Genomic DNA, 284,083 nt, shown 5'->3' with positions numbered 1-284,083 from the left:
CGCGGCTCCCCGAGCGCCCTCCTCGCCTCGCACCCGGGCGCGCCTGTTCGGCCGGGAGCTGCTCTCTGCTCCCCTCTGATCCTCCTCCAGCGGCAGGACCCGGTGCCGGGCGCCGACCACCGCCACCATGGGGAAGGGGGTGAGTGCGGGGCGGGAGGCGCAGCGGGAGGCGTGGAGGGGGAGACAGGAGGGCGCCCGCCCGCAGGCGGCCGGCGCGGAGCGGCGAGGCGAGGAGGAAGCGGCGCGGGCTGGCGGGCGGCGGGGCTGAAAAGACGACGCACTTGGGAAATGGAGGGCGCGCAGCCCTGGGACGCGGGCGGGCGGGGGAGGGGGGCAGCGCCGCGGGGACGGCGCGCGCGCCCCGGAGAGGGGCTGCGGACCCCCAGCCCGAGGGCGCCGCGGGGCCGGGAGGAGGAGGAGGAGGAGGAGGAGGAGCGGGGCGCACGGGGGCTGCGCCGCCGGGAAGGAGCCGGCCGCCGGCGGCACCCGCGCCCTCCCCGCGCCGCCCTCACCTCGCGCCACTCGCCTTCCTCTTCCCCCGGCCCTGGAGCCCGGCGCTCCTCCCCTTCCCCCGGCGCTGCGCCCGCCCAGCCTCCCTGCCTCCCTCCCAGCCGCCCTGCCCGCCGCGGGGGGCGCCGGGGGCGGCCGGGGTCCGCGCTCCCTGCCTCCCGGGGGGCGCCGGGCCCGCCGGCTCCCCGCGGCGGCGGCGCCCTTCCCCCGCGGACACGCTGCCTTCCTCCGCTGCGGGGCCGCCTGCGGGCCGGTGCCAGCAAGGGTGTGTCTGCGCCGCCCGGAGACGCCTTTAGGTACACTTCTGAGAGCCGCACTGGAGACTTTCCATAAACACAGGATGTGCCCGAAGCACCCACCTTGGGGAGGGGGTGTCAGGGTTTTTTATTATTATTTTTTTGAATATTGAACGTGGAAGGAAGACTGGCTGGCCCAGCAGGGCCTCTGGGTGCAGTAAACCCGAAAAGCGCTGGAGGCCGCTGTCAGGAGGAACCTGCAGAGCCGCTCCCCAGGGAAGGAGGGGGCTCCGGGCGGGGCTGGGGGAGCGGGCGCCTCTGGCACCCACCTGGCTGTCATCGGGGGCAGTGAAAAGGCCGGTCCCCGACCCCGGCGGCGCCACAGTCTGGTGGAGAGTTTATACAAAAGAACCCCCTCCCAAGTATCAATTCATGGGATACAAAATGGCCAGGTCATGACGGTGCCCCCTTCTCGCGGGGCTTGCCCTGCACCAGCGTTTAGCAGGTCTGTGAAGTCCTTGGGGCTCCTGCGCAGTGACGGGGTGGGGGAGGAGGGGGAGGGAGGCTGCACACTGACTCCATGGCTGATGGAGGAGGGAGATGGTACAGCCTGGGTGACCTGGTAGGGAGAAGTGGGAATGCCACCACTTGTATCTTTTAAAAAAGCACAGAACGTGGGGGTCTGGCCCAGGTCAAGTAGGTGAAGGCCAGGAACCTGTTGGTATTCCTCATTGGTATTCCTCACGGCGGGAACGGTTAGTGGCCTGTGTGTGTGTACCACGCCATCCAAACAAGCTCTTGAAAGCTTCAACCTGCTATCTCTTAAGCCATTCAAATTAAAAAAAGAAAAGAAAGAGAGAGAGTCTATTTCCTGAGCCAGATATAACTGATTTGTGAGGGTTAGAGGTCATAGCTATGTACCTGAGGCCTAGGAAGGTGAAATGACTCGCTCAAGGTCAAATGGTTCATTAGTGGCTCAGCAGATGTCCCTCATTCGCAAGCAGCCTGCGGCCTCCCCAGTCTGAACGCTCGCTCCCTTCTCCCCACTGCCGCATATGCAGAGCTCCGCAGTCATTCCTCACCCGAAACGGGAAGGGAAGCATTTGTGATGCCGAGTGGACCAGAGAAGATGTCTGATAGCATCTGTGCCTCTTTCGTAACCACACGTATGCACCGCAGTACGCCTGGGTTGCTGAGGGTTGATCCGGACGCCTTATGGATCTTAATAAAATGCCTAGCGGCTGGCAAACACGAAATTGAATTAAAACTGGCTAACGCAAGATAATCTTATTTTCTGGGCTGCATTGGCTATTTTAGATAGTCTCATCATTCGGCCAGTAAAGGGGTGGGTGTGTGTGGGGGGGTGCTGGTTTTTCTTGGATATAGTTACCCTTGTTGTCCCCAGTGACTGACTGACTGTGATAGTCCAAATGCTCAGAAGGATATTTTATGCTGAAACATTAGGATTTTTCCACACGAGGATTAAAATGTGGGTGGAGTGGTGACTAAAGCCCTGCTGATAATTGGTTAACCAGGAAGCCCAGTGCCGGCAGCTAATTTTTAAGGTCATTGTTAATGTCTTCCCCTCCTCTTCCCACTACCGGTGGGAGCCCAGGTTTTGATGGCATTTCAGGTGCTTTTTATTTCTCCTTAAAAAAAAAAAAAAAAAAAAATCCGGATCCCTAAGCTTTTGCTAGGAACGCGAGAGAACAGCTGAATCATTCCTGGATGAAATAGGATTGTGTCCCTTTTTTTTCAGTGGGTGTTTTTTTTGTTTGTTTGTTTGCTTTGCCATTGACTTGGCTTAAATCTGCAGCTAGGCCTGCCACCCACAACTGGTTAGCCACAAGGTACAAAAAACTGTCTCTTCTCAAGTTTGCAAAAGGTTGTGTGTGGGGGGGGGGCACAACCACCAGGCCCTTCACCATGGCAGCCCTCACTCCGTTGTTTGAATATTAACTCCTTCGCCTGGAGAAGGAACCCTCGCCCAGGAGCCGTGGTTTCCAGGGGTTCAGGTGAAGGTTGCCCAGGGGATACCCATGTCAGCAGAAATCCGGGTCCTCTGGTGGCATTATCAGCTGCCCTTTTGGAGCTGCACTGGAAAGTGTGACTACATCTCCTCCGGCTGCTATAAAGCTAGTACTTTAGACCGAAAACTGCCAGACAGAGCCCTCGACGACATGCACCGGGGCCCTGGGCCTGGCAGGTGCAGCCCTTGGCCGGGAGGGGCAGGAGGGGCAGAAGGGACGGGGGGCAGAGCGAAGGGGGCGGGTTGCGTCACACCCTTTGCCCGTGTGAAGTGTTTGGCCAGCAGGACAGCTCCCTGCTCTGTGTTCTCTCTGTACCCTGTTCCGAGGGTGTATCCTCTTTGGGCAACTTAATGTTTAATTTGTAGTGTTCTCTGCCAGTAAGTTTGTAACACGCCAGTGACTCACCTTCGGGTGGGAGGGCAGAAAGGGGGAGGGGAGGTCTGCATCGTAAATCTGAGAACTTGATTGAGAGGAGGCTAACCCTGACACACACACACACACACACACACCAAAAAAAGGGGGGAGGGTAAAAAAAATCCAGTAAGATGTTTATCCAGATGAGGGCTAAAGCTTAACATGTGCAGACCCCTGCAAGACTTATTCCTCAGTTGCCTTTAAAAACAAAAAGGGGGCTCAGCATTGTAAAGCGCAGAGGGCTTGGTAGGCACCCGTGCTCCGCCCCAGAACCCTTCTGAGGCCTGGTTTTCTGGCGATGGTTAGCCACACACTGACAGGTGAGTGAGGCTCTGTTCCAGGCCGGCTGTGTTTCTCAGCATGTCCCAACGTAAGAAAGAAAGAAAAAGAGGCTTTGACATGGAAAAGTGAGATTAGTAACCTGTTCCTTTTAAAAAAGAAAAAGAGAAGCCAGCTCTGTTCTGCTCAGCTGAGAGCAGGCGAGTGGGGCTGTGGCTGCTGTTGGGGCTTACAACGGGCACTGAGATCAGCTCGTTACAAACTGCGGGTTTTCGTGTCCCTCTTTCAGAACCAGAGGGCGGCTTTTCTTTCACCTGAAACGCCTGTTAAGGAATGACAAGCAGGGGAAGCACCATTGCCTCCGAAGGGGGGAGAGCTCCGTGGAGGTGTCCTCCGACCTGGCTGGCCTCCTGCTGTATAGCACCCTAGTGTTGTCGCCTGCTTTCACTTTAAAGGATTTGACGTTTTTAAACGTCTTTGTAAAAAGGTCTTGAAAAATGAAATGGGCTTTTCAGCCCCCCACCCCCCTCCTAGCCGTGATGAGGGCGAGGGAGAGGGAGGAGAACACGGAGGCAGCGCAGCACCATCGAGCTGCCCAGGGATCCGTGCCAGCCGGCAGGCCCAGGAGAAACATGAGTGTCAGATCAGATGGGCACACAGGAATCAGAGTGGCTGCGTCTGGGCAGCAGAGCACTGGGCACCGTGTGCCCTCGTCCCTGCCAGAGCTGTCCAGGCCTGCATGACGCCGAGGAGGCACGTCATGGGGAGCAGAGAGAATTTTAAAATCCTCTGGCTGCTGTGTTTTATTTTTTTTACTTTTATTTTTTAAACTGTCCTTCCTTTCTATCTACGCTTTTGGAAAAGGAGAGTAACCAGGCTAGGTTTTGGGCTTTCTCACGTTGCCATGAATTGAGTGGATGAGAGGAAATGTGTTCCTTGGCTGGGGCCAGAGAAAGACTGTTCTTTGCATATGACTCACCTCATTAGTTGTGCCGAAATCTGCTGTGAGGAATCCACAAGGCGCTCCTCACGTTTGTGTGACTGGTGTCTTCGGGGAGAGCAGATTCTTTCGGAATAGAGCTGTCCTCCCCTTTACTCCCCCCCACCCCACCCTGCAGTTTTTCTCTGGTTTCGTTTGGATCCCGGGCCAAGAGAATTATGGCCAATAGACCTCATTCCTTAGTTCCTTTGTGACTTGACAGTGAACTGTATCTGCACGTTCATTATCTCCGTGTCTGATTTTATTCGAACCCCCATTTAGTGACAGCTGTCCGATGCTCTCTGTCGGTCGGAAATGTTGGCCCTGGGCCGTGGGCTTTTGTCTTTCGGGGTCCGCTCCTCAGAACCGGAGGCTTCGGGCCTGTGAGTCTTGGCATTGGATGTGTCTGTCCGCTCTGTCATCTCGGTGAGGGCAGGGGGTCATGTTGTGTTTCTCTCTCATCCCCTGGATGCTTGCATGGCGCCATACTTGTTTCATTGTTTCCCTCACATGACATGTCCCCGGGGCCTGGCTGCCTTTTCTCCTCCGGAGCCTGGCAGCTCATGCACTTCCTGCCCCGCCTGCAGGCACCGTGAGGAGTGGTCAGGACGCCTTGGGAGCCATGGATTCAGGCCACCCGGAACCCTGGGGCCAGCTCTCTCTCAAACCCACACTGTTGGGGAGCCCTGGCCCAGGAGCCCCGTGGCTGAGGGAACAGCAGAGGGAAGGGGGGCAGGGGGAGCAGGCAGGAGGTTTGAAGTCCAGGAGCCCAGGTGCTTAAGGTAGAGGCAGAACGCCCCACGGAAAGGAAAGGGTTTGCTTTTTTAAATGGAAAATAAAAATAAAGCACATTTCCGGAAAGGGAATAGATCCGAAGTCTGCTGACACGTGAGCAGTTTTAGGATTCCTTTTGGTCCTGGAGGACGTACACTATGGCAGGCGGGGTGGGCTGGCAGCCGGGTAGGAAATGTATATGCAGGCATCCATGATTTGGGGCTGAGGGAACCCACAGGCCCGGGCCAGGCTGTTTTCTGTGCCCGCTGCTGGCTGGTGGGCTCTGCCCGGGGTTGGAGGTGCTGAACTGGGCCCCTCAGGGCACTGTGGGCCTACGTGGCCTCGATGATGGGCTCCAGCCGTGAGAGGAGGGCTGTGGAGGCAGTGGGGGGTCCGCTCGGAGCGTGTGGGGTAGTGTGGGTCCTCCCCAGTCCTCGGGGACCGGGCTAGAAGGTTCCTTAGACATAAACTAACTGTGGATCTAGTCATTTGGGCGTGAGCACTTCTCACTAAGTTATTTTCTTCCATTGAATTTATTGGGGTGACATTGTTTAATAAAATCATAGGCTTAAGGTGTACAGATCCATAATACATCATCCATATCTTGTATTGTGTTCCCCACCCCAAGTCATGTCTCTTTCCATCACCATGTATCTTCCCCCACACACACCTTTTTCTGTTTTAATTGATGAAATGAAATAAAAAATACTCAGTGAGGTGGTGGTCATTTTTTTTTCTTAAGATTAAAAGGAATTTTCATAGCAAGTGAGGAATAGCAGTAATCTATTGACTAAAACTAAGTTATAATAATCTTTTGTAGCTCTTTGCAGAGTACGTACGCTCACCTAGACAGTTGTGTTGGTATTGATTATCCGATTGATTAATATCGGATCCTAGGAAGAGTGGAGCCCCCAACCACCACCACCACCACTGTCACATAAAGGATGGAGGTACTCACACCACTGCCTCCTGGGGGCCAGCAGGGCCAGAGACCGACCCCCCAGCTTCCCTGCTAAGGTGGAGTTTGCCAGATTGGATTCAGAGGTGCCCATTCCGTGACTGACCCTCCTGGTCAGCTTTTGGGGGGCTGCGTTTGGGGCAGTCACCCTTCCTGCACTCTGGCCCATCCAGAGTATTGGTAGGTTTTGGAAACTGCGGATCCCAGGTCTTTTGTTTCAGATTTGATGGCAGCCTCTTGACTAGTCAGCCTTATCAGGATGCCTTCTCTAGATTCCTTAGGGGTTGCACCAAGTGTTGCTCCCATTTTAGAGGTGAGGAAACTGAGGCTGGCTGTTCAAGACCCTGTAGCTGGCGTAGGCAGAGCTAGAAGGACGTGGGGCTGAATTACAGCCTATCCAAGGGCGCGGACAGCTCAGCTTCCAAGAAGAGCCCTTGAGACTTTCTCAGCTGGCCTTTCGGAAGGCTGACCTCGGAGCTCCCGGCTGCCCCTGGGGGCGCCGTGCTGACAGGTGGGGACAGAGGCCAGGCCTCCGTGATGCATGGCGTTGAGAAAGCCCTAGAGGCCTCGCCCCAGCGGAGGCTGGTAGTGGAAACAGCGTGGAGGCTGGGTGGCAGCTTCAGCTTATGCAGAAGTGACTTCTGTCTGGGACGGAACGGTCTGCTGACCCTCCGCACTGTTTGTGTGTCTCTTTAAAACCCTGGGCTAGTCTTCTGGACCTGTCCCTCCTGTCCCCCACGCACCCCCTTTCAGCTCTTTATTGCCAAAGAGGAGGAAGGAGCCTCTCTTGGGTCTTGGGGTGTCTCCCTCCTTGTAAGGGGTACCTCCCGTTCATGTTTTTGAGTGAGTGGGTTCACCTTGGCTCCTCTGGCCACGAGTCTCCGCTTCCCACCTCCCGGCACCCCTCCCTCCACCCCAGTCGGACGGCAGCCACCTCGGGTGCTGCCTCGGAGGAGAAGATGGGATCCCTGGGACACAGTCATGACACGGTGGAGGCGGTGTCACAGTGGGCAAGCCCCTGCCCTTGTGGTGACCTCCCACTTCCTAAATTAGAACAGAACCAACTTCATTCTCACAAGTGGCCCTCCGGAGAAGGGCGTGACATTGAGCTTCCACGGTGCCCTTCCGGAGCCGGCGGGCCCCGGGGAGAGGGGGGGCCGGGCCCCGGGGCATGGCGGGCGGTGCCCGGTTCCTCAGGAAAACCGGAGCTCCGAGCCTAGCGGAGGGGAAGGCCGCTGTAGTCATCCTTCGGGGAAACCCTGCTCTCCGTCCCCTTGCCGTGACCTTGGTGCTTCCAGAACGCTTCTGACGGAGACAATGAAGTGTTGTCTGACCCGTTTTGAAGCCCTGCTCCCCAGACCCACAGGGTAGCCACGCCAATCCCCACCCCTCCAACACGCACACAGCACAATTGTTTCTGCTCTGTAACTGCAGCGATGGAGACTGATAGGGACTTCAGTCATGTGCTTCCCATCAAGATAAGCCGTTAACCTGTTGTGTTCCTTGTGGGGAAAGAACTGAATTATATACATTGTGTACACCGCCTGGAGGACACAACATTTCCTAACGGGAAAGATTAATGGTGTGAATGCTTCCTGTGTGTCTCACCGCCGTCCTTTAAAACAGCGCCTGGTTCCCAGCAGGACTGATGGGCAGGGGTGGGCTCCCAGGGGATCTCCATTCTCAGCCGCCTTAGCCATGGGCACCTGAGGCTGTGGGCAAGATCTTTATTTTGTTAAAAAAAAATGGGGATAAGACTATGGACCATACCCAAGGCCCAGCTAGCTGCTCCATCCTTCCCTCCCCCCTCTTTTAGGGTGGAAAATATTGGGAAATCTGCAAAGAACCCAAGCCTCCCTGGTGAGGAGAGCGATTTTAACTCCGATTTCCATACGTTTAAATTAAACGTTTTAACGAGGCCCCGCTTGCTTAAGGAGGCCCTGGGAGCCGCAGTGTAAAGATCCATACAAACTGGCCACACGAGGCTCCCAGTGCCCAGCTCAGGGGCTTGAAGATGCCTCTTCAGGGCTGTGTTTTCCCATCAAATCTGGGAGGGTGATGCCACTGCCGGCGGGCGGCTCCTCCTCCGGGAGCCTGTCCTTGGTGTCTGCCTGCCCGGCCGTCCGTCCCTCTGTCTGTCTGTCTGCTCTCTCGGTCAGCACCAGGGGCCATGTGCACGGGGGCTGGGCTGTGTGTCTGCTCCGCAGCCAGCGGAGGGAATGTCAGGAATGCCGGCTATCTTTAGACCTGCTCCCTGCTCCACAGATAAGGCGGAGACGAAAGAGCTGCTCTGTTGGAAGGAGCTGTGGGTCGAGGGGCACCATGGTGCCCGGGGAGGTGACCCGTGGGAACACAGCACATGTCCCCACATGTGGGCAGTGCCCACCGGCTGGGGGCGAGGCTTCTCTGTAGAGGATGAAGGGGGTAGTCCCTTCAAGTGAGTATTGTATTTTTAAAAATATATATTTTATTGGTTTTTTTACAGAGAGGAAGGGGGGGGATAGAGAGTTAGAAACATGGACCAGCAGCCTCCTGCACGCTCCCTACTGGGGATGTGCCCGCAACCAAGATACATGCCCTTGACCGGAATCGAATCTGGGACCCTTCCGTTCACAAGCCGACGCTCTATCCACTGAGCCAAACCGGTTAGGGCTGAGTATTGTATTTACTTGCGACCATACCAGCCATGACTGAAGCATACCTGTACCCCAGCGGTTGTTTTTTTGTTGTTGTTGTTTATTTAATTTTATTTTCAGCGAGATAGAATTTTAATCTGGACTCACGTCCCTCCTCCTTGCCTTAGTAGCTGGGCATGAGCCTCCGCACGTCCGAAATAACCGTACTGACACCAGGGAGCGTCTGATCTCAGAACAACGGGGCCGATCATCTCCTTTCTTTGCCCTTCCGGGTGGCAGGTGGGGGAGGGGCCTGTCTGGAGCAGGGGGCCGGGCAGCTGCAGGTCTGGGCCGTGGAGAGGAACGCGAGCATTGTGCACGGGTGGGCGTGTGCAACGAGCTAAATTTAAACCAGGGAATCGACATTTTTCTCTAGAAATTGTTCCACTTTTCAAGAGGCGTGGGAGGATCCTGTGAGCTCCCTGATGGAGCACATGCTTTCCCCACATCCTGCTCACGTCAAAACAAAACCAGCAACTTTCGTCTGGGGTTCTCTCTCCAGGCTGCGGGGTGGGGTGGGGGCCCCCTGATTTTGCTGTTTCACGTGGTGAGTGTTAAGGACTGAGGTTGACCTGCTCACGGAAAGAGGGGAAGGTCAGCATTCTTAGGTGAGCCCCCCAAATTAGGTATAGTTGATACGTAGTGACTTCTTCGCCAAGCCAGGAATTTAAATAAAACTAGTATCTAGATGTATTCTATCATTGAGTCCCTCCAAAACACTAACTGACTATTGTCGTCTCCACGCTATGGAGGAAAACACAGATGTAAGCGTTTGGGACACCCAGCTTGTGCCCCGCCCCGAAGTGGCTGCAGGGCCCACTGAGGCTGCATGGCCTCCCCGTGGCCCTCACGCCCGGGGCAGGTGGTGCGGCGTGAGCTCCTGTTTCCATGAGGATGGGCCCAGTGACTCGTCACCACGGTGGCTCTCTGAACCCTGCTCCGATCTTCCTAACGAACCATGTCTCCGCCTTCTCTGTAGGTTGGACGTGACAAATATGAGCCTGCGGCCGTCTCGGAGCATGGCAACAAGAAGAAGATAAAGAAGGAGAGGGACATGGATGAGCTGAAGAAAGAAGTGTCTATGGTGAGTGCCCGGGGAAACAAGGCTTTAATGGTCTCTTGAGAGTATGATTCCCCCACCCCCAACACACACACACACACACACACACACACACAGTCAGAGACTTGCTTTATTTTATTTTTTTAAATATATTTTTATTGATTTCAGAGAGGGAGGGACGGAGAGAGAGAGAGAAACAATGATGAGAGAGAATCACCAATCGGCTGCCTCCTGCATACCCCACACTGGAGAATTAAGACCGCCACCCTGGTGTGTGCCCTGACTGGGAATCGAGCCGTGACCTCCCGGTTCATAGGTGGACCTGTTATGAGCCATGTCAGCCAGGCGAGGCTTGCTTTATTTTAAAAGCAACGTGGTCGTTGCACTTGTGCAGATTTTATCGGGTTGGAAGGCAGTGAGAACATTTTTCGTTTTCACAGCTATCAGGGCCAGAGGGGTTCCCCAGTCCCAGCAGCATAGCCAGAGGGGCCGTGCTTCTCTGCGCTCTGGTTACCGGAGCTTCGGGCCGTGGGGCTCCCACAGGTGCAGCCTGTCTAGGGCCTCCTGGTCCTCGGGAGGCAGGGACGTTCTCCCCGCTCCAGGCCGAGGGACTCCCCAGCTCTGTGGTGGCTGAGCTCAGCCCTCCTGCAGGGGGGCCTCCGGGGGAAGTGGGGCTGCTGGGGCTGCGGCCGTGGGGAACAGACCAGCCTCTGCCCTGAAGGGCCCTGACGGGGATGATGCTCTCTGCAAAGCCTTTCTGACAGTCGTGCTCACCGTGTTTGTTTCTGCTTTTCCTTAGGATGACCATAAGCTGAGCCTTGACGAGCTTCATCGCAAATACGGAACGGACTTGAGCCGAGTATGTTCTCCTTTGAAACTCTTTGTTCAAAAATCCTAATTTCCTGTCTCACACACCTGACCTTGGGGGCTCCAGGGGGAACATGACGACAGCCACTGTCGGGGTATCTATTTGGTGACATGCATGGCCTGTGGTTTTTTTTTTTTCTGTTTGTTTGTTTTTTTTCATACGCTTTTTAAAAAGTATTCTTCCCCCTGAAACTTTGAAAGTGCACATTCATTTCCCTCGTTTTACAGTGGGTGAGATCCCGTAAAAGGGAGCACCGGGATTTGAAACTGAATAGCTCCAAAGCCGTGGTCATTCCAGCCTTCTGACTACAAATCTTCCCTTTACTCTTCTACATGTGTTAAATCCCAACAATTCAGATTTTTGCGCTTTACCCACTAGCGCATTACCGTATGCCAGACCTTGGTCATTTATTTGAAACACACACACACCCTTTTATTTAAAAACAAACAAACAACAACAACAAAAAAAACACACAATTCAGAGAAACCTTTAAATAAAGTAGGTGTTCATCTAGAAATTCTGGGGAATAACTTGCATCCCAGCCATTGTGTAGCCGTTGGCTCAGGAAATGATCCCGATGTTCTAAGACGGCGTGCTGGCCCCGGTACCCGGCCTTGACCCTGAGGCCCCGCTGTCTATCCCCATGGGGCAGGCCCTGACCACATCCCCTGGGTTATAACACTGAAGTTCATTCGGTTCCTATGAAGTCCGTTCTCTGACCCGAAGTCATTTTAATCCAACTCTGTGGACCTGGTACTCTTCCTGTAAAACGGGATCACTGACACCCAGCACGGTGATCGCGGGAACCACACGAGCTGGTTGGGTGCGGGGCCCGGCGTGCACCGTGCCCAGAGGCCCGCAGTGGGCTCCGTGCTGCCCCGAACATCACGCCGAGAACGCGAGGTGGAGGCGGAGGCGGGCGGGCCCTACACAGAAAGGGGGAGTTTTCATTTTCCCTTTCCCCACACGCCCGGGCTAGCTCAGATATCAGAGGTAACATGAACCCAGACTGCGTCTTCACACGCACGTTGGGCAGTCTGATGTCTTTTTCTCTGACTCAGTGTTTTGATGGTGAGAAAATCGCCATGTTTTCCCCCCGTAGTCGAGCCTGTGGCTGCTGTCTGCTGTCTGGGGAGCTTGGCTTTGAGGCCCCTTTAGAAAGTAGAATGGACTCGTCTGTGCAATCCTTCCCAGGTGGGGGGGTGGGGGGGTTGTAGCTAACACAGGCGTGTGGGGGGGGGACACTGTCAGACGGTGGTTTTAATGTCCTCCGGAGAGTAGAATTCTCTACTTAGCACAAGGCTGTTGACCTAATAGCAGGTGGGATTCCTACAGATTTTTTTTTGTTTATTGAGGGGTGTTTTCCTCCCTGACAAATTCAATAGAAGAAAATTCAAAGCTCTTAATTTGCAAAGCTAAACCAGTTACTGAATCAGTTACCTAAATACATTGTTGGTAAAAAGTGCAGGTTAGCAAAATCTCTTACATCTTAGAAAGAAAGCGTACTGGGCTTGGGTTTGTCCATAGGTCAGTTTTAAAAACCATTTCCGTCTGGACGCCGTGGCTTTCTGGGGAAACGTGGGCTGTTGAGGGGGACCCTCGCCAGGACCTGCCGGGGTCTGCCTTGGCGTGGGGAATGCTTCCGTCCGGACGCTCCATCACGGCGTTCCGGCTCCCGGGCGGGTGCTGTGCCTCATCCTGTCCCTCTGCTCCTCAGGGCCTGAGCACAGCTCGGGCTGCCGAGATCCTGGCTCGCGACGGCCCCAACGCCCTCACCCCCCCTCCCACCACCCCCGAGTGGGTCAAGTTCTGCCGCCAGCTGTTTGGGGGCTTCTCCATGCTGCTGTGGATCGGAGCGATTCTCTGTTTCCTGGCTTATGGCATCCAGGCTGCTACGGAAGAGGAGCCTCAGAATGACAATGTGAGTTCCGCGCTCCAGCACGCTGGGTCTTCACTGCCCGGTGGTGGTCGGCTGCCACTAGCATCTGGGTGGCCTTTAACGCCAGGGAAGAGCTGCCTTCAGGGGCCCACCCATCGCTCCTCCAACAGGGGTTTCTCTCTCCCTCCCCAGCCCTGGGGAGGCTCCCGCTAGCCACCTGCTGCCCTGCCTGGTGCTGCTGGGACGGGCGGCCTGTGCGGGTCCAGGTGCCGCTCGCTTAGATGACAGGCCACACTTTTGACCTTGATTGGCACATTACCACACGTGTCTGGAGAGGTTTGCTAGCTGTTTTTTCAAACGTCACAAGTTCCAAGAATATCCTTGGTTTGATAAAAGCAGGACAAACTGTATCAGCACGTTTCCGAAAGTCTATCTGGTTAGTGACCCAGTGACCATGGGCCTCCATTTGGGACTCTCCTGGCCATGGATTTATATATATATTATTGATTTTTTTAAAGAGAGGAAGGGAGAGGGAGAGGGATAGAAAGTCAGAAACATCAATGAGAGAGAAATATCAACCAGCTGCCTCCTGCATATCTCCTATTGGGGATGTGCTCACAACCAAGGTGCCTCCCCCTGACTAGAATCGAACCCAGGACCTTTCAGTCCCCAGGCCGACGCTCTATCCACTGAGCCAAACCGGTTTCGGCTGGACATGGACTTTAGAAATACAAATGAGAAAACCGAGTGCTCGGTTTCCAAAGCCTCAGTCCCTCTTAGGAATCTGGGTTTCCGTCCACGGGAAGTGTCTGGGTGCTCCCAGCCCTTGGCCCGGAGCCCTGGGCGCTAACCCGCCTGTCCCCTCGCAGCTGTACCTCGGCGTGGTGCTGTCGGCTGTCGTCATCATCACCGGCTGTTTCTCCTACTACCAAGAGGCCAAGAGCTCCAAGATCATGGAATCCTTCAAGAACATGGTCCCGCAGGTACCTGCTCTGTCCCATCCCCGGACTGACGGCCCAGGCGTGTGAGCTGGTGTGAGGTCGGGTTTCATAAGAATTCAGTGACTGTGGGGGCGAGGGATGCTTGCCCTCCCCCCGAGTCCGTGCCTGTCTCCCCTCTGGACTGGGAGGGAGAGGACCCGCTCTGAGCTGTGGAGCGACTTTTGTCACTTGGACAGATAAAAAGGTTACCATTGTCATTAGTGGGAATAAAAATAATACCCATTACACATTCGGGTGATTAGAATTACAGATCGTAGGGTAGCTCGATTTTTTTTTTCTTTTGACACTACCCTCCTTTCGGTGCCATTTTTGTCTGACTTAACGGTGTAAATGTTTTCCCCCCTCCAAAGCAAGCCCTGGTGATCCGCAACGGTGAGAAAATGAGCATCAATGCGGAGGAGGTGGTGGTCGGGGACCTGGTCGAAGTGAAGGGCGGCGACCGGATCCCGGCTGACCTCCGGATCATCTCTGCCAACGGCTGCAAGGTAGGTCGGCACAGACACACACACACACGCGCACACGCACACGCACGCACACACGTGCACGCACACGCGCACACGGTGTGGGCATCAGGGGCGCAGCAGCCCGTGGCGAGCCTGTGCCCTCCCAGCGTTGACCTCTTCCCTCGCTGGCAGGTGGATAACTCCTCGCTCACTGGCGAGTCGGAGCCCCAGACCCGGTCTCCCGACTTCACCCACGAGAACCCCCTGGAGACCAGGAACATCGCCTTCTTCTCCACCAACTGCGTGGAAGGTAGGCCTTGGGCCCTTGTCTCAGTTGCTAGCAACAGAAACAAAACAAAAAAAAGTCCCAGACACGCTTTCTGTGTCCACGTTCCTGGCTCCGTTTCTGGCCACTTCGGTCCAGCCCTGCCGAAGGGGCTCACCGGCTGGCAAGGAAGCCTGCGGCCGCTCCTGCCCTTCCCGCCCCCCTGCGGCTGCGCCTCCAGCTCGGCGTTCAGAGCTGCTCACCGCCCAGGGACGGAGAGCCCTTTGCCAGGGTCTCTGCGGTTCAAACCAACGGCGTAGAGCACCCAAGAGCTGGCCCTTAAAGATGTGTTTCTTTTAAATTAAAATAATAATAATTTCAGAGAGAAAGGGAGAGGGAGACAGAGAAACATGGGATCAAGCCCACAACCCTGGCCTGTGCCCCCACTGGGAATCGAACCCTGACCTCCGGGTTCGCAGGTCGGTGCTCAGCCGCTGAGCCACACCGGCTGGGCAGATGTGTGTGTTTCCGTCTTCTTGAACCATCCAGGCACCTGCCCTGTTCCGTGGCTGCTTTGGTAACCTCTGGGGCGACCCCCTCCCCTCCGCAGGCACTGCCCGCGGCATCGTCGTGTACACCGGCGACCGCACCGTCATGGGGCGGATCGCCACGCTGGCCTCGGGGCTGGAGGGCGGCCAGACGCCCATCGCCGCGGAGATCGAGCACTTCATCCAGCTCATCACGGGGGTGGCCGTGTTCCTGGGCGTGTCCTTCTTCATCCTCTCGCTCATCCTCGAGTACACCTGGCTGGAGGCCGTCATCTTCCTCATCGGCATCATCGTGGCCAACGTGCCCGAAGGTCTGCTGGCCACCGTCACGGTACGAGGCTGGCGCTCGGGGTCGGCTCGGCTCGGCTCGGATCCGCTCCCATGGGTGTGAGGCTCGGCCACACCCCTCCCGGGGGCCGGCCGCCCGCCCGCCTCGGTTTTATCGCCCCCGTGTTGTGTGGAGATTTTCTCCAGAGCCACATGATGGGCGTGTGCAGTGGGGGGACCGAGGCGTGTTCTGTGTGAATGATAGTGATCCAGAAGCATGAACTCTGTGCTTGTCACGTGTTCCAGAATAGTCTAGCAGCGAAAGGAAACATGGGGTTGAGAGGGGGACCCGAATGTGCCAAATCCCGGCTGTTTTCACTTTCCTTAATGTCTTGCTTATTTGGGGGAAAGGGGAATCCCCTATACATGGCTCAATTATTATTTTTTTAATATATTTTTAAAATATGTTTTTATGATTCCAGAGAGGAAAGGAGAGAGAGAGAGAAATATCAGTGATGAGAGAGAATCATTGATCAGCTGCCTCCTGCACGCCCCACACTTGGGAGTGGAGCCTGTGATTCTAGCATTTGCTCTGGACCAGAATTGAACCTGGGACCCTCCAGTCCTCAGGCCGATGCTCTCTCTGCTGAGCCAAACCACCGAGGGCTGGAACAAGTACTCTTTGTTCCGACTTCGGAGGGAGGTTGGAGAGCTAACGTTAGACACAGTTCCATGTTAGGGCGCAGCCACCATGTGAGAATTTCCACGCGGTGCAGACGGGAATGACCCGGTTCCTGATGCCCCGCAGGTGTGTCTGACCCTCACGGCCAAGCGCATGGCCCGGAAGAACTGCCTGGTGAAGAACCTGGAGGCCGTGGAGACGCTGGGCTCCACGTCCACCATCTGCTCCGACAAGACCGGCACGCTGACGCAGAACCGCATGACCGTGGCCCACATGTGGTTCGACAACCAGATCCACGAGGCCGACACCACAGAGAACCAGAGCGGTGAGGCCCAGGGGTCCACGCTGCTTTTTTTAAAAAAAATCACTTTGTCAGGAGTCCAAGGTGTAGACTTTTTTTTGTTTTTGCACGTCATTAGAAAAACTGAATTTGTCCTACGAATATGGTGGGGAAATTCCTAAAGCCCGATCTATCCCACTCTCACGGGATGTAAACACAACGTCAACCCACTGTCTGCCCGTCTTGACCCCGTCAGGTGTTTCCTTCGACAAGTCCTCAGCCACCTGGCTCGCCCTGTCCAGAATCGCCGGCCTGTGTAACCGCGCCGTGTTCCAGGCCAACCAGGAGAACCTGCCCATCCTGAAGGTACGCCCACAGCACCTTCGCCCTCTGGCGGGACGGCGGGGGGGTGATTGGGGGGGGGGGGGTGCCACATGGACCACCTGGGAGTGTTCTTCTGATTGATGTATTTCCCAGCATTCCAGAGCTCAGGGCCATGCTAACGGGATTGTAAGTGTGTGTGGGTTTAAGGCTGGGACGTTGGCTGATAGCAGGTGGCCTCCGGCCTGTAGGGACAGCTTGTGGGACGCAGGGATGGGCTGGCGATGCTTTGCCGTGTGGCGCCTTTGCTGCCTGTAGACCCTGAAGCACTCCCCGTGCCCCCCGTCCATTGGGAAGAAGCGAATCCACAGTAAAGACCGGCCGAGGGAGGGTGGGCGAGGAGAGAGGCCGTCTTCCGTGCGGGCCTCGGCGATAGAAAACCCAGGCGTGTTATTCTGGTGTCTGCGGCTGTCACCTCACCTGGCGGGCAGCGGGGGCTGCTGGGGCGGCTCTGTAATCGCATTTGCGTGTCCGGGTGCAGGAGGTTCCAGTAAATCCCTTAAGCCCTTTATTTTCTTAAAATAGCCCCGCCGTTTCTCTTATCTCCTTTGTCCTTAGCTGGCTGGCTCATGGCGCAGGAATAAGCTCTGCCTCCTGAGGTTTTGGGGGGATGTTTGGGGAAGACAGTGTCAGAAAGGAAGGGCTGCACACAGCCCCTGGGACATGGGGGCCCGGGCCAGCTCGTCCTGGCCACACTGCGCTGCCCACCACTCTGGGTGGAGACCCGGTGGTCAGAGAGGTGGCAGCCCAGATAGGACGGAGGTGGCTTCTGCTGGGCAGATAGAGGCTCTTTTATTTCTTAAAGGGGACTGTCCTCTGTGATGGGAGCAGGGTGTTTGTTCTCTTGGGGTAAAACTTCACACGTTTCCCCCTCCTGCTTCCAAGAAGGAATTCTCTGGGCTTCCAGCACAGGGGCTCGCCAGCAGCAAACCTTCCCTGGCTTAAAAGCCCCAGGAAGGGAGCTGGAGATGCATTTCCCAGCATTCCCGGGGTCAGGGCCAGGCTAACGGGATTGTGAGTGTGTGTTGGTTTCGGCTGGAACATTGGCCGGTTGTATCCCTGTCGGGGCTGGCAGCACCTCTCGGTTAGCATCCATCAGGCCCAGATTCCGTCCCACAGCCATATTCGGAATGCAGAGTCCCCTGCTTCACCCTTGGCATGGACTGTGTGTTCCCAGGGCCGGGACCAAAGCGTGTGCTTGCACACTTAGGGCTGTGGGAGCGCTGAGGGCTTGTGCTCTCTCACCAGGTATTTTTACACGCATGACCAGAAGTGTGTGTGTGTGTGTGTGTGTGTGTGTGTGTGTGTGTCTGCGGACGGCGGCTTTGAGGCTTCAGGGGAGGGAGGTAAAAATAGGCTCGAGTAGGTTGCAAAGGGTGTCGTGCTTTTGCCGAGGGCAGGGGACACCTTCAGACAGCCCTGTGGGCTGGGGATGGGCCTGGTGACCTGCGTCCGAGCTGCTGCTCCCTCCCTGCCCTCTCCCCCTCGGGCCCTGATGGGGGCACCTCCCCTCGCCCGAGGGTGCGCCTGGGTGCGGCGTTTTCGGGGAACCTGACACGTGCCGTCTGTGTCCGCAGCGGGCGGTGGCGGGTGACGCCTCCGAGTCGGCGCTCCTGAAGTGCATTGAGCTGTGCTGCGGGTCCGTGAAGGAGATGAGGGAGCGGTACCCCAAACTCGTCGAGATCCCCTTCAACTCCACCAACAAGTACCAGGTCTGAACCGGGGGATCGGGAGGTGGGCTCAGAGAGGGGAGTGAAGAGAACCGTGGGAGAACTTGTCTCCCGCGGGCGTTTGACGAGGTCAGTGCCTCCTGAAGGGGCGTCGCTCACACTGTATGGAAGCCTTTGCTTTGGATCTTACTTGGGACTCCACACAGAAAACCCTAACGGGTTTGGCTTCCGTAGGATGAGGGACGTGTTTCCTTCAGGGAAATGCTGCCGTCGGTGTGTGACTGTGTCACCGTGCTGCTGGCCTTTTCGGTAGAATTCAGAGTGTGTTCCAGGTGTGAGGCAGGCTAGACGTGAAGGTCTTGGTTTTGTTTTTTTATTTTTGCCGAAACAAAGACTGTAACGGGTCAGGGAGCTCTGTGCTCCCCCAGGGAGCGCCCCGCCCTCTCACCTGAGCAACAACCCTTTCTCTCCAGCTGTCCATCCACAAGAACCCCAACACAGCCGAGCCCCGACACGTGCTGGTGATGAAGGGGGCCCCGGAGCGGATCCTGGACCGCTGCAGCTCCATCCTGCTGCACGGCAAGGAGCAGCCGCTGGACGAGGAGCTGAAGGATGCCTTCCAGAACGCCTACCTGGAGCTGGGCGGCCTGGGCGAGCGCGTGCTGGGTATGTGCGGGGCAGTGAGGCACTCCCTGGCCTCCACACACACACACATACACACACACACACACACACACACACACACACATTGTCGTGGAGACGGGAAGAGCCGGGGGGGGGGGGGGGGGGGCTGTCTGACCTGGCTCTGTGTCTGTGGCCTGTGAAATCCATGGCATTGCAGTGAACTCCCGGGGCCTGTAGGTGAGCCAGCTCCCGGCGTCCGGGGTGGCTGCGAGGCCATAGAGGAACGTGGGCTCCAGCCCATAATGTGGGCGCACGGGGACCTGCTGGCGGGGAGCTGCCTGCTGCCTCCGTCAGCCGCTGCAGGGCGCGATGAAAAGGGCTTTTGCCCGCAGGGGAGTCTCCCTGCGAGAGCGGCTCCCGTAGGACCTCGGTCTGCAGAAATCGTTCGTGTCATCTCCCTGTTCCCTCAGCTTGGGGACCTTAGACCTGGTGGCCTGGCCCATCTGGCTCCCCTGCGCGCTCTGCAGCGGGAGGAGGCCTCTGTGTGTCTGTCCACCCGGAAGGTCCCTCTGCACTCCAGTGCTCTCCACCCGCCTCCCAAGTAGGAGGGTCTTTCCTGTGAGCCCACACGGCCCCGTAGACCCTTTTTGAGTTCACTGTCGCCCTCAGTCACACGGGAAGGAAGGGGACGTTGGGACTGGTGGTGTGAAGGACTCTGTAAACCCCGTGGGCAGGCCATCTGCGCTGCATTACCCCCAGCAGCCAGCAGGGCGGCCCGCCATGCGCTCGGTGTCCGGTTTGTGTGAACAAATGGTGAGTGGGGCTGTGGAAGCAGAGACACCGTTCCACGACGTGCAGGTCGGAGCCACAGAGCGGGCCGGTCGGGAACCCCGAACCCCGCGCCCAGCCCACACCATCAGCGCCCTCTCCACACCACATAGGGCCTCTGCCTCGGAAGCTGGGCTTTTCTTTCAGAGGCTGTCATTCGTGTGCATTTTGCCAACCCTTCGTGCCGTCCTAACACCGGGCTTTCACAAACAGCCCCAACTGGACACGCGGGGGAAGGTGGACGTGCAGGCGTCACTGCCCTGCCCCGGCCCCAGCCCTCACGGCTCCCTGCCCCTCCCGCAGGCTTCTGCCACCTCCTGCTGCCGGACGAGCAGTTCCCCGAAGGGTTCCAGTTCGACACGGACGAGGTGAACTTCCCCGTGGAAAACCTCTGCTTCGTGGGGCTCATCTCCATGATCGACCCTCCCCGGGCCGCCGTCCCCGACGCCGTGGGCAAGTGCCGGAGCGCTGGGATCAAGGTGGGCCACCCCGCCTCCCGGACACCCCCTCCCCGCACCCCCCGGGCCCGGGCACCCCCAGGGACGACGTGGCCCCTGGGAGCCACACGGCCAGCCGGTTCTCACCTCAGCTGTTCCCCCTCCAACGCGTCCGTTCCCCCATCGGAAGAAAACAAATCTGTTAGAGCACTGGTGTAGAGGGATGAGGGATTTTTTCCTTAGAAAATCTTTTTGGGGAAAGACACGAAAGCAAATTAAAAAGAGCAGAAGACTTGCTAAGGTTTTGAGTTTTTTTAATATTTGATTCTGAACATGCTTCGTCCAGGAAATGGCATGTTTTCTGTGCTTTTCACTAATAGGGTTTTAATGAATGTTTGGAGTCTTTTTCTTTTTCTTTTTTTTTAAATATATTTTATTGAGTTTTTACAGAGAGGAAGAGGGAAAGAGAGTTAGAAACATTGATGAGAGAGAAACATCGATCAGCTGCCCCCTGCACACTACCTACTGGGGGATGTGTCCACAACCAAGGTACCTGCCCTTGACCGGAATCGAACCTGGGACCCTCGGGTCTGCAGGCCGACACTGTCCACTGAGCCAAACCGGTGAGGACTGGAGTCTTCTTTCTCCACAGTCGGGGGTTTTTGCAAGGAAGCTTTTCATTCCCGTGATCCGAAAATACTTCCCTGAACCACCCTGAAAAGTGTTCCCTGTCGCTGATCACAGCCTCCTGCGTGCATTCCTCTCCGTGTCGCCCTTGGGTGGGGGAGAGGAGCAGCAGGTTGATGTTGTCCCGGCTCGCTCTCCCCCCAAGTTGGGTCCCTCTGAGGATGGCGGTGGCACCTCCCCCCTGCACCCGCACCGCAGTCTGGCATCCTTTTCCGGTTTGGGTAAATCTGAGAGTTCCATCTCACTGAGAAAACGGAAGAACAGACATTGTGTATCCTGGGCGATGGGCACCGAGATAAAACCTGGGTGTTGCCTCCTGTGTTTCCCTCAGTGAACACTCAAGAATCGCCAGCATTCCTCTCCTCGGGGCGTGCCAGGCTGATCGTCCCTCCGAGCGTGTCCTCCTGTGCTGGGAGGCCTTGGGGTGCTGCTTGCCTCGCCGAGGCACCCGCTGACCGCCCTGCCCTCCCTGTTCCTGTCACAGGTCATCATGGTCACCGGGGACCATCCCATCACCGCCAAAGCCATCGCCAAAGGCGTGGGCATTATCTCCGAGGGCAACGAGACCGTGGAGGACATTGCTGCCCGCCTCAACATCCCCGTGAGCCAGGTGAACCCCAGGTGAGCAGCGGGCGCCGAGCGGCGCCGGCCACGAGCGTGCGGGCGGCGGGGTTTCCTTCCGGGTCACCGCCGAGGAGGGAATGCCCCCCCCCCCCCGGGACCAAACAGTGACCCGCGCCGGCCATCATGGCCAGCTCGGGGGTGCTCCCTGTCCTGAGGGTAACGTGGCAGGGACGCAGGGTGTAGTCACACCACTGGGCAGTACTACCTAGCACCTCGTCAGTTTCCAGTGCCACAAAACAGGGAACACACACACACACACACAGTTGCCCAGGTAGCTCAGGGCAAAAGGGAAAATTTTGGCAAAAGGAAAAACAAATAGATTTATGTTTAATGTTTTAAGGTTTAGGGGTTCTCCCGTCTTTGGGGGTTCTCCCGTCTTTGGGGATTAGGGGAGGGAGGGGGTCCTCTCTCCTGGGCTCCTGTCTAAAACTCAGCATCCGATCTCGCTGTGTATCTCACGGGGAAAGGGAGGCGACAGGCCTGCCCTGGGGGAGTGACAGAGTGACGTATGAGGTGCTGTGCGGAGAGGAGCTCCCGTGGGGCCGGACGTTCCCCGGCTCTGCGCCGCTCAGAGCGGCCTGCCTGGGAAGGGGCGGTGACCGTTCCCCCGGTTCCGATCCCAGGGACGCCAAGGCCTGCGTGGTGCACGGCACCGACCTGAAGGACATGACCTCCGAGCAGCTGGATGACATCCTCAAGTACCACACGGAGATCGTGTTCGCCAGGACCTCCCCGCAGCAGAAGCTCATCATCGTGGAGGGCTGCCAGCGGCAGGTCAGTGAGCGGCCGGGACACGGACACACGCACAGAGACACGCACGGATGCACACACGCACAGAGACACGCACGGATGCACACACGCACAGACACACGCGCGTGCGCGTACACACACACACACACACACACACACACGGCCCCGCTCTCCTTGGACTCGGTGCCTGGTCCCAGGGCGAGGCTCAGGGCAAGGGCAGTGTGATAGCAGTTTAGTGGTGACACGCGCTTCCCTGCGGAGCGGCCAGGCTCCTGTCCACACCGGCCGGAGGGGCCAGGAGGCATGACCTTGAGAAGAGGGTGAAGGGGGGGATGTAAAAGAACGGGGGTTCCCCGAGTGCCACTCACCGAGTCCTGGCTGGTGGCCCTCGCTGAGGAGGGCGAGGGGTTGGCTGCCACTCCGGCTCGGTGGCCTGGCAGCAGGTGCGTGGGTCTGAGACTGCTCCTCCTCCTGCCAGGGCGCCATCGTGGCTGTGACCGGTGACGGTGTCAACGACTCCCCCGCCCTGAAGAAGGCGGATATCGGGGTTGCCATGGGGATCGCGGGCTCGGACGTGTCGAAGCAAGCCGCCGACATGATTCTCCTGGACGACAACTTTGCCTCCATCGTGACCGGAGTGGAGGAAGGTGAGGGCCACGTGCGGACGGGACGGCCCGCCACCCCCGAGGCCCCACACTCCCCGTCGGGGTCCGTGGCTGCACGTGGACGGCGTGGGGAGCGCGCAGCCCACGCTGTCAGCGAGACGGTGAAAACCCTGCCTTCCCAGGTCGCCTCATCTTTGACAACTTGAAGAAATCCATTGCCTACACCCTGACCAGTAACATTCCAGAGATCACGCCCTTCCTGATATTTATTATCGCCAACATTCCGCTGCCGCTGGGCACCGTCACCATCCTCTGCATCGACCTGGGCACGGACATGGTGAGTGTGCGGCCGCGTCCACACACGGCCTAGCCCAGGCACACTTACTAAGTCCACAGAGCCAAATTCCAACAATAGAACCATTGACATTTCTTTGGAGAGCCACATTTTTTAAACAACTTCTTCTAATGCTGCTTCTTCAAAACAGGCTCGCCCAGGCCGTGGTATTTTGTGGAAGAGCCACACTCAAGGGGCCAAAGAGCCGCATGTGGCTCGCTAGCCGCGGTTTGCCCACCGCGGGCCTAGGGTTAGGGGGGGCGGCAACTGTGCTTCCTGGGCCCATGTGACCACCATGAGGAAAAGAACTCGGGGAGCAGTTTCCAGCATCAGGGACTCCATGTTGGGCCTCAGGGCATAACTGTCAACGCCTACTGACCAGACAGGAGTCCTGCCTTTTGTAGAACTTCGCTGCTTTATTTGTACGGGGAGGGGGAGGTCCGGGGACTGTAATATCTCCTGGTGTGAAAAGTGATTTTTTAAAGCGGGGGTGAAGCAGGGATTTTATTAGAAAAGGTGTCTGATGCCTGGAACCCCTTCCTCCCCAGGTCCCTGCCATCTCCCTGGCCTACGAGCAGGCGGAGAGCGACATCATGAAGAGACAGCCCCGAAACCCCAAGACGGACAAGCTGGTGAACGAGCGGCTCATCAGCATGGCCTACGGGCAGATCGGTGAGCCCCCGGCCGGCAGGGAGCGGGCCAAGGGACCGAGGCTGCGGCGGTGCTGCCTCAGAGCCAGGATCGCCGTGCCCTTGGGGAGGGGCTGCCCCTTTGGTGTTGGACGAGGGCCCGGCCCGGGCACTGCCTGCATCACCTCCAGGGGGGCTTTGCCCGGGATACGCTGTGTCATCACTGACCTGGCCAGAGAGTGGGCTTTGCAGTTACCTGGTTTAAAGGCTTGGCTGGCAGGTCGCCACCCCATGGGCTTGGTTTCTGTTCCTCCTGCGGAGTGTGGCCGGCTCACAGGGCTCCCGGGGGGCGGGCAGTGATGTAAACCAGCGGTTCTCAGCCTGTGGGTCTAACGATCCTTTCACAGGGATCGCCTAAGACCATCGGACAATACAGATGTTTACGTTACAATGCGTTCACAGCAGCAAAATTACAGTTATGAAGTAGCAATGAACATAATGCTATGGTTGGGGGTCACCACCAAATGAGCTGTATTAAAGGGCCACGGCATTAGAGCGGCTGAGAACCACTGGTCTAAACACTCTGCCTCGTCATTACCAAGGGAAGCCGGTGGGGCCACCGTGAGCAGTGGGCTGACGCAGGGCTGCCTCGCGGCAGGCACGCGGGAGAAATGGGACAGATGAACGTAACAGCTGCTGACGGCAAAGGAACTGGCTGGTAGCCCGTCCGGCTCCGCCAGGAAGACCTAGTTCTGAGCAGCAGGAAGACTAGGTCCAGGTTGTGGGGTGACATTCTGTGCTGAGGAGCTTGGGGCGGGAAGAAGGACGGGGTCAGAAAGCGCCACGTGCATTACTTCCGAGGTGGCCTCAAAGGGCACCGGGCACGGATGCTGAGGGACGGGGGGGAAAGTCCGTTTCTCAGGCTGAAAAGTAGGGATGCCATTCTCAAGGTCACACCCTGCATGAGACTGATACCCGAGGAGCAGGGGTGTTGAGAGCAGGGCCCTCCTGTCTTACCCTTCTGAGTTCTAACGAGGTGATGAGAGGCGAGAGGGCATTGGGCGTGTGCCCCTGGGTCCGTCCCCTGGTCCTCGCTGGGGAGGGAGCAGGCAGCACTGTTGAGTCCCATCCACCAGAGCCTCTCCCTCCTCACCCCCCCCCCCAGTGCCCCCAGGCCTGCCACCCGGGGGAGGAAGCGGGTGCAGACGCCCTGTCCCAGACTCGGGCACGAAGGCCATCTTCCCTCCTCTCAGGTATGATCCAGGCCCTGGGCGGCTTCTTCACGTACTTTGTGATCCTGGCCGAGAACGGCTTCCTCCCCATCAACCTGCTGGGCATCCGCGTGGACTGGGACGACCGCTGGGTCAATGACGTGGAGGACAGCTACGGGCAGCAGTGGGTGAGTGCGTCTCCGGCCTGGGCCCAGGCCCCGGGGGACGGCGGCCTCGGCCCTCGCCATCGCCCTCGCCGTGCTGAGCCCCCGCCCTTGCCTTGCAGACCTACGAGCAGAGGAAGATCGTGGAGTTCACCTGCCACACGGCCTTCTTCGTCAGCATCGTGGTGGTGCAGTGGGCCGACCTGGTCATCTGCAAGACCCGGCGGAACTCGGTCTTCCAGCAGGGCATGAAGTGAGTGTGGTCCACGGCCCTCTCAGCACCGGGCGGGTCCCCGGGATCCAGCTTGGGGAGCAGAGTGGGCTGCCCTACACTTTTTTTTCCTCACGGACCTCCGGTTCCTACGTGCGACCCGTACCTGAAGGACTGGTCTGTCTTTTAACACTTCACGTTGGAGCAGTGGTTCTCAGCCTTCCTTAATGACACGGCCCTTTAATACAGCTTCTCCTGCTGTGGTGACCCCCAACCACGAAATCATTCTCGTTGCTACTTCATAACTAATTTTGCTACTGTTACGAATCGTCATGTAAATATCTGTGATTTCCGATGGTCTTGGGCGATCCTGCTAGCGGTTCTCAGCCTATGGGTCGTGACCCCTTTCGCAGGGGTCGCCCGAGATCATCAGAAAACACAGATACTTACATGACGGTTTATAATAGTAGCAATGGAAATACTTTTATGGCGCGGAGGTCACCACAGCGTGAGAAACTGTAGTAGAGGGCTGCGGCATTAGGAAGGTCGAGAACCGCTGCTCTGGAAGATAAACGAGTGTCTGCCTTGCTAAGCACTCTTCCCCCCTCCCCCTTGATTTTAGGAACAAGATCCTGATATTCGGCCTCTTTGAGGAGACGGCCCTCGCTGCTTTCCTTTCCTACTGCCCCGGGATGGGAGTCGCCCTGAGGATGTATCCCCTCAAGTAAGTCCCCGTCCGCCGCGCTCACAGAGGGAAGCAGTGCGCGTGGCTGTGCCCTCGGACACAGCCGTCGCTCTCACCCGAGGCCTGTGGGTGGTGAGCACAGGGACTCCTGGGAGGAGAACTGGGAAAGGCTGGCGGAGCAGCAGACCCAGAAGCTCCCTGGTCTCCCGGGTCAGGAGGGACCAAGCTCGGGGGGGCGGCTCTGGCTCCCGCTCCCTGCGTCAGGCACCCAGCCGGGCCCTCTCCTGCCAGCCACAGGGCAGCTGTCAGGAGGGCAGCTAGAGTATCCTGGAGTTTGGGGATCCAGATTCAGTGACTTGCTTACCTCGTCACTGTGTGTCCCATCGTGAGCCCTGCTTTTGTGGGCCCCTGAATCCCCTGCTCTGAGAGGAGAGAGGCTGGAGCTGCAGGGCAGAGGCCCCTCGCTCTAACGCCAGAATGGGGAGCGGTGAGCAGAGGAACTACCGCCAAACAGCCTGGCCTTGAAGCTGAGCGTTCACATCCGGGGCTCACCACACCCTCCTGTCGCTCTGGGAAGCAGAGTGTGCGGTGCTGCCTGCAAACCGATGGGGCTTACGCCGCTGCCCCTTGTTCAGTGCACGGAGCCACAGCATGGAGGGCCCTACAGTGCGATCTGGACTTCAGGCATCAGCCTCCCGCTCGGCTCGGCCAGCCCATGCCACCCCCTCCTCAGGGACGCCCGGGTGGGTGTGTGCGGGTGTCGGCTGGCACACGGGCAGCCAGGGCCTGGCTCATTGTGGTCCCAGCCTGTCTTCCTCCCCAACCTGGCTGATGGGTAAATCCACACTCTTCCTCTGCCTGTGGCTCCCGCCGGTCCCTCCCAGCTGGTCTCCCTCTTGTGTGTGCCCGTGGCACCTCGTCTGCGGCTCTTTGTCATTTCTGCTCTGCTAGGTTTTAATCTTCAGGCCTGGGCCATGCTGTACACAGTGGCCTCCGACAGGGGCAGGCATGTCCCCGTGGAAATAATAGCATCCCGGGCCGCTGTTTACCAAGGGGAGGTTAGGAGAGGGAGCTCCGAAAGGCTCCCTCTAAATGGGGTAGGCCCTCGAGACACCTCGCTTTGACTAGGGGTTTGTTCGTGACACTCTACCCAGTTTGGAAGGCGAATTAATCACCCTGGTGCCCGAGCCCGGTGAGGACCCCCACCCAGCGCAGCCTTGCCCACACACTGACTGTGGGAATCTGGTCGGGAAGATGGCGTGGCCTCCACGGGGGACCCCTCAGGGCTCCCCTCTCCGGCCCCTGACCTGTGAGGGCACAGCTCGTTCCTCCCCCAGGCCCGGCACTCGGAGCACCAGGCTCGGTGTCCCTCAGCTCCCCCTCAGACCAAACTCGGGGGGTGCGTGAGCCAGTGGTGACCCTCGCTGGCAGTTCTTTGTCTTCAAGGGACATCACTCCCTAAACACTTGGCAAAGGGAGGAGAATGTCCTGTCCACAAAGACATCCAAACCTGCCTTGTAACCCGATTCTCTCGAGAACTACGCCGAGGCTGGCTGGCTGGGGCTCCTCCCGCCTTCCCCGGGCGCAGGGCAGCCTGGCGTCTCAGGCTCGGGGTGTGTGCTGTGTCAGTGGTGTCAGGCTCGATGTGTGTTCTGCGTCAATGGTGTCCGCCTCTATTTCAGACCTACCTGGTGGTTCTGTGCCTTCCCGTACTCCCTCCTCATCTTCGTGTACGACGAAGTCCGAAAGCTCATCATCCGGCGAAGCCCTGGAGGTAAAGGAGCGGCATCGTTAGTGTTGGGGGCTAGGGGGGCGGGGCTGTGGTCAGCAAGCTTTTGTTCCGTTTCCTGTGCCGTGTCTGGGCCCGGCCTGCTTGGCCGGGGCCCTCAGACCAGCTGAAAACTGGTCCCGGGGACGGTCCCGTCCTCAGGATCGGACCTCGGGGTGTTAACCCACACGGTGCAGGGTGAGTGCTGTCCGGAGCCTAATGTGCCTTCTCCTCCTCCCTCTCCCGGCAGGCTGGGTGGAGAAGGAGAGCTACTACTAGCACCCGTCCTGCACGCCGTGAGCATCGTGCCACCCGCACCCTCACCCACCCTTTTGTGTACTTCAGTCTCGGAACTCAGAACTCCACCCTGGTAGGAAGCACTGAAGCATGGGGGAAGGAGCCGTCCCGGAATGAAGCATGTAGCTCTAGGGGGGGAGGGGGGGGGGCTGCCTGACAAACATCCGTCTGTGGGAATGACCGCGGGGAAGGTTTTTATGTGCCTTTTTGTTTTTGTAAAAAGGAAATCATGGAAAGACCGAAAGAATACATTTTATATCTGGATTTTTACAAATAAAGATGGCTATTATAATGGAACTGTGTCTCCTGCCCTCCTCACTTGTGCGGACCTGGTGTGTGTGTGTGTGTGTGTGTGTGTGTGTGTGTGTGTGTGTACCCGCACGCGTGCATCACTCTAATACTTAGCGCAGCAAACCCAGAGCCACGGGCCAGCAGCAATAAGCTCAGGAGGTGAAGTCACCCCCAGAGGGAACTTCGGGCTGCAGGACCTGAGCGCCCCACTCCACCCCATCGTGCTGGGGGCTCCCTCTGGTGCGACTGGAACTCCCCCGTGGCCCTCACAGCTGTGCACGTCTCGGGAGGGGTTTCCAGGTGCTCAGCGTGATCAGCAGCAGAGGAGGCCCTCCCCCCCCCCCACCCCCCTTTCCTCTCCCTCAGGTCCCTGCAGGGTCTGGACCAACGTTCTTACGAGGAGCAGAAACCTCCGGCTCCCAGCCCCGTGCTCCTCACACAGCCCGCCCCTTCCACCAGCTGTCCTCCTCCTTGGCTCAGAGGGCAGGTAAAAAGGTGAGAGCGCCGCTTATTTCAGGAGCGAGCTGAGAACACCTGCTCTCAGAGCACGGTGACAGCCCCTCTGCCTCTCCGCTGGGCACTCCGTCCCCGGCGCTGTGCCTGCCCACGCCCCCGCCCCCGCCCGCCCTGGCTCCTAGCAGGTCCACGTCCTCACCTCGCACCAAGGGGAAGGGGAGATACACGATCTGCCAGGTGATCTGAGAGGGTTCAGGTGTTTTGTTTTGTTTTTCTCCGAAAAGCTGTAATTCTTTGCTCATGGCTCTTGGGGGATCACCTGGCAGGTCTTGGGGGCTGGTCCTTCCCGGCTGACGGAGGGGAGGGGCACGGTAGTTCCCACATGCTGTCGACTACCGTCCCCCAGCCTGTTTCTCGGGTCCATGACTCCCAGCCTGACCCACCAGCTTCCCTCGTCTCCGGCACCTGCTTCCAGGATGATCTCCGCACGTGGAGGCGGATCCTCCTCAGAAACAGCTGCTTTGTTCAGCCCCACAGGAGGAAACTAGGCTGACGCACCGTGGAGACCTCAGGGTCAGAGGCGGAGGGACAGGCGTCACGGGTCCTCGCCGAGGACGGGGTGAGGCCAGACTGCGGGGCCTTGTCATGTTTGCTGCGTGTCCCTCACCACTGCTGCCCACGCATGCTCTCTGGCACCCATGTGGGCTGATGGGTGAACACACGCTCCTGAGACCAAGGCCCCAGGTGCTTCCTCGCTTAGGAGGGTGTGATGCAGCCTGAGGGCCCCCAAGACACCCCTCAGCAGCCCCAGATTCCCAGGAACACCCAGAGGGAGGGCAGAGGAAGGCTCGGAACTCCCACAAGGATCCCCTGAATAAACGCTCTCCAGCCAAACATTCCACCCGGAGAAAGCAGATAAGCCTTGGGTAAAACCGGCACCGAAACCAGGCCCCCCAACGGGCCTATCTCACAAGCTTCCCAAAGGCAGCAAGAGTGAGTCCTCTGCCCGTTTCTGCACGTCCGCACCCTCTCACTTGGGCCCCGTCTATAGCGGCGAGAGGTCACTCCAGCGCCACCAGCTCCTGAGGACTGGCCAGGCCACTGTCCACCCTGCAGAGGGGCTACTGGAGCCGCTGACTGCCCTCCAGTGCCCTGACACTGGCCACACGCCCCTCTGCCCCCCTCCACCACCGAGCTCGAGACAGGCCCCCGGCCTCTGTCCAGCTCCTTGCTCTCACGGACAAGCTCCTGACGACAGCCGCCATGGCTGCCCCCTGCGTGCCCCCCTCCCCGTGCACCGGCCTCTGAAGAGTACTGGGCGAGGACATGCTGACCGGCCAGCCCCCGCGGGGCCTGTGTGCCTCCTCTACATGCTTTCCGAAACCAGGCGCCTCATCACTGTCATCCGCTCTGCCTGCTCCTCCACCTTCCCCCACTCCTGCTCCGCAGAGCCGCCAGGTCCCTCAGGGAGGCCCCACCCCTCCCCTGCCCGTTTCCATGTCTCCCTGGGGCTTCCAGCACGTTTCCAACTCCAACCCTGTCACCTGAGCCCCGGGCCCGCACGTCCAGTGTCCGCTGGACCCTGGTGTTAGTACGGAAAGAGCATAGCCTCCTGGCAGACCTGAGCTGGAGGTCCCTCAGAGTGAACTTGCTCTAGGCCAGGGGTGGGGAACCCGTTTCCTGCCACTGGCCTTTTGGGTATTTATAACATCGTGCGTGCGTGCGAGGGCCATTTGAAATGATCAGCTTATGAATTAGCCTGCTGTGGGTGGTCAAGCATTTAACTCCCTCAGCCCAAAGGCCTGGGCTGATTCCGTGGGCCGTCTCTAGGGTCTCCAGCCCTGAGGATTGTATGTTCCCCACCCCTGCTCCAGGCAATGACCTCCATCACCTCCGTGTCAGAGACCTGGATGGAGGGCATGTGAGGCTTCTCTGGCCCAGGCCTGGCTGGGGCCCCTCTGGTCGGTGGCTGGTGATTCTAACGTGGTAGCCGAGCACACTGGCCTATGGCTAACGGCCTACACACAGACAGGCCCTAGCAGTGGACTCAGAGTGCAGCCTCTGCTTCCTTTTCTCTGGAATCTGAGTGACGGTCAGGGCTGTGAAAGGGTTGGGCGAGAGCGTATGTGAAGGGTGAGCAGTGGCCGGTGCTCCGTGAATCCTGAACGTGGCCGACCGGAAAGCATCCTTCCTGCCCTCTAAATCCAAGGGGTTCTCACAGCCCTTGCTCAGGACTAGCGTCGCCCGGGAGCCTGTTAGAAAGGCACATTCTGACTCAGACCAACCGAATCAGAAGCGGGTGGGACTCCGCAACCTGATAAGCCTGCCAGGTGATCAACACGTGCAAATCTGGGCACCACTGCTCTCTCCCAGCTCCCGAGCTCCAGCTGGCCACCTCCTCACCCTCCGTGCCTTCACCCCAGCCCCAGCCCCAGCCCATCTGCTCGGCATTCACTCACATAGCTGGGAGCCTCCTGTGTTCCCCTGGGATTCACCCTTCCTGCCTGCCACCGTGTGCCAGCTGCATTCTCCCAGCTGACCGCGGGTCCTTCCGGAGACTGGGCAGGCCGGCCCTCGGGCATGTCTGGGCTCGGGCTGACTGGCTGAGGCCAGGGGACCAACCGTAAACTGGCTCCAGTGACGGTCCCATCCTCAGAGGCGAACCTCAAGGTGTGAGGCTGTCACACACCTGACAGTAGCCCTTTGGCCTCTTGATCGGTGTGTCCCCTGGATTCCTGAACACAGAGACCAGGCCATGCCCTCCCCAACAGCTGGCACAGTCAGTGCTTCTGAATCAACAAAAGCTCATCACCACACTTTGCTGTTGCCCAAGCAGCCGTTTGCTAACATTGCCCCACCTGTGTCTGCTTTTTTTTTTTTTTTTAATATATTTTATTGATTTTTTTTTTTACAGAGAGGAAGAGAGAGGGATAGAGAATTAGAAACATCGATGAGAGAGAATCATCATCGATCAGCTGCCTCTTGCACGCCCCCTACTGGGGATGTGCCTGCATCCAAGGTACATGCCCTTGACCGGAATTGAACCTGGGACCTTTCAGTCCGCAGCCAAAAACCGGTTTCGGCTGTGTCTGCTTTTTGAATCAAGGAAATCTGTGCCCAGGCTAACAGTCTATAAGTTAGAGTCAGTCTCTCTCCCTTTTTCTCTCTCTCTCGACTTTGAAGTTGAAGTTGGAAATTAGCATGTATTGAGAAGGGTCACTCATGGCATTAGGATGGCAGGTGATGGTGGAAGGTAAAGAAGATGAGATCTACAAAGAGACAGACACCCCCAGAGACCTGGTCCCTGGACCTGCCTGGGTTCCAGAACCTTCGCACCCCTGTGCTGGGCCCCAGGTGGTCTCACGGGAAACCCTCCCCAGCTACCGCTTTGTCGGGACCATCAGCGGATTCGTGCTCTACTTCCTCGCAGAGCTCACAATTCTATTTGTTACTCAGTGATGTGATTAACGGAATACCCGCTTTCCCAGCTAACCTAAGCTCCATGAGGTCCGGCCGCCTGTCTGTCCTTTTCCGTTTTATCCCCGGCGCTCAGCTCACAACTTCAAAGAGAGAAGCCAGCAGTCAGCGGCCACCGCTTCCCATTTAAAGAGAAGGGTGGCGGTTCAGTTAGTTAAAGCTGGTGACGTGGGAGGATCAGAACTCACAGCCTCCCACGGACCCTGAATCTACAGCCACATCTGGAACAGTTTCACCTGGGAAAAACCTACAAGCTAGCTGAGCAACTCCTATACACACACCTGGCGAATGGGGGGTGGAGAGTGGGGGTAGGAAAGGCTAGGACACATTTTGTCATAGGCCCACCAGGCATGGTGACCCACATCTCTGAGCTCCTTAAGAAGCAAAGGGTTTGAGCCCCACATCGGTACCCCAACTTAAAACCTGCCCCAGAGAGATGAGCCCCCAAAACCTCTAGCTTTAGAAGTGGTGTTAGAAGAAGTTTAAGTTTAAAAAATTTGGCTCTCAAAAGAAATTTCAGTCGTTGTCCTGTTGATATTTGGCTCTGTTGACTAATAAGTTTGCCGACCGCTGTCTTAGCGCATCGGCCCATGGGGCAGGCACCTGGGGCTGCTGGGTGCTCTCCCGAGGGGGGCTTGCACACACACTTGTGCTTGGCTTTTGTCTGGGGTCCAGGGCATGCCCCTTGGCCAAGTGCACATGGGTCATTCTCCAGAACGAATCACATGTTAGCCCACAAAGCAGGCCTTAATTTAAGAAGATTTGATATCCTATCAAGCATTTTTCCTGACCACGATGATGTGAAACTGGAAATAAATCACAAGAAGAAAACTGGGAAATAAACAAATACATGCAGATTACACAGCATGCTACTGAGCAACCCATGGGACAAAGCAGAAACCAAAAGAGGGATTTAAAAAATACCTGAGACAGATGACAATGGACATACACATACCAAAACTAACAGATGCAGCAAAAGCAGCTCTAAAAGGGAAGTTAACAGCCACCACTACATCAGGAAACAAGAAAAATCTCAAATAAGCAACATAACTTTACACGTCAAGGAACTAGAAAAGGAATAAATGAAGCCCAAAGTTAGTAGAAGGAAGGGAATAACAAAGGTTAGAGCAGAAATAAACAGAGACTAAAGAGAAATAGAAAAGATCAGTGAAACGAAGAGCTGGTCCTTTGAAAAGATAAACAAAATTGGCCAAAGTGTGCCACGTCAGCACGGCCAAGGGTGAACCTGAGGAGGGGCAGTGAAGGATGAAGAAAAGGCAGACAAAGAGAATACAGCTGGGGTTGGGTGGATCTCCCGTGCCTGGATAAGGACACAAAAGACCCAGCCTGCAAGCCAATGCCTTATTTTATGGTCTGAGTAACAGGTACACAGATGTTCTTGTTTTGGCAACGGCTTGCTGTCCCTCCCACAGCCCATTAGCTACTTAGGAAGGAATTACGGAGAGCTACAAGGTCAGGCTTAACAATGCTAGGAGAGCTCTGCCCTCCAGGTGGGGACCTGTTTGTGGCCCAGCCACGGGTCAGCCCAAGGCTCTCGACCCCAGAGCCACTCACTACAGAAAGGGGAAGCATTACACCGAATACAAGAGAAATGCAAAGAAAGGACCATAGGAGATTAATATGAACTTATACACCAACATATTGGACAACTGAGAGCAAATGGACACATTTCTAAAAACACACAACCTACCAAGACTGAATCATGAAGAAATAGAAACTCTGAACAAACCAGATTACCAGAAAAGATACGGAATGAGTAATTCAAAACCTCCCAGCTACAGTCCAGGACCAGCCTGCTTCACTGGTGAATTCTACCAAACATTTAAAGAAGACTTAAAACCAACCCTTCTCAAATTCTTTCAAAAAAACAGAAGAGGAGGGAACACTTCCAAACTCATTTTATGAGGCCAGGATTCTCAAGATACCAAAAACCAAACAAGGGCAGCACAGGAAAATGAAATTACAGGTCAGTATCCCTGATGAATATAAATGCAAAAATCCTCAACAAAATATTAGCAAACCAAATTCAGCAGTACAATTAAAATATCATTCATCATGATCAAATGGGATTTATTTAGGGGGTTGGGGGGGGGGAGGAGACAACGACGATGGTTCGACTTCCAAAAATCAATCAACATGATACATACTAATCAATGATGACGTCCATAAATGCAGAAAAAGCATTTGGCAAAATTTAACATCCATCTATGGTTAAAAACTCCCAACCAAGTGGGTATAGAGTGACCATATCACTACATACTAATTGCCACCTATGATAAACCCACAGATAGCACCGGACACAATGGTGAAAAATGAAGAGCTTTTCCTCTGAGACCAAGAACAAGACAAGAATGTCCATACTTCAACTCTTTTATTCAACATAGTACTGGGAGCCCTAACCAGAGCAAGTAGGGAAGAAAAAAGAAATAAAAGGCACCCAAATTGAAAAGGAAGAAGTAAACTGGCACTATGACATGATAATATATATATTGTAGAAAAACCCTAAAGACTTCATAAAAAAAAACCAAAACAACAACACAAAACTGAGGGAACTAATACACAAATTCAGTAAAGTTATGATACAAAATCGATATGCAAAAAAATCTGTTGTTTCCACATACTCATAACAAACTATTAGCAAGAGAAATAAACAATCCATTTACAGTTGTATTCAAGAATAAAATACCTAAAAATAAATGTTACCAAGGAGGTAGAAGGCCTGTACCTGAAAACTGTACGACCCGGATGAAAGAAATGGAAGAAGACAAATAAATGGGAAGGTAGTCCATGCTCATGGATTGGAAAAATTAATATTGTTGAAAAAGGACATTCAATGGGACCCCTATTCAAATTCCAATAGCATTTTCCACAAAACTAGACACAAAATAAAATAAAAAATCTTAACATTTGTTTGGGGCACAAAACACCTTGAAATGTTAAAGCATTCTTGAGAAAACCAAAGCTGGAAGCATCAAGTATCCAGATTACAAACCACATTATGAAACTACCGTAATCAACATGGCATTGCATGGCATTGGCATAAGAACAGGACAGCCACATACAAAACAATGAGGCCAGACCCCACTTTTATATTCCAAGTCAAGTTCACTCAGAATGGAGGGAAGATTGGAACACAGGACCGAAACCCATCCAACTCCCACAAGGAAACATAGGAGACGGGAGGGTGTCTTGGTGATCATTTTGGTTTTGGATTCAGAAGCAAAGGCAACAAAAGTAAACAGAAACTTGAATGACGTCAGACGGAAATGCTTTTTGCACAGCACAGGCTCAGAGAAGTGGAGTAACTTGCCTGAAGCCACACAGCTGATAAGAGTCATAAGTAGGTGAGTGTGCCTCAACCCCAGACAGCTGAGCTCAGAATTCGAGGTGCCGCCACACAGCCAGGCCTGGCTCATCAATCCTCTCACACACAGGTCTCCCTCCGCAACCCCAGCTGGATGGGGGAAGAGGCAGCGAGGCCCGGAGCCTGGTCCTTGGCTGCACAACCAAGTCACCTGGGCAGCTTCCACTCTCTCATGCCCAGGCCGCCTCCCAGACCAACTGAAGCCGGGTCTCCGGAAGGGGGTCCAGCCCTGGGGAACTCTCCAGAGACACACAAGAGCCAGCCCCTGCCCTCCATGGCTGTCCCTGGGATGTGGCACGGAGCATCCTGCCTGGGGGAAGAAGCCCCGGGGAGGCCCGGCATCCTTGGCGGCATGATGGAGTCTGTATCTGTGACCTCGGGGGGCCTGCCCACCTCTGGACTTCCTTTTCAGTGAGATGATCAAGATCTCTCTGGTCTCAACGAGATTGGGCCAGGGTTTCTGCTGCTTGGAGGGGGAAGGCTTGGAAGGAGAGGTGTGCTTTCTTTCTTCTTTCTCTCTCTCTCTCTCTCTCTCTCCTCTCTCTCTCTCTTTCCTATTAAGAATTAATTTCTACCCTCACCGGTTTGGCTCAGTGGATAGAGCACTGGCCTACGGACTCAAAGGTCCCAGATTCAATTCCGGTCAAGGGCATATACCTTGGTTGCGGGCACACCCCCAGTAGGGAGTGTGCAAGACGCAGCTGATTGATGTTTCTAACTCTATTCCTCTCTGTAAAATAAATAAATAAATATATATATATATATATATATATATATATATTTTTTTTTTTTTTTTTTTTTTTTTAAGAATTAATTTCGTACTCCCAACTGAAACAGCATGGGCCTTTGCTATGTCTCTTGTACGTCGTAGTCTATTCTATTTTATTATTATTTTTTTTAATAGCTGGCATGACCTACTAAATGGATCACACAAGCTACCATTTAAAAATAAAAAAAAAGGCTGCCTCGGGTCTCAGCTCTCTGCACAGAGGCCTGGGAGAAAAACAAGCTGCGGTCACGTAAGATAGGGGGCAGGGAGGGGGTTTTGTCTGCAGGGCCCTCCGGGAAGGGACCAATCAGAGCTCTCCTCCCCCCAAGGATGACCAGAGCGAGCCGTGGATAAGCCGTGGGGATTGGCTGGGTCCCTGCCCACAGCTCTCCTTCCCCTGCAGCCTGGTTCCGTGCAGAGATGAGGCTGAGCTCTTATCTCCCCTCCGCCTGGCCCTGCTGCTGCTTGTGGGCCCGGCCGCTTACTAATGAGAGATGGCTGGGAGGATTACCGCCCTGCCTGGCAGCGGTGCGCGGCTCTCCATTCAATCCCCGGTGCCCCACAGCGGCAGGGCTCACCTTGATAAGCCCCCAGGACAAGGCCGGGAGACAGACCGGGCTTGTTCTCCAGGGAGCTCGCACCCTCTGAATGCGGTTTTTGTTCAGGCCCCAAGGCTGAGAACATTCCCTGGCCCGGTGAACTCCCTGACCCCTCAAGGTCCTTCCTCAGCATTCCTCTCTGGAAACATCTCCCACGGCTGGCCCTGCTCCTGCCCCCTGGCTGGCGGGCGGTTATGTAACTTTTGGGAAGCCCTAGAAACACAGGCAGACGGTGTCCTGATTCCTGCCAGACGGGCCGCCAAGAGACGGCTTCGCACACAGCCGTGCGCACACGGACACATCCCTGACTCATAACCACGTTTCTGCTGCAGGTGTTTTTGTTGTTTTTTAAATCCAACATCTGGAGCCAGGGAAAGGTGAAAGCATAGGGCACTGTGTCCCAACAACTTGTGGGGAAGAGGACGCGCAGTCACTAGAACAGGTGGATGGGAAGGACTGCCTGGCAAGGCACTGCCAAAACAGACCCCAAAACTTCCTTCTGAGGGTCTGGCAGGGCAGCAGGCAGCTGAAGCCCCTAAGCTGAGCCTGCTGAGGGGGGCGCTGAGCACACAGGCTCAGCTTGCATCTATGACAGACTTTCCACAAGTAGAAGGTTAGTGAAGGAAGCCTGGTTTGGGGAGTGGAGGAGAACCCAGAAAGTGTGTTCTGCGACATGTTTTACTGGAGGCCCCGAAAATTAAGCTACAGAAAGCATTTCACTTAAAGCAGAAAAAAGTGGGCGCACACGTAGGCTATCGTCGCGGTTAAGATCATACTGTGTAGCCGAAACCGGTTTGGCTCAGTGGATAGAGCACTGGTCTGCGGACTGGAGGGTCCCAGGTTCGATTCTGGTCAAGGGCATGTACCTTGCTTGGGGGCACGTCCCCAGTGGGGGGTGTGCAGGAGGTGGCTGATCAATGTTAACTCTCTCTCCCTTCCCTCTGTAAAAAATCAATGATATACATTTTTTTTTTAAAGGATGGCAGAGCCCACACTGTGCCCCGCCCGGGGCAGGTGAGGTGTGAGGTCCCTACCAGGCTCACTGGACACTCCCCTCCGGGCCACTGCCCACCTCGGGGCGGGCCCTGGGATAAGCCCTGTGTGACTGTGTGTGCAGCACCACCGGTGCATGCTTAGCCCCAGTCCTCACGCTCCAGGCCCGTGAGGGAGGAGCCCATTTTACGGGTGAGGAAGCCAAGCTCTCCAGGCTCAGAGGATGCTCGAGTCCTTCAGGCGGCTTCCAGTGCGCAGGCGCAGGACCGGGGATTCCGCGCTACGGTGGCCGCCGAGGGTCCTGCCACTGAGCCAGGCGCTTCGCGGCGGGTCCAAGGGCTGTGGTTGCAGAAAACCGAGCTCAGCCTCCAAACCCACTCGTGCCTCAGCCGCAGGGAGAGCAGAGGAGCTCCGGGCGAGAGCGCTCTCCCCGTCCCGCGTGAGCCTGTGCCGCAGCCGCCACCTGACCGTGGTCGCAGCTCCCGGAGAACCTCCCAGGGCGCCGGGGAGTTGTCCTGGGAACCGGCGGGTCCAGAATCTGTCCACTTCCCTGCAGCATGTTAACCCAGAGCATTCCTCCCAGAAGCATTACAGGCAAATCACAGCTTTAAAACACACACACACACATACATATATGTATATGTGTATATACGTGTATGTGTATATATGTGTGTATATGTATATGTGTATGTATATGTATACATGTATCGATATTTATATGTGTATATGTATATTTATATTTATTTCAGAGAGAAAGAGAGGGAGAGATAGAAATATCAATGATGAGGAAGAATCACGGATAGACTGCCTCCTGTACGCCCCCTACTGAGGATTGAGCCTGCAACCTGGGCATGTGCCCTAATGAAACCCGGGACTTTTTAGTCCACAGGCCAACGTTCAATCCACTGAGCCATACCAGCTAGGGCCCACTACAAGTGTTGAAAATACTGAGGACAATAACCCGATTTTTAAGAGCTCCTCGAATTCCCCCACCAGGCAAATCACAGTTGCCATTTGCATATTGCATTTCACGGCTATGGCTTTCTTTGTACTTAGCCATGGAATGCACATACCCACGTGAAGCAGGCTTGTTCTCTCTTTTATAGCGCCAGTATCTGTGCCAGGTTATTACAGACTCTTCCCAACTGTCATATTTAATGACAGGATTTTTTTTCAATTGGGTGGATAAGCTCCTATTTGCTGGTGCATTTTCCAAATGTTTCACATTCAAGTGGTTTCCAAAGCTACACCATCACAGATGATTCCCTGATAAACGTTCTTGTGTACAAAGTCCTCTCAGCGATTAGACCAATTGTCTCCCTGATGTGCACAGGAGTAGGATTGCGGGTCAAAGGATGGGAACATCCGTCAGGGCTCCGGGGTGAGTGCCAACTGGCTCCTGGGAAAGCCTCAGGCAGGGCTTTCAGACAGGGAACATTCCTCCTCCTACCCCAGGATTTCCTTTCAGGAGAATGTCTAACACGTCCTTTCACTGAGATCTAGTCCCCCTTTCTTTTCTTTTTCTATTTTAAAATATATTTTATTGATTTTTTACAGAGAGAAGGGAGAGGCAGAGAGAGTTAGAAACATTGATGAGTGAGAAATATTGATCAGCTGCCTCCTGCACACCCCCTACTAGGAATGTGCCCACAACCAAGGTACATGCCCTTGACCAGAATTGAACCTGGGATCCTTCAGTCCACAGGCCGACGCTCTATTCACTAAGCCAAACCGGTTTTGGCTCTAATCCCCTTTTCTGTGAGGGTCTACATTTAAATCGGGGTCAGAGCTTAAAATGGAAAGATTGTGGCCTCAGGGTGGGCCTCAGGCATCAGGAGAGAACCTGAGGGAAATCCTATTGAATGAGGAGGGGTTTCCAGGGACTCTGGGTGGGTGCTGTCCTGCTTAAGACCCATCTCGACTCCCAGGCCCCTCGGAGAGTTTGGGGAGAAGCCAAGGTCACGGTGCAGGTGAGGGAGACATGAAATAATGCAGGAACCCACAAATGGTCACTAATCAGATGACAGGTGACGAGGGAATCCACAGTAATGCCACGTGACCTGGGATAACGTTCTCCCAGCAGCCACCATGTACACCAGCCCTCGAGGCAACCCGATTTGCTGAATGAACGGCTGTCATGTTTGGGGTTCTGGGGGGAGAGACGAAGCATATGTCCAGGGTGGCTTCTGCTTTGTCATGGCAGCCTGCTTGTCTGGTGCTACTACCTCAGGAGAAATGTTCTCGACAATCTACCGTTTAGGAGTGAAATAATAAATCCGAGTTTCTACCTGTAGAAGTAAATTAAAGTCCTTGTTCTCAGAAGCAAAGGAGCGTCCGAATGGTTCACAGAGTTTCTGTGACGATGACATTTCTCATCTCAGAGGCTGACAGTAAGCACGTACGCATAAAATACAGAGTTTCAAGCATAAACGTAACTCCTTAATCCAACAAAGCGGTTAAATTTATTTCTGCGCACTGGCTAAAGATTAGATGACAGCTAATGTCAACAACATGGAAGCTCAATTACTCAACCAGGTTTCTATGGGCTCTTCCAATTCATGCGGTTAAATAAACCATTAATTCCTTCATCAGAGGCCCCAGCCCCTGCCCTGGCCAGGTGGCCCTGTTGGTTGGAGTGGCGTCCTGTACATCAAAAGGTGGTGGGTTAATCCCTAGTCCTGTGCTTTCTAACTGATGCTTCTCTCTCACATCAACGTCTCTCTCTCTCTCCCTCTCCCTCTCTCTCTCTCTCTCTCTCTCTCTCTCTCTCTCTCTCTCTCTCTCTCTCTCTTCCTCTCTCTCAAATCAATAAACATATCCCTGGGCGAGGATTTTTTTAAAAAGGTAGCAGCCCCCAAAGTATTTGCCAATCCCGGAATGACATTTAAGATCTACAAAAAACAAAAAAATATATCCTTGAAAATACAGACATGCTTTCATCAACTAATAATTATGGTTAAGACAGGAGTTTGGTATTTGAACAATGTTGTTTTGGAACAGAAGGGGAAACCAAAATTGCAAGCCGGGGACTTGTCATTCCATCTCCCTTGCTGCAAGAACTGAGCTCTCCCCGGGGGGCCCGCCGAGGCCGCCCAGTCCCCCCGCGCTCGCTTTCATGTTAAATTTAGAGATGTGCTTCTCTGGAAGACACTCTGGCACCGGCACGGAATAAAATTCTGTGCCAAAGGACAGCGGCCCTTTGAGGGTCACCCGGGAGACACCCGGGAGAAAAACAACAGTTTTCTGCTAGAAGCTTCATCCTGCTACTTACTCTCTGCAACTCCCCACTATGAATGTGAGTGGCTGGAGTCTTTTTTTTTTCTTTCTGTTTGGCAGAAAAGCATAAAAGTCTAGAGAAGAAACATCACCCATGGCGTAACGGAACAGAACAGAATGAACTGGAAAGCTCTCGGCTTTGGCAACACCCCCTCCCGTCCTCACTGTGCTCGGCGGTGCACAGACCCAGCTCCCAGGGAGCTCGGCGGAAGCTGCTGGCATTGACAACGAACCGGCTGACCCGAGGGAGGTACTGAGAGCCAGAGATGCAGAAGCGACCCCTGCACTCGGCCCTCCGTGAGCCAACGGGCCTGGGGAGCTGACGGTTCTGCAGCCTGGTCCCGCTGTGGCACCAGCTCCCTGCACGCAGCTCGCCCGGCTAGAAAAAGGCCAGACCATGGTTCAGCGGGCATTTCTCCAGGACATTCTAAGTGCAAGGCATGGCATCGGGCACCAGAGGGGGGGGGGTACTCATCGGCGTCATAGAAAAGCCCCGCCCTCAAGGAGATCCCCTTCCAGAAATGCCCACCAGTCATGTCAGTGGTGCTGTCACCCAGCCATAAACGCACAGGGGAGGTGTCGGGGGAGGGGGGCCCATGGGCAGGGGCAGGGGGCGGAGAGGTGCATGCTGGCCCTGGACAGAGGAAGGCAAGTACATGACGTGGGAACACATAGAGTGGAGTGGGGTAGGAGTGCATTTCGTCCAGAGGAGCAGGATTTTAACGGGGACGATGAAGACAGGACATGCATGGGGCAGAGGAAACGGGGAACCAAGGGATGAAGGCCAGAGGCCTGGGATGTTTGGAGAAAGGGGAGCTGCTTGGGATGACGGCGCTCGACACAGAAAGGCTGGGGCTGGATGGCGGTGGGCGGCCGGGGTCCTCCTGCAGGGCCCCAAATGCTCAGTAGCCATGGAGCAGAGGGCACACCCCTGCCTCTGCCGCCAGCCCCACACTTGCAGGCCCTGCCGAGGGAGGAGCAGATAAGCCTGCCGGATGACAAGAATCGTCACCCCGCCCGGGGTCTGACCTCACGCTGGTGCTCAGGCAGAGACCAGGCTTTGTGGTTGTGTAGTGGCCACTGCGACCAGCTGAGAGCCTGGCTGCTCCCGGGCCCTGAGGAGGATGGCAGGATCAGCTGTGTCACCTGCTTTGCAGACAGACCAGGGCCGGCCTCGGGGCTGAGACCGGACACTCGAAGGCAGAAGGGACGTTGCACCGAGTGGAAGGCACCCCTTCCCCGCAGGCGCCAGAGAGACAGGAGGCGGCCGCCGTCCCTCGGGCCCCACAGCCCCTGAGGACGCGGGAGCCCTGCGTTTGTCCACGCTTTCCACAAGGAGGCCGCCGCCTCAGGCTCATGTCCCTGGGCGACAGGAAGAGAAGGGGAAGGCCTTTTCCCGTGGAAGGTCCCGCCCACGAGTTTTCGCCGTGGACGCGGCCAGCTGGAGGCTTTTCTTGGTTCTCGGCGCCCTGGGATGTCACTGCTCCACATTCGCGCGAGCTTAATTGGCTGTTGCCAGAGCACCGGCTCCTGTGTTTTCCTACGCATCTGTGGCAGGCCTCGGGGGAGAGCTGGAGATAATCACGTCCCAAGGTGAACGGAGGGGACGTGCGAGAGACAGCGAGGAAGAGCGTGGAGTGCGGGGCGGGGTGTACACTGGGCAGGAGGGCTCGGACTGCAGCCAGGTTTCTCACCACACAGGCTGAGGGAATGATGGAGGGGAGATGCTGGCGTGAATGGATGGATGGATGGATGGATGGATGGATGGGTGAATGGATGGATGGATGGATGGGTGGGTGGGTGGGTGGGTGGGTGGATGGATGAATGAATGGATGGATGAATGGATGGATGGGTGAATGGATGGATGGATGGATGGATGGATGGATGGATGGATGGATGGATGGATAGGTGGATGGATGGACGGATGAATGGATGGATGGATGGATGGATGGATAGGTGGATGGATGGACGGATGAATGAATGGATCTGTAATGGATCTGTATGCCAAGAACTATGGGAGGCACCATCCCCAAAATCTCCGGTAGCTTCCCAACAAGGCCTGGATGTTGGAATGACCACTCTTATACAGGAATGGAAACAGAGGCAGTTTGCCAAGGAACCAACCCAGTACTCCCATCATGCTTTGGAGTGGATAGGTGGCTGATAAAAACTCAATCTGTGGCTGTATGTAGGAGGAGTTTACAAGTAACTAGAGGCCCAATGCATGACATTTTGTGCGCAGAGGGGGGGGGGGGGGGCTCAGCCTGGCCTGTGCCCTCTCGGAGTCCAGGACCCCTGAGGGGGTCCTTAGCTGGGCCAGAGGTGGGAGAGGCTCCCGCCACCCGCTGCGCTCGCCAGCCATGAGCCCGGCTTCTGACTGAGTGGTGCTCCCCTTGGGAGTGCACTGACCACCATAGGGCAGCTCCTGCATTGAGCGCCTGCCCCCTGGTGGTCAGCGTGCATCATAAAGACGAGTCGTTCTGCTATTGGGTCGATTTGCATGTTAAGGTTTTATTATATAGGACTTTAAGGTGGTAGTGGGTGAGTTTAGCATGCGTACCCTCACCGGGGGAGAGGCCCCGGTTGGCCCTGAGCGACCCAACAGCGGGTATGAAGACAGCGTGTGTGGTGAGGTGTATATAGTAAAAGACATTCTCGAGAGCTACCGTCCTAAATGAACGAAACCAGGATGCAGGAGGTCTTGAAGTTAATTGAGTTCCATTTAAAATGACGTGGCCCTCCCCCAACTTATTCCATTAAAAACTTAAGCCAATTCATTTAAAGTCCTATCAGACTCAGTACCACAGCCTGACGAGGAGGGAGCGGGAGAGCTTGCTTGGTGGCGGTGATTCATATAATTGAGCGGCCAGGCTATGCACACACCCTGCTATAGTCCAAGCCCCGAGTGGGGAAGGGGCAGGAACTGGTCGCATTCCCAGGTAAAGGGATGATGCTTGCTGCAGGGCAATCCCCAAGCCCGCAGTCCAAACCACTGGGCTTCCCTCCCACATATGAGTTACCTGCGGGAAGTCACCTATGGTATATGGAGGTCATGACAGTCCTCACCAGGTATTCGCTGCTTCCGTTATAGAGATGTGGGGAGGGTTCCACAAAAAGCAAAGGTAAAGAATTGAACGGTGCCTAGCACATAAGAAGCACCTAATGCACATTCATCACCAGTTCTTCCACATAAAAAAAAATGTCTGTGATGGACATTTTCATATATAGGAAGTGTTTCCCTATCCGGGCTTACGTTCTTTAGCTAGATTCCCAAATGTGAGATTCCCAGATCCACGGCTAGAAGCACACTTAGATCTCTTGATACCACGCCCATATCGCCATGTTACCTTTCTAAAGAGATCGAGGAATACCTTCTGTGACCAGCCACAAGGAGACCAGATGGTTCCATGCCATTACTAGCCCTGGGGGGTTATTGGGTTTTACAATTGAAGTGATTTTTTAGAGTTGGTCCTTCTATTGTACAAATACCCACCCAGAGAAAGAGCGAGCTGGGGTTAGCTGGGGCAGGGCAGGGCGGGGCCGAGCTGGACGGGACCCAAAGGCAGCAAAGGGCTTGAAGGGCAGAGGGCAGAAATAAGGGCACCGACAGAGGCCTGGACACTGCCAGGTGCGCGGCCTGGAGGAGCGGGCTGCGGGGAAGACAGATCCCTGAGGCCGGGGCGGGGTAGGGGGGAGGAGGAGCTGGTGCTAGTTACAGGGAAGGAGCGGAGGCCCAGCTCCTGGAGCCTGCCAGCCTCTGGGTGTGAGAGCGAGGAAAGGAAGGCCCCCTGAGCACCCCTTCCCGTAGAGCCATCAGGAGAAGAAACCCTCGTGGCCGTCTCACACACGGCAGGCTCTCCGGAGGGACCTGAGGCACCCGCCCCACATTCGAGAGAGAGAGAGAAATAGCCTCTGAGAGACCGAGCGTCCCTTTAACTGTAATCACAGCATGCCTGGCCTTCGTAGCTCAAGCCCCTCCGATGGCTCCGTGTCCCTCACAGAAAAAGCTCAGGTCTGTACAGGGGCCTGGGAGGCTGCTGTAGGTGAAACGGTGTCCCTCAGCCCAGCCGGTGTGGCTCAGTGGTTGAGCATCCGCTCATGGACCGAGAGGTCTCAGTGTGATCTCAGGTTGGGGCACATCGGACTCGATGCCTAGCAGAGGGCGTGGGAGAGGCAGCCAATGTTTCCCTCTCCCTCTCCCTCTCCCTTCTTTTCTCCGAATAATAATAATTTAAAAAGACCCTCAAGAAGCTGCGTTCCACCAGGGCCCATGGAAAGTTCACAACAACCCCACGTGGCGAGAACTATGATCCTCATTTCACATAAACAAGGAAACTAAGACGCAGGGGTTAGTTAAGAGCCTCAATTCTTGCGAGCAGAACGCCAAGGTCCACATTCACATCCCAGGCTTCCTGACACCGATGCCACGCTGGCTCCCACCGGGCCCTGGCAGGGACTCCCCCGGGGAGAGAACGTCCTGCCCGGCTTCCTGGGGACCCGCCGCCCGCCTGTCTGCCCGAGGACAGCGCCTCTTGAGTGGCCCTGCACCGCGGGCCGCCGCCCGCCCAGCTGGTCACCGCTCAGGCTTCCAGGCTTGGCTCCGGGGCCATCAGCCGGGGCCAGATCGCCCTGGATCTGCCGCTCACACGCGTGCGGGGCGGGCGAGAGAAAGGGAAGAGGAGAGAGGGCAGCAAATGAGGGCAGGGAGAGGCAGGCTGCCGAAACCCGAGCCTCTCCAGGAGCCAAGCGCCCGGCCGGGAGGCTGGCATCGCGGGCGGCGCTCAGCGGGTGCCCCGCGGGCACCGGGCCCACCGCTCGGCGCTCCGGGCGGGGGCACCAGGGCAGCCTGCGCGTCTGTAGTCGCATTGTGACGGCAGCGGAGGAAACAAGAGCGGCTGATGGGGCCGGGGTGGGGGTGCCACGTGCGCACAGACGGGCCTTTGTGTCCGGGCCCGGACAACGGGCCACATTCTTTCCCCTCCTCCTCCGTGACGTCCTTCACGGACGGGTCCCAGGAGAGCACGTCCAAAGGGGAATTAGCTACGGGTCAGATGGCCCAGCCTTCCCCCCACCGCCTCCTCCTCCGCCCGAGGTGTGCCTCCTCCTGGTTGTCCGGAGCACGGAGCTGGTGGCTGACCCCCACGCTGCCCCTGGGCTGTGTACAGCGGTCCCCACACCGGCCTCCCAATGGCCAGAGCTCCCAGAACGTAAGAGCTGGATGGGTCCAGGACTAGGTCCAGCCTCTGTGTGTCACTGAAGGGGCGAAGGCGGCTGGCCGGTGTGGCTCAGTGGCTGAGTGAGCATCGACCTAGGAACCAGGAGGTCAGGGTTCGATCCCCAGTCGGGGGTTGTGGGCTCCATCCCCAGGAGGAGGTGTGCAGGAGGCAGCCCATCAATGCTTCTTTCTCATCATGGATATTACTCTCTCTCTCTCTCTCTCTCTCTCTCTCTCTCTCTCTCTCTTCCTCTCTGAAATCAATGCAAACATAGTATTAAAGAAGAAGGAGAAAAGTTGTCCAGCTGATGCTGACGGCCAGCCAGGTTTGGGGATCACAGGTTTCTAGGCCGAAGCCCGAACCCCTTTGCATGGTATGGAACCGTGGTCGGAAAACTGTGACTCGCGAGTCACATGTGGCTCTTTGGACCCTTGAGTTTTTAGCAAAGGCCAGCTTAGGAGTACCCTAACTAAGTTAATAACAACGTACCTCCCTATATAGTTTAAGTTTAAAAAATCTGGTTCTCGAAAGAAATTACAATCGCTGTGCTGTTGACATCTGGCTCTGCTGACTAATGAGTTTGCCGACCACTGGGATAGAAGGTCTCCGTGACCTCTCTCCCCGGCCTTCCTCTCCAAAGCCATGTCATGCCTTCCCCCTGGAACGGATGCTCTAGCAGTGCCCGAAGCTGGCGGTTCCCACACATGGTGCTGGCTGTCTCTCTGCCTCCAGCTCACCACCCCTTCTCCCCTCAATGCCCCTCCCCGCCCCCCTCCCTGCCCCCCACCCCCAGTGAGCTCCTAGCTCCTAGCTCCCCTTTCAGCATCATCCCAGCCACCACGGAGCGTGTGGAGGATGCCTCCATGCACACAAACGTCAGAACACATAACACCAACCTATGCTTCCGGGAGGGGCTGTCCCTGGGGGACGGGGCATAGCAATGGGGCAGGGCTTCCTGGGTGCTTGGTGCACAGATTCACCCCACCTTGTGGGAACTCACCGCAGCGCTCACGCACGCCGCGGGCAGCTGTCTGCACGCTGCCCCAGCCCCGCTCCCATGAAGCTTCCTCAGAGTGATCCCCCCCTTCCCTGTCCACACTGCCCGGTTCCACCTGCGCTCTGGGGCTGACACTCCGAGGAGGACCCCTCACTGCCCTCCGCCTAGACAGTGAGCCTCTTGAGGACAAGATCCCTGAACCCCCAGAAAGACGGTCCCTGGATTCGGTGGACTCTGCCAAGGAGCTCCCGGCCCAGAAGAGGGGGTATCCTGCCAAAACCCATGACAGGACAGAGTCCATCGGTAATTACCAAGCACGTACCTCGTGCGCGGATTTATCAATTCATCCATCCAGCAAATGCACACTGAGCACTTATTTCTGCAAGGCTCAAAGGCCAGAGGTGCTTACGACACAGTCAGTCCCTCGTCTCCAGAAACTTAAAACCCGGTGGGAAATCATTTTTTAAAAAGCTACTATAACCCCAGGAAGAAGGAACAGGTGCTCTGGGTGAGGTGGTTTGGGAGCAGACGGGCAGGGCTTGGCCAGCACAGAGGAGTCTGGTAATAGTTGTACAATGGACCCTCAGGGAGCTGGTGGAGTCCTGGACCCCAGACACACCCCGCAGAGCGGCCTCCCCTTGACCCGCTCCACGTCCTGCACCTCCTCGCCCACCCCTCCCCTCCCCCGAGGCTCTGCTGCAGCCAGGCGGGCCCAGGAACGGGAGGCAGGCCCCTGCCCGCACCCTCGGCTCTGCCTCTCTCCTCCGAGCTCGGGCGGCCGGCGGGCTGAGCCAGCGTGGACTTTCCGCATCGCCACCACTTCACTCCACCCGGCCCCGTCAGCACAACGCCAGCTCAGCTATTAGCCCCCGAGGCTCGGTTCCCTCCTGCGCCCGCCCGGACCGTCTCCCTTTGTTTGGTGTTAGAGGGAGATCCATCCACTTGAGACGGGAAGTGCCCGCGGGGGACAGCCTGATGGCCGACTTCACCGGCCTCCGAGGGGGACGCGGATGTTTTTCATGATCATAACGTCTGTGCGTGTCACCGTTGAGGCTCCCAGCGTGTCCGTCTGCCTTTGGAAGGGCTGGTCTCATGGGCCTGGGGCAGGCTGCCTGGGGCAGGGGAGCGGGGAGCGGGGAGTGGCCAGGGGACAGGGAGGGGGTGGCCGTGTGGCACGGGCAGTGACAGAGGGGGCTCCTGGGCTGCAGAGAAGACCTGGACGTGGTCCCTGGTCTGCACCGCCTTAGGTAGGCCACTTCCCCCGGTGAGCCTCGGTTTCCTCATCTTTCAAATGGGCGGTGATTATACGTCAGAATCAGCATCTACTCTGGCCGAGAGGGTGGACGGCCAGGCTCGGCGATGGAGACCAGAAGCCATTCCAGAGGGCGCGTCCCACGTGGTCAGGAATGAAACGGGCAGGTGCCTGAGCTGGCTTGTGAGACTGCCCCCCTCCTTTTGCCCCCCGACCCAGCCTCATCCAAAGGGGCCCCCAGAGCCTCGCTGACATGGCCCCCAGCCACAGCCACGGAGACCCCAGAGCCAGTGCTTTATCTCGGGCCCCGCTGAACCCAGCAGCAGTGATGGGGAAATGAGCAGAACTGGAGAGCAGAGCCAGAGGTGGGCTATTTTAGTCAAAACAAACAGCCCTTGTTTACGGCTCCCACGACAGCCCGGTCTGGAGAGGAACAGCCAAGATCTTCGGCCTCATGACCTCCTGCCCGCTCTCCACACAGACACGCCCGGGGCGGCCCTCACGCCCTACCTTCCCGCTGGCCCGCGCCCAAAGCCAACAGGCCTCCACCCGGCACAGTGCCCCCTGCTCCAGATCTCCCCAACCCCTACCCACTGCCACCAGAATCACCCCACGCCTCCCCTCCCTCCCCACCCCCACTGCACACAGCCACACTGTGAGCCCTTCAGGAGGGAAAAAAATAAAAGAGTAACTAACTGAGCAGCTACTACATTCCAGCCATTACAGGGAGCATAGCACACACGTCCTATCATCCATCCTTACAACAGCCCTTTGGGGTAATCTCCACCATTTTTTTAAAAAAAATTTAAAACATATTTTATTGATTTTATACAGAGAGGAAGGGAGAAGGATAGAGAGTTAGAAACATCGATGAGAGAGAAACACCAATCAGCTGCCTCCTGCACACCCCCTACTGGGGATGGGCCCGCAACCAAGGTACATGCCCTTGACCGGAATCGAACCCGGTACCCTTCAGTCCGCAGGCCGGGGCTCTATCCACTGAGCCAAACTGGTTAGGGCAATCTCCACCATTCTGCCCATGAACACCTGAAGCTCAGAGAGGCTCAGTAAAGAGCCCAAGGACACACAGCAAGGAGTGCCCAGATCGCAACGCTTTCTTTCCCTCCGGCTGCTTCAGTGTTGAGCGGCGGTCACCAGCCTCTTGGGCCTCACGGACCCCCGGTTGGTGACGGCTGGTTTAATGGGTTTCTGAAGACCCCGCTGTTTTCCAGGCGTGCCTCACCTCTGCACGGCCGAGCACTGGCCTCGTGCCTGGCAGCAGCAGGTGCCGAATGGATGGTGTTGAATGGATGAGCAGATGGAGAAATGGGTAAGAGACAGGATCCCGCTAAACATTAAGGGCCAGTCTTCTAAGATTACACCCTCACGTCGTTGCTGGGAAAAGGCACCGCAAAGTCATATGGGATCCTGGCTGGGGTCCCGCTCAGCAAGGAAGAACCCACCCGTTTGGAGGGGGAGGGAGGCGAGCAGCCACGATGCAGACGGAAGGCAAAAGGGGGGCCTGGTGGAGGGAGACAGAGAAGCAAGGGTCAGGCAACCATGGCCAGAAGGGGAGATCGAGACTCAGAGTCGACGCCGCCCCAGGGGAGACACATTCCCATCAATCGTATCTGAAATACTTCCCCCTCCACCGGCTTGGTTTGTCATAAATGAAAAATAAATAATAAAATAAAATAAAATAAAATAAAATAAAATGTCAAACTGCAGAGGCGCAGGCTCAGAGACGGGGAAGTGTCTTCTGCGTGTGCTTTCCTGTTGACTTTCCCTTCAACTTCTTTTTTCTTTTTTTAAAAATATATTTTATTGATTTTGTACAGAGAGGAAGGGAGAGAGATAGAAAGTTAGAAACACCGATGAGAGAGAGTCATCGATCAGCTGCCTCTTGCACACCCGCTACTGGGGATGTGCCCGCAACCAAGGTACATGCCTTTGACTGGAATCGAACCCGGGACCTTTCAGTCCCCAAGCCAACGCTCTATCCACTGAGCCAAACCCGTTTCGGCTCAACTTCTTTCTCTTTTTTTTCTTTTATTGGTCAAAAAAAGCAAGGGGGGATTGCTCCCCAATTCCACCCACTCTCGTAGGGTAACGCTGGGCAGGCAGACGGAGGAGAACTCCACCCCCTACAATAAGCCCCTCGGAAGGCACCTGGCTGACTCGGCCCTTTCCTGAGCCTGGCCCGCTCCATCTTCTCTCCCCCTGCCCCTCCCCTCGCTCTCCCCCTGGGTCAGCCCGAGCTGTCTTCACCGGAGCCGCCCGGCCCTGACGCTGACTGCAGGTTCCTGTCCGAGTCCTGGCAGAGCCGGTTCCTCGCCCGCCTGCCAGGTGGACTCCCCTCTTCATGCCGCCGGTCCCGGGCCTGCTCCTCTCCCAGCCCCTCTCCGCACTCGATCGGAAGCCTGGTCCTGCGGAAGCTGCCTGTGCCCGAAGCCGGCAGGGAGCTGTTTACCGTCTGCGGACCCCGTGGGGCCTATTTGCACAAAGCTCTGACCTAAGCAGAGCTGCTCCACTCCCTGGGAGCCCCCCCACAAGGTTTCCTGACTGCTGTCCAAGCCGGCCAGCTCTAAAACAAGGCCCCTCCCGTGTTTGTGGCAGCGGGTTCCGAGCCTGAGATCTCCTGGAGGGGCCAGACCCTCCCTGCGGAACCTCCCCCTCACGTGTTTGTGCCCCGAGACCACGGCTCCGGGTTCCCGCTCGGGGCCACATATAAAGAGAGGCCGCGATGCCAGGGCTCACCAGACGCTGTTTTCCTATAACCCCTGGATGCCAGGGGAGAGCTGACCTCCCTTGGCAGCTGGTTTAGACCTGGCTTCATTGTAAAGGGGCTCTGACATCCTAACAGCCGGGTGGGCGGTTGAGTACCCCGTTGTCCTCTTGCAAGGATGGTACCTGCACTCAGTACCTGTCTGAGGGGGAAGGAAGCCTGGCCATTTTTGTTTTTATTTTTTTATTATTTATTTTATTTTTAATTAAATTATTATCTGTGTACATATTTTAACATTGCACCCCCATACATACCCTCCCTCCCCAGAGTTTTGTGTCCATTGGTTGTACTTATATGCATGTATACAAGTCCTTCGGTTGATCTATCTCACACAGATCTCCCTACCCTCCCCGCTTTAATTTGACAGTCTGCTTGTTGCTTTACTGTCTTTATATCTGTCTTTTGGTTCATCAATTTATAATGTTCTTTAATATCCATAAATGAGTGAGGTCATGTGGTATTTCTCTTTCATTGACTGGCTTATTTTTCACTCAGCATGATGTTCTCTAATTCTATCCAGGTTGCTGCAAATGATGAGAATTCCTTCTTTTTTTGTGGCAGCATAGTATTCCATTGTGTAGATTAGGGGTGTCGAACTCAATCAGAGAAGGGGCCAAAATCTAAAATCCAGCCTAAATCGCGGGCCGAATGGTTTACTGAACAGTCATAAACTGTCATTGTGATGGAAACGCAGCGGAGTGCAGTGATGACAGCGCGGTGCGGGCCACATTGCAAGGCCTGGCGGGACGGATTTGGCCCGCGGGCCTTGTGTTTGACACATGTGGTGTAGATGTACCATAGTTTTTTGATCCAATCATCTGCTGCTGATGGGCACCTAGGCAGTTTCCAGATTCTAGCTATTGTAGATTGTGCTGCTATGAACATAGAGGTGCATATATCCTTTCTGATTGGTGTTTCTTGGGATATATTTCTAGAAGTGGAATTACTGGGTCAAATGGGAGTTCCATTTTCAGTTTTTTGAGGAAACTCTATACTGTTCTCCACAGTGGTTGCACCAGTCTGCATCGTTTTTGTTTTTAGATGGCGGCCATTGGTCTACATCACATTCCCAAAGTGCGGCTGGTAGAAAAGGTAGAACATCTAGCACGGGACATGGCTGTGGGTTCTTTCTTTGGGTTGGGGGTGTTGGTGAGTGATGTTCATGAATATTAAATACATAATATTAAGTTTTTCTCATAAACAAGTGATGCTGGACGTCTGGATAAAGATGGTGATGATGGTGGTGATAGAGACGGTGGTGGTGGTGACAGAGATGGTGGTGGTGGTGACAGAGATGATGATGGTGGTGATAGAGATATTGGTGGTGGGCGTGGTGATAGAGATGGTGGTGATGGTAATGAGAGTGGAACTGGTGTGGTAGGGGTGGGGTGGTGATAGAGATGTTGGTGGTGGTAGTGAGAGTGGAACTGTGGTGTTGGTGGTGTTGATAGAGATGGTAAAGGTGATAGAGATGGTGGTAGGCATGGTGAGAGAGATGGTGGTGATGGCAGTGAGAGTGGAACTGTGGTGTTGGAAGTGGTGGTAGCATTCGCTCCCTTTCACATCTTCAGGTACAGAGAGAAGGACCAAAGAGCTCTATGCTCCAGGCCTGTCTGAGGAGGGAAAGCATGGACTCTGGGGTCCAATGAGGACTCAAACCCCAGGCTTTTCATTTCCCAGGAGTTTATATTCTTTAAGCCTGACTTTGCCCACCTCCCCAACAGGCTGTGCCGAGTGAGTGAGACAGGGCCTGTCACCTTCTTTGTGCAGACACCATTTCCAGGGCGGGGGAAGGATGCTCGAAGCCGTGTTAGGCTCACTCTCTGCTTCTCCACATCTCAGCTCGCGGCCAGAACAGTAGTTCCTTCCTGCCCTCCACGTCTGTCCTGAGCCCCATTTTCAGCTACTGAGAACCTCGATTCCTGTGACTTAGGATAACAAAGCTTCAGGCCGCAAAACAACGGCTTAAGAAAAAGAGAGAGAGAATTCTAACCACGCGATGGGTTTGTTTTTTCAAATGCTGCCCCCTGCTTTGCTTCCCACTGAACGGACTGACGTTCTGTTGACTGAACAATGTGAAATGATTCTGTAGCGCTTTTTCTTCGAGCTGTCAGGATGTTTTGCTTGATGTCTGGCCCACGTTCTCTTTGTTTAAGTCATTCCATTAGCTACGTATCCCGGCAGCTCACTACCTGAATAAAGCATCTGGATGCCACCACTTAAACATGTTCCTGAAATATTTACACTCCACAGTCATGACTTCATTTAGTCCGTCCTATACGTATTTCATTTTCCTTTAGAAACAAGTCCTCTTCTACCTAAATCAGTTATCTCCCCTCTGGGAAATGTTCCAGAGTTGCTTTCACCGTAAGATAATAAGATGCAGCCTGGCCGGTGTGGCTCAGTGGTTGAGCATCGACCTATGAATCAGGAGGCCACGGTTCGATGCCCAATCAGGGCACGTGCCTGGGTTGCAAGCTCGATCCCCCGGGTGGGGCATGCAGGAGGCAGCTGGTCAAGGATTCTCTCTTATCACGGATGTTTCAACCTCTCTCCTTCCTCTCTGAAATCAATAAAAAGTACCGTATTTTTCGGACCATAAGACGCTCCGGACCATAAGACGCACCAGTTTTTAGAGAAGGGAAATGAAGAAAAAAAGATTCTGAAACAAATAGTGTCCTAAAATATTTTATGTGCATTAAAACCCAACATCACAGTCATAAACACATATAATCAACCCTGTAAAGTAAACAGCAGCATTTAGAACCATTTTAGAGCCGGGCAAGCACACAGAGACCACACAGAGCCGGGCAAGTAAAAAAACTTTTTTTTTTAAAGTATATGTGTAGGCTATATTTGGACCATAAGATGCAGGGACTTTTCCCCCCCACTTCTGGGGGGAAAAAAGTGCGTCTTATGGTCCGAAAAATACGTATATATTTTTTAAAATCATATTAAAAAAAAAAGATAAGGAGAGGCCCCTACATGGACTGGTGTCAAACCGACTCTGCAGCGGAGCTGTTCTGGAACCAGGGTGAGTCTTTCACGTGCAGGTTCCCTGAGCTCATCCCCGAGTTGCTGACTCAGGGTTCGGGGATATGGAGCCCCAGAAAGTGCTTTCGTCACCCACGCCCCTCACACAGCGCCCGGGCGGCTTGGATGTGGCCTCGAGTCCACGGGGAAGCAGCGCCACAGCACGGACTGGAGGGTCGAGTGCAATACCAGCCGCGAGGCCCTGCTCTCACCCTCCCTTGCGGTCCCGTGCAGGCCCGTTTCCTGGGGTTCCAGCCGGGTCCCCCGGAGCCGGAGCCAGAGCCGGAGGGCTGTCAGGCCTCGGGCACGCCCACTCCGTCTTGCTTTGTGACAGCAGATGACTAAGCGCATCCAGGAGAGAGACTTTGCCAGGTGCATTTCTAGAAGGCTTTCACATCGATGTGTCTCCCCTTTCCCTTCTACTCTCTCTAAAAACCAATGGGAAAATACCCTCTGGTGGAGATCAGCACAAAAAATAAAAAAATTCTAGCACTCACATGTTCCAACCCTGCAGGCGCCGGAAGCATGTTACATGGTCCACCTCTGCCCTGCGGCATCCTGGGAAAATCCTCCAGCTCCATCCTCGCCACCCTCATCGCCCCTAGGCGTCTCCCCCGCGGGCTGTTAGCACCTCCAGGTCAGGGCCCCTGTGTCCGCCTCTGTGCTCCTCGCACCGGGGAAAGCTGCCGCACGACGGGAGCGTGAGAAGCGTGTGAATGCGCACAGGAACGGGTGCCTCTAACCTGCAGAAGCTGGTGGGCAGCAGGTGGGAAGTGGGACAGATACACAAAGGAACCCTTGGCAAACCATTAGGCACCAAGTATAACATCACAGCGCCCCTCCTTCCCCCCGCACACACGTTCTTGAGGGCTGCAGACTGCCCCCCCGCAGGCCTGCAGTGCAGGTCCAGGCTCCGTACCTTTACCTCCCTAAGGAGAAAAGGATGGAGAGTTACCGGGGATCGCTAATGGCGTTATCCCACCCCCATAAAGAGTAAATCCTCTGGGAACCACGGGGGGCGGCGTCTGCTGAAAAGGCAGAGTGGACTGAGTCTGTGAAGGAAACTTTCCATCCAAAAGCTGCTCAGGGGCAAGGGGAACGCCCAACAGGGCGGGGTGACGGGCGGCAGGCCGCGGCCCGAGAGCGCGGGGCAGGCTCTATCTTTAGCTGCTTTTCGGTTAGTGTGTGTGCAGGGTCAGAGTCTATCTTTAGCTGCATTTTTGTTAGTTTGTGGGGGCGGGGGTTAATTTTGATTTTTAAAAAAATACCGTATGAATGCAGCAATGGCTCTCCTCGGCATTCCCTGAAGGAGTTGAACACATGCCACACAAAGCCCTGGGCACAGGTGCTTGGGGTAGGTGTGTTCATAGCTGGCAAATGCTGGCTGCAGCCAGGATGCCCTGCGGTAGGCAGGTGGGCACGCAAACGGTGGCACCTCCCGACAGTGGGATATTATTCAGCACAAACAAGGAATGCGTTGCTGAGCCAGGAAAAGCTGTGGGCGAACCCCACATTCACGTGGGGACCAGGCCTTCTGTGGACGCACACTAGGGTCTCCCCTAAGGTCGAGCCTTGCACAAGGCTCCTGGCCAAGGGGTACCAGACCCAGCTCCATTCCTCTAAGTGCCCACGGGACGAGCTGGCGGGGAACGCCCACTCCCCTACGTGTTTCAAGCCAACGTCACTGGGAACGGTCTCCATGGCGCCCTATGGTGCCTGGGAATGCCCTCTGCTCCGGGGCAGACAGGTCGGCAGCCACAGGTCGGCAGCCACAGGTCGGCAGCCACAGGTCGGCAGCCAATCCCAGAGAGTGCAGCTGGCCCTCCTGAGCCCAGTCAGGGAAGCCCCCATCCGTTCAGGGAATCCGGGCCAACCAGCCGTGATTCCAAGTCATCCTCCCCAGAAAAGTGGGTGACTAAACCTCCCAGCAATTCCCACAGTGAGGACCCCCATCTCTGCAGCTGCCGGACCCCAGGGAAATGGAAGGAAGGCTTCCAGAGATGGAACTGACTGCAGAGAATAGGCGAGAAAAAACACCAAGGTGACATCAAGCCCAAAGCCCCGGAAATCGGGGGAGCGTGCCCCCCACACCTACCCCGTTAACAGAAAGAGGCTGAAGGAGGAAGTCTTGGGAGGAGGGGTCAGTTCTGTGCGCGCCCACTTGTAGCGTATAATGGCTTCTATTCCTGGAGACTTGGTGCTTGATGGCATGGGGTGTCATTCTTACAAAAGCCCAAATATAGACGAGGATGCGGATGCCCAAAGAAACCAAATAACTTGGCCAAGGTCGCATCGCACAGCTAGGAGGTGGCAGAGGTAGATGGTGGTGAAGACAGGTCCACTGGACTCAGAGGTGGGATGACAGATGGCGACAACAGCAGCATTGGGGGGTGAGGGGGAGCTGACAGCTGTGCGGGCGGCAGGTGGGTGTGTGGGGCAGCAGGACCACCCAGGAAAGTACATGACTGTTGGACCAGTGTGCTGCACATCTGAAACGGAGGCCGAAGAACCCTGAATGTCCACTCCATTGAAAACATTTAAAAAGATGTGATTGATTTGTGCTCTAGCTTCAGAGGAGCCCTCAGACCCAAGATAAAGGAAGTGAGATAAGGGGAGGGAGGCCTCGAAGCAGCAAGGCAGAAGGTGGGGAGGGGGGGAGAGGGGAGGAGAGAGGAAGGCAGCCAAGGGTGGGCCCCAATAGCTCCTCAAGGTGATAAAGAAGCCAGTGGAGTTTATTGGTCTTGCATTGCGCGCGCGTGCACACACATACACACACACACACACACACTGAGTGGCCAGATGATGATGATCTCTGAACACATAATAATCTGGCCACTCAGTGTATGTTCTATATAATAAAAGGCTAATATGCAAATTGTCCTGTAGACCAGGAGTTCTACCAGCAGGCAGGCCGGCCAACCGCCCATGTCCCCTTCCCCTAGCCAGGACGGCCAGACCCCACCCATGCATAAATTCATGCACCAGACCTCTAATACACACACACACACACACACACACACACACACAGAGGCCAGATTATTATGCAGAGATCATAATAATCTGGCCATTCTATGTATGTGTGAGTATATATATATATATATATATACCCTGTTTCCCAGAAAATAAGACAGTGTCTTATATTAATTTTTTCTCCCAAAGTTGTGCTAGGTCTTATTTTCAGGGGATGTCTTATCTTTCCATGCGCTAGGTCTTATTTTCGGAGGATGTCTTATTTTCGGGGAAACATGGTATATACACATATACACAGACACACACACACACATTTATTGATTTCAGAGAGGAGGAAGAGGGAAAGAGAGATAGAAACACCAATGATGAGAGAGAATCATTGATCTGTGCCTCTTGCACGACCCCCACTGGGAATCGAGCCCACAACCTGGGCATGTGCCCCAACCCGCAATCGAACCATGATCTCTCAGTTCATAGGTGGATGCTCAACCACTGAGGCACGCCAGCCCCCTTTTTTACAGGAAACCGTAGCCCGAGACACCTGCTGCAGGTCTGGCCCTGGACCGGCTCTCAGTCCTCACCCTCCCCACACGCTGCCTCGCGGAGGGCAGCGTCGCCACGGCCCACGGCGCTGGACACAGCTGTGGTCACCCCCATCCGGGGACTCGGCACCCCCCACCCTGCTGACCCGCTTCGTGGCGTGGCTCGGAGAAAGCGCTGCCGGGCCACGTGAGCCCCGGAGGAATGGAAAATTCCAGGTCGGCGAACAACACCCCAGGTGTCCGAGGCCGGGCCTCTCGTCCCACCACCGGTTAATGTTTCACTCCGGTGAGACTTAGGGAACAAAGACCACGAAGCTGGCCCCGAGGGGCCAAAGGTAGGCGGCCCTGGCGCCCAGCAGGGCTCGTAAAGAAGGACGAGTGCCCTTCGGGTGAGACCGGAGGCGGCTGTTCCTAGAAACGCGGGCTGTCGGGCCCGCCCCCCGCACGTGCGCCTCACGCTCTGTCCAGGAGCCGGGCGTGGCCGGGGCGCAGGCGGCCGCTGCCCTGGGCCCGTGGCGGGGACCGGGCCAGGAGGGCCATTCCCAAGGGTGTCTCCGGCCCTGGCACGGCGGGCCGAGGATCCAGAGGGCACGTCTGTAAAACCAGCCTCCTTCCCTGTCCCGCGGGACGAACAGTCCCTACTGTCCCGCTCCTGGGCGAACACGGGGGCACTCCACCACCCCTCCCCGCCCCCCAGGAACCAGCAGCTGGACGCCAAGACCCCCCTGCAGCCCAGGCTGCCCTCTGACATCTGGCGTGTCCCAGCTGAGAAAGCCAATGTGGGCACCGGGAGGGCAGCTCCCAGAGGTCACTGTGCCCAAGCTCCCTGCTCCCCGGCACCGTGCTCCCCGAGGAGGTGCTGTGGATTGAAGGGCTGTGGCTGTGTGAGAGCTGAGGGGTGCGGGGGGCTCTGCCCCCATCCCTCGGGAGATTCTCGCCCCCCAGTCCTCCTTCCCGCCATGCAGTTAGGCTCATGTCTGACCTGGTCCTGAGGGGAGCCTAGGCCGGATGCAGGGTCTGTGCTGGGCCCCCTCATCCGAGAAGCCCTGACGGGGGCTCCCGGGCCCCCCTGGAAAGCCAGCACCCCCCTCAGAGGCCACGAGAGCTCACGCCCACCCTCAGGCGGGGCAGGTGCTGAGTCCACGGTGTCGACGTGACATGTCCCATTGGAGGACCGAGTTTCGTATCTGAATCACCATGACGACACGAGGGACGTAGGCATGACCATCTGACGCGTTTGAAATGCACACGCAGGGACATACGACGGCCGAGGCCAGGGATGCTCCGGCTGCTGCCGGGTCCACCTTCGAGAAGCCGGTACCCAACCCGTTTGGAAATGGGGCTCCGTGAGCAGAGACGATGCCCTGGCAGAGGAGGCGGCACCCGAGCCGCCTTCCCAGGGGAAGGGGAGGCCTCCCGCTGAGGCAGAGCTCATTCAGCATCGACGGCACCTACTGTGCGCCCGCCGGGCCGAGGAGTCCTCACAGGACACAAGGCACAGGTGCGCCCTGCGTGGCCGGCCCCATCTCCTTTGCAGAGACCTGTCCCCGGGGGCGGGCCCTGCTCCAGAAGGACCCGAGCTCTGCAGGGAGGGAGCTGACGGGCCTGCCGGAGCCCAGAAAGGGAGGGCGAGGCCAGGGAAGGCCTCCCCAAGGGGGGTGTTTGCAGGACGGACGGACCAAGGTGGACGATAGAGTGATCCAGGCCAGAGGACACGGACGAAGGCACCGAAGCCACCGAGCTTAGGGACGGAGCCTTCCCCCCGGCTCTCAGGGGCGGCCTGGGCAGGCCAGGCCGGCGCCGCCTTCGGCTGGCAGACTGGGCGTTCGCTTCTCTCTAACAAGTCCGCTGGTCTCCAGGGCTCGTCCTGTCTGCACACGGCTTCCCCGGTTTAATTCCCGACAGCCCCAGGCCCCGACCTGGGTGAGCAGGCGCCCGGTGTGCCAGCAGGGGGGCCGCACGCTGGGCCCACAGCACGGCCAGGGACACCTTGGGAGCCTGGCGAGAGGCCAGGCCTGGCCAGACCCTGAGGTTCTGAGCAGCTCAGCGTGCACAGACCCTCCTCCCGCTCCTCCCCCCCCCCCCCGTCATGTGATTGTGAACCTTATCGTCATAAAAGCTGCAGAAATGCCAAACGTTAACCTTATTAAAGTCACACGGTTCTTCTGGTCTTGGCAGCCCTAATAGGACCTTCTTTATAGCTCAGTCTCCAGGGCGGGAGTCCTTGAACAGCCCAAGGTCTGTCAGGGTCCGGGAGGGTGACTAATGCCTTCAGGGACTGGAGCCAGCCCTCCCCCGGCTCCCCCCGCCCCATCCCCCCCTTCCCACCTCCCCCACAGCCCCCGCCGCCGGCTCTCGTGGCCTTCCATAAGGGCCTCCTGTTTCGTGACGGATGGGAACAGAAATTTCCACTCTCCCGAACGCTGGGAGGAACACGCGCGTGTACCCTACAGCCCCCGCCCGCCGCCACGGCCTTCTCCCCGGGATTAATGAAGCGCGGGGGAATTTTTAGCTGTTGTTGTAATGATTAAATGTCAAATCAATATTGCCGGCGAGGCCAGCAGGAAAGCGATCTGTGAGCCACACCGGGGGAGGGGGGAGGAAGGGGAGAGAGGACACGAAGCCAGACAAGGCGATGGGGAGAAAAGGAAACAGAGGAAGCGGGGGCAGCTCGGTGGAGCTTGTTCCCAGGAGGGTTATGGGCATCGGCTCAGCCAAGGTCATGCCTGGACCCTCCAGAAACGTATGCACAAGAGAGGCTGTTCCCAGTGTCTGCCCATCCACACAGCCCCCAGACCTGGTCAGAGCAAGCACCCAGCCGGTGCTCGGCGGACAGCGTCCCAGCAGCCAGCTCACGGTCCCCTCCGTCAGCACCCTCCGTCCGCCACGGAAGGCCTCCCAGACACAGGACTGAGACGGCGATGGTGGGATCAGCATCCCCTTGGCTGGGCCCCTGCCTTGTCCTACGGGAGCAGGACCCTCTCCTCCCACCCCGATTCTCCTCAGAGACCTCGTGGGTTCGGGTCCAGGGTGCCCCAATGACGCGCGTGGTGGCGGGCCCGGCCTCCGAGCTGTAAAAAGGGCAGCGTCTGTGACAGACAGGGTCAGACAAGGGATGCCTGTACGCTGAGATTGTTATAAAGTCACTGGGAGTTGCAAAACACATAGGACGAGATACACAATGTGTGTTACACACACGCAGAGAATGCCATTCAGCCTTCAAGACGAGGGGCACTCTGGTGCATGCTACAGCACGGATGAGCCAAGTGAAAAGCCAGACACAAAAGAAGCCATGTTTCCGAAACCAGTTTGGCTCAGTGGATAGAGCGTCGGTCTGTGGACTAAAAGGTCCCAGGATCGATTCCGGTCAAGGGCATGTACCTTGGTTGCGGGCACATCCCCAGTAGGGGATGTGCAAGAGGCAGCTGATTGTTGATTCTCTCTCATCACTGTTTCTAACTCTCTATCCCTCTCTCTTCCTCTCTGTAAAAAATCAAGAAAATATATTAAGAAGAAGAAGAAGAAGAAGAAGAAGAAGAAGAAGAAGAAGAAGCAATGCTTCGTGACTCCGCTGACAGGAGGCCCCCAGAGCAGGAAGCCCACAGACAGGCAAGTAGATGGGGGTGGCCGGGGGCTCGGGGAGTTAAGGGACACGGAGCCTGAGAGGAAAGATGAGAAGGTTCTGGAGGCGAATGGGGTGATGGCTGACAACAATGTGAATGTGCGTAATGCCACCAGATGATGGAATTAGGTCAACTCTGTAAAAATGGATTAAATTGTACATTTTGTTATGACATATTTTACACCCCCCCCCAAAAAAAAATGTGCACCCTTCACACCGCCATCCCTATGGTAACACCCTGCAGAGTTTTCAAACCCTGTCAAAACCAGGAGATGGCAACCTAGTGCCAAGTCAGACTCCACTGGTTTTACAAGCACGTGTGTGTGTGTGTGTGTGTGAGAGTGTGTGTGAGAGAGAGAGAGAGAGAGAGAGAGAGAGAGAGAGAGAGAGAGAGAGAGAGAGAGGAGGGATGATGGGTCATTCAGAAAACCTGAAACGTGAAACTCCGGAGAAGTCTGTACTTCTAAGCGCCAATAACTCCTCCTAACTGGGGGGCGGAAGAGCGGGTACCAGTCCCATCTAGAGCCCCCCCCCCCCAGAGCAACGCTGCGATCCCTCCTCACCCTCCAAGCCAGCGCTCCCACGTCCCCCCTGGACCACGCCATCCAGCCGGGCCCCGCCTGCCACGCCCATCCGAGGGCAGAGGGCAGCCGCGGGCAGATCCTGGGCAGGAAGGAAGGAGTGTGGCCCCTCCAGGGGCCGGGAGAAGGCGGGGTGGCCGCCACATGGGTGCTGGGGAATGCGGGACCATGGGGGCATCCACAGGGACCCGTCTGTGCAGAACTGGGGGGCCATGGCGAGAGGCTGCCCTCTCCCCCGGTGTCCAGGGGAGAAGCCGCCCGTGTCTGCCGTTGTGTTAAGCCGCGCTTTCTGCTCAGAGGCAGGTCCGCGTGCAGGTGTGTTGGTGGCCTCCCAGCTGGCAGGCACTCGGGGAAGAAGGGAGGCAGGCAGCAGATGAGCCCATCGGGACGGGCTCGGGTTACGGGTGAGGAACGAGGAACGCACCTGCCCCTGGTGGGGCTGAGGGGGCAGCTGAAGCCTCCAGGGACCTCGGGCTCCTCGGGGCAGCTGTCCTCCTGCTCCTCTGTGTCAAGGTGCTACCCTGGCCCTGCCCCACCCTCCTCCGGCCGCCCTCTTGGCCGTCCCACCCTTCCCTGGAACACGGAGTTCTCTGCCAAGGACTTGGGGAGGCCCGGCCCAGGTGCAGGGTGCGAGGCTGAAGGTGCGGTGTGAGAGGGAGGAGGGAGGGAGGTGGGAGGGAGGGAGGACACAGGGACAGGGAGAGGCAAGAAGAAGGGGAACCTGTGGGGTTCCCCCCTCACACCTTCTGCCCTCGATTCTGATAAGAAGCAAAGAGGAGCAGGTTTTACAAAGGGAAGGGAAGGCGACCCTGTCTGCGGGGTTGGCTCAGCCCTTGCCGTCCTGCCCGGCGCCCACGTGGCCCCTCTCTGGCAGCACCCCCACCCGCGGCAGCACGCACCCCAGAAAGCACCCACTGTGCGCCAGGCAGGCACTCCCTCTGCCAGGACTGGGACGCCAGGGGCCGAAGTGGCCCGCTGTCCTCCCTGCCGGGGACAGGGGTTCCCCAGGACACGGCCCTTCCAGGGCTCAGACCAGGGCAGTCCCGGGCCAGCGGAGACAGGTGGTCCCTCTAGCCGGGGTCGGCCGTCCGGGAGAGTCAACGGTCAAGGTCGTTCGCTCGGTGTGGCTGTGGGGAGCGGCTGGCAGGAACAGAGCGAACCCTTCGATCCGGAGGCACCCTTCTCGGCACATGGCTCCCTTTTTTTTGTTTTGTTTTTTGTTGTTTGTTTTTGTGTGTTTTTTTTTAAATTTCAATATTTTATTGATTTTTTACAGAGAGGAAGGGAGAGGGATAGAGAGTTAGAAACATCGATTCAGCTGCCTCTTGCACACTCCCTACTGGGCATGTGCCTGCAACCAAGGTACACGCCCTTGACCAGAATCAAACCTGGGACCCTTGAGTTCACAGGCCGATGCTCTATCCACTGAGCCCAACCAGTTAGGGCTGGCTCCCTTTTTTTGAAAGGACCCTGGTGTGTCCCCAGGATGCCTGAGCCCTGAGGATGGGCAGGGAGGCGGTGGAGACGGTGGCGCCTCCGGTGTTTGCTGAGGCTGCTCTCCTCTGTGGAGCTGCGGGAGCCTGTCCGTGGGTGCTGCCGCCGGCCAAGGTCAGCTAAGGACAGGCTGACGAGCTGGCCCCTCTGGGCCTTTCTCTCCGTGACACCGCCTCTGGCTGAACAAAGGCACCCCGTTTTGCTTCCACATCCAGTGTTGAGCATGAGCGTGCTGCCACCTGCTGGCCGCAGGGGCTGGTTGCAGGAGGGGAACCCACGCCCAGGTCACAGCTCTGCCTTGCACAGGCCCTGGGTCAGGCCTCTGGGAGGAGCCTCCAGGAGGCCCTCAAAGGTGCACCTGGACGCACACTGGGAGCTCCCAGGGCTTTCCCACGCTCATGCCAGCCCCGGGCTCCCAGAATTCCCAGCCAGCACGGGCCCCGGCGGAGTCTTGCAGCTGGCTGTGTCCGAGCTGATGATGACATGTTCAGGAATTTTACAAGCTACAATGGCAACTGGAAACTGGCCATGGTGGGAGCATTTACACCACCGACAGGGGCAGAAGCTCAAATCCGAGCCCTCCCTGTGCCCGCCCCGCTCAGCAAAGTTCCTATCGAACTCCACATACCGACCGCGGGAGAGGGGCCCCTCCCAGGAGCCGGGTTTTCTCAGGTCACCCAACTGTGGAAGTGATGTCATCAAGACCAGGCACGTTCTGCTGAGGGGGAGTCGGTGGGGAAGGGAAAAGTCCAAACTCCCGGAGAACAGCGGGCGAAGTCAGAGCAGAAACACCAAGCGGAGTGACAGCTCCGGGCCCGCTGTGACCATGAGCAAGCAGCCTCCCTCTCGGGCGCCCAGATTCCCTGCCAGCGAGGGTGGGGGGGGACACACACACACACTGTGGCGGCCCCCACGGTGACGGCGGCTGTGAAGTGATGTGTCTGAGTGCTGGGCACGGCGCCAGGCACAGAGTCAGCTAGCGCTCCAGGCCTGTTCAATAGTATCAGCTATTGATTAGAGCCAGGCACAGCGTCAGCAAGTGCCACCAGCCGGGTCGCTGTCAGAATCCCTCTTCTCTCCCGAACCCCTGCTCCAGGATCTGTGGCTTCTAGCTCCTCCCCCAAGTCCAAAGGCCTCAGAATCTGCAGATGCCTGGGACCAGGCCTCCGTCGTGCTGCTGAGCTCAGCTCCCTCGCAGGGGGAAGGGCTGTGCGCCCTGCGGTGCGGCCTGTGCTCCTGCCTCTGCGCTGTGCCCCTGTGCCCGTCTCAGCCTGCCTCCGTCCCACCCGCCTCCCGGCTAGAATGCTTCTCACGCTCTGCTTCCCTTAGGCTCAGACTGCACGTCATTCTGCGTTCCCTCCGAGACTACGAGCTTCCATGGGGCCGGGGCCAGGCTCGCTTGTTCATCTATTTCCTTTTTTTTTTTTTTTTATTAATTTCAGAGAGGAAGGGAGCGGGAAAGAGAGAGAGAAACATCAGTGATGTGAGAGAATCATTGATCGGCTGCCTCCTGCACGCCCCACACAGGGGATGGAGCCCGCAACCCAGGCACGTGCCCTGACGGGAATCGAACCGTGACCTCCTTCCTGGCTGGTTCGTAGGTCAACGCTCAACCACCGAGCCAGGCCAGCTCGGCCTCCCTCTTCTTTTTTAAAGCCAGGTGGGGTTGAGGGGCGGGGGGGGGGGGGATTGAAAGGGAGCTTTAAATTATGTAGACATACTATTCATTTTTCACTAAGGACCCTCCAACCCAGAGAGCCCGGGTGGCTGTCCACAGTCACCCAGCCCCAGTGCATGGTGGCACCCAGGCTGCCCCGCCTCCCAGCTGCCAAGTCAGACCCCTCAAGTCCCAAGGTCACGTCAGAGGTCGTGGAAGTCACACCGGGGTCTGTGCGTTTGCTCTGTCGCCGGCCGTCACGGAGTTAGGTTACACGTGCACAATTAAGGCCAGGATCAAAGGTAAAACCCCATCTGTCCTTCCCTCCGTTACTCAGAAGGGCCCTTCTCTGTGCACTGAGACCTTATGTCCCTGGGAAAGTGTCCAAGTGGCTTTTCCCACTTCCCGGGGGGTCTACGTGCCCCTGGGTCCCCCGGGGCCTCCTCTGGCTGCCACCGGCTAGCTTTGATTCCACAGATAAGACTGGGCCACCCCCATGGAAAGGCCCTTTGTGTGGATGGCCAGGGGGTCGCTCAGTGCATGGCATTCATCGGGCCACCCCCACCCTGAGTCGTGAGGTGAGGGCCTGGGGCGGATGCTCCCTCCAGCCCGCCCTCACCTCCCTGCGCGGGTGAAGGTCATGGCCGCAGCCTCGGCCTCCGGGGACTCTCGCCAGGACCCGGACATGTGACAAGAACCGGCTCGCCTGTGGGGCCGGCCGGGGGGCCGAGACAGGGGCGCCTTTGTCCAGGGGAGACGCAGGAAGTCACACGTCCGGAGGCCGCTGTGCGAGGTCAGGGCTGGAAGGGAACCAGCTCCCCCGCAGACCGGCCTGTGTGCGGACCAGCCAAGGGCGCTCGGAGGACTTCTGGAATATTCCTCTCCTCCCGGTCTCCCTGGGCCGCGCCGGGCAGGGACCCTATTTCCGGAGGCCTGCCAAATGCCGGGTGCGTTACCTGTGCCCACGTTTGGTCCCACCCTCCCTGAGCCCCTTCAGATCAACATTATCACTCCTTCCCCCTCCTCTCCCCTTACAGATGAGGACAGCGAGGCCCACGAATGCTGAGGAGGCTGCCAGCCCTGCAGCTCCTGAATGTCAGGCCCGAATGGAGCTCCAGTGTCCATGCTGGTGCCCAGGTTTCCTCCGAGACAGTGCTCCAGCCACGCATCGGAAGCTTCTGGAAGCTTCCTCTCACTGCCTGCAAGACCGCCTCGGTTCCTACCTCTCATCTCCATCGAGGTCCCTTTCGAGACCTTAGCAAATGCCACTGTCCCTGGGAGAGACGACCCCTCTCTCTGCCCCCCTCTCCTGGGCTTTGCAGCTGGTGTGGCCTGCACACACAGCCGGCTCAGCCCACGGGAGCCTGCATGCATGCGTGTGTGTTTGTGTGTCTCCGTATGGTGTGTGTGTGTGTGTGTGTGTGTGTGTGTGTGTGTACGCTGAGCACCACACAGCCCGGAGCAGCTGCGGGAACCTGTCTGCAGGCGCCTGTGATTGCTTTAAGCAGGAGGCACCGACGCCCAGCCAGGCGTTTGCTCTCTGCCCCAGGCCCAGCTTCACCGCCCACCGCAGTACAACCCCCTCCCCCCTCTCTGGGGTCTCCGAGGGACTGTCACAGCCTTCACCACGTCCCTGCCTCCACCACCTGCCAGTCTCCTTCCCTCAGGCCTTGCCCAGCCTGGGCGCTCACTCCAGCTCTGCCCACTCCGGCACCAGCACCATCGAGTCTCTTCCGAGGCTCACACGCCCACACGAACCCAGAGCTCCCTCCCTCCCGGACTCGGCCTGCTTCTCTCCCTTCTTATCTACAGCTCCTGCAGACCCACGACGCCCCACACCCGGGCTGGCGCGGCCTGTCTGCTCCCCCTCCCCTGCTCCCACCCCCAGGTCCCTGCAGCCTCTGGGGGCCTCCTCAGCACCCTCCACGGCGGCCTCCAGCCACGTTCTGGGCTCTACGGCCACGGCTACAGCCACGGCCGCCTTCCCCGGGCCCGGGCCCTCGGCCCACACAGTGCCGCCGGTGTGAGCGGGAGCCGGCCAGCGTCCCCATCACAGCTGTGAGGCCCGGTGCCACCACGTCTTACCTGGTGCCGCTGCCTGGCGCCGGGATGCTCACGCCCTCGGTGTCGGTCACGTTCGCTGAGGACAGAGACGAGTGGCAGTGAGTGGGTGGCCTCGGTCCTGCTCTCTGAACTCACTCCCTGCAGCTCACCGGTCTCTGGGCTCGGCGGCCACTCAGCGTGGCTCTGCCCAACCAGGACAGGACATGCAGGCCCTGCCCCAAGGTGGGTGAGCCCCACGGCCCCATCCACACTGAGTCCCAGGACCGGCGGGTGAGCCGGCCACGGTCACACCTGTGAGCGGCAGACACAGACCGGACCGGACCCGGATCCTCTGACCGGGCCACCGCCTCAGTCCGGCCTGCGCAGCCAGGATGCTCTCTGCTCTGAAAACACGGTGCCCGCCAGCTGTTCCCAGTCAGTCCCATCAGGGAGGCTGCCGGGCCCAGCCCCTCGCTCGCCCACATGAGAGCCGGCGAGCGGGATCCCAAAGGGCAGCTTCTCCAGGAAGAGCATGCAAGCCTGAGGGCCACATGGAGGGCATCCCCCCACCTGGCGCCCGGCACCCCATTCCCCCCACCACCACCTCCCCGCGCCCTCGGCTGGTCTGCAGACCGCCTGCCGTGGGCCGGCCCCGCCCGGTGGTTCTGGTTGAACCCCCATCAGATTGTTCTGCTCCCAGCACAGCTGATGCCGGGGAGACGGAGCTGAGGGGGCCCTGGGCCTTATCGCCCAGCCTGACATTGCTCTCCGGCCTCCACAGAGGCCCTCGCTGGGGACCCGGGCCTCTGTCGCTTAGTGATTTCACATGTCCCTCCTGTGCGCAGCCCACCTGGTCAGAATCCTGGCTCTGCCGCCGTGTGCTGGTTGCTATGGAAACTAGAATGCTGCACAAAGCACAGCGGGGTGCGGGGTGGGGAAGATGGGGCCGCAGAACCCTGCGAGTGGGTTTCTCCAGGCCGGCGCGGCCCCTCTGCCCGCCGGCCTTCCAGCACCAGGTGCCTGTGACCTCATTCACCTGCACCCCACACCCACCCCTACCAGCCCCCCCACATACAGAAACCTCCCCCTACCTCCTCTCTCGGCCTCCAGGTCCAGCCCAGAGCCCCCTCCTCCTCCGTCTGCAGTTGTAACCCCTTCTCCAGGCAAAATCCACCAACCCCAGGGCCGCGGCCCTAATGTGTGCAAGTGGAACCACGTGCTGCATCTCCTCGCACGCAGGCACGGGGCCCGGTGCTGACCGCAGGCCCCTGATGAGCGCTGCTCCCCGACTCTCAGACCACAGCTCAGGCCCCGCCCAACCCATTGCCCTCAGTCTGACTTCCGGAGATAATAAGCCCAGAGCGAGGGCAGGCCAGGCCTCACTGCTCTACCCAGCATGGGGGCAAATACACAGCCCAAGAAAAGGAAAACCTGAGCGAGAAACTCAGGAGGGGAGGATGAACAAGAGCGCTTTGTTATTCAGAAGGGTTTATTGTGGTGAACATTCACTCATTTTTTTAAAAGTATATATATTATTTTATTGATGTCAGAGAGGAAGGGAAAGGGAGAGAGAGAGAAACATCAATGAGAGAGAATCACTGGTGGGCTGCCTCTTGCACGCCCCCTACTGGGGATCGAGCCCGAATCCCAGGCATGTGCCCTTGACCAGACTCGAATCCGGGGGCCCTTCAGTCTGCAGGCCGAAGCTCTATCCACTGAGCCAAACCGGTCAGGGCCCACTCATGCATTGTTATGTTTCAAGTTTTCTTTCACTTCCTTTGCGTGTCACCTGGTGAAAAACCAGGAAGCTGTGCACCTCCAGGGCCCGGAACCCCCTCCCTGACCACAGCCTGAGACCCTTCTGCACCGACACGTGACTGCCAACCTCATGGCCGCAGCCCCAGGCTGGGAGAACCTGGGTCTCTTCCAGAATGTCCTTTGGGACAGGGTTGAGCTTACCAACCTGAGGTGTGGATTGGGGGCCTTCCGTTTGTCAAATGGGCAATGTCCCTCTAGGGGTGAAGGGGTGGGGGAGGGGGGCAGGGCTGGGAACACCCTGTTTTCTGTGTGGGTGGCGCCAGCAGCTGGGCTGAAGCGCCCGGAGAAGCCGGCTTTGGTCTGCGTGCCCCAGCCTCTTTTTTCCGGAATCCGTCTCCAGCCCCCTGAGGTGGGGGTCAGCAGAGAGAGGTCCTTACCCAGGTGAGAAAGGGACTCCACCTGGGAGCTGGACCCGCACCCCGACAATCTGGAGGACGCCTCCGGGGTGCCGGCCAGAGCTGCTCAGAGGTGATGTCACAGGCCGATCCCAGAGAGCACCCCACTCAGCCCAGAGCCTGCCACCCGGGAGAGGGGTGCTGGGCCTGGAAGCAGAGACACACTCTGAGGGGGCGGGGGCCATGTGTGCAGGTGCCCAGCTGAGAGGCTGGGGGAGACCTGCTCTGGCCCCACCCCCACCCCCCCCTGCCCAGGGCTGACCCACTGAAGGGGGCCCCTGAGCCTGAGGAGGTGCTGGTAGGGGAAACCCTAAAGCAAACCACAAACCCGGAGCCCCCCAGGCAGGCGGGCCACCAAAAAGCTGGCTCAGGAGCCACAGCTGGGAGAAGGCCCCGGACCAGGCAGAGCTTACGAGCTGCCCCAGCCCAGCGCCTGCCCGGAGCCGGAGCCGGAACCCTGTGACGCTGCCTCTGACCGTGAGGCCCCCTGCTCCCCGGAAATGAGGGTTTGGAGAGTGAATGCTGAGGCTCTTCCTCACTTCGCCCTGTTCCCTGCCTGATGCAACCACGGGACAAAAGACCTCCCTGCGGCCCGGCCCATGTTGCAGGCTCGATCCCCAGTAGGGGGCGTGCAAGAGGCAGCCCACCAGAGATTCTCTCTCATCGATGTTTCTCTCTCTCTCTCTCTCCCTTTTGCTGGCGAGGGCAGAACTTGCACTCGGACCTCATGCTGCCCCAGGGGGGGCACCTGAGCTGGCCGTTTTGGAGGCAAACCCACCAGTCCTCGCCCCTCAAGGCCGCGCCAAGAGCCCACGCCTGGCAGCCAGGCAGCCAGGCAGCCCCCAGGGGACGCTTGGCCATTTCCTAAAAACACTCTCCCTGAGCAGGAAGGCCACGCCCAGACACCGGGGCCGCAGCAACAGCCGAGGCTGAGCAGCCGCTGTGAAGGGCGGAGGGGGGGGGGGGCGGGGGGAGAGGGGTGTCAGGCCTGGCTGCCTCCTGGGAAAGATCAAAGGTTAAGAAGGAGCCGGCGATAGGGACAGAGCCCATTTGTGAAATTAAAGCTGCTGGGCCAGCTCCTCAGCTTCCAGGGAAGACCTGACTCAGGAATCTTTTCAGTCCGGCTGGCGGTGAGCACCGACCTCTGAACCAAGAGGTCAAAGTTCAATTCCCGCTCAGGGCACAAGCCCTGGCTGTGGGCTCAAGCCCCAGTGTGAGGCATGCAGGAGGCAGCCGATCAAGGATTTCCTCTCATCGTTGATGTTCCTATCTCTCCCACTCCCTCTCCTTTCCTCTCTGAAATCAATAGAAATTACTATTTTTTAAATATTTTCAATTGGTGGCTTTTGGTCTGGTGTGTTGAGATGTTTTTCTTCTCGGTAATGGAGAGAACATTACCGTCCATCGTCCCCTCACCTCTCTTCTCTTTCTGTTGGGGCACGTCTGCTTGTCTTCGGATTCTGGCATGAAGTCTGGGGTCCCCCTATTCAGCATGCCTCACCCCATACTCGCTTCCACCTGTACAGGGTCTTCCTCAGTGAAGTTTGTGGTGCACATAAAGATAGCTGCTCCAGCCCAGCTGGCGTGGCTCAGTGGTTGAGTATCAACACGGTTCGATTCCCACTCAGGGCACATGCCCAGGTTGCGGGCTCAGTCCCCACTGGGGGGTGTGCAGGAGGCAGCCGATCAATGATTCTCTCTCATCACTGATCTCTCTCTCTCTCTCTCTCTCTCCAACTCTGAAATCAATAAAAATGCATTTAAAAAAGTATCTGCATGAGTATGGGTTATGTTCTGGGGATATTTCAGGTCACTTTGTGGTTTCACAGACCAATAGCTCCACCTGGGAGAGACGCTCTGAGACAATGAGGTACCGAAGGGTGGGGGGTCAGGTGGCTGAGGAGCCTGGGAGGGGGTTCCCCAGCAGCTTGTCAGTTTCCCCCAGAAGATTCTGAGGCCCTACCTGGGCCACCTGACCTGGCATCTCCGAAGGAGCCGCCTGAGAGTCTACAACATCCAAGTTCCCCCAGTGACCTCATGACCCACCACGCAGGAGAAGGCAAGGCGAGGGCCCACAGACCCTCCCGCGCCCTCCGGTGGCTGGTGAGCCTTACCGGTGCCCACCCCAGCCGCTGAGCTTCTTGGGGTGGAGACTTGCTTTCTCTCCTCTGTCATCCCTGGCCTGCAGAACCCTCTCAGTCCACCAGGGGCGCCAGTCCCGGGCTGTCCCATGACTCCAGGTCCGGATGAAAGTAGAGCGAACATGTCACACTCTCAGTTGGAGTAAAGCCTCCCTCCAGAAACGTTTTGAGAAACGAAAGCCCTTTCACTGGGCTGTGGGCTCATCTTCTGGTAGAATCTTCTCTGATCCTCTTTCGTGAGGCCCATCCACACAGACGTCTGGAAAGAGAACTGGGAGGCCCAGGAAGGTGAAGGCTGGCCCAGGTCCACACTGCTAGAGAGCAGCAGGCCCAGAGCCCAAGCCCAGACCTCTGACCTCTAAGCGGGAACGTTCGACCCCATGAAGCTGCGCCCGAAAGGGGAGTCCCCGAGGCCTGGGATATTCCCGTGTGTGGCCCATCGGGGAAGGTGGCGGAGGTCCCTCGGCAGCAGAGTCTGGGAGTCCCTGAGGTTCGCAGAACCCTGGGGTGCGGAGAGGATCTCCAAGGACTTTCTGGAAAGATGGCAGGCTGGCTGGCAGGCAGGAGAGCTGCCCTTTAAGTCCAGGTTTGGCTTCTATGCACATTTAACAGGGAGTCTGCCCCTGGGAAGACCATCTGAGCTGTAGCAATCCTCCGAGGGAGGCCTGGCCTGGCCTTGCAGCCCACTGGGTCCCGGACCTGCCTTGCTGGTGGAATAGGGGACCCCAAGGCCATCGTTTAGATGAGAGCGACGCCCAGTGGACATCGGTGGTATCGCCGTCCCTACAAAGAGCTCCAGCCGAAACCGGTTTGGCTCAGTGGATAGAGCGTCAGCCTGTGGACTGAAAGGTCCCCAGGTTCGATTCCAGTCAAGAGCATGTACTTTGGTTTCGGGCACATCTCCGGTGGGGGGTGTGCAAGAGGCAGCTGATCAATGATTCTCATCGATGTTTCTAACTCTCTATCCCTCTCTCTTCCTCTGTGTAAAAAATCAATAAAAATATGTTTTAAAAAAAAAAAAGAAAAAAAAAAGAAGAAGAGCTCCAGAACCTCCCACCCAGCCCTCAGGTCCAGGCCTCCCGTCCTGGCTGGGAGTGCCCAGGCCGGGGCTGTGTTTGAGTCAAGGTCCCGGGACAATGCAACCGAATGAGCGCTGTCCCCCTCAGACTCCTGGCCGAGGGAGGCTGGTGTATGCGTGTTCCGGCAGCTGCCGATTCCGGTGGGAGTGCCCCCTCTGCACCTGCCTCTGCCTCTCGGGTCTTCCCTGCGGGGCAGCCCAACTCCTCAGAGCAGGGGGCCTCCTCGGGGCTCTGTGGTAGCTTCCTTGCGCCCAGCTTTGCTCCAGGACCTGCTGAGTGAGCCTCACAATGCTGCTGGCTTTTGGTTGTTGCTACTGTTTGTGGGTTTCTACTTGAATTGAAATGACAAATTAGGATTCCCAGCATTCCTGAAAAAGTCAGGCCATGCTTGCTCTGAATTCTCACCCAGCAGCAGTGGCCGAAGCTGAGGCGCTGCTGCCCCCTTTGGACTGGCGAGGACTTTCCAGTTTGCCACAGTCCCCACCATTCCCTATCTCTCCTGGTGCCTGCCCCGGTGCCCATTACACTGCCTTCCTGGCCCCTGTAGAAGCTTTACGGTCATGTCACACATGCAGAATAACTGCGTAACAATAGTTGCTGTCACACAGGAGCAGACTCTATGCCAAGCATGGCACATGCCTCCTCTCCTTTAACCCAGTGAGATGGGCATCATTTCTCCCAGCTCACAGACGGGGCTCACCATCCCTAGGAATCTTTCTGTGATCAGACAGCCAGCAGCTACTACGCCATGCAGTTGGCTGCCGTGGGCAGGCAGGCAGGCAGACCGGCATTGCATTCCATGAGAGGGTGGAAAGCCAGGTGACACTGACATAACATATTTCTATGAGCCACAAGGTGGAGAAGAATTTTAGGAATTTTAGAGGCCCGATGCATGAAATTCGTGCAAGAATAGGCCTTCCTTCTCCCGGCTGCCAGGCACCGGCTTCCGTCTGACACCCGGGACCCGGGCTTCCCTCTGGCCACGGGCAGGCACAGTGACGGCACCACGTTGAGGTGTGGGCAGTGCTATTCCCCTTCCTCTGCAGCTGGGAGGGGGCTCAGGGTGCTTCCTGGCTTTCATGACCTTCCCCCAGAGGTCTCACAGTGGGGCCCCCCGAGCTGCCCTGATGCACATCCTGTCTCAGCACCGGCTGACGGGTGGGGCTCCTCCAGCCCGCAGTCTCCGGTCCCCAACAATCTGTCTCCCAGGGGCCGGCGAGGGCCCAGCGGGGGCTGAGCCAGCAGCTCCTTCGAGGTGCACTTCCTGCAGCGCGCTGCTGCACGCTCACCACATGTGATGCAATCGCCAGGGCGGAGGGGTGGTGAGTCACCCCTTCCCCTGGGTGCTGGCTTCCAGGGCGTGTCTGGCTGCGCCCATCAGCTCCCCTGCCCCCCGGCCGCAGCTCAGGGCCCCCAGCTGTCTTACAGGGCTCAACCCTCTCCGGGAAGGCCCCTGTGACCGCACCAGTTCCTCAGAAAGCCCAGCCCTGCCTTGATTTAGCTTGATGGGTGTGGGGGGGGTCCCCTCAGCCCAGCTAAAGTTAGTGTCTGCCCCACTTGCTGTGTAAGCCTTTCTCAGGCCCAGCTGGGAAGCCCCGGCGAGGCCTGGGGCCCAGATCCCGGTCCTACCACTTACTAGCAGAGCAATCTCAACCGTGCTGCTGCACTTCTGTGTTTTCCTTCTGTATAACGTAAGGTGACCAGACGCCCCGCTTTTAACAATTTGTCCTGTGTCCCGCGGCGTTTTAAAAAAGTCCCGATTTTTGGAAAGAATGCACGACAAGCTAGGGAACGGCAGGAGAACGGGAAGGGAATATACAGTTTTCGGTGGCCATGTGGCTATTTAGGCAGGGTATGAGTTTTATATTATTTTTGTTAATTTTATAATGTTAAACTTTTTTTTTTTAAATATATTTTATTGATTTTTTTACAGAGAGGAAGGGAGAGAGATAGTTGGAAACTTCGATGAGAGTCATTGATCAATTGCCTCTTGTACACCTCCTACTGGGGATGTGCCCGCAACCAAGGTACATGTCCTTGACCAGAATCGAACCCGAGACCCTTCAGTCCGCAGGCCGACGCTCTATCCACTGAGCCAAACCGGTTTCGGCTATAATGTTAAACTTTAATAGTAACAAGTAATTGTTGAGAACTGATTATGGAGAACTTCTTATCAAAGTTCGCATTGTTGATCAGTTGTTAGGATTTGACCACCATTGTTTGGACTTAGTGAACAATGGCATTTTTGGGGATTGGCCCCTGCAAGCATGGCTCCTGTCCACGGCCATGGAGTCCACGAGTGGAAGGTCTGTCCCTCTCCGCCTTCGCTCTCCCGTGGCCCTGCAATGAGTTCTCTTCCCTCCACCGCGCAAAAGGCCTTCATCTCCCGTGGTCGCGGCCACTTTATTTTTTTAACTTAGGAGAGAGAGCCAGGCCGCCTGGCTCTTTCTGTCCATATTTACATTTATTTACAGTGTGCCAAGAGGGACAGTGAGATGACCAGCGGTCACTCCGTATTGGGGGAAGAGGAACCGCTTTTGTTCGTTTTTTCTTAAAAAGCAAAGCGTCAAAACACTGATGGAGGCCTGGGAAACAGCGTGAAAACAAGATGGCAGCACCGCGGGACGGCTCCTCGGCCCTGCCCGGGAGTTCCTGACAACTGAAATCTAGAAGAATTTTGAGCACACCTTTGTCCTCTCTTGGCAAGACCCGAAAAGTGCCCCTGCTGGCAGAGAATGTGAATTCAGGGAGGTGAGGGGTAAAGCTCTACAGAAATGAAGATTCAGTGAACGTGCCGAGTGGTGGACAAGGCTCGGAGGAAACTTCTCCATCCCTTCCTGCTATGATGGCATAGGAGCTCCTGTGGGTAGGCAAGCTGCCGGGTCCCTCAATGGGGAGCTGCTGACCATGGCAAGGAAGGTGCAGGACCTGGAGGAGCGGGTGAAGACCCAGGCTGACCAGATGCTGTCCAAGGATGAGAGAATACAGTCCCTTGAGCAGTTGGTGACGATCCTCGAGGAGCAGAAGGGCAAGATGTCCCTGCAGCGGCAGGAGGAGCTGGAGATGGCGTGGGCGCAGCGGCGGCGGCGGCAGGTCTGGGAGGTGGAGCACTTCCTTGGGGACTACGGTCTGCAGTGGGCGGGAGAGCCCAGGGAGCATGAGGACTCGAGCAGCTCGGAGGATGAGGAGTGGATGATAGCCGAGAAGTTCTGGAAGGCAGGGGACTCATTGGTGCCCCATGAAGTGGACTATGACAGGCTGCTGGCCAGCCTGAAGAATCTCAGTGAGCTGGTGGAAGACGGTGACTCCCAGGTGGAGCCAATGCCCAGAGGAGCACCGGCCCATGGTCTTGAGCCCATCCCACTGAAGCTGTACCGGAATGGCATAATGGTATTTGATGGGCCCTTCCGGCCATTCCATGATCCCTCCACACAGGGCTGCCTCGGAGACACATTGGACGGCTCCTTTCCTGCAGAGCTCCAGCGCCTGTACCCTGATGGTGTCCCCTTTAAGGTGAGTGACCTGCACAATCAGGTTTACCCAGAGGATGGGCTGGACCCATTCCCAGGAGAGGACCAAGTGACAGGCATGCAGAAGGTTCGAAAGGCCCTGCTCACGGAGCACACAGCTTCCAGGATGACCCCTGAGAAGTTTCTGAGCAGGCTCCCCAAACTTGTGATCCGTCAAGGCGAGGTGATTGACATCCGGGGCCCCATCCGGGATGCCCTGCAGAACTGCTGCCTGTGGCCTCTTCCGGTCCAGGAGATCGTGGTGGAGACGCCTGCCTTGGCTGCTGAGCGTGAGAGGAGCCAGGAGTACCCTGAGTCGCCTGTGCCCCAGCTCTCCATGCTGCGCATCAAGTCTGAGAACAGGCCTTCCTGCCAATGATGCAGCCAGAGGACACCATCGGGGGTGTGAGAGCCCTGCTAGCGGAGGCCAGGGGCAAGGACCCAAACGCCTTTGAGATCTTCAGTGCGTTCCCGTCCACAGTCTACGCTGCAGGAGGCCGGACTGGTGCCCAACGCAAATCTGCTACTGCGGCCGAGCCGGGCCCCGCCGCCACCGCCACCTGCCAATGGACCCCAACACAGCTCCCAACCCAAATAAAGCACCCCCCCCCCAAAAAAAAAAAAAAAAAAAAAAAAAAAACACTGATGGAGTGAAGGTAACGAAGGCTCTCAGAGACTGTAACACTGAAGAGGCAATCGGTGGCATCCAGGCTGCGTTGGGTGAGGACCGGATCTGGTTCCGTCATCTGGCGCTGCAAGAAAATGACTCATGTCAGACACCGGCCAGATGCAGTCCTCCCCCCTCCTCCCCTGCAGCCCACGCGTCACGGCCCTCCTGCTCGGGCCCTTTTGCAGTGACCCCAACGGCAGCGGGGACGCCTGGGCAGGATGGCGGGACCGGGCTCCAGGCCGACACAGCGGGGGTTCCACACGGGCACCGCCTTCAGTGTGCGGCCTGGGTGCACGGCCTGTCTCCCCAAACCCGTCCACTCCCCCCCTCCCGAACCCGCACGTCTTCCCAAACGCCCCGTCCCCCAAACCTGCCCACTCCCCAAACCCACCTGTTCCCCCAAACCTGCCCATCTACCCAAACCCGCCCGACCCCCCAAACCCGCCCATCTCCCCAAACCCGCCCGTCCCCCCAAACCCGCCCGTCTCCCCAAACCCGCCCGTCTCCCCAAGCCCCCCGTCCCCCAAACCTGCCCACTCCCCAAACCCACCTGTTCCCCCAAACCTGCCCATCTACCCAAACGCGCCCGACACCCCAAACCCGCCCATCTCCCCAAACCCGCCCATCTCCCCAAACCCGTCCGTCTCCCCAAGCCCCCAGTCCCCCAAACCCGCCCATCTCCCCAAACCCACCTGTTCCCCCAAACCCGCCCATCTCCCCAAACCCGCCCGTCCCCCCAAACCCGCCCGTCTCCCCAAGCCTCCCGTCCCCCAAACCTGCCCACTCCCCAAACCCACCTGTTCCCCCAAACCCGCCCATCTCCCCAAACCCGCCCGTCTCCCCAAGCCCCCAGTCCCCCAAACCGGCCCATCTCCCCAAACCCACCTGTTCCCCCAAACCCGCCCATCTACCCAAACCCGCCCGACCCCCCAAACCCGCCCATCTCCCCAAACCCGCCCGTCCCCCCAAACCCGCCCATCTCCCCAAGGCCCCAGTCCCCCACAACCGGCCCATCTCCCAAAACCCACCTGTCCCCCCAAACCTGCCCGACGCCCCCAACCCACCCGTCTCAGCATGCAGTGAAATGTCCCCCAGGGCAGCTGTCACCCCTTCAGCATTTATTTCCTTTTTGCCACATGACCTTGCTGCGTCAGCTTTCTTCCCACCACAACTTCCCTCTTGGGCACCTCCTGGCGCTGATACAATCGGTTCTCTTGGAGAAAGTGGCTAAAACCTGGGCACCGCCTCCCTGAGCGAGTTCCCTCACTCAGAGCCCACGCCCTCCCTGGCTGCTGTCTTCTCCACAGTCTGATTCCAGACCAGAGCGGATCAGCCAGGACCAGACCAGACCAAACCAGATCAGACTGGGACCAGACCAGAACAGAGTTCCCAAAATATCTCCTCCACACCCAGCCTTCCTAGGACTCCTGCTGAGGGAAATAACCAGGTGCTTTCCCCCATCCAGAGCCCACAGAACATGGAAGTGGGGCTGCGGGTATGTGAGGGGTGCGAGAGGCGGCCCTTCTGCACCGAGTCCGGGCCAGCACAGAGCTCCTCCCGAGGGCAGCCCCGGGCCCCAGCGCCCCACCATAGCCTGCTCCGCCCGCTCCGGAGGGCCAGCCCGCACCTCCCGCTCCCGCAGGCGGAGGGACCTGCAAACCTGTCCTCCGGGGAGGGGGGCTCTGCCTTGTGAAGGTGGGGACGTTGGGATCTGTGTCCAGGCCTTTACCAGCACTCCCCGAAACCGCCCCAAGGGACTGCGCGTTGGCCCGCAGACACCTGACACCCACAGGCCGAGCCCAGCTGGTTCTCGCTAACACTGTCCTCGGGAGACGAGGCGGTTCTGCATTTGCTGCCAGCTATGCTGGTACCCTCCTCAGCTCTCCCCCTAATTCCCACCCTCCGGCGAACATGTGACTCTATAACAATGGGGCCTCGGAAACTCCCCCTCAAGCCACGATGGGCTCTCTGCCTTTAAAAATCATCATCAAGTCAGTAGCTGAGCGGAAACAAAAGCATGCTGAGAAGAGGGAAGCTCCGCTCCCACACCCAGCCTGAGCGAGCCAGGTTCCTCCCGGGATGTCCCCCTCAGTGTCAGGTCTGCCTTCCCAGACCTGACCCCAGAGCAGTGTGCACATGCAGAGCCTCCGCTCAGGAAGCTTCTGACTCCCAGCTCCTGGCTCCCGGGCCATGACAGTCATTCAGCCTCCGCCTTCCAAAGACAGCCCTGCACACACGGACTCCTCTGCCGCCTCTTCAGCTTGGTGCGGCGTGGGCCGTGCCCTTTGCCAAACACCCAGTCCCATCCCCCACGTCTCTGCCTCCAGATTCACATCTGCGTGACCCCCACACCTGGGCCCTCTCCGCTGGGCCGGGTTATTCCATTCATTCACTCCCCCGTGGCCCATTCCCAGCCACCTGCGAGTTAACCCCCTGCCCTTCGCTAGCAGAGGGATCTTCCCAACGCCAAGCTCTGCCCAGACATCCCAGTGCTTCCGCTGGAGACAAGACCGAACCTCTTGGCAACTCTCCAAGTCTTGGTGTGGCCCAACCTGCCAGTCTGCTTGCCACTTCCTGTCCTGCCCGCTCTAGCCTGGGCCTCTCTGCCCCTCACCTCAAAGCCACTTCCTGTCCTGGGCCCCAGCCTCCTCCCGCCAGCAGGATCTGTCATGCGGGCCCTTCCGGAGTCTCCTTATGGCAGTTTACTGGGACCATGCCCCAGCACGTGGTACTGACCGTGCAAGCTCGGGGAGAGGTTCAATGGGAAGAGATATAGAGGGTGGCAGGGCCGTGCCGGGCACACGGCTGGTGTGAATGAACTGGTTCGTCTCCCTCTCTGCTGATGGCACTGGGTACTGTCCCAGGCACTGGAGATGCACAGAATCTGGCCCCCCGAGTGAGGGGCGCCCGATAGCCAGGCCGACCTGGTCTAGCCCACGACACACAGTGTCCCCCATGCACAGCCTAGCAGGGGTCTTCAAACTGCGGCCCGCAGAGGAGTCTGATCCGGCCCGCCAGGTTTTTTGGGCAGTGAGCGCAGCCGAGGTGTTACAGTAGGAATTAGTAGTTCATATAGTCCGGCCCTCCAGCTCTCTGAGGGACCGTGATCTGGCCCCCACTTTAAAAAGTTTGAGGACGCCTGGTACAGGGTACTTACGTGGTTTTTTCTGCCCGTCTGGCATAGCACAGAAATCCTACAAATGAAGACATTTCATCCCAATTAAAGAACTGGAAATGGAAGCTGAAACCTGAAGTTACTGCCTGCCTTTCAGAGACGTGGATGTGGAAACCTCAAAACCTGAGCCAGGGCAGCCGGCATGCCTCACTGTTTCCATGGCACTGGGGACTGAGTTGGTCCAATTAGTCATCACAGAGAAGCAGAAACTGCTGACAAAATGGTTATGCCTACAGCGGGGTGGGCACAGGGCTGACAATGAAGGCAAGGCCAGGATGGTTTGGACCAGTGGTCGGCAAACTCATTAGTCCAGAGAGCCAAATATCAACAGGACAACGATTGACATTTCTCTTGAGAGCCACATTTTTAAAACTTAAACTTCTTCTAACGCCACTTTCCCAAAATAGACTCGCCCAGGCCGTGGTGTTTTGTGGAAGAGCCACACTCAAGGGGCCAAAGAGCCACATGTGGCTCGCGAGCCGCAGTTTGCCAACCACTGGTTTGGACTAACGCTGCCCAACAGGAGCATAATGTGAGCCACACAAGTATTTAAAAAATGTCAGTAGCCACATAACAGGCTAGATGGAAAGGAATCGGTAAAATTACTTTTCATGGTATGTCTTACTTATTAGCCCAACATAGAAGAATGTTTTCATTTCAACATCTAATCAATGGGAACATTATTGACCCATTGCACATTCCTTTCTTTAATACTGTCTTATACACCTAGTGTGCATTTTATACTCACAGCCCAGTGAGTGCTTGGCTCCCACGTTTCAAGGGCTCAACAGCCACATGTGGCTCGTGGCAGTGCAGCTTGGGCGTGAAGGTACTGTTCCCACCGGTACGCATGTTTCTTTCCCACAAGGCACCAGCCTCAGCATCGAGCCACACTCCTGGTCCAGCAGCCTGGCCCCAGGCCCGCCTGGGCGCGCACAGGTGTCTGTCCACTACACCGCGGAGCTGGAGCTGTTTACATCCCCCTCACTCGCCTTCCCAAAGCTCCACGCCCAGCACCTCTCCATTTCCCAACTCATGGCCTGAGAGCCGAGATGGGTGCCAGGTTATTGTTTTAGAACAATTGTTTTTAGGTTATGTGGTGCTACCAATACTGATACTGGAGTGATTTCCTCTCAGCTGAAAGACCTTTAGCTTCCTCACTAGCACTCCCTGTGGGAGTCTCACAGGAGTCTTGTGAACACCCTTTTGGTGAAGGCAGATATGGAAACGGATAGGCCTTCAAGAACAGCTATCTGTTCACGTCGGGTCAATGTCCTTTGGGATTTGAGGAAGAGCTGCGTGTCAGGTCACCCATTCTCCAGGGCACACGGGTTGCTATCTACGTTGGCCCGAGATTGCTGGGGGACTAAGGAAGTCTCAGGAAATACCAGATCTTTATTACCCACTAGAGGCCCAGTGCATGAAGTTTGTGCACTTGGTGTGTGTGTGTGTGGGGGGGGGTGCATTCCCCTCAGCCCGGATTGTGAGAGGGCGCAGGCCAGGCTGAGGAACCCCACTGATGCATGATGGGGCCAGGGAGGGATGCAGGAGGTTGACCAGCCAGAGAGGGACCACGGGAGGGCTCCAAGGCATGTCCGGCCTTCTTGCTCGGTTCTGATTGGCCAGATCCCAGCAGCAAGCTAACCTACTGGTCAGAGCATCTGTCCCTGGTGGTCAATGCACGTCATAGTGACTGGTCGACTGTCTGCCTCCTGATGGTCAGTTACATCTTCATGGATTTATATCTGTTACGATGTCATAGTGAGCGGCTGAACAGCCTTAGCATATCATTAGCATATTATGCTTTGATTTGTTGAATGTCGGATGACCAGACACTTAGCATAATAAGCTTTTATTATATAGGACTCCATGTCACCCAAGTCAACAAAAGTTCCTTCCTACCTGGGACCTCCTCTGAGGCTGTAAGACATGGGCATTATGACCTAAGCAGCCAAGAGTAAGGAGTCTTCTGCAAAATCTGGCTTGGAGACCAGAAGTATAACTCTCTGTGGAAGTGGGCCATGGACAGGAGGCGGCTGCGGATTACATCCCAGGAATACTGGGCTGTGCCCCTGCCTGAGGACTCACCCCAAGTTAGCAGAATGCAGAATCTCTGGAGGGACCCGGCACACCAGCAACCAAACAAGTAAAACTGAAGATTCTGCTTCTTTCAAAATGCCTACAATTTCAAACTTTGTTTTTATCTCCAAATTTATTTTCCAGCCTTTGAAAAACCAACTCACATTTGAAAACTTATATTTTTAAGAGAAGTATACATACCTATTAAAAAGAAGATTCCTACGAATGTTATAGCTATGAGTAGATATCTATGCCTTGGATTATCTGTAAAACAAAATGAACGAACGAACGAACGAACGAACGAAAGAAAGAAAGAGAGAGAGAAAAAAGAAATGCAATTAGCTGACCTGGTCAAAATAAAGATACAGTTGATCCTCCTTCTTGCTGAAATTTATTTGTATTCCTCAAATCAACCCCCACAGCACCTTCACGATCATTCGTGGGCATGTGGGGCAGATGATGAAAAATGTTGAGTCACCCGATGCACGTGTCCCTGCTGAGTCTGAGCAAGGCAACACGCCGCCTTCCTGTTCCAGCTCTCACACTATCTGTAAGTGTTCTATACGTGGCCTCTTCAGTGCCAGTTGTTCACATTTTTTAATGTTTGTTTGTCTTTTGTTTAAAATGTTCTCCCAAGCAGAGTGCTGACATGTTGTCTAGCATCCCTAAGCACAAAAAGGCTGCTTTATGTCTTACAGAGAAAATGTATATGTTGGGTAAGCTTCCTTTAGGCCTGAGTTAGATAAGCACTACTGGCCGTGAGTTCAAGGTTAATGAATCAACCATATGTATAAGTAAGTTGTCTTTAAAAATAAAACAAGGTTATTTATGTTTTGATACTTTGCCCAATATGTTGTGACCGGACGCCGGCAGGTGCCTAGCCCATTTCCTGGTGTGACAATGAATTTGACCACAGCAATAGAATTTGAAGGCCTAGATTTTAATTCTATCTCCATTACTTAAGTGACCTTGGCAAAGTCACCCCACCTGTTGAATCAGTCTCCTCACTCTTAAAAAATAAATAACAATTCCTGTCCAGCCAGTCTACAATGGTGGTGGAGAGGAAACTGCTTTTGGAAGGGTTTGCAGTGAGTAGCAGGCTAGTCGATGAGTTACTGTGATTCACTTGATAAAGCATTAGAAACACAAGAAATTAGCACTTGAACAAGTAAGATCCAATATTTAAATGTTGTACCTTCCTGGATTTATATCTGTTATGATGTATGCAACTCGAGAAAAGTATTCAAATCCGCAGGTGGGAGGGGGAGAGGGAGAGAGACCCTGGGATTTTATTGTTGAAAAGAATCATTTAAGTCATTAAGCTCCGGCCCAGATTTTCAGAGAAGAAAACATTTGGTTAACTGGAGATCAAAACAGGTCCCCAGACATATATGTATCTCATATGTCAACACTACTCTGAGATTTAAAAGGCCAAAGAACTGTCTAGCAATGTCTCTCAAACTTTCAAAATCTAGAATGTCATGCGAACAATCAATTGGGGGGGGGTGGGGTTTTAAAAGATACGTCACAATTATTTAATAAAAAAGGGTTTGTTTTCAAATGCACAACTCGTATTTCACATTGGTGAGAGGGATGTTGTGGTAACAATCTTTTGCTTCAAGGTATCTACGAGGTGTAGCCTTCAATCCCAATGACAAATGTTAAATGAAAACTGGGCAAAGACAGAATGCTTGGAAACCTCGTGAAACATCTATACTAATAAAAGAGTAAGATGCAAATTGACCATACCTTTGCAACGCCCACAAGCCAATCAGGAGTGAGTATGCAAATTAACCCAACAAAGATGGTGGCTTACTTTGCATACACAGGCCATGCCAGGCCTCTGGGCAGCATGGGAAGGTGGAAAGGCAGCTCCCGCCCGAGTGAAGGTGGTGCCGGCAGCCAGGGGAAAGGAAGGCCCATTCTTACATGAATCTTTGTGCATCAGGCCTCTAGTTCCACATAATTCTACAGAGGATCTTGTCTAGGAATTGTGTCCTTCAAGGATGTTGCCTCCTGGAACACTGGAAGCTTTACCAGATTTCTACTTGCTGACTCACGCTGTACCCAGTCAGCCTCTTTCTCCTGGTTGGTGAGGCGCACAGCACATGAGCCAAAGCACATTGGCGTGGCTTTCTGTCACTCCCACGGGGAAACAGCTATCGCTTGCACATGGATGGTATTTTCACACAGTCTGCCTTGGGTAGTATGCAACACCCAAAGGTGGAATTCATAAATATGCTCCAAGCATAATAACTGTCACTAACTTTGCAGTGGGTTTTTTAAATGTTTTTACTGATCTCAGAGAGGAAGGGAGAGGGACAGAGAGAGATAGAAACATCAATGATGAGAGAGAATCATTGATTGGCTGCCTCCTTCATACCCCCTACTGGGGATCGAGCCCCAGGAATGTGCTCTTGAATCGAACCTGGGACCCTCTAGTCTGCAGATCAATGCTCTATCCACTGAGCTACATCAGCTGGAGCTGCAGTGGGTTTTTAAATCTTCTTGGCAGTTGTGTGGCTTGTGCAAATGGTGCCTCTATGAGTGACACCTCCATGAGTTTGGTCTTTTCTCTGTCTTTAGGGACCAAATCCATCAGCTGCAAATTGGAACCATTTTGTGCTTTTCCTGCAAATATTTGTTTTATCTGAGAAGTCACACTGCTTTGTCTGAAAATGAAACCATAACTTTAATGGCTTCATGTCATTATTTGAAGTTTCAAAAGGTATGACACACTGGAGAAGTAATGAGAATGGCTCACTCAGCAAATAAAATTCAAGGTTTTTACATCCGTTGTTTACTATTCATTATGTTAAAAAAAAGTTTCATTCACAGAATCGCCCTATCTCAGCCCAAAGAAACGCATCTTCTCTGTTTGCCCTGGAAATCCTGTTCATGACATAGAATTATGATATTCTGAATTATAATGAATACTATAAGTCATCTGTTCGCTTACGTTTCAATGAACCACTTTCAAATCACTAGTCCTTTTGTTTGTCAACTGAAGATATAAAGTAAAAATTAGATAATAAAAATGGCCAATTACAAATGCACTTAAGACTTAACATAAAAAAGACCATTAGTGAGACAGCTTGTCATGAGATTGGGTGTTAGACCAACGATTTTAGCCTTTTTCATCTCAGGTGGTGTGAAGCCCTTAAACCATAACTATTCCATTTTTTATTTGACAATCTAAAGGAAATGAGGCCGAAACTGGTTTGGCTCAGTGGATAGAGCGTCAGCCTGCGAACTGAAAGGTCCCAGGTTCGATTCTGGTCAAGGGCATGTATCTTGGTTGTGGGCACATCCCCAGTGTGCAGGAGGCAGCTGATCAATGGTTCTCTCTCATCGATGTTTCTAATTCTCCGTCCTTCTCTCTCTTCCTCTCTGTAAAAAAATCAATAAAAATATATATTTAAAAATAAATAAATAAATAAAAATAAAGGAAATGAGGTCAGTGCCCCCGACTAAACGGTCAGGTACTGCATGTTTTAAAAATCATTGCGGCACACCAGTTGAAAACAGGTCCCCAGACATATATGCATCTCATATGTTGAAAACTAGACAAATCTATCAAATGCAGAGTCTTGTAGCACATGTGAGAACATAATGGTAAGGAAGAATATGACAAAGCAACCAGTGGATGTGGCTCAGTGATTGAGTGTTGGCCCAGGAACCAAGAGGTCACCAGTTTAATTCCTGGTCAGGGCACATGCCTGGGTTGTAGGATCAACCCCCAGTGGTGGGTGTGCAGGAAGCAGCCGATCAATGATTCTCTCTCATCGAGGTTTCTCTCTCTCTATTCTTCTCCCTTCCTCTCTCTCTAAAAAGCAATAAAAACATTAAACAAGAAAGAAGAAGAAAAAAAAGAAAGAAAGAAAGAAACAGTATTATAAATAGTTAAGTGCAGGGCTTCTGGACCCAAGATGGCTTGATTTCAATTTACTAGCGGTTGACCTAAGGCAGGCACCTTACACTTCCTGAGTCTTGGTTTCTCCCCATAAAAAGGAATAATTACTGTGGCACCCAACCCATTGGGTCGTGTGCTAATTAACTGATAGATGTATTGGAGTGGTGTTAAAGAGGAAGTGCTAAAAATGTTAGCTTATAGCTCTACTGGGGTGTCCATGAACATTATAGCTCACTTGACATTTTGAATTTGTGAAATGGATGTTAGCCCCTATCCCTGTAGTTTGAAACCCACAAACCACCACTGGTCCATGAACCCCATTACTATATAGCATCTCTGCCACAGGATGAGTAGCTATGTACTCACCAGCTGGGACACAGGTTGACAAAACCTTCGATGATGTCCTGCTGGATACTGGATCTTTAACAAAGCAGTGTACTTCCTGTGAGAGATCGTCATCCTTCGTAAAACGTAGCTCAGGTGGCGAGTTGGCAACAAGGGCCATGAGTTGCGAGCTGTTCTCACACTGTTGGGAAGAGCAATTCCACGTGCAGCGTAACAGGTCCCGATGTCGCCTGTAACTCTGAGGCACCTCGCAGTGGACAGAAATGCTTTCATTCACCCAATAACAACCTAGTGTTGGAGACGGAAGAGGGTCTGGGAGGGGAAAAGGTGATGTTTAGTACAATAGTCATATGTAGACTCATCATCTGTGAACTGTCTTGTGTTTCAGAGATGGGCAGGCCACTTCCTTGGGCACCAACAGGAGAGTATTCGCTCCTCCTCAGAGGCCAATCTGCCTGCTCCAATTCAGACCACGGGGGGGGGGGGGGGGGGGGCTGACCCCTCGTCCTTGACTCTGAAAGCCCCAGGATAACAGGCAGGATGGTGGCAAACTCAGGTAGCTGCAGATCCTCACCTGAGCAGACATGAGGATTTCTAGTTTTTAATTTCCTCACTTATTATAAATATTCATTACTGCGTTTACTGAAAACAGTCACATGCTTGAGTGTAGGGTCCAGGCCAGGTGGGATAGGAAAGCGCTGTGCGGGGAGATCCGTGGCAGAACTGGTACCACGTTCTGCGCTGTCAGAGCCCACTTGGCGACACAGAAGCTCTTCCAGGCGGTCTCGTTACTGCACCACAGTCACATCCCGGCCTGGGAGGGCGAGCCCACCTGCTCACCAACAGGCACGCAGACCTTTCTGTGGCCTCGGGTGAACCTCTGCGCTCAGACCCCCCCCCCCCCCCCCCCCCATGGAGAACCTTTCCTAGCCTCTCGCTGCCCGGGGACTTACCACAGCGACTTTTAACAGATTAGTGACACCTTGTACCTTAAACAAGTTAAACAGGCCAGGAATGTGCCTCCTTCACCCCCTACAATAATGGAATTAGTCACTTTATAACTAATCAATTCTGCTAACCACCCAGTCAGAGATGAGGATTTCGCATACAGACCAGCTGGCATCTGTATATTTCTATTAACTTCAGTAAAAAGTTATACACCGGCCCTGACCGGTTTGGCTCAGTGGCTAGAGCGTCGGCCTGGGGACTGAAAGGTTCCAGGCTCAATTCCAGTCAGGGGCATGTACCTTGGTTGCAGGCACATCCCCAGTAGGGAGTGTGCAGGAGGTAGCTGATGGATGTTTCTCTCTCGATGTTTCTAACTCTCTATCCCTCTCCCTTCCTCTCAATAAAAACAAAACAAAACAAAACAAGAAAAACAATCAAGTATATTTTAAAAATAAAGTTATACCCCAGTCTGGACGGTTAAGGGAAGGACAGTCACTTCTATTACATGGACATTACATTACACCGAAGGCTGTGAAGGGGCTGAGAAAGAGCTAATAACCACCATTAGTGGAGATTGGTCGGGGGCTCTGCGGGAAAAGGGAAAGCAGCTAGCCCCTTCTACACAGAAGAAAGAGGCGCCAGGAAACCCCCCTTTGACCCCAAAAACTCCCTTTCTGAATGTCTGCCGTTAGGTCTGGTGTCTCAGGAAGAGTACTGCCAAGGCACACCCTCCCCAAAAGCATGACTTCCCCATTTCTAAGAAACAAGGATGAATTATTTGCAACCGGGGTGAAGCCATGAGTCAACCTTGGTATTTTTAGGGCTCGTTCTCCATACGGCTGAGCCTTCTGGGGCTCCTCTCCAGGCCCTCTCCTTTTCCAACATCTCCCACCACACTGTCTACCTGAGCGACCACGTGGCTTCTACCCGGCGCCTCTTCGCCCTATCCACCGAAAATACCTGCCGCCTGAGTCATCTTCCAAAAACAGATCTCACCGAGCCACACGGAGCTCCAGTGCTGGAGACAGAGGCTCCTCACAGCCCCAGGCTGCAGCCCCGGGCCCCCAAGCAGGGCCTGAAGCCCCCCGGCCGATACTGCGTTTGTCACTGATGGAGATGCACCTCCCTGTGTGTAGCTCCTCCAGCTGTCAGTCAGCACAGCCCAGGACGGGAGCCAGAAACAGAAGGAGTGGGACATCTGTCACGGGGAGATGAAGGGACCAGAGTGACTGGCAACGACAGGTTCTGGGCTACACCATGGAAGCGAGGACAGCAAGGCCTGAGGAACTGGGACGTTAAAAATAACCTTCATTTCAACATCACAGCTCCCGAGAACTATGACCCTGGCAGGAACCTCAGAAACAGTGAGAATGAACCAGGCACTAGAATGATCTAGAAAAATTGGGGGGGGGGGGGGGGGTAATGTTCAGGGCAGCATTGTGCACTGTAGCCAAGACACAGAAACAACCTAAGTGTCCATCGCAGAATAGACAGAGAGAAAAGCTGTGGTATCTGAACACACAACAGAATATTATTCAGCCACAAAAATACATTTTTATTGATTTCAGAGAAGAAGGAAAGAGAGAGGTAGAAACATCAATGATGACAGAGAATCATCGATTGGCTGCCTCCTGCATGCCCCACACTGGGGATCGAGCTTGCAACCTAGGCCTGTGCCCTGACCATGGATCAAATCGCGATCGTCCTGGTCAACAACGCTCAATCACCGAGCCATGCCAGCCAGGCAAAATTTGCCATTTTAAACAAACCAAGATATTAAATACTCACCGAGGACTGTAAGATTAAATTTCTGGCCATGTGTAAGATCCACGGATTCGATTTCATATTCATCTTCATCTGATGATGTTAAATTGAAGAGGACAAGGTCACCTGACTTAATGTCTAAATGAACCCTGTCATTAGGAACTGGGTAATGTGTAGGCTCCTTGTTTCCACTCCAGTCTATGATCTTATTAATTCCCTTTTTCCATGTGATTTCTGTAAAGCTTACAGTACTTGCTGGTGACAAAGTGACGTTCCCACCTACATATCCAAAACGCGGTAAGCTCTGGCAGCTGCTGAGATCTAGGAGAGAGAGAAAAAGAAAAAAAAAGTTAGGAAAAAATACGATTGTTGGAAGCAGAAAACCATCTTCCAAGATGTTCTATGGAGAAAAGAGTTGAATTTCATGGTAAAAGTTATTCACCAGCTATTGTGTGTGCTAAGCTGATAAACCGCCAGCAGAAAGTAGAAAAAAACAGATGCTTGACCAGGTAGAAACCACTTTTTTTTTTTTTTTTTTTTTTTTAATCCTCACCTGAGGATATTTTTGTATTGATTTTTAGAGAGAGTGGAAGGGAAGGGGAGAGGGAGTGCGGGAAACATTGATGTGAGAGACACATACGTACACGGATTGGTTGCCTCCGCACACGCTCCGACACGGCTGAGGATTGAGCCTGCACGTGCCCTTGACCGGAACTGAACCAGGGACCCTTTGGTCCGTGGGCTGATGCTCTATCTATCGAGCCAAACCGGAGAGGGCTAGAATCCACTCTTTAATTGGGGCCCACAAACCCCAAGAAGTGAAGTTAACATTGGTGGACACCACCCGCATGCCAGGCACGTGGGCAAAGCTGGGAATATGGCAGCAAACAGGACGGCGTCACTCCAGGCCCTGGAGGGGTCTCACTGTGAGGAGAGGACACGGGAGGAAGGACAGACACCAAGGCGGGGCCTTCCCCAGGAGGCCGTGCTGCAGGGACACAGGACAAGGATGAGGGGCGCAAGCATGGAGGCAGAGGCCGTGCAAGGAGTGGCGGGCGGACAGACCAGGCCAGGGACACCCCCACGAGTGGATGGACCTGAGAGGTTATCGCAGGAGTTGGTGACAGGATGTGGGCGACGAGGGGCAGAGAGGACGGACTGGTGGCTGTCGGGCAGGGGAGCTAGTGAGAGCAAACTCAGTGGCAGGAAGCAGGCCAGAGGCACGGTGAGGATTAAGGGACCCTGTGTGCTGGAGCTGATTCAAACTCTGTCACAGCCGGTGGTTAACCTCTCTGATTGAAGGGCTCAAATGAGAGGCTCCTGCTCCCCCTCCTCAATCCAGTCATTAAACATTTATTGCCACCACTAAGACCGGGATATTCCTGATACCCCCACATGGGTTTAAATGCATCTTGCTCCAGACTTAACTTTCTTGTTAAAGAGAGAAGAACAGCTGTTAAGGGGAAAGACATTAAAGAGAAACTAAAATGTGAAGTTTTTGCCGACCAGCAACCAGGGTAACTGATTGCAGGAGCGCAGGAAACATCGAGACGTTCAATAACCAATTGTGGGCAACTGTGCCCAGTAATTCCAAATGAGAAGCAAATATCCCCCATCTGTCTATCTGCCAGGATTTTCAGAACCATCCCCCTTGATTCAGGGAGACTGCCCTCAAAAGACACTGGCACCCTCCTGCTGCTTTGCTGAGTTTGCGCTATCCTCCGGACTCAACAGTACTGGGAAGGCAGATGAGAGAGGCAGGATTCCAAGCAGACTCTGCCCACCCACCATAGTGGGGCTTGAAATGCCTTTGAATGAATGAATGAATGAATGAATGAATGAGGGTGGAGGTGGGAGAGAAGAGGCATGGCTGAGCGGCTTCTGTCCTCCCTGGGGAGGAGCGATGTCCTCCGAACTGTGAAATCGGAAGAAGAAACAAGCCGGGATCGGCGTGGAGAGAAGCGAGGAGGGAGGGAAGGGAGACTTCTGAGCAGAAAGAATCGCCGTAATTCTGAGCTGGAAGGAACCCTAAAGGGTATTCCAATGGCCTCCATTTCACAGGCGACAGGACAGAGCACCAAGGAAAGTGAGACAGCAGGTGAGTGAGGCCTCCTCTCTTCCAGGTGTGTGCTCACGTCCTCCTGGTTCCCCCCGGAGCCCTCAGCATGCCCAGGGGCACTGGGGACGCTACGTCCATTTTACAGATGGGCAAATAGGCCCGAGGCGTACCCACTGCCCGTGTCTCAGCAAGTCTAGGGCAGCAGAGGGACCAGGACACAGTTTTTCTAATTCCTTGCTCAGCTCCCCTTTCACCACAGCCTGATCCCATCATTCATTCATTCATTCATTCATTCATTCAGAAAATACTCAATGGGCATCTATTCTGTGTGGGAGAACCAGACAAGCATGGTCCCTGCCCTCTTGGAGCTTCCGTTTTGTTGGAGACGCCAGACTTCATACAATTAGACAAACACCCAATTGCATCTGTGGGAGGGGCCGAGATCTGGAAACAGCCCCAGTGCCATCAGGGGGGTGGAGTAAGAAGCTGTGGTACGTTCACACAATGGAGAAGACTCGGCCACAGAAAAGAAGGCAATCTTACCCTTTGGGATGGCATGGAAGGACCTGGAGAAGGCTATGCGAAGTGAAATAGGTCAGAGAAGGACCATATGACATCACTCATATGGGGATCTAATGAATAAAATGGACTAACAAACAAAATAGAAACAGACTCATGGACAGAGAGCAGATGGACAGCTGTCAGGGGGAACGGGATTGGGGGCTGGGTGATGAAGGTGAAGGGACTAAGCAAAGAGAAAACCACCACAGACCCAGACCACAGTAGGGTGACTGTCAGAAGGAATGGGTTGGGGGGAGTTATAAGGGGTAAAGGGGAGATGAATGACAATGGAAGGAGACTTGACTCGGGGTGGTGAACACGCACTACAATATACAGATGATGCATTACAAAACTGTACACCTGAAACTATACACTTCTATTAACCAATGTCAACCCAATAAACTTTTTAAAGGTAAATAAAAATGAGAAATGTAAAAAAAGTGAGGGAGCGGAAAGGGGACAAGAGAGACAAGTGCGGGAAGGAAGAAAAACCAGAGCAAATCCGTCCGTCCATCCGTCCGTCCATCCATCCATCCATCCATCCATCCATCCAAGGAGCAATCAAAGAAGGCATAGGGAAACTCAATGAACAGTTAAGCGGATTAATTAAACTGATTAAAATACAACTTCAGTGCAATCCAAAAGGCAGCAAACAGGAGTCACCCAAACCCTGAGTGCCGGGAACCTGGCTGAAGATTCAAGACGCGACAAGGACAGGCTCAGACCTTTCCCTGGAGCCGGAGAGTTAGTGGCCCGGGACCACTCAGATGCGGTCAAAACAGCCCCTTCCTTTCCCCTGCCTGCCTCCGGCCAAAGCCAGTCGGGAGTGTCCGCTGGCTCCCCACTTCCCACCCTAGCCCCCCATCTTATCCCCAGCTCTTCCTTTTAATATATATATATATATATATATTTTAAATATATTTTATTGATTTTTTTACAGAGAGGAAGAGAGAGAGACAGAGAGCTAGAAATGTCGATGAGAGAGAAACACCAGCCAGCTGCCTCTTGCATACCCCCTACCGAAAATGTGCCTGCAACCAACGTATTATACATGCCCCTGACCGGAATCGAACCTGCGACCTCTCAGTCTGCAGACCAATGCTCTACCACTGAGCCAAACCAGTTTCGGCTCCGCTCTTCCTTTTAGATGTTCCCTTTGTCTACGCCACGGCTTCCCCTTCGAGGCGAAGGGGGCACACCGCTCAGGGCGTAAACCCAGTAAACCTGTACCCTTACCCATGCAGGGACACCAGCCCCAATGCAAGTCCCCACCCGTCTGAGGCCAGGAGAGGTGACCTGTCACCGGGCCATTTCTCAGGGCTCTTCAGGGCGAGGGAAAGGGCATTTCTTAGACAGTATGAGGCCTTCTGAAAGGCTGCTCTCTCTCCAAAGCACCCCTCCGGGCCAGCAGTTAACGTACAAATTGGAGGCGAAACGATAAAATCCCCTGACGGTTTCAGTACCCAGATGAGGCAGCATGGCATTTCCCATGTGTGACGCTGTGACGGGGACTGGCTGAGGCCTCCGCAGACCTGGGGACGGCAGAGCCCGGGGCGGCCCTGGCTGCTTTGACACAACCTTGACCCTCTCACTTCTCTGAAATCGCCTCTGGCTTTCAGCCCACACCCCCTCGGAGGACCTGCTCCCAGCCTGGGCAACGTCTCGGTTCGGACATTTGCATGCAGGAGAGGGGCTGCCCCCAGAATGACTGAGAGGGTGCTGGTACCAAGTCATATCTCGTTAATGCACGAATATTCTCAGCGCAGCGTGACGCGGGTTCCAGTGTTGGGGTGGGAACACGCTCAGCAGGCATGGAGATGGCTGCAGCTCCATTCTTTTTTTTTTTTTTTTTTTTTAATACTCATTGAGGATATTTTCCCTCATTGACTTTTATTTATTTTGTTTTATTTTTTAAATATATTTTATTGATTTTTCACAGAGAGGAAGAGAGAGGGATGGAGAGTTAGAAACATCGATGAGAGAGAATCATCGATCAGCTGCCTCCTGCACACCCCTTACGGGGGATGTGCCTGCAACCAAGGTACATGCCCTTGACCGGGATCGAACCTGGGACCTTCCAGCCCATAGGCCGATGCTCTATCCACTGAGACAGACCGGTTTTGGCTGCAGCTCCATTCTTTAACTTCGTTCCTAGTACATCCAATCCAATGAGCCCTGGGCCGGCTCAGCCTGGATAAGGTTTAACTACGGCAGCAGCACAAGCACTCGCTGCATTGGGGGCTCACTATGTGCCATGCATCTTCTGAAAAGCTAGATAGAGCCTGGCCGGTGTTGCTCACTGGTTAGAACACTGTCCTGGGCACCAAAAGGTCATGGGTTTGATTCCCGGTCAAGGCCATGTACCTGGGTTGCAGGTTCCATCCCAGGACACGCTGAGGGCATGTCCAGGAGGCAACCGATCAATGTGTCTCTCTCACATCATTCGATGTTTGTCTTTCTCTCTTCTCTCTTTCCTCTCTCCATCCCACTCTCTCTACAAGTCAATGGGAAAAAATATCCTCCAGTGAGGATTAACCCCCCAAAAAGCTAGATCCATCTAATTATCTACCCATCCATCTATCTTCCTTCATTTATTCCTCAAGTCAACTCCCCGAGAGCGGCCTTATTGTTCGCATTTTCACTCACCAGATACTGAGCCCTATGTCCCAGGCCCTGCCGTCCTGGAGTGCGTGTGAGAGTGACTGGGAGGAACGGGACACGTGGCAAAGAGAAGTCTCTCTCTCTCTGGGGTGTGGGGGGAGAGAGTCACTCATGAGGGCTGCCGCTGTGTGCAACGGGTCACAGCTGGCCTGCAGCAGGGCCAGACAAGGGGGGGGGGGGGGGGAGCCTGGGAACATGGGGAAGAGCATTCCCAAGACTGAGAACCACTGGTCACAGGTGAGGAACCTGGGGCTCCGCGGGGCTCAGGAGCTGGCCCAGGACAGAGCGGGTCAAGAAGCAGGCAGCCCGCCTCTGAGGCCTGCGCCATGAGCCACCACGTGGGGCGCCTCTGTCTTTCCTGGCTGATCCCCCCTGACCCAGGCCCAGGCCCAGGCCCAGGCAGTCATTTCTGTTTCCGTGGTCACTAAAGGCAGAAATCCACAATCTCAGTTGCTACAGCACCACTTGCCCGTCTCCATCTATTTCTGCCTGGAAACGCTCTCACCTGGCTGCCAGTTAGCGATACCCCCCTGGGCCCCCAGCCCCGACAACTGCCCAGAACCTGTCCGACACCTGCTCTCGGCTGGCAAGCTACTCCGTGCCTCCGGGAGGAACCGGTCCGGAATCCAGGTGCCGGCTCTCTGAATCCACCTTCTTTCCATCATTTCTGTCTTCCGTCCTCACAGACTCTCCTCCCTGCATTCCTGCACCTACAGCACTCTCCCGTCTCTCCTCTCCTCCTCCAGCCGCTGCCGTCCAGTCCACGTCAGTAGCCACTAACCACACGTGGCTTTTGAGCACACCACATGTGGTCAGTCCACAATGAGATGGAGATGGAGTGTGTGTGGGTAAAATGCTAACCAGACGCTGAAGATCTGATTTGAAAAGGGGAATGTAGAAATCTCTTATTTAACCTGGCCAGTGTGGTTTAGTGATCGAGTGTCAACCTATGAACCAGGAGGTCACGGTTTGATTCCGGTTGCCAGGGTTGCATGCTTGATCCCTGGTGTGGGGCACGCAGGAGGCAGCCAATCAATGTTTCTCTCTCATCATTGATGTTCCTTATCTCTCTCCCTCTTCCTTCCTCTCTGAAATCAATTAAAAAAAAATTTTTTTTAATCTCTTACATATACCAACTACATGTTGAAATGAAAATATTGTGCCGGCACCTACAGCACTCAGGGGCAGGAAGTTATGACTCAGGTGAGGGGTGGAGCTGATCAGAAATCTGGTGAACTGCACCTTAACCAAAATAAAAATCCCTGCCGGTTAGATAAAAATCTATTACAAACACGGGTTTCACCTATTTGTGTTCTATTCCTCTCTGACAGCACTACTTACTAGCAGCCCATGCTTTTAAGGTAACCACATGCTGCCGTGTTCAAAAGCCACATTCACCCTTGACTGTCCTCAGAACGTATTGAGGCCTACAGCTTGCTTCGGGGAAAAAGGTTCTTACTACAGTAATTTAAGATGCTGTCAGTCTTCGTACACCTGTTCTCCAAAGTCTGATGCAAGGTATTTCAACTATTGATCATTTCATTACAAAATGTCTTTGCAAACCCTTTTATTTTCCATTTTTTTTCAGTTCATAGTTGAGAAACTCCATGACAACTAACTTATGACACAGCCTTATTCATATCTCTTATAATTTGCTGGACCTTGGTCCTCTTCTCCCCACGTTTTAACTGGTCTATGGGGGAAATGTTCAAGAAACTACCAGGGAGCCCTGGCTGGTGTGGCTCAGTTGGTTGGGCATCATCCTGGGCACCAAAAGGTCACCAGTTCAATTCTGGGTCAGGGGACATGCCCAGGGTTTGGGTTCAATTCCTGGTAGGGGGCACATACAGGAGGCAGCTAGTCTATGTTTCACATTGATGTCTCTCTCTCTCTCTCCCTTCCTCTCCCCTCCTCTCTCTTTTTTTAAAAAACATTGATAAAAAAGCAAAAACATATGAAGTGAATAATTCAATGTAGAAGGAAAGGAGGGAGGAAGGGAGGAAGGGAGGAAGGGAGGAAGGGAGGAAGAGAGGGAGAAAGGGAAGAGGGAAGGGAGAGAGGGAGGAAGGGCAGGGGGAAGGGAGAGAGGGAGGGAGGGAAGGAGCTACCAGTGAGCCAGAGGGAGGTTGAGGCACTGATCTCACAGACAGGTGGAGGTGCCATGGAAAGGGATGAAGGTCACTAGGAACCGGAAGGGGTTCTTTTCTGCAGAACAAGCCACGGGAATAAACTGGCTTCCTCAGATGGAGGCCTGTTTGAAGGACAGATCAAGGTCACAAAGGTAGACCGGGGGATCTGCAGCTCCCGCCAGGGGAGAGAGCACAGCGGTTCCGGGCTGGGTTCCTTCCCTCCTGCTGGTCCCCAGGGAGCCTCCCAGGCCTCCAGGCTCCGCAGCAGCAGCAGCAGGAAGGAAAGGGTCCAGCCTATCTAGTAACTGTCAGGCATTTCCCTGGGGCCGCAGGTTGACAGCGAAGCCGCCCCAAAGAGGACCGGCTAGGACGGTGTCCGGCCTCTCCTGGGCCGGCTCAGGCTCGCTGTCACCCCCTCCACCGTCTGAGCAACGGCAATAGGAGGGCCCTGGCTGCGCGAGTGTCCGATGTGACCGCGCAGTCTCAGGAGGTGTGCCTGCAGGGGAAGCCGCACAGCTTTCCGCACCGGAGGAGAAAGGACAGGAGAAGATGGCAGAAGGCAGGACAGCTGGGCGTCAAGGCCGATGTGTGCGGCGAACTCTGCTCCGAAGCAGAGAAACCGCCTCCCCCAGAGCCGGTGCCTCCTGAGTCGCGGTGACAGCACGGTTCCCAGACAGACTCGTTCTTAGCGAGTGGCTTCGAGTCTCTTTCAGATTATAAAAGGTATCTGTTCAGACTAAGCCAAACACGGCAACAAATGCAACGTGCAAAATGTGACAAGATCCTGGTGTGTGTGTGTGTGTGTTTTTAAAAAAAGATGCTCTTCCTTGTTTACAGTCAGGAACTTCCTGCACCTGCAGACGCAGGCATCTGCTCCTGTGCAGGGACCCTGCCTGCCCTCGGCTATGCCTGCCGCACTGCCAGCCGGGCGGGCTCTTCCAGCGCCCCAGCACCGCCGGCGGGGTGCCGGGCAGGGTGCCGGGCGGGGTGCCGGGCAGGGTGCTGAGCTGGCGGCGTCTCCCCAGGGGCTCCGTGGAACCCGTTGCTTAGCCGCCTCTGACGCTGAAGGTGACCAGCCACAGGGTTAGGCCGTGCCCCTGGCCGCTGAGTCCCGTGTCAGACGGGGACCGGTGGGACCTAGGGGACCGTGTGCTGAGCTGCTGTCCTCCATCCACATGATGCGGCTGCGGCCACAGGAGGCCAGCTCGCTGGGGAAAGCTGACGGTGTAGCTGCTGACATACTTCACTGCAGACGGAGAAGGCGGAGCGGACCAGGGCTGAAGGCCCGGCCACACTGAGCAGGGAGAAGGAAGAGGAGCAGAAGCCAGAAGCGGCCGCCTGTGCCCGTGGCAGGGCAGGGCAGGGCAGTGTGGGAGTCGGGCCCAGAGCTCAGGCCGTGTTTTGTTGATGGAAAACAGCCAGCCTGAGCAAAGGGAATGTTCGCAATGTTTCAAATCTGCAGTCTCCAAAACCAAGTTCTCTGTTCTGTGATCGCTTTAACCTCAAGGACAGTTTTGTAAACTCTTTTAGTTGCCCTGTGTTTTAAGCACCTTGTTGCATTAAAGAAATCCTAATTGCTGACGTAAAGGTTTTAACAGGACTCTGGGGGGGGGGGGGGGGGTGGAGAGAATGTTCTAGACCCAGTGCAGGTTTGGCAGCTCTTGGGCTTGGCTCCACGTGCATCTGAGAAGCATGTTCTAGACTCGCCCACGAGGCTGATTTCACTGAAGCAGACCCTGCTTTGTTTTGCTGTTTTGTTTTAAATGCCACCATGTGGCTGCTGACAAATGGTCGCTGTAGTCAGTCACAGGAGGAGAGTACACTCCAAGAAAGTTCCACAGAAGTGGGCAAGCGCTGCCTCTAACCCAGAGGATTCAGGGGAAAGCCCTCCAGTGGGGCCTCCGTCCTCCTTCCGGGGGCTGTCACGGCCACACCGCTCAGGCGAGGCTCAGGGTGGCCCGTCTTTCCTTCCAGAAGTTACTGTGTACGTGCTATAAACTATGTATATGTTAAGAGTACTTTACGAAGAGATCTATACCTAAATTTGTTTTTGTATATTTAAATGCTTTATCTTTTTGTGGCATATTCTCATATTTGTGTATAATCTTATTGATCAGATGTTTGAAATTATTTCAAATACTCCATTAAGATAATTATTTTATTAGAAAAAAAAAAGATGCTCTTGTGACAAATGAGGACATTTGAATAAGGGCAGAAGTCAGGTGATAGTAGGGGATTACTGTTATTTTCATAAATAAGATGATGTTATTGGAATTATGTAAAAGTATGTGGGGGTGTAGAGCGAGTATAAATATGGCAAGATGTTAATAAATAAATATGTAGCCGAAACCGGTTTGGCTCAGATCATCGGCCTGCGGACTAAAAGGTCCTTCGGTTCGATTCTGGTCAAGGGCATGTACCTTGGTTGTGGGCACATCCCCAGGAGGAGGTATGCAGGGGGACAGCTGATCAATGTTTCTCTCTCATCAATGTTTCTCTCTCTCTCTCCCTTCCTCCCTGTAAAATATCAATAATATATATATATTTTTTAAAGAAATAAACCATGATTGTGAGGAGTCTTTTAAAAAATAAAATAAATAAATATGTAACTCACTAGCCTTCTGAATTCTAAGGCCCCAAGCTGTCCCCTCGCGCTGCCGTAGGTTATGGCGGGAACACAGCCCGATGGATGGTGGGAACATGCCGCCCTACGTAATTCACCCCGCCTTAAAAAAAAAAAAGGTGGGACAATGAAATGAAAACAAAAATCTAAACTGCTAACCAGGAGCTGTGAGATTCACAGCCAGGATAACGGGGTGGAGGGGGGGGGGCCTGGTTTCTGGGCAGGAACGCAGCACCCCGCCCTTGGACGTGGGAGCTCTCCTGAGGGACAGGACGGATACAGTGACCTCTTCCCTGAGCCCTGCCCTTCCAGCTGCCCAGGCCTCACCCCAGCTCAGGACGGTTGCAGGGATGGCGGCTGGGGTCTGCCTGCCCAGCCAGCCAGCCCAGATCGCACTCCTGCACTCGGTCAAGTCCAGTGAATACTGATGGGGTGGGGGCAGGGGACAGCCCCGCCCCGAGTGGTGACTAACAGGAAGCACGTGCATGGCTGCACGGGGTTCTGAAAGCCGCCTGGGTCCGAATTGCTCGTTCACAGGCTGAGGTGTATGGCTATGCTGCGAATCTCTGAGATTCTTTTTAAAAAATATATATTTTATTGATTTTTTACAGAGAGGAAGGGAGAGGGATAGAGAGTTAGAAACATCGATGAGAGAGAATCATCGATCAGCTGCCTCTTGCACACCCTCTACTGGGGATGTGCCTGCAACCAGGGTACATGCCCTTGACCGGAATCGAACCTGGGACCTTTCAGTCTGCTGGCCGACGCTCTATCCACTGAGCCAAACCGGTCTCGGCTCTCTGAGATTCTTATTTGCTTAAAGGTTCGTCTTATTGTGCAACCCTGGACGAGCCCCTGCAGTGGCTCGGTCTGGCAGGAGCGTGCGTTGGCAAAGCCCGGGCTGCCTCTCGCTCGCCCCAAGTCTGAGAAATAAATACATTCATTACTGCACAAACTTACTGATACAAAAATAACACTGTTCAGAGTGTTTGCACCGTGTGTGTTGGTAAGGACCAGTAAGCCCCTCCTGCCACTGGTGGTGGTGGTAGGGTGGGTCCCCAGGGACCGGGACCAGCCAAATCAATGGATGTGCAAAGGTCCTGGCTTTTTTCTCCCTTAGTCTTGATCCTTATCTGCAGTGATCCCGCAGCCTCGCCCGCCCTCTCCAGACTGCTCTCCAGAATGGTTCGTCATGACATCATTCCTGTTCAGCACCCTCCAAAACTTTCCATTCATTGGGAGTAAAATTGTCGGTCTTAAAGGGCCCACAGAACTTGATGTCTGAGTGCCAGCCCTGACTCCTTTGATAGCTTTCTTTCCTGCTACTTCCCAGTAGAATGAGCTCCTCCAAGTTCCTTAAATGCTTGAAGCCTATGGAAGGGCTTTGCTTCCATCCCCCATCAGCCCCCTGGCCTGCTCCCTCACTTTCTCATCTACACTTTCAGCCTTTTTTTTTTTTTTTAAAACTTCATTTGATTTTGATTTTTTTAAATATATTTTATTGATTTTTGTACAGAGAGGAAGGGAGAGAGATAGTCAGAAACATCAATGAGAGAGAGTCATCGATCAGCTGCTTCTTGCACACCCCTACTGAGGACGTGCCAGCACCCAAGGTACATGCCCTTGACGGGGAATCGAACTCGGGACCCTTCAGTCCCCAAGCCGACGCTCTATCCATTGAACCAAACCGGTTTCAGCCACTCTCAGCCTTTTAAAGAGACCCCCCTCTCCCCCCAGCACACTATATAAAACACTAACCACCAAATGAAACACCACACCACACCCCATGGAGCACTGCCCAGCTGTACAAAAGGGACGAGGATGGTGTCAATGATTTTCCAGACATGGCTAACTGACAAAAACAAGGTATAAAAGAGTACATGGTACGTGTGATCTGCCGTTTAAAAATGGAGTTAGAAACAACCACATGTATCTGTTTATAACAGCAAATAGAAAGAAGAAAGATAAAACAGAAACAAGTTATATGCTATGGGGAAGGAGGCAGCAGGATTTCTCTGAGCCTATCTTTATATAGTGATCTGAGTCATGTTACTATATTTACATGTTTAAAAATTAAAGGGGGAAACCCTTAAAACTGAATAAAACAGTAACAAATTAATGCAACTATATACAAGTCAATAACATAACCACACAGAAGAAACAGAGATTCAGGTAACTTTAAAATCTAATATTCTGTACATATCCGGAGGAACATGTACAAAAATAAAAAGTGGCAGAGTCCTGGCTAAGCATCAGAAGAGTCAAGAGTTTGGTTCCCGGTCAAGGGCACATACCTGGGTTGCAGGTTCCATCCCGGCCGGATCAGAGTGTGTGTGGGAGGCAACCAATTGAGTGTCTCTCTCACATTGTTTTTTTTGTTTTGTTTTTTTCTCTCTCTCTCCCTTTACATTCCTCCCACTCTCTCTAAAATAAAATCAATGAAAAAATTTCCTTGGGTAAAGATTAAACTACAACAACAAAGCAGGACAGCCCTAAACAGTTTGGCTCAGTGGATAGAGCATTGGCCTGTGGAATCAAGGGTTCCAGATTTGATTCTGGTCAAGAGCATGTATCTTGATTGCAGGCACATCCCCAGTAGGGAGTGTGCAGGAGGCAGCTGATCAATGTTTCTGGCTCTGTATCCTTCTCCTTTTCTCTCTGTAAGAAATTAGTAAAATATATATATTTTTAAAAAAAGGGCAAAGAAATTTTGAACTATACTTAATTGTCTGTGCTTGGCAGTGGTATTGGCATAGTGATTATCAAAGAATTTCGTGTTTAATATAGATTAGGAAAATATACTGATGCTACTAAGAATAGAGTTCTCACTGTGAGAAGCAAGATGCAAAGGTGGAAAAGGGGAAGAAGAATCTAATTATTGGGTCAGCCTTAGTGGCAACACGACAAGCCCACCACTTTGTGAAAACTGTTTCCTGGCTCTGACCCCAGGCAGGGCCTGGAAGCCAGGGGTCCAGCCCCTCGGGCGCCCCCAGCACTCAGAGCGTGATTTCTGAGTCCCCTCCCTGACGGAATGGGACGAGGGACTCTACGGATTCCGAGGCTGAGGCGGGAGAGGAGTCCAGAATCTTTCTGGGCCAGAAAGGAAGTAAGTACTCAAAAACTCTTGGAAACGTGGCAAATAGACACTAAAGTTTTTGTTGTTGTTGTTGTTGTTGTTTTGTTTTTAAGGACACTGAAGCTTGAGGGAGTCCCACTTGCAAATCTGAGGTCGCCGAGCCTACAGGAATGCCATGTAGCAAACATCCACGAAGAGACAAAGGGAAGAATGTCAATCGTGTATAAAGAGACTCGGGCACGGGGACTTGCCAGCTACAAAGAATCGCCACTGTTTGCTGAAACCGTGCGTGAAAGATTGTTGGGAAACGGGATAATCACACGATCTCAAAATGCCACTTAACAAGTCACGGACTATGTACAGAGGGGAGCGGTGCCTCTACCCGGGAGAAGCCTGGTGAACTCACCTTAACCAAATAGCCAAAGTTAACAGTCCCCAGAACGGGGCAACCGGACTGCACCTGCCACACAGATGAGATGCGCTGAGGGCCCAAGACACCCATAAGAATTCCCAGCCCCCTCCCCCGCTCCACACACACACATAAAAATCCCCGTCCGAGAAAGTATCTGATCACGAGGACAGAGACGATCCAAACCGAGGGACATTTTATGAAATAACCCCTTCGGACCCTTTGAAAACGGTGATGTCGGAAATAAGAAACAAAGGAACAGGTTGGCAACAGTTCCAGGTCAAAGGGGGTGGAAAGGGCATGCCTTCCCAATGCAGGGCGAGTCTCCTTGGGATTCTGGGCTCTCGGACAAAACAGGGAAGCTGTGTTTCCTGTCACCACGTGGTTCTGTGTCTTACCAAAGCCCCGGGCTTCTTAGAAGACAAGGAAATATATACCGTAGGTGTAAGGTGTCTTAAGAGCTGCAACTCTCAAATGGCCCAACGTAAAAATAAATTTTAGTACACGTGTGTATAAAGAGAGAGAGATGTAAACCAAATGTGACAAAATGTCACCAACTGGTGATTCCAGGAGAAAAGTGCACAGGTATTCACAGTACTATTTTTTAAGATATTTTTAATATATTTTATTGATTTTTTACAGAAAGCAAGGGAGAGGTAGAGAGAGTTAGAAACATTGATGAAAAGCATTGATCAGTCAAAACCGGTTTGGCTCAGTGGTAGAGCGTCCATCTGCGGACTGAAAGGTCCCAGGTTCAATTCCGGTCAAGGGCATGTACATTGATTGCGGGCACATCCCCAGTAGGGGGTGTGCAAGAGGCAGCTGGTCAGATGTTTCTCATCGACGTTTCTAGCTCTCCATCTCTCTCCCTTCCTCTCTGTAAAAAAATCAATAAAATATATTTAAAAAAAAAAAAAGAAAGAAAGAAAAGCATTGATCAGCTGCCTCCTGCACACCTCCTACCGGGGATGTGCCCACAACCAAGGTACACGCCCTTGACTGGACTCAAACCTGGGACTCTTGAGTCAGCAGGCCGACACTCTATCCACTGAGCCAAACCGGTTGTGGCCGGGTCCCAGACCTTTATGGGGAGGACCAGAAGGCCACCCAGGGGACCCAGACTGGAATGCTTTGCCTATCCCTTTACTGGAGTCTAAATATCCAGGCTAGTCCAGACCACCATTGCATCATCCCCAGGCCGTGCCCTTGACCCAAACCTGCCACCAAGGCCCCCTAGTGACCACAGCCCCCTAGTGACCACACCTCCCTCTAGCACCCAGACCTACCTCCCAGGCTCAGACCTACAACAAGGTACCAGACCATTACGGCGGGGCCGAGAATATTATCCCTGGGCCCTGGGACTCAAACACAAAATCCAGTCTTGTATCAGGGATATAGTTCTCCATCTGTAACCCAGACCACCATTCCATAACCAAGATGACCACGTGAAGTACCAGATTGCCCCAGGGCTCAGGCCTCCCTCTCTGGCCCTAACTGCCCTCCCAGGACTCAGGCCTCCATCTGGGGTGCAGACCTACATCCGGATCCCAGACCATTTTTATTTTTTATTTTATTGATTTTTCACAGAGAGGAAGAGTGGGATAGAGAGTTAGAAACATCCATGGGAAACATCCATCAGCTGCCTCCTGCACACCCCCAAGTGGGGATGTGCCCGAAACTAAGGTACCTGCCCAGGACTGGAGTCCAACCTGGGACCCTTCAGTCCGCAGGCCGACAATATCCACTGAGCAAAATCGGTTAGGGCTTCTCGGTACTATTGTGGCAACTCTTCTAAAGATTTTAAATGCGGCTGAGGTTTAATGACTCAAGAAGAAATGTTGACCACTTCCCCTCCCCTTTCCTAAATGTCAACTCTACCACCACCCCGTCTCTATTTACTTGGCTCCTTGTTAACTGCCCCTCCCCACCTCCGCCCCACTACCACATACGCCTCTCAAAACCAGGGGAGTCTTCCTGGCTGCGTCCACATCCCTGGGCCCTTGTACAAAGCGGTTCACAATTTTTCTATGAAGTTGATGCTGTCACTATTCTTTTAAGGAAGAAATTACTGAGGTACAGGGAAGGTAGGTAACTCAGAGAAGTTATGACTCAGGTGAGGGGTGGGGCGCACGTCTGAACCACGGTACCTGCAGTGCCTTTCTGGGACCAGGGAGAGATATCAGCTCTTCTGGAAGAATCACTCCAACCATGCAAGCTCTGTGTCTCCTCCCTCTCCCACAGCCACGGCCTCTGCAGCCCTCCCAGGTCTTTGGGGCCGTGTGATGGCCTCTGCCCTGGGCCCCCTGCCTCCAATTCCTCTGCAGTCCTTCCTCTTTCCTGCGGCCGGCCAGCTTACGCTTCCTAAGCACATGGCTCGGAGCCCGACAGGCCCAGAAAGAGTTCTCCTTTGTCTGAAGAAGGGAATCTAAACTCCCACGGGGACTCCCATTGCGGGCTCCCCATGGGGTCTCCAGCTGGAGTGGGCACGCGTGCCCAGGCTCACCTGTCCACTCCCCTCTGCCCGGGGCCCTGCCTTCCTCACCGGCTCTCTCAATCACAGCAGGTCCACAAGCCACCTGTCCCCAAAGGCCACATTTCAAATGCCATCCCTCTCACTGAGTCCTTGTTTCAAAAGATAAGTGATTTCAGCCCTGAACCGTCTTGGTTCAGTGGATAGAGCGTCATCCTGCGGACCGAGGGGTCCCAGGTTCGATTCCGGTCAAGGGCATGGACCTTGGTGGCGGGCACATCCCCAGGACGGGGAGGAGAGGCCCTACTTAGGAAACTTTAAGTGAGGCCAACGCTACCGATACTTCTCCCCCTGCCCCCCCTGCCCACCGCAGGGCCATTCAGAGTCGCCCCCTCCGGGTGTTTGGTGCTTCGGAGCCGGCCCGCCAAAGCCGGTGGGTGGGGCCCCGAGAGTGAGAAAGCCCGTTCAAGTTCGGCGCCACCCCTTCGATCCCCGCAGGCTCCGAAGTAACTTGTAACTTTCACTCGAGGCAGAGAAAGGGCCCCCTCCCTTCGGAGGAACACCGGGGGGAAAGGGGCGAGCGCCCCGGGCGGGGGCGGAGCTCCGGAAAGAGGGGCGAAGGAGGCCGGAGCGGGGCAGCGCGAGGAAGGCGGCCCTCTCCGCCCCAAAGCGATTCCGGGGGCCGCCGCCCAGCTCCTCCGGGCCCGGCCGAGGGAGCGCGCCGCCGGGCAGCACGGCTCTCGGGCCGGGCTCGGGGTCGCGGCGTCCCTCAGCACCCGCACCCGCACCCGCACCCGCACCCGCACCCGCACCCCGAGCCCCGCCCAGGAGGCCACCAGCAGTGGCCTCGCACCCCAACCTTCGACCCGGCCGGCCCCGGAGTCGTGGAACCCAAGGGCGCCCCGGCGCTGCCCAGGCCCGCGGGGCTCGGGGAGGACACACTCACCGAGCTGGAGCACCCAGATGGACAGGAGGAGGGCTCCCGCGGCGCTGCCTGCGGCCATGGTGTAAAAATGGTCCTCACGCTGCGAATCCGGCGCCGGGGCCGGCTGGACGGGGCTATCGGGGGCGGGGCTACAGGAGCGGGGCTACAGGGGCGGGGCTATAGGGGCGGGGCGAGAGGCATCGCTTCCGCCTTTTCCCCCTCCCACAGCCGTTCCCCGAGTGCTGGACAGGACTCCGCCCAAGGACCGGGAGGTGCGGGAGCCCGTGATTCCTCCGCGGGGAGCTTGCTTTCCCCGCCAAGGTATTCAGCTCATGGGACCCCGGACCAGACACAGCCTCTTGAAGCCGCTCTTTCTTCCGCGATTAAAACAAGGAAACGGGCCGAAACCGGTTTGGCTCGGTGGATAGAGCGTCGGCCTGCGGACTAGGGGGTCCCGGGTTTGATTCCGGTCAAGGGCATGTACCTTGGTTGCGGGCACATCCCCAGTGGGGGGTGTGCAGGAGGCAGCTGGTCGATGTTTCTCTCTCAGCGATGTTTCTAACTCTCTATCCCTCTCCCTTCCTCTCTGCAAAAAATAATAAAATAAAAAATAAAATAAAATAAAATAAAACAAGGAAACGGGAGATGTCGGACACCTGCTAGCTTGAGCGGGGGGTTACTGATGCAGCCCCTTAACCGCCAGTCTCCTCATCCTCCTCAAGCCTGACCCCCCAGCCCCAACACTCTCCACCCCCCCACCCCTGCCCCGGGGGCTGGCCGCCTCAGTTTCCCTCTTGGCGCTTCTTTTCCTCCATCTCAACTGTGGACCTTCCCGGCCCGAAGCGGAGGGTCAGCTCCCTTACTGTTGGGCCAATCAAAATCTCCTCTCCACGGAACTCTCCATCCTATCTTCTTGATTGGTGTGCCCTCTCCTCAAATCCACCCCATTCCAGACCAGGTTACCCCCAGAACCAGCTGCTGCCACCAGCCTCCCTCTCAGCTCCCTTTCTTTGGGAGAAAAGCACCCAGTCCGCCCGTGGGAGTTATAGGGGAACTCTTGCAGGGTCAGGGCCTGTCCGAAGGCAGTAAACACCAGCATGCTGCCGGTTGTGGAAGAGCGGAGGCGTGTGAGGAATGGTTCACTAAGTCTGCCTGGGTTGGACACGCCCCTGACCCAAGAGCAGTGCCCTAAGAGAGAGGCCGTGCTGCCCTGGCCAGTGTGCTCCTTGGCTAGAGCGTTGCCCCTGCACCCAGGTAGTGCCCTTGACTGGTTTGATTCCCAGTCAAGGGCACTACCTGGATTACAGATTGGATTCCCTCCCTGGGGTGCATGCACCAATCCATGTGTTTCTCTGACAGCATGTTTGTTTTTCCTCCCTTTCACTCTCTCTGGGGAAGAAAAAAAAAATCATCTGACGAGGAAGAGTGAGAGAGAAATATACTGAGCTCCCATCAAACCTTTCTAGGCCCAGCTGGCATGTCTCAGTGGTTGAGCATCTACCAGGAGGACACGGTTCGATTCCCAGTTAGGGCACATGCTGGGCTTGTAGGCTTGATCACCAGGGTAGAGTGTGCAGAAGGCAGCCAATTAATGATTCTCTCTCATCGTTGATGTTTCTATCAATACCTCTCTCTCCCTCTCTGAAGCCAATTAAAAAATACTTTTCTTAAAAAACCTTTCCAGAAGCAATTAAGTACCTGGTCCAGCTGACTTCACAAATCTGTAGTGGCTCAGAAAGACTGGATCTGAAATGCCTCAGGTAGATGGCCAAAAGGCCCTACGTTGCCACCGAAGGAGGGCTGGCTATAGCTCTCCTCCTGGGGCCAGTGAGCGGAGGCCTGCTGTCACTGTAGATGGCCCTGGACTAGAAGTCCAGAAAGGAGCTCCTTTGTCCGCTCTGGGAGCATGGGGTGGGTGCTGCTCTCTGGTTCCCTGGCTCTCGTTCTTGCCAGCCTTGGAACTTCTCCCAGGAAGCCTGCAAGTCCTAGAACACAGGAAATCGCTGCTCCTAGACCTACAGACAGGAGAGTCCTCTTGCCTCCTGCAGAACTGTCTATTCACTTCACTCATAAACAACGGGCGGATTGGCACTTACACACCCAACTTGGAAACAAGATCCCAGCGTGCTCTCCCTCCGGGAAGGAAGGGCCACTTCTTTCCCCCACAGGCACATCGCTCCTAAACTGCAACGGACCCCATGAGATTGCCACCAGGGTAGCTTGTCCTGAGCTAATACCCTCACCGGTCTCCCAGGCCTCCTTTTCTCTGACTTCTAAGTGAGCCACAGCAGCCCAGCCTAACCCCATTTCCCCACTATTCCCCCCTCCTGTTATCCCTAGGCCCTTCCTTGTTTCACTGTCCTGGGCTTTAATAAACATCCTCTAAAATTCACCTGGACCGTCAGCTGATTGCACAACAGAAACTTTATTGGGCCAGAAGGGAGTGGCAAGAAATAGTCAAAGTGATAAAAAAAACAAGTAGCTACAACCAAGATTAGTCCACTCTGCAAAGTTATCATTTAAAATGGAAACACGGCCCTAGTGGGTTTGGCTTAGTGCAGCGTTTTTCAACCGCTGTTCTGCGGCACACTAGTGTGCCGCGAGATGTTGCCTGGTGTGCCGTAGGTGCAGACAAGACAAGAATTTTATAATTTTTCACTATTTTGTTTACTTAATATTTCATAATAAAGTAATTATAAAATACTTTCTTTGTGTTTATTTGATTCCTATTCAAGAGAATTACTTTATATATAGTCAATATAGGCACAGAGTTAAATTTTTTAACATTTTCTAATGGTGGTGTGCCTCGTGATTTTTTTCATGAAACAAGTGTGCCTTTGCCCAAAAAAGGTTGAAAAACACTGGCTTAGTGGATAGAGTGTCGGCCTGCGGACCCAAAGGTCCAGGGTTCAACCTCAGTTGCAGGTTTCTCCCTGGTTCCAGCCCTAGTCGGGATGCATGCAGGAGGCAAAAAAATAAATAAATAAAATAAAATGATGTGTTTCTCTCACATCAATATTTCTGTCTTTCCCTCTCCCATTCTAAAAAAAAAAAAAAAAAAAAAAAAAAAAAAAAAAAATCAATGGAAAAATATCCTCAGGTAAGGATTTAAAAAGATAAAAATAAAATTGAAACACATAAAAAGAGCTTCCCAGGCAAGAAAAAGCTAAAGCAGTTCATCACCATCAAACCAGTATTGCATGAAATGTTAAAGGGTCTTCTTTAAGAAGATCAAAAATATAAATAACAAATAAATAATACATATCTATCAAAAATTGAGCCTAAAAAACAAAATAAAGGAACAAGCAGAACAGAAACAGGTTCATAGACAGAGGGTATTCTGACTGTTGGCCAGGTGAGAGGAGGGTTGGGAAATGGGTGAAAAGGGTGAAGGGATTAAGAAGTACAAATCAGTTGTTACAGAATAGTCACAGGATGTAAAGTACAGCATAAGGAATATAGTCAACATTATTCTAATAACTCTGAATGGTGTCAGATGGATATGAGATTTATCAGGACGATTGCTTAGTAAGTAATATAACGTCTAATCACTGGGTAGCACACCTGAAATTAATTATGTTGTATGTCAAGAGTAATCCTATATAATAATGTGCTAATTTGCTAATTAAACCGATGGCAGAATGACCTTCCAGAATAACCTTCCAGAGTGACCAGTGGGCGGCTGTGAGGGCCGAGCCCCTTGCACGAATTCCATGCATCAGGCCTCTAGTTGAAAAATGATTTAAAAAAAACTGAGGTGGTGGGGGTTGAGGGATAGGGGGAGAGCCCTTGGAGAAAAAAGCAGGAAAAATAATAAGACAACATGGAACCGCTCTGGGTACCCAAGGGATAAAGTCACATTTCAACTGCTGGCCAAGCCCACAGCTGCAGGAAGTTGATAAGGAGCTGAGGAAAGCACTGGAAGGGCTTGGGTTTTAAAAAGAAAAAGGAAAAACACCTCCCTCCGCTTCATACCCTCTATCTAGGTCCTTCTGGCATATTTTGGGGTGTGCTTTAAACACTGACAGCTGGGCTCTGACTAGTCATGTGCCACTGCTATGGCTTGCGTCACTCTGCCCTTCTCCTCCCTTTGCAGACAACGCCCCGGCACTCCAGTTGTGCGGGGGGCCTGAGACTGTGGTGCTGCGTGCTCTCACTGATCAGGAATGCATAGCTCCTGCCGTTCCTCCAGCCTGGAAAATGCTTGCCGAGTATCTCCCCAGCTTGAGAAAGATGGTGCGGTCTTGCTGCAGAGGCCCTCGACGGCCCTCCACGAAGTTTGTCTCATGTTCCTGCTCTTCTCCATCAGTTTCCTCTTACCCCACCCTGCCCGCTTCCTCATCCACCCCCTCAAAAGGAAGCTAGAGGTCACAAGCTCTGTGTTCTAAACCTGCCTCGCAGGCCTCTGGTGTGGTGTGTGCTGCACAGCGCAGCCTGCACAGTCAGGGTAGAGCTATATGTTTACGATGATCCATTTTCAGCTGGTGGCAATCAAGTGTTTTGAGAAAGGGTTTTGTCTTTTTTGGTATCGTGTGCACAAGGGCACCGCTTACGCTGGGGGCAGTACATGATAATGAAGGCCGAGATTCATGAACCTTGAGCCTAGCAGGACAATGTGGGGGCAGAGCTCACTGCTACCCCAGGGTGCGCTCCAGGAAAGGCAGCCAGCCATATTTTCAACATAATTTATTACAGGTGTCTGAAGTGTATATAAAACGTTTTAGTGCAACATCTTACAAATAGTTTTCCTTTAAAAAAAAACAAAACAAAATCAACAGCTCTCTACATCATGCATGGGCGGTTTTCTTACTCCGCCTCTTTTCTTCTTCTTTAACTACTAACGCAGAGAAACCATTGTTTGAAAAGAATATGAAAACCTGCTACAGAAAACACCCCGGCCAAAGAGGGTGTGGTCATATCCATGTCCTGGGAGGGGCCTCGCACAGTGTAGGGTTCATTGATGCAACATTGTAGATGGAGAGAAGTCATTTGGCGGTCTCTCCTGGTCTCAAAGCTCCGGTCGGCAATGTGCAATGAGGTCTCCCAGCCACTAGAGGGCACCAGTACCATTCATCTGACACCACATTTCCATAGAAATGGCCAAAAGAAGGGAGGTCCTGGGGATTGTCATAGAAAGCTGGAAAAGCTCCCCCCTTGGATGGTATCCCCAAGCCCGTAGAAAAGACACAGGAAATAAACAACAACAATTATTAAAATACTGGCTTCGGTTTCTTTGCTTTCAAAGTTCCCACGATGACTTCACCTATGTCATGACGTGGCAGCAGCTTTCTGCAGCTGTCAATCAATTCCAACTCAAGCCTCAGGTGCACATCCCGGTCCCAGACAGCCCTCTGGCATCTTTCCATTCAGACAGAGGACCCGTGAGTCTTCTTCCTTCATTGACTCAGTCTGTAAGTCAAAGGTCAGCAATTTCCCACTGAAAGCCCACAGCCTTGAAATGGGGCAAAAGCGTGCCTTCTTCCCTCACCACTGAGCAGCATGTGCGCCACATAACCTTCACGCAGCACGGGGGGGGGGGGGGGGGGGGGGGAGCCTGGGGCACCTGCAAGGCGCAGAGGGCAGGTGTGTGTGAGCCTGTCCGGAAATGCTTCCCTTCAGCCGGGACGCAGCAAAGCACCTGCTGAGCACCCCAGGGCACCTGCATGCCAGGCCCAGAGCAGGATCAGCACCCACAGGGCCTCTCAGAACAGGGTTTCCCGGCGATCTCTCTGGTCCGACCTAGCGCCCAAATCCGTGCTGGCTTTTTCCAAACTGGGAACCCCCTTGGGATTCGAGATGTATGCTCACCGAGAAAGGCCGATCCCCCCCCCACCCCCGGCCCACAAAACACGGGAAAGGCGGGGCGTGAAACACCTTGTGGAGGGGTGAACCTGGGGCCAGGCTTCTGGCCTGAGAGGCAGCAGGTGACACTGGCCTCTGTTGGATCCAAGGGGCATCTGAATAAAACACCGCCATCGCAACGGACCGCCAAGCCACCTAAACCGCGGACAAGACCTGGGGAAGGGAAGGGAAACAAAGGCAGTGGTGCTTCCTGCAGAGGGCGGAGGGTGACACAGGACGGAGCGGACCTCCCTGGGCGCGGCAGCGAGAAGCAGCGAGAGATCGATGGTGAGGAGGAAAGACATCCGCATCTAATGGAAAGGAAGGAGGAAAAAACCCAGCCTTCACACCTCCAGGGAGGCAGTCATTCCTGCCTGCTCCCCGAAATCAGCTCTGACAGCGGCTGCCCGCTGTGCAAGGGGCTGAGCAGGGCGGGGCCCAGTGCCCTCTGGGTATGTTTAGCTCAGCGCTGCTGTCCCCTTCCCCGACTCACTGGCCACTTTCCCTTCAGAGTTTGGCAAAGCACCTCAGCACGGAGGCCCCCTGCTCAGCTCCCAGCTGGAGACTGCCCTCCGCGGAGGCATCAGCCAACAGCTAGCCCTTGTCCTCCCGCCACTCACTGCCCACGGGCTCCGACCGGCCTGCGGGTCAGTCGCTGCTGAAAGCTCCCCCATCCCATGCTGCGAGCGGGCTTTTGACTTGTCCTCCAACAAAGGTTTCGGATTTTTTGGCAAGGCCGGGAGGACACCGGCTTTCGGCTTCCGCCTCCCTGGCGAACAGGCCGGCCGGCCGCCATCTCCTTCCTCCTAATGGGCTTATGCAGGGTTTGTCTCGCACAGACACAGTTCTTGGAGCAAAAAAACACACACAAAACAAACAAACAAAAAAACCCCACAACTCCAGCTGAGGGGAGAGTTAAGATACAAACGGGGCCCACGCTTCCCACGATTGTTCAAGTCAAGTGAAGAGAGCAAAAAAACGCTCGGTGGCATCTTTCAAGTGTGCAAAAGCAAAGGTCTCTCTCGGCAGGGATTCCTTCGCCCTATACGGTCCGCCTCTCCTTCTCTCGTCCGCAGGAGAAAGGCGTCCACAACATTACGAAAATCCAAAACGAATAAACCACGGGTTTTCGGAAAGCGTCCTACGGGAGGAGCGAGCCCCCTGCGACGTCTACCTATTTTCTACCGGTGAGCGGGCGTGGCACCGGGCGCCGCTCGCTACATCACCAAGAACGAAAACAAGAGACCTAATGCGCCAGGATGGCCACACCGGCCGGCCCGGACACCACTCACCCGCTGGGGCCGCCCCCCGGGCAGCAGGCTGCCTCCGGGGCTGGCCGGGGACCGGGAACACATCTGGCGTCGGACAGTTTTCTGGGAGGGCTGTCCGGGGTCTGGGGTGCCGTCTGCCGTCCCAGCACAGAGCGAGAGGCAGCGTGGGAGCCCTCGGCCCCTGGGGGCCGGCGTCCCCGGGGGGGGGCCCTCAGTCTATGGCGCCGGGGTGGATGCTGAGGACCGGCGGCTCCAGGCAGGTGGGGGAGTAGTTGAGGTGCGGCTCCTTGATCCACAGCAGGGGCACCCCGTTCTTCCCCTCCGAGTTCTTGCCGGAGCCCCGGCTCCTGAAGCGCACCAGCAGGATGGAGATGAGGAGGATGCCGAAGATGGGGAACGGGTAGAAGAAGACGAAGTAGAAGAGCGCGTCGTTGGAGCAGATGGCGGACTGCAGGGTGGAGCCTGGAAGGGCCGGGAGGGAGGCAGGACAGTGAGGGCCGAGGGCCCGGGCTGCCGGCTTCTGCTCCAGAAAACCTCGCCCGACCCCACGGGAGGTCCACTTGTCCCGCCCCTACCGCCGCTAAGAATGGGGACAGCCGAAACCGGTTTGGCTCAATGGACAGAGCGTCGGCTTGGGGACTGAAGGGTCCCGGGTTTGATTCCGGTCAGGGGCACGTACCTTGGTTGCGGGCACATCCCCAGTAGGGGGTGTGCAAGAGGCAGCCGATCGATGACTCTCTCTCATTGATGTTTCTAACTCTCTATCTCTCTCCCTTCCTCTCTGTACAAAAATCAATAAAATATATTTAAAAAAAAAAAAAGAAAGAAAAAAAAGAATGGGGACAGCCTTCATACCAGTGGTTCTCAACCTTCCTAATGCTGTGACCCTTTAATACAGCTCCTCATGCTGTGGTGACCCCCCAACCATAAAATTATTGTCGTTGCTACTTCATAACTGTAGTTTTGCTACTGTTATGAATCATAAAGTAAATATCTGTGTTTTCCGATGGTCACGATCCACAGGTTGAAAACCGCTGCTGCAGAGCCTAAGACCATCGGAAATGACAGTTATGAAGTAGCAACAAAAATAATTTTATGGTTGGGGGTCACTACAACATGAGGAACTGTATTAAAGGGTCGCAGCATTAAAAAAGTTGAGAACCACTGCAGTTCCATAAACTGGTATGCAGATCCTAAATGCCCAGGACAGGTGAGAATGCAGCTCATGAACCCATGACCAAGCTGTGATCTTTATCTTCCAGACGGTTATTACCTAATGAGACATCCTCTCCCCCCAGCCCCACCCCGCCCACTGCCCCCCTGTAAATCGGGAAAACTCACTCGTGTCCAGCACTTGGATGCTGATGGGGGCCGACTCCTCCTCCGTCAGCCGGTACCACTCCTTCTGGGGGCTGGGCAGCCACTCCTCCACACGGCAGGAGTAGTTGCCCGTGTCTCGGGGGCTTGCCTGCAGCACCGTGAGCCTGTAGAGCAGGGGGGACAGCCTCTGGAAGCGAAGCCTGCCCTCCCAGGGGCCGCCCTCGGGGCCAAACACAGCATCAGCGCCCACGCTCAGCAGGGCCGTCCGCTCCGCCGGGTCCTCTTCCTCGTCTTCGTCCTCCTCCTCTTCCTCCTCCTCATCCTCCCGTTCTTCCAGGCCAGGGCTGCCCGTGTTCCCCCCGGCTTTAGTCCTCAGGGAATACCAGGTCACCGCAAAGCGGGAGTCCTGGCTGGAGCGGGACACGATGCTACAGTCGAGCTGGAAAGCTGCCTTCTCGGTCACCGTGGCGTTGGGGACCACCGTGTCCACCTGCAGGGCGGCCTCTGGGGGGACGGGGACACAGGAGGGAGAAGAGCCCGTTTTAATGTCTTTGCTCGAGACAAGCTCAGTGTCCGCCACTAACCGCACTGTGGTCCATCCAGACAACAGCGCGCTGCGCACCTGCTGGGAGGAAGAGCGGCACAATGTGCGGAGATGGGAGAGGGTCCGGGAAAAGCGCTGGAGGGCAGCGCGCTGTGTTCCCTACGCACACGGGGAACAGACGGCATTTTATTCTGACGTGCATGTCTGTCTATGTTTGCCTGGGTGCCCGTGCAAGGATTCACAGACCTGGTACCGTGGCTGCGTATGGGAATCGGGTGAGGGGAGCAGTTACAGTCACTGTAAACCCTGGCAGTGGTTGAATAGTGTGTCCTCCGCCCACCCTCACAAATTCACGTCCCCCGGGCACCCCAGCATGGGGGCTCAACTGGAAACAGAGTCTGTGCCGATGCACTTCAGTTACGATGAACCCTAGATCCAGCCACTGGGGTCCTCCTAAGAAGGGGAGAGGCGCTGGCAAGTGTGGCACTGAAGTTCGCAGGTTCAATTCCCAGACAGGGCACAGGTCCAGGCTACGGGCTCAACCCCCAGTAGGGGGCATGCAGGAGGCAGCCAATCAATGTTTCTCACATCAATGTTTCCCTCTCTCTCCCTTTCCCTTCCTCTCTCTTTAAAATCAATAAAAACATATTTTTAAAAAGAAGAAGTCGCCGAAACCGGTTTGGCTCAGTGGATAGAGCGTCAGCCTGCGGACTGAAGGGTCCCAGGTTAGATTCCGGTCAAGGGCATGTACCTTGGTTGCAGGCACATCCCCAGTGGGGGGTGTGCAAGAGGCAGCTGATCGATGATTCTCTCTCATCGATGTTTCTGACTCTCTATCCCTCTCTATTCCTTTCTGTAAAAAGTCAATACAATATAAAGAAAGAGAAGAACAAGAACAAGAAGAAGAAGAAGAAGAAGAGGAGGAGGAGGAGGGAAGGACACACGGAGACACAAAGACAGGGAGAACGGAGGCAGGGGCTGGAGTGACACAGCTGCAGGCCAGGGACACCTGGGGCCCGGGGAGCTGGGGAGAGAGGGCAGGACGGATTCCTCAGGAGAAACATCCGAGGAGCACGGCCCTGGGGACACCCTGACCTCGGACTTCCAGCTTCCAGAACCGACAGAGAAGGGTTTCAGTGTTTTCAGCCATCAGGGCCGGGCTCGTTGGTCTTGGGGGCCCCGGGAGACGAATTCGCCCCCAGCAGCCTTTGCATCTGCACCGTGTGCGTGTAGATTGCTGCCTACCTTACCGTGACCCCGAGGAGGAGAACATTCTCCAAGGACAGAAGCCAAACCACAGACACCAAAGAGCAGGGACCCCCACCCTCGGAGGATGACACAGGCAGTGTCTCCCCGACTGAGACACCGCAGCTCGGGAGGCGCCCCACCAGGTGAGTCACGGCTCAGACACCGTCAGGCAGCCCCGATCTGTTTCGTTTTGCAGCTGTTTTTAAGGCTCACGGGGGTAGGTTCCACACAAACCATTCTCCCCAGCTCCTAAAAGGCTGTTTATGAAGCGCGTGAGAAAGATGCCAGCGCAGCATCAACAGAAGCAGCGGAGACCACGCCGGAGTCTCCTTGGACGAAGACCAAATCGGAGCATTGCCCAAGGACTGTCCCGGGCTTTCAATGAATTGGCTTAACGTCGCTCGCCGGCGAACACAAGGCTGGGGTTCCCACTGCTTCTGTGGGGCTCCGCCACGCCCCTGGGACGCGGGTGACTGGTGACATGATGGCAGCGGGCACAGGAACCGCTCCAAGTCCCCTTTCATTGCGTGTTTAAACGTGTCACCATCACCAGCCCCTGGAATGGTGTGTTTTCAGGTGCGTCAGAAACCAGCGAGACAGACAAGAGAAGCCCGAGGCCACAGGCCTGGTCACTCGCACCAGTGACGCTGCTCGGCAGCGAGAGGGCGCAGGCTGCATGGACCCCCTCTTTTTCTACCGGAAGCACCGGAGTCCATTTTCCCACCGAAACCCCGTCAACTTCCTTTCTGGAACCCCCTGGCTCCTGTTTCCCGATTCCTGTACATCCCCCACTTGCCCAAGCCCGAATGTGTTCTTTACAAGGAGACATTCCACGCGCTGGAATCGTTCATTGTCCAACGACAGCCTCGTGAAGAAACAGAGTCAGTCCCCTGAGGCCCAAGCCAGACGTGCCTTGCACGAGGGGGGGGGAAACGGAGGCAACACTGAACGCACACGCAAGCGGTGAACACGCACACGTGTGACTGCAGACAAGGGACGGACGGACTTGACATTACTCAGCGCGGGTGATCCGCACGCACAGGGGAGGGGGGAGTTGGGGAAGGCCCGGGGACGGGAACCCTCACCTGGCCGTGTGACCGTGACGGCCGTCTGCCCGGCCGTGCCCTCCGCCCGCTTGTACCACAGGCCGCGGGGGCTGGGCAGCCACTCCTCCACGTGGCAGCTGTAGGTGCCGCTGTCCTGCACGGCGGCGTTCTGCAGGAAGAGCCGGAACACGCCCGCGGCCGGGCTCTCCAGGTGCAGCCGCCCCTTCAGGTTGTTCTTGGCCGCCTGCTCCCCGTAGCGGAAGGTGGCGTCGCGGCTCAGGCGGGCCACGGCCTCCCGCTCCGGGTGGTTGGGCTTCCACACGAACCACTCCACCGCGAGCTGGGAGGCCGGGCTGGTGCGGTTCAGGACCACGCACTCCAGCTGCACCTGCTGCGTCTCCAGGACCGACAGGTTCCCCTGCGCCTGGCTGAGCCTCAGGCGGCTGTCTGCGGAGCGAGGGGAGAGAGAGGTCAGAAAGCAGCCGGCCGCCCGCAGGCGCCCCCTCCGGGCACGGGTGAGGGGCGCCCTCCGTTCGAGGAAGCCTGTCTCACGCGTGGCCCCCCCGTGTGTTGGAGTTCTGGAGCGTGCGCCCGAGTGTCCGAGTTTTACGGAGTCCAATGTGACCGTGGCCGCTCTCCCCACGTACAACCCTCATCAGCTCGGAGGCCGAGCAGGGGACGAGCACGCACGCCCTCTTGTCCGAGACGACGCGTGCGGGTGGCCGCACGTCCCAGGGACAGCGGGCCACGCGGCGTAGGGCTGAGGGCAGGTGGCTGGGAAAGGACGGGAGAGGGCCTGGTGAGACCCCTCCCCGGGCAAGAGGTTTTTATTTTACTTTTAAAGAAATACATATTTTGCCGAAACCGGTTTGGCTCAATGGATAGAGCGTCGGCTTGGGGACTGAAGGGACCCGGGTTCGATTCCGGTCAAGGGCATGTACCTTGGTTGCGGGCATATCCCCAGCAGGGGGTGTGCAAGAGGCAGCTGATCAATGACTCTCTCTCATCGATGTTTCTAACTCTCTATCTCTCTCCCTTCCTCTCTGTACAAAATCAATAAAATATATTTTTTTTAAATAAAAATACAAAAAAAAATACATATTTTTACTGGTTTCAGAGAGGAAGGGAGAGGGAGAGGGAGAGAGAAGCATCAACGATGAGGGAGAATCATTGATTGGCAGCCCCCTGTACACCTCCTCCTGGAGACTGAGCCCACCCCCCGCCATGTGCTCCGACTGGGAATCGAACTTTGACCCTTTGGTTCCTCGGCAGATGCTCAACCACTGAGCCACGGGCTGAGCAAGAGCTTTTGAAAACTGGCCCCACGGAGGGAGCATGCGGGGCTGTGGACCCTGGAAGAGGAAACACAGCTTATATGGTGTTGGGTTGGCCCTGAGCATCCCAGTTCTTACTCTCTCTGCAAAGACCCCACACGGTTTCCTCTCAAGGTGGGAACACAACAGACCGGATGGCAGGAAGCCGACACCGAGGGACCTGGGGTTGGAAGAGTCAGCCTGTGGGAACTGTCACTGACGACGCACAGCCCACAGCACCCGCATCCCTTCATCACAGGCCCGGGGGGCATCGCAAGGCCGTGAGCCTGTGCGTGCACCGAGGCCGGGGAGGGCCCTCCGGAGGGACCCGAGGGAGGGGAGGGCCGTGCGGCTTCACCTTTTACCTTTACACCTCAGAACTGTCAGGATATTTCACAACACACACCAGTACTTTTGTAATTGAAAGTTCAAAAAATTAAAAACAGAAAAAGACATTTTAAATGAGCAGTCTCTCCAAAACACATATCTACCTACCTACCTATCTATCTATCTATCTATCTATCTATAGATCTAGATAGATATCTATATTTATATAGATATAGATAGATCTATATATAGATAGATAGATAGATATAGATAGGTCGATATATAGATATCTTTTTCTCTCTCTCTCCCCCCACCCCCTTCTCTCTGGTGACTCTGGGTTGAAAGATTATTTTCTTCTTTGTGCTTCTGTATTCTTTCTCAACAGAAAATGAAAAGGGGGGGAGGGGAACTAGAACCAGGAAAAAAAAAATTCAAACCAAAAAAATCTCACTGGAAAAGGGGGAACGGGATGTGCTGTCCTCATCAGTTGTCCCGTGAGCTCTGTTCGGTGTTAACATTCCCTGTATATGAGATTTATCTGTGTTTGGACAAGAATCAGTACAGCCCTTCGCACTGCCCAGTTCGCCTGCTCTGAGTCTCGGCCTTAAGTGAAAAACTCCCAGATCCTAAATTTATCCCGGGAGTTCCCCGCCTGAGGCCGAGACTCAGAGTAGGTGAACTGGGGCAGTTCGAAAGGCCGTATGGATTCTTGTCGAACCCGAGACAGATTTAGGACCTGGCCCTGGCCATTTGGCTCAGTGGATGGAGCGTGGGCCTGCAGACTGAAGGGTCCCGGGCTCGATTCCGCTCAAGCGCACATGCCCGGGTTGCATGCTCAATCCCCAATAGGGGGTGTGCCGAGGCAGCCAATCAATGATTCTCTTATCACTGATGTTTCTCTCTGCCTCTTCCTTCCTCTCTGAAATCAGTAAAAATGTGTTTAAAAAAAGTTTAGGATCTGCAGGGAACCTCTTGGTTTCGGCACAGAGAAAAGGGAAAGGGCGGAGGGTGATGAAGAGAAGACTTCCGAGGCAGCCTGTGTGCTCTCAGCGGGGAGCCGGGTCAGAAAGTAAGAGGAACAGGAAGAACAGAAACCTGCAGGAGCCTCTGTGGGCCCAACGACCACTTCCAACTTCTGTTTTCAAAAGCCCCTGGGACTGGCCCGGGAGGCAGGACACAGGGCCCGGGAAGTACCCGGAGGCAACTGGCCCGGAGCTTCCTTCCTAGGGCAGCAGCAGAGGGTCAGCATAGCAAGTTCCTGTGGTTTGGGCCGTTTTAGAAACACAGCAGCCGAGGAACAGGAGGGTCAGCCACGCCTGGACTTGGAACCCTCTCCCTGTGCCTTCTGAACGGCAGGTGCCGAGCCTCGGGCTCCTGGGAGACAGGCCGTGGGACAGAGTGGGGCAGAAAACCAAGGACCTCCTGCCCAGCGGGAGACACAAGCATGTCAACGACGAGTATGTGACACGTAATAACTGACAATCCATGAATGTCCCTAAGTGTAACTAGGCCTACGTGCTCATCATTACCTGTCTACACACAGGTAAGTGAGCAGGGACGGGAAGGGGACACAGGGTGCCCAGAGTGCTGTTTCAGTTAAAAAGAGCCAACCTCTCTGAGGAAGAGTGAGATAAATGGACACCCACGGTCAATGTGTTCCAGGCTGCGAGGACAGTCAAAGGTCATTCATTCCTTGGTCAAACAATATTTACGAAGGGGGCCATGCCAACGGCTGAAGACACAAAGACACAGCCCTGACCTCAAAGTGCTTACCGTATAGTGTGTGTGTGTGTGTGTGTGTGTGTGCGCAAGCACACACTTGTTGTGCTATGTGTTTTGTAAGAAACCCCTGGTGATAGGGGAGGCATCAGGGAAGGCTTCCTGGAGGTGGTGCTGAGTGACGTGTTGGGAATGGGGTGATGACAGAGAACAGGACAGGGGCATGCCAGGGGAGAGGGCAGCAGAAGAAAAGGCAGGGAGATGGGACTCCGGCTGCCCACACAGCACCCTTTCCAGAAGGACAGTGACAACCAATTGTAGAGCCCGCAGGGAGGAGGGCTGGAGAGAGCGCTCGGGGCCACCTTACGTGAGAAGTCCTAGAACAAGCATGTCAAACTCGCGGACCACACGTGACCCACAATGAGTATTTTTGCAGCCCAGCCAATAGAAAGGTTTTAAGAAATGTTTCAATAAAATTTTCGTAACTTAATTTTTACAATATCCCATTATATATAATTATTAATAACGAACTACGACGTTCGCTGACTGATTACTATAATCATGTTGCATTCATTTCCCTGACCCACCGGCACACATTTCTCTCCACCGATACCGGCAGCAAATATTTTAGCAGCCGATGGCCACGGCATTAGTCTCGGACTGACTTGTTTGGTGTACACAACAGGAAATATTTTGCTTTTGGAGAGCAAGAAAAATTGGTTTATTTGCGTTATGCTTATTAGGTTGGGCAAGTTATTCAGTGTCTGGAAAGTTAATGTTAAAAAAAAAACATTCATTTTTATTAAAATGTTCTATTATTTTATGTTAACGATGACTCATTTATTTCAGTCCTTTGTATTCAGAATGTCTCTATCGAAATAAAGCTACGTCTCTGTGAAAACGGAAGCTTTTGTGTTCTTGCGGCCACATACACGTAGATCTTGTTTATGTGGCCCGTGTGAGCCTGTGAGTTGGACGTGCTTGTTCCAGAGCTGCTTTAACAAGAAGGGGAGATGGACGGGCCACGCGCGACTGAGCGACGTGGATACGCTCTGAGGAAGTGTCCTCAGGCGACCTTGTCACTGTGCGAACATCGGAGTGCGCTCACACACACCTCGTCAGTGTGGCCTCCTGCACACCTAGGCTCTGGGGTGTGGCCCGGGCTGCACGCCTGCTCAGCCTGCTCCTGTGCTCAATACTGTAGGCAGCTGTCAGGCAACGGGGAGTGCTGGTGCGCCCAAACACAGAAAAGGTGCAGTAGAAATAAAGCTGAGCAAGGATGCACCTATATGGGGTACATGCCCTAAATGGAGCCCCTACAGAGCCGGAAGCTGCTCTGGGTGGGTCAGTGAGGAGTGGGGAGGGACTGTGAAGCCCGCAGGCGTACGCCCTGCCCCACAAGCCCTCCCCCTGCTTCCTTCTAACAGGGTCAGAAAGAGAACCTCAAGGCGGCCAGTGCTGCTCCCGGAGCAGGGATGTGGGCTGGGAATATCGGGGAGAAACTGCTGGGTGAGGAGTGGGTCACCCTGACAGACTGTCAGGAGGCAGTGCAGGTGGTGTGAGGACCAGTGGGAATGAGAAACCGGCAGCACTGAGCTGACAGGCTCCCCTGTCTGAAACGGGTGATGGGTAACGGGCTGGGATGTCACTGTGCATCAGCATTGAGGTGCTGTGAGAGAGAGGGACTCTATTGCCCACTGCTCCCGTCAGAGAAAAATCCTCCAGAGCCACACAGCCCTCCGCTTCTCACAGGGATCCAGCTCCTTTATAATCTCACCAGAGGCCCGGTGCACAGGTCCCCTGCCTGGCCTGTGGGGATCAATGGACCTCTGCGCCCCCAGAGCCTGGCCTTTCCCGCCAGCTCATCTGACTCCAGCCCGCTGTCCACAGCACAGAGCAGTGTGCGAAGCGGCAGGCAGCTGAGAGGAGCCCGAGCCCAGGCTGGGTACCAGGCTGCTCCCGCTCATCCTGGCCCCACTACACCTGCTACCACCACAGCTCTGGCATGCAAGGTGAGTGTTTGCCAGCATCTGGTGGCCGTCTGTCAGCTGAGTGTCGTTCCCACTGTGGGAATGCACTGACCACCAGGGGGCAGCTCCTGCATTGTCTGTCCCCTGGTGGTCGTCATAGCGACCAACCCGTCTTCCAGTCATCCAGTCACTTATGCTTTTATATATATAGATTGGACCATCATATAAGCGGTCCATTGTCGGCTCACACGTCGCTTTGCGGTGCATGACTGTAACGGAAAGGGATGACCCAAACCTCTCTGGGAATGTTCTAGAGCAGAGGTGGTAACCTTTTTCCTGCCAAGGGCCATTTGGGTATTTATCACGTCATTCATGGGCCATACACAATTATCAACTTAAAAACCAGCCTGCTGTAACTGGCCAAACATTCACTGAACTCACTGCTAATGCTTTGGCAGGGCCAGACCCAGTGACTTCCAGGGCCTCCTCTGGCCTGTGGGCCGGATGTTCCCACCCCTGTTCTAGGCACATGTGTCAAACACAAGGCCCGCGGGCCAAATCCGTCCCGCCAGGCCTTGCAATGTGGCCCGCACCGCGCTGTCATCACTGCACTCAGCTGCGTTTCCATCACAATGACAGTTTATGACTGTTCAGTAAACCATTCGGCCCGCAATTTAGGCTGGATTTTAGATTTTGGCCCCTTCTCTGATTGAGTTCGACACCCCTATCTAGAATCTAGGGCATATCTGAAACCTGAGAGGGAGATGATGGGGATGGGACATTCAACAAGGAGGGCGCCCTAAGGCGGAGCTGAGGCCTGGGGGGTGGTGAGCGCTCCCTCCCTGGAGGCATTGGCATAGGTCAGAGGCCACGGGTCGGGCTGCCCCCACAGGTTTGGAGACTAGAAGCTCTCCTCTTGGGCTGGCACAGGAGGTAAGGCAGCAGGTGAGAGAGCCCGGAAAATGTCTCCTGGGCAGGATCCCAAGGATGAAAGCTGTCCCAGCCCAGGATCCAGGGTGCGAGCTGCAAACTTCGAAAGAGAGAGGGAGCTGCCAGAATCCTGCCTTGCCACGTCCTGCCAACCACAACCGCCCTTTGGGCCTCTCCCTGATGAGGATGCTGAGTTTGCCATTGGCGCTGGGAACCCCTTGCAGGCAAAGTGTGCGGCCCACCTTGTGCCAGGAAGATGGCCTGTATGCCTGCACCCATGGCCAGTGTGGACCCAGGGCCCTGTGCAGGCCTCTCCACGCTAAACCCCCTGGGCTGGGTGGTCGCACCCCCTCGGCTCACCTGGCTGCTTCACCGTGACCTCTGTGCGCCCCGAAACTTCCTCCGCCAGCTTGTACCAAGCGAAGTTGGGGCTCAGCAGCCACTCCTCCACATGGCAGTAGTAGCTGCCGCTGTCGCTGACCTCGGCCCTCTGGACGGTGAGGCTGAACAGGCCCCCGGACGCGTGCCTCTCGAACTGCAGCCTGGGCCTCAGGCCCTCCTCCTCGGCGTAGGTGCCATACTCGAAGGCGGAGGTGTGCGTGGTCTTGAGGATGAGCTTGCCGTCGGCGTCCGAGGGCTTGTGCACGTACCAGAGCACGGCGAAGTGGGAGTTCTGGCTGGTCTGGGACTTGACGGAGCAGTTCAGCTGGATGGGCCTGTTCTCCACCAGCGTCAGGGTCCTCTTGGACTTGCTCACCTGCAGCTTGGTCACTGCAGAGCAAAGCGGGAGGTCAGAAGAGGTGCCACACGGCCCTGGTCACGGCTGTTCAAGCCCCACCCCCAGGCTTCGCCACCAAAGCACGGCTCCGAGAGAGGGACCGGACTTCACCCCACAGCCCTCCCTCCATCTCCTCCCCACTCAGGCCCTCACCACCTCTCCCCGTCTCCTGCCTGCTCCCCCTGCCTCACGTGGCCTCCAGGGGGACCCAGCGACAGCACAGATCTGCCCACATCCTTTCCCTGCTTGAACAATCTAATGGCTCCCTTGCTTTTAGGTGACAGAGAAAAAACATTCCTTTTCACGGTACAATGTACCTCCAGGAGGTGTCTCACGCATCTCCCGGGACTCGCCCTGGAGTCCCCACGCCCCATGCAGCTTCCACAGAGGAAAGCTCGAGAGCCGCAGTTTGCCGACCACTGTCCTAGAACGCTAATAGGAAAGCCGTCACCCACTTCCATCCCTCTTCACACTTGGCCTTTGGAGACCTGCTGAGAAAGAGAGCCAGGGCCAGGCAGGGACCTTGGAGGGAAGGGAGGCCAGGCCAGGGGTGCCAAGGCTGTCCCCAGCAACCCCTGCCGGGCAGTGTCGGGCTCCAGACCAAGGCCTGTGCCCTCGGCTGGTCCCGGGCCTCCCCGGGTAGTGCTGGCCGCTGGCTCGCTTACCGCTGGGAGTGCACAGGCAGCATCCGGCCCGAGTCCCACGTGCCAAGGCACCTGCAGCCTCCGAAGGCCGCAGGCCGACACCGGGGCAGGCTGGCCACTCGGGGACCACCCTTCCGAATGGCCGAGAGGGTTCCGCCAGCGGAGGCGCCAGCAGGATCGGACACCCGGCGCCCTGACCGCGAGGGCAGCTCGAAGCGGAGGCTCAGCGGAGGGCACGCCTGGTGAATCAGGCGACACTCCGCAAGAGGGGCTGCTGAACGCTCACGCCTGCCGGCTGCTGCAGCCATCACGGCCATCCCTCGCAGGGACACGAAAGAAACCCCGGTGGGGTCCCACGCCCCACCGGTCGCTTCCTCTTTTCGAGGACCAAGCCCAGTCTCCTGCCTGATCCCTTCTTCAGACACAATCACCTCGGGGGCACACTGGACCTAGGGCGGGGCTTACCAGAAAGCCCCGCCCCCCCCCGCCATTGGCAAACTCATTCACATCAGCCTGCCAGCCAGTCGACTTTCCAGGTTGGGTTCCTACGATACTTAAGACGACTAGCCCTTTCCATTGCTTTCCAGCCCAGTTCACCCAACTGCATGCAACTCTCTCTGTGTGGGTGCACAGGACACTCCCTGCATCATCTGGTCCTTGGCCAAAAACTCTGGGCTGCTAGGTGTAGGGCAGAAGGAGCTTTAAAATGTATTACTAATTGGGGCCAGATTATTTTTGCAACGGCTAGTTACTAAGGAAACCTCAATTGCTATAGTAACTGCATACGTTAAACTGGAACCCTATGACTAAACTTCAGTTCGGTCACATGGTCTCTGAGGACAAGAATCCAAGGGACTGTTTCAAAGCATTTCCGTTCTTATTTTCCTTCTTGTGTCAAAATATTGTGACATGCCGGAAAGCCTGAGAGAGAGGCGTTTTGGAGACGCGGTGCGTGCCTGGCAGGTGGACGAGGAGTCAGCTCCCGCTCCACGCTCTGAGGTTCCTCCCTTCACATCCCAAGGTCAGGGAGGACCCTTCCGGAAGCACAGGCGAGCCTGCAGCCCCGAGACTAATGAGGCAGCATCCTGCCGGCGCTGCCCTGGGCGCCGTGCCACTGGTCTGTGCCACCTTCCTCCAGAGTCAGGGGAGCCCAGCCCCCGGGGTCTGTGGGTATTTCTTCCGAAAGATCAGAACCAGCCTAGTTCCTACCTCATGTCTCAGGAGTGTGTGCAGATCCATCAGCAGTGGTTTCTAGAAAGGGGTGAGCACAGAGCCTGGTATGGAACACATACGCCCTTCCACTTCACTATGCCTGTCTCTTGTTGGTCTCTGAGCTCAGTCCCATGCTCACAGCACAGCGTCCGACTGAGAACTGTCCATCGTAAGCGACAACCGTCCTACGAAAACTGCTGTCCGCGGACCAGCAGCGTCGGCGTCACCGGGCAGCTGGTTAGAAACGCAGGCTGGCAGCCTCCAGGTGAAGACCCCAGCTGGCTCAGACACCGTGAAGCCCGAGGAGCCATGGACGTGGCAGTGTGAGCGAGTGGGCTCGGAGAGGCGGAGGACTGAGCCCCACTGCGAGCCAGCGGCACAGGCAGAGGGGGGCCGGCGAGGCTCAGCGAGGCCCCTCCTGCGGGCTCACACTCCGCTCAGCACTGAGCACCAGGCCCTCAAGGCCCATCCATGTTGTCGCCAATGGCTGAGTCACATTCCACCATATACACGTACCACATCCTCTCTGACCCATTCACTGGCCAGTGACACCTAGGCTGCTTTCACATCTTGGCTATTGTAAGTGATGATGCAATGAACACAGGGGTAGGAAGCAGTGTTGTCGTTTCCTTTAGACACGTACCCAGAAATGGGATTGCTGGATCGAATGGCAGCTCTGTTTTTAAAAAATTTTTTTTTGCGGAATCACCACTGCGCTAACTTACAACCCCACCAAAAGTGTGCGAGGGCTCCCTTTTCTCCACGGCCTCCCCGACACTTGCGGATTTTCTGAAGGCCTTCTCCTTCCTTAAGGAATTATACGCATCTGAAGGACAAGGACTATGACCCAGTCATCTGCTACTCAACTTAATAAGTGGATGACTGAACAGATATGTGAGCAATCTCTTCCTGGAGGTATGGGAATGTAAAGGGAAGTGACGGGAGAGAGAGACCTTGTCAAAAAGTAAGTGACACCGGGGCTGGGCCCTGAGAAACACGTGAGTGGGTGGTCCCCGGGCAGAGGAGGAGTGCGCCAGGGCAGCCCCGGGAGAGCGTCAGGCGAGCCAAGGTGAGACCTCTGTCGCCGTATTCAGGGCACAGGATGTGGCCATGGGCCGAGGATGTTAGAAAGGAAGCCTGCGACGGCGAGGGGTGTGGAGGGTGTCCCGGACCCTGATCTCCTGGGGGGCTCTCAGGGTGCGGCCCCTGGACCCCCACTGTCCCCTGGGGATTGGCTGAGAGCACAGAATCACCCCACCACAGGTAGGGCCTGGCCCCGCGCTGTCACCGGGCCTCCGGGTGATGGTGAGAACCAGGGTGTGATGGTTTAAGAACCAGGGTGTGATGGTGAGGTGGCCACGGGGAACCCTGGACTGGGCAGTGTCCGAGCAGCGGTGGGAGCAGGAGCCGGAGGCAGCAGGGCGGCGAGGTGGGCAGTAAGGGAGTGAGGAGAGAAGGAAGACGCTGTGCTGTTACAGGTCTGTAACGTGGTCAGTGATGCTAGGGATGGAGGGGGCCGGCGGCTGGACAGCAGAGGTTGTTTCCAAATGAGGACAGTAAGTCCGCCAAGAGCTGGGAGACAATGAAGGGAGAGTGTGTGTGTGCCCCACCCCCGCGGGAAAGGCCTCTGCCAGTGGAGCAGGTCCCACACTTAAGAGTCCACATCCTGACCCTGCCCTCAGCCCCTGCTCTTCTTTTTTTAAATATATTTTATTGATTTTTTTACAGAGAGGAAGGGAGAGGGATAGAGAGTTAGAAACATCAATGAGAGAGAAACATCAATCAGCTGCCTCCTGCACACTCCCCACTGGGGATGTGCCCGAGACCAAGGTGCATGCCCTTGACCGGAGTCAAACCTGGGACCCTTCAGTCCGCAGGCCGATGCACTATCCACTGAGCCACACCGGACAGGGCAGCCCCTGTCTTCTTTCTCCCCGCGGACATGCGTAAGGCGCTCATCACCTCTTTTGCAGACCTTACACTTGCCCCGCATACCAGTGTCCCTGCCTCCAGCCCAGCCTCCGTGGGGAGAGCTTCCGAAGCTGCCAACTGCCAGCCGGGGCTGACCCTGCCAGCTGAGTCCGCCTGCCGCTCAGCACCAAAGGTCATCACGGACACCTGTGGGCAGCCTCCGGTCGGCAGGGATGCGATGGGCTGGAGCCAGCATAGATGCAAACCCATATCTGGATGACCCCATGCAACTTGTCTCGTCTTCCTGTCCTGCGTGACTTTCCAGTGACATCCGTGCGGATGAGGACAGTCTCTGAGCCCGGGGCCCGCTTCACTTTACCATCCACACGTGGTTCTGCGTAGTGTTAATGTCCGTCAGGCAGACGAAGGGGGGTTCCTCTCTGCCCTGTCCGGCACTGTAAGCTGCACAGGATTTCAGAACCCCCATCCGTGACGTGGGGACAGACTAGCAGCGCCTCTGCCCTGCTGCTGCTCCCCGAACCCCCGACCCCACCTTCCCCAGAGATGCTCCTCCTCAGGCGGCTGCCCCTGAACGAGGATAGGTTAAAACCATTGTTTTAACATTAACTGCTTTTTTAAAGACCCCTCCTTTATCCACAATGAGGGCGCTGTAACAACTCTTAAAGGTTATGTGAGTAGAAAGGTTACACCGTCCATGAATCCCATTGTACAGCAGTAGAGGGACCGTTACACGCTGTTCGTCAGAGAATATGTTCTGAGTATGATGTAAAGTCCTAATTGCTCGGTTTAGAACATTCGTGTTTAACGAACTTATGTAATTCTACATGGGCTGTATTATAAGCACTCTCTAAATATTCACGATTTGGTCTGCACCAGTCCTGTGAAGTAAATATTGTTATCCTCAGTTTTATAAAATCACTTGCCCACGGCCACACCACCGATTAGCGGTCGAGTGGGATTCAAGCCCAGGCTGGTCTGTCCTGGCTTTTTATTTTTTATTTTATTATTATTATTATTATTATTATTATTAATTATTAATTCTACAGAGAGGAAGGGAGAGGGATAGAGAGCTAGAAACATCGATGAGAGAGAAACACCGATCAGCCTCCTCCTGCACACACCCCACAGGGGATGTGCTCACAACCAGGGCACATGCCCCTGGCGGAATGGAACCTGGGACCCTTCGGTCCGCAGGCCGACGCTCTATCCACTGAGCCAAACCGGTTAGGGCCTGTCCTGGCTTTTAACCATCACATATGGTGACCTCTGTGCTTCCCGGTACAAAAGGAGCTCCCTGGCCCTTGTCGACTGCCTGGGATGAGCTCTCCCCCGACTCAGGCTTCAGTTATATCAAAACACGCATGCTGCGTGTCCTTTCTCCACACTCTGCGCTGAGGCCGAAAGGCCCCACGGCTCCTTCTGTGCGCCCACCCCCAGGGAAGCCCCTTTTCTCCTCGGGCCGACTGCCCACCCCTAGCCGGCTCCACGGTCACCCCCAAACTCCTCCTTTCCCAGGAGAGCCCACAAGGTGGGAACTGGGACACACCCATCTCTGCAGCCCCAGCTGGGAGATTGGCACACGGTAGATGCTCAAACATGCTTACAGAAGGCACTGAGAGGAGCAAGGAGGACACAACAAGCCCCGCCAATGTGGCTCAGGGATTGCATGTGGACCTATGAACCAGGAAGTCAAGGTTCAATTCCTGGTCAAGGACACATGACCAGGTTGCAGGCTCAATCCCCAATAGGGAGCATGCAGGAGGCAGCTGATCAATGGTTCTCTCTCATCATTGATGTTTCTATCTCTTTCTCTCCCTTTCCCTTCCTCTCTGAAATCAATAAAAATATATATATATACACACATATATATTTTTTTAAGAGAGAAAGTCTGGAAGTGGAAACAGCTAATTAGTAACCCAGACAGGCCCTATCTGTGGACAGAGCAGGACCTCAGCTCGGTGACTCGGTGACCCGGAGTCGCATGGCAATGAGGCCCGGGGCACCTCCAGGGCTCTCGCCCTCGTGGCTCACTCCACCTCTGAGCACCCAGCAGGCAGCAGCCACATGCACACGGGGGCTAATAAAGCAGGGGCTAATCCCTCTGAGGGATGAGGCAGCCTGCCGCCTACCAGACTGTGTGACAAGGAGAGCCACTGTCACGTGCCCTGGGCTCACAGACGTCGAAGAAAAAGCCCCCAGCGTTCCCAGTCTGCTGGGTCAGCAGGAAGAAACGCAGAAAACAGACTTGGCAGCATCCCGGAGGTATTAAATATTCATCCTGACCGCCCATCAGTGAAATCCCAGCAGAATGCGCCCTGACAAGTGGGCCTTCCAGACCGGAGGCTGTACTCCGGGAGGCCTGGTTATTGCCGTGTCGATTTTAATGTGCAGTACTTAATAGCCAGACTCAGGCACGGTCGTAAACATTTGGAAAATGAATGCTGACATTTCCCTTATTGCTTCTGTATTTAGGGATGTACACAATGGGGGGGGGGGGGGGGGAGAAGGCTGAGAGCTAAGAATCGAATATGTTGAACCGGCTTCAAGTCCTGCCTTTAAATGCCCCGTGGAGTGAAGCGAGCTAAACCCACGACAGACCAGGAGCGTGGCATTCCTGGAAGATTTCCTGGGCCGTGTGCATTTCGGATTAGAAGCACGCGTGCAGAATGGTCAATGACAGACCCACAACAAACGGACGGGGGTGCCAGCCAGCCAGACATTGTGGTGAATCAGGTCCCTGAGATGTGGCCAGCTCAGCAGGTGGCTCTGGCGAGGGCTGGCCTGGGCACAGACCACAGGGAGCCTTCGTGGGAGCGGATGATGTCGGCAGTAAGAAGGTGGATAAATGGACCAGTGAGCCAACGGTCCCTCGGTTTCTATTTGATTCTTTTGGAATGAGAATATGCAGCCAAATATTCTGAAAAGAGAGGGGTGGGCAGGCAGCGGGGGACCTTTCTATGGAAGACACTGGACTAGGGATAAGGATCCATGTGTTTTTTTTTTTATTGATTTTTTACAGAGAGGAAGAGAGAGGGATAGAGAGTTAGAAACATCGATGAGAGAGAATAATCGATTAGTTGCCTCTTGCACACCCCCTACTGGGGATGTACCCGCAACCAAGGTATGTGCCCTTGACCGGAATCGAACCCGGGACCCTTCAGTCCGCAGGCTGACGCTCTATCCACTGAGCCAAACCGGTTTCGGCAGGATCCATGTTTTGAGGGGGGAGAGCAGAACGAAGAGACACCAGCACGGGCTTTGAGCTCCCCAGGTCTTAGAGCTGACCTATGGGAAAAATTAGAAGAAGCAGAGGAGATGGAGGAGGTACAAATTAAACTCCTACACCGACACCATTGGCAAGCTGTGCCTCTAGGGGTACCCTGTGACCCCCAACTTAAAAAGACTAATTTAAATGTTTGTGAAAGAAGATTAAAAAAACAAAATCCAGGGTGGTAAACCAGACAGAATAGAAACTGAAGAAAAGTACATGGTACCCAAGAAGGTTCCTGAGAAGACTAAAAAAAAACCTGGCTAGAAAATACCACAATCCTCTGTAAATGAGACTGTTACAGGACGCAGAGGAGTAAGTTCTGATGACAGAGCCTTAAAAAAGGTCAAAGTCCCCTTTTATCACCAATTGCTTCTTACTCAGGCACACTGGAACTGCGTTCCAGTTCTACCTTCCCACTATTTACTGGACGTCAGCAAGCCTCCCTGAGCCTGTTACTCCCTTTATACATGGGAAAGCAACAGCCCTGGCCGGCGTGGCTCAGTGGTTGAGTGTTGACCTATGAACCAGGAGGTCGATTCCTTGTCAGGGCGCATGCCCGGGTTGCAGGCTTGACCCCCCAGTGCGGGGCATGCAGGAGGCAGCTGATCAATGATTCTCTCCCCTGCCCCCATTCCTCTCTGAAATCAAGAGAGAAAAAAATATTAAAAAATAAATAAATGGAAGATCAGCGCCTTCCTCCCAGGGTGCAGTGAAGATGAAAGGAGGTTATAGACACCACGCATCCAACACGGTCTCGGGTGCAGGCAGCCTCTGGTACTTTTCCATTCCTGTGTCCCCCACATCAAAGCTCCAGGACCAAGCAGAATGTAGGGGGAGAGGGGGGAGAGAGCAAACACAAACACGAGGCTCCCTGGAACATAGTAAGTGCTAAGTGCATCAATATTTCATAAAGGGGAGGCAGTAACACTTAAGGGAGGTGCTCTCCTGGTGCCTCAGCCACTCCGGGGAGTGTGCGGACCGGGCGCCAACCCGCTCCCTCCAGCCTCCCCAGGGCCCCGAGAGGCATGACTGGGCACCTCTGGGCACGGGCCTCACCACACACAGCCCAGCACGGTGACACTGCACCCTTTACAGCGAGAGAACACCAACGACTCAACCAAGCCACACCCGACACAGACAGTCCTCGGAGCAGATCTGCCGCCTCCAGCCGCTTCCTCCACCAGGAGGCACTGAAGCGGGACCATGGAAAGTGGAGGTGTCTGGGCACCGAGACCCGGGCTCCAAGCTCAGATCCAATGCCAGGCTCCCGCGTACCAGGCTGGCCTGCCCCCCTCGAGGCTCCTCACACCTGGCGCCTCGAGTTTCCTCATGGAGACACCATCGAGGAGAAGCAAATATCTCCGCCTTTCACTGGTGGGTGGAATGAAAAGAAAACAGAAGGCCTGAGCTCACAGCCTGGGGCCCATTGTTGGCCCTTATCTCCTTTAGTAACACCGTCAATTGATCAGAATCGGAACAACATGAACCTTCGATAAGTTAATTCTTTATTCTTCCCTCATGAGCTCCAGCCTCAGATTCCCAGGAGCAACAGAAAGAAGATGATATTAGGGATTTATGCAAAAAAGGCAGCGTTAGGCAAAGTCTTGGTGTCCCCTGCCTTTGAGGGCAGCAGAACCATGTCCCCTCCCTGCAGCTCCCATGCCCGCCCCGGGGCCAGGAGACCACATGAGAGGCAATTACTGTCTCCAAGTCACTCAGGAAGGCAGGCGAGCGCGTCCCCGAGCACTTCCCACACGCGGGCTCACAGGAAATGGGTTTCTGCTTCGCCCTCCATTAACCTGAAAACCCACTTAAGCACAACAGCCTCTTCCCCCAGCCATCTTGTCGTCCAGGACTCGGCTCTCATTGGCCAAGGACTGGCCCCTTTGTTTATGCGACTCCTTTGTTCCAAGCTCGGGGACACGCAAGACTCTTTATGGGTTAGGAGAGGTGAAGGGTAAACTCAGACACTGCCCTCTGTAACCCCGCATTGCTGAAAACAACACCGTGACCATCTGAAGCGGCCCAGCAGACCGGGCTGGACACGGACCGCGGCCGTGAGCGGAAAGAAAAATCCTTTTTGCAAGATGTTCAAACCGTCTTCGCAAAGTGGGAGGTTGTCAGAAAGCCAGAAAAAAAGCCTTTGAAAAGTCGCCCGCCATCCACCCCCACGGTCTGCCGCCTGGGCGGGTGCCCGCGCCCACCGGTTCAGGGCCGGGACCACGGCCTGGGCTCCTCCCTCACCCAGCTTCCAACCCAGCGGCAGACCGGACAGAGGCCGAGGAAACCGTGGGAGAGGCACGCACTTACCCACTCCCGTGTTAGGGGATGGGCCGGATGAAGGTGAGACTAGGCATCCTCACCACCTCCTGGGGGATTCAGCCCCATGGAAGAACGGAGCTCAAACTCAGCAGAAGCGGACTGGCCTGGGGTCAGGACACCAGCAGCAGAAGGGCAGCGCAGGGTGCAAATCCTGGCTCCACCACCCCCACCGGCTAGGCGGCCCTGTGCTGGGCAACCTTTTCCGGGGGCGGCCGGGAAATCTGGTAAAATAACCAGCCTCAGCAGCCAGCGCAGAGCAGATGCTCAGGAAGGCCCCCTTCCCTCCCCACGTGGGGTCCCTGGTCTGCAAACGGGGCCACGTACCGTACTCACACCGCTGTGGCAAGGATACGGGAGATGACATTGAGACAGGGCTTCCAGCAAAACAGCCCGGACCCTTTCACAGACGCCGGTGTCTCAGCCCACTGCTCCAGAGTAAAGGGACGTAAAGGGACGTGACAACTATTATAGAAGTGCTGTGTGGTCCCCGGCTGGACTGGTTAGGAGCCGGGAAAAGGTCAGTGACGTCCTGTCATCACATGTCCTTGTTCTTAAGAGGTTCACGCTCAAGTACTGAGGAGGAAGTGCTCTGATGACACCAACTTACCCTCCAGTGGTTCAACAACAAAATACCCACCGAGGGAGGAAACAGATACGGTTAAGACGTTAACCACGGGCCAAGAAAGGGAGATTCATTCTCTCACCTTCCCATGGCTTTGAAATTTCTCAACATCACAGGCCGGGAAGTGAAAGCGGCCACACGGAGGGCCTCCGTCCCCTCCTGCGTCTCGCCCGGCGCCAGCGCGGGGAGCCCCTACCTGGCTGCAGCACCCTGATCTCCAGCAGGTTGGAGGTCCGCTCGGCCAGCCGCGTCCAGGAGTTGTTGTAGTTCTGCCGCCACAGCTCCGCCACGCACTGGTACTTGCCCGCCTCCGTGTCGCTGGCTCGGCTGATGCTCAGGCGGACGTTGTTGCTGGACTCCACCTTCTCGATGGCCGTGCGGGTGCGGAAGCTGGAGGACCTGTCCCCCCACTGCACCCCTCCGTCCCGGGTGAAGGTCACCAGGTCGTGGAACTCAGCGGTGCCCACCGGCTGGAACCGCCAGGTCACGGACACGGGGACGCGGGCCCGGTAGTGGGGTTTGATGATGCACTGCAGGTCGAAGGAGTCGCTGTAGGTGACCCCCGGCGTGCGGGAGATGGCGGTGACCGCGAAGCCCGTTTCTGGAGAGGGAACAGACAGGCGCGAGCCTGGGTCACGGGTTGTCTCAGGGGGTGTGACGCGGCGACGGGGGGTCTTGGCAGAAGCTCTGTGGCATTGAGCAAGTGACTTAACTCCTCTCTGCCTCTACTTCCCTGTCTGTAAAATGGGTCCATGCAGAGATTTAACATGTGTCTGGTGGTTCCCCCGGGGCAGAGCAAAGGCTCTCGGGCCTGCTCTGATGCCCAGGCCAGGATCCCGTTAGCGATCACGTGGAGGCACAGGCCCACCGTTCATAAGACCACAGAGAGAGAGAGATCGGGCAGCTGCCTTGAGCAGCATTACCGATCCCTGCTGACCTTGCAATGGCCTCTTCATGGCCATTCGGGCTCAGAAGCTGGAGGACCTATGTGGATCCATCGCCCCCCATTCCTAAAAATCCTGGGATTCCATGCTAACGCAGGAGAAAAAAGCCCCACAGCTATTTCCTTCATATGGCCACATCGCCCCATGCAAATTCGTGTGCTGTCATTTAGTTTAGGCTGAACAGGTGACCTTACTCCAGGGAGCCTTCCTGTTCTTCCTGTGCCCACCCTTGGGCCACTCTGACTATGGCTTTGGACAGAAGCGCCCCAGGTGTGGCAAGCAGGTGAGCAGAGCTAGGCTCCAGGGGTCCCAGGTCAGAGCCTCTTGGAGACCCCCTGGCTGTGGGAACCACCAGACACATGTTAATCTTTGCATGGACCCATTTTACAGATAGGGAAGTAGAGGCAGCGAGGAGTTAAGTCACTTGCTCAAGGCCACAGAGCTAGGAAGCGTTAGAATCGGGGACAACCTGGAACCGTAAAATGACTTCCAGAGGAACAATCCCGACGGACCAGCCCTACTCCTTGGTATTCCTAAGCTCACAGGACAGGAAAAGCTACCGCTGTTGGGTGCCCGGAGCTTTCCTCACGGGTTCTGTGTCCACAGGTGCCCACGGCGATGAGCGTAGGCACAGGACTGAGCTCATCAGAAAACTCAACCTCTGGATGAAGCTCCTGGAGACAGAAATCGGAGCTGTGTGGGGACTGCAGGAAGCAGGTCGATCTCTGAGATTAAGCTTTTAGAGAGTCAACGGCATTCTAACCTGGGGATCAGAATGGGGGTGGCATGGGAATGGAGGACTCTGTGGGGAGCAGACCCGCTCAGGCTGCGTCTTTACCGCAGTGTATGCAGGAGCACCAGCGGCCCCGCCCGGGGGAGAGGGAGGACAATACGGCCTCAGGGAGTGGGACCAAGTCTCCAGGACAAGTGTCCGCAGGGTCTCCTGGAAACAGCAGACCCGAACGGGACAAGCTACCTTCCCAGCAAAGCAGCAGACGCCCGCCCTTTACAATGCACCACACGGATTGCATTAGGCAGACGCGTGTTCACATATTAGGCAGATGCGTGTTGACGGAAGCCTCTTTAAGGGCCCCATAAGGAGTCCTTCTAATCTTCTCTGGTATCTTTTAATTTCATGCTAATGAGGACATCGCTTTCTTAAGGAGGGGCCTCGGAGAGAATACCAAAGCACAGGCTTTGGGAAAAAATTGAGATAGATGGCTGGTTTGCTAGGTTCAGGTAGTTGGGTCTGGCGTTGAAAAGCTACAGCCCTGAGCAAATCAGTTACAGTCTCACTCCGTCTCCTTGTAAAATGGAAGTGTCTGCCTCCTGGCCAAGTACTCAGACTCAGCTTGGAGCACAGCACGGCCAGGAAGAGACCTCGCCATCCTGTCTGTCCACTCAGGGAATCAAGGTGGTTCCCTGCCCGTGTCTGCCCTGCTCTGAGCCTTTCAGGATGGCTGGGCACTGGGCAGCAGCAAGGTGGAGGAGCCGGGGGGCAGAAGAGCAGCTTCCTGGCTGTGTGCCTGCTCTTCAGCCAGCGCTGAAGGTGGCATGTCCTCTCCCCGGGCCGCCACGTCCTGCTGAGAGGCCTCGGTCCTCTGGCCAGCATTCTCACAGCTTCACCCCCGCTACCCACACCCACGAGTGGTTCCAGTCACCGGCCCCAGGGCCCCGCCATGCATCGATGGAACCTTCAGCCCTGCCCACGCTTCCGCAGCGCGTTCCTTCCATTAAACCATTTGAAGGTGCCCTCTGCCCTGGCAGGACCGACCGATACGGGTCACGGGAGGGTTCCTGACCCGGGGGCAGCCCCCCCCGCGGCCCTGCAGAAAGCTTCCGGGACATTCACTCACCGAGAGCCGTGATGGCGACGGGGGTGCTGGCCCAGCGCTCTCCCACGACCTGCCACTCGCCGTCCACGGCCCGCACCCACTCGGTCACGTGGCACTCGTACTGGCCCTCGTCCTCCTTCCTGCTGTGGAAGATGGCCAGGCTGAAGGAGCCGGGCTGCACCTGCTCCATCTGCACGCCCCCGAAGCTGCTGCGCTCCCAGTAGGACGCGCCCGGCTGCACGGTGCCGTCCCGGTCCAGCCACATGATGTTGCTGCGGCGGTTGAGCCTGTCCACGAGCTGCCAGATGACGGAGAAGCGGCCCTGGGGCCTGCCCGCCGTGCGGACGCTGCAGGAGAAGCGCAGGTGCTCGCCCTCGAGGACCACGCTGGCGTTGCCGGCCACCTCCACGGAGAAGCTGCTCTCTGGGGACAGGGGGAGAGCGCAGCTGGGGGTCGGGTCTCCGCCGCGCCCTCCCCGTAGAGGAGAAAGGAGGATGGGTGCAGCGTCACACCCTCTGCAGGCTGAGAGCCCGGACCCTGGCTGGGGTGGCCCTGGCTGGTTCCGGGCACTGCTCCTGATCACCGAGGAGGCCGTGTGCAGAGGACCAGGGTAAGGAGGGTCTTAGACCTGGGGCTGGATCAGAACCTAAGAAATATAACCACCCGGCCGGTGTGGCTCAGTGGTTGAGTGTCAATCCAGGAACCAAGAAGTTGTTGGTTTGATTCCCGGCCAGGACACATGCGTAGGGGTGTCTGCAGGAGGCAGCCAGCTCACCAATGTTTCTATTTCTCTACCCCTCTTCTTATCCTCTCTCTCTAAAAATCAATTAAAAAAAAATACAACCAATGCCATTATGCGTAGGGCATAAAGCAATGCATCGGGTTATTGGTTCAGCTGGGGTTCAAGGCTTTTCAATTTGGATTTCTATTAGGTTGAACTCCTTGAAAATTCTACTCCCACCCCTTGGTGCTGTGGCAGTCAAATAGAGGCTGGCATTGGTAACGTGCCATCTGAGACCTTCGGGACCATATTAGGGAGGAAAAAAAAGACAGGAAGTATCTGGAGTGACGTGTGCGTGGCTGCGGGTACTCCTGGGCACAGATGGTCCAGTCTCACAGAGTGTGCGGGGAGTGAGCTTCCACACTTGCATTAACACCGAGGAGGAGACAAGCCACAGGCTCGCCGTCCTGCCTGTCCACACTCAGCCCTGGGGTTTCACCGCTTCTCGCTGTGAAACATTCTGCCAATCAAAGTGTGGGGAAAGGCCCGGACAGTGTGGCTCAGTGGTTGAGCATCGACCTATGAACCAGGAAGGTCACAGTTCGATTCCCAATCAGGACATATGCCTGGGTTGGGGAGTTGATCCCCAGTAAGGGTGTGCAGGAGGCCACCGATCAATGAATAATGAATCTCTCTCACCGTTGATGTTTCTCTCTCCTTCCCTCTCTCTTCCTCTCTAAAAACAATAAAAACATATTTTTAGAAAAGTTTGGGATAAGGAGTCCACTCCCTTCACTGCTTTGCTCTATGAACTCAACCAAACTACTTAAATTCAACTAGACAGGGAGAGTGTTATTTATCTCGTACAGTTTTTTAAAGATTAAAAAGTAAATGAGACCATGTATATAAACCGCCTAAAACATACTAAGTTTTCAAAACCTGGACTCCGTGATCAGGGTTGATTTCACTATCCCCAACAACTCTTTGTTTTTTTGTAAACATCATGGATATTCTAATCTATCTGAATCATGAGCATATTATTTTGTACAGTTACCTATATTGACTTCAAAAAGCCATAGTAAGTGTAAAAGAACACAAAATACCGTAACTAATTTGGTTCCAATTTTCTGGGCACTGCCCACGTGAAACAGACACAGACATTTTAAATCAATCGATGCAATCAAGTCCCCGATTGAGAGGCACACCCAGTCACTGAGGGGACACCCCCATACCCAGGACCATGCATCTGAATCAGGCCTTTCCCCCTGGATTCCCCCACAGGCAGAAAGAGGCGAAGGTGAGCACCGAACCCCTGCGTGTACTCTGGTTAAGGTGAGTGTACCTGCTTCTCAGCCTGGCTTGTTTTACATGAAAAATAAATAAAAGGAAAACAGGTCTGCATAAGGGGAACATGAATGCTCCTGGGAGGGCAACCTCCCTGAGAGATTCGGGGCGATGGTAAGCCTCCTATGAGCCCGCATCCACAGCACTGGTGGCTAAAAGCAAGGGTTTGGAGGCAGGACACCTGGGCCTCATTCTGCAATCTTGGGTCCTTACCTAACCCCACCCAAGCTTTGAAATCTCAAGTACATAAGACATACTAACAGTTCCTACTTCTCGGGGTCATGACACTGAGAGTGTTGGATGAGGTGGCTGTTTTTCATCTCGTCATTAATAGCAACAAGATTCCTCTTCGGATTAAAGACTCATCCCCAGGGTTATCCATTCCGAGTGAGGGCAACGTCAGCATCCAGGGGAAATCCCTTTGCGGGCCTCCATCGGAAGAACGGCTTGCGGGGTGTCACCCTCACCTCCTCCTGTCACCCCCATGGACTCTCACGGAAGCCTGGCTTGTATTGTGAGGGCTGCTGGGGGCGCGCTGTTATTCTAGCAAGCCTGGAAAACCGCACACTTAGCACGTGGGGCTGTGTGTCCATCCCGGCAGCCCAGGCAAAGGCAAATGCAGATGCTGCCCGTGAGTCTATTCACCGGTGTTCTTGGGCCCGAGAAAAGGCAGCCGACCATTAAAACACTATGGACCGAATGCCAACCTGGACAGGTTTAATGAGAACCTGAGGGCATGTTGTCAAATGAACTTTCAAACCAGGAGGTTGGTGGTGTGGCACAGGCTAAGCGCAGAGCAGTGGACATGGGGTTAGAAGCAGAGAGTTCTCCTGCAGCGCAAGCTCAACCTCTGACGGAACTGGCTCAGCCATGGCTCCGGCTGTGCTCCGGCTTCTTCCTTCATATAACGGACACGATATGGGCCTCTACGGGGACTTGAAGGGGGGGAACGTGGGGAAGATGACAGATGCAGAAGCACGTTGAGGCTCTTGGGAGGAAAAGCGCCATTAGAGTCCAAGGTATTACCATCATTACCGACGTGATCGTTTGCTTTGGTAGACTTACCCAAGTGGCCTTGGGGCAGGATCTGGTGGTTCTGGGGGACTTTAACTACCCAGTCATCTGCTGGAAAAGCAATACAGCAGGCCACAGATCATCAAACACGTTCTCGGAAGGGGTGGGGGGGAAATCTCTTAGCACAAAAGATAGAGGAAGCACACAGCGTGGCTGCCCTTCACTGGATCCTTACGACACAACAAGGAATTAGTTGCAGATTTAAAAGCAGAGAGTCCGTGCACGGTTAAGGCAGACACTGACCGACAGGAAAACAGGGGAGAGAGAGTGGGCATTCGATTCCACAGTCTCAATCCTACAGATACTCCGCAAGCACCTACCCTATGCAAAGCACCATGCGAGGCATTGCGGGGGTGGGCTGGGCGAAGTCTAGTAACAGAAGAATTTCGAGGTAATTAGGTGTGCACACATGTTTTTTGTTTTTTTTTAATAGGCATGAAAAGAGAGTAATCCTGTTGGTGAGAAAAGGAGAAAGAGTGGGAAGACGCTTGTGCGGTCTTTTTCCTTCAGACTTGAAGAGAGCTATATTAAAAACATAGTAAGAATGAAAAGGAAGCCGGGTAAGGTGAGAGGAAGAACAGTCTGAACAGCTGAGAAAGGGTTAACGGTTAGTTTAAAAAATGTCCCCATCTTGTTTAGACTCAGAGCATCCTAAGTTTTTCATTCTCTTTTTACTAAAAATAGACCCATGAGAGAAATGAGGTATTAATGAGGACATCCTGAGACTATGGATGACTGAACACGGGCAAACACAGGTGGGCAGCCACGACGGTGACCCACCCAGACAGTGCCAGCGCCCGGGGGGCAGGGAGCCCGCCTGAGCGGCCTTGGACGTCAGCTTTAAAAGTCCACGCCCGGGAAGATGTGAGAGGTCCCAGCCACTGACTTTCAAAAGCCACAGTTTCCACAGGGAAGGGAAAACGAGGGACATGCCAATCCCTCCACCCCAAAACCCGGAGGGCAAGTCCTTCTTTACAAGGAGCTTTCTGATTTGAAATCCTCCCTCGGAAGGAAAATGTCAGGCAGGCATCTCCCCACTTTCCCGGGACCTAATTCCCACTGGGAGCACACAGCTGCCCTGAATTCCTGGTGTCCCTCCCAGCTGAGCTGCTCTCCTGGGTACTGCGATGCCCCCTCCAGGTGCAAACACAGCCCTGAGCTCGCCTACCTGGGGGGTTGCCAAGTGGGCAGGGGACTAGAGAAGGGGGGCAGTTAACTGGCCTTCCCTGTCAGCTCGAACCCTAGAGTCCCACCCGCCCCTCCTCCCCTCCCCTCCAGCACTGTCCTCTCCCCTGACCTCTCAGTGACGGTGGGAGGAGGGGGAGGAAGCAGGTGCCTCTCCACTTACTGATGGGGAGGACGATGATGGGGATGTTCTTGGGGCGCTTGCTGTCCTTGTCGATGAACTCCCCGGTGACGGTCTTCTCGCGCTCGGTCACGCGGCAGTTGTACTTGCCGCTGTCGTCCTGGCGGAGGTGGAAGATCTTCAGCACAAAGACGCCGTCGCCCTCCTTGGCCACCTTGAGCTGCCCCCGGGCCTCCCGGTGGGCGAACTCGCTGTTGAGGACGGGCACGGCGTTCGGGCCCATGCTGGCGATGAGCGAGCTGTTGAAGGCCCAGGAGACGGCGAAGTAGCGGTCGGGGATGTTCTGCGCCTCCAGGATGCAGCGGAACTCGGCCGGCTCGCCCGTGGTGTACAGGCGCTTCTCCGTCTCCAGCCGCACCGTGAACTCCTTGTCTGAGGAAACAACGGCCCACGGCGCGTCCGGGTGAGTGCGGGCCCGGCCACCGGGACGCATGGCACAGTCCCACCACCAGGCCCTCCTCCCGGGCTCCCCCCAGGGAAGGCACCACCGCACCCAGGATATGAGACTCAACGTGGCCAGACCCAGAGGTCTGAGGCCTGTTATCCCAGTCGAGACGAGACCAAGAGGCTGTCTATAGCTTATACTGCCCTGGATTCAACCCCTCAAAGTCAGGAAGGAGCCGAAACCAGTTTGGCTCAGTGGATTGAGCTTCGGCCTGTGGACTCAAGGGCCCCAGGTTCGATTCCGGTCAAGGGCATGTACCTTGGTTGTGGGCACATCCCCAGTAGGGGGTGTGCAGGAGGCAGCTGATCGGTGATTCTCTCTCATAGATGTTTCCAACTCTCTATCCCTCTCTCTTCCTCTCTGTAAAAAAAGCAATAAAATATATTAAAAAAAAAAAAAGTCAGGAAGGAATTCTGAATGGTCACTGCCCTGGCAGAGCACCAAGGTGTAGCCTTGACCTCTAGCCCAGAGCTCCACTAGCCACATGACTACAGATACTTTCAGCAGATGTAGTTGGACCCACTGGGATTTCTGAGACAGTCATACAGTGGTCTAGGTGCTGAATCCCCAACCCCAATAAACTCAAATATTAATAATCTGAAATAGTTTTCACCCCCATGTGAATACTGGAAATAAGACACAAAACTGCGCAGGAAAAATGAAAACGAATGGCTTTTCACTCGTCACCACCTGTCAAACCTTTAGGAAGGTGTCTCCAAAAGTACCTATTTGCACCAAAAGCTGGAACACCTCTGAAGTGGCCAACGAACACAAGCCCCCTTCGAAGAGCTGGGCGTCTGATCCGGCACGGGGGTCACGTGATCAAAGAAGAGTTCGTCACCACTAGGGGGTGCCAGCACCCATGTACTGGTGTGTGGTGACTGTCACTTCCATGAGACAGTTCTCCTCTCTCATAGGCACCCGTGGCCGGGGTGGGGTAAGACAAAGGAGTCAGGTGCTGGAGAAAACACTCTGTTCTAGAAAGCAGGACCAAAGAGCCTGGGGCAGGGGAGGCTGTCGCAGCACCCAGCACCCAGTCCCTCCTCCTCCAGCAGGTGGGGCTGCAGGCTACTTTCCCTTTCCTGTCGTCACATGTGGCTCTTTGGCCCCTTGAGTGTGGCTCTTCCACAAAATACCATGGCCTGGGTGAGTCTATTTTGAAGAAGTGCCGTTAGAAGAAGTTTAGATTTAAAAATTTGGCTCTCAAAAGAAATTTCCATCGTCGTACTGTTGATATTTGGCTCTGTGGACTAATGAGTTTGCCGACCCCTGGTGTAGACACACTTCACATTCACTGCGTCCCCAGAGCGTTCTCTGCCCGATCCTGGCACTTAGCAGCCTGCTCTCAGCTGCTGGTTTTCACACTGGCCGGCTCCCTGCACGCAGGGGCCCAGTGTGAATCATCTTTGAATGCCCGGCGCTACCACCACCCCTTCAGTGCTGCAGGGACTCACTGGGGGCTTACTGAAATGAACTACAAGAAGGCCACGCTGGGGCGGCAACCACTGAGCCTGAGCAGCACAGGGGCTCAGGGCAAAGCCATCAACATTCATGTCATTGAGTTTTCCCTGGGCTGGTGTAGTCTGGAGATACGTGCTGGGCAAATTTAAAAAACTCCTAATCCCAAACTGGTAAGATTAAAAATAAAGTAGATTAACTGGTGCAACCCAATTTAAAAGCATTATTTAAAGGACTCCAAATTTGGTCCAGACTTTTGAAGCTGATATTAAAACCATCCAGGAAGGAAAAGATGAACAGGAAATAAGGCACCGTCTGGAGATTGCTTGGTACTGGAAGATCCAGAAGCTGCAAATTGTTCTGGGTCCTACAGACAAGGTGCCATCTCTACAGGAGCCCAACCCTTCTCATAAAAGCCCTCACATCCACCCGCTGCCAGAGAATCCCTCTGCCCTGTGACCTCTAGCTCTAGCGCTGTGCTTGACAAAACAGACCATGAAGTCTTCAAATGTTTGGCTCAGAGGATAGTGTCAGACTGAAAGGTCAGGGGTTTGACTCTGGTCAAGGGCATTGGCGTGTGGGGGAGGTAACCAATTGGTGGGTGTCTCTCTCATATCAACGTTTCTCTCTTTCTCTCTGTGTCTTTCCACCTTCCTTCCACCCTCTCTCTGAAAATCAATGGGAAAATACCCTCTAGTGAGGATTAAAAAAATACAAACTGTAGGAAGCAGGCCATGGAAAAATCACTTGGGAAGGATGCTGGAAACCCAGCTCCCAGGCCCACCGGAGCCTGGCTCAGGAATCTGCACTGTCCGGTGGGTCGGAAGCCCTGCTCTAGAATGACAGAAGATTACGGAAAGACCAAGAGCACTGACCACAGCAAATGGGACAAGGAGGTCAGGAAGCAGGTGTTGACAAGAGAACCCCACATGCACTTCAGATTCCACAGTCCCCATCTCCACTCCCCGGGACAGCTGTAGCCTCACCCCAAGGTCAGCAAAACAAGGAAAGGCTCCTGGACCATCACCACACCTCCTTACCCACACAGTGACTGCCCTCAACCAAAGCCGGGGGCCGAAGGCCTACGGAGAGCCTGCCTCAGCACAGCCTAGGCAGCAGCAACAGCACCCGGCTCTGATCTGTAGCAGGCTGGATGCGGGGGCCAGACATGGGGGCCAGGGGCCAGGGGTGCTCTGACCCTGTGGGAGGATAACGTGAGGAGCTGCCATCACCTGGACCCAGCTCTAAACTCGTCACTCAGCCTCCTCCAGCAATCCCCTTCCGAGGTCTTCCCCTGGAGACAGCATTTAAAGGGAACCCAGTGCCCTAGGGCTGCCTCAACGATACACTGAGACTCCTCCTGGGGCCCCGCCGGCAAGCCACCAGCACACCCATCTTCCCTACTTACCTCCCAGACTGTGGAAGAATGGGGACAATGCATCTTAAAAATCATCAACCACCACCAAAGAAATAATAGAAAAAATAACCACCGGGCGAACGGGGACGAGAGAGACTGACCTGTGGGCTGGACGGTGACCACGGTGCCCTGGGAGCGCTTCCGGGTCATGGCGTACCACGAGCCGTCAGGATCCTGGATCCACTCGGCGGCCTCGCAGTAGAACTCGCCCTGGTCGGACGGCTGCAGGTGGAAGACGGTGAGGCGGAAGGTGCTGCTCCCCAGCTTGTCCAGCCGCACCTCCCCCAGGCTCTGCCGCTGGGCGTACTCGCTGCTGGAGTGGAGCACGAAGTCTCGGCTCAGGGCAATGACCTCCACGGGCCTTTCGCTGCCTCTCTGCCGGAGCCAGGCCACGGACACGTGGCTGTGCTGGACCGTCTCGGTGGCCACCTCGCACGTGAGCTCCAGGGGGTCCTGCTCCACCTTGTGCAGCGTCTGGGGCACGGCTGTGGTCTGCAGGGAGTCTGGGATCACTGGAACACAGAGCATCCGCAGGGCACGGTCACATTCAAGCCTCAGAAGCTGACGTTCACAGGGACAGAGAACGGAAGCTGTCCTGCTTTGGGCACATCCTGAGATAGCAGGGTTCTTTGCAAAAGATAACAACACTGGGAAAGCCCTAGCCGGTTTGGCTCAGTGGACAGAACGTCAGCCTTCGGACCGAAGGGTCCTGGGTTCAATTTCAGCCAAGGACACATGCCCAGGTTTCAGGCTTGATCCCCAGGTGGGGACATGTAGGAGGCAGCCAATCAATGATTCTCTCTCATCACTGATGTTTCTATCTCTGCCTCTCCCTTCCTCTCTGAAACCAATAAAAATATACTTTAATAATAATGATGATGATGATAATAATAATAATGCTGGGAAAATGGAAGTCAGCAGAAAAAGAGGGAGACTGAAGCCACGGGCATGAGTCCACAGGAGCTAAGCAGGGCTGTTGAGGACAGGACAGTGTGGACACCACTCAGTCACAGGGTCCCCAGGGGTCGGAGCAGACTCAGCGACAGGTAACAAATAGCAAAGCTCCCACCCCACCCCGCCTCCACCCTCCGCTGCGAGGCCACGGATGACCCAGACAGCACAGACACGGGAGTTTTCTGTTTGGATCTGGACTGCGAGTTTTGGGCAATTACTGTTACCTGCTTGGTGATTTTCATAACACTCAGACAAAAGGCGGGTTGTGTTTGATTTTAAACGAGCCCCCTGAAAATACTGTGTACAAAGCATGTTCTTTTAGGGGAAATTAGATTTCATTGTTCATTCTGGTATTGCTTCAAGATACGTAAAATTGGCTTCTGACTGATGTTCAAACGGAAATTGTTCCTGGAACTCGGGGAGTTTTTATCTCTAAACAACTTCCTCAGTTCCTCCCTTCCAGCCACCGCCCCACATCCCCCCAGCTGGCCTCAACAAGGCAATGCTCTAGGAAGGCTATTATTTAAAAAAATATTTATTTTTGGTAGAAAAAAAGCAGCAGCATCCTTGATTTTAACAGGTTCAATTTTCATGTAATTGAGGTGCCAAGTGGTCCACACTGGCAGGCAGCCACCGTAGGGGGGTGACTCGGGCCCGTGAAGTGGCCCTGTGGTCCCTCGGTCAGAATTGTTCCCTGGGAACTAAACACCCCACCTCTGACTGATGAGAACACCCAGTGTGTGTGACTGCTCAGGGTTGGGGTCCAGGCCTCCTGCTGGGGTGCAGACTTGCCAGGAAGGAAAAGTCGCTGAAGGAAGCTGGAGGTGGAGGGAGCGGGCAGATGGCAGTGTGTGCAATAGGACGGATCAATAATTCCAGTTGTTATTGTCACAAGCAAGCCTGGGAATTATGACTTGGCGTGGGGAGGCAAGAGCTGGCTCACGTAGGGCCTTGCAGAACCCAGTGAAGAGCAGAATTTATTCTAAATGTGGCTGACGCCACTGGAGAATTTTAAGCATGGCAGGGACATGATTTGATTAATGTCTTAAAAAATCATTCCGTTAACTGTTCAGAGAAGAGACTATGAAGGCAAAAAAGAAAAAAGGAAAGAAATGATGACTTGGGCAGAAAAACAGAACAGCCTCGATAGTGCTAACCCTTCCCACCAGACCCCTCTATAGCCAGGGGCTTACCCGCCAGCGGTGCCCATGCCCCACTCGTGGGGCGAGGACTCCAGACACCTGGGACCAAGCAAGACTGCACCCACACTCACTTCCTCACCTCGCGGCACCCCGCATCCCAGAGCCCAACTCCGAGGTTTCACTTCTCTTCCCGCTGACATCACAGGCTTCATCGCCCTCGTCATGTCTTCGGGTCATGGACCACAGACATCCTTGCCTCATGTTTCCATATCCCCTTTCACCAGCTAGAGGGCTAGTCAACCTTCTCAGAAATACCTAACATCTGCTTCGGATCTTTGTTAAATTTCAGCCTTACCAAGGCAAATAAGCTTTATTGTTTACATGACTGGTTGACCTCTAAAATATCTGGGGAGGTGTATTTTTCTTAAGTCAAATAAAGCTGGACTCTGAATTAACTCTTTCCTCCTGTTCCTCTCTCTAAGCATGTCCTCGGTGAGAATTTTAAAAAAGGAAGGAAAGAAGGACCATCAGACCAAGAGAATTGAATCAATGTTATGGACTTAATGCTTGTGTGTGTCCTCCCAGAATTCATATGCTGAAACCTAACCCAACCCCACGGTGATGGTATTTGGAGAGGAGGCCTGTGGGAGGAGATCAGGACACGAGGGTAGAGCCCCCATGAATAGGATTAGTGCCCTTCTAAAGGGACCTCAGCGTGCTCCCTTGCTCCCTTCCCAGGATGTGAGGACACAATGGGAAGTCAGCAGTCTGCAACCTGCAAGAGGGCTCCCACCAGAACCCATGAGGCTGGCACCCAGTTTCCCCAACTCTGAGAAATACATGCTTGCTGTTTAAGCCGCTCCGTCTACAATGCTTTGTTACAGCAGCCAGAATGGACCATGACACGCAGGCGGGCAGGTCACTGGCCACACCCCCACAGCTCTCTCCTTACCCACGAGGTTCATCTTGGCGCTGTAGCTCCCGAAGTACCGCTCATCGGTGCTGGGCGTGAAGCATTCGTACTCGCCGGCATCCCGGGCCTGGAGGTCGGTGATGTGCAGCAGGGCCGAGTTCCCCTGGATCCTCTCCACGTAGATCTTCCCACTGCGCACGCGCTGGGTGTAGATGGCGTAAGGGAAGGAGGGGTCCACAGTGCTGACGATCTGGACCTCGCGCTCCGGGGCCGAGGGCAGGTAGATGGACCACTGGAAATTCTGCTCGGAAGCCCCCTGGTAGCCGCTCACGTTGCACCAGATGGTGATGTGGGAGCCCTCCGTGCGGTACAGGGGGCCTTCCTGCACAGCGACCTGCCGCTGTGCTGTCACGACACCTACGGGGGACACACACACGCAAGAGGCTCACTTACTTACATCTCCCACCAAAATGCAAAGGAGGCAGCAATCCTCAGAGGGTTTGTGTGGCAGGACAGTACCATCAGCAGCTTCCTGGCGCTTTCGGAATGTATGTATGTATGTATGTATGATGTATGATTAAACCCTGACTGGCATGTGCGGGCATCGGACCGCACGAGGACGTGGTGCTGTTACTGATTCAGCAGCTGACCCTCGGGGAGGTCATGCAGTCCCTCTGCTTGTCATTTACGTGGCATTTTAGAACTATTTACACTAAGGCTACTTATAAGGTTTTTGACAAAGTGCGCAGGAAAAGTTGAATCCCTGGCACAAATTCAGGTGGAAAGGAGTAGAAGCAACTCAGTGATCTGGCTGAAATGAAATGCCTCTTTCTCGATTAGAGGGCTGGCGAGGGGGGTGGACACTTCATTCTTCGGGGCTGCACCCTTTATTCTCAAAAGTCGCTCCTCCAGGACACCCCGTGGAGGAGCCCGCAATCCTTACTCCCTCTGCCCGCCGGGAATGGGGATGTGGCAGCTCTGAGCCGAACGCATGTGAACTTGAATGATGGCCACACACTGACCAGAGGGAGCTGAGCGCAGACCGGTGACACGAGAGTGAGGCTGCCCTTAAGTCACGGCTCTGATTCGCCCACCAGCCCCCGTCTTCTGGCCGGGAAATGCTCCCCCACAGAGGCCCCTGCCTGCCTTCCCGCGTTCTCATCATGGCCTCCCTTGCGTCCTCGGGGATGGGGCGATATGGTGGGTTTAACGTCTCATTCCCAGCCAGCACGACACTGGTTCTGCCCGGTCGCTGAGGAAGTGGGAGTGAGCAGAGAGAGCAGCGAGGTGCAGGCACAGCTTTGCCAGGAATTGGAATGAATGGGCTGTGTCCCCAGGACAAGCCGCTCTGCCCTCAGGCCTTGGCCTCCTCATGATGACAAGGTTTCTGAGAAGGCTTTGGAGCAAATGGCATGTAAGCTGAAGGCTGACTTTGTCACTTCCTAGCTGTGCCCCTGGGCATGTTACTTCACCTCTTGGAGCCTCAGTTTCCTCATCTGTGAGATGGGGATGATAATGTGTGCCTCCCAGGGCCTAGGCCAGGATCAGGCCCCTCTGGCTGGGACATTCTGTGCCTCAGGATCCAGAGGACAGGCCAGCAATAACTCAAGGACATTGCAGTGGCCTCTTGACAGTGACACCATCTCTGGGCCAGCCGCCTCCGCTCACGGCTGCAGCCCACCCCCTCCCAAACCGAACCACAGCTGCCCAGTGTAAACCTGTCTGCGGTGGATCCAGCTGGCGAGCAGCTGCCACAGCTCACGTCCTCGTGGGCTCAGCTCTAAGCCCCGCCTGGGGGCGTCTGTGCTCCAGCCCGCGGGTTCAACATGCAAAACGACCGACTTTCAAACAGACCTTACAAGGGAAGACTTGTGGCTCGTAAACTCTTACTTGCAAAAAAAATCCCTTCTCCCAAACAAAACCTCCCACAGCACCCTGTCTGGGCTTCAGCAGAAGCAGGGAAACTAAAAAAGTGTGTGTGTGTGTGTGTGTGTGTGAGTGGGGGGGGGTACAAATCAACAGATCAAAGTGGCATGTGAATTCACTACATGCATGCTGGTTGACAGCATTCCTTTCTACACCGAGAGTCATGGAGAGGACAGTTATTTACAACATGTAACAGTTTGCTGCATCACATTTAACCATGTACTCTTCATGACACTTGGAAACATTTATCCAATGACATGTGAACAAATGTTTGCAGCGCTCCAGAACCGCAGAGACTTTGAAAACAATGCGAGCACATTTATACCACTTAGGGCTCCTTGCATCTCAGTGCTCTGTGACTGGGCAGCTGTGACCACTCCCCACCGGGTCACTCCCACCCACTGGAGACCGCCAGGACCAGCCAGCATCTTGCTTGAAGGGACTCCCTTTCACCCAGTGGGCCCTCCTGGACTCTCCTGGGAGCTTGAACAAAGAACCCAGCCTGGACCCCGGCCCATGTCACTGGTCTGGGGTGCAGCCTGGGCGTTAGGATTTTTTTTTTTAATTTAACACACAGCAGGGTCAAGACCGCTGCTTTAAGGTGTCTCTGCTTGCCCAGTGCCAGCCAGGTGCCCAAGGAAAGAACCTCTGCTAATTCAAGGCTCTCAATAGCTTTCAAAACCTTCTCAAAACCACTTGTCTGAGATGGAAGCAGGTTATAGCTATTAAAAGACATATTGTCCGCCTGGCCAGCGTGGCCCAGTGGCTGAGAATTGACCTATAAACCAGGAGGTCATAGTTCAATCCCAGTCAGGGTACATGCCCGGGTTGTGGCCTCGATCCCTCGTGTGGAGCATGCAGGAGGCAACCAATCAATGATTCTCTCTCATCACTGATGTTTCTATCTCTCTTTCTGTTGGTTTGGATGAAGAGCGGGTCTTTCCTCTGTAGGGAGAGGGCAGAAGCAAGCAGCACCCGCCATCAGATACACCGCCTGTGACGCAATACGGAGCTCACCCAGAGCGGATTCTATTGACAAAAGCACTCAGCCCTCGGATGCTGCTCACTGCTCTCCCGAAAGTTAAACAGTGTTAAGTGGCCTGAATGAGCCCAGGGCATCAGGGTCAACACCACTTGTCCGAGCCGGAAGCAGGTTATAGACGCCTTGACAAATAAATAAATGCTGGACTGGACTTTAACCAAACACGTTCAGCTGCACCCGCTCAGGAAATATCTCCCCAAATCACTGAAAATAATGCTGTTCTTAGGAAGCGGACCTTAACATAGAAATAAAAATTAACCTTTTCTTCTCAGCAGCTTATTACCCACCCACCCCCTTCCACACCCTGCCCTGCCCATTTCCTTCCCCTGGCACTGGCCCTGCTGGGCAGAGCTGCTTCTCCTACACACAAACCTGGTCCCCAGCCCTGATCAAGGCCTCCCCTGGCCCAGCCCCTCCCCCATCTTCCCTCTCAGCCTAGGACAGAAGGCTCCTCTGAACAGGGTTCACCGTTTCCTTTTAGATACCATTTTTACTTTTGACATTCCTGCACTCTTTGAATTACTTAGCAGTACCCAAATATCACTTCTGTAATTCAAAAAGAAAAGATCAAAGTGTTATATATAACTGTATAAAAAGAGCTAGACACAAAAGGCAGAAGAGAAGTGGAAGATAAGAATGGGAACAAAGCAAAAAGCCAGGGCAACAAATAAAAATAGTAATGGATGTGGTAGATACTAGCCCAACTATATCAATAATCACTTTGTCAATAGTCTAAATGTAGCAATTAAAAGACAGATTGTCAGCCTGGCCAGTGTGGCTCAGTGGTTGAGCATAGACCTATAAACCAGGAGGTCATAGTTCAATTCCCAGTCAGGGTACATGCCCGGGTTGTGGCCTCGATCCCTAGTGTGGATCGAGGATGCACAGGAGGCAATCGATCAATGGTTCTCTCTCATCATTGATGTTTCTATCTCTCTCTCCCTCTCCCTTCCTCTTTGAAATAAATTTAAAAATACATATTTTTTAAAAGCCAATAGAAAAATATCCTTGAGTGAGGATTTAAAAAAAAGGGGGGGGGGGCAAAGTCCTTAACAAACACCTCACCAGAGAAGAAATACAGATGGCGAGTGAACCCATGACAAGAGGCTCTACATCAGATGTCAGCAGGGAAATTCAAACTAAAACAACGATGGGATACCCCTGCATACCTATTAGAATGGCCACAAGGCAGAGCACTGGCACCACCAAATGCTGGTGAGGATGTGGAGCAGGAGGAACTCTCATGCATTGCTGCTGGGGATGAAAATGGTACAGACACTTTGGGAGAGAGTTTCACAGTATCTTACAAGATTAAATACATCCTCCCATCCAATCCAGCAATAGCGATCGTTGGTATTTACCCAAAGGAATGGATATCTTCTGTCTACAAAAACCTGCTCATGGATATTAACAGCAGCTCTGTTCATATTTGCCAAAACGTGGAAGAATCAAGATGTCCTTCGGTGGGTGAATAGATACATAAACTGTGGCACATCCAGAAAATGCAGTCATTATTCAACGCTAAAAAGAAAGGAGCTACCAAACCATGAGAGCACATAGAGGAAACTCAAATGCATGTTTCTGAGAGAAAGAAGCCCCTCAGGAAAGGCTCCCCTGCATGCGTCCACGTTGATGACATTCTGGAAAAGGCAAAACTATGGAGACAGTAAAAAGATCAGTGTTTGCAGCAGGGAGATGAACAGGAAAAGCACAGAGGATTTTCAGGATAGTAAAAATACTCTTGATGGTATCATAAAGATGGATACATGTCATTATACATTTGTCCAAACCCATAGAAGGTACAACATCAAGAGTGAACCCTAAGGTACACTATGAACTCTGGGTGATTATAATGGTGTCAGTGTCAGTTCGCGTCGTTTGTAAGAAAGAAAACGCCACTCTGGTGAGTGATGCTGATAATGTGTGGGGGCAGGAGGGTGTGTGGGAAATCTCTGTATATTCCTCCCCCTTTAGCAGAGCCCAGTTCCTCCCACTGAGATTTTTTAAAGACTTTTTAAAGAGAAGTTTTAGGTTTACAATAAAATTGAGAAGGCTTTACTGTTCTTTCAAGCCTTAAGTTTGAGGAAATTTGTTTTGTACTGATATATGACTAATATAGATTCCTGTGGGTCCCAAGATTAAATTCAAAATTGTGTCACGTGTACAAGTGTGTGCTTTTCTAGATTTCAAAAGGTTATCAAAGAGATTCAAGACCAAGAAAAAAAAGATTAATCATTTGCTTTAGACAATAAATGGTCAGTGGGAAAGCCCTTGTTCTTATCGTTTTTGTATTTTTTAAATCCTCACTTGAGAATTTGTTTATTGATTTTAGAGGAAAGGGGGGAGGGGCGCGCATTAACATGAGAAAGAAACATCCATCGGTTGCCTCCAGTATGCATCCCAATAGGGGACCGAACCCACAACTTAGGTATGTGTCCTGACCGAGAATCGAACCCACAACCCTTTTGGTGTGCAGAAAGATGCTCCAACCTCTGAGCCACCCAGCCAGGGCTCAGATTTAGCCTTGACAGTCCTTAATCACAAACTCATGATATCACTCAACTAGCCTTTCAAGGTGTTGCTTGTCCAAGTGTGCTTCCACTTTCCCTGGATCTGAGGCCTCGATGAACCTGGCCAGGGGCAGTACAACTCAGGAGCTGGTGAGGAGAGCGGCGTCGCTGGGTGTGAGAGCCAGCTTCTCATGCGTTTTTCAGCTCATGCCTGGGCTCGGGGACCCACAGCTCTAGGCACGGAATCCAATTTCTATGTCCAAGGTGCGTGACTCGTCACCGTGTCAGAAGGAGCCACCACCCCATCCCACATCCCCTATTCCAGTGGGGCCCTGGCGCCCCCAAAGCCCCATCAGCACCCCACAGCTCAGCACATCCTTCCAAAGTCTGCAAGGCGCTCAGCTGCACTAGAGTATGTTTCCATCTTGTCAACTGGGGAGAATGCAACTGTGTGCCCTACACAGTCTCACAGGTAACCCTCAAGATCAAATGATACTGTGAAAGTCACCAAATGAATATGTTTAAATTTCACCTTATTTCTACCAAGGAGAGACAGCAATCCCCAAACAGGAAAAAATCTTTGTAAGTACAAAAGCATTAAAAAAAAAGCAACACTAATAATGCAATGTCAGTTACAGATGCAAAAAACACATCTGAAGTAAAGGTGTGTTAAAATACTGTACCTAGAAAAGAACCACACGAAACACAATGAAATTGGCATGAACCTTTGCATGTTGAGAATATGGGTGATTACCTCGCTTTTCCTCTTCTCTATTTTCCCATTTTAAAAAAATAAGCAGGTGTGTGCTGTTTTGAAATGAAGATAAATGATTATGATGATGTGTCCACGTGAACTCTGACCACAGATCCATGAGCACGACAAAATGGTGGTTGTTTTTTGTTTTTGTGTTTTTAATTTCTTTATTGATTAAGGTATCACCTATGTGTCCTCATTCCCCCATTCCCATCCCAGACCCCTCCCCATGCATGCTCCCACTTCCCCCGTTGTCCTTGACCACTGGTTAGGCTCATATGGATGAAAAATGGTTGTTTTAAGACGCTGAGTTTTGGAGTGATTTGTTACACAGCAAAGATAACAGGGCATACACTATACCAGTGGTCGGCAAACTCATTAGTCCACAGAGCCAAATATCAACAGGACAACGACTGACATTTCTTTTGAGAGCCACATTTTTTAAACTTAAACTTCTTCTAATGCCACTTTTTCAAAATAGATTCGCCCAGGCTGTAGTGTTTCGTGAAAGAGACACATTCAAGGGTCCAAAGAGTGGCTCGTGAGCTGCAGTTTGCTGACCACGGCACTATACTTTCAACCGATGTATTTTCAGTACCTATTACATGAAGGGGCCAGGGCAGAAACGGTGAGGGAAAAAGAAATAAAACCTAGTTTTATCCTACACTGATCCTACCAAAGGAAATACACCACTGTCATTACGCACCAGCAGGTGATGGCAGTGAGGTATGAAGTTCGGGCCACTCAGGAGAAAAGCAGGTCTAAGAAGGCTTCACACAAGCAGTGGCATTTGAATGGGGTCGTGAAGGATACGAGGGGAAGTGCATGCCACACGAAAAACATTTCAGCATGTTCCAGGATTAGCAAGATGTTTGTAAGGGTTCTTTGTCACATGACTGGAGGGCACAGCAGAGCCAGGCAGGAGTGAGTACCAGTAAGGTCCTCCCCCTCCCCTGGCACGGGAAGTGGCGGAAGAGGCTGGCTAGGAGAGTGAGGACTCAGATCAGGTTTGCGTTTGTGAATTATCCCCGGAGCAGGTGGAGGACAGAGCAGAGGGTAAGACCAAATTCACAGTCAGGTGAGACAAGGAGGGCCTGGCCTGGTTTCAAGTTCAAGGACAAAAATATCACCCATTCATTCCTTCACTCACATCCCCCAGTGCTTCTTAAAATAGAGCCGGTCTGAAGTCGATGATTGATAAATGTTACATTATTGATGCCACTTCTAAAAAGGTGTGACTACCGGCGACAGGGCCAGCCGAGAGGACTGCAAACCCAGTGGTTCACTTCTCCCCAAACCGACCCGGAGCCTGGGCACCTGCACTGCGGAGCCGCCCCTGCCTCCCTGTGCTGTCAGGAGCGGCTCCCAAGCCCCCGGGTGGGATCTGGCCTCTGAGCTGGTGCCTACTGTACTCATCACTATAGACTGAAGATGCCACCTAGAGGCCTACTAAACTCTGACTTCAATATTTAATAAACTGGAATATTCATCATAAAAATTTTTTAATTAAAATATTACAAGCCTCCAATCTGTTCTGATTATCAATCCTAATCCTACTCCTTCCATCCCCCCTACCCCCCAGCATTTCCTCATAGATTGCACTGCTATAATTTAGGTATATATTGCTCCAGACTTTTTAAAAAACACATTTACAGCTGAAACCGGTTTGGCTCAGTGGATGGAGCGTCGGCCTGCAGGCTGAGAGGTTCCAGGTTCGATTCCAGTCAAGGGCATGTACCTTGGTTGCGGGCACATCCCCAGTAGGGGGTGTGCAAGAGGCAGCTGATTGATGATTCTCTCTCATTGATGTCTCTAACTCTCTATCCCTCTCCTCCTCTCTGTAAAAAAAAAAAAAAAAAAAAAAAAAAAAATATATATATATATCAATAAAATATTTTTTTAAAAAAACACATTTACATATAACACACACACACACACACAAAAAAATCAGTGAAAGTATACAAACATTATCATTCCAAACATGTTCCTTGGCTTTCCCCTTTAATATTTTTGAGAAGAAATATAATTCTAGTTCTTTCCTTTAATATAGGTGTATAGTATTCCATCATAGGATTACACCACATTTTCTTTAGTGCCAAAATGTGGATATTTGGGTTATTTCTAATTTGTTTGCTATAACCAAGAAGCCCTTCCCTTCTCGCATTTCTCCTACCTTGGTCCTTTCCTTGCCCAAATGTGTATAATCCTCTAGCTGCTCCTGCACTGACCATTAAACCACAGGGTGGCGGGGGCACTTTCGCAGCTTACACAGTTGTTAAAAAGGTGTGGCTGGCATAGCTCAGTGGTTGAGCGTTGACCTATGAACCAGAGGGTCACAGTTTGATTCCTGGTCAGAGCACATGCCCAGAGTGTGGGCACAATCCCCAGTGCAGGGCCTGCAGGAGGCAGCCAATTAATGACTCTCTCATCACTGATGTTTATCTCTCTCTTTCTTTCCCTTCTCCTCTCTGAAATCAATACAAAAATATTTGTGAAAATAGAAAATAAAACCTAAAGATGTTGAAGTCACATCACTAGGTTAAAGAAGAAAAGACCTCTGCGAGGCTTGAGGCTGTTTTTGTAGAGAAAAACACCCCACGCCCTGCATGTGTGAGGAGAGCTGGGCTAGTCGATAGGAAAATGCTAGAGAGAGGCAGGTAGTACGAGGCTGTCCTTGCTTACACTTTGTGTCTTCCAAGCTCGCTGCCCTCTGCATGGATTCTCTCGTAATGAGGGCAGATGGTCAAAAGTCACTTCTCAGACCACCCTTCCCTTCAACCCCCAGGAAAGAAGTCAGGGGAAATGAGTATTTCTGTGAAGGTGAAGGGAGGCTATGGCAGTGGGAGAGGGTGGGCCGGGAGTTAATGGAACAGGGAGGAAGTGGAGGGGAAAACGATGGCAAAGTCTGCTGGGGCCGGGCTGGCCAGCTGTCCTGGCAGGCGTGTGCGTGTCACGTGGTTCACCAGCGGCCCTCTGAGCTGGGCACTGTGTGAGGGCCTGGTGGAACAGGTTTGGCCTCATCTCCGCTTTTTTTTCTTTTTCTTGTTTTTTTTTTCTTTTAAGCTGTTCACTCACTTTCCTAAAATCCTCATTTTCTGAGTTATTCAACTTTCAAATCCATGCGGATCCCTTCGGAGCCCTGTACCGTGTCTCTTCTCTTGCTTCTCTCAATCCGATGCCTCTGCACGGCATGGATAGACGTCACAAGTCCTGATGAAAACCACCCTCCCGGGGCACAAAGAAGGCACCTGAACGGCAGATGGCTGCCGGGATCCTGAGAAAGCAGCCTGGACGTTAGCATGCAGGCTGCTGCCTCTGACTGATGCAGGGCCAAGGTCGTGGCACACCGCACAGGGCTGTGCATGAGTCCCTGCTGAGAGCGAGGGCGGGCTGCAGCATCCCGGGCCCTGGAGAAACCTCGAGAGAGAGATTTCAGGATCTGGGCTCTGAACGTGTGCTGAACGGCCCCCAAGGCAGGAAGGGTTCAAAGCCTCTGCCCCCTAGTGGTCACCCCGCCCCTATGCAGTGGGTGCTCCCAAGCACACCCTCCTAATGGGAGCCAGGTGAGAAGCCCTCAGCAAGAAGACAACAAATAGATGCAAGGTACTGAGGTGCTGCTCCTGAAACCGAGGCTTCCTCCCTCTGTCACCTGAAAAGGGAAATAAAGACAGAGGACCTGGCCTGCTGAAGTGTTAGCCAACCCTGCACTGCACAGCATTTCCACAAGTGTCTTCTCATTCCTTTATATATACTGGAGGCTTGGTGCACGAAATTCGTGCATGGGTAGGGTCCCTAAGGCCTTGCCGGGTGATTAGGCTGATTAGGACCTTCCAGCTACTTGCCAAAGCCTTCCTTTGTTCCATGCAGCCCCCTGGTGGTCAGCACACAGAATAGCAAGCGAACGAACTCCCAGTCTCCCAGTCAAACTCCAGAGAGAACATTTTGCATGTTAGCCTTTTATATACATAGATGTTATTGATTTTAGAGAGAAAGGAAGAGGGAGAAAGATGTAGACAAAAATCACTGATTGGTTGCCTCTTGCACGCCCCCTATTGGGGATGGAGCCCACAACCCAGGCATGTGCCCTTGAACTGAATCGAACCTGGGACCCTTCAGTCCGCAGGCCGACGCTCTATCCATTAAGCCAAACCGACTGGAGCCCAAGTGTCTTCTCATTCTAACTCACAACCATCTTGTGAGGGAAGGACACTTCATGTTTTACATCTTGTCGCAGTGGCTGCAGAGCCAGCACCACAGCTCACAGCCTGACTCCAAGCTCACCTTTCATTCACGCTACAAGTACTGAGGGTGCCTCTTCTTTGCCAGGCATGTGCCAGGCCGATGAGCTGCAAGACCCAAATCCTCCCAGGCCAGGAGACAGATGTATACCCAGAGGCTGCCCAGTGCCCCTGTGCTGTGAAGGACTGGAGGGCACAGAGCAAGGGGTCCCTTCTAACCACAAGGAGTCAGGAGGGGCTTCAGAGAAAGGTTTTACTTAGGACAAGAGGGCATAACCAGGACCTCAGCAGAGAGCAGAGCGAGTGTTCGCAGAGCTACCTGAGAGAGCCAGGGGTCCAGAGAGCTGCAGCCATTTCCATTGCTAGGTGCGGGGTACACCAGGGGCGAGGGCAGCCGGGGTGAAGCAGCAGAAAGGGACGGGTCAGGGTGGGCTCAGTGCCACACGCAGGAGGCTTTGCCCAGGGGCAACAGGGAGCCGCTGAGGGGCATAAATGAAGGAATATATATTCCATCTGGGGAGGCTGGTTCTGGAAGGAGTGAGGAGAAAGGGTTCTGGCAGACGACGCATGCAGTGATCCCCCATGAGAGCTTCCAAGGCCCCAACTGGAGCAGGTCACGGGATGGTGGTGGGGGGTCTGGCAGAACAGATGCTGGGAAATGCAATCAGGAGTCTAGAGCCAGTGGGCTGTCCAGGGAGCTTGTCCAGAACGACTCCCAGGCCTGGGCGTCCGGTGGGTGTGAGAACAGAGATGGCGCAGGGGTAGGTGTGGGGGGAAGTGAATGAGGTCATCATTGGACTGGGAATCTCTTCCTGGGGCCCATCCAACGCTCTGGAAACCCTCTCCTCCAGCCAGCCCTCAGCAGGACGGAGGGAGCAGACAGGAGTCCAACAGCCGATGGAGGCAAGCGTTCAGGCGGGAAGTGCCTCACGGGCCATGACGACCCACTGACCGACTTGGGAAAGATGCCGGGAGCCCGTTAGTTCAGGGCTGCTCCCAAACCCCTGGTCCTCCGTCCTCCTCGGTCTGCACCAGCTGCAGGCCACAGCTCCCAAATGGATGGCACCTCGGCAAAAGGTCAAGACCGAGCAAGTCACCAAGGGCAGAGCCCGCTCCCGGAACCTCAGGGACTCCAGGCTTTCCCAACCCAATCAACAAAGGCTCGTTTGAGAAAAGAGAGGGAAGATGACTGAGATGATGCAAACAGGAAATGACCGAATTAATGAGGGCTCTGCCGATACAGGTGTGAAGGTTACCGCGTTCCCAGAGCTGCACGTCTAACACACTGTCCGCGTCATGGAAACTAGTGCTGAGAAGCGGAGCTGTCATCAGCCGCCTGTGTGTGCGGGTGCGGGTCTGTGCGGGTGGCGGCCGGGTCTCTCAGCACAGCAGACGGTCATCGAATGGGGACACATCCTCTAGGACTTAAAAGCAACTCGGGAGCCGCTTGCAAGATAACCACAGAATGAGGAGCACTCGGAGATGGGAGAGGAAGCATACCCGGAAGGCAGCCAATGGGCGCGCGGCTGCGGAGGGATTAGTTTTTAATCCTGCCCGGCAATCCGTTCTGCAGCTTTATATTACTTTCTCCCCAAACCTGGGAAGCACTTTAAAGGAAATCCACGCGCCGGGGGGCAAAAGAGAGGTGGCCCTCATTAACTCAGAGCTGCCCACCTGGCAGGATTAGCTGGCCGGGCCTGGGCAGCCAACAGAACGGACCCCAGCGCGCCCGGGGCTTTCTGAGGCACAGGAGCTGCTGTTTGACTTCCTTTACAGGGGCCAGCCCGCCCAGCAGAAGGAAGGGCTGCAGCGAGGAGCAGGTGAGGCGTGGGGGCTTTAGAAAGGTTACAGAAACCCGGGGCAGGGTTGGTGATGTCAGTGTTTACAGGGCATTTGACTGACTTTAAGGCATAATTCCAGAAGTCAGAGGCCCAGGGACACAAGGGGCCAGCTCTGCACCGCAGCATCCCTGGCAGGCTCACTGCAAAGTGATGAATTTTGTGGACACTCACAGATTTAAAAAAAAAAAAAAAAAAAAGCTTCAGAGCCATGGATCGATGGTGCGCAGTGCAGGCCGCCTTGGCTTTCCTTGAGCTGCCCCGCTGCCAGGCAGAGCTCGGCTGCATCTGTCCCCGGGAAGGCCAGCTGAGGAGACCCGGGCCCCAGGCCTCGCACATCGCCAATGTCCCCACCGCCAACCACTCGCAGGAGCCTGGGTTCCAGCACTGGGCCCACAGCTGGATCAGCTTCCTGTCCGCTCCAGCGAACAGGGGTCTCAGGTCACCACCCACCCCGGAAGCACATCAGAGTTGGTTTGGGGGTTTGTGGGGGGATGGGAGGAAGGAAGGATGCTGTAGTGGGAAAGAAGGGGAAACTTTTACTCTCTTCTCTAGATCTGAATTCCCTGCATGCAAAACACAAAAAAATTTTTAATCAAACCAAACAAAGGGAAAAACACCTTGACAATCCTTAAAGTCCCTTTTTAGCTCCAAGATTAAGTGATCCTGGGACACCCAAATTCAGAGCCCCCTACACATGTCCCTCTGCCGGGGCTAAATGCACAGGGAAATGACAGGGCAAAAACCATCAGGATCGGGATCAGGGAGTAAAAGAACACTTAGAAACCACTCAAAGCAGAAAGGCACACCGGCAGGAATGGGCCTGACCTGAATTAGAAGCCACGTGGGAAAGGCCAGGTTTAGGAAAGCTTGGACAGGATCCCCGGCCGGCAGCGTTCAGAACGTTTTCTGAAGGATGCACGTGAACCCTAATGCGGGGAGGTCGGGGGTGGGGGCGAATGGGGGAGTGGGGCAAGAAACAGACTGAAGTTTCACCTTGCGTATCCTTTCTAATTAAAGCACGCGCATGCATTACCTCTTCGGAAATAAAGGAATACAAGCACGTGCCATGCCAAAGTAAAACAGGGAGACGAAAACAAAGCTAATTTAAAATGTTTCTTAATGAAATGTCAGTTAGAAATCTAAGGGGGAACCAGGAGGGAGGGCTCAAACTTGTAGAGAAAACAATGGAGCCACGTGGTCCTGGCCAAACCCCCCTCCTGCCCACAGGTCTGCCTCCAGCTCCCACAGCCAGCCTGGCTGTGTGCCCAGCACACCTCCTGGGCTCCTGGCTCTCCTCCTCCAGTCCTGCCACGCCTCCTTGGCCACTGGCTGCCTCCTCCCCTGCCTCTCATCCAGTCACTCGGGTGCCCACAAACCCTAGGGGGCGCCCTCCTCTCTCCTCTGCCTGTAATCGCGGTTCATCCGTCAAGTGAGTTCCCCCTGAGCCAAAGGGTGTTTCCCAAAGGTCTCCAGCCGCAGGCTCTGCTCTGTGGGACCTTGGCCCTGTTCCCACTGAGAGATCTGTGTTCCTCCCCTCGAATCTGGGTGGGCTCAGAGCTAGGGCAGAAGGGACACTCTGTGACTTCAAGGTCATCCAAGGCTCCCTGGCTCCCTGGGACATCCACGTGGAGCTCTGGGCTGCCGTGCAGGTGGCTGACAGACGATAAGGAAGGTTATGCCAGCCCACAGGAGTGACCAGCACCGCCGGGTGAGATGCGGGTGCTGGGCCCCAGCCCCTGGCTGACTGCAACCAATGAAAGATGCCTTGAGTTGAGACTGCCAGCCAAGTCCTGGCCTACAGAATTCTTGGAAAAGAAGAAAATGATTCTTGCTCTAACCAGCGGTCGGTAAACTGCGGCTCTCGAACCACATGGGGCTCTTTGGCCCCTTGAGGTGGCTCTTCCACAAAATACCATGGCCCGGGTGAATCTATTTTGAAGAAGTGGCGTCAGAAGAAGTTTAAATTTAAAAAATTTGGCTCTCAAAAAGAAGTTTCAATCGTCGTACTGTTGATATTTGGCTCTGTGGACGAGTGAGTTTGCTCTAATGACCATTGCTCTAAACTAGGGGTGTCGAACTCAATCAGAGAAGGGGCCAAAATCTAAAATCCAGCCTAAATCGCGGGCCGAATGGTTTACAGAACAGTCATAAACTGTCATTGTGATGGAAACGCAGCGGAGTGCAGTGATGACAGCGCGGTGCGGGCCACATTGCAAGGCCTGGCGGGACGGATTTGGCCCGCGGGCCTTGTGTTTGACACATGTGCTCTAAACCATTAAGATTTGGGATGATACGCAAGGATGTAGACTAGTTAACTGATAACCTCCTTCTAAACAGGAGAACCCCAGAGTTCGGGGCCCCACCTCAAAACTCACTTCAGGTGGAAACGTGCTGATTTTAAGTCACTGAGCTGAACCAAGCCCCTGAGCTGCCAATTCCAGAAATAGATGCACTGTGACCGCCCATCCTGCCCGTTCCTACAAAGCAGTCCCCACGCTGTCTGCCCTCCCCAGTTCTCTTCCCGGCACAGAGGAGTCCAAGCTCCGTCTCTTTTCTTCATCGCCCCCTCCCTCAGGGAAGTGTCCCTAAATTCTGCTCATTCACAGGCACTCTGGGCCCCACTGCATTCCCTCCTCTCCTTCCTGCAGTCCCGCCTCCGTCACCTCTGTGCTGGGCTGCCTCCTCCACCTCCCAGGCCTTCATTCGTTCCAGAACCTTCCCAACCCAGAGCAGAAAGGACTTGCTTCTGCTTTACACACACACACACCGTGTTCCAGAAAAGGCTTGTGGCCGCTAAAGCACAAAGGATTCTCACCCTCAAACACTGAGATGACCATCCTCTTTCAGGGGGCAGTGAAGTGCATCCCCCATCATTTCAAGAATCAAATGAACACCTGGTTATGGGTATCTGGCCGCCGCCCACAGTAAAAAAACGATTTCAAAGCCCTTTACCTGGAATGGACTTTCTCCGCCCTACCCTTGCCAACGCCTACTCACCTCGTCACACGTCCGGCCCAGCTCACTTGTCACCTCTGCCAGGAAGCCTGCCCCTCCCCCTCGGCAGTCAGTCACGCTGCCCTGAGTGTGTGCCCGCTGCACTGCCCTGAATGTGCCTCCGCCCTCACCCGCCTCCCTAGGCTGAGGGCACCTGAAGCCAGAGCCTTATCTTAGCTCACCTGCGTGTGACCTTCAGCACTGCAGACGGCAGGTCCCCAATAAATATTTGTGAGATGAATCCACCTGTGGTTGCATGTTATTCTCCCAGAAAGCCCTTTCCCAGTGCACCTCCACTCCAGACAATGCTCCTCCTCACAGGGGCCTCACATCACCTCCTCCCCACTCTGAGGCCTCACTCAATCCCTCCTGCAACAAAGCAGACCCCTTGTCCCCTCTGAGAGCCCTGCTCCACAGTCACCTCCCCCAGGAAGAGTTTTCACACCCAATTCCGCCTATGTTGAAGCTGCTTTGAGAAGCACCTGTTCAGCTATCCATCCTCACAGCTTGATGCTCATGCACTTCTGCATGGCCCCCAGGTCCCTTTAAGGCCTCGAGCACACCAGGAGGAAGGCTGGTGGCACCCTTTCCAGAGCTCAGGGCAGTTTTCATGCACTTAGTCCTTATGCCCCGAAGAAATGCTGCTCCCCGGTGATATCAATGAAATGGGTGACCATGTCCTTAGCATCCTAGGTTCCAAAACGAGAATGGTGCCTGACACATAATAGAAGCTAAATGAATGGGTATTAATTAGCTGAATGAATGAATCAATGAATGAATGAATGAGTGAATGGGAGGTCACCCAGCCTGGCCCTGACTTGGTGAAGCTTTGATCTGCCAGGCCCTGCTACCCTAGGCACTGAGGCCTGTGAGGTGGCATGACCAAGGTCACCAGCAAGCCAGTGAGGGAAGCTGGAATCCTGCCTCTTGCCACCGGCAACACGGCTCTCCTGCTGCCCAGCCCCGCTTTCTCACCACCCACCCCTTCCACGTCCCACGCCGGCGTCTCGGCGGGAAGCCTGGACCGCATCCAGGAGGATTCTTCTTCCTGGCTTTAAGACAAATTGTGACAAATGGCTCCACAGATCTGGTGGGCCATGAAGGCTGAGCAGATGGGACTGCAATTCACACTATTAACTTAAATTCTACTCGATGCTATTTCAAATTAGGGCGTTTTACCTAGAAATTATAAAAAGCATGCTTGGGGTGCGGGTGCACTTGTAAGTAAGGTAGTTTGCCAGCAGATTTCACTTGCAAAGCTACTTGTTCCTGGCCACCCTGAGTGATCACAGATTTTACCCCCGCCCCTTACTCTCATCCACCAAACATGCTGAATCGTGTAGAGTAGGATCGATGCTTGGGGCCATCTGGTCTACCCACCCACCGCACCTGTGGACATTCCTCCCACAGAGGTACATCCCACTGAGGGCTGCCCAGGCGGGAACCTCCATGACAGTTCCTCCTTACTCTGAATGAAACTGGGCTCAGGGATCCGGACACAGTCTCTTAGATATCAATTCAATGGGCAATCCCTGAGCACACTGTGGGCACCGCACACTGGAGTGGGCTCTGAAGCTACGGAGAGACGCACAGGCTGTTAGTTCACCATCTGACGTTCCAAAACTTCCCCTCTTCAGGCAGAACAGCCCGAGACCTTTCGTGGCTGAGTGTGTGGCGTGGATTCAGTGCCGTCCCCGTTTCTCACAAAGGGCTGCAGTCTGCCTCTGGGCCACCAGGTGGTTTGCCCAGAACTGCGTGCAGGTCCCCACGTGTGGTCTGACCGGCACAGACCAAGCAGGCCATCACCCCTGGGTTCCAGACATGGCATTTCTTCCGGTGCAGACAAGACAGCTTTGTTTGGGGGTCACATCACATGGGTCAACCAAAACCTGCCCTCCATCCACAGCTTCTCCCTCCTCCTTAGGGCAGCTGGACTCAGAATCTTGCATTTATCCCTGTTCCATCAGCCTGCCTCGTTTTTTAATCTTCCGTATCAGCCAATATGCCTGATGTTCTTTCATTCTATATATTATGAGTCTTGGGAAGTAAGCAGGAGTCGGGCAGGCACCCAGGAACGGGTATGGAGAGGCAGTCATTCCACGTAAGAGGACAGGCGTGTGCAAAGCCAGGGACAAAGGGTGAGTTCACAGAGAGGCCCGGTGTAGGCTCTGGCTGGAAGGGTCATCGGAGGTGAGCAGCAAGCAGAGGTGAAGATGGACAGGCAGGGACCTTGGGAAAGATGGGCCCTTAATTCCCAGACACATCTTGTCAACCACTCCTCATTATTCAAACCCAGCTCCTCCGCGGCTCTTCTGCCCTACGGCGCTGCAAAGCTCAGGTGTGGAGACAGGTGTTAATGAATGAACAGAGGGGCTCCGCATCAAGTACCGTCCGCACACGGGGAAGGAAGGATCGCCCTCCTCCACCTCCCCCCCACCGCACTCCCCTTACCTTCCCCAAAGCAAAAGAGCCCAACATAGCTGCTTCTTCTGTAACCTCGTGGAGTGACCCACGAGGGAGGGTGTCATTACTTGGCTTTTTCTATCACTGTGAGTGTCTGGAAACAAGGAATCATGGGCCTCTAGGAATCCATTACAGTTAGGGGGCTCCATGACAAAGGAAATATGCATTTCCTCAGGATTGTACACGTTTCTTAGCTTCAGTGTCGATGCTAACATCATGTGACAACCATGGCCATCTGAAGCTCATCAGATGATGAACAATGACACGGGTCTTAAATCAATCTTTGATCGAGCAGGTGTTTAAGGCATGCAGGAGAGCGTTCCTGCGATGATCCAGGGCTGTCGAATCCTGGTATTTTGCCACATTCTATTTAGATTTCTTTTTTTTCTCAAGAAAGCAAGCATAGGGGACACTGCTCAAATCCCTATTTCTCTCCCTTCCCAACCCCATTACCCCCTCCTTCCCCACTCCAAAAATAGCATCCTGAACTTGGTATTTATCACTCTCATAAATATTTAAGCATTGCTACATTATATGAATCCAAAAACAATAGTTTTTGCATGCTTTAAAATTGTTTAAAATGACATTACGTTATATGAGCTCTTATGACTCATTCTCTTTTTATTTGACATGTTTGAGTGTAATCCATATTGACATACGTCACTCCAATGTAATCATTTCATCTGCTCTAGATCATAGCCAAAGTAAGAAAGTCACTTTCCTGTTGCTGAGTTTCACTTGTAAGTGGTTTCCAACTTTCACTACAATACACATTCTTGTAAATCAGGGGCGGGGAACCTTTTTTCTGCTGAGGGCCATTTGGATATTTATAACGTCATTTGCAGGCCCTAAAAAATTATCAACTTAAAAATTACCCTGCTACATTCAGTCAAACATTTAATTAATTCACCCCTGATGCCTTGGCAGGGCCAGACCAAATGATTTCTCGGGCCTTCTATGGCTTTCGGGCATGATGGTCCTCACCTTTGTAATGTAGATAGATGTTCCTATAGGGGTACCTTCCCTCACACAAGGCACTGCCAAAATTGGTCAGCAATATCCCTGCACCAACTTATACTCTCAGGGTCAGTGTTTAAGCGTTCCTTTTGTTCCACATCTTCGTTGACTCCTGGTATTGTCTATTACATTTTCACCAATCTGATGGGGACAAAACGCTACCTCTCTGTTGTCCTGAAAACTAATTTTAAGAGGGAAGATAAAATACTAATGCACGCAGCTTAGTCAGACAAGAGCTTCCCACAACAGGAAGGGTGGGGAAAGGAGGGTACAGAAAAAAATCAAGATTAATCAGGAGCTGATATCTGTGGGAACTGGTGAGGGTACATCAGATTTATTATCCTATTCTCTCCACTTTACATTTTAAATTGTCCATAATAAGGAAAAGCAGCATCCAGAGGGGGGAAAAAACACAACAAAAAACAGCCCTGATCCCAGCAGAAGCAGCCTCTGGGGACAGGCGGGAGAGAGATGGGAAAGAAGGCAGGCGAGAAGGACAAAAGGAATCAGGAGAAGCGCTTTCTACTCCCGTTATGATTTAAGTTGATTTAAGACTTGGAGAGTTGGGAACAATCGTTATCAACTTAGCATTTCTGATAACCCTTTACAACACGGCATCAGCAGATCAGGCGTTATCAGATTTTTAAAGCATGTCTGATCTGATGATCAACATTAAAAATCACTCAAGCTTTTGTTTCATCAAGTTTTACTCTAAAATACAGCTTTCATTTGTTCTCACATTCCCAGATTTGTTTTTTAATATGCACAAGAATGACCTATTACCAAAAAAAATTTAGTGAAAAAAAACAACACTCTGGTCCTTGTGTGTGTGTGTGTGTGTGTGTGTGCGCGCGTGCGTGCGTGCGTGCGTGTGTGTTTTAAAGACCTAGGATGACGTCAATAAGGATAAGAGGTCATACTGCATACTTCTGAGTGAAACTGTAATCAATCATGATGAATAATATCAGAATTCTGGGTGCCTCTGAGCTGCTAGAGCAGGGTGGGCCCAGAGTCCCCCAGTTTGAAGGACAGGAACCGCACACTGGATTCCTGGGAAGTGAAATCCAGCCTCCTGGGGTATGAAAGATAAACCTCAAAGAAACAACCAGAGTGGGATTTGGGACGGAGCATAACTTGCCCTGGGAAGGAGCTATAAACTCCTGCCACACCCACACCAGTGGGAGAAGCAGATTTGCTCAAAGGGATAAGAACTCGTGGAAATGCTAAAGTCAATGCTTTAGAGCTGGGACCTCGGGCGCTGTCAGCTGAGGAGTCGGGTGTGGCAGGGGCGGGCCCAGAGCTGCTCAGGCAGAGCTGCCTCGGAAGAGGAGGGTCATCCATCACCAACCCACCTTGGGAACTCGGTGGCAGATGTCAGCAGGGGGCCACCAGGGCCACCTGCCAGGGAGCCCCAGCAAAAACTGCTTCTCAAAGTCATTTTCAGGTTCTTCTGCATTTTGTTGGTTGCAATGACCTCACCTGGGTGGAACTCCTGTGTCCCTCCCACCGTCACTTGCAGCGTTCCCTACCCCCCCTTGTCCCTGGAGCAATTACTCATTAACCACAGGGATCTTCCCTCGGTGACAAAGAGGCTGCAAACCCTGATGCCTGCACGTCTAGGTCCGAAAGGCACACGGGGAGCAGTGAGAGGCGCTGAGGTTGTGGTGCCGGCTGCTCTGCAGAGCCTCGATCAGCAAATGCAACGAGAAAGCTACGGAGGGTTCCGGAGTGGCTCACTGGTCCTGTCCCCTCATTTATAGAAACAGAAACGAAGGTCAACCTGTCCAAGGTCACACGCCTAGTTCCTGACTAAGTGATTCCAAGAACCCAGGTCAGAGCTCTGGTCCCTCGTCTAAAGACCAGCCTCTTCAGCGTGGAACCCCAGCTTCTTCTCTCCACACCCCTGGATCAGCGGGAAAGCCCATTTTGGTGATCTTCAGGGGCCGGACTCACTCCCCTGACAGTCTTTGAGTCCTGCCTCCCGGCTGCTCAGGCCTCTTGTGTGCATTCATTACTGTCAGTCTGAGGGCACCAGCAGGAAGTTTCCAAGCCGGACGCATTCTCGGCTGACATTGCCCGGGGCCAGCCTGTCGGAGTGACACCCAATCACACATGCTCCTCTGGCGGGTGCTGGCACAGGGATCCAGAGGGGAGGACGGGAGGTGGGCAGCTTCCTGGTGTGAGCCTGAGCTCTCACAGCTCACCGGGGAGGGCAGTCAAGGCCTAGCTGGCCCTGGCCACTGGCCACTGGCCACGTGTAAGAAGGCACTTCCTGTCTGCAGGAGCCTTCCCGTGCACAGTGCAGCTGACCAGCCACGCTCCTGCTCGAATTGTTCCTACTCCCCGCCGAGGACGCTGAGGCCCAAAGAGGAGTGACTCGTCCAGGCCATAAGGTTGGCAGGAGTCAGGGAAAGGGCAGGAGTCTTTTGGGCCCAGCAGGTGGGTCCACCAGCTGGTCTCCGCCCTCCCAAACCCCTGAGCTGCAGAACGTCTGTGCTCAGCGCTCTCACTCTGTGACATCGATCTCTTAGGAAGGAGGACCTGAGCTTCCTTCATCTGGACCCTCCCTATCAGGCACCCCACTAGGGAAAACGCCTCCACAAACAAAGAAAACAGTAAAACCCAACCACATGCTCTTCAGACTCCTCTCCCCTGCCCCACAGGCCACACCAGGCCAGCACCCCTGTCCGGTGTGGGCTCTGTCAAAGCCCCAGGGACCTGACCGGAAAGCAATGCGCAGCTACAGTTGTCAGGTGGCTACTAAGGATTGCCCTGAGCAGGGAGGTCCAAACCTGAGATGCCCCAGGAGGCAGCCGCCAGCCGCCCTGCGTGGGCCTACGCACCAGCAAACTCCGCCCAAGCACCAGGAGGCCCAGGCTGGGTTCCCAGGGCTCCCGGGGGCTCCGCACTAGGCTCCCTTGGGGAGAGGGCGTCTCACTCCGGCTCTGGCCAGGAGCCAGCAGCCCCAGGAACTCCACCGGGAGCTCCAGTGATGGCAGAGGAAAGCCAGCAGGGAGGTGTCCCCGTGGTGGCGGCCGTCAGTGGAGAGGAGGCGGCGCTCCAGGGCCTTAGGGCCTCCTGGAGGAACCCTCTCCAGAACCACCTGGCTCCAAACATTAAACTTCTCCTGAAGCCCCCTGGGAAGAGGGCAGACTCGGAAGACGCTGGCGGGGTTATCAGCCACTAGCCACACCTCAGCAGCTGCACACTGTGGCACGACGGGAAAGGCCTCGGATTAGAAGGCAAATGAATCAGGCCCCCTTCATACTCTGCTGGTGGGAATGCGGGACGGCAGTCATTTCAAAAAACAAGCTGGCAGCTTCTTATACAGTTAAACATATACAGTATTTGCCACGCGACCCGGCAATCCCACTGCTGCTGGTACTCACCCCAGAGGAAGGCAAGCCTACGGCCACATAAGCCTGATCCACAGAACCGCAGCTGTATTCGGAGCGGCCCCAAACTGGAAATAACCCAAGTGCCTATCAGCTGGGGAGCGGATAAACAAACATCCACTCTGAGTGTGCAGGTCCCTCCCTGCACTGCTGCTCAGCAATCGAAGGAATGAACGACACACAAGGAACTATTTGACATTGGAACCGGGTCTCAGAACTGTTGGACATTGAAATTGGGACTCAAACGTTTTTTGTTACTATATGTTTATTTCTAGTCTGCAGTTGCAAGATTTTTCAAAGAAAAGAAATGGAGTGAAAATAGTTATAGAGATAAAGAACCATTGAACAGACTGTCAAACTATAGCGGGAAGGCAAGGGAGAGTGGGAGCTGGGGCGGGGGGGGGGGGTGTGCTGTAAGAGATCAACCGAAGGACTTGTATGCATGCATATAAACATAACCAATGGATACAAGATGGGGGGAGAGGGGGTGAAGGCATAGGAGGGTGGCGCGGGGAGGCTGGGGAGAGGTCAAGGGAGGGGAAAAGGAGACATATGTACTACTATTTATAATGCTTCAAACAATAAAAAAAAATGATTGCAAAAAAAAGGAATGAACTAGACACAAGCACCCACATGGACGAATCCCAAACGCACCGCGCTGAGGGCCAGAAGCCAGACCCGCGGGCGTCGGACAGTCGGATCCTGCGTGGACCTCATTATGTGCAGGGTAACACTGCGGTACCAGAAATCAGATCCGGGCTGCAGGGTCCGAAGGTGGGAAAAGGGAACTTGTGGGGGTGACAGGAGTGTCCTGTATTTAACTGTAACGGTGGCTGACTCTGCTGTTTACACCTGTCACCACTCAGAGACCTACACTCTTAGAATGGATTGAACTCATGTCCGCCGTACCACACTAAAGCGGATTAAAACGGAACCGGGTTCCTCGTCCCTAACCGGAGCTCCGAGAAGTGGTCTGCACTGGCTGGGACTTGCAGCAGAACCCGGGTCAGCAAATGTCAGCTTCTGGGGCCCTATGTCCATCCACAAACCTTCCCCCGGCCTGGCCGGGGTGAGCCGGAGGACCAAGCAAGTACTGAGCCGCTGGGAGAATGAGGGACAAAGGCTGTGGCCTGGGTGGGGTGGGAGGGGAGGGGAGCCCGTGGATGTGGCTGCTGGGGGTAGCTGTGGAACAGCCCTGAGGGGTGGAGGGGGTGGTGAGGGCTGGGCCATCTGCTGCTGACGCGCCCACAGCTCCAGGCCCGGCTGTGGCTCCAGGCCTGTCATTTCCTGGACCTCAACGAGGGGTCACGTAAGTGCCTTCCCATAACTGCACCGGCCCCCCTGCACAGAGTGGCTGAAACGGCGCTGAGCGGGCAGGACAGGGGCTCCTTTATGCGCTCTGTGGTCTGTTCCCACCGCGGGCCTGTGACACAGAACACAAGTTCCTGCAGCCCGTCACTCCCACAGGCGCCAGGACTGGCTCCTACGTCTGGCCTCTGGTCATCGCCACTGTCAGTACCTCGGGGGGAGGAGGAGAGGGTCAGAAGGAAGATGGGCCCCAAAGACTTCTAGGAACTTTAAAAGGCCTGGAGGTGGATGGTGCCAGTTCTTCATTGTGTCCAATTTACTGCAAAAGGTCCTCTTAGCACAATGCACCCGCCGGCCAAGACGGGTCGGCTTTCGGCTCAGAGTCAGGGAAGGTGAGACTTTCCTCACCTCGCCGGCACTGGCGGAGAGGCGGATGGGGCAGGAAGTGTGGGCTGGCAGCCTTCGCAGGGAACTGACCTCGCCAGAGGCATGGTCCAGTAGGTGACCAAGAATTCAGACAGCTAAGCTGGGGCAACAAAGAAAGCAGGGTACACACTGAGGGGCCCTCAGGTCAGGGGCCACTGCCACACGCAGGGAAGCCTGGGAGCCGAGCAGCGTGCCCTGCCTCTCAGGTGCCTCCGTTTTGGGGGATCCTAACTCAGGGACCGCAGCTCTCTCCCCACAGCCCCTGGGGCGCCCTCGGTGACAAATCTCTCCCTTTCCCGGGACGCTCCGACTAGATCCTCGGCCATTCCCGTGGCCTGGAATGGCCCGAGCAGGCTCTGAGAAACACAGCGTGGTCCATGAGGCGACATCAACACGGAGGAAATGCTGAAGGAGAGGCAGGACTGTCGCAGCAGCACACACGGAGCAGGAGTTTACTTGGATGAGAAGGCTAGAAGTTAACTGGCTTACACGCCGGTGGGGCGAGGAGAGGCAGAGGCATGGCAGCTGGCGAGAAGGTAAAGGTGAAGGGCAGGGGAGGCAGGGCTGCGATGCCCAAACAACGCGGTGAGGCCCCTGATGCTCTCAGCATCAGATGACAGGGGCAGTGGCCCGTGTGTGCTGTCGCCAGATCCGACATCTCTGGAGCCCGGCTACCATGGCCTGGCCAAGACTGACACACCAACAGCGAGCTGCCCCGAGGGAGGTGACAATACAGTCCAAAGGCAGTGCCTTTATGGCCCAGCAGCTATGTACTATGGCCTACATCCAACCTCCGAGGGCCACTCGTTCTAAGGTAACCCGTGGCCAGTCAGCTGAGCAGGGTGGCACCCCTGGCCCTGGGCAATAAGAACACACATGTGTCATGTGGCGGGCGTGATGAAAAGCGCTCTGCTCAGAGGGCCCGTCTCAGGCTCACTGTAACCCCAGCGAATAGCTCGTTTTACAGATGAGAAGAATGGGCGGTTAAGTAGCTTGCCCCAAAGCCCGCTGCTGACTCAATCATAAAGACGCAGTGCATGTTGGTTGGGTGGACAGATGGATGGATGGCTGGAAGGACAGATGGACAAAGGAAAGGCCAGCTTGACAGATGGCTCCAGGGTCACCCTACTCCTCGGACTGAACTGGGCCTTCCGCCTGATGGAGGAAGCAGGAAGCTAGGGTGGCTGCCCATGAACAGAACGGCATCTACAAACACTTGCAACCCGCTATGTTGTTGGAAGTGGAGGAAAAAGTCCAGCCGGTAAGGCTCAGTGGTTGACCTATGCACCAGGAGGTCACAGTTCAATTCCTGGTCAGGGCACATGCCTGGGTTGCAGGCTGGATCCTCAGTGTGGGGCGCCTAAGAGGCAGCCCATTAATGATTCTTTCTCATCACTGATGTTTCTGTCTCTCTCTCCCTCCCCCTTCCTCTCTCAAGTCAATAAAGATATTTTAAAAATATTAAAAACAAAAGAAAGGGGAGGGAAAATAAGAACACCAACTTTCCATTAGACAAAGAAAGGGTCCCTCTCTGTCTTTACATTTTCAAACTCGTAAAAATGAACAGCCCCAGCGAGGCGGAGGCCGCTGCCTCCCAGGGCTGCGGGGGTGTCTCCCGGGCGTTTATGGGGCCAAGTTTTCAGGGAGAAGAGAAACAGGACCCGCGGGGCTCACACCCGGAGCGGGACAGGCGCCGCATAAAGGCTCTCTCCTCGCGTCTGGCTCTGCTTTGTTTAAAGCAGGATGGGGTTCTATGTCTGCACTTCTCGCTGCCTGACGAAACCCAGACGCCGGGGCCTCTGCCCTCAGGAAAATAATGTGAATCAGCCGGCGCTGCAGCAAAGAGAGCCCGCACTCCCCGCGCAGGGCGCTGCACCGAGCCTTCAGGAAAAGGCACATTTTTAATCTCTCGAGAGTGGGAAAGAGGACCAAGTGGGGCTTTGCACCTCGTTCTAAGTCTAGCCTGGAGGTCTGGAGCGTCTCCCTGAAGCTCTGCTTTTAGGCAGACGACTGAGGCGCTCCAGCTGGTCACCGGCGATACCAGCCACCAAAGCACGCCCCTCGGCAGGCCGCTTGACATGTTCTGGGGACGTGGGAGAGCAGCCGCCTTGCTAGCACAGCTCAGGAGCAGGGATCCCTTCCCTGGAAAGCAAAGGGATCAGTTTTCCATCCCTGTGAGCCTCAGGGGTGGGACAAAAGCCAGCCAGCTCCAGCCCACGCACATCCAGTCAGAAGAAGGTGGGAACTGTGACCTGGAGACCTCGTTTCACCTGGGTCCTTCCCAAACAGCAGTGAGCAGTGCTCCACCCCCTCCTCCATCCCCCGCCAGTCACAGCTTCAGACCTGGCTCAACCCAAGGCTGACGCTAGAAGGACAACCTTTCTCCCCTTTGGCCATACCCCGGGCCCTGGCCCCAAGGTCGCTGTGGCATAGGAAGAAGAGATGGGGGAACGCCCAGATGGTTCCCAGCTGCCTGGAGATGACACCTGTCACTTTCTCTCCCATGTTACTGACCAACACTGGTCACAAGGCCCCAACCAAAATGCGCGAGGCTGGAAGATGGGGAGTGTGTGCCAATCTAGTGAGCTCTCATCTCTGCCCCCTCATCTCAAGCCCTGATCTCTCACTCCCAAGGATTGAAGGCAACTTTCAAATTCCACCCCAAATACAATCTCCTCACTCGGGTCCCTCGCGCCAACGTCCCTACCTCTCTACTGTCTTACCACACGGCTAAGCACTGGCTCTGAACAGTGTGCCCCCTGATGATGATCTGAACTGCACTGTTTAATAAAAAGAAATCCTATTTCTTGCTCCTTGGAGGCAGGGTCGAACGTAGGTTGCCTTCAACTATAAGGGACAGAAAACACCAGCTCAGCTGGTGAAAACAGTGAGGACAGGAGTGTGGCGGTCGGCCCGCTGGCTCAGCACTGGCTGTCATCAGGGGTCCCGGCTCCTCCCATCTGGTCCCCACTGACGGCCTCCACAGACCTGCTTACCTCACGGGGACAAGACGGCTGCCTGATTGCCAAGAACCTAGAGGAAGAAACTGTCTGTCCCTTCTATGTTTTGTTTCTTTTTTACTTTCTTTTTATTTATTTTTATTGCTTTTAGAGAGAGAGAGAGAGAGAGAGAGAGAGAGAGAGAGAGAGAGGGAGGAAGGAGAGGGAGACACAGAAAAAATAAGAGCCCTGACCGGGGATCAAACACACAACCTCGGTGTATCAAGACAATGCTCTAATCAACCTAGCTGCTACCTGGTCAGGGCTCTTCCGTGTTTCTTCTGAATAGAGATGAGGTCTTTCCCAGAATCCTCCCCAGCAGACTTCTCCTTATAGCTCACTGGCCAAAACTGTGCCGGACGCCCATGTCTAACCTGGGGCTGGAAGCGGGGTCACCTTCTGTGACTGGGAAGGAGAGGGCGAGTGTGGCATTCAAAGCAAATAAGGGCCCTGCCATGAAGAAGAGAGAGGGATGGCTACTGTGCAGGCAGCCAACAGTGTCTGCCATGGCAGGAGCCGATGTCATACATTTGTGTTTTCCCTAACTTGCCACCCCCACCCTGTGCTGGCACATAAGATAAGGGACTCAACAAATAGCTGCGGAATTGAGCTGAACCGGAAATTACCCTGCGGGTGTGAGAAAATTGGGAGCATTATCACAGAGTGGCACAATTGGACACGTGTGCCCAGCAACTGGACAGAGGGCCAAGAAATCCAAACAGATGCAGAAAAGCACTTAGCAGAAGAGGTTTGGGAAGCTCCGGTCCAAGCCCTAGGCTGGCCCAACTCCCAGTTCCACAGAGAGGGACAGGACCAGGCAGAGGGCTGGGCTGCTCCCCACAGGGCCCAGCTGGGCCTTCTCCTCAGCTCACCCCGGCGTCCGATGGCCAGCGGTCCACAGCCACCCGCCTGCTCAGGCTCAACGGAGGCTTGAGGGCAGGCGGGCGGTGCCTGGCAGGTAACAAATCCACTGAGTATGAAAACACACGCGGTCTGAGCCCTCCTTGGGCTGTGCTAATAGGTCCCCTTCCTTTTTCCTGCTCATCTGTGCCTGCCACCTCAGCTTTCCAGCCCAGTCCCCCAATTCTTTGGGCCACTGACAGCACTACAGACCCGAAAATACGCACACTGGAAGGGTACCCAGGCTGCACAGAGCCACACTGCACACCAGGCCCTAGAGGCCCATCAGTACCCAGTGTCTGAATCACGGGTCCAGGGTTTTAGTTATTTCAAGTTCTGGATTTCCTTTTCCTTCCTTTCTTTCTTTCTTAATTGCATTTAATGTCACTTTAATTATACACTTTAAAAGGGGTAAAATGATAAATTGTATGTTACATATATTTTTACATTAAAAAGAAAGAAACTTGACCCAGGCCACATAGCTCTACGCGGCAGCACCAGCATTAGAATTTAAATTGGATTTCCTTTTCTAAAACTGTAGCTGGCATTTCCCTGGCTACAGAAAGCTGTGTTAAATGCAGCCTACGATGAAAAGCTCATTGATTACGACATGCACTCAACACTCGATACAACACACTGACTGAGCAACTAGCAGGTGGAACCGTATGGCATTGCTGCTCTTGACCCACAAACGTGGCCATGTCTTCCAGTTCAACTAATATCTATGCCAACAGCAGGAAGAGGAGGGGCTGGCGACACCAGGACCAACGGCATAAGCCCTGTCCTGATGGAACTCTCTGTGTACTGCATGAAACCAAGAATTAAAAAGCAACCTCAGTCTTGAAGAAGGTAAGTCTAGCCTCACTACTCTGGCTCATTATGTGTCTATATTCATAACTGCTTGACTTCTTTGCTGACCTATAAACTACACAAGAATGATGGCTGTGCCTCCTTGTAGCACACAGCCAGGCACGAAGCAGAGCACCTTAGAGATTGGTTAACTTATTAATTCCTGTTACAACAGACAAGTGAGGGTGCCAGCAAGCTTCTGGCAGAGCGAGCTAACTAATCTTGGGCGGTGAGGACCAGGCACTTCCCCAGCTTGGCTGATGTGGTTGCCTTAGGTCTTCCCCACACAGGTCCTCACACCCCATAGAAGCTACCAGCAGCAGCAGGTAGGTGGGACTTCACAGGGACCATTTTAAATAGTTAAGAGAATAAACTACTTTCCAACACAATGAAGTATTTCAGAAACACCATTCGCATAAACAACTGGCATGCTAACTGCAAAGCATTCTTTGTTGGTCTCCTAAAGCAGGGTCCCCAAGGACGGGTATGAGGCGCTCTACTCTCCTCGGTTACCTTAGAATATTCACTTAAAAGCAGTAACAATGAAATTCTCGGAAAGTATTCGCTAATTCAGACACTTTACTAATTGAAACTCATCTTCCTCATTAGTCTATGTGTTAGGACTTCTACCTATTAAGAGAAAGTAGCGAAGATGGTCCTTAGAGCAACAGCCACCGAATTCTTCCGCGGGGCCCCTTCCGGTGGCAAGAACCTGGGTGTGTGAAACTAGAAACTAAAGAAATGACAATGTGAAGGGCAACCATAATCCAATTTAGTCTAATATGTGATATAAGTAAAATGTGAACATTTCAAAGCCTGCACCCCTGTTTTTTTAAGGTGGTTTTTTGTTTGTTTGTTTGTTTTAAATTCTCATTAGAGGTTATTTTTTTCATTATTTCTAGAGAGAGTGGAAGGGAGGGAGGAGGGAGAGACACAGATCAATTGGCTGCCTCGCACGTGCCCCTACCGGCACTGGGAAACCTGCAACCGAGGAACGTGCCTTTGATCGGGAATTGAACCCACAACCCTTCCGTCCATGGCCGACATTCTAGCCACTGAGCTAAATCGGCCAGAGCTGCACCCCTGATTTTTCCATCGGCCTGATATAATTTAACAAAAGTGCCAGCGGACACCACGGACCAGCAGGTCTCTTATCTACACTGCAGCATCTCCTGGAGAGCCAGCCCCGGACAGGCTGCACACATACGGAAGCGCCTGTCACCGTTCTCTGTGCCAGCACCCTGGTCACTGTTATGGAGCGTCCCGGACTCTCTTGACATGGCCAATGGTCATCAGGCCGTGTCCCCATGCCGAAAGCAAACAAAAACCTGTCGCCATCTCCAAAAGATGCCAAGGTCCCCCTCCAGCCTCGCTGCAGACCCTCCAGCATCTCTGGGATGCAGGCGGGGTGATCAGGACCCAGGAGATTATGCTCTGGGTGTCCTAAGAGAGTAGTTACGGTACTTAAAACCCTCCGCATGACTTCAGTCATCCTGCCGCTGACGACAGAGGAAGAGCCTCCGTGATTACAGCTGAAGGCCTCTGCGTTTGCACAAGAAAACCAGAGTCAGATTTCTGCTGGGCACCGCACCAGCACCGGGCCGTGGGGCTGCTGAATAAATCATGACGAGGCGGCAAACACGGTAACCATAAATCCACCATAACTGCCAGTCCTCGGGGCTCACATTGACTTAGTTCCCACCAAAGCTTGAATCTTGGCCTTGTGCTCCAATGAGGCCCGGCTCTCCCCAAATTCCAACGATGGGAAATGACAGCTCTGTGATGGGGTCGCCAGTGGGAAGGCCAATGTTTGGACCGTGTAATGTTTTCATTAAAACAAAGACGACACACACCAGTATCCTCTTCCGTTAAGGGGGTTTCCAGCCCTCCGTCCATTCTCCCCGCTCCCAGGCTGGTCCTCACCTCCGGAACAGGTCCCCTTTCAGATAAGAGGGTTACGCCAGAGAGCCAGAAAGATTCTTCAAAGCAAATTCAAGTCTGGAGGCACATTAGTTCTCGATCTACTTTCTCCCTCCAGACGCCCACTGCCCAGGGGAGCTACCCGGAAGGGCCCTGTTTGAGACAGGCGTGTGATAAGGGAGAAGGGCCGTGGCTGAGCACCCAGCTCCGGGCCATCCATCACCCGCAGCAACGGAGGGAAGGGAAAGAGCGGGCAGGGGGCTGGGAATGCGGGCTTGGTCTTTTGTAACAAAACGCCAGAAGGCAGATTGCAAAACTGTTCGGCAACATCAGGAGACATTAAGAAACAGTTCAGCAAATCATCTCTAAACGATGTCGTAAAGGGCTGTCTGTTTAGGGAGGAAGCCTAGAACGAATCTGTCTACACAATGACTCCTCTCAGAAACGAACAGACGTGTCCATCTGGGAAGCAGTGTTTCCAACAGGCCACCTATCCTCAAACCAATGGAAAACCATCCATCTCCAAACCAACAGAGAATCATCCATCTCCAACCAACAGAGAGCCACTGTGGAGCAAAACCAACCAGGACAACAGAAAGGCCTGGCACAGCACTGCCTGTAGATGCAGGCCGGCTCCGAGGAGCAGCAGCAGCCACCTGCTTGGGGGCTAAAGCCATCTCCACGGGGCCCAGCGCACCCCCTGCCTGGGACCTGCAGACTCGGGGACTCATGCAGAAGAGGTGACACTCGAGAAAAGTGCAAAGCGATGTCTCAGGGCTGAAGCAAAGGGGGAGCTACCTGTCACGGTGCCTCCCTGGGGTGAAGAGCCTGCACCCCACTGAGCTGACCCCCACAGCAGCTTCTGGGAGACAAGCCTCCCACTGGCCAGGGTCCTGAGCTGTCCCTCAGCTTCCCCTCCCATGGCTTCCTGAGAAGAGTCACTCTGGAAGGCTCAGAGCGGCCGAGTACAGAGCCAAGAGAAAGCGACCATTCCACCACCACCACCACCAGCACCAGCACCAGCACCAGCACCAGCACCAGCACCAGCACCAGCACACCCCAGCATTAGGGCCCTCCAAAAGCCTGGGACACATGCGCTCTCCTCCCTGCGGGAAGCATGAGACCGTTCTGTTTCTCACTTGTTCTGGCTCCCTAGAAATGCAGGGCTATGACATTCCCAACTCCCATAGCCGAGACAGCATCCCCGGCAGTTAATAAGGGCACTCCTCAATATACTCCCGGATTTTCAAAAGGAAGAACTTGCCCTTACGGACCCTCCTCCCCCTCGTCCCCCATCCCTGCCATTCATCTCTTCCTCCTAAAGGGCCCTTCGTCGGGGCTGCCGGTGCTATTCTTCATTCTCAGCCGCCAGAGAAGAGAACAAAACAGGAAGAAAGGATAGGATACTAAGTAATAATAACAAAAAAGACTTACCTTAGGGATAGAAAAGAGTTCCCTATTGCCCGTGTTCTTAATTAATCTATTTGTTAAAGATTAAAATACATATCAGGTGACTACTTAACGTGTTCTGTGTATGTGAGATGACAGGACAATGAGCGCTCGGAGCAGGCACGCAGATATCGAGTAAACAAACACGCGGAAGTCTTCTTAGAGAAGTACCATAAGAAGATTCTAACAGAGCGGTGGTCTCCGGACGGGTGTAGCAGGTCAACGGATGGTTAAGAAGGGTTGACCATGGTATGTGAATCCAGCAACCATCCCTCCAAACAGCGACTATTTTTTAAAATCGGGTCTAAAGGGGAACCTCCAATAGCTCCTGAGGTTTTAAAGAAAGTCACAGCCGTGAACCTGAGAAATAACCCACACTTTGAAATAATGTTTTGCCCAGCCAGTGTGCTCAGTGGTTGAGCATCGATCTATGAACCAGGAGGTCATGGTTCAATTCCCGGTCAGGGCACATGCCCGGGGTTGTGGGCTCCCGTATGGAGCGTGTCATCATTGATATTTCTCTCTCTCTCTCTCTCTCTCTCTTCCCTCTCCCTTCCTCTCTGAAATAAACAACATATTTTTTAAAAATAAATAATAATATTTTTATAACAAAAGCTGCTTCTTCAGGACTAGAGAAAAGAGTTCTCGCCGAAACCAGTTTGGCTCAGTGGTAGAGCATCGGTCTGCAGACTGAAAGGTCCCAGGTTCGATTCCGGTCAAAGGCATGTACATTGGTTGTGGGCACATCCCCAGTAGGGGTTGTGCAAGAGGCAGCTGGTTGATGTTTCTCTCTCATCGACGTTTCTAGCTCTCTATCTCTATCCCTTCCTCTCTGTAAAACATATTTAAAAAAAAAAAAAAAAGAGTTCTCTTTCTTGGATTAAGGTTTTGACTGTCAGAGTCAGCAACCTTAGAGGTGTCCTGGTCCAGTTCATTCTAAATGGGAGAATCATCTGGGAACTGAAAAGTCAGGAAAACTCTCAACTTTTGTTCTAGTCTGTGAACAAACAAGGACACTTGATTGAATCAGACACAAAATCCAGCATTTGTGGTTGTCCTCTCAACAAGCTTTAAATAGTCTTCATTTTAATTCAAAATTAGAACTAAACTAGTCAATAAAATATATGCATGCTTAGCTTGTTAAATTTGTGTTTTGGGAGAAAATATTCAGAATAAACAAGTCAATTCTTTTTGTAAAATACATTAAAATTTAAGGGTAGTGTTTTTATTATGACTCTTGCCCTTGATAAAGACAAAATTATCCCATTACATAGCTATTGAATGAGGCTCACGACTCCCCAGTAATTTCACAAATTACAGTTTCAACTAGCTATAAAGTAACCAAATCAATTCTGATTTGACCATAAAATTAAACCTAAAAAAATAGGGAAGTAAATCACCCCCTTTAAAATCAAGTTGTTGAACAATATATTCTGTATGTTTCCATTTCTGTCAGAAAAACATATGTGTATATCAAACTGTAAAGAATATACATCAGACTCAATATGGGGCATGGGCAGACAGGGGAACTTTCACATTTTACTTTCTGTCTGTACTATTTGACTTTTTAACAACTGTGATCTCTGTTAAAAAATTAAAATTAAAAAAATAAAGCTTACAAGTATAGGCTGCTTTGTGAAACTGAAACCAAGCTCTCATGGCTGTGTTTTTGTATACGCTTGCCCTAAAGCACTTTGTCTGCTGCTTTAAATTATGACTTCATTCAAATCAAAATTAAGGTTTCCTGATGTGAGTGTTGCACCTAAGAGGTTGCGAAATGTCATTCTCTGGACGTCTTTAAAAACAAAAACAAAATAAAACGAAAAAAAGGAGTCGTTGTACCTGGCCAGGACAGGATAGATATGGTTTGACCCAAAGCAATGAATTACTCAACTCCAGGTCTCCTGTTCCTCTTCCTACTGAAAGTCAATCAAGGTCACCAATGCAACCCATTCATGGGCAAACACATTGTGCAGACACGAATGGGCCTGGATAGCATCTTCATGCATGATAGGCCTGTCACCATCCCTGTACTCTCCTGGCCACTTGCAAAGGGGCTTGCTTTACCTCTGGCCTTAAATGATCATCTGGGGGCGGGGAAAGGAGCAGGGTTGTGTCCAGCAGCGCCTGGGTCACCTGGATGGTGGTGGGTGGGGCATCCGAGTGAATTTAATTAGAGTTAAAAGAGGGCTAGGCAGAAACTTTGTTTCAACTCGAGTTATTATAACGCTTTTATAAAGCTTTTTAAGGCGCATGTGACATCTGACCACATGCGCTTCCAGCCTGGGCAGAAGGAATATAATTTAATCTCTGGTTTAGGATCTTGCAGGGCCCCGAGGCTCATCATGCACTTCTGCCACTGTAATTACAGATGCGGAAGCAGCAGCGCCCGGGCTGCCGGTGGCCTGGAAGCTGCTTCCAGAGAAACCCTGGCTGCCACGCCTTGTGATTTGTGCCTTCGTGAAAGCAGAGATCCCAAAATAAAAGCCCAGTCCCGCCTCACTGAGGATGCGTTATGCGAAGCCCATTGCCATGGCTTTTGTTAGACGCCCGCCACTGTGGCCCCCTCGCTAAAGGATTCTTGAAGAGGGAACTTGGCCATGTGATTTCCTACAACTATAAGCTTGATTGTGATGCAGCCATTCATTCCTCTGGAAATCAGGGGGAATTCACACACAGGTGTCCTAAATTTCCTTAAAGTAAAAAAAACAAACAACTCTTTAGGAGGAATAGCTGTGCTCCCTTTGAAACAGCAAAGAAACAGGTGTCCAATCGTGGCGAATGAGGAGCTCCCAGAGGAACCTAAAAATGTGACTCAAGGAGCCGCAACCCAGGACGCACAAGGCCGGGACCCCGGAAGGCCAGCACCTGGGGCCACTTCATGCAGGGCCCAGGCCGGGCTCCAGGGAACCAAGCTAAGCCCGGATTCCAAACTCAACACACCCAAGCCAATCCTCCGTGTCCACGTGGTCCCACATGAACTGGTACTAAAACCACTGACAGCCGAAACCGGTTTGGCTCAATGGATAGAGCGTCGGCTTGGGGACTGAAAGGTCCCGGGTTCAATTCCGGTCAAGGGCATGTACCTTGGTTGTGGGCATATCCCCAGTAGGGGGTGTGCAAGAGGCAGCTGATCGATGACTCTCTCTCGTCGATGTTTCTAACTCGCTATCTCTCTCCCTTCCTCTCTGTACAAAATCAATAAAAATATATTTTTAAAACCACTGACAGTCGTTTCTCTAGTCTCTAAAGGGCGACTCCAGCACCGTTATGAGTCTGACTCTGAATTGTCAGGACTCTGCTGAGGAGAGAATGCCCTCCCCCTCCGAACGCTGCCCTCTGAAAGCACAGCCCCAATCCTCTGCCCAACCACTACCACCGCCATCGAACGTCAGTCTGTGGATGGCATTCAGAATGGATGTGAACTTGATGGGGGGAAAAGAACACACAAAACCCCCGACATCTTTATCTGCACTAACCTCTCAGTGCGTGTTAAGCCTTTGATTATGAAGGTAGCCCAGGACTGAGTCACAACAGATACGTGCAGAGACCTCAAAAATAGCATGCTCATAGAAAGATAAATAGCATATGATCTCACTCATTTGTGGAATATAATGACCAACATAAACTGAACAAAAGTAGATCCAGAGACAGAGAAACATCAATCAGAAGGTCAAACCTCAGGGAAAGTAGGGGAGGGTGGGGGTAAGGGAGAGAGATCAACCAAAGGACTTGTATGCATGCATATAAACCTAATCAATGAACACAGACAACAGGGCGGTGGGGGCAAGAATGGGAGGTGGGAGGTAATGGGGGAATAAGGACACATATGTAATATCTTAATCAATAAAGAAAATTTAAAAAATAGCATGTTCACTTTCATTAGGCCCAAATTATGGTAACTGTTAGACCTTGTTCTGTAATATTAAATGCTACGTCATAACCTTGGCTCTTAATATTTTGATAACTTGTGCTCCAATACAATTTATATTCTTTGTTATCCTATGCATTTGTATCTATGCCCTTTAAAGTGTCATCCTAAAAGGAGGTCTAGAGGCTTCACCAGATTGCCAAGGGATCCATGGCACAAAAAAAGGTTCGAGAACACTCCTGCCTGGAGCACTAGAGCCAAAACACATGGGTTCCAATCCAGCTCTGCCAATTTCTAGTTCTGTTCCTTTGAGCAAAAGGATTTAAACTCTCTGAGCCTTGAATTTCCCCATCTTGACTGAGGGAGTCAACACAGAAACTACCATACCTACCTCGTTCATCAACAACTTAACCAAACACCTGTTACTCTGCGCCAGGCACAAGGCTGGGTTCTGGGGCTACAGCAATGAACACGACAGAGAGGAAGGGCTCTTCGGTACTTTCCACAGAAGGTCAGGCCACCGACACCGTTTAGCAGGGACTGGCGCATAAGCATTCTATAAACACTACAGTCCTACGGCTGAACCCACAACGTTTAGTGTTTAATTACGTGCTGATTTACATTGCTTCCCATGGAACTACTGTTGGTTCATCTAGCTCGTGCCCTCCCTACAAAGCATCACGCTCCCAGAGGGCACAGCGTGTTGGATGGAAGAGCACAGGATTTGGAACCAAATGAATGGCCCTGGCTTCGAAACCCCACTCTGCCACTGGCTAGCTCTGTGGCTATACCAGAGAGCATTGGCTGTCCCCCAAAATCCGTCCTCTACTTCCTCTACAGTAACAGAATTTCTAGATGTGTGCTGTGCACATGGACACTCAGAATTAAAAATAATATTTCCCAGCTTCCCTTGCAGCAAAGTATAGTCATGTGATCAAATTCTACCCAATGGGAATATAAGCAGAAGTGATGTGTATAACTTCCCAAGAAGTGTCCTGAAATTAAGATGGCTTGCCCTTTACCTACCCTTTTCCCTCTCAGCTCAGCCATCGGGGTCATGAGATGCCCTTGCGTGCATGTGGGGCAAGCCAGAAGGGGCCCGGATCCTCCCGCCGAGGAGCTCATTTCTAGCTGGTACAGTGACCCTCCGGCAAGTTCCTGCGCCTCCCTGGGCCCTCATCTACAGAAAGATGACCAGACAAGGTCTCTCTACCCAGCAAGGTTGTGTTGAGGAGTTAATGAGATGGGGCTTGCTTCACAGCAAGGGCTTGAGTTAGGAGAGGTGATATTGGCACTGTTCTTATCTCGCTGCAATGCAAAACGTTGGAGATTGAGACTTCTTAACACTGCCCCGGGGCCCAGAGGTGACTCCAGGATCACACACTTGAAAGGCATCCCAGGCACGCTAATCCGCCAGACAAGAACTCCCTCCTCAGACACTCCAGTCAGAAGGCCCCCAGGGAAGGGATGTGCACTCCCTCTGGGACTACTGATGGGAGATGGGTGTTTGTTCACTCTTTCATCACTATCCTCATCTATCCCCTCGGAATCTCGGAATCCCGGAATCCGGAATCCTTCCTCGGAGGGCCCTGACCCACCTCACTCCTCACTCAGCCTTCTTATCTCTCTGCCTTTGATCAGCCCAGCCCTGCCTCTGGACACACTCCCACAGGACATCAAAGTTCCCTTCTCTCGGTTGGAAACACCCTCTGGTCTCTCCCCAAAGAAGCTTCCTAACTAACTTGGAAGTAAGGGATCGCTTCCTGAGCCCCTCCTCTTCAAATAAAGGCTTCCCAAGCTCTCCAAATGAAATCCTGTCTTGTTGAGAAGACTACAGAACCATCAGCCGCCAACAGGCTCTTCTGAGTGGATCCACAGAGGTCCCAACCACCTCCATTGGGAGTGTTCTGTTGCTAACACTTCTAAAGCGATTTCGTCTTGTTTGCAGCATCAGCACTGGGCTGGGAGGCATAACTCTTCCTGGCAATGCAAAATCGAAATTTGCTTTATGTGCCTAAAGCTCATATTCATCTTTTTTGATAGTTCCCTCCCTGTTCCTCAGACACAAATCCTAGTCTGTCTCTCCCACCCAGTTGTCATCATCCTGTGTCACTGTCGCTCACACAGGCTGCTCCCAGGCACAGCCACGACGAGCGCGCGCGCGCGCTCTTTCTCTCTCTCCCTCTCCCTCCCTCCCTCTCTCTCTCTCTCTCTCTCTCTCTCTCTCTCTCTCCCTCCCTCCCTCCCTCCCTCTCTCTCTCTCTCTCTCTCTCTCTCCTTCTGCCCCTTCTCACAGTGGAACTTTACTCTCCTCCTCATGGTTCAACCAGGGCCAGGCTTCAGAAATGGAACAAGGGTGGCTGTGGCAGCCAATGGCTCCCAGTGGGGTGGGAAACCAGAGCTGCAACAGGAAGAAACAAGACAGTGGTCCAGAGGGCAGGAACCAGCACCCAGACAAGGAGAAAGGGAGGAACCGGGAGCAGAAAACACGGGCCTAATGATGTCAGAGGGGCCACGTGCATCTCGGAGATCCACCCTGAATCCCCCAGGGTCTCCTAACTCACATTGCTCTTCAGGAGGCTGGCTGCACCTCGGAGCAGTCTCACTTTGCAGAGCACTTGGCCTTACCCTACTGTTCACACACACACAATTTTACTCCAGGGTGTGACTCACATGGGCATAAAACCCGGGGATTCTTTGCTGTTTCCAAGTCACATTACACATTAATTTGCATGACACAGCAAGAACGCTGCCCCGTGAATCACTCCACCGCCAGACTGCAAGCAGGAAACAAGACCAGACCCCACCGTGGGTTATGTCCCCTTTCCAGTAGCCTTCTGCTCTCCAAGGTCCCCTCCACCGTGCTCTGAGCCCCTGAGGAAGGAGAAAAGAGGGGATGTCCCCCGGGGGGCCCAAAAGACCAGGCAGAGATGAACGTGTGTCCAAACCTCCCCGCTCTCACCACGTCTGGCTCCCGCCACCATCCCCCTCCAAGGCCACCTTGAGGCTCACTGTCCTCCACAGCAACTGTGTATTCACGAGGCTGGCATGAAGGGAAGACGGCAGCACAGGTGCCAGGGCCAACCAAGCTTCCACTCCACAGAGCCGCCGGCACAGGGAGCAGCAGGACTGACAGTCCCTGAGCAGCCCGAAGAAACAAAAGGCACAAATGTCACATCTCCTTGTTTCCCCATCAATGCTTCCCCCAGTCCTGGGCCCCACCCAACCACCTCGCCTTTTTCCCGCCTTCGCCTCACAGCCCGGCCCACACTGACTGGATCCTCCTGGAGGGCTTTCCTTGTTGGTCCTCCCGAGTCCACGTGAATCACTAATTGCTGACTTACACCCCGACGCTAAGCGAATGACAAACAGAGAATCACAAGTGGCAATCGGATCGTTAGGACTGGCGAGCAGAGAGCTTCCTGCCTCCTGAGTCCACCTGAGCACACGGAGACACCGTCCTAACCCGCACCCGGCAGAGGTCTGCTGCCTGCACCGCCACCGGCCCGGGGTGTGTGCATGCGCTGGGCAGGGCGGGCTGGCACCAATGAATTAACACGCTGCTTCCTTCACGCGCTACGCACTGGGATTACCTAGGACAACGAAGTCGGATGCCTGAGTCACCCTCTCAGAGACTCTGGTTGAATTGGTCTGGGGTTGCCTCCTGGACTTTTATGTTTAATGTATTTTTTTAATTGATTTTAGAAAGGGAGAGGGAAAGAGATAGGAACATCAATGATGAGAGAGAATCCTTGACCGGCTGCCCCCTGCATGCTCCACACTGGGAATGGAGCCCACAACCCAGGCATGTGCCCTGACTGGGAATCGAACCCTGACCTCCTGGCTCACAGGTCCATGCTTATTTAGCCATTGAGCCATGATGGCTGGGCCCGCCTGGACTTTTAAAAGCTCCCCCAGTGATCCCAACCTGCACCCAAGTTTGCAAACCACGGACTGCACACATTTATGATGTGTCCAGACATTTTTTAAAAACGGTCAAGATGTTCAGAAGACTCACGGCCTTCCACTGCCAAGAAAGGCCCTTGGAGGCCTCGTCCCAGGCTATGGAGGCTCAGACGTGAGTCCTGTCAGTCCCGGTGAGGCCCAACCTGGAGCCCGGTTCTCTAACCCCAGGCTCCGTTCTCCGTCCACCCACCTGGGCGCTCTCCCCAGGGTGTAGACAAGGCATGAAAGCAATCTCCACTGCCAGCAGGTCATGGACAAACCCCACCAATACCAGAAACCTGGACTTGGAGGTGCAGAGGCCCCGGCAGCAGTGACAGAGGGAACCCAGCCATCCGGAGAGGGCGGGAGGTGTGCCCATGTGTAGGGTAATGCAGAGAGAGAGACAGATCCTGGCCAGGGAGCTTCTCCGAGACCCAATGTGTCCTAACACACCTCACTGAAGACGGGGCTCAATGGCAGCGAGAGTAGTTTTGAATTTGGGAAGAGAAGCCTTCAGAGAAGTGTCCAAGGTTTGCCTCTCAGCACCAGTGTCTTCCGTCCAGCTCTAAGCATTCTGACCGTCTGTGGGGCACAAAAACCAATCCTAATTCCTTCCCAAACCACGCAGCTTCAATCCCTCCAGCCTCTGTTCCCGCCAGAGCAACAATCCCAGCTTCCTCGGGGAGGGGACATACGATGAGTACCTTCAAACACGTGTTTGTGTGCAAACTACTTAGGTAGGGCAAAGCATCCCTCCAACCCCTTTCCAACCACGCCTACCTGCCCCCCATCAGCATCACCTTTCCAACCACGCCTACACCCCATCAGCATCCCCACACCAGCCTCCGGGACACAGGAGGAATAATGTTGCCACGTCGGGTTAAGGCTTTCCATGGACACTCAGGCGCATCTGTAATACCGCAAGGAACCAGCCCACAACCCACATGGAGTCCCCAAACCACTGAGGGGCAGATGGGAGAACCTCACCCCTGCAAGGCCTGGGGCAGACGCTTTAAGGGCAGCAAATGTCCCTTCCTACAGACCGCACACGCCGTTCCACTGTTCCTCCCCGGCCAGAAACGGGCCTCTTAGTGCCCCCGTCCAACCAGGTGCCACACAACCTGGGCCGCTCAACCCGTGCCACGCCGGCCGCCTCTCGGTGTCTCGACATCTCCTGGTGTTGATGGGAAAGAACCACACGGAATGACAGGAACCAACAGCAGGTTAAACTTTCCCATCGATCGGTCGGTCGCGCTGAGAGCATTGCCACTTACCCAGCACAGCCAGACAGCTCAGCACCGGGAGAAAGCACTTCATGTCGGCAGCGGAGAGAAGTCACAACACGGGCGCTTCCTCCTCTCCCCGGACTTAATCTCTCATCGCTGGCAATCCACTCACAGCTCCGGGGGATGGTTTTGGAAACAGAACTTAACTCGGAAAACAAGGAAAGGTTAAAGAGGAGAGATCAGCAGGAGGAGGCAGTCGGGAGGGCCACTGGTGGGTGGCACGCGTTCAACTCCCCGATGCAAAGGGTCCAGAACAATCCTGCAGGCACCTCTGGGCTCCTGCCACCTCGTGTGCCTTGCGGTTTCCACGGGAATTACAGATTGCGGTGGGTTAATCCTCCAGGAAAAGGGGGAAAGAGTCTGAGAAAATCCTTTCATCCGCTGATTATACAGAAATGTCCTTGGCTTCCCAGTGAAGGTGTCTGTGCCCTCTCCCTCATTCGGATTCCCCGCTGGGGACTGGGCAGGTTTTGTCAAAACCTTCAGCAGCCGAATCGCCCCTGGCTAACAGCCACTGCTCGGGTTTCTTCTTGGAAAAGTGCTCTTCACCCATCATGGGAGGTCAAGGAGCTGCCGCCGGCCCCAGCCCCGGCAGGTACACGCGAAGCCGGTAGGCGTTTCCGAGCCCCGAGGCGGTCCCCGATGCCAGCAGATTTCTAAAACAAACACAACAAAGATTTATCAAAGCCCCGCACGCCGGCCACAGAACCGGGGGGGGGGGGGGGGGGGGCAGAGCCCGCCGGACTCCGGGGTCCCTTCCCCGGACCGGGACAGACGCTTTACAGTCTGACCTTGGTCCAGTCGCAATGGTGGCCTCCGCCTCAGTTTCCCCGCCCGGAGAGGGCAACGGTGGGCAGCCGGATGGTGCCTGCCAGACTTTTGCCAAATGCTTCACTCCTGGGAATTCCCTGCGCCTCCGCCGAGCCCGGCGCCACGGGCAGCCCCACCCTCCGCGGGCGCGATCCGGTCCGGGGCTCCGAGGTGGGGCGGCCGCTCCCGGTTCCACCCCGGCCCCCGCCCCCGACGTGGGAGCCCGGCGCGCGCCGCGTCCCCGGTGGCCCCGCTATTGTTGTACCTTCCCGGGTGTTTCTTTTCCGCGGGGCGGGAAGGAAAGGGACGGAGGGAGCAGGGCGCCGAGGCTGCGCTTTCCGCTGCCGGGACACGCTCGGTGCGCGCCCGGCCGGCCGGAGGAGGGTCTGGGGCCGAGCCCGGGGCGCAGCCGGCGCCCGGCCCGCCGCCGCCCGTCCTCGCGCCCCCCCCCCCCACCGGGGCCCCGCTCCGCCCGCTGCCGCCCGGGCCCGCGCCGCCCCCGATCCCCGGTCCTCACCTCCCCGCGGCCCTCTCCCTCTCCGAGCCGGTCCGTCTGCCGGGCGGCCGGCCCGGGCGCACGCCTCTGGGGACGCGCCGCCTCCTCCCAGTCCTCCGGCTCCGGCCCCGCCGCCGCGCCCCGCCCGAGGCCCCGCCCCCGCCAGCCCGGCCGCCGCACGGGCCGCAGGAGCGCGGGGCGCGGGTGCCGCCTGGGCCAAGGCCCCGCCCCCGGCCCGCCCCTTCCCGCAGACCCGGGCCGCCGCGGGGCCGGGGCCTGGCTCTTGGGGACCTGGCTGTTGGGGACCCGCACCTGCCGGCGGGAAGGGCCACCCAAGGACCCGGACACAGCTGGCGGGCGGGCCAGAGGCGCTGAAAGTTAACCTGGGGGTCACCCGCAGCCTCCCGGTCACAGGCTAGACCCTTCCCAAAGCCCAGCGGAGGCCCAGGGCCTCCAGGAGGGCGGCACCAAAACAAAGCCCTCGCAGAGGCCATGCGCCTCTTCATGCAGTGCCACCCATATTGCCCTTCGCTCTAGCACCGAACTTCCCAGAAGCTGAGACGTAACTGGACTCTGAAATAGCCTGGGTTCTCACCCTGGTTCCTCCACTTCCTCAAGACAAACCGCGGTCCGGGGACTCGGTGCCTCCGTTTCCCCATCTGTCATGGTTGTATGAGCCGCCCGGGATACACGCGTAAAACAGAACGGTGCTGCCGTGTCTTCTGCGCTCAGTAACTATGAGCTGTGATTGCTTCAGAGGAAGTCCTGTCCAAGCAAGTGCATTTTCATTCATTTGATACTTATCCAACCCACCTAGGGGCCGGGTAGGCACTCTCACAAGTGACCAAGGTAGAACAGGGCAGCCCTGTCCTCCTGCAGCTTCCGGTCTCATGAGGAGACAATAAAACAGGGACGGCAAGAAAAAAAGTGTTGACAAAGCATGTGCAGGGACATAAGTCCTGTGTTGGGGGTCGAGGCATGAGGAGGAGGGGGAGTTGGTCACTCAGGAAGGCTTTTAGGAAGAACCAAAAAGCAGAGCAGGCAGCAGAGCAAGAGAGAGGAGAGAGGGAGGAGTCACAGGCCTTGGACTCAGCATCCTGGCAGACCCAGAGGGGAGAGAGAGAGTGGCCCATTTAGAGGATCAGAAATCTCTGTCGGGCCCAAATGTGGCTGCAAGAAAGTACACGAAATGAGCAGAGGAGAAATCCGGTGCCTGAACCAGGAGCGCTCTGGACGCTGTTAAGGAAGTTTGGACTTTAGCCCAGAGCCTTAGGGAAGTTTTGTCCACTGTGGGAAGACCACTCTGGCCTAGGTGTGGAGGATGGATGGAAGGGGAGTTCTACAGGCGTCTGGAGGTGTTGCTGGAAATCCAGACAAAAGGTAATGGTGACCAGACCACAGAAGTGGCAACAGGGAGGGAGAGGAGTGAGCAGGTACCTTGATGTGGGGAGGTAGGCTCCTAAGGGTGAGGGTGAGGACGGGCCAGAAAAACCAGTTCTGCCTCAAAGGCCGAGATCAGGAGAGTAAGAGAGGGCTGAATGGGGTGAGTTTGAGTTGCCTGCGGGCATGCAAGTGAAGATGTCCCAAAGCAACTGGGTGTGCCTGCAGAGGCCTGAGAGCTTGGGGCCGGGTGGAGTTCAGAACTCAGAATGGAACTATGGGTTTGTAAAATGCTTTTTCCGCCCTTCTGAACAGTATGACAGTGAAAAGATTTAATGAAGGAATAGACTGATGAATTCATTTATGTGAGGGAGAGGGAGGGAGGGAGAGAGGGAGAAGGAGAGAGAGAGAGAGAGAGAGAGAGAGATATGAAGAAAGACCCACAGCATGCAGGGCAATGAAGAACATGCTATGAGGAATTCAAAAATAACTAAGGGGGCCTTAGCTAGTTTGGCTCAATGAATAGGGCGTCAGTCTGTGGACTGAAGGGTCCCAGGTTCAATTTCAGCCAAGGGCACATGCTGAATTGCATGTTCAATCCCCGGTAGGAGTTATGCAGGAGGCATCCAGTCAATGATTCTCTCTCATAATTGATGTTGCTATCTCTCCCTCTCCCTTCCTTTCTAAAATCAATAAAATATATTTTTTTAAATAACTAAGGGGTCTTATTTGCCCCCACCTCGCTCCCTTGCCGGCATGATCTGCCCTTAATCATTTATTGCAAACAACTCCTGGCATTGTGGCCTGCATATAGTAATTGCACTATAAATACTTGAATTGGATTGGATTGGATTAAAATATTTATCACATATGCCAAGAATTGTATTGAAATCTCTTGTGCGTTAAATATGACCTCTTCCTCCCAAGACAACCCTGACTCTGGCACCTCCTCCCTCTCTGCCAGACTCCTTCATTTGTTTATTGAGCCCTGCTATGTGCTAAGAAAAGACCGCTCTCATGGCACTTAAGTTCTAGAGGAAAACCCAGATAAAAGTGTGACATAGCATGACGTGTGTTCTGAGGAAAAGCAGGATAAGGGAATTGTGTGTGCATGCGTGGGGCGGGGGGGGGGGGGGCGTGGAGGAGGATTCTGTTCCAGGTGTGGCGGTCAGGGAAAGCCAGGGAGGAGGGGGGGAGCCTTGGGGATTTCTGCAGGAAGAACATTCCAAGGTTAGGGAACACCAAGGGCTCAGAAGCTAAAAGGTGTGCCTGCAAAGGCCTGAGAGAGAAGGGGGTGGGGGGTTGTTTTCAAAAAAGTCACAGAGCCCAAAGCCTGCAGGACCTCACAGGCTGGGGGCAGTTTGGGTGGCTCTGGCTGCAGTGACAGGATGGAGCTTTGGCGGGCAGGAGTGGAGGAGGGGCACTAAAAAGGAGGCTCTTATGGTCACGATGGTGATCGATGACCACGGCTAGGGCTGGGGTGGTAAAGACGCAGGTGAGGAGAAAGGTGTGGCGTCTGGGAGCATTTTGAAAGGAGACTGGATGTAATAGGGAGGAGAGAGAAAGAGGAGAGTCAAGGAATCTTCCAAAGCCCCACTTGAGTCTTACTGGGAGTTCCCTGGCCCCACCAAGCCGCCCAACCCCGTTTCCAAGCCTGTGCTTCCCAAACATTTACTCCCCAGGCCTCCACCGAGGCCACTTCCTCTGTCCTCGGACCTGCACTCAATTACTCCTGCTCAGTGGTTCCTTCTCAGCTCCTACTGTGTTGACCTGTAGCATCCTTCTGAACGACCTGTCAACCCCAGGCTGGTTCCCGGCACAGCATCTTCCTAATTTCCACGGTGATGAACCATCGAGGATGTTTAAAGAGCCGTGCTAACTGTAAGGCAGGGAGAGTCAATGCAAGTGAGGGCTGAACAGGGGCATGCTGGTGGCCCTTCACCTGAAAGCGGAGAAAGCCATGACAAGGGAAGAAGCGTCTGGTCTGAACACTCTTACATCACCTGTGTGTGTGTGTGTGTGTGTGTGTGTGTGTGAGAGAGAGAGAGAGAGAGAGAGAGAGAGAGAGAGAGAGAGAGAGAGAGAGGTCTTACACTGGAATGTTGAGGCGCCTCCTGGGCCGGCCTGGAATCAGCTGCCCAGTTGGGATGTTTGGGAGACTCCTTCCTGAACCTTTCCCCCCACCCCCCACCCCATCCCCTCCGGGGCGCTAAGCTCGGAGCCTGCCAGAGCCAGGCTGACTCACAGCATCAGCAAAGTGTCACAGTTGGGGAACAAAGGTCTAGTGTTGCCCGGTTTTCCTACTTTTCAAGAAAAACGGGAACTCCAGATTTTCGTCGAATGCTTCCTAATTTTGTTTTTCATTGGAAGACAGTGTTTCAAAATAAGTGAAACCCTGTGGGAAAGCAACAGCACAAAACTTGTTTGAGGTTGAGATTCGGCCAGTGATTCTTTCAGTTGGAGGTCTCCAGACCCATTGTAGCTGGAATCAAAGGCTAATCTAACACCAGAGGGAGCGGCATGGAGGGGGGCCAGTGAGGGGAGAGGAGTTTCAACCATAAAGATAATTTTTTTTAAAAGACCAAAGTGATATAAAGATACCAATGGGGAGAGTGGGGAGAGAAAGGGGATGGTGAGCCAAGTTGTCTTGCTGAGGGCGAGGCATTTCGTGTAAAGACAGCCTGACACTCAGGGCTCCCAGCAAGGATGCTAATTTCTCTATTGCACTTAGAAACGCCAAGTGGGCAGAGCAAAGCTCCCCACCTCCCAGGCAGCCGCTCCCCAATTCTTCTGATAGCTTGCTCTCTGCCTGGTGATTACCCTCCCACACAGGCCAAGGTCCCCCGGCTGAAGACTAGGAATAGCTCACACAGGATGCCATCTGCCTTAAAAAAATAATTTTTTTTAAAAAAGGAGTTGACTGTTATATTTTGAGATCAGGGTGGCGAGGAGGTAATTAGGTGTCCAAGGCGTCACCCATAGGTGGGTGCTGAGAACCTAGCGTTGGAGAAGGGGCTGGACGGCCCCCATGAACTCTGAAGACTGGTTTCTCCCAGGGGAGGAATAAGACTCGGTCCTTCCTCCACAAAACCCCGGAGCTGTGCTGGCTTGTTGTCCAGCTGACGGAGCATAGCGTGTCTGAAGAAGAAAGTCTGGGTTTGTGCCTCAGACATACCTTTACTGTCACTTAACTCTGGTCAAGTTACTTCCCCTTGCTCACCCTCTGCTCCTCCTTCTTAGAGGGGATGTAACCGTGGCCCCCATCCCCGGGCGAGGTGAGGATTAAATGAGTTCATATAAAGACAGAACTTAGCACCATCCCTGGTCCTGGGTAGTCAGTACTCATTAGCTATTCTCGTTACTAGTTATGAGTCTCACAGGCGCAGGGAGCCAGGCTCTGCCACATATGCTGTCTTTGGACCTCGCTGGACCCAGCGTTCTCCTTTTGGAAAATGAAGTTGGTTAGATTAGGCAGAAGGTCCCACACTGGCTGTGCGTGAACTATTCCACAAGCCTTGAAAATGCAGATTCTCAGCCCTGGCCAGTGGTTAGAGTGTTGACCCTCACACTGAAGGGTCTTGGGTTCAATTCCCAGTCAAGGGTATGATCCTGGGTGGCAGGTTCTATCCCCAGTCCTGGTCGGGCAAGTGTAGGAGGCAACCAATCCATGTGTCTCTCTTACATCAATGTTTCTCTCTCTCTCTCTCCCCCTCCCATCCACAACTCTCTAAAAATTAATGGAAAAATATCCTCGAGTGAGGATTAACAAAAATAAAAGTACAGATTCCCACGCCCCATCCAAACATCCGTGTGTGAGACTAAACTAGATGGGCTCTTCCAGCTCAAAGTGTAATGAAAGCTTCTCTCCAATTCATGATCTCATCTCCTCTGTGCAAGCCCGTTTCTGATTTTGATTGATGGGCCCCTCAAATACATAGCTTGTCACCTAGATCAAGAGTTAGAAGCGTCCCCCTTTTCATCAGTATTCCATTCAAGAAGTTCCCCCTCCTGCCTATCCCAATCTTGAGTGTTTCATGGCTCGCCATTCCTCTTTTCCTAAATTCAGCAAATTCTGATTTTTTTTTTTTTAACCCAACAGCAGCCTTAGATCTCTTTCTCCTTGCGCCCAGCTCTGGCTCTCGGCCTATGTTCTGCCCTCCTGGGGTAACTCCCTGCCTTTGTGAAGGCAGGCACGTGACCCCGAGCCTGTGCGTAGGCAAGGATTTTGGCTCAGGCTGAATGCCGCCACACTTGTCATGTTGGCATGACTTCTCTGAGCTCGAATGGCCGACCCCCACTCTCTCTCAGAGTCCCAGGGTGCCGGGCTGGCTGCCAGCAGTGGCTGCCATGGTCAACCAGGCAGCGGTCCAGGTGGAGGACTCTTAGGGACTGTGCTTGGCCCCTCTGGTAGGGGAAAAAAACACCAACCATGTGTGTTTGATCACAAAGCTTCTGTCCTCGCACAGGGAAGGTGTGCCACCACCGATCTGCTGTTCTAAGAACCCAAACGACCCAGGCCAACCGTGAGTGTCCTGATGCCGGGGTTGGGGGAGTGGGGGTGGGGCCCTTGGAGACATCTGCTCCCCGCCGGTCGCCAGGGCTGCCGGGCAGATCTGGCTGGCACCTCGCCTCTTTCTGGAAACAGTGCGAAGACGCTGGCACATCTCACCCAAAAGTATAGGAGCCTGGCTGACAGTTTCCAAAAGTTCACTCGGAAGTTAATCAGAACATATTTCCCCAGATCAGTCATGTAATATACAGTGATTCTATTTCTAAGCCGACACACAGCCCGTTTAACCCTTACTGTGCTTCGGAGAGAAAAGAAAAAAAGCAGGAAGCCAGCATACAGTTGAGACACCAGTGACTAAATATTACTGAAAAATGGCATTAGAACAAGAATTTCTCTTTTAAAAAATATCGACGTGACGTAGTGCGCTGTTCTACACCCTGGAGTGCTAAAGCGTCTTGTCCTCGCGGAGTTTAGTTCTGCATTTATTTTTCTGTTTATTGTCTGTGCTCCCCATGAGCGTGTCGGTTCCCCGGGGGCCAGAAGCTGGTCTCTGTTCTCCAGTGTGGGCCTATGCCTGGGACAGGGCCTAGCGTAGATGTGTGCACTCAAAAACTACTTGTTAAATAAGTGAGCACATCAATTCTAGCTGGGGAGACAGACAACAAGCGAGTAGGCAAATAAATGTGCCCCAAATGTAAGGGCCATGAAGAAAAATAAAGCAGAACATGCAGGAGATGGGTGGCTATTTTCGGTGTCACAGCCAGGCTTCTCTGAAGGAGAGAAACATGCACAGAGATCGGATGAGGAATTGAGTCACGGGAGGAATGGGGGGGGGGGGGGGAGGACTGCTGCTTTTGTCATTATCAGACCAGGAAATGTGGACCCATTTTCCAGTTGACACGTGAAAAGCCTGGACAAAATTTAAGTAGTGTTAAAAAATAGTTAGTGAAGACCCCAGCAGGCTTGGCTCAGTGGTTGAGCGTCAACCTATGAACCAGGAGGTCACGGCTCAATTCCCGGTCAGGGCGCAGGCCCAGGTTGCAGGCTCGATCCCCAGTGTGGAGCATGCAGGGGGCAGCAGATCAGTGATTCTCTCTCATCATTTGTTCCTCTCTCTCTCGCACTCTCCCCTCCTCTCTGGAATCAATAATATATATGTGTTGTTGTTGTTTTTAAGTTAATAAAGTGTTGGGGAATTACCAGGCAAATGCTAGGAGAAGAGGAGGACCATGGCGCAGAGCCCGCTGCCCTGAGGGCCTCTATGGAAATGCCAGAAGTAGCTACACAACCCAGCTGAGCTTCGGGTGGCCTCAGAAGGCGAGGGGACGTTTAACTCTTGAACTTGGGTTAAACTGGTTCCAGGCTGGGAGCAGCACGGGGGACCTTCCAGGAGCCAATGGAAATCCTTTCAGGAAGAAGGGCCTATCGCCCTGGGCCTCCAATGACGCCCAAACGGAATTCCCAGCACACGGTCTGATATAATCAGGAAATGTGACAAGATGAGTGAGCACCGGCAGAGAGGACAGGAAACTGAACCAGGCCCACAAAACCCTGAGCTATTGGAGTCACCGACACAGCCCACAGAGTTAATGCTGTGTACCAAGTTCAAAGAAATGAAACTCACAGGAAAGACGTTGCTAGAGAAATTGAACCCGCGGGGAGATCTGGGGGGAAGAGCTTTCCAGGCTCAGAGGACAGTAAGTGCTAAGGCCCTGGGGCAGGATTGCGCTGGGCAGGTTGGAGAGAGGAGGGCAGTGTGACAGGAGCAGAGAGAGCAGGGGAGGGTCAGATCAGAAAGGAAGGCAAAAGCCAGACCTTTGGGGTCTTATGGGCATGAGACTCTTATTCCAGGAGTCAAAGGAGATGAGGTTTTGGTTTTTATTGGTACACAGAAGCCTTCATTACTGATCACCCTCTTTCGTGCCATCTATTGTACAAAACCCCTTAGTGAGGGACATCAGTCCTCCGCCACATCAGTCCTCCATCCATCTCCCTGGGATGCTCAAGTCCCATCTGCCCAGAGGCCGGGCCCCTGGGACTTGATCAGGGACAGCATCTCCCCGGAGGCTCTACAGGAAGCTGACTGTGTTCCCCATGCTTGCTCTTAGCCAAAGGCAGGGAAGTGCTAAGCTGGAGCCCACGTGTGTGCCTTGAATTCACAGATCAAATGATCACACATGAACAAGATTCTTTCATTAGCGCTTATCATATCTATGAAACCCCCCTCCCCCAATCTTTCTTTTTCTTACAATTTTCCATTTATGGACAAAGGCAAGAGAACAAAAAGGGGGGAAAAGAAGACAGAGAAAGATTGAACTAAAGAAGAAAAATTGGTGCCTTAGTCAGTTGAGCTCAGTGGACAGAACTCCAATTGGCTCACAGACTGAAGGGTCCTGGTTTTGATTCTGGTCAGGGGCACATACCTGAGCTGCAGGTCCCCCAGCCCTAGTCAGGGTGGCATGCAGGAGGCAACCAATCAATGTGTCTCTCTCACATTGATGTTTCTGTCTCTCCCTCTCCTTCTACTCTCTCTAAAAATCAATGGAAAAATATTCTTGGGTGAGGAAGAAAGAAAGAAAAAGAAAGAAAGAAAGAAAGAAAGAAAGAAAGAAAGAAAGAAAGAAAGAAAGAAAGAAGAAGGAGGAAAAGAGGGAGGGAAGGAGGGAGGGAGGGAGGGAGAGAGAGGGGGGGGGGAAGAAAAAAAAGAAAGAAAAGGAGGGGGGAAGAGAGGAGGGGAGAGAAAAAATTGGAAAGAGGAAGGAAAAGAAGGGAAAGAAAAGAAAGAAGGGAGAGAGAGAGAAGAGGGCAGAGAGAGAGAGAGAGAGAGAGAAAGAACAAGCGAGAAAGAGAGAGAGGGAAGGAGGAAGGGAGGGGGAGGGGAGGAAGATAGACAGGAGGCAGGAAGGAAAGAAGGGAGGGAGGGAGGAAGGGAAAAGGAGAGAAAGAAAGAAATCCTTAAGTAACCACACATGTGGCTATGAAATATATGTGAAGTATCTCCACTTAAACAGCAGGGGCCTCGTGGCAGATTTTAAATATTTAATTGACTAAGAAACCAACCCAGAACAAAGCCCCCTTTCTTTGTGAGCTATCATATGATAACCCAGACACAGCAGTTGCTATTTTTCTCCAGACTCTATCAACCACAGCCGTTTGTCTTCGTCCTGCACTGTTGGAAAAAAAAAAAGAAAAAAATTAAAAAGAATGCGTGTCTCTCTCAGGCACAGACCAAAGCAGCCCCATTGCAACAATGGCCGACCTGAGGGACGGCACAGCCTCGGCCCTCCTGGCTGCCAGATGTCAGACTGTGCTTCCCTTTCATCCGCACCCACCGCAGGCCCGCACCCTGTGCTGTGGTGGGAACTCACACCCGTTTCCCAATCCCACCTCGGCTCTGACGAGGCCTAATCTTGCCCGACGGGAATGAGCTGCCTGGGAGTACAGAGGGGGTGGGGTTCGATTTGTTCCCCAAGTTCTGCTGCTTATTAAAAGGCTTGTTTTCAGCCGGGGAAGCCAGTCATTACCACGAGGGGAACACAGAACAGACCTAACCCCAGGGTTTGAAAGGCGTACCGTGAGCTGGAGGGAACACGCGAGTCCTCCCATGGGTGTGTTAACCCAAAAATAAAAGCCAGAGAGAGAGAGGCAATAAGCACTTGTTTGAGATCCAAAAGAACAGCTAGCCGGGAAGCACTGATTCAGGCAGGAACACAAATAGTGTTCCAATTAGGAGACAAAGCAAGGGGTAGTTATGAGACAGGGAAGGGGACGGGTTACATCAGTGGAAGGAAGGCATTTCCACAGGTGCAGACCAGCTAATTAGTGATGCTAATTCTCCACAATGTGTTTTACTTTCAGTCTAGCAGTTAAACGATCTGCTTTCTTGTTATCTTTGCAAACAGTAGTTGGGGATATGGTGTGGCTTTAGGCCCAGCCCTGAGGTTACTGTGCCCAGTTTTAACATTCCACAGGCTGGAGGATGCTCCTCTGGGATGGCAGCTCCCAGTCCATTTTAAAGCTGCTCCCTTTCTGTTCTTTGTAGGTGCTTTCCTGGAGGTTCCGTCCTCATTCTCCTGTAGACTACGGAGGCTGCTGGGTGACTCCGGGACCTCCATCTCCTTCTAGTTCCACACACCCCTTCTGCCTTCTCTCCTTCCCCTCTCCATTCTCCTTTTCTTTCGTAACTGTGGATTGCCTCCAGCAAGGCAGTGGGCAGTCACACCATGAAGGTGCTGACCAGAGGGCCCCAAGCTGCCAAGCCCCCCTCGAAGGCATGAGAGGACACAGGGAAGGCAAAAGACAGTGTAGCTTCCTAGTTGAGAGCTTGAATTCCATACTTCCTCTTCCACTGGCTCTGTGACCTCTGATAATGTAATTAATCAACCAGACTCAGTTTGCTCACCTGTAAAATGGGTGCTTTATATGAGGAGATGTTATAGGGCATTTTTTAAAAATAGGGTTAGCTTGGGGAATACAACACTGGGTGAAATACTTAGTACATAGTAGATGGTCAATGAATTCAGTCACTTAACAAATACGATTAAACATCTACTAACTGCCAGGCCCTGTGCCAGGTACCTGGTAGACAAAAGAGGTAACACAGGGCCCCTGCCCTCACGGAGTGAACCTGTGTGTCCATGATGAAAGTGCCATCGTTGGCTCCGACAAAATGGCACCAGGTGTGAGACAGGACCTCGGTTCAGCTACCTGGGTACTTGAGTTCTGGCTAAGAAACAATTGAGGGCCAAGACTCAGACTGAAAGAGAAAGTTTATTTAGGAGAGAGAGAGAGAGAGAAAGAGAGAGAGAGAGAGAGAGAGAGAGAGAGAGAGAGAGAGAGAGAGAGAGAGAGGCAAACTCGCCCGGGGGAAGGGGTGGGGACAGGCGCTGGTGCTCCACTAAAAAGCCCAGCTGGTTCCTCCCTCCCGGGGGATTTTAATGGGGATTTTAGGGGAGCTCCCTGGGGGAGGGCGGGGAGGATCTCAACAGAACAGTGGTCGGCAAACTCATTAGTCAACAGAGCCAAATATCAACAGTACAACGATTGAAATTTCTTTTGAGAGCCAATTTTTTTAAACTTAAACTTCTCCTAACACCACTTCAAAATAGACTCGCCCAGGCCGTGGTGTTTTGTGGAAGAGCCACACTCAAGGGGCCAAAGAGCCGCATGTGGCTCCAGAGCCGCAGTTTGCGGACCACTGCAATAGACTATTCCTGTTTTCCAGATGTGTCCTTTTAGGGTGATGGTCTCGGCTGATTGGTCAGCACCAGGCAGGGTCATTAGCCCTCGCAGCTGGTCCTGAGGTCAGCCACGCATCCCTTGGCTGGTGTTGCTCCTTTTCTGGGCCTGGAGCTGACACACAACCGAGGCCTAGATGTTATCTCCAGGGGTTAATGCTTGTGGGAATGTTTGTGCAAGGGCCTGCGGGAGTCCAAGGAGGGCTTCAGCCCCCAGATTCTCCTCTGATGGTGTCTACCGCAGGGCTAGCGACTTGCCAGTGGAGGAGAGGTCATGGAGGGTCCGAACTGCATGACCAGTTTTAGGAAAGGCCAGGGGGTCTAAGCCCCATGACCAGTGATATGCTGGGGGAGGAGAGGTCACCCCGGGGGCATGGTCCTTGTTTTCCCAGTTTTTACCCGTTGCTAGGCAGCCAGGGGCTTTCCGCCCTGGTGACTTTCGGTACCTGGCCCGTCATCCTTGCTCGGCTCATGTCTGTCTAACTGCCTACCACACTATGAGAAAACTAAACCTGGGAATGGGATAAGAGCCCGCTGGAAGAGGAGCCACTGCACCTTTAAATGGTGCAATCAGAAACTCCCTGGGAAGGGGTCATTTGAATTAAGACCAGAGGAGGTGGAGGAGCCCTGCGGGCAGAGCAGATGTCTGAGGGAAGAACATTCGGGGCAGCAGGAAGAGCAAGTGCAGAGGCCCTGGGCCAGGAGGGCACCAGGTGCCACTGAGAAACGTCTAGGGCAGTGGTCGGCAAACTCATTGGTCAACAGAGCCAAATATCAACAGTACAACGATTGAAATTTCTTTTGAGAGCCAATTTCTTTAAACTTAAACTTCATCTAACGCCACTTCTTCAAAATAGACTTGCCCAGGCCGTGGTGTTTTGTGGAAGAGCCACACTCAGAGGGGCCAAAGATCTGCATGTGGCTCGAGAGCCGCAGTTTGCCGACCACTGGTCTATGAGTCCAGTGTGGCTGGAGCTGTAAGTCAGGAGAGCAGAGTAGAAGGAAATGAGGTCAGAGGGGTAAAAGCCTATGCGTGGGAGGGGAAGGAGGCATTAGGGAGTTTGATCATGTAGGTGCTTGTTGGCCACTGTAAAAACTTTGGAGTGTTATAAGGAGAGGAGTGATACAATCTGATCAATGTTTTCACAGGATTGCTCAGGCAGATGTGTTGAAAATAGACTGTGGGTGTCAAGAGTGGCCGCAGGGAAACCAGTTCAAGGCCAGATCCATAACCCAGGCCAGAGATGGTGGCAGCTGCCAAAGGGTGGTAGAAAAGGAGGTGGTGAGAAGTGGTTGGATCAGGATATGTGTTTGAGGAAGAGCTTGCAGAATTTGATGATGGATGTGAGGAGGAGTGTGAGAACAAGAGAAGAGTTCAAGAATGCCTCTAGGGGTTTTGGCCTGAGCAACCAAAACGATGGGATGGCCATTGACTGAGATGGGAAAGACTGTAGGCAGAGCAGATTGGGGTGGGAGTAGGAGAGGCTCTGGATGCTGTTTGACTGGTGAGAGATGATTGCCTTAATACCCCAATGAGTCACGCATTGAGGCTTGCCTTCTTAGAATGCTGCCTCAGCCTTGTAAGGAGCCCAGGCTAACCTAACCAGCTGGGGAGTCAGTCATACGGAGGACAGCCAATGTTACCTGGTCAATTGCTCCAGCTAACGGCCAGGCGCATAGACGTGGGCATCTTAAACCATCCAGTCCCAGCGATGACTCCAGAAGACTTCAGTTTCATGAGTGACCCCATGTAAGGCCAGCCAATGGATCATCCAGCTGAGACCAGCTCGGATTGCCACTAAGCTTCAGGGTCTGCTGTGTAGTAATAGATGACAAATCATGTTAAATGTGAGATGCTTTAAGGACATTCGAATTAGAGTGTCCAGTGGGTAGGTGAATGTCTGAGTCTAGAATCCAGAGGAGATGTCCAGGCTGAAACACATCAAGAGAGCCGTCAGCATACAGGTGATAGTTAAAGCCACAAGACTGATAAAACACCAGGGAAGTGGGCATAGGCAGGACAAGAAAAAGCCGAGGATTGAGCCTTGGGACACCATAACACGAAGAAAGGGAGAAGAATGGCAGATGTGACAGAGAAGGATCAGCCAGTGCAATGGGAGAAAAACCAGGCATGAGTGGTGTCCTGGAAACCAAGAAACAGGGTGTGTTTCCGGGAGAAAGCAGGACTCGATTAAGCCTAATGATAATCATCACTGATCCGGTAAGATAAAGACTGAGAACTGAGCACTGGAGTTAGCCAATGAAGGTCTCTGGTTGCCTTGAGAGGAACAGTTTTAATGGAGTAATAAACATGGAAGGAGTTAGAGAATGGGAAGAGAGGAGTTGGAGCCGTGGCTGTAGATAACCCTTCTGAGGAATCCTGATAGAGAGGGAAACAGAGAAATAGATGGGCAGGGTAAGAAGATGGGCAGTCCAGAGAGGTGTCCTAAGGTTGAGACCACTCATTTATGGAGAGGGAGGATCTGGTAGAGAGAGGAAAATCCAGTGATGTGAGAGACAGGAGGGAGATTTGCTGGGTGACGTGCCTGAGTACATGAGTGGGGATGGGACCTATCGTACAAATGGAGGCACGGGCCTGAGCTGGGAGCAAGATGGATCCCACATAATGTGGGAGGAAAAGCAGAAAGTGTGGAAAATGATGTAAGTGGGCAAGTGGATGTAGGTAGAAGACTATGGAACTTCCTGGATTCTGTTTTCTCAGCAGGGTCATCGGCTGAGCTTGAGGATAAGGGAGGAGGTGGAGGAGGAGGAGGAGATAGAAATGAATGATAGCCATTGTTACTATTTCCCTGCAGGAGGTGAGGGCTCCATCCTGCCTACTACTACCCAAGAGTTCAGGATTCGTGATCTGGTAGGCCAGGCTTGTAGAGCCTATGGTGTAGAGTGATTTTGGCTGGCACGATTGCTACTTCCTCCTGGACACGGGACTCAGTTTTGCTCAGATACGTGGTGGCCATGTGCTCAGGGGTGTCTGAGCCTTTCCCCTGACCAAGGCTGTGAGCCAATCAAGATCATGCTGTTCCTAGGATATTCTCCCCACAGGTTAGCTGTATATCACAAAGGGGGAAATCATAACATTACAGTAGAGAAACCAGGAGGACATGTCCGGGACTTGGTGATCACAGTTAGCATCACCAATAGGAACAAGTCACAATCACCTGCCATCTGTACATAACCGGAGTCTAATGAAGTATCAGAAAAACCCAGATCAAGGGACATCCCACAAAATAACTGGCCCCATCTCTTCAAAATGTCACAGTAGGGAGGACAGAGAAAGATCAAGGCTGACCTAGAGGAAGGCAGGCTAGAGAGGGCTGACAACTGAAATGCAACAGGTGATCCCTGGACCTGAAATGTCCTTACTGCAGAGGACCAGCAGACAGAGGGTGGACCCTGGATAAAGCCAGTGGGGTGGGGGGAAAAAAAAAAAAGATAATTCTGTTTCCTTTGCCAGCAAGTGTCTTAGGCATGGACATGTGTCCCAATTCTGATCAAGAACATGAGCGGAGCCGAAACCGGTTTGGCTCAGTGGTAGAGCATCAGTCTGCAGACGGAAAGGTCACAGGTTTGATGCCGGTCAAGGGCATGTGCATTGGTTGCGGGCACATCCCCGGTAGGGGGTGTGTGAGAGGCAGCTGGTCGATGTTTCTCTCTCATCGATGTTTCTAGCTCTCTATCCCTCTCCCTTCCTCTCTGTAAAAAATCAATAAAATATATTAAAAAAAAAAAAGAACATGAGCAGAGATATGCTGGCTGCCTCTTAGAAAAGAAGCTTCCTTATGATAAATAAAGAATCACAGAGGGAGGATTTCTTCCCTTTGCTCCCCAGTGTTCTGTGTGGGGAGAGGTGGAGGGGGGCAGAAACATTTCTTTTTTACCCAATAATAACTGTTTTAGGTTCTTGCTATGCCCTCAATATCCACAGACATTAGTATGGATTCACCTAACATCTCAGTGTTCTGGCCCTAACATGTTTAAACAGCGGAGTTCCTGTCAGTCGTGGTCCCTTCACAGAGCACCCCAAAAAACTGATAAATCTAAGATCAAAGCACAGCCTACGATTTAGCACGAAATTACATATTTAGCAACTGTGTGCTTAAGTTACTTAGAAATGGTCAATGTATTATAATCAAACGTACAGACACTGACACACGATATAAAACCACAACCATCAGCCCAAACACCTGTCCACAGAAAAAAACAAACTGTTCAACGTGGCATGACGTCTGGGCCCATCAATATTCATTTGCTAGTTGCTAATTCTTGCTGTCATCTGCTAGCACTGGCCAGTGGACAAGCATAACAGGTGCCAAGGATTTAATAAAAATGTAGAGAGAAAAAGACTAGACACTGGAGAAATTCTACCCATTAACTTAATTTTTCTGGGAATCTGTGTACATCTTCATTCAGTCAACAAAGACTGATTGGGCAGGTACCCTGTGGCAGGCACCATGCCAAGCAGAGGAGACAGGAAGCAGTGAGGAGACACTGAAGAAGGCTGGTTGGGGAGACGAAGGGGAAACGCTAAAAGCACCAGAGGAAGCAAGGCCTCTTATAAGGAGGGCAGAGACCTACAAAGCCCGGAGCCTGGCCAGAGATGGCTTCTGGAAGGATGAGCTGCGAGAGCATCTAGGAAATAAACTCAGATGGTTCAGGCGTCTTCAAACTACGGCCCGCGGGCCACATGCGGCCCACAGAGGAGTTTGATCCGGCCCGCCAGGTTTTTTGGGCAGTGAGCGCAGCCGAGGTGTTACAGTAGGAATTAGTAGTTCATATAGTCCAGCCCTCCAGCTCTCTGAGGGACCGTGATCTGGCCCCCACTTTAAAAAGTTTGAGGACCCCTGGCTCTAAGCCATGCTTGTCAGAGAGTAGGGTTTCATAGAGCAGGACAATGACCACAGAACTGGGGGGCGGGACAGGACCACCGTTTCCATGTTGTGAAATGATGGTCATTCGTTATTTCATCAAACATCACCTGCTGCCCTAGCCTGTGTGGCTCAGTGGCTGATTCCGGGAGCTCACGGTTTGATTCCTGGTCATGGCACATGCCTGGGTTGTGAGCTCAATGCCCAGTGTGCAGGAGGCAGCCAATCAGTGATTCTCTCTCATCATTGATGTTTCTATTGCTCTCTCTCTCCCTTCCTCTCTCTGAAATTAATAAAAACATTAAAAATATGTATCACCTGCCATTGCCATAATTTTATAGACAAAGGGATATTTTATACAAAAAAGGGAAAAGAAATAAGTATATGATTTCAGTAAAAATAAATAAACAAATAAATAGTCCTTTCACTGGTGTAAATGAAATTGTGAAGAACTCATCCATCCCCTTGTCATTTGTCTCGTTTTGCTGCAGATTTGTGAAAACATGAGCCCTGAGCTGCCGAGGGGACAGGAGCTGAGAAGAGACAGAGTGGAGGTCCTGAGGCCTCCGGGGCTGCTTCTGGGGACCCTGGGTTTGGGGGTAGGGTGGGGAGCAGAGCCAACCAGACCTCAGGGCTGGGTCATGACCTTCCAGGAGCCAGGTTTTCCTTGGAGGGTGGGGGTAGGGCTCCCTCTGTAAAAAAAAAAAATTACCAATTACATGTTGTGTGTGTGCTGACATAATGAAGAATTGAACCTTTGACCCTAAAGCACATGTGTCAAACACAAGGCCCGCGGGCCAAATCCGTCCCGCCAGGCCTTGCAATGTGGCCCGCACCGCGCTGTCATCACTGCACTCCGCTGCATTTCCATCACAATGACAGTTTATGACTGTTCAGTAAACCATTCGGTCCTCGATTTAGGCTGGATTTTAGATTTTGGCCCCTTCTCTGATTGAGTTCGACACCCCTACCCTACAGGTTCATTATGTTTCCTTCTGATGTTACAAGAAGTTAAAACATGTCTGTGGGCCCCTGCGGAGCTTTGCCCACTATGCCTAGTGGGTGTCAGGTCTGCCTGTCATAACATCCCGTGAGGAGGGTCCCGTGTCATCAGAATCCCCTCATGGTTCTGCCCGTGGAAAAGTCTGGCCCTGTTTGGGAGCAAGTAACGGACTCACGGAAAGCTGAGAAATGATGTCTCAAGAGGGCCACATCCCACAGAGGAGCGTGGCTCTTGTCCGTGAGCACAGCCAGGCCTGGAGACTCCAGAGGGCAAAGGGCCACTTGCCAATGGCCGGTGGGAGGGGCTGGCCTCTCCGGCTTCCGGGACAAGCAACAGGAGGACCTGTTCTTTCTAGAAACTCGGCAAAGGGCCTAGCATCCTGGGCCAGACCAAGCCTTGCACAATCCAGAGCCCCTCCTCCACCGAAACCCTGTCCAAACACCACCCTATTGAGGGCCTGATAAACCAAAGCTAAATTCTAGCCCCTGTCCCAGTGGGAGGTGAGCGTTGGAAGTCTTATCTAGGACACGCAGGGCTAGAGGGCAGGGACCAAGGTCATTTAAATGCCTGGGGCACTTGAGATCTCTGGTGGGAAGAGAGGAGAGAAAGGGGGAGAGAGGGGCCCCGCAGGAATCTGCAGCAGGAGCCCAGTTCCTGTTTCTGCCAGAATGATGCATCTGTACAAATGTGCGTACCCCAACAGGATCACCCTGAGTTTTCTACTATAGCTCAGGTGAAAGAAGATCAGAGACAAATGCACAATCATAAATTGGGGTGGAGGGGAGGATCCAAATGTAAGCATCTAACAAGAACACTGTCTAAATGAGCAACCAGAATTAACACTTTATCTGATGTCTTCCCCTAACAGTTCATAGCGAAACAATTCAAAGTGATGGATAGCTTGAAAGAACAGTGCACTGAATGTTTCTGTACCTCTCCCCCGGATCCACTAGTTGGTATTTTGCCACATTTCCCCGTGTGTGTGTGTGTGTTTCTTAGTGGTGTGTGTTGTGTGTGTTACATCAGTGTATTTGTGTGAGTGTAATTTTTTTTTTGCTAAACCATTTCAAAATAAGTTTCAGATGTAACGGCACTTCGCTATATAACTTAAGAACAAAGCACTCTCCTAAAAATGCATTATCGCCCTAGTTGGTTTGGCTCAGTAGATGGAGCATTGGCCTGTGGACTGGAGGGTCCTGGGTTCGATTCCAGGCAAGGGCACATGCTCCTGTTTTGGGCTTGATCTCCAATAGGGGATGTGCAGGAGGTAGCTGATCAATGATTCTCTCTCATCATTGATATTTCCATCTCTATCTCCCTCTCCCTTCCTCTCTGAAATCAATTTAAAAATTTTTTTTAAAAAAAGAAACCAGGGGAAATTTTTTTTAAAAAAATGTCATTATCACACTGAAGAAATTCAACATTAATGCAATAGTGTTATCCACTATGTAGCCCAATTATCTAAAAAATGTATTTCACAGCATTTCTATAATCCAGGACCCACCGAAGTTCACTCGGTGCACTCTGGTTGTTTTATGTCCTCAGTCTCTGGTCATCTGGAAGAGTCCCCTGCCTTGGGCTTCTGCGTCCTCACTGACGGTATTAGTTAACCTGTGGCCCTGTGGAATGTCCTAGGCTTTACCGATCATCTCCTCATGGCCACGGTCAGGCTGAGTGCTGAGGCAAGAATACTACGCAGATGACAGTGTGTGCCTCCCCCTGCACACAGCAAGAGGCCACCGGCCAGCAGCCCTCACGGCGATGCCACGTGTATTTGGCTAAGGGAAGACCTTTGGTTCTCTTTATTGTAAAGACACCCCTTGACCTTTGTAATGCATTACACTGTGGGTGTTAAAGTCTTTCTTTGTGATATAGTATATATTTTAATTATTACAATTAAGGTTCATTAAGTGGACATTATGATTCCCTCTTTGTACTGTCCTTCTATGGCTTTGACAAGTGTTTAATGTCGTGTAACCACCATTCCAGTTTCAAACAGGATAGCTTCACTGCCTTAAATATCCCCAGTGCTCCACCTTTTCTGAGCTCCAGTTAACCCTACAGGTGGAAAGAGAAAATGGGATGAGGACTGAGGTTTTGATTTTATATAGACTTGGACTTTTTTTAAAAAAAGTTATTATTTTTTTAATTTAATAAATCTTTATTGTTCAGATTATTACAATTGTTCCTCTTCACCTTCCCCAATTGCTCCCCTCCAACAGGTTCCCACCCCACCCTCAGCCCTTACCCCGCCCCACTGTCCTCATCCATAGGTGTACTATTTTTAAAAATATATATTTTACTGATTTTTTTACAGAGAGGAAGGGAGAGAGATAGAGAGCTAGAAACGTCGATGAGAGAGAAACATCGATCAGCTGCCTCCTGCACACCCCCCACCGGAGATGTGCCCGCAACCAAGGTACATGCCCTTGACAGGAATCAAACCCGGGACCCTTCAGTCCGCAGACCGACGTTCTACCACTGAGCCAAACCGGTTTTGGCCAGACTTGGACTTTTAATGTCTCGAAATGACCTTAAAAGGAGTCCATGTGAAATTTCATCTGGAGGTCAATGGCCTAACACAGTGGTCGGCAAACTCATTAGTCAACAGAGGCAAATATCAACAGCACAATTGAAATTTCTTTTGAGAACCAAATTTTTTAAACTTAGACTTCTTCTAACGCCACTTCTTCAAAATAGACTGGCCCAGGCCGTGGTATTTTGTGGAAGAGCCACACTCAAGGGGCCAAAGAGCTGCAGTTTGCGGACCACAGGGCCCTAACAGGGTGGGTATGGAAAGGCAGTGCAGGAAAGAAAATAAAGTCGGTGTCTGCTTATATCCAACAGAATGTGTGTGTGTGTGTGTGTGTGTGTGTGTGTGTGTGTGTGTTTCCTTCGGCTGCTATAACACAGACATACAAAATCAAGGTGTCGGTGGGCCATGTTCCCTCCAAAGCCTCCAGGGGAGGACCTTCCCGGCCTCTTCCACTTTTGGTGATCCAGGTGCTCCTTCGTTTGTGGGAGCACAACTTCACTCTGTCTCCATCTCACACGGGGTCTTCCCTCTGTGTTGTAAGCTCCTGTGTCTCCCCATGGTGCTCTCCCTCTGTCAGTCTTCCTTCCTTCAGGGAACAAAAGTCATCTAATTTTCCTAGGAAACCGCCTTTCTTCCATTGTCCCATCAGAAGCCCCCGCTATATATGGTGAGCTGAGGAGCTCACACCAGCATCCTAGGAGCCGCTCTGTAGCTGGAAGCTTCCTGAGTGCAATAATTAATCATTGTAACATTTCCTAATGTTTTTGTGGCGTCTCACAGTTTACAGAACATTTTCACACATATTCCAGCTTCCCCCACCCCCCAACCCCCCTTTCCTTCTATAAGAAGTGACACAGCTTAGAATCACTCACTCATCCACCCACCCACCCATTCATCCTGGCTACCTAGTGCCAGGCACTGAGCTGGAGGCGGGGCTTTCAGAGATGAGTTACGGGTCTTGTTGAGGAGAGAAACACACAACCTGCAATACAGCGGGACAAGCCCTGCAGTAGAGAGACAGGCTCTGGTGTGGAGAAGCTGGGAAGAAAGGAACCCACCCTGGAGAGAATCTCAGGAAGGGAAGCTGAGCCTCCAGCCTGCCCACCATCGTCCTGTGAGAAAATATCTCCCCTTCTCTCAGAGGTGGACTTCCTGTTCCTGCAGACTAACGCATGCTCACTGAGACGTGGCCTTACTCATGGGTGAGGAAACTAAGTTCCTAGAAGCAAAACGATTTTGCCAAATGATGCCCAGTGAGTGAGTGCCTGAGAAGGTTCTTGATCTTGAGTGCCCAGTGCCAGTTCCAGACTCACCTCTTTACCCCATGCTAGTCTCCCAGGGGCAGAGACAAGGATGTCCCACTAGCCTGAGTGTGGGTACACTGCCCGGCATCCCTCTTCCATATCCACAGCAGAGACGGCTGGGCAGAAAAACCAAAAGGCGCCCACTTGGCTGGAGTGGCTCAGTGGCTGAGCATCAACCCATGAACCAGGAGGTCACGGTTTGATTCCTAGTCAGGAAGCTTCATGGGTGCAACAATCGTGGGCTTGATCCCCAGTGGGGTGCACAGGAGGCAACTGATCAATGATTCTCTCTCATCATTGATGTTTCTCTCTTCCTCTCCCTCTTCCTTCCTCTCTGAAATCAATCAAAATGTTTTTGGGTTTTTTCTTAAAAGAGAGAGAGAGAGAGAGAGAAGGCCCTAACTGACAGGCCCCAGGTTCGATTCCAGTCAAGGGCATGTACCTTGGTTGCGGGCACATCCCCAGTGGGGTGTGTACAGGAGGCAGCTGATTGATGTTTCTTTCTCATCAATGTTTCTAACTATCCCTCTCCCTTCCTCTCTGTAAAAATCAATAAAATATACATTTTTTAAAAAAAGATAGAGAGAAAAGACGCCCAGCGACACTCACTCAGGTGGTAGGATCCCAGGCCACTTCCTCCCAGGCGGCTGAGGGACGGGCATCTGCAGTAGGGAGCCATCACTAAGTTCAGCATTGCTCACAGGGACAGAGAAGGCACGTGCAGTTTAATTGGCCCTACCAGGTGAGCACACTGTCTGAAGGCCCGGAAGTGCCTCATGAATAATTCCCCGTAAATATGGATCCATTGTCCACGTCTCAGGGAGACGGAGGGAGGGGCTAAAAGACTGAATGGCTCAGGGAACGGCAGCTAATGGATGGGCAGAATCCGTGGGAGCAGAGGCCAGGGAGTAGCCAGGCTTACCAGCCTCCTGGGAGTTTGAAGTATGAGGGCAATTAGGCAGGAGCTATTTGCAGACGGCGGGAGGGAAAAGGTGCGCTGTGCGTTCAGTGCCATGTGCAAGCTTGATGCTGCCGGACTGTCACTCCGGAGGAGGCTGTACAATGATGCAGAGGGTCATCCTTGCAGAAGGTGGGGCCCAGCGCCGGAAACACTTATGTCCACCTCCTGAGCTTTCAGGCAGCCCTTATCGTAAACATAAGCACAAAGGTCAAGAATTCTAAACCCCGAGCTGCTAATTGTCTCATTTCACCTTAAGTAATTTTGCTAGAATGCTGATGCAGCCTGTACGTGTGTGTATGTGTGTGTGGGTGCGCACACGCGCACACAGGGAAGATATAGTGTGGGGGGAGGGGGATGTGGCATTTTTTTTTTTTGCCAGCATTTGCCTTATTTTTATTTTTGATCTTTCCCCCCCTCCCCCTGCTTTTCTCCACCCTTCCAATAAGCTGAGGCAGTGTAAGTTACAATTTATTAGCTGGTTGCTATGGGTTACCCCAGCGCTCCACAGATATTCCCTTCAGAAATAGTAACACTTAATGTAATGTAAAACAGAACTACTGTATCACCACTTGGTTGGCTTCTGCTGGCTTGCAATATTCCAGCCTCCCCCGCTGAGCCCGAAGCCTCGAGGAAAATTAGCTGGTGCCCGTTATCCCAGGATGAGGATGGGTGTCTTGCTTAGCCCTTGTTTCATGGGGAAAGAGAGCTTGCAAACCCAGGGTGCCAGCTCGCAGTGCCCCGGAGCGCCTGGAGACCGGATGTTTGTGTCATCCTCCTGGTCATTGTTTAAGGCCGGTCTTCCCGAGGCCCGGTCCCTGTGAGCCCGGGGCCAGTTACCGTAACTGCGAGGCCAGTCATTACTACCGACGGGTGACTTTGTTTCCTTTGCCATCTGTGTCATGTTAGTAGCAGGCTGATGAACAAAAGACGTGTGGGCTGTTACATTTCTAGGATACTATTTAGCTGTCAGGATTTAAAAGGAAATGGTGAGATGACAATGCCGAGTACAGTCGTTCAACTTAAATAAACACAGTAGGAGAGAGATGGGTGTTTTTAGGTCACCTACATTCTCTGTTCTGCCCACGGTCTCCATCGACCATGCACCCCAGCCCTGAGGAAGGAAAGGGACTCCCTCAAGAGAGAATGCCAGCTCGCTCACTTTTCTCTTCTGCTCACAGAGCTGCAGATCAGTTCGGTGGGTCACTGGGTGGGTGGGTGCTGCCCAAGCAGGGTCCGCTTCTGAGGACTGCTGGGATGGGAGGAGGAATCCGGGTTCTGGAGTCCAATGTTTGTGTACAAAGCCTGGCTCTGCCTCTTTCTGGCTGTATGACCTTGGGCAAGTCACCATCACCTGGAGCCTCGGTTTCCCTATTGTGAAGTGGATGGCAGTATTTACCTTGCACACGACCCTCCAGACGAGAGAGGCAGAATGAATGTTGTATCACGGAGCAGAAGGCCTGGCCCCTTGTAGATGCTTCAACAGGGCTCGGCTCACTTTTTGGTTCTCTGGAACGGGGGCTGCTGCTTCCTCTGCCTGACAGACCTTGGCCGGCTCGTCCATCTGGGGTGACTCTTACCTTTTGTCCAAGGCTCAGTGCAGATATAACCTCCTTTGTGAAACCTGCTCGGTCGCCTTCTTAGCTCCCTGCTCTCAGATGCCTGTCCCTCCTGCTCTCAGCTCTGCTGTGGCATCAAGGACCCTCTGTTGTGTAGAGTGCACTGCTGGGCAGTCTCTCTTTACAGCTCTTCCTCCATGGGGATGGGCGCTGGCCCTTTGGGGCGGGGACCTTGCCTTGTCAGGACCTCGCACACAGTGGCTGGCACACAGGGTCCGAGGAGGTTGGCTGGGTGCCTGGACGAGGTAAGGAAGGAACTAGTTCACCGGGTCCTGTCCACCTGATGCCATACTCCAGTCTACAGGCCAGTTGCGGTTGCTAGGAAAAAGGGACAGGATATGACACAGTCTCTAGGGTTCAAATGCCTTTGGCTGCAGGCAACAGAGATGCAACTCACAGTGGCTTATATCGAGCAACTGATCATGCCCCACAGCTAGGAGTCTTGCTTCCAGTAATGTCTGTCATCAAGGAGATGGGGTCTTCCGCTGGCCTAGGCATCATCTGCTTCCTTTTCTATGACGGATGAACCTCCTCTAGAACCTCCTAGACCCGTGGTCGGCAAACTGCGGCTCGAGAGCCAGATGCGGCTCTTTGGCCCCTTGAGTGTGGCTCTTCCACAAAATACCACGGTCTGGGCAAGTCTATTTTGAAGAAGTGGCGTTAGAAGAAGTCTAAGTTTAAAAAATGTGGCTCTCCAAAGAAATGTCAATCGTTGTACTGTAGATATTTGGCTCTGCTGACTACTGAGTTTGCCGACCACTGTTTTAGACGGACCCAGCAAACTTGTGCTCACGGTTCTGCCAAAGGATGTCACGTATCCTTTCAGAAACCAGTCACTACCCCGGGGCAACCATTCTGGCTCAGTGGAACGCACAGTCCTGAGCAGCGGAGGTTGCCAAACACAATGTGGGGTTCTGTGAGGAAGCGGGGGTGAGGGGGAGCTGGCATGGAGTGAGGGTATTTTGGATGAGCCAGCACCCAGTTTGTGGCAGCAGCATTCACTCCCCTTATTCCTTCAGTGGGTATCTATTAGCACCTACCACGCACCAGGCATTGCTGAGATGCATGGACAGCGGTGAACAAGACCCCTCCCCTAAAGGAGCTGAGGAGCTAACATGCGGGCGGCGAAAGAGAGAATCAGCACGTAAGCAGACAAACAAGGGCACCGTCATTGCTGGAAGTGTCGGAAGGAACAAACAGGCCAGTAGAGCAGAGAGTGAGTGGGCTGCACGGTCCGTCAGGGACAGCTTCTCCAAGAAGGTGCACTGGGTGGAAGAGGGAGTGCCAGACAGGTAAAGAGCAGGGTATTCCAGACAGAGCGGCAGCCAGTACAAAGGGCCTGAGGCAGGAACGGGGTGACTGCCTTTGGCTGGGGCAAAGTCTGTGCTTAACGGCTGACCCCAAGCTGCTCCTGGCACCCAGCCCGGCTCCTGTCCCAGGCTGGGGACAGATCATCAGCCACAGCTCCTGATTCTCCAGGTCTCCTTCCTGCTTAGACTCGCAGCCCTGCTCAGGTCAGGTCTGAGGCACAGCTGTCGAGGCCAGGGGACAAGGGGCTTGGCTGTGGGCTCAGCCCAGGGAAGACAGGAAGTGTGTTGGCTAAGACGCTTGGACAAAGAACCCCTGGGGGCTGCAGGCCGCTTTGGGCACTGCCTGACTTGTGTAGGAGAGATGTCCTCGGTCACATCTACAGCGGGTCTAAAAAGATAGGGGCACCCAGCTGGTATGGTTAAATGGTTGAGCGTCAGCCTATGAACTAGGAGGTCAATGTTAGACTCCTGGTCAGTGCATAGGCCTGGGGTTGTGGGCTTGATCCCCAGTAGGGGATGAAAACTCTCATCATTGATGTTTCTTTCTTTTTTAAAAAAATATTTTTATAAATTTCAGAGAGGAAGGGAGAGGGAAAGAAAAAAAAAAATCAATGATGAGAGAGAACCATTGATGGCTGCCTCCTGCACGCCCTACACTGGGGATGGAGCCCATAAGCCGGGCATGTGCCCTTGACTGGAATAGAAGCTGGACCCTTCAGTCCTCAGGCCGACGCTCTATCCATTGAGCCACACTGGCTAGGGCTTATTAGGTCCTTTTAGATTGGGACACCCCATCCCTCAGTGTCCCCACCAACCCTGTCTGGCCCCTGCTAAGGGCCCAAGGCCCCGAGTGGCATTCCTGGCTTGTCTTGAGGATAAAGACCACCTATGGCGCCCCCTCGTCTAACACAGAAAATGGGCACATGCTTACTGAATTCGAGTGGGGCACCATTTGCCATTTCCTACTTATTCCGTGGTGTGTTCATAAGAGCACTGTGAAAATAAAGGTGCACATTTTCTGCTCTAACAATGAAGTTAAACAAACTTAGGTTGTTTTTACTGCAGGACTTAGAGCTTATAATGAGCTAGAACGCGTTGTGACTATGGCCACTTCACAGGAACCTATAGGACCTCCAGAGAGTACTCTGTACCACATGGAAAATCCGGGCTCCCCTGCACCCCACCCCCCAGGGCCTTGGGTTTCCCTGGGATAGGGAGAGGAGTGCTCCTAGTCCCTGCTGAAGCTGCCCCTCCGTGTTCCTGTCCTTGGGGCTGCCAGGGGCGGGGCTCAGGTCACCCCATTAGCACAGGTGGAGCTCCTGGAGTGGCTGAGACAGTCCCCCCTCCCCTCACCCCTCTTCCCTGGAGCAGAGTTTAGGAAGCCAGCCGGCTACAGGCCCAGGGGACCAGCCATGAAACGAAGCCTGTCCTCTGACGGGCTTTTCCTTCAAGTGGGATTTTGTCTGCAGAACTGGGTTTAAACATTGCATTTCAATTTTACACACACACACACACACACACACACACACACACACACACGCACACGCACACACACCAAGATGCCCCAGGGCAACGGGGCCCTTTGAAATGAACACCAGACCAAGTCCTCTACCTGCCAAGTGTTCGATTAAGCTGCTTAGGTTCCCACCATCCTGTCTTTCAAATATTTATGTGGCAGATTATAGGCAAGCTTCAAAGGCAAGGAAATGCAAATCTGCTCTATAAATCATAGAATAGCCCAGCTGCTGTCTTCCGCACAGTGACAGTTCACGAATGCCAGCATTTCTGTCTGCAGACGGGTGTGTGTGTGTCCGTGTGTGTGTATGTGTGTGTGTGTGTGTGTGTGTGTGGTGGGTTTCTTGCTCTCAGCCAGGCCTGGTGTGTGTGTGCATGTGCATGTGTATGTGCATGCGCATGTGTGCATGTGCATGTGTGTGTGTGTGTGTGTGTGTGTGTGTGTGTGAGAGTGTGAGTGCATGCGCACTGAGATGGGGTAGAGGGGGAGTTCTAACATTGTTTGCCTTTTTGCAGAATTGCAGATTTTATTTGTGTGTATGTAGTTTCCTAGCAGTTAAGGAGTTAGCATTCTGCTAATCCTAACACACTGAACGGGTAGAAAGAACCTCTCCAGGCCGCTGAGGCATCCAGGGAGTAGATACAGAAAGGAGTGGCTTTCAGCTTGGGAGGGAATATACCTAGAACTTGAAGTAAAGTGGGAAGAAGTCAATAAGCAATAACTCTGAGAATCCCGAAATGAATTTAATTTAGTCTAAATGAGTAAAAAGGAAACTGTGCGCTGCAAATAGTTATGCGCATTAAGCTCTGCCCCCGGGGTCCTGACAATCTGGCAGCAGAGCCCCTGCTCTGAGGATGAGGCTTCTGTGGGCTCTTTCAGCTGTTGCCATGAGCACATGACTCTGGTACACTGGCGCTCAGCGGCACGTGAGCATCCGCCAGGACCAGTGCTGGGGTTTATGGTCCTTGGCTGGCAGCTGGTTCTGGCCCGGTGTCACCCTACAGGCATACCTGGGGAGGGTGCAGAGGCCAGGGGCGTATCAGAGGAAACGGGGGAGGGGGTTGCTGGGTATTAGTCAGGATTCCACTGCAAGTGACTCAAGCTCACTTAGGCAACAGGGGAATTTTCTGTGTCATGGGACAGAGCACTAAATAACCAAATCGTGGGAAAGGAGGGGGTGCAGTGGGCTTGGGAACAGCTGAAATACAGAGGAGCACTGCCCAGACTCCCCTCCATCACCTGTCTTTCCTCTTCCTCTGTGCTGGTGTCTGACATGGTGGGCAACAACTAGCAGATTCTGTGCTCACACCTTTACTGCTGTAGAGACTCTTTGGTACTTAATGACTTTTGCACTATCAAGTCTTCTTTTGAATAATTCCAGGGACGAAATATGATTGGTCCACCTGAGATTAGGTGTCCATGCCTGACCAATCAACTGTAGGGAGTGGGCATGGTGGCGGTGGGGGGGATCATATAAAAACAAGGCAACTCTTTTGTTTGTCCTGTGGATAGGAGAGGTCTCTCTAGAAAAGGGGGTGGGAATGCTTTGGACAGAAGATCCAAAAAAATCTACTACAACCAAGAGAGGCTGGATTTCTCCTTCTGGCCCGTATGAAAGTAAAACGCCAGGGTTGTGGTAGGGCTCCCCTCATTGATTCTTTTCTCTCAGGAATCAAGGTCCTGAAATGCCTGCTGTTCAATATCTGAAAATAACTATTTCATATAATGTTGTGTAGTTTTCTAGTTGTTTACACTTGATGGGCTAGTTGGGTACCTGTTACTCCGTTATGTCCAAAAACAATCTTTTTCTTTTCTTTCTTTCTTTTTTTTTTTTTTAATATATTTTATTGATTTTTTTACAGAGAGGAAGGGAGAGAGATAGAAAGCTAGAAACATCGATGAGAGAGAAACATAGATCAGCTGCCTCCTGCACAGCCCCTTCTGGGGATGTGCCAGCAACCAAGGTACATGTCCTTGACCAGAATCAAACCTAGGATCTTTCAGTTCGCAGACCGACGCTCTATGCACTGAGCCAAACCAGTTTCAGCATGAACAATCTTAATAGAATTTAATTTTATGCTTTCACAAATACTGTGTCCCAGCCAACTTGAAGCTGTTTCCTATAAACAAGTTGACGTTTTTTCAGTGTATTAAGACCCTCAGAGTCTTCCTAAAATGCATCATCCCTTTTTGTGTGGATGTCTCACCTCTTAGAAAAGTTATCTCAAAACTTACCCCTTCCAGAAAGCCCCCTGTGATCAATCCTCCACCCTTCCTTATGCTCCAATCCTTTGTTGTGGATTTTAGTAATTTTTCTACATTAAATTGCATTTATGGCCATGGAGTTTTGTTAAACAAATAAATAAATGGCAGTTATATGTGACTTTTCCTGGTGATTATAAGCAGGAGCTTATTAAAGTCTTCTATTTACTCTCTCGGGTGCAAACCCACCGAAGCCAATTGGGCTGTTCCCAGTTAGGTAAACACCGGTGGCCCCAAAAGTCTGATGCAGAGGCAATGGACTGTGAAACAGATGAATCTAACTATGTAAGCGCTCTCATTTGATGGGCTCCTCCATGGCCCTGAGTCCCTAGCAATCTGTTTACATGGTGGCTGTTTTTATGAATTTTGCAAACCACAATCCATTAAGCTACTCTCCCTTTAAAACAAAACAAAACAAAACAAAACAAAACAAAAAAAGAATCCCTTTTGCACAGACATAGTAAATGGTGGAACCAAGACTCAAGCTCTGGATTTTAGGTTCCACATATTTCTCTGTTAACACTCTTGTCAAAGTAGGAGGGTATGAGCATTTCAATTACCGTTTGAGTTGTTTACAAGTTCAACCATAAAGTGTAATATTTGCCAGCAAATTGTCCCCTGAAAGGTATGAGTGGGATGAATAGGGTAGAAACAAGATTTTTAGCATGTAGTGTAATGGAAGAATATTTAGCATTCGAAAAAATGCCACTTCTATGTCAAAATATGTGAAATTTACATATCTGAAAATTATTATATATCTGAAAATTATCTCCTAGACTTTTCCAGGTAACACTACTGTGGATTTTACATAATTTATGTTACAATATTTTCAGATCATGCCCTTTAAAGAGAGATTGAAGATAATGTTGATCACATTCTGTGTCTTCTCAATGCCAAAATAAACTTTAAAAAAAAAACAAAAAAAACCCAAACCTCTTTTGGTCAATTTCCCCTCCTGCCAAATGTCAATGAGTGACCATAGGCATCTGGGGGGGGAGGGGGGGGCGGTCCAGCTAAGGCGAGCTGAGTTGGTAAATACATCTAGGTGGAGTTTGGTGGGGTGTATTTGTGTGATTTGCAGATATGTCCTGTGTAGTTAACTGATATCCATCTGCCCTTTGCAGGAATGCTCTGAGCACCCACTGGGCAAGCTTACCTATTGGCGTGAAGGGAGATTCAGGGCCAGAGAGCCAGCTCATGAGCGTGTTCTACGTACGGCTTCCCACGCTGGGTGGCTGTAAGGAGAGGAAGAGAAACAAGGTTTTAATTGTGCGAAACTAGAAGCTAATCTGTAGGATTATTTTTAGTGTTCTTTTCAATAAGGTCATGATTTACAACAGCGGGTTTCCTGACCACAACATAGAAGAAACAAATGGTAAAAATCTGTAATCTCATTCACCTTCAGCTCCTTTCTTTCCATTAGCTCTATACCCTGTGTGGAAAATTCTTCTGATCACGGTACATGATGTTGTAATCGGAGGAGCATTCAGTGCTCATCAATTCTTAGCAAAGGAAACTGTCAGGAATATGCTCTAGCTACAGTGTATGCGTTTATAAATAGTCCATGGTTTGTTTTTTCTTCTTTTTTGAAGAAACTATGCAAAATCAAATTGATCAGAAGTCCTCTACCTATAGGGTACAAATCCTATGGAAGAACTACAGTGAACATATCCTCTGAAGTTGCATATTTTATTAATTTAAAAAGTTAATTACACAAAAACTTTTTGAACGACCAAGTTAAAACAAGGACTGAATTTTTTTTATTCTCTCTATAGAAAATATTACAGAATAGTTGTCCCATGAAAAGGCCATAAAAGATATGCAGCCAAAAATGTAGTCATATTTATTATGAAACTATACCACTTATTCCTTAAAATATCACATTGTTCTCTAGATCCTCGTGGCATGTATTACCTTTTAAAAATTCAAAATATGTTATCATTTCTTTTCTCATTATGCATCAATATTTACTTTTGTACCAAATTTTGTATTTGTAATTTTTAATGCTTCTTCTCAAAGGCCCTTGAAATGTGTATATCCCAGGCCCCACAAAAGTTGGATCCAACCTCAGAGAGGTGACAACTTCATAAACTTGCTACCAGACCACAACAAAGGCAAGTGTCAGATTCAGTTCTGCTTCAAATAACAAATGTATATTATCAAGCAGGCAGAGGAACCTTCCAGAAACCTGTCCTATAGTCTCAATGACAATCCAGTTCTGTGTCCTTTTGGGTGTTCCAACAGGACATTTCGTGCAAGGCATTTGTGAAGCAGACAGCACTACTCTAAAGGGAATTCTGCTGACCCTCTAGTCGTAGGGGTGTCGAACTCAATCAGAGAAGGGGCCAAAATCTAAAATCCAGCCTAAATCGCGGGCCGAATGGTTTACTGAACAGTCATAAACTGTCATTGTGATGGAAACGCAGCGGAGTGCAGTGCTGACAGCGCGGTGTTGGCCACATTGCAAGGCCTGGCGAGACGGATTTGGCCCGCGGGCCTTGTGTTTGACACATGTGCTCTAGTGGGAGGTCAAGTGCACAGGAATCCTCTGATTCCACACCTTCACCCAAGATTGTTCAAGAACTGAGCCAGGTGAGAGGTAAGCACTTTCTGGATCCTTGTATCCTGTTCTCACAAGATGAGGAGCCTCTCGATTTAATCATTTTCTCTGGACCATGACTTATGTCCAGAATATAATGCATTTTTACCATCCATTATGCTAATTAGCAAGCCATGTTGATTCCTAGAGATGATCACTGAAGAACTCGGAGTTCTTGGTGTGCATTTCCAATGAGAGAAGTGACCCCCTGGGGTGCAGGTTAAATCCACATCACACACACGTATGAGCCACAATCAATGCTGGGGCATTGCAAGGCAGTTCCGGGGAAAGAGGATGTCTCTTCGATTACAGTTGCTTGTTCACTGGGTCCCGAGGCACCGAAGGCTCCCATGGAGGGTGTCACAAGGAAAGGGCCTTCCATAGCAGCTGGGCACATGTCTGTTCTACTTACTGGGGTTCTGCATGCCATTTCCTTTGGGATAAATAAAGAGGGTTCTGCTGCGCTGGAAGCTGTGAAAACCATTGCTCTAGCAATAAGCACCGCTCTGTCCAGTGCCCTGTGTTGCTATGACCAAGGCCAAAGTTGTGTTGGGGTCGGTTTATGCCAGTGAACGTGTTGCTGGAGACGTGGTCCAGGTCCGCTGAGCTGATGTAAAAACTACAGCCCGGCCAGTGTGGTTCAGTGGTTGAGAGAGAGAATCACTGACTGGCTGCCTCCTGCATGCCACACACTGGGGATCACAGCCTGCAACCTGGGCATGTGCCTGACTGGGAATCGAACCGTGACCTCCTGGTTCATAGGTTGACACTCAACCATCAAGCCATGCCGGCCGGTTTTTTGAACTGAGAAGCAAGCCCTGCTCTGTCCGATGGGGAATATGGGACCAGGAGCTGCTGCCCAGCCCGGAGAGAAAAGCCACCTGGAGAGCACAATGCTGCCTGCCACGGGCAGGTGGGTGAACAAGAGGGTCCTGTTCTGTCATCATGGATGCCCATCCCTATTCCCGCCCCCGTTAGTTTGGGTGACGTGAGTCCACAAATTCTCTCTATCACTTGAGCTGGTTAGATGTGAATTACTGTCATGTTTAAAAGCCAAAATGCTTTAAAGGAGGCATGAGCTAAAGCAGCACAATTATAGAGCTTGCTGAAAGAAAAGAAGTGAAAATGACAGGAAACGGGGATGTCTGATAATCTCCAGGAACAAACAGCTGAAGAGATAAGATGTGTAGTTCTGGGAGCAGGCGGCACGTAGCACAGGTACTGATGTCAGCGATCTTGGGGTTTTGAACTCAGAGACACAAGTGTGACTGTGCGGGCTCCTTGGCCTTGGGGGAGGTTGGAGGGAGCAGCTATGGAAGTGTCCTTCCTCAAAAGGCCAGCTGGCTGGAAGGGGAGCAGAGGAGATGGCAATCCACCAGCCACGAGGGCAGGGAGAGTCGTGGAGAAGCTGAGAGAGAAAGGAAGCAAGACAGGCATGTGCTCTGGGCTGTGCAACCAGATGTAGGAAGAGGGAGGCACTCCCCTGAGACGCATCACTATGGCGGAGGGGCATGGGGAGCCACTGGGAGCAAGATCGAGGCCTACACTGGGAGCAGGAGCTACACGCGATGCAATACTGGTCCATTCAATAGCAGCCAGGGACGGGCTCAAGGTCAATCTAAGGACAGAAGCTGGGTGACAGGAGTGAGTCAGATCTCTGAAGAGAGGCCATGAGAGTCAGACAGGTGGAGGGAGGAACCCAACAGCAGAGGCGAGAAACCGGAAGTGGCTCAGCTGGTGGCTGGACAAGGTGAGACACGGGGAGTGTGCAGACACAGGGCTCCTGGAGAATTCCATGATGAGCTAGCTGTCCCTTTTATGCTTGTCCGAACGCGTACAGTAGGTGGTGGCTCTGCCCTCAGGACTCAAAGGCACCCGCCCGGCCTGCTAATGGCCCATGGGGTGGCGCTGGACGGCAGCCAGATAGAGTGGGGACAGCGGGAGCCTCATTCCACTTGACACGGGTGTCTGATAAATTCTCCTCGTGCCTCTGACAGTTTCATCTTTCAGAATTTAAAGAAAGAAATGAGAAGAACTGCCCTCCCATCCCAGAACCTCACTCTGGGGGCTCCCAACCCTGGCGGAATCCACAGCCCGGCTACAGGAGGGCCCTACACCCGTTGGGAAGGCAGGTTTTTAGAAACATCCAGAAAAGGGTTAGGAACAGGCAGCTCAGGAGGGAACAGAGGCTAACAGGCTAATTGTCACTTTCCTAGAGGTTGGCACAGCAAGCAGAACTCTTCAAATAGTACTCTACTTCCAGACTCTCCATCGAGAAGACCGGTGCTCGGAATGGAAGAGGCAGGATGGATGCCGGCTGGCGGGCATGAAGCCACATACTCGCTTTGAGCACATGTCCCGGAGCCATTAAATACCTATCAGCCTGGCAGGATCCCACCCCCTCAATGAACTCCTCCGACACTTCTGAGATGCCTGGGGCACCAGGCTCTGAGCGTGTGGCCACCACCCCGAGACGGGCTCTGCTGCCAAAGACACTCTGCAGGCCACAGCAGGCAGGTTCCCTTGCCGCCGCCGCCACCAGGCAGGCCTCGGGGAGAGCAGGGCCCGTGCCCCCTGCCTTTCCTCCTAAGCACAGGACACAGCATTCCCGAGGTGCCCAGAGCACAACCGAGACCAGTCAACCCTCCAGCTGGAACCCAAGGTCAGGGAGTGGTGTCTGTCTGCCTCCTACTCCCCAAGGCAATCCGCGGTCTAGAACAGTTCCCGGCAGCTCTGTGAATCTAATCTGCAGCTCTCCACAGCTCTTCTAAACAGTCCGAAATAAAAGGAAAACGAGGCCGAGGATAATGAGCAGTCATTGCTAATTTAGGGAGGGAAGGGTCAGGCCCAGACTTAGGAAAGCCTTTGTACAAATTACAAAGAGTGCCCCATTGAGCCCTAGCCAGTGTGGCTCAGTGGATAGAGTACCAGCCCGCAAACGGAAGGGTCCTGGATTGGATTCCAGTCAAGGTTGCAGGCTCTATCCCTGGATCTGATCAGGGTACCTGGAGGGGGCAACCAATCAACGTCTCTCTCTCTCACATCGATATTTCTCTCTTTAAAAATCAATGGAAAAAATATCCTCAGGTGGGGATTAACCACACACACACACACACACACACACACACACAAAACAAACCAACCAAAAAGTACCCCACTGAGCAGGCCCTGGCTTTCCCTGTAGGACTGACCACCCACGTGAACATCCTGAATGCAAGAAATAGGAGGAGGTAAAGTCTGCAAATCACAGAATGGCGAGTGACCTAGATTCTGGGGAATATCTATGAACGAATTGCTTAAAGGGGACTCTGAGCATCTATGAAAGGGAGGTAGCGCTTACTCAGAGGCAGCGTGGACTCACCCCTAACGTCAAGGCACAGGAACTATTTCTCTCCCTTTGAGAGGATCAGCTCAGGAGATGGAGGCGGTGTCTGTGCGGCAGGCAGAGAGAAGGCCGCGCACTCCATCTGTGGCCCTGGAAATCAGAGGCTGCAGATTGGAGTCCCATGCCTCCCGCTGTTCTGTTTGGCTCTGCCCAGCATTTACGATGCTTTTGGCTCCGTTGCCAACATTTAAGCAGAGGGAGTGTGGCAGGTCGTGTTCTTGCCTTAATGATGCTCTGTCCTCCCACGGGCGGCCCTGTGAGCGGCAGTGTGTTCTGGGGAGGTGGTGGTGGGGGGGCTGGCGTTTATCCTCTCCTCGCTCAGGCTCGGCCAGGCACACGCTTGGGCTGATGGGGCGTGAGCGAGCAGAAGTGACCCTGGCCACCTGGCGTGGCGTCTGCTCTCGGCCTGGACCCGGAATGAGAAGACACAGAGCACAGCCATTGCCACGGGTGTGTAGCAGGAACAGCCACGAACCTTTACTGTATGTCACTGCCCTTTGGGGGCTGTTTGTTACCGCAGCCTAACCTAGAAACACTGACTGATGGAGGAGAGAGCCCAGAGGAATCTGGGTCCTTCAAGGGCCAGGAGACCTGAGGACACCGTCCCCCAGGTCCCCAACCAAGGGCTGGAGATGAGGGATGACTCCCCTTTTGGACGGAGACCAGACTCCACCTGCCCACATTGTCCGCCTGAACGGCCTACTAGCCTTCAAGTCCTCTAAGTCAGAACCCTGTGCCACCCATGTATAAGGGGAGCCTCAGACAGCCGTGAGAGCCCATCATGGGCAGGAATCCCCCTCGTGGCTTACTCAGCTCCCAGCCTCAACCTCCCTCCCCCCTCACCTCCTTACCCCACCTGCTGTTCTCAATTCCCTAAGCTCCTTGCATGCAGGAGGTTCAGCCACAGCACAAACCCTCTGAGAGACAAGGCCTGTCTTGACCTTCTCCTTGCCCACCTTCATGACACATGGCTGGAACCGGACCCCTAGAGGGCACCCACTGCCCAGCTCCTCTGCACACACCCCATCCCTCCCAGGGACCCACTGCATCCCGACATGCACCCTGGAATCCTCAAAAGTGCCCCACGGCCGGTGAGTGAGGGAGAGGTAGAAGCGAAGCTCTAAGATAGGGGTGTCGAACTCAATCAGAGAAGGGGTCAAAATCTAAAATCCAGCCTAAATCGCGGGCCGAATGGTTTACTGAACAGTCATAAACTGTCATTGTGATGGAAACGCAGCGGAGTGCAGTGATGACAGCGCGGTGCGGGCCACATTGCAAGGCCTGGCGGGATGGATTTGGCCCGCGGGCCTTGTGTTTGACACATGTGCTCTAAGAACTCTGCTGTATGGATGCAGTTGCACGGAAGCCACCGCATCTGGTGCAAACCAAGAGCCTCAGACGATCTCCTGCTGACATTTGGGTGGCACAGCTGCCCCTTGCTGACAGCTCCACATCTGCCCGGGCCTCTCCCACTGGAGAACAGCAACCCCACGCCTCTGAAATGCAGCTGCATTTCTGGTGCCAAGGCCCTAAACACTCAGCTTAGAACAGGACAGCCCTGAGCGCCTGGCCCCTCAAATACCCCCCCTTCAGCTAGATGCCCGTGGCATATTCGCAGGCACCAGTTTGTGGCCGTGGTGCGTCAGAGGCACTGAAGGTCGCTGAAGGGTCGCTGGGATATGAGGGAAGGTCGAAGGCAGAGCTCAATCAGGAATCAGAGGTGCCACTGCCTGAAACCACTGCCCCCTCCTGGAGCCACGGTTTCATGAAACTAGACCCAGATGGCACCCGCCTCCTCGCCTGGCACAGGGAGGAAGTGGAAACAGCTTCCCAGGCTCCCATTGGCCAGAGCCAGGCCATGGGGTCCATGCTGCCCTTCACTGGGGTCCTGGACCGGCCCCAGGTCATCTCCAGAGGGCGGCCTCTCCTGGCCTCTGAGCCCAGGCCCGCGCCAAGCCCAAGGGCAGGCCGCGGCCACAGAGCCTCCTCAATGCACCTCTGGTTACGCCATCCTCCGCTCAGCCCTCTCTTGCCTGGTTCCCATCGCTTTCAGGACACAGCGCAAGCTTCTTACATAACAAGCAAGTCTGTTCGTGCTCTGGCCCCACAGGCCCTCCTGCCCCCCACCCCCACCCGCCCCGAGTTCACGCCGTATCAACTGCCCCGGGTTCCTCAAACCTACCAGGTCGGGGCTTGTCTGCTGGTCTCTCTCCGCCAGGAACACGGTTCTGGCTGCGTCTCCTAGCCGATGCCTCCCAGGAGTTGCCTCCGTTGGCAAGCTTCCCCCGACCCCTCGGGCCACTTCTGGTGCCCATCCCCTGAGCTCCCTGTGGCAGAGCAGGACTCCACACGCCTGGTGCATGTACTGTCTCTGGCATCACACAGTACTGTACTAAACATTACAAACTACACATGGGCAGGCCTGAGACCGGTCTACTCCAGCTCCTGCTCTAAGCCAGGGGCTGAATGCGCAACAACTCAGCTCTGCCCCCGGAGCCTGAGAGCAGCCACAACCCTGTGTGTGTATACAAATGAGTGTGACTGTGTGCCAATAAAGTTTTATTTATAAAACGGGCTGTCATTCTGCAAAGTCTGCTAACCCTGGGACACCATCTTCTCCTGTTTCTAGCAGAGGCAGAGGTGGAGGACGCAGAACCCGGCTGAGGACGCTGCGACAGCCACTCCCAGGACCCAGGCTTCTGACTTTCTCGCAGTCACGCTGGTGGCGGCGGCGTAAGAATGAATCACCGCTTCCCGGCTTCCCTGCTGCCTTTGAGCAAGTCCTCTCTTGACAAGGGAAATGGCTCTTGGCAAGACCTTTTCGTTACAGTTCGGGCTCATCAGCTATTCATCTATAGCAGGATACCTTTATTATGTGTAATTAAGGCGGCAGCTGAGAAGAGATGCAAATGCGTTCTTCAAAACCCGGCTTCCCAGCAGCTGGGAGCCTCGCAACCTTTTCAAAGAGCAGGTTTCAACCCACTCACGTGTGGCAGGTGCCACGACGGCAAAGGAGAGAAGCAAAGGGAGGGGAGGAAAGAAAAGAGGCCGCTGCTTCGTGTTCAGGAAGTCAGCCCGTGTAGGGGTTCCCGGAGCGCCAAGGCATCCTCCATGCCAATGCCGCTCTGCCCCCAGGGGGTCCCTGCCCCAAAGTTGCATACAGCAGCAGCATAAGTATCACCCGCAACCCGGTATGTGCCCCGAATGGGAATCGAACCCACCGCCCTTCGGTGTACGGGACAACACTCCAACCAAGCGAGCCGCACCGGCCGGGCTGAGAACTGGATTTTTAAATGCAATTCCATTTTAATGAATTTTAGTCAAATGCTCCTGTGGCCAGCGACCACCATCCGGGACAGCGCAGCTGCCGGGTGTTGGTTAAGGACTTGGGCTCGGGAGTCACAGAGCCAGGTCTCCCGCTTGGCTTCCCACGGACTGTGCTGGGGCCGGATAGCTTCCTGCCCCTGCTGCTCCCTGAGGTGATGTCACAGGTGGGCGGATGGAGTGAGGGGAGAGTGGAGCTGATGCACTGCACGGTGTCTGGCAGGAGGCAGATACGCACCAGAGTTCACTGTCTCTTATTCTCCAGGAAGCTCCTCGAAGGATCCAGGTCCACCTGCCTGGCCGTCCCGGCCCTAGGTCCGCAGGCACTGGCCTCTCCCGCCAGCTTCCTTGGTTGTCAGTGAAACCACAAAAATTGGACTGAAGAAACAGAGCCACTAGCCACCATCTCAGACCCTTGGCCACCTCTGCTCACCTTTGAGACTTCTTCGGGGAGGGGAAGACTGGACGGTCTCTGGGCTGAGTGACAGAGCAGCAGCCCTGGTCTGGAATTCGTCCTGTGAGGCAGCCACATCCTATGTCCTCGAGTGGCGGTTCCCGTGGGCCAGTGTCTGGGGTCCAGCAGCACCCTCAACCCGGCGGCCCCTGTGGGTGGCCTTGCCGAGCGCCTGCCTCATCGCTCAGTTTGCCGTAGATTGCCGTGCCCTCGGCCTCTCTGCCTGTCCTGGAGCTAGCCGACATCTCTCCGGGGCATTTATTTTTTCCTAAAATTCATCAGGCTCGGTTTCTATCTCTGCCTCGGAGAATCCTGCCCGATGCACCTGCTGAAGTAGCACGATCTGACCTGTGACCCCTCACCTTGTGGACATCGTGACGGCCAGATCAAGAGACCGAGTTTGCACTTCCCAGTGCAGCGCTGCCTGGGTAAAAGCTCATTTTCTCTGAGTTTTTAAGATGTTCAGAACAGTTTTCTCCACTTCTCCCACTGTGGGTCCCGAGTCACTGGGAGCTCCGGCCTGGAGACCATGGATGTCGCTCATTTTACAGGTAACAAGTGGACTCCTGAGAGCTGAAGGGACTTGTTCTGTGCGTCAGGCTGTGGAAACAACCGTGAGGGGTGCTCTGCGCTTGGCCTGTGGACACAGACTCTCGGGGAAACTCAAGGTCGGGTAGGGGAGACGGACGCTTCCAGCGAAGGCAAACTCGCCCCCTTCTGGACAGGAGCTTTGGGGAAACAAAGAGATCCAGATAACATGAAGAAGGCCGGTACAGCTATTCAGAAGGAGACGAGGACAGCGAGAGCAGAGGGAGTGTGACTTCATGCGGGACCTGGCAAAGCAGCCCATGTCGCCCTCTGTCTGGGCCAGAGGAGAAGGCCTGCCCGGCACAGGTGGGACCCGGAGGGCAGAGCCCGGGAAGGGGTTTGGGAGAAAACTTGCAAAGTCAGAGAGTGACATCAATCGATGCTGGGTCCCGCGGTGAGAATGCGTGATTGGAAATGTCTGAACCTGAGAAATAGATTTTTGACATGGCCCGCTTAAAAAAAAAAAACCCCACAAAAAACGGTCCTCCACTTTAAAGAGACGAAGGCACATCCATTCCCCAGGGATGGAGATGCCGCTTTGCTCATTTGTCTTCTGCAACATCTTGAGGCGGTGTAGTCTCCCCATTTCACGGCTTCAAAAGCAGGGCTCGAAGACGTAGTAACCGGTCAAGGTTGTAAGAGAAAGAGCCAGCTCTGGGCGTTTCCTGGCGTCTCCCCGTTCTCCGGGGCCTCCTCCCCCGGAGGGCCCTTAAATAATGACACTCGAAATGCATTTGGAAGGCACTTCTAATTGAGGAGACTCAATTCACAGCCATTGGATTTGCGTGCAGTTTGGAGAACACATCCATCACGCAGAGCATTATGCAACAATATAAGGATAAATACGGATCCCATTGAAAAGAGGGGAATAATAGAGGAAGTGTGGTTAATGAAGGCAGCAGGGGCTGGAACTACTCCCGAGCAGGAGAAGGGCACTCCCGGAACCTGATACAATAAGCGGATTCATTAGGAAGACAATGCGTGTGGTAAGCAAGATAATGGCGAGAGAGAGGGGAAATGCAGAAGCAAATCCGCCTACCAGAAAACACTGATTTGAAATGTGTTGTCACGATGGATATCTGCGCCATAGATATCACGGAACCCTTGCTTTCAGAGATCTCAGAAAACTGGGTCAGCATTGCTGGGCTGGACATATTTAGGTGTGATTTTCCTTTTCGGGAAAAGGGACCAGCTGGGTGTTTTCGAAAGTTCTGTTTAGTTTATGTCTCTGAGGGTCTGCCGACGGGCGCTTTCTATGACTGTCATTTTGTAAAGCTGATTAACTCAGGGGCTTTATTTTTTCCTCCTCTCAATCCCCCACGGGGCTTTCGCTAAGTCAGACCGCATTTGGAGTCTGTGTCCCTTTCTGGGCACCACGTTCAAAAGGGACATTGACCTGCTCTGCCTCCAGCGAATGGAACCGAGACAAATGGGTGGACGTCGCGCAGAGATAAACCCCGACTCAATGCCAGAAAGCCCGGCTCCTGCTATCAGAGCCCTCACAATGGAGCCGCTGCTCTCAGAGCGGGTGTGCTTGCAGGGTTGGAAATGCCAAAGCAGGGGGGGGGGGGGGTTCACAGCGGTCCAAGTTGCTCCGGGAGAGACATGTTTTTTACTAAGTTCCCTTTCAATTCCAACACGGTAGGACTGACAGATCATCTCCCTCTTCAGTATGTTTTTAAGTGGGTAGCTCCTCTCCGTTCTTTTGTCTTGATTAGTGCCTCTTCTCTCCCTCCCCCGCACCACACAAAGTGTTGGCAGAATGACAGAAACAGTTACACCACCAAGGCCTTGTTGTTGTCCGACTGTGCCAGGTACCCTCCATTGGGTTTGCTGTTGATTATCAAACTGTAGGTCAAGAGGACAATCCGGGCGATGGTGACAGTGTTGGCATGAACAGGTGACAGTGTGGGCAAGGATAGGGTGGGCCGAGGCTGAGGGAGGCATGTGTCTTCTCCTCGAGTCCCCATCCTGGTTAATGGAGCCTCTCTCCATCTGATGTGTGATTTCTTCCTCTCCGTACCCCACCCACACCACAGTTCAGTCCCCCTGCACTAACACAGCCCCAACCTCACCTGTTATCTGAACCTGCACCATTTCACGTGGCCTCACTCCCAATTATTTTACAGATTGAAACACCCTACTTATACTTCTCATCAGCTTCCCAGTGCTAGTAGGACTGGTGGGAATACAGACTGGTGCAGCCACTATGGAAAACACAATATGGAGTTTCCTCAAAAAAGTAAGAATGGAACTGCCATTTGACCTAGCGATCCCACTCCTAGGAATATATCCTAAGAATCCCAAAACACCAACCAGAAAAAAAATATATGCACCCCTATGCTCCTAGCAGCATTATTTACAATGGCCAGGATCTGGAAGCAACCCGAGTGCCCCTCAGTAGACGAGTGGATAAAAGAGCTGTGGGACATTTACACCATGGAACACTATGCAGCAGCAAAAAAGAAGGATCTCTTACCCTTTGAGATAGCATGGAGGGACCCAGAAAGTATTATGTTAAGTGAAATAAGCCAGTCAGAGAAAGACAAGTATCACATGATTTCACTCATATGTGGAATCTAATGAACAAAATAAACTGATGAACGAAATAGGTCCGGAGGTATGGAAGCATGGAACAGAGTGGCAAATTTCAGAGAGAAAGAGGAGGTGGAGAACGGGAAGAGATTAACCAAAGATCTTATAAGCATCTATGTATAGCCCATGGGCACAGACAATAGGGTGGTGAAGGCCTGGGGTGGGGTGGGAGCCTGTGGAGGGGGCAATGGAGGACGTTGGAGGGCATCTCAACAATAAAGACACAATTTAAGACAAAGAAGGAGAATCCTGGCCTCATCCTGCCCACTCTGGGCCTGTGCACATCTCCATTCTGTCTCACTTCCTGTCCCATCCCAGCCACACGGCCTTCTTTTGCCCACATCTTCTCCCGCAGCGAGGGGGTAGGGATGGGCTGCTGCCCCTGCTCTTGGGAATGCCTGGAGGAATGCCCCCCCCCCCCCCCCCAATCCTAGCCGAGGAAAGGCTTGCCCATCCATCCTTCCCAGTCCGGTCAGTGGTGCTTCCTCAGGGCCTCGCCTGACCTGCCTGCCAGACCATGTCCCTCCAGGGGCCCAAGTCCCAGTACCCATACTCCCTCTCTACACCTCTCCCGTTTGCAGTGATAGCCTCATTTCTGTGGCGATTTCGACTCTGGGAGGGCAGGGACCTTGCCCGGTGTGCCCGTGAATGAATGAATGAATCAATCAATCAATGGAGGAAGCTGGTGGTGGTGCTCTGGGCTTCCAAAGGCCTAAGCCATTTAGACTTCTTGGCTTGTAACCTCCAAGTCAGAAAGTCTACTGCGTGGTTAAGCTCTGTCCTCACATTTCAGTCTTCTGTGCAAAGCAGTTAAGGGAGGGGAGGCTGTCCCTAAGACTTGAGTTTAGCCAGCAGCTGAATCTATCCCTGGAATTCTCTCTAGTGAGGAGTATTTGAGTTAGAAGAGAATATTGGACCACCAGGGGTGGAGGCAGTGGAAAGATTTAGAAAGGAAAGGGGACGACCGGTGTAGAGGATGCCACGTGCTGTCAGGGCCCTCGGCCCTCGCACGGGGGCTCCGGCTGCCTGGAAAGTGCTCCCCTGCCCCTGTCAGGATCCCAGCCATCCTTCAGGAGCAGTAAAGCGACTGCTGGCAGCCCTCACTGGCCCGCCAGCTCTGAGCCACCAGGGCACCTTGCCCGAATGCCCACATTCCTGCTCTCCCCACCCCGCCTGGCAGATGTTGGCAGGGTGTCTCCTGTGCAGGCGGTGAGCTCTGTGAGAGCAGCGCCCTTGTCCCCTTGTCATCACACCTCTGTTACCGTGCCTGGCTGTGTTAGTCAGAGAAATTAGCTTGATCTCCTCACTGAAGCAAACAAGGGTGAGCCACTTCTGTCCACTCAGCACTGAACTTCCTTCCCTTTCTCCAAAGCAGACCAGTCTCCTGAGGGGGCTCTCTGCAGGACAGAGGGCTCTCTGCAGGGGAGAGGGAGGGAGCCCGAGACAGAGGGCAGGAATGATGCTGAGGGCCAGCTGACTTTCTTTGCTGTTTAGTTTGGGGACCTGGCTGGTGTGGCTCAGTGGTTGAGTGGCATCCTATGAACTGGGTTCGATTCCCCTGTCAGAGCACATACCAATGTTGCAGGCTCAGTCCCCAGTGTGGGGTGTGCAGGAGGCACCTGGTCAATGATTCTCTCTCATTATTGAAGCTTCTATCTCTCTCTCCCTCTCCCTTTCTCTCTGAAATCAATTAAATCTCTTTATATATAAAAGTCTAAGTGACTGCCCAACTGTTCAACTGTTTGACCGGTAGCTATGGTACTCACTGACCACCAGGGGACAGATGTTCAATGCACAGGCATGCAAACATGGGACAGACTGATGAATCTCAGAGGGAAGAGGGGAGAGAGAGGGGCAGGATTCAGGCACCAGTAGGGTCCCTTGGCCTGGCCTGGGAGGATCTGGCTAAACCCAGCAGTCGGACATCCCCCGAGGGGTCCCAGATTTCGAGGGGCCTCAGGCCAGGCTGAGGGACCCCACCAGTGCATGAATCCATGCACTGGGCCTCTAGTGTGTGTGTGTGTGTGTGTGTATTCCCCAACTCACCTCCGAGTAGGAGTGCCTTGTCTGGTCTCTCCTTCTAGTTTCCCCTCCTCACTTGCCTCTGCATTCCCAGCTCTGTCAGTTCATTAAACTCAGGAGACAGAGCATGGCGCCCACCAGCCCAGTGTGCACGGGGCCCGGGCTGCTACCTGGCAGAACGTGCTGGCAGAGATGGAGGACCATGGGGTAGACACTTCCTCCTCGTCAGCATCCCATTTCCTCGCGTTGCCCTTCCTCTAAGCACTCAATTTCTTTTCTTTGTTTTTCTAGTTAAAGGCTAACAAAGAACGAATTGGGTGTTTCAGCCATTAGCGGTCATCGTTAATTTCATGGTCCTCTGCATTTATTAAGTCTTATTTCCTCCCCATAATCTCCTTTCCCCTGATATTTGTAAAAGCACATCTTATTTTCCCCTTAATTGCTTCGGCTGGTGTGATCTCATTCGGATTTTCTGCCACTTTTATCTTTTCCCAGGAAGCTTTAACTGATGCAGCATATTCCCGTTTCATTCTCTCCCCTCTCCTCTGCAGATGGGCATGCATTTCTTTCTCGATAGCTCCAGTCTTGGGGGGAGCTGCACAGGCTGCACTTGGTTTCTCCTTTATGAGAAGGGCTGGGCTGGGCTCTAATTATGGGTGGGACCCGTCCTTCCCCCCCACCCCCCGCCCCCGCCCCCATTCTCCATATGCTTCTCCCCTGAAAGCCATCCAGGTTCCTCCATCTGCAGCCAAACTAAGTGTTCTCTGCCCCTCCGTTACAGGCTGTCTTCCCCGACTATTCCCTGGGCGGAACAGCAGGCTGTGCCTGGGGCAGGAAGGAAGAGGAACTGTGCTGTCAGACGGGGTTACCATGAGCAGCTTGGGCACACGCACGGGAGGTGGGGTGGACAGCTGAAAAGGACGCTCTGCACCCAGTGGTCAGCACGTGGATAATGCAGAGCTTGTTATCAATGACAGAGGAACTCCTCGCCTGGCCCGCTGCCAGCCAGCTCCAAACGTCTGCCTGACCTGCAGGCACCACAGTTATCACCTCCCATGGGTATTTTTGCTTATTCCCCTCCTTTAACACCGATTTCTTTCTGCCTTGACTTGTGGTTAGTCATTCACGTGTTTCTCTCATGCGTGGGTCCAAAACCCATGTCATCATCTCACCCTTTGGATCCCATGGTCCCCTCATCTCTATGAGCATCCTTGCCTAAGCTGTTCCAGAAAATTCTCTAGGCTCCCCTTTCCCTTAGCCTCCACATAATAGTTCACCAATGTGCATCATTTTTTTTTTAATGTTTTTATTGATTTTTAGAGAGAGAGTAAGGGAGATGGAGAGAGATAGAAACATCAAAGAGGAGAGAGAATCATCAGTTGGCTGCCTCCTACACAACCCCTCCTACTGGGGATCGACCCACAACCTGAGCATGTGCCCTGATTGGAATCAAACCGGTAACCTATTGGTTCACGAATCAGCGCTCAACCTCTGAGCCACACCGGCCGGGCCAGTGTGCATCTTTGATGTGTGCTCCCTTCATTCCCACTGAATGACCTCGTTACGCTTCCCCTGATGGAAGTGTGCGTTGTCGTGGCCAGCCCACACCCATCCCTCCTCTCCATCGCCACGCTGGGTTTTCTTGCTGTCATCTGCATCTTCCCACACGCTGAGGGGGACCTGAGTCCTCCCAGCCCCCGGAAAGGGAGCTTGTGGCTGAGGCCTGACCCTGACAAACTCATTCACGCCCTGGCTCTTCTCATTGGCTCTGGGCTGAGCTCAATGAGCTTAGAGAGGACAGTTGTTGAAGACTTTGGAAGGAAGCTCTTTTGCTCTTCTGAGAGAGCCGCCTGGGGTGGGTCATGAGTCGCTGGTGGCCATGTTTCCCACCACGTGGGAGGCCCACCTGGAACGAAGCCCATGCTGAAGAAAGCGGAGCCGAGAGACACAAAGACAGGGCCCGATTTAATGGTTGGAGCTCACGGGTCCAGCGGGGCCTGAACACCCCTAGACCCATGTGACACCCCTGTCCCCTACATCCAACCCACAGGCAGGTCCCACCCACTGCCTCTGAGCTGCATCCACACGGCAAGCCCTTCTCCTGGGCCGCTGCTCCCTCCCAGTCCCCCCACTCAGACCCCGGCAACAGCCTTCACGCTGGTCTCCCTGCCTCCACTCTTGTCCCGATGCCCCTTCTCCACAGAGAACAGCCGAGAGACCCTTTTAAACCCTAAGTCAGATCACCCCACTGTGCTGCTCAGACCCTCTAAAAGCTCTCCGCTCAGCTCCAAGGTGCTCGCCGTGACCCCAGGCCCCGCATGACCTCTGCTCCCTCTGACCTCACCTCTCACCACTCAGCCCCTCCATGCCCCTGACCTTTGAACTCTCATGGCAGTCCTTTGCACTTGCTGTTCCCTCTTTCAGGACTGCTCTCCCAGCGGACAGCTGCATGGTTTGCTCCTCGTTTCCTTCGGGGGCCTGTTCCACTGCTACCTTCCCAGTGAGGCTACCTCGGATCATCCCTCCCCAACATGGCACTTCCTCGCCACCCTGTACCCCGTTTACAGCACGTACATATTTCTACGGCTGTTCTCACCGTACCTCCCATTATACCCACATCCTGTAGAAACCCAGGCTGTCGGTTTGCTGCTACAGATCCAGTTCTTAGAACAGCAACTGGCACATAGCAGGTACTCGATCACGTGTTGTCAGCTTACTGAATGAATGAATGAATGAATGAGTTAATCACTTCCCTATTTTGAATCAGGTATTTTCAGTTGGCTTTAATGCCGCTTTCAGACAGTGTTCTAATACAGCATTCAATTCATATGTGCCTAGCAAGAGGGCAAATGAGCCCTCAGCTCTGGTCAGACTGTAAGTTCCAGCCTCGGGTAGTGCCCATAATTGGCCGTGGCTCCCCGATTGAGTCCCGAAGCAATGTCACACACAGAGCTCCCTGCGATGCTCACATGAGTTTCGCCAGATAAACAGGCCAATTGCCCTCTCCCCCCCCCACCCTGGTTTATGAGAAAGTGTGGTTTGGAGGAGTTATGCACGGAGTGCAGATGGTGCCTGCCCGTCGTGGCTCTCCCACCACTCGATTTGCATTCCTGCCCACTGGTCTCCTCACAGCCCGTCCTCAGCCCAGGGAACTGCTGTGAGGCTCCGGCCCATGTGGTCTCTATTTATCCACCATTGCCAGTTCCCCAGGCCCCGAAAGCCAATAAAACTCCGAGTTTTCCCCATATGAGACTGCGGGCTCTTTGGGAAAAAGAAAAGCAGGCATATGGCTCTCAGGAAATCAAATCTGCCTTGTGAGAAAAATTCCCCCTGCGAGTCAGCACAATAACATTCCTCGCAGCCGCTTTTTACATGTTGGGGGCGCACTAACAGACGTGGGGTCCTGCCTCGAGTGGACGTAACACGCAGAATATACGGTGCAAAGCATTCTGCAGGCTCCCCACCTCCCCCCACTCCAGAGCAGCTTCCTCCCCAGCGGCTCCCTACGGACCACATCAGCTCCCTTTCCAATTCCCTGCCCCTCGCTGCACGCTCGATGTTCCTCACCAACCCCCAGCGGACGTGCGGAGCCTGACTGGGTTTCACATGGAACAGATAAAACAGCAGGGGCTTCTAATCAGAGACATTTTCCGGGCTGCAAAAGGCTGCAGAAAACCAAGCACAACGCGGCCAATATGGCTCCAGGCTTATTAATACGCATTTGGAACAAGTGAACCCCCCCCCCCCCACACACACACACACCTCCCTGGCCCCCGAGGGGAGGAAAAGAGATTAGTTACAAGTTTACAGACAAAGCCCACAGCGGGGTAGGGGGAGGAGGGAGGGACCCTGGAGGCAACTTTCTTCCCGGGGGACCTTCCAGGGAACTCGTGTGGTTGCTAAAATCAGCATTATTGATGTACAAGTAAGTGATAGGCAAAGAACGGCACGTACTGTATGTAGACAATCTGACACGTTTGGACACATGCACAGACCCATCACACCGTCACCACGATCCAGGCCATCGATGTATCCAGCACCTTCTAAAGTTTCCTTGTGGCCCTTTGTTTGTTTTGTCATAAGAACACTTAACATGATGGTACAATCTTGATAGTATGGAGGCTCCTAAAAAACAAACAAACTAAAAACAGCTGCCATACAATCTAGCGATCCTACTTCTGAGAATATATCTGAAGGAAGTGGAATCGCTGTCTCACAGATACCTATGCTCCCTCGTGTTCAATGAAGCATTATTTACAATAGACAAGGCATGGGAACAACCTCAGTGTTCCTTTGTGTGAATATTATATATGCAATGGAATACTATTCAGCCAGGGAAAGGAGAAACCCTGCCATATGCAACAACGTGGATGAACCTAGAGAAATGTAGGACCAGCAAAATAAGCCAGAGAAAGACTGATGCTATATGATCTCAGTTATACGTGGAATCTAAAAAAGGCAAATCTATAAGTCAGACTATAGAAAAGGCTCCTTTCCCATTCCTTTAAACTCGCCGGAAGAACCAGACTTCACAGCCGTCAGTACTGAGTCTCAGACAAAGCCTCCTAGGACTTCCTCCTTGGCCTCCTGCCCCCACTCTGCCTCTCTGAGCTCCCTTCCCCACCCACCCACCCTTACCCCCCACCCGTCCCCCATTCACTCCTCCCTCCTCTCTGTCCTCAGACCCAGCAAGAGGGTCTCACCCCAGGGCCTTTGCTCAGCCATTCCCCTGCCCCGAGGGCCCCACCCCCACATATTTACCGGGCTCTGTCCCCCAGGGAGCCCTCAGTACCTACAAGTGCAAATCCCCCACCCACCTTACCCATTCCCTCTCCTACCTATTTCTCTTGTGAATTTTCCCTAGCTGAACACTTATATGTTATTTATTTATGTTATTATCTGAGTCTCCAATGAATGAACACCATGTAACAAAAGTTTTGGTTTTGCTATTATCCTGAGATACAAACAGACTAATGTGCCTGTGACAATACACATCTGATAAATGATACGTGGAAGACATGAAGCACAGCAGAGACTATTAAACCTCCACCACCACTCACACAGCACTGACGCCTCCCGGAGTCTGAGCCTCACTGCTGTCGGGCCCTCGGCCCATGATGTTCTTCATCAAACTCTTTATAAACTGCACCTCGTTGGTCTTTTAAGGTCCAGCTCCAGCACCACCTATCTCTCCACCTGAACTTATCGGACTTTTCACAGGTCCCGTGGCCCCTGAAGCCGGGCGCACCTCCTGCATCGGTCTGAGATCCCTGTCCCTGTGTCACACCCAACATCACAAACTCCCAGGTACTCCGGGCCTCCTCGCTAAGCCATCCTGAGGAGTCTTCTTTTTTTTTTTTTTTTTAAGGATGGCCAAGGGTTGGCTTTTTAAAAAATATATATTTTATTGATTTTTTACAGAGAAGAAGGGAGAGGGATAGAGAGCTAGAAATGTCGAAGAGAGAGAAACATCAACCATTCCCTGCCTGCCTCGCTCATCCTTGTGGTCCCCCTTTGTGTGAGGAGTTTGGGGCTGTGATGGCCGGTGGGAGGTAGGAGAGGAGGTCCAGAGAGCGCCATGCTCAGATTCTGGGAACTAGTCTAGTAACCCTAGCACCAACTGACACCCCCCCAGGGATCGCAGGAAGAAACACCAATCTTGGAATCAGAGAACCAGGGCTCATTTCCAGGCCAAGTGTCCACAGAAATCCATTTAACTTCTCCATCTTACAAAGATGCTCATGCTGCCCTGGCTGGTTTCGCTCAGTGGATGGAGTGTCGGCCTGTGGTCTGAAGGGTCTCAGGTTCGTTTCCAGTTGGGGGCACATGCCCAGGTTGTGGGCTCGATCCCCAGTGCAGGAAGCAGCCAATTGATGATTCTCTCTCATCATTGATGTTTCTTTCCCTCTCCCTTCCTCTCTGAAATAAATTTTTAAAAATGCTTATGCTGTAAGGACATTGTGTGGTTGAACCTGTATTATTTTTAAGGGGGAAACGGGTAAACTAAAAACACTACGTAAATACATATAGTTTGCGTACAAAGTTGGGTTTTCTAACCACCTGCAGTGAAATTAGCAAGGGTGCAGTTCAGGTTGTGGCCAGAGGGTGGCAGCAGCAGGCAGGGGCTCTGCCCTGAGGTCCTTTGAAATACAGCAGAAGGTCTGGAAAGGGATGGATTTACAGAGTTGGTAATAGTGATCACTGTGATGAGAAGTTCTCTCTGCCCAGCTCACCTGCCCCTGAAGGGCATGCCCTCTGTCCTGGAGCTGGGATCTGGCCGTGGTTGACCGTATTCCCAGAAGCCTCCCCTTGGTGCTTTCCCCATGCGTTTTTTCATGGCTGCGGTCCCGGGGTTTCCGGAGTGCAGGTCAGTCCGTCATCACTGACCTCATCTAGCCCTCACCACAACTTTGTGAGCTGAACTGAGAAAGAGGCGTGACCGTTCCCCTCCCCTGCCTCACCATTTCAGTCAGGATGCACCCGAGGCTCCAGGAAAGACCTGAAGATCACACAGCCAGCAAGCAGGACAAGGTAGAACGCGCTCTAAACCTGGGCCTTCTAGCCTGAACTCCACCTCGCCACCACGCCTCTCACCTTCTCTGTTCAACTGTTCATGCACCCGGCTTTTTTGGGCTCGTGCTGTTTGTTGGGGGGCTGCGTGGACTTCCGTGTAAGCCACGGGGCCCCTCCCCAGGCCGGGCCAGCTCTGTGCCTCCTGGGCCCTCAGTCTGTTTCCCTCCATCAGGGCAGCTGGCACCACCTCCTCGAAACCAGGGCTGGCGTTCCCAAGCCTGGCGGCTGAGAAACCCTGTTTCCCCCTGTCCCTGTGTCACACCCAACATCACAAACTCCCAGGTACTCCGGGCCTCCTCGCTAAGCCATCCTGAGGAGTCTTCTTTTTTTTTTTTTTTTTTAAGGATGGCCAAGGGTTGGCTTTTTAAAAAATATATATTTTATTGATTTTTTACAGAGAAGAAGGGAGAGGGATAGAGAGCTAGAAATATCGAAGAGAGAGAAACATCAACCAGCTGCCTCCTGCACACCCCCAACTGGAGATGTGCCAGCAACCAATGTACATGCCCTTGTCCGAAATCGAACCCAGGACCTTCCAGTCTGCAGGCCGACACTCTATCCACTGAGCCAAACCAGCTTCAGCTTTTTTTTTTTAAATATATTTTATTGATTTTTTTACAGAGAGGAAGGGAGAGAGATAGAGAGTTAGAAATATCAATGAGAGAGAATCATCGATCAGCTGCCTCCTGCACACACCCAACTGGGGATGTGCCTGCAACCAAGGTACATGCCCCTGACCGGAATCCAACCTGGGACCTTCCATTCCTCAGGACGACGCTCTATCCACTGAGCCAAACTGGTCTTGGCAAGTCTTATTTTTATATAGGAAGAGAAAGCCCAGAAAAGTAATACACACCTAAGAAATCTTAGAATGGCTTGAGGATATTCTTTCCACTGGTATTTAGAAAGAATAGAATAGAGGGAGAGAGACAGATAGAGGACCGTCATTGGTTGCCTACCTCATGTGCCCTGACCAAGGCCAAACCTGCAACTGTACGTGCCCTTAACTGGAATCAAACCCGGGACCCTGTGTCCCTCGCACTGACGCTCTATCCATCTAGGGCGAAGTGTCCTAGTTCTTATCTGTCTAAAGTCCCAACTGTCGTGCTGAATAGCATTTAGAGGCCCCGAGAGCCTCCAGCGTCACTGCTTCTGCGTCTGCCCCTCCCTGCTCTCTGAGTCTTCTCTCTTCTCGTCAAGGAGCCCGCTGTGAAGCCGTGGGCCTGTTTCGCCAGCAGCAGCCTCACACATCTGGTGTTTACCCCGTCTCTTGACTGCATCATTCTCTCTCGTGCTTGATTTAATCTCGTGTTGTTTTAGAAATTGAGCGTGGCCTCAGTGCACAGTGTTTATAAAGTCTGCACACACACTCACTCACCCAGAGCAGCTTCCAGCCCTCCAGCTCCATTCAGGGCAGGGGCCTTACATGGGCGAAACCTCTGTTCTCTCTCATTTTCACGGTACCTCTCTCTGTTTCGATATGTTTAGATACACAAATACTTACCATTGTGCTAGTTACCTACAGTATTCAGCACAGTTACATGGTGTCCAGGCATGCAGCCCAGGGCAATAGGCTAGGCTAGTGGTCGGCAAACTGCAGCTCGCGAGCCACATGGCAGCTCAAACTAATGAGTTTGCCGACCACTGGGATAGGGGCTTAATCACAAGGAACAACCACAGCCTGTAATTATTGGACTCGAGAGTCGAAGTCAGTGGTCGGCAAACTCATTAATCAACAGAGTGGCAAACTGCGGTTCGGGAGCCGCCTGTGGCTCGTGAGCCACAGTTTGCCGACCACTGGGTTAGGCCATAGAGCCGGGTGTGTAGGAGGCTGTACCCCCTTGGGTTCAAGTGCACTCTGTGATGTTCACACAACAACCAGACTACCCATCGGCGCATTTCTCGGAACATATCCCCACCATTAAGCCACACCCGGCAGCAGTGGGGAGCTAAGTGCTGAGGTTCTCCTGGGGCCAGGCACTGCCCAGGACACTGGTCTCCTCTCCACATTTCAATTGAGGGTCCTGAGCCTGCCCCCCACATTCAAGTCAGCAGCCTAATCCCCAGCCCCTGGGACCTGTGCTCCAAACTCAGGGGTGGGGGCGCTGTCTGCCTCTTACTGAGATCGCACAGTCATCCTGCCCCCCACAGCCTCTGGGGCATCACCAAGCCCAGCTTCCCTGCCTGCACAGCCTCTGTCTCCTCTCTTTGGGGCCTCGTTAGACCTCCCACAAGCTCAGGTGAGACGCGTGGACATGGAGAGAAAACAGAGCACGCCTTGGTTTCCGTGGTGATCGGCGAGGCCACACAGTGGGCCTGTCTGCAGCCTGGTGTGCTTGGTTGTGTCTGGGCGGTCACATCAACTCCAAAATCACAGCCATTTCCACTGCCAGGCAAGGGACGGCTGTTCCCTCAAAGCAGCCTCATGCAGGCAGCCGCCGAGGCACATCCCGTGGGGGAGACGGGGTCTGAGTGCCCACGCCTCGGCCAACACGGAGCTTTCTTTTCCTTTTGTGTTCCACCCACACAGCAGGGAAGACGGAACCGACCCATGGAAACTGCTCCTGTGTGAAGTCTGGGTGCCTGACGCAAGAGTCGCTCAGCCTGGAAGTCCCTGCGTGGATTAATGTCTCTGCGAGAAGAAATAGGTTCCCATCTGTCACCCGCTGTATAATCACGTGATTATGGGGAAGAAAGCTCTGAGCCCAATAGGCCAGCCCCACCGTATGCTGGATTCCTGGATAGGGGCATGCAGTCTTTGAGTTTCAGTTTCCGCATTTCTACAAGAGGACAAAGACTTCATTTTTAAGCTTCTTGTAAGAAGCTGTGGGAGCGCACTGACTACCAGGGGGCAGCTCCGGTGTTGAGCATCATAGAGACTGGTCAACTGGTCAATCGGTCATTCAGGCTTTTATATATATAGATCATATCATATCAATTATATCATATAATCTTACCCTTAGGTCTACTTTAACTGTTATACAATATTTCATAATATAAATTTACTGTTAATTGTTTTCAATATTTGTTACAAAACACGTTCCAACAAACATCCCCAAACAGAATTTTTATGTATTTATGCAACTATTCGGGTATGATAAATTTCTCAAGTCAAAATTTTATATAATAAATATATCTATCCACATATGTATGTTAAAATTTGGTGAAAAATGTCAAATTTGACCCTGGCCAGGATGTATGGGTTTTAAACTCCTCCAATATTGTATAAAGGTCCCTCTTCTTCCCTACATTCTTATCTTTTATGATTTTGACAATTTAATGTTGAATATGGTATTTTATGGTGATTTTAGATGTCTTCTCATACACATATCAACATATTTCTCCTATTAAGTATTTCTCCTATAAACTGCTCATTCATATACTTTACCCATTTCAAAAAATGGAGTTTCCTTTTCTTATTGATAGGAATAACATGTTTCTTGGATATTAATATTTTTTCAAATGTATTTAAACTAGTTCCTGCCATGTCTTTTCATTTAGTTCATCTCTTTGCCTATACATAAATGTTATCTTTTTTTTTTTTTTTTTTTTTTTTTTTTTTTTTTTTTTTTTCTTTTTTTTTTTTTTTTTTTTTGTCAGTTGTGTCCATCTTTTCTTTATGACCCTTAGGTCATAAAGTATTTATAGGCAGGCCTTTCCTACTCAAAAAAAAAAGAAAAATGTTTTTATATTTTTAAATAATATTATAGGTTTTAATGTCTAAATATTTAACCCAGTTACAGCACATTTTTGTGGATTATGTGAGTTAGGAATCTGTCACACAATCATGAGCCCAACATTCTATTCAGGCTCCCTATGACCCAGCGGCTGAGACCCATTGCTTGGCTTCATTTCATTTCCTGGGCCACATTTTGGAGATAATATCTGTATCTGTACGTAAAGTTGAAACAGAAAACAAGCCCAGTGTTTAAGAGGGTAACCCCTCTCTCCTACAGAAGTATAACACTGGAAACTGACTTTGGGAGCTGCCTTTTAGTGTCCCCTCTTCTGGTACTAGACCTCTCTGTGCACCAATCACTGTACCCGTCACTGTCCCCGTCACTCTGCTTCTCTGCCTGCATCACCAGTTTTCTTTCCCTTTCTCCTTCCAAGTCCGCCCTCCCTTCTCCTTCTCTCCTCATCGGTTCCTTTCTCTCACCATCAATAGTGTTACCCACCTTAAATGTTTTTTTAATGATTTGTCCTGGTTGCTTAATAGTATTTCATAATCTATATGCATTTTTGTTTGTTTTGGAACGCATTTTTATTTGCCTAACTGTGAATTTTTAATAGAGTTACACAAATGTATGCTAAACGTAAGATTTGGGTATTTCAAACATTTAGAACTGAGACTCAATTTATATTTGTTTCCTTTTTATCACAATACAGTTTTAAAACCTCAAGAACACATTTGGAGAAAGAGAAGAAATCCACTTTTATAGTTATCTCAGACGTCTTCATTTCCTAGTATTAATAACCATCGGATAAACAGTTGTAGGCTGCTATTCGCTTTTGAACACCTACCTATATTTCCATGTGATCTTGTCAGAGACATTAGAGCAGCATGATTAGAAGGTGGGCTACCTGGTAGAATTGGGGTCCTTGTTAACTTAGGGGTGATGCTGAGTGACTCAGCCTCTCAGTGTCTGTCCCTTTGATGGGGGGTAATACCCCCCAAGGTGCTGGTGAGAATTAAAAAGTGAGAAGAAAACACACACTCCTCAGTGTGCCTACTTCGGCAAAGGAGCACCTCAGCAGCGTTGGTTTGCTCTGTGTGTGAGTGAGTGAGTGTGTGTGAGTGTGTGAGTGAGTGAGTGTGTGTGTGTGGGGGGTGTGGGGGTGTGTGGGGGTGTGTGGGTGTGTACACGCACTCTATGCTACTGTAAAAGAAGTAAAAAAGAGAGGCACGTGGTTAAGCTCATGGGGGTGGGTTCTTCCAGTCTAACTTGACTTCCTTGTGCTAACGCTCAGAATCACAATAAGGAAACTAACCCCCAAGATGAACTTCGCATGTAAGATCTTAGCCAGCTTCCTTCTGATTGTCATCCCTTCTACCAAAGGTAAGTTGGCAGTGGGTCTCCACTGCCACCATTCCAAGCCTCTTTAGAGGCTCTGAGGTGAGTGCAGAGTCCGAGAGGTTACAGCCAGCTGTGCCCGGCGGGGAGTCTCAAGGCCTCAGGAACTGTCTTGTTTTTTTATAGGTGTAGCTCATGAGGTCCTGGGAATCCTGCACCAAGACACCAACGTGGACATTATTGGTCATCCAAGGGAGGACATTATAGATGACAGAGTATGGAAAAAAGACAAAGCAAGGATTATACGATATACAAATGGAAAGCCCAATGAGGAAAAGGAAAGATACCAAGTGTTCAAAAATGGAACTCTGAAAATTAAACATCTGCAAAGAAATGATAGTGGTAGCTACGAGGTAAACCTATATAATTCAAAAGGACAGAACATCTTGACGCAAACATTTCATCTGAAGGTTCTAGGTAAGTCTTTGTTCCCTAAATTCTTCCATCTCAATATGAGTGCTCTTTAGTAAGTTGGGGCATAGCATTTACCCAATATCTCCTACCCCCGCCTCAGCCTTGGAGGAGCCCATGGGGAAACTGAGGCATCCCTCTTGCCTCAGGAGAGGCTCCGTGCTGTGGGAGATGGAATCCACGTGTGAAAAAACACAGCTGACACAAAGTCCGCCTGCCTGGAACTGGCTATCTCTCCAGTGGTTATGGGAACATGGGGCTGAGCAAAGAACCCGGATTAAGGCGGCATTAGTCAGGAGAAGGGAGCAGGCAGTGGCGAAAGAAAAGGGAGGCATTCCAGGTGGATGGTGAAGGGCAAGCTAGGTGGGAGCAGGGAAGGTGAGGCTCACTGGAGAGCAGTGGACCTTCCAACAAAGACAATTTCCAGCCAGGATGCCCTGAAGGAGTAGCTAGCTGTATGGCAGGAAAAGGCTGGGAAGGATGCATTTAAAGATGAAGAGCCCTGGTGACTGACCCACAGTCCTCATCAGAGTGGTCCAAGTGGGTTCTGCCGGCCTCCGTAGAAAACACAGGTGTGGCTCTGTGTGTCTGTGCATGGCTGGGAGGGCAGCGTGCACACTGAAGACGGTAGCAAGGAGACTGGCCACGGGGCTGCTGCTGTGTCCCGGGAAGGGGAGAGGGGCTGGGTTGTGATGCTTAACCCTGCCTGCATGTTAGGATCAACCGAGAGGCTATTAAAAGTTGCCAGTGCCCAGGTTCCATCCTGACAATTAAGTCAGAATATTTTAGCGTGGGACCTGGGCACCAGCAGGGTCCAAAGGTTGTCAGGTGATTGTGACTGGCAGTAAAGGCTGACGCCCTCTGGCCTGGACTAAAGGATGCCCATCAATGAGGAAGGGTGAGTCTATGGAGAGTCATCTGTGGAGAAAGCCTAGGCAGATGGCATGGGTGTGGGGCAGAGGGAAGAGAAAGTGAAATTTTCAATGACATGCAGTTGAATGTCCAGAAGCTGCTTGGAAGGGGGGGGTGGGGGGGTGGTGATACAAAGTGAAAAGAGGATCCTAGCTGGTTCAGCTCAGTGGATAGAGCATCGATCAGTGGCCGAAAGGTCTCAGGTTTGATTCCAGTCAAAGAGCATGTATTTCAGTTGCAGGTTGCTCCCCAGCCGTGGTCAGGGCTTGTGTGAGAGGCAACCAATTGATGTTTCTCTCTCTGTGTCTCTCCCCTCCCTTCTACTGACTTTAAAAATCAATGGGGAGGGGGGTTTGAGGAGGTGGGAGATAAAAAATCAATGGAAAAATATCCTCAGGATTAAAAACACACACAAAACATCAAAGTGAGAAGAGGAAGCTGCACTTGGCCTTGAGAGGTAGACAGGAACCTCAGCCCGAGCACAAGGCAACCACTCTGAGCAAATAACACTTCTGTGCTTCACACAGGAAATGTCACCTGGGGCAAGGCCCCTCCTCCTGCCCAGGGCCACCTTCCAGTCCTGTCCTCAGTGTGTGGCCTGGCAGCCACCCCTCTCCAACAATCCCAGACACTGTCCGCTCCCTGCACAAGACAGCTCCCCACAGCCTGGCCCTCAAATTTGAATGGAGAGAACATCCCAGAACTGGGGTGGACGTAGAATGGAGCCAGAAGGCGCCTCTGCGTATGGGGCCCTGGAAGCTCCAGATCTCAAGACTCTTGCTAGCATGGGCTCGGGGTCCTGCTTGGAACACGTGCCTCCCGCTCCTGTCTTCTTTAGTATGGCAGCCATCCCAGTGCCTGTCTGCTGGGTGTCCAGCGCTTTACTCTCATGACCTTATGTGAGGGTCCCAGCACTCCTGGGAGGCAGCTGTCACTACCCCCTTCTTTTCTATAAGGAAACAGAAGCGACCTGCCCGAAGTCTCAAGGTCTGCATGCTGCAAAGTCAGGACCAAGCCCAGGGCTTCTTTTCAACAAAGATGGTGACTTTTTTTTTTCTTTCTTTCCAAAAGCTTTATTGAGACACCATTGACATACCATAAAATTCACCCATTTAAAGTGTATAATTCAGTGGCGGTTAATATGCTCAGGGACTTGCAACCAACAACAAAATCAATTTTAAAACATCTGTAGTTTCCCCTTCCCCCCCCCCCCCCCAAATAAACCCTGCACTCCTTGGCCAAAAGATAGAGATCTTTCCATGACACAACAGCCACCCCTCTTCTCCCCCCCCCACCCCCCCAATCTGTGAGAGAGAGAGAGAGAGCGCATCACCATTCCTTGCCACACAGCCTTGAGTAAATTCTCTATCTGCTCTCAGTGTGCTTTTCATAATAATAACTGCCTGGGGTGTTCAGTGAGACATGGCTTCAATGACTGCACAGGTGCCTGCGGTGCCCGGGACACAGTGCCTGTTTGCCGAGTGCCCTCTCCATCTCATTGCTTCTTCATGCTTCTCCTGGCTACAGTCTTTTTTATTTTTATTTTTTAATATATTTTATTGACTCTTTGTACAGAGGGGAAGGGAGAGAGATAGAGTTAGAAACATCGATGAGAGAGAGTCATCGATCAGCTGCTTCTTGCACACCCCCTTACTGGGGATATGCTCGCAACCTAGGTACATGCCCTTGACCGGAATCGAACCCGGGACCTTTCAGTCCCCAAGCCGACGCTCTATCCATTGAGCCAAACCGGTTTCAGCCTGGCTACAGTCTTGGCACCCAAATCCCCTCAATGAGGGGGCCGCTGCCGCTGGTTGAGAAGACAGTGGGAAGCCTTTTAAAAGCAGATGTTAGTGGAGAAGCGGTTAGACTTAGAATTAAGGAGTCCTCACCTATGGGGTGAGCTCCCTTTGATCTGGCCATTCCTCTGTAGGAAGCCCTCTGACAGAGGATATATACAAAGATAGGACGTGGAGAATCTGCTGGTGGTCGTGTGGTTTATATTAGTGAAATACTGGGAAGGATTTTAAAGCCCCCAGCAGCTAGAGAATTATTCACCAAATGAAGAATACATCATTTACAAACAATGGTGGTGACATACTTGATATTCTTAAGGGAAAAAAATGTCATAAAAGATCAGTGAAGGAACAAAGGCAGACTACAAAATCACAGGATACAGTTTTCATTTTTAAAACATTATATGTGTATGGAATGCGTAGAAAACATCTGCTAAAGGTATACATCAAAGCATTAATAATTATTGGCTCCGAGTAGTGGAATTGCAAGTGACTTTTATTCTTGAAACTTTTAAAATCAATTTTTACCATGATGGGGTGTCAGTCTTATAAATAGAACAAAGAATATTTCCATTCTGAAAAAACAAGTAAATGCCTTGACTCCACCCCAGACTATGAACTAACCCTATCTTGTTGTTTGATGGCATTTCTGCATCCTCCTCTTTCTTGGTTGCATAGAATGCAAGGATGGGGGTGGGAAGCTTAATTCCTACATGCCTATATATTGAGACAGAAATGCAATTTGGTGGGAAAGTTCATTAATGAGGTATTGTAGGGGATCCTGGGAAAGTAAGCTATCCATCAGCATAATGAATGGAGAGACCCCGGGCAAGAAAGGTGGCAAGTCTGGGCCAGAGGGAAGTAGGAGAGAAAAAGCAGAAGAGGAGAAATCAGAGGTCTCACAGCTACAACTGGTGGGGTAGGGTTTGCCCCTGGCTCATGTGATGCCAAGGCCAGGTTCTTTGAGGATTCTCATGTCAGAAAAGCAAGGAATTCATGATTACGAATGGATCAACTACCACCAATAACATCAGTGCCTACACTTGGCCCAGGGCTTTGGCACATGCTGTCCCTGTCACAGCAGGTCGGGCCTGTCTTTCTCATCTTTCTCTTAGAGATGAGGTCCAACAGGCATTCACAATGCGGGGCCAGGCCGCTCTGGGCAAGAACCCACCCAATTGAACCTCTCAGAGCCTTGGGCATTTCATCTGCCACTAGGAAGGAAAACATCAACCTCTCTGTTTGCTAGGATTTAACGATATCATGTATGTTATCATGTATGTGAGAACTGTTTAAGGTATAAAACAGCACTTAAACATTTGATGTGATACATTTTTACTGGTTTAATGTACGTATGGTCTTTATCATAAATGCATTTTCTCTGAATGTGCTGTGTTGATTTAAAAAATTATTTATGAAAATAGTTGGGGGTCTTTGAAATTGCTCCTTGATCTCAAACTTACTCTATTCTCCCTCCTCCCGACCTATGCTTATCAATAAAAAGGTATATCATATCATAATCAGAAAGTTGACTCATATGAATGGGATTTTTCTTTTCTTTTCAGAGAAAGTCTCAAAACCTGTGATAAATTGGAATTGTATCAACACAACCATAACCTGTGAGGTAACACAAGGAACTGACCCTAAAATAACACTGTATGGACCTAGGATCAAAATCAAAGAAGGCCAGAAGGCCATCACGTATAAGTGGACGACTAAACCAAATGGACAATTCAACTGCACAGCAATTAACCGTGTCAGCAAGGAAACCAGCATGGCGGACATTGACTGTCCAGGTACTGTCAAACATCCCCAGTTCACTTCTCAAATACAGTCTGCCAGGCCCACTCCAGGGCCCTGGTGCCAGGCTGGGAGGCAGCTTTGATTCAGTATGAGAACTGAAAGCACACCCCTTCCCCCTAAAAACCTTCAAGGCAAGACTTAGAGGAAAGAGGAGGTGGCGTGCTATGGTTACCCACATGGCACCCTCCCACAAACGCCATACAACCTCAGGCAATTAAAAAGATCTTTTGGGAGAAAGAATGGCCAAACCAAAGACACAGAAGGAGTTGTAGAGGCTTTTTTTTAATGCAAATCTCCACTTCCCAGAGAGAAGAACTTACTTGCCCATGGTCCCTCGACTAGTCAGTAATCACAGTGGTGACTCCCCTTGTAATGACGGAGAAGAGAGCAGGAGAGATCCCCTTGGGGTGCGGGTCACGGCCAGCGCCCCCTATCAGTGGCTGCAGGAAAACACACGGAGCTAGGGGGCTGGGAGAAGGAGAGCTCGAGGCCGGGAGGACTAAGAGCGCAGTGAGAAAGTGCTCCTCCTACCTTAGGACAGACAGCCTGGCTTTGGCACCAGCACCCGGAAAAGGATCAGGTGTTTCCCCCTGAAAGGCCAAGGCAGAGAGGAGTGGAGAGAAGACTAACCGTGGGCTCAGGATAGGTGATTATGTACTTAAAACCAGAACATGGGAGGGCCTAGGGTCAAAGACTAGCAGCACCCCTACAATACCTCATTAATGAACTTTCCCACCAAATTGCATTTCTGTCTAAGAGTCTAAGCCCTTTCCTGGCAGCCCAGCCTGGCACTGCCCCCAGAAGTAAAGTTGGGGAGTCTGCTGTAGTGCTCAGCTCTGGGAGCCAGAGGGCTGTCCAAACATAGCGGGATGACCTTGACAGAGCTCCTTTCCTCTGGGCCACCGCCTCCTGGTCCGCAAGGAGAATGATCCCCTGATTCCCAAGAGTCTACTCATCTGAGACTCTGTGATTGCCTTCCCAGTGCGGTCTGGTGGACCCCCAGAAGGGAAACTGAACACAAAAGCGGTTATTTGGTCTGAAGTCCTGAGTTTATGCAGCGACTATGGCTGGCCAGTGACCCTAGGAAGCAGCCGTGGGCTGGTGCAAAGGCAGAAGTAAGGCTTTTTCACATATATTCTTTGAATTAGTTATATTTTGCTGCGTAACAAATTATCCCACATTGTGTGGCTCAACACAACAAGCAGCTATTATCGCAGAGGTGCTGTGAGTCATGAATCTGGGAGTGACTTGATGGTCCTGGCTCAGCACCCTTCATGAAGCTACAATCCAGATCCTGGCAGTATGCCATGTCAATCATGTCTAGGCTCTATGGAGGGGTCCATGTCCAAGATCACTCATGCGGGCCATTGGGCTGCCTCACGGTATGGCCGCCAACTTCCCTCTGAATAATCTAAGCAGGAGCAAGAACAAGGTCTCAAGACAAAAGTCAGGAACATTTGTTAACAATCTCAGCAGTGATAGGAAGCCCAGCACTTTGGCTGTATTCTAGCCGTCAGAAGCAACCAGTAAGCCCAGGCCACAGTCAATGGGAAGGGATGACACAGACGGGAATCCCGGGAGGCAGGATCTTGGGGCCATCTGTGAGTGTGCCCCAAACACAGGTAGACCAGCATCACTTCTTCCGTGTGTCTGCCTGTCATCACAGCACAGTGAAGCCAGCGGCCCCTCCTTGACTTTACAACCCCTTTTCCTTTTCGGGGGGCCTTTGCTTAGAGTTGCCAGATTTAGCAAAGAAGAAGACAGCATAAGTATGTTTCAAAATGTTGCACGGGACCTGTCAGTAGCTAAACTAAAAATTATTCATTGTTTAATTGAACTTTCACTGGGCATCCTGTATCTTATCTGACGACCTACTTCATGTCTTTTTAAACTACATTCCATCAGGATAAAATGTATGTGTATTAGGGATGGAGAGAGGGCCTAGGGTCAAAGACTAGAAACTTCATGCCCTGTACCCCTTACATATGGTGTAAAGACAGAAACTTCATGCTCCTTCTCTATGATGCAGAGCAGGAGCCGGACTGGGAAGAGCCACAAAAGAGATGGGAGGAATATCGGGGCTTGGGGGAAGAAAAGGGGAGACTGGGGAGGGGGGGTGCTTCTCTTGAAGGCCCTAAAAAGGATCAGGTGTTTCCCCCTGAAAGGCCAAGGCAGAAAGGAGTGGAGAGAAGACTAACCGTGGGCTCAGGATAGGTGGTTATGTACTTAAAACCAGAACACGGGAGGCAGGGCCCAGAACATACACTTCCGGGCACCTCTCTCCGAGGAGGGCAGGAAGGAGGGTGGCTGGCTTCAGACACCGTGAGCTCCCAGTTTTGGGGAGTCTGCTGTAGTGCTCAGCTCTGGGAGCCAGAGGTCTGTCCAAACATAGCGGGATGACCTTGACAGAGTTCCTTTCCTCTGAGACAAGCTGGAATGTCTCTCACGGACAGCACTGCCAGGTGCCCCAGAGGGCCATGCTGGACAAGCCTGGGGACTGACTTTATAATATCCCCAAGGGAAGGGTGTGACCGTCCGTGTGAGGACCGAGAGAAGGCGAGCTGGTGACTGCCTGGCTGAGTCCTGGCCTGTCCTGGCCCACCCGCCTCAGAACCTGGGAAGCTCTCTGCTCAGCCTGAGAGACTCCAAGCAGCCTCTGGCCCTGCCTCCCAGCCAGCCGATCCCAAAGAGCCACAGATACGTCCTCAGACCCGTTTCACAGCAGTTTAGAATCACGCCTGCTTTTCTAAAGGAAGCCCCTGCATCCTCAGACCAGAGGATGTGCAACTGGCAGGCAAAGAGATGGTCAGAGAGACTTGGACAAAGCGAGCAGGGACTAGCACACCACTGCAGCCTGTCGGTTAGGTTTCTGGGCCTCGGGCTAGCTCCTGGGCTCCGTGTGAAAGAGGATCTCCCTAGGAAAGTTTGGCTGGAGAAAGGTTTCTTTGTGATGCTGTGCTGAGCTCCAGTTTGTTCTCCAGATGTCTGAGTCCCCTGGCCCCTGGCCCCACGGCTGCCTCTCTAGCTGCCACTGACTCACAAAGGGCAGATGGCCCAGCAGCCCTACCGGGAGCAGCCCCCAGGACACAGAGCTTGGCTAAGAGCAGGACCTCCCTCTGTGCTGCGTTACAGTCTACAAAGCACATCCGCTCTCTGACTGACTCCCAGCAGCCTCCCTGTGATGAGTTTCATCATCTCCGTTTCACAAAGAAAGGCACAGGCTCAGAGAGGTGGAGTCACTGGCCAAAGGTCACACAGCACTTGCCTAGAGGAGCCTGGAACTCAAACCCTTTTCCCTAAACACTGAGTCATTGTTTTTCTCATTGCTTTACAGCTACTGAAGAGGGGCGGGAGCTGGAGATCAATCCCCCTGCTGCTGCTAACTCACTGTGTGCCAGGGTTTCTCTCCCAGGCCCGGGATGTCTGGGAGGAGGGCTGGCTGTGCGGTCAGGGGGCCGGGCTGGATAAGGAGAACATTTACCCTTAGTCTTTGGTCACTACCTGGCCAAGAGGGTGAGGGAAACAACTGGTATAGGAGGGCAGCCAGAGGTGAAGCTGTATAAATGGTGCAGAAACTCTGAGACAAGCAGCTGCTTAAAGGAGTCACTCAGGAAGCATTGTGTGGCCTTGGGCAACTCACCCGCCCTCTCTGGGCCTTGTCTGCAAACCTCGAGGTGATACCGCATCGTCTCTAACCTCCTTCTAGATCTGAACTTCTGCTATGGCCTCCTTCTGGGGGCCCTGGCGGTCCCCCGGCGCAGGAAGGATCAGGTGGTCCAGCCCAAGAGGGCACTTCCTCGGGGCGCCTTTGGGGACAGACACCCTCCGCCACCCTCCCTGAGCTTGGCCTCTGTGAGGCTGAGCAGTTGCGTTTTTTAAGCTCCATCATCTGCTTCACTCGGGAGGCAGGAGTCCCAGGCCTGAGCAGAGGTGGTCCCTCTGCTAACACGGCCCCACCATCCCCCCTTTCCTCCTGCAGAGAAAGGGCTGGATGTCCCCCTCATCATCGGCATTTGTGGCGGAGGCGTTTTCTTCTTACTCTTTGTGGCGCTCCTCATTCTCTTCATCAGCAAGAGGAGGAAACAGCACCGAAGGAAACACGGTGAGCCCCCTCTCCCGCCTCACTCCCCGCCCCTGCAGGCCTGGGCAAAATCCCCGTGGAAATGACTCGCGGGGAGGACACTTGCGCCTGGATCCGGCAGTTTCAGAATGTCAGGGCTGTAACCGGCGGTTACAGTTTGTTCCATTTGTGGTTAGCTTGACTTCTGAAAAACAATTCTCAGTGGCAACCGTGTGGGAGCTTACGAAGCTCAATCCGGGTTGGCCCCATTGTCGTCCACCTCCTGAGCCGACGCTGCGTAAGGCAGTGCGGACTTTACTATGTATTTATTTGTGTATGTATGTATGTATGTACGTATGTACATACGTATGCATTTTTTTCCATCATCTTTTGCCCCCTCTGTGTCCTCTTGCCCCTCCGCCCATCCCCCTCTTCCCCTGCAATCATCACCCTGCTGTCCCTGAGTGTGGTTATGCTTTGAATAAGCCACACACCTCTATGTGGGTAGGAGGGTTGGTTAGCTTCAAAACACATGCCTGTGGACACACACCTTGCCCAATCCTGCGGAGCACGGGTAAAACTTCAGGGCCTCCGGGAGCCGCAGGGACACCCTTGTTCTAAAACCAGGTGCTCACGCCTCCCTTTCCAATTGGCTGTTCAGAGGGAGGTGCTTGGCCCCTGGGTGTTTGTCCCTCAAATCAGGCCCGTCTGACAACCCACCGAGGTGAAGAAGGTGATGCTCAGCAGCGGGGAGCTGGCTCACAGAGCACGCAGGCCCCCGGAGGCAATGTGTCCAGATACAGCCACCACCCCCCTTCCCTGTGGGAATGCGTTCCGAGATGCCCAGTGGCGGCCGGGAACCACAGACAGTGCCAAAGCCTGCATACACAATGTTTTCCCTACAAATGCACACTGATAGTGAAGTTTCATTTATAACTTTAGGCACAGTAAGAGATGAACAATAGTGACTAATAATCAACTAGATGATAACAATACCTTGTATTAAAAGTTATGTGAACGGTTTTGTGGCCATTGTTAAATGGAATAATGGTGACTTGAACACACGCACTGAGGTGCCTCGACAGCCGATCTGATAACTAAATGGCTGCTAAGTGACTAACGGAGCATGCGCGGCGTAGATACATATACGAGTGGATACCCTGGGCAAAGAGATGATTCATATCCAGACAGAACAGAGCAAGATGTCATCGCTATTCAGAATAGCGTGCAATTTGAAATGTATGAATTGTTTCTTTCTGTAAATTTCCATTTAACATTTTTGCACTGCAGGTGACCACAGGTAAGTGAAACCGTGGATAACAGGGGGCTATAACGGCACAATGGGTGTCTCCACAGGTGCCGGGATGGGACTGTTGGGACCCCGTGCTGCAGGTGGGTCCAACAGGGGGCATCCAGCCATGGGCAGGCCCCTCAGATTCTGTGTAACCTCACATTCATTGTAGGACTGGGTCCCCTCACTCTTAGAATGGGCACTCCCACCACCCCCCAAGGAAGGACCTGGTGGCCTTGAGCTGCCGTCAGATTTGAGTGCCACTGACCTTCAGCCCTAAATCCTGCCATACCTCTGCCCCATGTTCCACCTCCATCCTTCCCACACTCTCCGCCCCAGCGGGAGAGAATCACCTGTGAGCCCCAGAGGCACCCACGACTTCCTCACCTCTGTGCCTTGCTCAGGCTGTTCTCTGCCCTTTCCTCCTGCAATGGCCTCTTCTCCATCACCTAATGCTCAGAGACCACTTATTCTCCCAGAGTGGACCTCCCACGCCACCCACAAGGCAATCCCTGCTTCCACCAGGCTGAAGTGACCAACAGAAGGACTGCCTCATCGTGACAAAATAGTGGCAGGCACTCATCTCTATAACCTATGCTTCATAGTTATGATCTTATTCAAATTTCCAAGTGGCCTTATTCACACGGATGAGGAAATTTAAGCTCAGTGAGGGTCAATGATTTGCCCCGAATCTGATAGCCAGCAGGCTGAGTCAGGACTAGGCGAGGCCAGCAAGGAGCTCAGGGTGCAACACTTAAAGAGACGCTCACCTTCGACCCTGCAACCCTGAGAGTGAGGGCCTGGGTGCCTTGCTGGTTTCACCCTCACTGCCCCAGCCAGGGGCTGAGTAACCAGGAGCTGCAATGAGGGAGAAGGACACCGAGCCTGGAGGAAGCCTGGGAGCAGACCCTGTGAGGATGGCTAGTTGGATGTGGGCATGCTGGGGCCCACAGCCCAGCGCTGGCCAGACAGGCTGCACAGAGCCACAGCTAGCCTAGTCTGTCCACGCCGGCCTGAGGTTTCCATCACTGGACCACCCCTCCTCCTCCTGGACAACGGGGGCTCTTGGTCTGCACCCCTGGGGGTCCTTCGTGGAGACTGGCATTGTGACCTGCAGTCCCACTTGACGTAGTTTCCTGAGCACAGTGCTTGTGTCTGGGCCACCACTGCCACTTAGCAATGGCACCTGCCACCTGGAGGAAAAGGAATACGTTTTCGAAGAACAAATAAACAGGACAGTGGTGAACAGACCAGTGAATGAATGGACAGGCCAAGCCTGCCCGCATTGGGGAAAACAAGGCTCCATTGTCCCACAGTGGGAAGTGGGTCAGAGGTCACAGTCCTCCGCTGTGCCTCCTGGGCACCACCTTGGGGCACCAGGAATGGCATAGAGGGTGTGTTTGCCCTTTCTGTGCCCTTTTCTCTGTGTGAGTGGAGCACACCGGCCTCTTACATGTACAAGCTACGTCGTGGCCTTAAGCCCTCACAGTGGACGCTGCCTGAGCCTGAAGTCGGCAGTGGAGGAAGCCTCTGGCCCAGCGTCATCACCCGAAGGTGCAGGGTGACACAGTCCAGGGGGCCTGGCTCAAAGCCCTCACCCCTGTAATGATGCGACCCCGGGGAGGAGGTCCTCCTGGCTCCTCCAGAGCGCTGCAAGGGTGGCCGTGGGCACGGGGACTCCACTCCTACTTTGCAGCCCAAAGGAGGTGGAGGGGCCAGGGCGAGGGGCCGAGGGGTGGGGTCCTCCAGATCGCCAGCGGCTGAGCATCTGCACCATTTTCTGTGTGATTTGAAAGCTGCTCAGGACAAACTGCGTTACTAGCAGTCGTGGGCCTGTGTTCCCGTTTGACAGGCCCCAGAGCAGAGAATCCCAGAGGGGTGGCCGGGGAGGAATTCTTGCCTCCCCAGGGTGCAGGAGGATGGGGCTTGCTTCTGAACTTCTGAGAACCTACCCTCCAGCCCTCACTAGAATGTGGGCTGCATTAGAGCCAGAGGAAAAGGCAGATCTAACAGAGAAACCCGGGGGAACAAAGGTCATTACTGATCTCCCCTCCGCCCACTCAGGGCCTATCTATGCGAGGGCTCTGACCACCAGGCGCTCAGCATCTGCTCCCAGGAGACCCAGGCACAAAGGCCCCCACCTGTCTCCTCGCCCCTGGCTTCCTGAGCTCTCAAAGGCCCAGGCTCTCATTCTGCCTTGCTGGTGGCAGATCTGTCTGCCCCACAAGTCTGGGAACACTTAGGGCAGGGGTGGGGGACATCCGGCCCCCGGGTCTTGTATGGTCTGGCCCTGCCAAGGCAATAGAGGTGAGTTAATGAAATGTTTGGCCAGATATAGCAGAATAATTTTTAAAAATATATTACAGATATCTCCCATTTCTTCCTTCTCTCCCCCCTCCTTCCAACCCCCCTCCCCAGGCTTTCACTACTTTATTGCCCGTGTCCGGGGGCTATGCATATGAGTATGTATTTTCTTTGGCTTATCTCTTCTCATCCCCTAATCCCACACTGAGGTATGCCAGCCTGCTCCATGCTTTCATGCTTTGGGTCTTATTTTGTTGGTCAATTCATTTTGTTCATCAGATTCCACGAATAAGTGAGATCATGTGACACTTGTCTTTCTCAGTCTGGCTTGTTTCACTTAGCATCAGATTTTCCAGGTCCGTCCAAAGCAGGCTTGATTATTTTGTATGGCCTGCGAACAGGGCTCTAAATATCCAAACGGCCTTTGGCCGAGAAAAGGTTCCCCGCCCCTGCCTCCTCACCACCCCCCTAGAGCAGCTGGCAGACCCCGTGTGCAGAGAAGGGCCACTCGGTAAAGAGCCGCATCCATCAGACCTTGCAGAGGTGAGCTCGGACGTTTACAGGTTTTGTTGTTGCAGATGAGAAACTGGAACTCAGAGCACACAGAAACACCTCTGAGGAAAGGAGCCGGAGGCCCCAACAGCATCCAGCCTCAGCTCCTCCCCCTGCAGCCGCATCCCAAGCTCCTCCTCCGCCTGGTCATCGTCCCCCGGCTCACGGTCCTCGCCCCCCGCCTCCTGGCCACCGTGCCCAGCACCAGCCCCAGAAGAGGCCTCTTCCTCCCCCAGGCGCCCATGTCTACCAGCAGAAAGGACCTCCTCTCCCCACGCCGCGGGTTCAACCGAAACCTCCCCGTGGGCCCAGAGAGAACGCCAAACTGTCCTCTGGCAGGGCTGACCACGTCCTTTGATTCAGAGGTAGAAACTGTCCCTTCCTGTCCTGGAGCCTGCACTTCTGCCGGCTGCGTCCTCACTTCCCGGGCTCCTGGCCCAGAGCCACACCTGCACACCCCTCAGCCACACAGTCTCACATCTGGAGTCACTGGCCTCCTCCTCAAGTGCCATCGCACCAAGAAGAGAGAGACAATGAAGTGCAATCATTAGGATGAGGGGTGACCGAGCACGAAACCTAGAGCGCTCGGCGCCTCCCGGAGCGACATCCAGCAGCCACTGTGCCCGGGTCTCCTTACCAGCCACCTGCCTGTTGCAGGGACTCTGGGTTTCTGATGTGCCCGGGGGACACTTGCCTACCATCTCCCAGTAGATGTGAAATAAAAGGTCTGACTGGATCCCAGTGCCTACTGATTATAGAAAGCAACCCAGCAGCGCCCGGCCAGTATGGCTCAGTCGGTAGTGTCATCCCATGCACCAGGAGGTCTCACAGTTTGATTCCTGGTCAGGGCACGTGCCCGGGTTGCAGGCTCAATCCCCAGTAAGGGGTGAGCAGGAAACAGCTGATTAATGTTTCTCTATCATTGATGTATTTCATCTCTCTGCCTCTCCCTCCCTCTCTCTAAAATCTATAAACTTAAAAAAAATAAAACCAAATAAAGGAACCCAGCATCAAGCTGCGGCATCAGAAAGAGTCTGGCTGGCATGGCAGCGGGACCACATTTGGTCACCCCAATTCGCCTGGGTCCCCGCCCCCACCAGAGCATCAGCATGTTCCCCGGGGCTCAACTGCAAAGCCAACCTGATAACCTGACAGCCTGCTTGCAGATTCACTTAGTGAATTGAATCCTTTCCACACAAATGTCTACAAGAGGCACCAGAAAACGTAATTCTTTGGGTACCACTCCCTTCAGACATGGTCATGACGATCTATAGCAGTGGTTCCCAATGTGGGGCATTCCCCCCACCCCCACAGAGGGGGCAATTTGATTTTTAAGGGGGGCAATTCAAGACGAGTTATTAACAGTGATTTTTTTTTGTATTTCTTATGGTTCTAGGGGCCTCATATACTGTATATAAATATATATTGTGACAACATATTCATGCATCTCACTTCTCTATTATATGTTTTGAAACTTGATTTGTTATTTTTTTCGTATCACTTCATATTATTATTTAACAGTTTCTTAGTGATTTCTTCCTCAGGACTTCAACTGTCCTTTCGTTCTTTTATTTTTCTCTGCCATGAGTGCCATGTTCTTTGGAAGCTTCTTTAGACCAAGTTCATGGCCTTTTAGGCTTCCTCCATGTGACTAAAAGTTCATTTTTTTAATAATAAGAATTATATATTACGGGGGGGGGGGGCCAATCAGGATTTCAGAGATGCTTAGGTGGGGTGTGGCCCCAAAAAGGTGGAAACCACTGATCTACAGAGTCATCCTGGACAACCCATGGATACTGGAGGGGCCGCAAGCCAATCAGATGACATGCAAAAGGCAGGCTCAGGGAAAACCTGGTTGAATCAAACCCCAAGTGTCTTCACTGACCACTGCTTACAGGTCAGACCCCATCCCCAGCTAGAGTCATGCTAGCTGGACTTCGGGGGAAGTGGGGAGAACAAAACAGCTTTTCGTTAGGGTTCTTCAACACTAGGCGGTGAGAAGATACGCGATATGAAATGTCGGTGCCATGGCTGTGGTTCCGTCCGCAGCCTCCGTCCGCTGCCTTGGCCTGGCCCCTCTAACACTTGGTGAATCTTATCAGGCTCTGACAGGAAGCTCTGAGGTCTAAACCACAAAGTCTGTGTGCCTGGCTTCCTGTGACAGCTTCACTGAGGGCTGAACTGCTTATTCCTTAGCACCCAGAGTCAATTACCAAGGATAATGCTGTCTGGACGAAACTCCACAGCCTCCTGAAATTCATGCAGGAAATTCAGCCAAGTAATGGTCATCACAGGATCTACCTTCAGTAGGAGAGACGGGGGTCTGAGCACTGCCCCTTCCTCCTTCCTTATTTCAGTCCTGAGCCATTCCATCAGGCCTCCTGCCAGAATGACCTCCATCCCAGCCCTTCCAGGAGCCATCCCTGGCCTGGTGCTGGGCTTTTCCTTTGAAATTCTAAAGTGTTACACATGATGCAGATCACGTGCTGCCTGTAAGTATTCAATCTTTTGTTATTCCTTCACTCAACAAACACTTATTGAACTTCCACTGCATCCCAGGCTCTGCACTAGGTACCAGGAGCACAGGGGTGTACAACTGACTGTATCTTTGCTTTCATGGATCACACAACCTAGTTGGGGGAAGGGCGGACAACTTCCAGAATAAATGTAACGGCGTGATGAGTATAGGTCGAGGCAAGCACAGGCGCCCAGAGGGAAGATGTGGACTGCAGGTTAGGAGGTGGGGCCGGGGTGACACAGAAGGCTTCCCGAAGGAGGCGGCGTTTGAGTTAAGTTGTAAGAGATGAGTAACATGGGGAAACAGAGGTGCGGAATTACCATGTGGCCCTCCACAGCATGAGCAAAACTCACGTCAGCTACCTGCTCGTCCATCTTGCTGTTCCTTTACTACTGTGTTTCATCACTTTGAAGATGCCATTGATTTTAAGTGGCATCATCATTCTACATGCCATAAAAAGAAAACCTCTCAACTGTCTTATAACAAAGCTAAGATACACCTCTTTTCTGTGATGTTAAAATGTGAAAAGATGTGCTTTTTTATTTTATTTATTTATTTTTATTTTATTATTCTTTTTTTTTTAATCCTTACCCAAGGATATTTTTTCCATTGACTTCTAGAGAGACTGGAGGGAGTGGCGGGGGGGATGGCTCGCACGGGGGGAGACACACACACACACACACACATTGATTGGTTGCTTCCCACTCCTCTGAGGCTGGGGAAATGGCAACTGAGGTATGAGCCCTTGAACAGAACCTGAGACCCTGATCTGCAGGCCGATGCACTAACCACTGAGAAAACCAGCCAGTGTTTTGTTTTTGTTTTTGTTTTTTTGTAACCCACACCCAACAACATGTTTATTTATTTGAGAGAGAGGAAGGGATAAGAGAAAGAGAAATAGCAATGTGTGAGAGAAGCAGATTGGTTGCCTTCCTGACGGAGATCAAACCCACAACCTAGTAAGTGCCCTGACCAGGAATCAAACTTGCGACCTGTCAGTGTGCCGGTCAACACTCCAACCAACTAAGCCACAGGGACAAGGGTAAGATGTGCATTTCAGAACTGATGAAATGCATAGTTAATAAGCCTCTGGAGAACAAAGACCATAGCGCTTTACAGAAATACCACTAGCTAACTGACACAATGGGTGCGCACAGCCCGTATGAAAGAAAGGGAAGGGAACACACGTGGCATTTATGTATTTTAGACACACTCCCTGCACCGCTGGAATCTCCACCATGAGGCTGAAAACAGGGGCCTTGCTCAGGATCTTTGCTGCCTTTATCCACCTATCTGACCTTGTGTGACCCACCACTGACCTTGTCCCCAGAGCATGGACTTCCTGAGAAGTGGTCAGACCAGCTGCATTGGGAAAAAAAAATAGCAAGAATTTAGTAGGTGAGTTTGGGCACTTTTAACAGCCTCTGTACGTGATTCTGACAGGCATTCAAGGGGAAACCACAGGCCAACTGGTCTTCAAGTGATTAACCATCAGTAATAGGTCAAATCTGAAGATGTTCTAGATCAGTGGTCGGCAAACTGTGGCTCGAGAGCCACGGTTTGCCAGTCTGTTGACTAATGAGTTTGCCGACCACTGTTCTAGATAAAATGGTATTGCAAGAAAAACAGTGATAGCACAGTTAAGAAATTTGCTGGCAACTGAGAACACAAGGGAGTCAGCTAGGTTGGAAAGAGCATCCAGGTAATCTGAGGGACTGGAACATCCTAGGGTGTCATATAAAGGCAGAAAATTCTGGATTTCTGACAGCCTCTCTGCCCTCCACCAAGAGCAATCTGAGCCTAGCAACTGGGTCAGTCCAGCTCCAGGGGCCTGGGCTGTTGACTGGCAATTTTATCTCACTCCTCCTCCTCCTTCTCCTCCTCCTTCTCCTCCTCCTCCTCCTCCTCCTTCTCCTCCTCCTCCTCCTCCTCCTCCTCCTCCTCCTCCTCCTCCTCCTCCTCCTCGATGAGGTCTCTAACGGGCTCCTCAAGGCTCCTCCCTACTCGCCAGGCTGCAGCCACGTGGTTCCTTGGGGCCACTGCCCACAGGGTCTCCCTCCCAGAGCCACTGCCCACACTTCCCACGTGTCCACACTCTTCTTTCAGGACTCAGGGGCCTTGCCTGACTCCTGAGCTGTGCTGTGGCATGAGCCATCTCGCTCTGCCTCGCTGTGGTCATTTTGTCCAGAGCAGGAGGAGGCCCACAGCACTACAGCCAGAGGTTCTCACTCTATCTCACTGGTTATACAAGCTCGAGACACTTACTCAGCCTCTGAACAATGGTTTCCTCATGTGTGAAATGGAGATAACACCTCACAGGGTTCGAGTGCAGATAAACTGGAAATACTCTATGAAAATGTAGGTGTGGTATCTTGATGGACAGGAGACAACTGATAACTGTGAACTTTCCTTCTGGCTTGAAATCTGAGAAAGAACACCCTGGTTAGCAGACATAAATGACCCAGTTATTGGAAAGAGGCACAGCCCGTTAAAATTCGTAAGTACTCTGTAAGGGGAATAGTGTGCTAGGAGTTTGAGTCACCTTAGTTTTCTAACATTGGCCACAGTGGACAGATGGACAAAACCCTATATACCAGGTGCACTAAAAGCTAAACAACAGACCCTTGAGACCACTGCACAGAGCTTGGATTGGGCCACTAGCCCGCTGTCCCCGTAAAGGAGGGTCACTCTGACAACACGTCTGTCTGGCCACCACGCTACAAGACGGCCTGGTGATTTAGTCACAGCAATAGGGAGCGGGGAACATTCTGGTCTTTCTAAAATCCTACCAGTCCACGTGAGACCTGCCGACTGGTCAGGGCTGGCATAGGGGAGGTGCTTACAATGAATGTTTGGAGGGCAACCAACTTTCTTGGTTTCAAGCAAACCGTCAAGCAGTCCTGGAGGCCCCAAATGAATTGGTGCAGCCGAGCGCAGCCACTGTGGGAGCTGTGGTCTGGGAGGGGGCAGGGCGGGGTACCCGTAAGGCAGGGGAATTTCTAGTTGAGGATAACAGCTTAACTCATGTGTTAGCCTTTACCACCTTACTCCCCCCCCCCCCAAAAAAAAGCATAACATTAACTTGAACAAAAATAAAAGACACAAACCACAGATAGGGACAAAGAGAATAGGGAAAAAAAACAACACCCACACAACAGTAGCACAACGCGGGATCTTGAAAAAGCAGAGTGAAGGGTGGTGACTGACTAAGAGAACTTCAAAGGCTGAATCAATCAGAAGGCAGCAGAGGAGAAAGCCATGGTGCAAACTGATTTACTGTATGACATCCTCCAAAGGCAGAGGCATCTCCAGAAGTAGGTGACGATGGTGCTGAAACAGGAAGACTGCCTCGAGATCTGCAGAAGGAGCAGTTAGATCCCAGGTTCTGTCCCCTGCACCGTGCAGGTCGGTGACCAGCCAGGAAAGGCCAGCAGGTTAATTCTCTGCAGGGTTTCTGGATTGGGGATGCCCCACACAGATGATAGAAGGAGACTCCACTAAAAACCGAGAAATTAAATAAAAATGTTCTTCTGAATGTTGGGACTGATCTCCGACTCCACCCAGCTTGCAGAAAGCAGAGAGAATATTCATGTTATTTTTCGGGCAGGATATTAGAAAACACTTATCAGTTTGAAAAAACCTTACCCACTCAAGGAAAAAGTCCTAATCACACTGACGTTTAGAGTTTCCCAATAAAACCACCAAGCTAGCACTATATCTAGAGAAAAAACTAGAGTGGATAACCCCATCCTACCCACACACAGATTTCAATCTTTACTGTTTCCCTCTAAAATATGAGCAAACAAGGATCTCCATGGAAACAAGGAAAGCCTCTAACATGAAAGAAAAGTGTTCAAACAAGTAAACAGAAACATTACGGGCAAGAGAAAAAAAAAACTTAAAGACACATTACCCTTAATGTGCTCAAGAGATGAGAAAATACTGCATCCATGAAGGAACAGGGCGCTATGAAAAAGGCATATTCAAGAACAAAGAGTGTTTTGGGGAAATACAAATGTAAGAGCAAAAATTGGAAAACTCAACAGAAGGGCTAGAAGATGATGATGGGAATTTGTCTCAGGGTGTAGAGGAGAAGGGGAGGAAGAAAAATGGTAATAAAAATATTTTAAAATTAGAGAACAGGTCTAGTAGGTCCAAAACCTAAATAATGGGTATTCCAGAAAGTGAATGGTGGAAGCACAGGGAGTTTGTGGTCCATGAAATCATTCCAGAACAGTTCCCAAATGGAAGAATAAAGATGTATCATGATAAAAAAAAAAAAAAAAAGTGTATCCACAAAAAGATATATCATTGTAAAACTTCAGGGCACTGGGACAAAAAAAAAAAAAAAAAAAAAAAAAAGGCTGGTTGGAAAAGGAAGAGAGAGAACATTAAGGATCAGGAATTAGAAAGGATTAGAAGGACACTGGATTACTCCACTCTACAGGAAGCTAGAAGATAACAGCAATACCTTTGAGTTCTAAGGAATTTCCAGCCTCATATTCTCAGGCAACTATTAAGTAGGTGTGAGGGTAGAATAAAGGCATTTTCAGACATGTGTACAGCTTTAAAAAGATTTACTTCTAATTTATTACCCTTTTCAGGAAGCTACTACAGGGCTGCACCTGGCCAGAACCCTAATATATATATATATATAAGAGCTAGGTGGCATCACGACTGAACAGGCGACCCGTCACGGTAAAGTGCACGAAGCACCTCTGGGTCCCGCTTTCCCCAGCCCCTGAGCTGCTCACCATGAGGAGGTGCTGGCAACAGGGCGGGACTGGGGACTGTTGAGAGGGGGTGGTGGGCTGCTTCGTGGGGTGGCCGTGAGCTTAGTGGAGCAGTCACTCTGGCAGCAGTGAGTTTTGCAAAGCAGTCGTGGGGCGAGGAAGTTTGGAGGAGCAGTTGCGGGATCAGGGAGCCTCATGGAGCAGTGGTGGGGGGAGGGGTAGGGGGGGCGAGCTTTGTGGGGGCGGCAGCAAGCTTCGTGAAGCAGTCGAGGGGCCGGGGGTGCCTTGCAGAGCAGTCAAGGGGCCACAAGCATAGCGGAGCGCCCCAGGGCGGGGAGCTTCACATGGTGTCTCAGGGCAGCAGAGGCCATGTGACCGGAGGCCAGGCCAGGCCTAGGGACCCTCACGATTTGGTGTGCACTGGGCCTCTAGTAAAGGTATAAACCAAGAGAAAGCATTAAAACATTGACAGCAAGTGCTAAGGTAAAATGAGGTCATAAGGGTGGGGCCTTACTCCCAACTGGAACAGGAAAAGGGACCCAGAGAGAATTCTTTCAGAAAATGAAACTGATCAATCTGGTGTATTTAAGCATATTAAGGAAAGATTTATATACCAGAGGGAGAGTTTGGAAATAAATTACTTATAAGTACAGAGACCATTACTCAACAAACAAAAGACAATAATTAATTGTAGGAAAAATAATAACTTGTACAGAAAAACAAATCATTGTACATCATGCCACTTAGCAGTTACATACTCATTAATAATATAAACACTGTATTGATCTATCCAAAATTTAAGATTATTTATTGGGAGGATTAGGAGTGGGGAATCTATACATAGTGCCTAAAGTGGGGGGAAAAAAATCAAGAAGTAACTATATAACCATGTAATGTAGATACAGAGATGTAAATACCAAACTAATTGGTTTAAAAATTTGAGGGTGGTTCTCTCTGGAGAATGGGAAATGTTGTAGAGGGAAGATCAGAAGGCGATTATTAATATTATTGTTTTTGTAACAAGCCTTGTGGAAGTACCTGATTCCTTATTTAAAAATATATATATTTATTTTTTACAGAGTGGAATAGAGAGTTAGAAACATTGATCAGCTGCCTCTTGCACACCCCCTACTGGGATGTGCCTGCAACCAAGGTACATACCCTTGACTGGAATCGAACCCGGGACCTTTGAGTCCGCAGGCCAACGTTCTATCCATTGAGCCAAACTGGTTAGGGCAGTACTTGATTCTTTAAACTAGTGGTCGCCAACCGGTGGTCCGTAGGGTTGGCGACCGCTGCTTTAAACTATATGCATATTAAAACTTGATAAAAATTAAATCTACCAAAGATGAGAAAAAGGACAAGGCAGCTTTCTTTTAAGCACAGAAAGATGATAGAATATGTAAACTGGAACCAAGCGGCCCTCAAGCTGGGAAAGTTGGACTCTATGAGAAGAGGCATGATTGAGTGGGGCTTGACCTATGACTGTCTCAAAAAATGACACAGGATCCCAGAAGTCAACTGCAGGATACCACACCCTGAATCAGTAGTATCACGAGCGAGGTGTTACAAGAGTATAAAGTGGGAGAATTATGGTTGGCAACAGGGATATGGTTTTCAGATAAGCCAAGCGAAGGTGATAAGACCTGGTTCCCTTTCATCTATTTGATTCCTCCTTTGTGCTTTCTGCTGGTGATTTCATAATTTAAAATGGTCCCTAAGCTCAGTGTTGGTATTGTAAGTCCATTAAAGCTGCTGCAACACGATACCACAGACTGGGTGGCTTGAAGAACGGGTAGTGGAAATCCAAGATCTAGGTACCAGCCGGTCTGAGTTCTGGTTAGAGGTCTTTCTTCCTGGCTTGCAGCTGACTGCCTCCTCATTGTGTCCTCACCTGGCCTTTTCCCTGCTATCTGTGTCCGCACTCCTGCTGTCTCTTCTCCTTAGAAGGCCACCAGTCCCAGTGAATTAAAGCCCCGCCCTTATGACCTCATTCACCATCAATTGCCTCTTGAAAGGCCCTGTCTTCAAGACATTCACACTGGTGACTAGAGCTTCAACATACAAATTTTGGGTGGATGCAACTTGTCCATAATGGTGTTCAAGTGCCATCCAGCATTTCTAAAGGGAGGAAGTTCTGATGTACCATAATGCAGAAAATACATGTGTTAGATGAGCTTCACTGAGGCATGAGTTATAGTGCTGTTGGCCATGAATTCAATGTTCATGCATTAGCAATATGTCTTTAAACAGCAATACACATAAGTCAATGTTGAAAACAAAACAAAGGATAATATTTAAAAAGATGGGAAAAGAATAAGCAAAGAAACAAAAAGAAAAACGTAATAATATAGGTAGAACAGAAATCAATAAAAAAGCAAATAACAAAAGAAGATTAATAAAACCATAAACTAGTTTTAGAAAGATTAATATATAAACCTGTGACAAGACTACTTCACATAAAAAAGGAGAGCTAGAAGATGCCAATAAGAAAATAATGCAGAATGCAAAAGAGAAAATAACTACAAATACCTCAGAGATTTACAAATCAATAAAAGAGTAGTATGAACAACTAACTATACACTAGTACATTTTTAAGACTACGGAAACTTGATATAGTTCTTGAAAAATGAAAAAGGCATAATTGGCAGAAGGAGAAATACAAAACTAAAGTAAATTATCAGATGTTGAAGAACTTGATATGATAATCAGAGAGCTCCCTTAAAAAAATCTTCAGGCGCCGAAACCAGTTTGGCTCAGTGGATAGAGCGTTGGTCTGCGGTCTGAAGGGTTCCAGGTTCGATTCCGGTCAAGGGCATGTATGTACCTGGGTTGTGGGCACATCCCCAGTGCAGGGTATGGAGGAGGCAGTTGATCAATGTTTCTCTCTCATTGATGTTTCTAACTTTCTATCCCTCTCCCTTCCTCTCGGTAAAAATCAATAAAAAATATTTTTTAAAAGTTATGCAAATGTGACATTATTAAATTAAAAAAGGGTCACTTGAACATAAGCACTAAAATACCAAGATAGTCAATGATACTAAATAACTAACAGGCAGGTAACAGGCACAGTGTGGATTACTCTGGGCAAAGGGATGATTCATGTCCTTGGGAGGATGGTGTGGGACGATGTGAGACTTCATCTCAAAATAGCATGCAATTTAATACGTATGAATTATTTAATTCTGAAATTTTCCATTTAATATTTGTGGACTACAGGTCACTGAAATCTTGGAAAGCAAAACTGTGGATGGGGTGGGTGAGGAGGGACAGGTATTGTACTACTAGCTAATTAGTGTTTGCCAGAGGCTAAAACAGCTCAGTATCTTCATGGTGGTGGTTATGGAAATCTATATACGGGACCAAACTGCACAAGCCACACACACACACACACACACACACACACACACACACACACATACACACTTCATGTGAAACCAAATAAAATATGTGATTTAGTTACTAGTAGTGTCCCAATATATATTTCCTGGTTTTGATATTGTAATACTGCTACATAAGATGTCACCATTGGAGAAAGCTAGGTTTATTGAATTCTAGGTACAATTTTTGCAACCTCCCAGAAATCTATAAAAACACACACACACACACATACACACACACACAAAAAAAAACTAGAAGAAAAATTGGGTGGGTAAGTCTACTGATTATTCCAGAACAATGAGACATTTTTGCAGACAATTAGAAGTCTAAAGGAAAACCACAGTCAGGCCCAGCAGAAACTGCCCATATAAATTCTATTCCTTCAGAATCTGGGACCAATTGCATAACTAGGGGCCAAGAAGTCAGGGGGGTCGTGAAAAACAATCCTTAGGTCTCAATTCTCTTGCTGCAATTCTACTTCCTTTTTAAAAATATATTTCTATTGATTTTCACAGAGGAAGGGAGAGGGAAATGGGAGAGGAAGATAGAAACAACGATGAGAGAGAATCATTGACTAGCTGCCTCCTGCATGCCCCAACACTGGGGATTAAGCCTGCAACCCAGGCATGTGTCCTGACTGGGAATTGAACCAGTAACCTCCTGGTTCATAGGTCGACACGCAACCATTGGGCCATGTGGCCAGGCAAGACCATTCTTGTTGGGCTCAACCACCTGCCACAAGAAGAGATCGGTGCCCAGATCGCAGATGTACACACAGATATTAAACAGAACTCACAAAGCGCTTTGCCAGTTTAGAGAAGGGGGAAGCTAATTAACTCCTTCTATTGTGATAAAAGGAAGATCTGATGGAGAGCAAAGCAGGAAAAGGAAGCTTCAAAGAACACTCTACTCTAGGTCTGCAGATTCAGAAGGGGAGGACATTTCAAGCAGAAAGAGCAGAGGTGAAATGAAAATGGAAATGAGATGTGTAGTCTTTATTTATCAGGGGTGTCATGGGATATCATGTGGAAAATCATTGTGATTATTTATCTCTATGATGCTGACCTCTATGCATCTTTGTCATAATAACCTTGGTAGGAACTTACATCAAATCCCAACTGGAACCAAATATTCATTTCTTATTTTTAACTAAGGCACAGATCAAATCAAACTCGAAACACACACACCACTTTGAACCAGACAGAATTCCATATAGTTTAAAAAGCCACTGAACCAAAATTGCTGATAAAAAAAAGGTATATTTTTAAATTCTAAATTATTTTTTTCTCTTCTAAATATAATATCAAACTTATTCTGATCATCTGAGTTTATAAACCTGTTTATTAATGAATTCAATGAGGTGGGACTATGTGTAATGATATTGATTCCGGCGTGTAGCTTGCAGGATTAGTCTTCATAATTAAACCTCTGTACATTGCTATATCCACAGGCTATCAGTGGGGGGTCCTTAATTGAAAACACCGTCACCCGCGTGGCTAGTTAAAGCAGAAAGGGAATTTATTACAGTCTGTCAGGTACCACACACTGTCTGAGAGGGCCAGAGGGTGGGTTGGGCTTGCAAGCTACATAGCCAAGCATCTGACTCATCACAGGACTGAGTGGAAAGACCACTCAGGCCAGCACTACCATGAGCACTGGTGATGCCAGGCACTGTATGTCAGAGGCCCTGCCACTGCTCCCCCCAAAAGCAGACATTCCGTTGTTCTTCTCGTCAAGAGAGACCCCCAGGTGCTCCTGCTCTTCACATTGCTGTTTTCTAAATCTAATTCTTACATGGGAGCATCAGCGAGGCAACGTCAATAGCTCACCTGCTCCCTACACCTGTATGGGAAGATGAGGAAATAAGCCTGGCTTCCACCTTAGGAAGCGCGAGTCCAAAATATGGGGATCTCTCCGAACATAGGAAGCTCTTCAAATAACATGGGGTGGTCATAATGGCATGACAGAAGTTCCCTGCACTTGAATGTGTTACCCTGTGCCACAGGACCATGGCAATCAACTTTACTTCTTCAATTTGCTTAGCATCTTGGAGATTTCTGTTTCTGTCAATCTTGTGAACAAAATAGCCTGAGAAAACATCCTACTACAAGACAACTAGAAATTCTAGATAAAGTAGAAAGGCATCACTGATTTTTTTTTTTGGGGGGGGTGGGGAAAGTAGTGAAATATGTACCAAAATGAAGCTGAAACTGGAAAATTTGGTGATGAGCTGATGCTGAAGCTGTAGCTACCCTTTGGAGATTTGCTGATTTTGATATTCACTGAGCTTAATGGTAAGAACTGAAGCTAATGCATTGGGCCCTCCCATGGTGCAAGTTGGAACAGAGACCCCCATAGGATGTTGACCAGTCAGAGAGCCTCAGTGAAAAGGTGTCCACAGAAAAGTTGCTTAGAAGCAAAAGAAATCACTGAGTGAAGTTTTCAGCCTGTGCAGAAGCTGGGTAGGGAAAAAGGTTCCTCCTAAAGTTTTGATTTTGGGCTTGATTCTGCATTACTTATGTAGCCCAAGAAAACACAGCTGAGAAATTTAGCGAAGTGTCCCCAGGTGTGTACAGCATACGTGGTGACAGGTAGCAATGAACATTAATTGTCCCTAGAAGACATAGTCTCAATTTAGTTCTCTCCCACACAATACAGTTAGTTTAGTCAAGCATGAGACTGCATGGTGAAATCATAGAAGATGTAAGAAAACAAGCCACCACAAGCAAGAGCCGCTGAAAATCACAGTCAAATTAGATCACCTAGGATTTCAGATACTCAAACGCACTAAGAGAAAGAGAGAAAAAGGAAACATGAGCGAGGAAAAGGTGTCATAGAAAAAGAATGGGTCACACAATAGATTATACACAGTGGAAGAGAGAATGTGTCAACTAAAAGAAATTACTTAGAAGGAAAAAAAGAGCAAGAGATAAAGGTGAGACATATAGGGAAGTTAAGATATATAAGAAATCAAATGAGGCCGAAACCGGTTTGGCTCAGTGGATAGAGTGTCAGCCTGAGGACTGAAAGGTCCTGGGTTCGATTCCGGTCCAAGGGCATGTATCTTGGTTGCGGGCACATCCCCAGTAGCGGGTGTGCAAGAGGCAGCTGATTGATGATTCTTTTTCATCGATGTTTCTAACTCTCTATCCCTCTCTCTTCCTCTCTGTAAAAAAATCAATACCCGTATTTTTCGGCATATAAGACGACTTTTGAAAGGAAAAAAAGTCAACCAAAAATCGGGGGCAAAAGACCAAAATTGCACAAAAATTACCTGCAGATCTTGATGGCAAAGTAAGTCTTTTCTTTGAAGTAGGGGGTAGTCTTATACAGCGAATATAGGCCTAAACCTATGTTTTAACTGTAAAGTTAGGGGATCGTCTTATACGCCGGAAAATACAGTAATATAAATATATATATATATAAAAGAAAAGAAATCAAATGAGGTCTAACATAATTAAGTAGAATTCCAAAATAACAGAATAGAAGGATTCAGGGATATTAGGGTTTAAGAGGAAGGCCAATAAATGACACTCCATTCTCCACTGTGTTTGGAACCAATTAAGAAATATACATTGATTCAAATAGCTGCAGATAAAAACACTAGATATAGTGCTGATAGAACTTAATGAATAAATGTGCATTAATAATAGCCTTCTTGCCAAAACCGGTTTGGCTCAATGGATGGAGCCTCGGCCTGCGGACTGAAGGGTCCCAGGTTCGATTCTGGTCAGGGGCATGTACTTTGGTTGCGGGCACATCGCCAGCAGGGGGTGTGCAAGAGGCAGCTGACCAACAATTCTCTCTCATCGATATTTCTGACTCTCTATCCTTCTATCCCTCTCTCTTCCTCTCTGTAAAAAAAATCAATAAAATATATCTATTTTTTAAAAACAATAGTCTTCTTAATACTACATTTCAGAATTAAGCAAACTGACCCCATCAAGGCAGTGCTGGACAGTTAAAGCCCTTTCTCCCATCCTCCACATTTTCTGCCCTGAAAACTGTTGCACAAAGGAACAGAAAGGAAGTTTACTCCCAGCAGTCAGCTCCCAAAGAGAATTGCACCATAAGCTTAGCTGAGCAAGCTCAGAGACACAGCCCAACCTCAGCCATTGGATAAGTCATCTTTCCGCAAAGGGGAAGAGAAAGAGAGAAGCCAGAAGCCAGGAGTGTTACTTTCATATAATCTCCTACATAAAAACCTTTCAATACTGATGAATCCTTAGCTCAGGGAAACACAATAAATACTGAGCAAGATAAATAAAAAATAATCTACACTTAGACACACTGGGGTGAGACGGCAGAACACCAAAGACAAAGGGAATTTAAAAGCAATTAGAGGATAAAGACAGGTGGAATTCAGATTGCTAAAAGAAAATAACCAGAATCAGAAATATACTCAGCCAAATTACTTTTTTAAGAGCAAGGGTAAAATAAAGATCTTTTCAGACCCTCCCTTACCCCCAAAAAAGAAAAAAAAACCAACGAACTCCTTACTAGAGAAATTTCTCAAATGTGTTTATTTTCAAAAGAAACAAAAAAACTATACCAGATGGGAAGTCAGAGATTCAAGATGATCGGAGCACAGGAGCCTCTTGGCTCACCGTTCACCATGTGAAGGTTCCACGGCTTCACTGGTGAATTTGTTGTCTGGACTTTGGGGTGAGGTCCGTGACTCATCATTGGCCCAGCTTCTCTTTAGAGTCTGAACAAGTATCCAAGTGCTGCCACCTTTTCAGGGGTGCAAGCCCATGATGTTAGGGTGAGAAAAGGGAAACAAGGCAAGGGAGAATGTGAAGACCTGTGAGGCGATGCAGTACCAGGTGGCCAACTCTCCACAAGGAGCCACGAGAAAACAGATTGCTCAGGTGACATGGACTCCGGAGATACTGCAGGAAAACATGCCTCGGTGCTTTGTACCAAGCCAGGGACATTTTTATCTGCTTGGCTCTTGTCATCTCCTGCTTCCCACTGGCAAGGTTTACCCTGGGCAGAAGTCACTCCCCTGCGCTTTTGGGTGACAGCCCGTGGCTGCTCAGAAAGCCATATCCCGTGCTTCATGTATCATTTCATTCAAGTCCCAGACATAGAAATGTGACGATGCCAACAAACCTTGGTGAATGAGATGTAAGAATCATGCTGGTCTTAAGCTAGTCTCCAGACAGCTCAGAAATCTTGGCCGAATACCAGCAGAATGGTGGATGGACACCTGGGGAGGCAAGCAGCGCCTTTGGAAATAAGGAGGTAATCAAGACCATTGCAGAAGGCATAAAAGGTTTGGTTCACACCTACTCCTAAAACAGTTTTGCTCTCCAAGAAGTTTACAGATTTGCGTGGATATTAAATCTATCTTTGGCCTTATTAGAACTATGCTCTAACCAATGAACTAGCTAAACCAGATTCAAATATTTTTTTTAACAGAAAATTAAAAGAAAATCCAACACTGTATCAATCAGGATAGGATTCATTATGCTGGGATAACAAGCATCCCCAAATCTTGGTGTAACACAGCCAAAGTTTATTTCCCATTCATGCAACACCCCTTGAGGTCCCAGGTGACTCTTCACGGCAATCGTTCTTTGTGAGATGCCTCAGGGATCCAGGCTGATGGAGGCTCCGCCATACTTTATTACACCATCTAAGCTTGTGACCTCCTGGTGAGTGTGGCAGGAGAAAGGCAGCATGGGGGATCATGCACCTGCTCTTCAAAGCTCCCTCCCACAAGTGATTCACATCACGTTGGCTGGCGGCACTGATCCAAGTTAGGCACATTGTTTGGCCTAACTTCATGGGAATGGAAAAGTATGATCTTCCGTGTGTCTAAAAGGGAGGAGACTCCTAGGAAGTACACAAGTGAGATCTAACCACAAACATTTTTTAAAACTAGGATTTATGTTGAGAGGATTAATCACTAAAATATCATCTCCCTCATATTCTTATTCTGGACACCTAACTGTATTCAGTTTAAGTATAAAAATTTAGGAAGATTTAAATGTATTCTCTTTAATAATTCCATCATTTCTAGAACTATCCTAACCAGGAGTTCTATATTTGATTTTTCTTAAGGAAAGTTTTGGTAGTCAGTAGAATTGAAATTGGCTTAGAAAAAATAGATTCAGAACTGAAAATGACTTTGGAATTCCACCCGCAGGAAAATGTGTTTTGGGAAGGATCGACAGGACTCTCCATCAAAATAAGAGTTCGATATTAATGTCCGTCAATACTCCTTCTGGCACTTCTGCGGTATCATCATTCTGTCCTTTCCCACTGTTTTATCCGTAATGCGGATTCATCGTCTCTGCCTGTCCCAGTTAACTGCATCTTGGCGGTTCCCTCCCCTCCCCAGTCCCCAGCCAAGCCATGTCCCACGCAGAGGCTATAATCAGTTATGATTTTCAATATTACTCATTCTCTCTAGGCTTTCTCGTTTTTTCCCTACGGGTGCTTTGCCTCTCTATCAATACTGAAAGCTCCTGCGGATTAGACCCGTTTCAGATATTGTTGCATTTTCTCCCATCCTTGTTTCCTGCCTTTTCCAGCACCTGGCCCAGAACACTGTGTGTTCTCAGTGCACTCAGTACACACGCGCTGAATTGAATTCTCTAAACGGCACTCATTATTCATTCAGCTCGAGTCCCTGTGTCGATGGAGAATGATGGATTTCCAGACACCAGGACTGAGGGGCAATTCAAAGCTCTTGAGAGCCTGTGGGTTTGCAGTCACAGCACCTTCCCCTGCCCCACTGGTACACGGAGCCACTGGGTGACCGTCCAGGATTTCCAGGCAGCTGCCTTGCGCTCTGTGCCTCCCCTAGAACTAGTCCTGGTGGCAGCCATGAAAATAGACCCACTTTTTCCCCCTATGTTCTGTCTACAAAAGGGCCAAAGAATGTCAAATGAATGGCTTATCGAAGTCCACGGCATCCTGTTTCCCTGACTTCTTGGAGGAAGTAAACCCGGAGATTTCTGAGAACACGCTTAGCAATTTCTCCACTAAGCATGCCTTTCAGACGTTCGCCAGAGTGACAATGTCTCCATTCTTGTAAGCCGGAGACTCTGCAAGACCTGTGTGATGTTTAAACACGGTCATAGTTTGTTTCTGGTGGAGCGGACAGGAGGAATGCCGTGGCCTCACCTTTTTGCCTATCCTTGTGTGGTGTAATCATGCAGGTCCAAACAAGAAAGATTTGTTACACAACAGAAGACACTTCCGATCGCTGGGATCGATTTTATCACTCCATCAAATAAATTGGCAAAACAGCAGTGCCATACATCCTGAGAGCAGAAAAGTAACAGGACAGCAGCATGAGTCATAACGTAACAGATGCCGGCCCGCCGCACAGAAACTTCTCGAAGGACCCAGAGCCGTCCCAGGACTGGGTCATTCCCCACGAATGGTCTCACCCGATTAAGGTCTGCTCTTTGAACTGTGGACTTCTCAGCATGGTGTGTAGCGTTGTGAGCACCACATTTTAGTTTTCCATCATGAAGTTTGAGACAGGAGATTTGTACAAATAGTTCAAGTGAGACAAGAAACTACTCTGGGAGAAGCTGACAAAGTGGTCGCATTCGCAATTTCTCTGCAATATAATATGGTTGTACAAGCCTGTATATTTTACAATGTTTTAAATAAATTCAATAAAAACACCTTGTTGATGTACAGAAGCTGCAAAGAGTGCTGAGGTGAAACTGAAACCATCAGTATGAAGAAATGAGACTTACTGTTTGAAGCAGAGACAAAAACCGAGTTATATAAAACTATGTAAAAGGTCATAGATTAAAATACCCTAATATCAAAAGTTATCACACAATTAAAATGTATTTTCTTACTAATGGTGGAGAAATAGTATCTGAGGAGCCCATTTATTCTGTTCTCTGGATAGAATAATAACCAATTAAAGAATAACAGCACGTGGTAGAGATTGTTAATGATTCAACTTGGAAACAGTCATGAGACACTACTATTCCCTTTTCAGTCCCTTCTAGAACAGTTAATTACAGAGCATTGTTAGATTTAACCAAGCCATTGTTAAATAACCTATGTTTTATGACTTTTTTTATTCTGTGCAATTGGGATTTTTCTCAATGTTATGCCTTTAAAACAAAACAGAATTAATTGGCTAACATGAGATTTGAATTGGTATCCATAACCTCTGATTTAAGTTAATGCATTGGTGATTGTGGGGGCAGGGGAAAAGGGGGAGGGGGAAGAGAGTATGGGGGTATAAATGACAATGGGAAAAAATAAAGAAGAAAAACAAAATAAACTTAAGATAAGAATTTAAATAACTTAAAAAATAAAGTTAATGTGTTCATCAAAACAGCCTCATTTTTGACTGATTGATTTAATAGTAAATATCTATAATAATAAAAGCCTAATATGCTAATTAGGCCAGATAGCCAAAACGATCTTCCGGACATCCTTCCAGTTGACCTTCCAAAGCCAGGGCTGTGAGGGCCAATATAAATTCGAAGTTAAAAACATTTAACCTGATAAAATATTAGAGATTCTGACCAAGAACTTAAATTTGATATTTTAAAAATATTTATTTCAAATAAAAACGTTATTAAAACTGTGGAATAAGCTTTAGTTATAAAGTCTTGGGGGTTTCAGATCCCTAACCATAGTATACTAGTAATGGGGTACTTTATGTATAGATAAAAATTATTAAATAATAGGTTGATATGCAGAATTCTAAAATTGCGTGATAAAATTACACTCATGATTCACACAACACTTTACATTCATTATCTCATGTCAATCCTGTGATAAGAAACTAGCCTTCTCAGTGGGCAGTGTGCCACAGGGCCACGGATTTGTGCTGAGTTCTTCAGAGCTGATGGTCAGAGATCTGTGGACTTGGGAAGGCAAGGCACGGACAGATGGGGGTGGACAATGGTTCCTGAGTCAGTGGGCTCTCTGACTTTTGAACAGAATCGTTTCTTGAGGGCTGTAATGTGGGTGTAGCAAGGAAAAAAAGTGAAACTAAGGGAGTGGTTCTTTGTCCTTTAGCCCTGGAGGGAAGTCTGTGAATGAAAGCAAACCAGAGACTCACAGAGAGAGGCCGCTGGAGTTGCCCACTGGGGATCCCGCTCAACGCTGGTTCCACTGAAGTGGTTTCTCTTGGTAAAGGACCCATCAAAAGGTTTTACCTAGAGCAGGGGATGCTGCATGACTCCTTGCCAATAGGCACACGGGAAGAATAGAGCAGGAATTTCTAGTGGCTAAAACAAACTGTGAAAGAAATACTTAAAAACACCTTGAAGTGCAACAGAAGAAAAGGCTAAAGTCTACATGGGAGAAAAACTCAGTAGGCAAAAATGACCAAATTTTAAACAATCAACATTTCTGAGAACATGTTTTTGTGTATAAGAGCCTTCAAAGTTTCCATCAGCCCCATGGAAAAAGTAAATCAAGCAGTCTCAGTTTCTCTCCCAATGTCACAGGATCATTCAAGTGGCCTGTGCGAGTTTTGAACTTGGACTGATGACTAACTGCAAGTCTAGGCGGGTCTTTCCAGTTCCCTCAGCACTATTCAGGGACATGGTAAGAATACAGGTAAGGACTTTTAATACCTGTGCAGAAACGAGTTAACATCGCAGCCTAAGATGTTAGGCTTGCTAAGGCCAGCGGGAATCTGAATGATAAACAGCTCCCTAGACTGAGATAAATGGAAAGAGTGGCTCACTGCGCCTAACCTGTTGTGGGTAAACAGTGTGGCTTGTGCTGAACACCTGCTTTCCCCCTGGGAACCTGGAATTTTGCTGTGTGCTAGGCAGAGGGGGTCTACGTGGCCAGGCCCCATAAAATCCTTGAACATGGAGCCTTGAAGGCACTTTCCGGCTAGATCACATTTCACTTGTGTTGTCAAAGTCCTTGCTGGGAGAAGTAAATGTGCTTTTTTTTGTGTGTGCGACTCCACAGGAGAGGACTCTCGGAAGCTTGTGTCTGGTTGCCACTTGCCAGAGATGCCCTGCAGAGGTGGCTGCCGCTGCAGAGCGCGTGGATGGGCGGAATGGCCATCCAGTGGGGAGAGTTTCCTGCGGGCGTTGCAGGAGCTGCCAGGGAAGACAGAACAGACAGAGCACAGGATAGCGGTGGCCAGAGCCAGTCTGTGAGGGTCACTGCTGTGAGCACCACCAGGCCTCCCACATCAATCCATTGGTTCCCTCACTGGATAAAATGGTAGGAGAAACGGAACCAACGGGGAAGCAAGCACTCCCTTGCTGCTTTGCAGATATATGGCTTTTACTACTTTGAGTGTCACTCTAGTACCTTCTATTGACAAAGCCTATTATCAAGCCAGTCGGCAAAGCAGAAATGCTCTCCAGGTCCAGCTCCAGGATTTTAAATCAGGGCAAAGAAGTTGGATTTAGAAATGAGAGGCAATAAACCGATAATAGGCACACTCACCCTTCAGAAGCCAGGTTATCTCTGAGTTTAGAGCCTCTAGGTCAATTTCTAGAGCACAGATCTTCCTTCTCTTTGTGGGGGAGGGAAAGTCACCTGTGCTCTGACTGCTGCTTATCGATAATAATCTATAATAATAAAAGCATAATATGCTAATTACACCGCACATCCTTTGGGACCACCTTCTGGATGAAGCCCGGTCCCTGGTGCCTGCCAGCAGCTGGAGGGAAGTCCAGGTTCCGAGTGCCAGAGGGAAGCCAGTGCTGGAAGCCGGGAGAAGGAAAGCCTATGCTTGCACAAATTCCATGCATCGGGCCTCTAGTATAGAATATGCATGAAGGCTCCACTTTCATCTGCTCCTCATCCTAAGTTTTTCCAAGCCACTATGAGGCTTATGTGAGCAAGCTGGCTTCCTATTCTCACTTCCTCTATTGCACATGGGCATTTCTGCTTGCTCGAGACATCATGAACTTCTACCCACTGTATGACTCCCAAGATTTTGACATCTCTCTTCTAGTGCTATGTCTCCCCCCGCTCCGGATTTTCTTGATTCTTGTGGATTTATGGCTTTTACAAAAATCTACTTATTGTCCTTTTATTGGAATTTCAGGTGTTTACCCACCATTCTTTTAGGGAAAGTTTAAATATTTATTTATAAATGAAAGAAAACGAGTTTGATTAAGCAGGGATTAATGACAACTAATTTTTAGTTGGAAAGTACTGAATTTACATCCATGCATATGTACTTTTTCACACCTTCCTCTAGGACTGTCAAAAATTTGGTCCCAGAAACACAAGCATCGACATCAGCTTGTGGTATTTGTTGAAAATGCACATTCTTGAACACCCTAGAATTTATGGATCAGACTCAGAGGGCTGAGCCAACTGGTCTGCATTTTAAACACATTTCTCAGATGATTAACAACTTTAAAGTTTGAGAAAGACTGTTCTGTTTTGTATTATTTATATATAAGTGATAGAGTATTTGACTTGGCATTTTGGTGAAAAGCTGCATTTTATTAGGAAAAAGACCATAAAAATGACTCATATGAGTCATGTCTTGTTTGCTTGCTTTCTAGCCATAGCTGGTTAAGCCTAGCTGATTGGCCTAAACAACCATAAATGAAAGTACCCTCATTCACCTGCTATTTACTACTTGGAATTGGAGAAGTATCTAAGACCCAGGGATCCCTATACACCAGCTCTACAGATTCAGTCACAGGGAAGCAACAACAAATGTCACTGACTCCATTCAACTGTGGATAAAAATGAATGTGCTCCCAAGGCCTTGATGAGCTCACTAATTATGCAAAGTGAAACTCTACATTAGTCTTTTGTTCCACCCCTAATCTCTAGCTGACTGTAAAGTGGGAAGTAACCTTTAGCAATTCCGGGAAGGCCTGAGCAGGTAATAACCGCGAGCAATCAGCAACCGCCACCCTTTCTCCTCCAGGCCCTCGGGGCACAGTGGCAGGTTTTGCAGCCAAAATTACTTCCTTTTTAAAAATAAAATAAAATAAAATAAAATAAAATAAAATAAAATAAAATAATAAAGTAAAGTAAAGTAAAGTAAAATAAAATAAAATAAAATAAAATAAAAATAAACGTCTTTCCTGCTTATGAAAGTAATATCCTATCTAATAAAAGGATAATATGCAAATTAACTGTCACTCCGTCACAAAGATGGTGGCGCCCATAGCCACAAGATGGCAGCGCCCAGTCCTCTCAGTCCAGCCGGAGTCCCCCAGACCCAAGGGGGTGGCCGCTGAGAGTGGGCAGCGTGAGAGGCCTGACAGAATGCTTGCTTTATCGCCCCAGCAATGGGGAAGCGTCCTATGCCTTTGGGCCACAGAGAGCCTCTGGAAGCAGGCACAGAGCGACCAGGCCTCGCAGAGAGCTACTGGCATACGGACTCATGCACAGGGCTACTAATATGCTAATGAAAGAGAAATCAGAACACTGAGGAAAACGGAGGAGAAAATATACCATAACCATAGAGATAACCATGGTTAATATGCTTGTATATTTCTTTCAAGCCTTTTTCTGACTCAGGCATTTTGCCTAGTTCAGATAAGGCCTTTTAGCTGGTTGTGTACCCTGCTTTTCCTCACTTAACATTGTAAACATAGCTCCACATAATTAAAGTTCTTTGCAAACACTTTTAAAGCGTGGATGACTTTAATGGTGGCCACTCTCCAAATGCTGGATGTTTACGTGGTTTCCAACTTCTTGATGTTCCGAATAACATGATATGAGGCTTTGTGTATCAATTTTGGCCCACTTTTCTCACCGATTCCTAAGATATATTCCTAGAAATTATAGATATATTAAAGCCCTTGATAGCTGTCAACCTATTTCCCCCAAAATTCTCGATATACCCTTCCATCAGCAAGAAACGAGAATGCTCCTCTCACTACAGCTTTAACAGGTGTGGCTATTAGAAATATTTTTATTTTATTTATTTATCTAGACATATTTTTATTGATTTCAGAGACGAAGGGAGAGATAGAAACATCAATGATGAGAGAGAATCACTAACTAGCTGCCTCCTGCACCCAACCTCCTGGGGAAGGAACTTGCAATCTGGACATGTGTCTTGACTGGGAATCAAACCATTACCTCCTAGTTCATAGGTCAATGCTCAACCACTGAGCCATGTTGGCCGGACATTATTATAAATATTTTTAATCAAAATAATATATGCATATTGTTTGAAACAAATATTTTCAAAAGACATAATAAAGACACTAGTCTGCTGACTCATTATGTGCTATCCTCCTGTCCGCAGCCCAGAGGCAACCCACTCTTAACATTTTTAGCTACTATTTTAGATGCTTATTGCTAATAATGTACTTATTCTATGATTTCAAATTTTTAGATCTTATCTTTTTACTTAGTGCCACAGCAGGGTAGGAGTTAGCTCATTTATAGCAACTTCCTCCTTTCCCACTTTTTATTCCCATATTCTCTCAATAAACTTATATGGCTGTGCTTAGTTTAGCCAATGGTAAATCAACAATTAATTATTAAGTACTATAATAATATCTCATTGTGACTGTCATTAATACATTTATTCATAATTATTATGATTAACATAGTGGTAAATTATTATAACTGCATAAGCACTATTCAACACAGACCCACACTGTGTATTAATATTACATCTACGTTCCTGTCCCTTTGTGTTTGGGCTGGCGTTTCTAATTGTTATTTTCTTTTTGCATTGTCTCCTTTTGTCTGCTGTGATTGGTTTCTTCAAATCTTTTATGAAAATGTATTATAATTCAAGTGCTCTGGCCACACCAGCTTGTGACTGTAAAATTAAATTCCACTCACTTTTTTAAACTTATTGTTATTGTTGACACTATTACAGATATCTCCTATTTTCACCTCCCCATCTCCCCCCACCTCCTGCCATTCACCATTCTGTTGTCTGTGATCCGTGACCATAGGAGATGCATATATGTTCTTTGGCTAATCTCTTCATCTTCTTTTATCCAGTCCCTCCTACCCCCGGCCCCTCTGACATCCCTCATTTACTTTAACAGCAAAATTATTAATCTGAATCATTACATCCCAAATTAATAAGAAATTCACTCTTTTCTGGGGTTGCTCTTCCTATTACTGAGTACCTGGGTTTTTGAAATGCCTGTCCTCATCACTTGCTGCCCCCTGCTGGGAGAGTAAGGACTTGTGATGACCCCAAAGGAAAGGGGCTGCACTGTGTGGTTGTCAGTAGCTGTCCCCTCTGCACACCCTTTTGAGGGTCCCGCCTGCTGGTCTCCATGCCTCCCATGCCATCATCCTCCGCTGGTGGTGGTCACTGGTGGGCCGGACAACATGGTGAAGCCCTGCAGGTCTGCAAAGGTGGAGCCCAGCTGGGCATCTCCCTCGACCTCTCCTAGGACCCTCTTGTTTTACTGCCTCTGGGGCACCTGGCCAACCCTTCCCCCACGTGTAGACAAGTCGTACATAAGATGAAGACCTTAATATACTAGTCAATGAAGCGTGTACCACAATGAAACTGCCAAAAGTCCAAGTGGCTTAGTCCTTTGGTGATATATGTATAGTCGGTGGTTTTACATATAACATTCTTTGAACACTCACTACGTAGCAGATATGATGCTCCACACTTCACACGAGTCATTGCATACTTATTCCTCACAATAAC

The 284,083-nt window shown here is 52.6% G+C and overlaps 5 protein-coding genes across 10 annotated transcripts in view; 3 read left to right on the top strand and 2 right to left on the bottom strand.

The window, feature by feature from the left end:
• ATP1A1 (ATPase Na+/K+ transporting subunit alpha 1) overlaps nt 1–28,350 on the top strand; it is a 28,460-nt gene extending 110 nt beyond the window's left edge. The window contains exons 1-23 of one of the 2 annotated variants that reach the window (XM_036452575.2): nt 1–139; nt 9,835–9,939; nt 10,715–10,774; nt 12,501–12,704; nt 13,532–13,645; nt 14,014–14,148; nt 14,299–14,416; nt 14,982–15,250; nt 15,995–16,193; nt 16,405–16,514; nt 18,107–18,241; nt 18,673–18,865; nt 19,955–20,130; nt 21,260–21,396; nt 22,023–22,173; nt 22,628–22,796; nt 22,937–23,091; nt 23,637–23,760; nt 24,971–25,116; nt 25,215–25,345; nt 25,926–26,027; nt 27,671–27,762; nt 28,007–28,350. The exon at nt 1–139 is cut by the window's left edge and continues 105 nt beyond it. In XM_036452575.2, the coding sequence (XP_036308468.1) occupies nt 128–139; nt 9,835–9,939; nt 10,715–10,774; nt 12,501–12,704; nt 13,532–13,645; nt 14,014–14,148; nt 14,299–14,416; nt 14,982–15,250; nt 15,995–16,193; nt 16,405–16,514; nt 18,107–18,241; nt 18,673–18,865; nt 19,955–20,130; nt 21,260–21,396; nt 22,023–22,173; nt 22,628–22,796; nt 22,937–23,091; nt 23,637–23,760; nt 24,971–25,116; nt 25,215–25,345; nt 25,926–26,027; nt 27,671–27,762; nt 28,007–28,035 (3,066 nt within the window). In that variant the 5' untranslated portion in view covers nt 1–127 and the 3' untranslated portion in view covers nt 28,036–28,350. Of the gene's footprint in view, nt 140–9,834; nt 9,940–10,714; nt 10,775–12,500; nt 12,705–13,531; nt 13,646–14,013; nt 14,149–14,298; nt 14,417–14,981; nt 15,251–15,994; nt 16,194–16,404; nt 16,515–18,106; nt 18,242–18,672; nt 18,866–19,954; nt 20,131–21,259; nt 21,397–22,022; nt 22,174–22,627; nt 22,797–22,936; nt 23,117–23,331; nt 23,394–23,636; nt 23,761–24,970; nt 25,117–25,214; nt 25,346–25,925; nt 26,028–27,670; nt 27,763–28,006 lie in introns of those variants that run through there. The other variant, XM_036452576.2, reaches the window with a different exon arrangement.
• A 46,728-nt stretch (nt 28,351–75,078) lies between these two features.
• Nucleotides 75,079–77,043, top strand: LOC118727465 (UBX domain-containing protein 11-like). The gene is given in 3 exon segments (XM_045586997.1): nt 75,079–76,792; nt 76,795–76,918; nt 76,920–77,043. Coding segments are annotated over 3 exon segments (1,197 nt in total). The 5' UTR covers nt 75,079–75,831; the 3' UTR covers nt 77,032–77,043.
• A 9-nt stretch (nt 77,044–77,052) lies between these two features.
• Nucleotides 77,053–106,379, bottom strand: CD58 (CD58 molecule). Its single transcript, XM_036453264.2, has 6 exons — nt 106,262–106,379; nt 89,352–89,648; nt 86,637–86,927; nt 82,559–82,621; nt 80,261–80,297; nt 77,053–77,185 (listed from the first exon to the last, which is right to left on the bottom strand). Exons 1-6 carry the CDS (start codon nt 106,317–106,319, stop codon nt 77,176–77,178), a joined length of 756 nt encoding a protein of 251 aa, XP_036309157.2. The 5' UTR covers nt 106,320–106,379; the 3' UTR covers nt 77,053–77,175.
• A 4,679-nt stretch (nt 106,380–111,058) lies between these two features.
• Nucleotides 111,059–190,780, bottom strand: IGSF3 (immunoglobulin superfamily member 3). 5 transcript variants are annotated; one of them, XM_036452518.2, is made up of 12 exons: nt 190,624–190,780; nt 189,285–189,952; nt 148,203–148,580; nt 145,256–145,666; nt 141,817–142,206; nt 140,460–140,519; nt 137,351–137,752; nt 134,747–135,151; nt 124,130–124,540; nt 117,550–117,957; nt 114,694–115,176; nt 111,059–113,814 (listed from the first exon to the last, which is right to left on the bottom strand). In XM_036452518.2, the coding sequence occupies exons 2-12, from the start codon at nt 189,325–189,327 to the stop codon at nt 113,564–113,566; spliced, it is 3,642 nt and encodes a 1,213-aa protein (XP_036308411.1). In that variant the 5' UTR covers nt 189,328–189,952; nt 190,624–190,780; the 3' UTR covers nt 111,059–113,563. The 5 variants fall into 5 exon arrangements, with proteins under 5 accessions (XP_036308411.1, XP_036308414.1, XP_036308412.1 ...); XM_036452521.2 differs by having other exon boundaries at nt 140,460–140,516; XM_036452519.2 differs by lacking the exon at nt 190,624–190,780 and adding an exon at nt 190,372–190,591.
• A 54,812-nt stretch (nt 190,781–245,592) lies between these two features.
• Nucleotides 245,593–259,255, top strand: CD2 (CD2 molecule). Its single transcript, XM_036453104.2, has 5 exons — nt 245,593–245,738; nt 245,871–246,155; nt 250,423–250,653; nt 254,640–254,762; nt 258,894–259,255. The coding sequence occupies exons 1-5, from the start codon at nt 245,663–245,665 to the stop codon at nt 259,223–259,225; spliced, it is 1,047 nt and encodes a 348-aa protein (XP_036308997.1). The 5' UTR covers nt 245,593–245,662; the 3' UTR covers nt 259,226–259,255.
• Nucleotides 259,256–284,083: the final 24,828 nt, after the last annotated feature.

The sequence above is a fragment of the Pipistrellus kuhlii genome, unplaced genomic scaffold (assembly GCF_014108245.1).
Source record: "Pipistrellus kuhlii isolate mPipKuh1 unplaced genomic scaffold, mPipKuh1.p scaffold_m20_p_24, whole genome shotgun sequence".
NCBI classification, from domain to species: Eukaryota; Metazoa; Chordata; class Mammalia; order Chiroptera; family Vespertilionidae; genus Pipistrellus; species Pipistrellus kuhlii.
Note: the sequence above shows the minus strand (reverse complement) of the source record. Positions and strands in the feature narration are given on the sequence as shown.

Excerpts from the sequence above, each read along its gene's own strand:
- CD58 (XM_036453264.2), bottom strand. The coding sequence starts at position 106,319 with ATGGCCGCAGGCAGCGCCGCGGGAGCCCTCCTCCTGTCCATCTGGGTG. Across the intron at positions 86,928-89,351 it reads ATTTAATCTTACAGTCCTCG|ACCCTCTTCCGTCTCCAACA; the intron begins GTGAGTATTTAA and ends TTCCCCTCCCAG. Across the intron at positions 80,298-82,558 it reads AGGAATCTTCTTTTTAATAG|GATTTCTGTGCTATGCCAGA; the intron begins GTATGTATACTT and ends CTTCATTTGTAG.
- IGSF3 (XM_036452518.2), bottom strand. The coding sequence starts at position 189,327 with ATGAAGTGCTTTCTCCCGGTGCTGAGCTGTCTGGCTGTGCTGG. Across the intron at positions 135,152-137,350 it reads CGTCGCCATCACGGCTCTCG|AAACGGGCTTCGCGGTCACC; the intron begins GTGAGTGAATGT and ends TTCCCTCTCCAG. Across the intron at positions 115,177-117,549 it reads CGTCACGGTCACACGGCCAG|AGGCCGCCCTGCAGGTGGAC; the intron begins GTGAGGGTTCCC and ends CCGTCCCCCCAG.
- CD2 (XM_036453104.2), top strand. The coding sequence starts at position 245,663 with ATGAACTTCGCATGTAAGATCTTAGCCAGCTTCCTTCTGATTGTCATC. Across the intron at positions 245,739-245,870 it reads CAAAGGTAAGTTGGCAGTGG|CTCATGAGGTCCTGGGAATC; the intron begins GTCTCCACTGCC and ends TTATAGGTGTAG. Across the intron at positions 246,156-250,422 it reads ATTTCATCTGAAGGTTCTAG|AGAAAGTCTCAAAACCTGTG; the intron begins GTAAGTCTTTGT and ends TTTTCTTTTCAG.